At 46.1% G+C, this 275,998-nt stretch overlaps 19 protein-coding genes, 1 long non-coding RNA gene, 1 other non-coding gene and 1 pseudogene across 29 annotated transcripts in view; 12 read left to right on the top strand and 10 right to left on the bottom strand.

Moving 5' to 3' along the window:
• Nucleotides 1–12,547: 12,547 nt before the first annotated feature.
• GLS2 (glutaminase 2) lies at nt 12,548–26,249 on the top strand. The gene is made up of 18 exons (XM_047065772.1): nt 12,548–12,729; nt 17,900–17,999; nt 18,408–18,529; nt 19,146–19,275; nt 19,781–19,860; nt 19,947–20,110; nt 20,335–20,393; nt 21,697–21,729; nt 22,013–22,071; nt 22,795–22,861; nt 23,014–23,064; nt 23,286–23,462; nt 24,137–24,268; nt 24,382–24,474; nt 24,644–24,705; nt 25,408–25,484; nt 25,896–25,959; nt 26,093–26,249. Exons 1-18 carry the CDS (start codon nt 12,548–12,550, stop codon nt 26,247–26,249), a joined length of 1,809 nt encoding a protein of 602 aa, XP_046921728.1.
• SPRYD4 (SPRY domain containing 4) lies at nt 25,640–28,742 on the bottom strand. The gene is made up of 2 exons (XM_047065773.1): nt 28,658–28,742; nt 25,640–28,338 (listed from the first exon to the last, which is right to left on the bottom strand). Exons 1-2 carry the CDS (start codon nt 28,740–28,742, stop codon nt 27,800–27,802), a joined length of 624 nt encoding a protein of 207 aa, XP_046921729.1. The 3' UTR covers nt 25,640–27,799.
• An 11,799-nt stretch (nt 28,743–40,541) lies between these two features.
• Nucleotides 40,542–44,266, top strand: MIP (major intrinsic protein of lens fiber). Its single transcript, XM_047067253.1, has 4 exons — nt 40,542–40,901; nt 41,460–41,624; nt 42,055–42,135; nt 43,960–44,266. Exons 1-4 carry the CDS (start codon nt 40,542–40,544, stop codon nt 44,143–44,145), a joined length of 792 nt encoding a protein of 263 aa, XP_046923209.1. The 3' UTR covers nt 44,146–44,266.
• Nucleotides 44,267–45,930: 1,664 nt separating this feature from the next.
• Nucleotides 45,931–76,817, top strand: TIMELESS (timeless circadian regulator). Its single transcript, XM_047067176.1, has 30 exons — nt 45,931–46,007; nt 59,508–59,668; nt 59,812–59,965; nt 61,718–61,832; nt 61,928–61,990; nt 62,510–62,611; nt 63,298–63,453; nt 63,696–63,829; nt 64,028–64,115; nt 65,091–65,267; nt 65,644–65,861; nt 66,105–66,208; nt 66,354–66,523; nt 67,613–67,747; nt 67,846–67,997; nt 69,376–69,473; nt 69,794–69,917; nt 70,026–70,227; nt 70,504–70,649; nt 71,736–71,821; nt 71,911–72,025; nt 72,122–72,204; nt 72,433–72,575; nt 72,776–72,953; nt 73,036–73,104; nt 73,227–73,345; nt 74,730–74,955; nt 75,080–75,184; nt 75,326–75,423; nt 76,109–76,817. Exons 2-29 carry the CDS (start codon nt 59,584–59,586, stop codon nt 75,397–75,399), a joined length of 3,621 nt encoding a protein of 1,206 aa, XP_046923132.1. The 5' UTR covers nt 45,931–46,007; nt 59,508–59,583; the 3' UTR covers nt 75,400–75,423; nt 76,109–76,817.
• Nucleotides 76,818–84,092: 7,275 nt separating this feature from the next.
• On the top strand, nt 84,093–84,504 carry LOC124502126 (cytochrome c-like). Its single transcript, XM_047066615.1, has one exon. The coding sequence runs from the start codon at nt 84,104–84,106 to the stop codon at nt 84,419–84,421; it is 318 nt and encodes a 105-aa protein (XP_046922571.1). The 5' UTR covers nt 84,093–84,103; the 3' UTR covers nt 84,422–84,504.
• A 2,720-nt stretch (nt 84,505–87,224) lies between these two features.
• Nucleotides 87,225–90,676, top strand: APOF (apolipoprotein F). The gene is made up of 3 exons (XM_047066381.1): nt 87,225–87,252; nt 88,045–88,244; nt 89,810–90,676. The coding sequence occupies exons 1-3, from the start codon at nt 87,225–87,227 to the stop codon at nt 90,674–90,676; spliced, it is 1,095 nt and encodes a 364-aa protein (XP_046922337.1).
• A 2,312-nt stretch (nt 90,677–92,988) lies between these two features.
• On the top strand, nt 92,989–111,188 carry STAT2 (signal transducer and activator of transcription 2). Its single transcript, XM_047065468.1, has 24 exons — nt 92,989–93,137; nt 95,536–95,750; nt 96,142–96,295; nt 96,638–96,733; nt 96,934–97,023; nt 97,115–97,190; nt 97,631–97,716; nt 97,878–98,026; nt 103,962–104,120; nt 104,227–104,319; nt 104,533–104,592; nt 105,474–105,494; nt 105,704–105,797; nt 105,936–105,983; nt 106,067–106,150; nt 106,308–106,406; nt 106,510–106,645; nt 106,767–106,819; nt 106,950–107,044; nt 107,620–107,756; nt 107,934–108,116; nt 108,353–108,410; nt 109,223–109,575; nt 109,855–111,188. The coding sequence occupies exons 2-24, from the start codon at nt 95,620–95,622 to the stop codon at nt 109,995–109,997; spliced, it is 2,598 nt and encodes an 865-aa protein (XP_046921424.1). The 5' UTR covers nt 92,989–93,137; nt 95,536–95,619; the 3' UTR covers nt 109,998–111,188.
• An 849-nt stretch (nt 111,189–112,037) lies between these two features.
• IL23A (interleukin 23 subunit alpha) lies at nt 112,038–113,802 on the bottom strand. The gene is made up of 4 exons (XM_047065469.1): nt 113,582–113,802; nt 113,252–113,353; nt 112,599–112,745; nt 112,038–112,494 (listed from the first exon to the last, which is right to left on the bottom strand). The coding sequence occupies exons 1-4, from the start codon at nt 113,759–113,761 to the stop codon at nt 112,333–112,335; spliced, it is 591 nt and encodes a 196-aa protein (XP_046921425.1). The 5' UTR covers nt 113,762–113,802; the 3' UTR covers nt 112,038–112,332.
• Nucleotides 113,803–117,322: 3,520 nt separating this feature from the next.
• Nucleotides 117,323–130,953, top strand: PAN2 (poly(A) specific ribonuclease subunit PAN2). Of its 4 annotated transcripts, none has more exons than XM_047064906.1 (26): nt 117,323–117,453; nt 118,098–118,493; nt 121,201–121,370; nt 121,484–121,604; nt 121,767–121,844; nt 122,228–122,495; nt 122,852–123,194; nt 123,390–123,486; nt 124,330–124,449; nt 124,666–124,785; nt 125,058–125,186; nt 125,314–125,513; nt 125,625–125,758; nt 125,895–126,001; nt 126,433–126,531; nt 126,649–126,722; nt 126,827–126,974; nt 127,273–127,416; nt 127,548–127,607; nt 127,835–127,925; nt 128,520–128,677; nt 128,777–128,920; nt 129,062–129,241; nt 129,369–129,462; nt 129,738–129,935; nt 130,274–130,953. In XM_047064906.1, exons 2-26 carry the CDS (start codon nt 118,212–118,214, stop codon nt 130,306–130,308), a joined length of 3,594 nt encoding a protein of 1,197 aa, XP_046920862.1. In that variant the 5' UTR covers nt 117,323–117,453; nt 118,098–118,211; the 3' UTR covers nt 130,309–130,953. The 4 variants fall into 4 exon arrangements, with proteins under 4 accessions (XP_046920862.1, XP_046920861.1, XP_046920863.1 ...); XM_047064905.1 differs by having other exon boundaries at nt 125,622–125,758; XM_047064907.1 differs by lacking the exon at nt 117,323–117,453 and having other exon boundaries at nt 118,315–118,389; nt 125,622–125,758.
• A 448-nt stretch (nt 130,954–131,401) lies between these two features.
• Nucleotides 131,402–134,651, top strand: CNPY2 (canopy FGF signaling regulator 2). Its single transcript, XM_047064912.1, has 6 exons — nt 131,402–131,865; nt 132,449–132,561; nt 132,714–132,829; nt 133,667–133,870; nt 134,026–134,122; nt 134,489–134,651. The coding sequence occupies exons 2-6, from the start codon at nt 132,474–132,476 to the stop codon at nt 134,530–134,532; spliced, it is 549 nt and encodes a 182-aa protein (XP_046920868.1). The 5' UTR covers nt 131,402–131,865; nt 132,449–132,473; the 3' UTR covers nt 134,533–134,651.
• Nucleotides 134,652–139,990: 5,339 nt separating this feature from the next.
• CS (citrate synthase) lies at nt 139,991–168,044 on the top strand. The gene is made up of 11 exons (XM_047064910.1): nt 139,991–140,170; nt 153,120–153,170; nt 153,724–153,831; nt 155,376–155,441; nt 155,877–156,008; nt 156,262–156,450; nt 164,376–164,575; nt 165,127–165,256; nt 165,381–165,482; nt 165,694–165,903; nt 166,435–168,044. The coding sequence occupies exons 1-11, from the start codon at nt 140,129–140,131 to the stop codon at nt 166,603–166,605; spliced, it is 1,401 nt and encodes a 466-aa protein (XP_046920866.1). The 5' UTR covers nt 139,991–140,128; the 3' UTR covers nt 166,606–168,044.
• A 708-nt stretch (nt 168,045–168,752) lies between these two features.
• COQ10A (coenzyme Q10A) lies at nt 168,753–172,394 on the bottom strand. The gene is made up of 5 exons (XM_047064911.1): nt 172,042–172,394; nt 171,326–171,472; nt 170,197–170,389; nt 169,859–169,960; nt 168,753–169,569 (listed from the first exon to the last, which is right to left on the bottom strand). Exons 1-5 carry the CDS (start codon nt 172,173–172,175, stop codon nt 169,402–169,404), a joined length of 744 nt encoding a protein of 247 aa, XP_046920867.1. The 5' UTR covers nt 172,176–172,394; the 3' UTR covers nt 168,753–169,401.
• A 5,397-nt stretch (nt 172,395–177,791) lies between these two features.
• ANKRD52 (ankyrin repeat domain 52) lies at nt 177,792–193,168 on the top strand. The gene is made up of 28 exons (XM_047065294.1): nt 177,792–177,908; nt 178,233–178,316; nt 178,796–178,874; nt 179,089–179,159; nt 180,180–180,380; nt 181,183–181,270; nt 181,413–181,555; nt 181,857–182,069; nt 182,316–182,394; nt 182,709–182,823; nt 183,005–183,087; nt 183,194–183,311; nt 183,518–183,586; nt 183,763–183,903; nt 183,980–184,060; nt 185,272–185,383; nt 185,589–185,660; nt 185,938–186,139; nt 186,401–186,488; nt 186,565–186,682; nt 187,290–187,509; nt 187,725–187,812; nt 187,921–188,004; nt 188,113–188,258; nt 188,478–188,560; nt 188,756–188,838; nt 189,021–189,112; nt 189,550–193,168. Exons 1-28 carry the CDS (start codon nt 177,882–177,884, stop codon nt 189,798–189,800), a joined length of 3,231 nt encoding a protein of 1,076 aa, XP_046921250.1. The 5' UTR covers nt 177,792–177,881; the 3' UTR covers nt 189,801–193,168.
• A 1,936-nt stretch (nt 193,169–195,104) lies between these two features.
• Nucleotides 195,105–200,873, bottom strand: SLC39A5 (solute carrier family 39 member 5). The gene is made up of 12 exons (XM_047065295.1): nt 200,710–200,873; nt 199,930–200,038; nt 199,374–199,728; nt 198,682–198,865; nt 197,691–197,853; nt 197,344–197,513; nt 196,960–197,100; nt 196,480–196,576; nt 196,221–196,394; nt 196,025–196,105; nt 195,691–195,881; nt 195,105–195,434 (listed from the first exon to the last, which is right to left on the bottom strand). Exons 3-12 carry the CDS (start codon nt 199,655–199,657, stop codon nt 195,291–195,293), a joined length of 1,629 nt encoding a protein of 542 aa, XP_046921251.1. The 5' UTR covers nt 199,658–199,728; nt 199,930–200,038; nt 200,710–200,873; the 3' UTR covers nt 195,105–195,290.
• Nucleotides 200,874–200,975: 102 nt separating this feature from the next.
• NABP2 (nucleic acid binding protein 2) lies at nt 200,976–206,802 on the bottom strand. Of its 3 annotated transcripts, none has more exons than XM_047065297.1 (7): nt 206,239–206,802; nt 204,493–204,594; nt 204,004–204,142; nt 203,818–203,889; nt 203,604–203,685; nt 203,446–203,509; nt 200,976–201,507 (listed from the first exon to the last, which is right to left on the bottom strand). In XM_047065297.1, the coding sequence occupies exons 2-7, from the start codon at nt 204,569–204,571 to the stop codon at nt 201,308–201,310; spliced, it is 636 nt and encodes a 211-aa protein (XP_046921253.1). In that variant the 5' UTR covers nt 204,572–204,594; nt 206,239–206,802; the 3' UTR covers nt 200,976–201,307. The 3 variants fall into 3 exon arrangements, with proteins under 3 accessions (XP_046921253.1, XP_046921254.1, XP_046921252.1); XM_047065298.1 differs by lacking the exon at nt 206,239–206,802 and adding an exon at nt 205,008–205,025; XM_047065296.1 differs by lacking the exon at nt 206,239–206,802 and adding an exon at nt 204,673–204,913.
• Nucleotides 206,803–222,390: 15,588 nt separating this feature from the next.
• On the bottom strand, nt 222,391–222,701 carry LOC124501446 (HIG1 domain family member 2A-like; annotated as a pseudogene).
• Nucleotides 222,702–227,743: 5,042 nt separating this feature from the next.
• On the top strand, nt 227,744–238,053 carry RNF41 (ring finger protein 41). The gene is made up of 5 exons (XM_047065629.1): nt 227,744–227,833; nt 231,294–231,565; nt 232,262–232,397; nt 232,870–232,973; nt 234,051–238,053. Exons 1-5 carry the CDS (start codon nt 227,744–227,746, stop codon nt 234,400–234,402), a joined length of 954 nt encoding a protein of 317 aa, XP_046921585.1. The 3' UTR covers nt 234,403–238,053.
• LOC124501447 (uncharacterized) lies at nt 227,796–247,559 on the bottom strand. The gene is made up of 3 exons (XR_006959763.1): nt 247,135–247,559; nt 246,716–246,894; nt 227,796–227,882 (listed from the first exon to the last, which is right to left on the bottom strand). It is a non-coding gene; the product is annotated as an uncharacterized LOC124501447 (long non-coding RNA).
• TRNAS-CGA (transfer RNA serine (anticodon CGA)) lies at nt 246,919–247,000 on the bottom strand. Its single transcript has one exon. It is a non-coding gene; the product is annotated as a tRNA-Ser (tRNA).
• Nucleotides 247,560–247,812: 253 nt separating the features above from the next.
• Nucleotides 247,813–267,865, top strand: SMARCC2 (SWI/SNF related, matrix associated, actin dependent regulator of chromatin subfamily c member 2). Of its 4 annotated transcripts, none has more exons than XM_047065037.1 (29): nt 247,813–247,961; nt 250,055–250,174; nt 251,290–251,375; nt 251,844–251,925; nt 252,027–252,119; nt 252,721–252,790; nt 253,021–253,090; nt 253,775–253,850; nt 254,392–254,523; nt 254,623–254,738; nt 255,117–255,241; nt 256,277–256,336; nt 256,455–256,492; nt 256,778–256,908; nt 257,177–257,248; nt 259,385–259,498; nt 259,980–260,133; nt 260,819–260,911; nt 261,148–261,264; nt 261,357–261,419; nt 261,761–262,019; nt 262,254–262,415; nt 262,678–262,742; nt 262,945–263,080; nt 263,163–263,329; nt 263,746–263,880; nt 265,396–265,777; nt 266,072–266,500; nt 267,052–267,865. In XM_047065037.1, exons 1-29 carry the CDS (start codon nt 247,851–247,853, stop codon nt 267,126–267,128), a joined length of 3,735 nt encoding a protein of 1,244 aa, XP_046920993.1. In that variant the 5' UTR covers nt 247,813–247,850; the 3' UTR covers nt 267,129–267,865. The 4 variants fall into 4 exon arrangements, with proteins under 4 accessions (XP_046920993.1, XP_046920992.1, XP_046920995.1 ...); XM_047065036.1 differs by having other exon boundaries at nt 261,145–261,264; XM_047065039.1 differs by lacking the exon at nt 260,819–260,911.
• A 1,369-nt stretch (nt 267,866–269,234) lies between these two features.
• On the bottom strand, nt 269,235–272,410 carry MYL6 (myosin light chain 6). Its single transcript, XM_047065040.1, has 6 exons — nt 272,331–272,410; nt 272,051–272,078; nt 271,041–271,184; nt 270,639–270,812; nt 270,473–270,550; nt 269,235–269,431 (listed from the first exon to the last, which is right to left on the bottom strand). The coding sequence occupies exons 1-6, from the start codon at nt 272,331–272,333 to the stop codon at nt 269,403–269,405; spliced, it is 456 nt and encodes a 151-aa protein (XP_046920996.1). The 5' UTR covers nt 272,334–272,410; the 3' UTR covers nt 269,235–269,402.
• A 280-nt stretch (nt 272,411–272,690) lies between these two features.
• The window catches only part of MYL6B (myosin light chain 6B), a 5,256-nt gene continuing 1,948 nt past the window's right edge, over nt 272,691–275,998 (bottom strand). The window contains exons 2-8 of the mRNA XM_047065041.1: nt 275,228–275,462; nt 274,466–274,493; nt 274,086–274,229; nt 273,682–273,855; nt 273,107–273,184; nt 272,910–272,975; nt 272,691–272,800 (exon numbers count right to left, since the gene is read on the bottom strand). Of these exons, the coding sequence (XP_046920997.1) occupies nt 272,947–272,975; nt 273,107–273,184; nt 273,682–273,855; nt 274,086–274,229; nt 274,466–274,493; nt 275,228–275,416 (642 nt within the window). The 5' untranslated portion in view covers nt 275,417–275,462 and the 3' untranslated portion in view covers nt 272,691–272,800; nt 272,910–272,946. The remainder of the gene's footprint in view (nt 272,801–272,909; nt 272,976–273,106; nt 273,185–273,681; nt 273,856–274,085; nt 274,230–274,465; nt 274,494–275,227; nt 275,463–275,998) is intronic.

Here is a 275,998-nt window from a genome sequence, read left to right as displayed (position 1 = left end):
ACGAACCATATCATGACCTGAGCCAGACTGAGCCACCCAGGTGCCCCTGCCACACAGTTTTATAAAAACTGTTTTATCTTTCATAAAAATTTTAGATTTAAAAATAATTTTTAGATTTCTTATAAATTCTATGCAAAATCCTGTTGAGATTTTGATTGGAACTGTATTGAATTTATCAATTACTCTGGAGTTTTCCTCCACTGAACATGGTGTATTAATTATCTATTGCTGTATAATAGTATTACTGCCAATTTAGGGGTACAAAACAACATATATTTATTATCTCACAATTTCTATAGGTCAGATGTCTGGCCATGGCTTAGCTAGGCTGCAATCAAAGTGTTGTCCAAGGCTCAGCTCTAACATGAGGCACACATTTGGAAGGATCAACTTCTCTGACTTGATTTTTAGAAGCATTCAGTTCCTTGCAGGCTGTTGGACTGAAGGCCTAAGTTTCTTGCTGAGTGTTCGCTGGGAGCTACCTTCAGTTTCTTGCCATGTGGCCTTCCCCTGAGGACAGCTCATAACATGACTGCTTGCTTCTTGAAAGCCAATAAGGCAGTTTATCTCTGCCATATTCTATTTGTGAGCTGGAAGTCACAGGTCCCATTTATACTCAAGAGGAGGAACTTAAACAAAGGCAGGAATGTCAGAGGCAAGGATCATGGGAGCCAGACTAGAGTTTGCAATATGTGACATGCCTTTCCATTTAATAATTTCTTAGGGTGCCTGAGTGCCTCAGTCAGTTAAGTGACCACCTCTTGATTTCGGCTCAGGTCATGATCTCACGGTTCATGAATTTAACCCCTATGTAGGGCTCTACACTGACAGTGCAGAGCCTGCTTGGGATTCTCTCTCTCTCTGCCCCTCCCAAATGCTCACTCTCTCTACATAAATAAACTTAAAAAAAATTCTCTATAATATTCTTGTACATCCTACATTTATTCACATGTACTTTTCAGCTTGTAATGCTATCATAAATGTAGCTTCTGGGGCGCCTGGGTGGCGCAGTCGGTTAAGCGTCCGACTTCAGCCAGGTCACGATCTCGCGGTCCGTGAGTTCGAGCCCCGCGTCGGGCTCTGGGCTGATGGCTCAGAGCCTGGAGCCTGTTTCCGATTCTGTGTCTCCCTCTCTCTCTGCCCCTCCCCCGTTCATGCTCTGTCTCTCTCTGTCCCAAAAATAAATAAACGTTGAAAAAAAAAAAATTAAAAAAAAAAAAAATAAATGTAGCTTCTGAAGAATAGGCATAGGGGCGCCTGGGTGGTTCAGTCAGGCGACTGACTTTGGCTCAGGTCATGATCTCACAGTTCATGGGTTCAAGCCCCAGGTTGGGCTCCCTGTTGTCAGCACAGAGCCTGCTTCAGATCCTCTGTCCCCCTCTCCTTCTTCCCCTCCCACACGCACCCTTTCTGTCTCAAAAATAAACATTAAAAAAAAATAAGTAAATAAATAGCCATAATTATTACTTCAGTATAGGAACAGTACTAAATTTTGGATACTGATCTTTTATCTAACAATCTTATTGAACAACTTTTTTTTTTTTTTTTTTGAGAGACAGAATCCCAAGCAGGCTCCATACCCAGCATGGAGCCCCAAAACAGAGCTCAATCCCTGGTATCATGACCTGAGCTGAAATCAAGAGCTGGACACTTAACTGACTGAGCCACCTTGGTGCCCCCCCTTTTATAAATTTTTAAATAATCTGTATACCCAATGTGGGGCTTGAACTCAACCCTGAGATCAAGAGTCACGTGCTCCACCAAATGAGGCAGCCAGGTGTCCCCCAGTAAACTCTGTCTAGATTGGGTTCTTTTTAAGATTTTATTAAGTAATCTAGGGGCGACTGGGTGGCTCAGTCGGTTGAGTGTCAGACTCCTGATTTTGGCTCAGATCACGATCTCAGGGTCATGGGATCAAGCCGGGCATCAGGCTCCACACTGAGCATGAAGCCTGCTTGAGATTCTTTCTTCCTCTCTTTCTCTCTCTCTCTCTCTCTTTCTCTCTCTCGCATTTCCCCCACTCTGTCCCTCTCCCCTGCCCATACTCTGTCTCTCTCAAAAGAAAATACAAATTAAAAAATCTGACTATATAAAGATAAAAAATTCCTACCTGACAAAAACCACAAAAGGAAAACCAAAAGTCAAATGATAAACCAGGAAGGGGGGGAGGAAATGTATGTAACTCATTTCATAGAAAGCTAATTTCCAAAATATATGAAGAGCTCCTATAGGGGCACCTGGGTGGCTCAGTCAGTTGAGTGTCCAACTCTTGGTTTCAGTTCAGGTCATGATCCCAGGGTCATGGGATCAAGACTTGTACTGGGCTCTGTGCTGAGCGTAGAGCCTACTTAAGATTCTTTTCTCTCTACAAAATAACATAAAATAATCTAAAAAAAAAAAAAAAGATTCTCTCTCCCCCTCTTCCAGCTCTCTCTCTCAAAACTAAAAAAAAAAACCTTTTAAAAAAAAGGTAAAATAAAAGCAAACACTTAGAAATTATATTTACTTGGCAATCAAAAAGAATGAAATCTTGCCATTTGCAACTACGTAGATGGCACTGAAAGGGTATTATGTTAAGCACAGTTAGAGAAAGACAAATATCATACGACTTCACTCGAGGAATTTACGATACAAGACAAATGAACATAAGGGAAGGGAAGCAAAAATAATACAAAAACAGGGAGGGGGACAAAACATAAGAGACTCTTACATATAGAGAACAGAAAGTTGCTGGAGGGGTTGTTGAGGGGGGATAGCCTAAATGGGTAAGGGGCATTCAGGAAGCTACTCCTGAAATCATTGTTGCACTATATGCTAACTTGGAAATAAATTACAAAATAAAGAAATTAATTAATTTAAAAAAGAAATTATTTTATACTTATTGCAATGGCAAACATTTAAAAAAGTGATAATCACCTGAGATGATGGCAGAAAACAAGTGCTCTCCTACTGCTCTCCTATGCTACTGGAGACTAAAATGGTATGAATGATAAAGAAACAATTTGGCAACATCTATCAAAATTACAAATGTATATACCTTTTGACTCAGCAATTCTAATTCTAGGAATTTATCCTACAGTTATATTTGTAAACCTACAAAATGACAAGACTTTTAATATTATTCCCTGCAGCAATGTAATAGCTAGGGTAACCATAAAACATATTGTCCAAATTGGGACACTTTTATAAAAGAAAGAGGGCACTATTAATATTTAAGTTAGGACAACTGGCACAGGTGAGACTGCACCAAGCAAACCAGGAAATATGGTCACTCTAATAATGACAAAAAAATGTAAAATAATACAAATACTCACCAATAGGGGACATTTAAAATAACAATAAAACCAGACAATCGACTACTACATAGCCATAAAAGGAAGAACATTAAGTAGTGATTTGGAAGGTTCTCCAAGATGTATAGTAAAAAAATTTAAAAAAAAAATTTTTTTTTTTTTTTTAAGTAGGCTTCACACCCAGCGCAGAGCCCAACGCAGGGCTTGAACTTGCAACCCTGAGATCAAGACCTGAGCTGAGATCAAGAGTCAGACACTCAACCAACTGAGCCACCCAGGCGCCCCTAGAGTAAAAAAAATTCTTAGAGGAAAAATACAAAATAGTGCTTATAGTATGGTACCATTTGTGTAAAAGAGAAAAATATATAATTGCTTACATTTGGATAAAATATATACAGGAAAGATATACCGACAACTGATAACAATGTTTGCTTCTGGATAAAGTAGGTAGCTAGGAACAGACAAGAGGGTGACTACACTATATGCCCTTTTGTACCCTCTAAATTTTGTGGGTTAAAAAAAATTTTTTTAATCTTTTTTAATTAAAAAAAAATTTTTTTAACGTTTATTTATTTTTGAGACAGAGAGAGAGCATGAACGGGGGAGGGTCAGAGAGAGGGAGACACAGAATCCGAAACAGGCTCCAGGCTCTGAGCTGTCAGCACAGAGCCCGACGCGGGGCTCGAACTCATGGACGGTGAGATCATGACCTGAGCCAAAGTTGGCCGCTTAACCAACTGAGCCACCCAGGCACCCCCCAAAAAAATTTTTTTGACGTTTATTCATTCTTGAGAGACAGAAAGACAGAGCATGAGTGGGGGAGGGGCAAAGACACACACACACACACACACACACACACACACACACACACACACACACACACACACAGCAGGCTCCAGACTCTGAGCTGTCAGTACACAGCCCGATGCAGGGCTCAAACCATGAACTGTGAGATCATGACCTGAGCTGAAGTCAGACGCTTAACCGACTGAGCCACCCAAGTGCCCCATGTGGATTTTTTTTTTTTTAAGATTTTATTTTTAAGTAATCTCTACACCCAATGTGGAGCTCAAACCCATAACCCTGAGATCAAGAGTCACATGCTTCACTGACTGAGCCAGCCAGGCGCCCCTGTACCTTCTGAATTTTGAACCAAAATTCAGATGAATAAATAAATATGCAAAAGAAAATAGTCCTAGCAATGAATTTTAATTGGTCACTTTTATGACCTGTGTTTTTCCCCTGCTTGAGTTTCTATGCTCAATAAAAGAAATTCTGGGGTGCCTCGGTGGCTCAGTTCATTAAGCATCTGACTCTTGATTTCGGCTCAGGTCATGATCTCACAGTTGGTAAGTTCAAGCCCTACGTCAGGCGTCAGGCTCTGTGCTGACAGTGTGGAGCCTACTTAGGATTCTCTCTCTCTCTCTCTCTCTCTCTCTCTCTCTCTCTCTCTCTCTCTTTCTCTCTCTCTCTCTCTCTCTCTCTCCCCCCCCCTCCTCCTCTCTCCGCCCCAACCCCACTCACGCTTTCTCTCTCTCAAAATAAGTAAATAAACTTAAACGTCCAGCTCCATGCTGGCAGTGCAGAGCTTGACTAGGGGATGGAACTCACCAACTGTGAGATCATGACCTGAGCCAATTTTCTCTTAGCCCTTCTCTCTGCTCCTCCCCCCCACTCTCTCTCTCAAAATAAATAAACTTTTAAAATAAAATTATAAAAATAATTCTGTTAAACATTGTGATCCTACACACTTCCCTAGTTTTAAATCATTTTAATTCTACTATAAATATGTGAATGAGAATTGCACAAAACTAATACTTAATAAAAAATTTAGGGACACTGAGTGGCTCAGTTGGTTAAGTGTCTGACTCTTGATCACGACTGACTAAGCTCAGGAAAGGAGCTCACAGTGGGTATGTTCAAGCCCCACCCGGTGGGGCAGCATAGGGATTGTTTCCCTCTCCCTGCAAGTCCCCCACTTGAGTGCACATGTTCTCTCTTTCCCAAAAATAAACATGAAAAAAAAAAAAAGAAAAATTTCAAATCAAGTGCCAGTACTGTCAATAACTATCACAGAAATATGTACATATTACTTTTTTCCAATTTCTGTACTTAGCAATTCTCACAAAACAGCAATTATATTAACCATTTTCATAAATCATAAATTTATTTGGCACTTTCTGTACTTTTTACTGTGATTTTTTTCATCTAAGTTAAACTGGAATAGTAAATGCATATAAGTAAATATACTTAACCTTGAAAATTTCTTACTGTACATATTACCTGATAATCTAAAATTGTTTTATCTAGGGGATTTAGGCAGGGAGATGGGTTAAGTGGGTGATGGGTATTAAGAAGTGCACCTGTTGAGATGAGCAGTGGGTGTTGTATGTAAGTGGTCAATCACTAAATTCTATACTTGAAACTAATATTACACTCTATGCTAACTAACTGGAATTTAAATAAGAACTTGAAAAAAGTAAAAAATAAAATTGTTTTCTCTAAAAATTTCCCAAAGATCAGAAGGTTAGAACAGTAGCCTTTAGCAAATTGACAGGCAAAAGTGGGTGATGTATAAAAATGTTCAAATTATGTAAAATCTTGAGAAATTAAGGTTTATAGAGTGTTCAAGTAGAAGAATGTGGTTAAAATTAGTTTTTTACAGAATGGTTTTGTTTACTATATGATAACACAAGATTCTGAAAACACTTTTCATGTTTTTTAGCTTAAAAAAAAGTATTAAAATGCTATCAACAATAACCACACGCAAAAGGTTTTTTCTTTTTGCTGTTTCAAATTCTTTCAAATTAGCACTAAAATCTTTTTTAGGTACCCCGGCAAAATCTACATTCTCTTAACACATTATAATGATTCAGACTTGCTATAATCTATTCATGTGGCCACCAGAGAAACCAATTTACAGGAGAGATTTGGCAAAATAGAGAAAATGTATATTGGGCATTATAAATTTGACCAGTATGATGATATATTGTGATTTTTTTTACATGCTCATGTCTGTACTTTTTCAGTCCTACAAAATTTAGTTTTGTAACTGCAAAACTAAATAGGAATTAGAAAAGCACATTTGGATAGATCATAGATACATCTGAATTTATACAAAATTTCATTCACTCTGTGAAGGTCTAGTCGATAAAATCAAGTTAAAACATGTGCACCAGTACCATAGTGCTACTCTAGCCAGAATCTAAATCCTATTCAAATACATGTGCTTACTAATGAAGACTTAGCAATATTTAAATACATTAACTGATCTAGTGGCCTTGATTAATAATATTTAAACTTTCAAAGCCAATGAATCCCTTAAGCCCATGAACTCAAAGTAACACAACAGTGGCAGCAGCTTAGTTCACCACTATCACAGACAGAATGAGAAGTGATGATAAGTGGTTAAGTGTAATGGCTCTTCAAAAAACTTGGCGGAATGAAAACAGGTAAGAAAAAGAGCTCCAGTAGGGGAGGGGCAGAGAGAGTGGGAGATACAAAATCCGAAGCAGGCTCCAGGCTCTGCCCTGTCAGCACAAAGCCCAATTCAGGGGTTAAACTCACTGACCGTGAGATCATGACCTGAGCCAAAGTCAGTGCTTAATCAACTGAGCCACCCAGGTACCCCTCAATTTTTAAAAAAAGAATAAAAAAAAGAGTAATACTGATGGAAAATCTGAATTGCATAAAGCTGCTTAACTGAAATATATTTTAATTAAACACAGAGTCAAAACATACTCAGTGACTGTTTCTGCAGATGGAAAGACTTGAGCATATTCAAATGGTGAAAGATAGACTCATTACAGAGAAATAATTCGAAAAATACCGCAAAGTAAGTGGAGAGATTAACCAAGAATGATGGAAGGATTCCTCTTCAATAGTATCTGGAGGGATAAACACAGAATATAAGTGTAATGGCAGGAAATTGAGGATTTCTTTGTGAAGCAGTAGGGTGGCGAGTTCAAGTGAAGTAGAGAATCTTTGAAAGAAGGTTGACAATGGACTTCAAGCTGTATTACAAAGCTGTAATCATCGAGACAGTATGGTACTGGCACAAAAATAGACACTCAGATCAATGGAACCGAAGAGAGAAGCCAGAAATGGACCCACAAACGTATGGCCAACTAATCTTTGACAAAGCAGGAAAGAATATCCAATGGAATAAAGACAGTCTCTTCAGCAAGTGGTGCTAGGAAAACTGGACAGCGACATGCAGAAGATTGAAACTAGACCACTTTCTTACACCATACACAAAATAAACTCAAAATGGATGAAAGACCTAAATGTAAGACAGGAAGCCATCAAAATCCTAGAGGAGAAAGCAGGCAAAAATCTCTTTGACCTTGGCCACAGCAACTTCTTACTCAACACATCTCCAGAGGCAAAGGAAACAAAAGCAAAAATGAGTTATTGTGACCCCATCAAAATAAAAAGCTTCTGCATGGCGAAGGAAACAATCAGCAAAATTAAAAGGCAAGCAACGGAATGGGAGAAGATATTTGCGAACGACATATCAGATAAAGGGTTAGTATCCAAAATCTATAAACAACTTATCAAACTCAACACCCAAAAAACAAATAATCCAGTGAAGAAATGGGCAAAAGACATGAATAGGCACTTCTCCAAAGACGACATCCAGATGGCCAATCAACACATGAAAAAATGTTCAACTTCACTCATCATCAGGAAATACAAATCAAAACCACAATGAGATACCACCTTACACTTGTCAGAATGGCTAACATTCACAACTCAGGCAAAATCAGATGTTGGCGAAGACGCAGAGAAAGAGGATCTCTTTTACACTGCTGGTGGGAATGCAAACTGGTGCAGCCACTCTGGAAGACAGTATGGAGGTTCCTCAAAAAACTAAAAATAGAACTACCCTACGACCCAGCAATTGCACTACTAGGTATTTATCCAAGGGATACAGGTATGCTATTTCGAAGGGGCATATGCACCCCAATGTTTATAGCAGCACTATCAACAATAGCCAAAGTATGGAAAGAGCCCAAATGTCCATTGATGGGTGAATTGATAAAGAAGATGTGGTATATATACACAATGGAGTATTACTCGGCAATCAAAAAGAATGAAATCTTGCCATTTGCAACTACGTGGATGGAACTGAAGGGTATTGTGCAAGCGAAATTAGAGAAAGACAAATATCATATGATTTCACTCATATGAGGACTTTAAGACACAGAACAGATGAACACATAGGAAGGGAAGCAAAAATAATATAAAAACAGGGAGGGGGACAAAACGTAAGAGACTTAAATATGGAGAACAAACAGAGGGTTACTGGAGGGGTTGTGGGAGGGGGGATGGGGCATTATAGGATCTACTCCTGAAATCATTGTTGCACTATATGCTAACATGGATGTAAATTAAAAAATTAAATTAAATTAAAAAAGAAGAAGAAGGTTGATAAGGAATTGCCTTTGGGATGTAAATATTCTTATCATAGTGTTTAACTCTTTATAATGCAGGGGTGCCTGGCTGGCTCAGTCAATAGAGAAGGAGATCCTTCAAGCCCCACGCTGGCCATGGAGCCTACTCAGATACGTACATACATACATACTGTTTATGATGAGACCCCACCTATATATTCAGCTTCACTGATCCACACATTCTCACACCCAACCAAACTTTCACTCCAACCAACTGACCTAGAGTCCCTCAAATGTTCCTCTCATGCTATGTTATGGAAGAGCTCTGTCTAGAATACCTTTTTCCTCATCTCCATCCAGGGAAACACTTCTCATCCTTTAAGAATTGGCTCCCATCACCCAACATTTCTTGAGGTTCCTTCCCCTTTATCTCAGCTACCTTTTACCTGACCCTGGTTAGGTGCCTCACCCCTTTTTTTTAATGTTTATTTATTTTTGAGAGAGAGTGAGGGAGGGAGGGAGAGAGAGAGGGGGGCGGGCAGAGGATCCCAAGCAAGCTCCACACTTACAGCAGAAAATTCGATGCGGGGCTTGAACTCACAAACCATGAGATCATGACCTCAGCCAAAGTTGGACACTTAACCAACTGAGCCACCCAGGGGCCCCAGGGGCCTCTTGTTTATACTTCCTTCTACATCTCTCGTCTCGGCATTTTTCTTAATTTTAAACACTCCGTTCTCATTTCTTCCAATAGTCAGAAACTGGTGTTGTTTTTGCTTAATTTCTGGATTCCCTAGATCCAGGCCTGGCACACCACAGGCCAATGAATAAATACTCACTGAATGAATGGAAGATGACTATGTCAGAGCTCCTAGTACTTATATAATTATACAAGATTATCTTTTACAAATGGAGAAACTAAGGCAGGAAGGCATGTGCACTAATAGTAACATTAGCAGAACAAAAATTAATGAAAAAAAACTTAAGGTGAAATAATCTGTCACTTGCACTAATCAACATTCTAGCTACAATCTAAAGAGAACAAATGAGAATCTCTAAATCATAATAAACATTCCTTAAACATCAAGTTTCCAATTTTGTCCCAGAGGATTTGGCTTTTCTGATTTAGGTTTCAAAATCATTAAGACCAATCCTCCCTCATATACCACAAAACTCTGGCACATCCAGGGCTGACCTAAAAACCTACTATTAGACATGACAGAGATTTCTTTAACTTATTAAAAACTCATTTCTAGCTGGCCATGTCACAGTTGTCTAATACTTTTGCACAGATTTAACTAGATGGGTCCTTTTCAAATTTGAAACAAAAAAGGATTGGATACTGCCAAGCTTTAATTACCTGGGACGACAAGCTTGTTCTTCTTGAATATTTTATACTTTACACAAAACTGTGAGCCTCCCAAGTCACTCGTTCATGCTCCTTCCTCATACAAAGGCAGCAATATTGTAGTGGAAGAAGAGTCACTACAAAAGTCAAAGGGCAGCTAGGGGCTAGTTCTCCAAGCAAAGAACCTCCCCTTCTACAGGCAGATTTTCACTGACCAACCAGTTCCTATTATCAGAGACAACTGGAAAGAAAGAGTGGGGATCTCATCACTCACTGATTATAATTAAGGCTAATTCATAAAAGCAGGGGTAGGAAATAAAAGGAAGCAAATGACTTCTAGGTAATGTTTAGAAATCCCTAACATATGGTACCTGTCTCTCCACGGCTTAAAAAGCTTCAAAGAAATAACATTCCTGAGTCAAACAAGGATAAGATTAGCCTGTTACATTTGGAAAAACTAACGTTAGCTCTAGTTTATACTACTAGAACTTTCTTAAAGTCATGGGCGAAGCCATGCAGGAGGCAGCCCAGGGGAAGCCCGGGTTCCTCAATTAGAGAGAGAGTCTGAATAGGTGAGATAGGGCAGATAGGGAATGACTGCAGGAGGGAAAAACAAAAACAAAAGTCACTCTATCTGGTTTCAAACCAAATAAATCCTCCAGCCCTAACCAACGCAAAGGAGAACTGCCTTTCCACAAAACACACCAGAATATGGTTTTGATATTTTTTCTCCCACAGTTACCCCTGATGTTTACGCTAATCCAAAACTGTAAAGTGACGGTAGAGTGTGCAACTTTTGATCTCGGGGTTGTAAGATCGAACCCCCACATTGGGAGTAGAGATTACTTAAAAAACAAACAAAAAAATTAAAAATCTTAAAAAAAAAAAAAGGTGCTGGTTTGTGATACAGCCAACCTTAGACAACTCCCAGTACTGTATCATAATGCTTCCACATAAAATGCTTCCTTTAGATGGTGTCATTTCCTGGGATAATCTGAGTCAACAGTTAATTTTGGGAAGAGCTGCATTGATGGAGAAAGCCTTGTAGTCAGAGATTTGAGTCCGATTCTTAGCTCTGGTATTAGATAACAACTGGGTTACCTTATTCAAAGAAGCCCTATTTCCGAGTCTTAGTTTCCTCATCTTCAAAATGGGACTAATAATAACTACTTTGTAGGTGTCTGGTAAGAGGGAGAGATGGACTATATAAAATAGCTGGCACACCACAAGCATTAGATGATACCTAATATTTACATGAGTTTCTACTCAATATAGATACTATGTTAGGCACTGTGAAGATACAGACGAGTGTTTTCCTAATTGCAAATTATAAAATTCCTGAATGTGTTTAGCTTTCAAAATTCGTCTCCTAGGGGCGCCTGGTCGGCTCAGTCTGTGGAGCGTGTGAATCTTGATCTTGGGGCTTTAAGTTCGAGCTCCATGTTCAATGCAGGGATTACTCAAAAATAAAATCTTTAGAAAAAAAAAAACCACTACTTTTCTATATCACTTCTTTTACGTGAGGAATACAGGGTGTGGTAGTTCAAATAACTAAAATTTTGGGAGCACTTAACGGCTTATAAAATGTATAAAGGCTCTATCGAGAACAGGCAAGCCCTATACAGCCACCAAATAATTGGTAGAGATAGCACGTGAACGTAAGCAATCTAATAACCACCAGGGTGACCTTTTCACCACCTCAGGAAGTCCCTAAAGTGCGCAGGGGCTGTTTCTGGTCAGGGTATTTTCCGGCCATCTGACTCCTCACTCACCAATACCGCGTGCCGGAGACCACGCGTTCATTGGACCTCCGTGCCGGTCTACGCGGCGGGTTACCGTGGCCGGTTCCGGCCTTGGAATGTTGAAGGTCACTAGGTGGCCTCTTGAAAAGGGCTCACTCTTATCTGAGTGCAGAGAGGTACCGCTCTCCTCTCTCTCCGAGAATTCCATGGTTCGGAAGCCGCCGCGTCCTCCGGGAGCTTCGCAAATCGCCAAGCCTCGGCTTTCCCGCCCTCAACGTCTGTACGCAAGGCTGCCGCAGGGTGTCAAGGCACTAAAGAATCCGCAAGGCTTTTGCGGACGACCCACTGCCTTGCTCTCAATTGGGTAACTTCATCTTTTCTCCGCCCCCAAGGTCTTTGCTTCCCCAATGATTGGACCTGGGCATTGTCCATCCCAACTTCGGGCACGGCTCTCTGGTTCCACCCGCTAAATATCCTCCGCAGCTTTCTCTCCTTAGATACCTTGCACTCCTCGCCCATCCCCTCTCTAGGTGGGGATTGAGTGCACCTGGCAGGGGCCGGAGACATTTAGAGACCCGGAGACATTTAGGGCCCCTCCTCCTGCTCCAACCCCACCCACTGGGCCCCTCCTCCCCTCCACAGCCGGGGCGCCGCACTCCAACATAGAGCTCCTTCCACCTCGCGGCGTTCGCGATTCCTCCGCCCCTCCCTCCAGCCACGGCTCAGACTCCTAGGTCGCTCGGGCAGAGCTGGCGGCGCGCTGGGGGGATGCGCTCTATGAGGGCTCTGCAGAATGCGCTGAGCGGGGCCGGCAGTCACTGCTGGCTGGGAGGCTGGGGTCACCTGAGCCGGAGCCCTCTTCTTGGCGGGGGCGTCCGGCACCACCTCAGTGAGGCCGCGGCGCTGGGCAGAGAGACGCCGCACAGCCACCAGCCGCAGCACCGGGATCAGTAAGGCTTGCGGGACAGGGGCAGGGGAACAGGCTCGCTCCCACTCCCACTGTCGTTGTCGCCAGCTCGGAGTACCCTTACCCCGAGAGCGCACCTCATCTCCCCTTCTCTTCTCGCTCACTAGCCTGCGATGCCTTTTCTTTTAGATCTGGGGTTTTGGGTCCGCCGCGCTCGGGCGGTAACATGCCGTCCGCCCGGGAGGGCGTTTGGGCAGGTCGGTCCTCGGGATGGTGCCTGTCCAAGGTGCGTACTTAACTGGGAACGCAGACAAGCGCGGCGTGTTGGTTGGTGCACGTGTCTGAGTGCAGGGCCGTGTGCGCACCGCGCATCCTCACCTTCCCTCTCCTAGGTCCTCCTAGGATGTATTTTAGGGGATGAGTGGGTATGGAACAGCCTCCTCCTCGAGTCTTGGTGTACTTGTGTCTGTCCATCTGTATGGTGTGTCTGTGTTTTGGCATGTCCTCGGCGTGTAATGTGTGATGCGCGTGTATTAGTGCGCAGGTACGTGGTGTGTCGTTTGCATATGTGTGTTGGATGTGTGCGTTATCGGGGCTCCTAATCTGTAGAATGAGGGTGGTTTTCCAGTTGGTTGTTAAATGAGGAAAATCGTTATAATTGGGTAAAAAATTATAAGGCTCAGATTTCCCAAACCAGAACCAGTCAGCCGTTATTTGTGCTGCTCAGGCTCCCTGATTTGAAGGGTTCTCATCCCTTGGGCTATTTATTATTCTGCCCCAGAGGCTGCACCTCTCTCCTCCACCCAGGAAAACTTGGTGGCTGAGCCTCTTTTCTCCGAGACACAGACGGAGCTGAGCAGGGAATTTTGTCCTTTCCAGCAGGCAACATAGACACTGTCCAAGTAGTCCCTGCACTATCATAGCAGGAACAGAAAATGGACCATCTCTCCTGTCATTGACATGTACTGATGACATTCAGAAAGACATGCACATCATAATTAAAGTAGCCAGATAGACACAGCACTGCCTCACCACCACTGGAGCCCCTGTCCTGACAGGTAACAGACCAGTAAGGTATGATTTATTTATCATTAACTATTAGGCTGTCCTTTTCCATCAGCTGCTTCTCAAGGAAACATGGAACATTTAAATTTTAAAGAATAAGCCCTCTCTCTGTCTCATTCTACTCTCCATTCCAACTTTCCCCAAATAATCACCATGGGAGAAATGGTGGGATAGAGCAAAGCCTTAATCTCCCTCACCTTTAAACCTCCTGGGAAGCAAGTAGTATCCCTGGTTCCTTCTACACATACTTCCTTACCCAGTGGTGTCTGGTGATGGAAGTGTTTTGGGGAACCTTGATCCTCCTGCCTATGGCTGCCTTTGCTTCCAGGGAATTCTTAGTAGGAGCCTTGATCTGGTTCTCCCTTGAGCAAAAGGAATTGAGAGCACTGGAGGGGGATTGGCTCTGGAGTGTGACACCATGATGGGGAGGGTTTCTTGTGTTTGGGGGGTGGGGGAGAAGGAAGGCAGAAAAGAGAAAATGCCCTGGTATTCAGGTTCTTGTTTGTTTTTTTAATATTTAGCTTTGTTATTCCTGATTATAAAAGAAAAATAAGATAGAGTATCAAGAAGAAAATAAAGATCCCAAATTAGAGGTAACCATTAATATTGTGGTGTATATCCATACATACCCTATATATGTATATATAAAATTTTAACAAAAATAGGATTACAGTCTTCATATTCCTTGGTAACCTTTTTCATTTATAAACAGCTTTTAATACCATTGAATGTGTGTGTGTGATATTATTGTCATTTTAGTGGCTGCTATTTAGCCATTTTAAGATTCCATTGTGTGAGGTATCATAATTTATTTAACTAGTCTTCAATCTGGTTACTACATATTCTTGTGGACCGGTTCAATTATTTCTTAGAGTAAATTCCTAGGAAATTTTGCTCCCCAGGGACACCTGTCATCGATATTTTGTATAACCTTCTAAAGATATTGTATGCATATATCAGCAAATACATGTTGATATTTTTTTCCTTTCTTTTTTGTGAAAATGGTATCATGGTATACACATTGTTCTGCACCTTGCTTTTTTGCCCCTCAACATTATATCATAGATCAATCCTTATCTGGGCCAAAGGGTTTGCAATTTTCTTAAGGCTTGTTATACTTCAGTGGTATGGCATTATTTCCTGTCTTCCCTCAGCTTCCAGGCACAGAGACTTGCCCTCTAAATGTTCCTACATAATTTCCTTCTTGCGTTATTCCTCATATAGCTTTTTCCTCCTCCCTTCTTCTATCACCAGATGGACTCTGTCCTCCTTATAGGCACTAGCCTCATTGTGACAGTTGGATTTCCTCAGAAACAAGAAAACACCCCTCTCCGGGTATTCTTTCTGACCCCTGACCCTAAACACACACATGCCTGGACTATGCCAAGCTTCTTGAGAGACTTTTAATTTTTTAATGCCTTGTTTCAATAGATAATATGTCCATATTCAATAAATAATATATACATATTCATATGGCTCAAAATATGCAAAAAGATATATAGTGGGAAGTATCCCTCCCACTCTTTTTGCCCAGCACTTGCTTCATCACCCTAGAGGAAGGTAAATCAGGCTTACAGGTTTCTTTTTATTTTTTAACAGGTTTCATATATATCCTTCCAGAAATATTTTGTGCTTATAAAGGCAAACATATTTTTTCCTTTTAAACATAAATAGTACCATACTATGAACACTGTTTTACAGATGGCTTATTTTAGTTAATATGACATGTTAGGGATCATTCCATATCAGTACTTAAAGAATTCTCTCATCTCTTCTTTTTTATACTGCATAATATTCCATTACATGAATGTACCATAATTTAAGCAGTTCCCTGTTGATGCAAATTTACATTGTTTCTAGTACTACTATTGCTAACAATGCAATAAATGGGAATATGTTATTTTGTAGGTATGTAAGTACACTTACGAGATAAATACCTGGAAGTCAAATTGTTGGATCAAAGATATTAAAGGGCCTTAATCTCAAATAGCTGTCATATTTGGAATGATCTGATAAAATAATTTCTCTAAATCTGTTAACATATTAATAGAACTCTTGAAGACCAAGAAGTTTTTAATACCTGGAATGTTAAGCATTATAAGCCAGCAAGAGAGATATTTTGGGCAATAGGGACCTTCCTAGAAACGTAACTTGGTAATTCTTTATTGAAGACCCACTGTGTGCTAGGGACTTCGCTCAATGTTAGGAAGACATAGGTATCCAAAACACAAAGACCTGGAGGGAGGGGATGGTAGGATGCGCAAAATGGGTAAGGGGGGGTAGGAGATTTTTTTTTTAAAGGTGTTTTCTAATTTCAAATCAGAAAAATTGGAATTAGAAATTTTTACATCTTGGGGCACCTGGTTGGCTCAGTCAGTGGAGCATGCACCTCTTGATCTTGAGGTTGTGAGTTCGAGCCCCACATTGGGTGTAGAGATTACTTAAAATATTTTTTAAAAATTTTACGTCATTTTATTTTTATTTTATTTTATTTTATTTTTTTGAGAAAGAGAGTGCATGAGGGTGGGGCAAAGGCAGAGAGAAGGGGAGAGAGGATCTGAAGCAGGCTCCTCACTGACAGCAGAGAGACCCACGTGGGGCTCAAACTCATGAACTGTGAGATCATGACCCGAGCCAAAGTTGGACACTTAACCAGTGAGCCACCCAGGTACCCCTACATCTTTTTATTTTGAATTTAATCTGTAATCCAAAATATTATCGTACCTGTTTACGATTTTGCAATGTACTTCTTCTTTTTTTTTTTTTAATAGGCTCCATGCTGGGCGTAGAGCCCAACATGGGGCTTGAACTCGTAACCCTGAGATAAAGACCTGAGCTAAGATCAAGAGTCGGATGCTTAACCAACTGAGCCACCCAGGCACTCCTGTACTTCTAATTTAATAAAAATAAAGAATGTTGATGCTAAACACACACACACACACACACACACACACACCCCTAACAGTGGAGCAAGGGAGTCTTCTGTCAGTAAGATGGTGTGTTGTGTCATACCAGCAGCATAAACAATATTGGGAGGTTTGAGGAAGCCTTTATAGAATTAGTAACATTTGATCTGGACCTTGAAGGATGAGCAGGACTTTTCCAAGTGAAGGGAGAAAAAGGTAATTCCATGCAGAAGCTGCAGCATAAGCAAAGGCCAGGAAGCCTAACCATGTCTGGTCCACAAGGACCTACCTGTTATCTGACGTAACTGAAGTGTTGGGACATGGTGGAGAATAGAAAAAGAATGTTGGTAGGTTTTAAGAGCCTTGAATGCCATACCAAGAAATAACTTATGTGTAGGCACTGGAGAGCTATCAAAGGTTTTTGAGTAGAGAAATGATATTTGACTTTTAGAAAGTTAACTGGCACATTGTGGAAGATGGGTTGGAAGTCAAGGGAGGGTGGTAGCAGTTAGGGAACAGACAATATGGAGCTGATGATGAAGCATGGTTTACTGAGCATTTACTTTATAAAAGACCATTTTCCACTAAATGTTTTGTTAGTTAAGCCTACTTCATCCATGTAAAGCACACATTACTACCCTTATTTTACAGATGAGGAAGCATGTTCAGCATTATTAAATAACCTGATTTCCTATCTATATTAAGGTCACACAGCTATTAAGGGGCAAACTCTTGTTCTTTATACTGTGCCGTGCTGGCACAAAGGAAGAAAACAGGGTGGATTTGAGAAACATAGTGTGGGTTACCAACTGAACATGGATATAAGGTATGGGAATTATCCAAATGATTCCACATTTCTGGGTTGGCACCTGGGTGAGTGATACGGCTATTAACCCAAATGGGAAGCACAGAAGAGGAGCAGAGGGAGGGAGGGGAAATGACATTTGGACACTTGCACATTTTGAGTTTGGCAGTGCCCTATGGGACATCTAGAAATGGAAATGTCTAGAAAGCAGCTAGAAATAAAGGTCTGAAGGTTAGGAACAAAAGAAAGCTAGACAGTAAGATTTGACTTCTCAGGACAGATGTGAAAGTTGGAATTATAGGGCTAGATCAGCTGGTTCAGGGAGGAGGCATAGAGTGAGGACACCTATCTACTTTTATAAGGCCATGTTCTAGGAGGAGAAGCAGGGAGCAGTTCTCACGTTCCTATCCTCCTCCCCTATCTCTGCCCCCAAACAGTGATTCATCAGAGAGTGGCATGCTGTCGCGCCTGGGTGATCTGCTCTTCTACACTATTGCTGAGGGACAGGAACGAATCCCTATCCACAAGTTCACTACTGTAAGTTCCTCTCTACCTGCTCAGAACACTGAATCTTCAGGATCTCTGGGAAGTGGGGGGATGGCTAACGGGCCATGGTAGCAATATGGTAGTAGATGTCTAGATTCATAAGGCAATCCAGTCTCTGGACCAGGGTAGGAAGATGAAACCTTCTGATTCAGCCATTCTTCTTGGTTTGAGACTTTGACCCCAAGGGTTCAGGAACCAGCTTCCTTGATAAAAAAGGGCAGGAAACCTTTATCAGTCTCCATAGTTGCACAATTCTCTCCTTTCTTAGTCTGCAAACCCATTTGTTCCACCTATTACAGTAGTTGGGATTGAGCTAGTTGTTATCCATTGGGAAAGAATATTAGGATTGCATTGCTGTCCTTGTAGTTGACCTTACCAGGCTTCTTCTTTCCCCTAAAGGCACTGAAGGCCACTGGACTGCAGACATCAGATCCCCGGCTTCGGGACTGCATGAGCCAGATGCGCCGCATGGTTCGAGAGTCCAGCAGTGGTGGCCTCTTGGACCGAGATCTCTTCCAAAAGTGAGGGCCCCAGAAACAAGGGCACCCACTCTCAAAACTGATGTGGACATAGACTATAATAGCAGGGAGGGCTCTTGGGGATTGGATAGTTTGACCCTTCATTTTATTACTTATTACACAAGTAACATATGAACATGCATATACTCATTATATATAATAAGTTCAAACAATATAGAAATACATGTTCTCCTTTCCCTCTCTCCCCAATCCCAGTCCCCTTTCCCAGAAGTAAACATTGTTAACAGATTAGTGGGTATCTTCTAGATAATGTCCTATGCATTTACATACATACAGGAATATATATAAATATACTTATATGACTTAGGATTCTTAAAATATAAAGGTGGCCCACTATACATATTATATGGGTATTTTTTTCTTATATCCCAAGACACTGTCTTGGGGTATCTTTCCACATCATTACAACAACCCCTCATTTTAGGGGCAAAAGAAACTTAAGACCCAGAAAGATAAAGTGACATGCCAAAGGTTATAGAGCTGTTGGTCCCAAACCTCATGACCACTCACGCCTTCTTTATTCCCAACTTCCATGGCTCCAGAGTGAGTCACAGCTGCATCTCTCCAGCCCCCTAACCCAATCGTGTCTGGGATCCAGGTGTGTGAGCAGCAACATTGTGCTCCTGACCCAGGCATTCCGAAAGAAGTTTGTCATTCCTGATTTTGAGGAGTTCACGAGCCATGTGGATCGCATCTTTGAGGATGCCAAAGAGCTCACTGGAGGCAAAGTGAGGGCCAGGGGACTAAGGGAGGGGCAAGGGCTCTGGGCCAGATCTACCTTGCTTCTTGGAAATTTCTTGGGGCTGGGAATCCATGGATGAGAGATAAGCAGAACCTCTAAAAATGGGGACAAATGCTTTATGTATTTCTATACATGTGATTTCTAGAGCAGGTGAAGGAATCTGAAGTTTCTTAGGGGACAAGTGGCATAAAGGATTCAATTGAACTTTGAAAGAGACCTATAGGGTAATTGAGCCTGAGAACCAAAACCCAGAATTTTCCTCTTTTTACTTTCCGTAGGCTTTACTGCCATCTCTATAGGAATAGAGCTACAGAAAGCTAAGGCCTTCTTGGACTTAAGGCTTGGGTGTCCCTGAGAACAACAGGCAGGAGGGAACCCTATTGCCCTTCAGAAGACAGAATTTTCACCTTTATCCTGACTCTGATTATCTCTGTTCCCCCTCTACATCCATATCTCCATTCTGTCTGTTTTGTCTCCCCACTCATGCCCAGGTGGCGGCCTACATCCCTCAGCTGGCCAAATCCAATCCAGACCTGTGGGGTGTCTCCCTGTGCACTGTGGATGGTCAGCGGTAAGATGCTGGGTGAGAGGAAGGGGAGGCAGAGCACGGGTGCAGAACATAGGCTGATCCCTTTCGTGGCACCTATCTGCCCCCAGGCACTCCGTGGGCCACACAAAGATCCCCTTCTGCCTGCAGTCTTGTGTGAAGCCCCTCACCTATGCCATCTCCATAAGCACCCTAGGCACTGACTACGTGCACAAGTTTGTGGGCAAGGAGCCCAGTGGCCTACGTTACAACAAGCTCTCTCTCAATGAGGAAGGTGAGCACTACCAGGGCTCAGGCCAGACTCATAGATGTCCCTCTTCTTATTCCCACCTATCCCTCCAGCCTTGTTTGTTTATTTCTCTGACTTTGCTGATTAGCTCTGTCATTTCATCCTCCCCAGCAAAGAAATTTTTCTTGTCTAGCCTGCAGAGCGGGCCAGCTGTAAAGGAGGCTTTGCTCAGCAGCTAATAAAACTCTGGGTGGTTTGTATTTCTCCAGGAATCCCCCATAACCCCATGGTCAATGCTGGTGCCATTGTTGTGAGCTCCCTGATCAAGGTCAGTGCCATCCTAGCCATCTGGAAGGTACTGTTCTCTAAACCCCCTTGTTCCTATATCCCACATATCTGCCCAGTTCTCCAGGAGACTGCTGGGCCTTGGTTCCTATGAGGGTCCCCAGGAAGTAGTGAGGGCACAGCAAGGACCCACATATGTCGAAGATGTTAGTAAAAGGAGCTGTACCTCTGCCCCCAACCCTGAGTCTGGAGCCCAGAGCTTCCTGGCCCTTAGAGAAGTGAGCAGGTCTTCAGGTCTTGACCCCTGCCTAGGACCAAGGGCCAAATGCCAGACACAGGGGGAGGACAGCACCGTTGGGTACTGATTGGCCACTTCTGGGTGAGGGACACAGAAAGAAGGGTGAATGGCCAGGCCAGGGCAGCTATTCACGTCACCTGAAACTGTGAGTTGGCCTTGAGCAAGGGTATCAGGCTGGTCTGTCAGCTGTAGGTCTCCCAGGGCTTGAGCAAGAACCTGAGAACAGTGTGGGCCGCAACACTCCAGAGCCAATCACAGCCCCTCCTGGGGAAGGTGGTGTTAGGTACCCTCCCCCCTGGGACTCAGGTGTCAGAGTCCCTATGGTGTTGACACTATAGTTGACATGTACAGGAAGCAATGGAGTGTGGTGGGGGTGGAATGGGAGACCAGACCAGGCTCAGGCTCTCCCCTTGCCCTGGGATAGCTCTGTCTACAGCCCTGTAACTGGCACCTGCCTCATTCCATTCCCATCTAAGTGGGCCTATTGGACCTGACACTCGGCTAAAATCTTCAGCTTTATTTCAGTTATCAATATAATTGATGTAATTGAGTATTAAATGCAACACGCCTCCTGATCCCATTCCTGTCACTCCAGTTGGAGATAGCTATGGGAGTCAGGGATAGGGATAGAGTATGGTTCTAGCTTGGGCCATAAGGGATGAGGATGGGGATCAGGAATAGGAATGGGGCTTGGGGACAGGACTGGAATCAGGAGAAGGAAAGTGAGAGTCAGATGAGGGCTGGGATTGAGAATGGAAATGGAAGTGAGGCTCAGGGATGAGTAAAACTCACAGATGGGGTGAGGTTATTTGTACTCATTACTTGATACTAAAATCTAAATGGTTTGGTTTTTAAGATCATTGGATATGATATGCAGGTATACAAAAAGACTCAGTTGTAAAAAAAAAAAAAAAAAAAGTCACTAGCAAAACCAGTCTAAGACATTAACTCCACTAGGTCCTCCTGGCACTCCTGTCATCCTCCTAGGTTTGAAATGCTGATCTCTCTCTCTCTCTCTCTCTCTCTCTCTCTCTCTCTCTCTTTGCAGATGGACTGTAACAAAGCAGAGAAGTTTGATTTTGTAAGTTCCCTTGCTACTCAGCTCCTGGCTGCTTTTCTTGATGGCATGTTATCCTTTCCAGGTGTCCCAGTGCGTGGCTCTAATCCCACTTTGATAATGCACCAGCCCATACTAGAAGCTTTATTTCCAGAGGTGTGGGGATCTGTGGCCTCAGAGGGAAAAAGCCTCTTGAGTCCCTGCTATGATAAGGACTGAGGAGTTCAAAAAAGTTAGGCAGGCTAGTATGTGTTTAGTAGAGGTTCTCTCTCATGTGGTGCCTTCCATGCTCCTTTTTCTCTTTTAGGTATTACAGTATCTGAACAAAATGGCTGGGAACGAATACATGGGTTTCAGCAATGCTACGTAAGGCTCTGTTCATAGGATTGGATGAATACATTGTGGGGTGTGTTTGTGTGTGCATGTGTGTGATAGAGAAGGTGGGGGTGGTGATAAATCTTAAGAGCAAGAAATCCAGGGGAATTTTGGCCACATAGCTTCCTCAGAGTCCCTTCATTGACATGTTTACTTTGTAAAAAAACTTGTTCCATTTCTTAAGTTTTTATTTATTTTGAGAGGGTGCGTGTGTGTGCAAGCGTGAACAGGAGAGGGGCAGAGAAGAGAGAGAGAATCCAGGCAGGCTCTGCACTGTCAGCACAGAGCCAGACGTGGGGCTTGAATCCATGAATCATCAGATCATGACCTCAGCCAAAATCAAGAGTCTGACACTTAACCAACTGAGCCACCCAGGCATCCCTCCATTTCTACTTAGTACTTAAGAGAGGCAGTATGAGGGCTTATTCTTAAACCCTTTCTTGACAAGTCCCTCAAGGCCAAAATGCTCATCAGTTTTCCCAAACTAGATGACCCATTTTGGGTTTGGTTTGTTTTTTTATGCTTTACAATAAAGTTTTGCCCAGTGTTTCCTCAGGGTCAGAAGTTTCCTCCAGTATTACTGTGAGAATTTATACAGGGGCTGATTTAGTTTGACATATGTGATCTAGTTCTATCTCTCTCAAGGAAGGTATTTTTCCCTTCTCCTTACACCCACCCTCAAACATCAAGTACTAAATTCAGTGTTTGCTTCAGATTCCAGTCAGAGAAGGAAACAGGGGATCGGAATTATGCCATTGGCTACTATCTAAAGGAAAAGAAGGTAATTGGGAGAGGCCGGCATATCAAGTCCCCGGGAATTCTGCAGCTGGTGGAAGGGCAACTGGGGCTGGGGACTTTGCTTGAGATCCTGGCAGTGTGACAGGATCTGCTGATGGCCTGAAAAGAAATGCTCTCCCTTCTTCTTTCTTACAGTGCTTTCCTAAGGGGGTGGACATGATGGCTGCCCTTGATCTCTATTTCCAGGTGAGGAAACACTTCTGTTTAGCTCCGGGCCAAAGGAACAGGACAGACTGCCATCCTTGCTCTCACCCACAAGAGGGATGCTCCTTTTCAGTGGTTCTGGTGTCCTTCAGAAACACCAGGGGAACTTTTTGAAAGATCAGGATGCCAAGAACATTGCTCTAGACCCAAGAGCACAGTGTTCACATCCACACTGCACCCTCACCTCTGCCTTGTCTCCATAGCTGTGCTCCGTGGAGGTGACCTGTGAGTCAGGCAGTGTCATGGCAGCCACCCTGGCCAATGGCGGGATCTGCCCCATCACAGGAGAGAGCGTGCTGAGCGCTGAAGCAGTGCGCAACACCCTCAGCCTCATGCACTCCTGCGGCATGTACGACTTCTCAGGCCAGTTTGCCTTCCATGTGAGTGCTGCTGGCCCTGCCATCCATTTGCCACCAGTCCAGAGCCGAGACACGAGGACACGGAGTCTCTCAAAGTTGAGGATGGAAGCTTGTTCCTGCCTGTCATTCAGTAGCTTCCAGCCAGGCAGTTAGGCTGAGAATCCTTAGGGGAGTTTGTCAAACACACCAAATCCCTCAAACACATCAATACATGATGCTGCAGCTTCTAAGCCACTCTTCTGCTGCTCTTCACGTGCCTGGCACTTCTCTAGGTCTCAGTTTAGATGCCACTTCCTCAGAGAGGCTTTTCTGACCATCCTGTCTCCAGTAGGCCCCCTCCCACTTCATTCTCTATCCCTGCACCCTACTTCATTTCTCCTGTGTTTTCCCGCAAGCTGTGGTTATTTTTCTCTGTTGATGATGTATCTCCTACCACCAGAATGAAGTCAAATGATACTGTCCTAGTTCTAGGGCAGCATCAGGCACAGCATAGACACTCAACAAATATTTCCTTACTGAAGCCATTAATTTAAGGGAGAGAGGGCAGGAGATTAGTAAGAAAAGAAGCTAATTAACAAGCCAAAAGGTTGAGATGGATATGGCTTTGCCTATGCAGTCATTTGGGATAGACTAACTTATTAATCTGGACTTGGGGGCACCTCTAGCTTATCCTCAGTTTCAACTTTGTCCCCAAGGTGGGCCTGCCAGCCAAGTCAGCTGTGTCAGGAGCCATCCTCCTAGTAGTACCTAATGTCATGGGAATGATGTGTCTGTCACCTCCACTGGACAAGCTAGGGAACAGCCACAGGGGCATCAGCTTCTGCCAGGTGAGTTACTTTTCATGTAGGACTTAATGTTTTTGAATGAGTAAATGAAACAATTTTGAGCTTCTACGAAGTGCAGGGAGTAAGTAAACAATCTCTTTGGCTTATGATTCTAGAAGTTGGTGTCTCTCTTCAATTTCCACAACTACGACAACCTGAGGCACTGTGCTCGGAAGTTAGACCCACGGCGTGAAGGGGGAGAAGTTCGGGTAAGGAAAACCCAAGGTGGCTTATAAGAATATTTCAGAATATAACATTCCATAATGCTTTAGCAATACCCTTGGCTAAGCATCTTTGTAGAAGGGTCACAGGGTAGAGCTGGGCATGGGTGAGCTCAAAGTCACAGTTAATCTAAGGTGGGTATAATTTGTTTTCCAGAACAAGACTGTGGTGAACCTATTATTTGCTGCCTATAGTGGAGATGTCTCAGCTCTTCGAAGGTACTAAATAAACACACTAAAATACTTCTGGTCAGAGATCTCATTAGGAGTCAACACAGCAAAATAGTTAAGTGCTTCAGCTTTAGAGCCAGATAAAATAGCACAGATTGCATTTAAATGAGATTATTTTAGGGGCCCTTGGGTGGCTTAGTCGGTTAAGTATCCGACTTCCATTCAGGTCATGATCTTGCAGTTTGTGAATTCAAGCCCTGCGTCAGGCCCTGTGCTCACAGGTTGGAGCCTGGAGCCTGCTTCAGATTGTGTCTCCCTCTCTCTGCCCCTCCCCCGTTTATGCTCTGTCTCTCTCAAAAATAAAAACACTAAAGAAAAAAAATTTTTAAGGAGATTATTTTAAGTACAGTGACTGCCATGTGATAAGAATTTAATTAACAGTAGTCACTGTTAGGATTAACCTGGGTGTTAAGAGCAGAATCCTTGGAAGTAATTAAGGACCTTGCCTCGAGTAGATCACCAACATCAGCAAACATGCAGGTAGTGATGTTTGTGGAAGCATCACACCCATCTGATTCAGGAGTAACAGTCTCATCTGGGTATAGAACATGATTACTCAGAGTCTACAGATCTTACCATAAGCTCTGTTTTACTTTTTCTGGAATCCATCCAGTCTGACCCCACTTCAGAAAAGACACTAGTGATTCTAGGCTGATCTGGGTAATTCTAGCTATCTTCCACCACCCTCAGGTTTGCCTTGTCAGCCATGGACATGGAACAGAAAGATTATGACTCCCGCACAGCCCTGCATGTTGCTGCAGCTGAAGGTATCTAAAGGTTAAATAAAAGGAGAAGACCCTTTCTTTTTTTATATTTTATTCTTTTTTTTTTTTTTTAAAGTAAACTACTCCCAACATGGGGCTCAAACTCACAACCTTGAGATCAAGAGTTGCATACTCTTACTGACTGAGCCAGCTAGGCACCCCCTAAGAGCCTTTCTTTTCTAACAAGAGTAATCCCTATCGAATATGCCCTTAAGGTTACAAGGGAAGGAACTGGTTTTGTCCAGATGCCCTGCAGTTTGCACGCCAACTATTATTGGGTGCTTCAGGGAGCAAAATGGGAAGAGGCCTTTCCCATTTTGGTTCAGACTCCAGCTGCCAAAAGTCTATACTAATGTTAACACCAAAAGGTTCAGGATCTGTGCCATCTCATTTTCCTTCTGCCCATATTCCTAGGACACATCGAAGTTGTTAAATTCCTGATTGAGGCTTGCAAAGTGAATCCTTTTGTTAAGGACAGGTGAGTAGGATTAAGGTAAAAGGAGGGCTGAGCAGCAGCTTTTCTCCCACTGCCCTCCAGCCACCACAGTCACTATTTAACCATAGCGTTCTCAATGTCTTCTTTGCCTGATCATGGGCTTTGTTCCTTTCAGGTGGGGCAACATTCCCCTGGATGATGCTGTGCAGTTCAACCACCTGGAGGTGGTGAAACTGCTTCAGGATTACCAGGACTCCTATACACCATCTGAGACTCAGGCCGAAGCAGCGGCCGAGGCCCTGTCCAAGGAGAACTTAGAGAGCATGGTGTGAGCATGGGGTGCACATACAGTACCTGCTCAAGAAATAGCATGACTGGCCACACACTTAACCCATAACCACCAAACATGCTATGGAGAGCCGCACTGCTTCAGTGGGGACCAAGACTTAGGCTACTGCTTTCTGTGAGAGTGAAAATACCCCATTCCCTTGGCAGACAGAGTATAGAGAAGTGCCTTGGTGGACCCATGCAGTAGAGCAATCCATGGAGACTCTGACTTTCTTCGAGGTACAGCCTAATGGTTTAGCCCACTCAAAATCATCCCAGGTCTTCACCCAGGTCCCCTCTCCCTTTCTTTAAAAAACATCATGAGAGAGACAGAGATGCTCTGGTAAAGGGGCCCTAGCCACCATGTACAGGTATGTATCCACAAAGGAAGTGGGACAGCTATGCACCAGACTTCAATAGTCTGGAGAGGTCTGCCCTCCTTAGCCAGGAAGTACTGCTGCTACTGCTAATTTTTTAGACAGAGAAAGTATTTTGTGCTCAAATAAACTTTAATTACACAAATTATAATTGTTAAGCCCAGTCCTTCTCTCTCTCCCACAGGGGCATCCAGCTGCGTCACCATCATAAAGGTAGAATAAGAGGGAACCACAAGGTCAGACAGAGCCCAAACAATACATATCTCACGTACATACTCATCCCACCATGTTTTCGTCAACCCTAAATACTACTCTAGGTTAACTGTATCCTAGAGTTGCTAGGATACAGCAACTGCTGGAGGGGGTGGAGGGGAGAGTGGGTGGTAATAGTGAGGGCATGGGTCTGAGCAGGCTCAAAAAGGGATTGTGCAAGACCTCAGGCCTCCCACCTCCCTCTGGAAGTTCCAACTGTGGCACAAGTATCTTGTCTCTTTTGATCATGGTTGTAACTGGCCCAATGATTATAATGGATTGACCAGATGTCAGGGATGTGCAGATTAAGGCAGATGGACTCTGGGTGGTGATAGCTGCAGCAGTGTGGGGCTGAGAGTCTGGCACTGAGGTACTAGGAAAGAAGGGCTCTGTTTCATTCAGAGACAGTAAAGAACTTCCTGGGGAGCCAGAGTCGACTCTGTATGTGCTACAGGGAAAGGGCCAAGTCATTGTACCACTTCTCCAGCCAGAGGTAGAAAGGATTTACTCTGGAGAGATTCTGTAGAGCCCCAAGGTGGGGGGAGGGGGGAATCACATGGGGGCAAAGGGAGGCAGAGGTATCACAGTGATGAATCAATTCAAAGTTGAAAGCTAAGACCCCGGGACTGAATGCAGTCTGAGGTCTGGGCACAGGGAGGCAGAGGGACTGAAGGAAGCCAGTCACATTAAGTACACGCAGGGTAGCCTAGGAAACTGGCAGTAGATTGGGGGAGGGGAGAGGGTGGCTGTGTGCCTAGTTTTCACAGGGTAGGGGAAAGGAAAAAGACTAAGATATTGCACAGAGGGCCTAACACTGAATTGCGGGAGTTGGAGGTTGCTTAGCGGCAAAATTAAAAGGCTTCAGACAGTTTCACCAGGAGGCTACCCAAGGAAGAGCATGATTGGGCACTCCAATGAAACACATACTAGAGGCCTTTAGGCACTTCAAGCCCTGAGTGGGTCAGCAGCTCTCCATCCCATAGGGCAAAGGCAGGTACCACTGGACCTCGGAAATCTGTCTGTAGCGTGTGGACCACAGCGACCCTGCTCACATCCACCAGGCTCAGCTTTTGGGCCTCATACTCCAGCAACAGCCCCACCTTCTCTGGCTGCCCCATGCCCTCAATAGGGGCTTTTTCGTTGGCCAACATGGTGTGCCACTTGCGCTGGGCATACGTGAACACCCAGGAACGATCGTCAACACCGATGCAGCTATCCCGGGACATATCCACATCTGCCACTCCTATTCGGAATTGGTGGGAGCGCTTCACTGTCACTTCCCAGTAGTGCCTGCCACTGGTGACTGCTGTGTCTGCCAGCACTACGGCCCATTCCCGGAAGCGCTCCACATTCAGGGCCAACTTGGTGGGCTCCAATCCTACTATGCCATACTTGACACCTGTGTCACCTTTGAAGAGCGCCAGGCTGCTGTGGGCGGTTTTTTCTTCCAGTTTGAAACTGATGCCTGTGAGCAGAGCAAAGAGATTAGATGATGACGAGGGCTAAACCCCTAGATCTAGTGATATATACGTATTACGATCTGAAACAGTCATTCGCTCACGAGGAAACAGAAAATGTCACGCGGGCAAGAGTGAGGCGCTCCAATATGGGCTTTCAGACTGGAAAAGCCTCGGGATAAAAAAAAAAAAAAAAAAAAAAAAGCCAGATTGTGTCCCAGGTTTGGACTCTCAAGACCAAAGCAGATCAGGGAGAGACCCAAGGGGACTCTCGGGAATAACGGAAACCATTTTGGAGATAAAAGAGAGTAAAAGAGATAATCCTACCTCTGCGGGCTTCCGCGACGGCTACCGCCAATCGTTTAGCTCCCCAGCGGCACAAGAACAGCGAACGTGCAAAAGGCAGCGCCATCTTGCGCCAGGGATGAATAGGGCACGCCCTCTGGCCTGGGACCGGGCCATCTGCCCGCCTGCTACTTTCCGACGTGGTGGGCGAAAGGCGGCCGCGCAGTGTGATGACGTAAGGGAGCCTGCGTCCAGCAGGGGAGCCGCCATCTTAGTGAAATATGTTCTTGGTCCGCATGCGCTTGGTACGGTTTATTTCGGTTTTTTCCCGGCAGTAATGCTCACGTTTTTACCAAGTAGGACCTTTAGAAAGACGGTGTAGCAAGACGTCAAAAAGTATAGATTTTAGAATTAAACAGTAATCGGATTCAAACCTAGCTCCTCTGTGTGACCTTGGGCAAATCACTTAATCTGATCCTTAAGTGTTCTCATTTGTAAAAAATAACCCTTTAGACCTTGACAAAAATTAAACGAGAGCATAACCTAGAATACAACTTGACAACCACTAGGTTAAGTAGCAGGCTGTTTTATAATAATGTGTAAATACTGTAAACGTTGGTTTTTATATGTTCAGAGTTACTGGAGAAAGGACTTTAAATCCCTACCCCATATTTCTTTCCTGATTTGTATATCCCATTTGTATATCCAACAACCTATTAGAGATTTCTACCTGGATGTAGCCCACTCCCATCCCTCCCGTGACCTCAAACTTAACGTGTCTAAAACTTACTTCGTCTTCTTACACACCATTCCTCCTCCGCGTAGGTTCCCTGACCCTGTGAACTGCAACCCATAACCAACCAGTTGCCCAAGCCAGAAACCTGGAAGCCCTTGGATTTGTCTCCCTCACATATATCTGATGGTCGTTCAATCCCCATCACATTTCTCCCCTGGACTACTTACTGCATTAGCCGCCTAACGACTCCCACTCTCCCTAGGGCTGCTGAGAAGGGAACATTTAAAGGGGCAGCTACTTATCTCACCCATTAGATTCTTAAGAATGGGAATTAAGAATGGTTTCTTAAGAATTCTTAGGAATGACGATTAAGCCCTTTGTTCTCTGTGACCTAAGGCCTCGGTTTTACCCTAAACACAGGGTAAGTACTGTTGTTTTTGAATTAGTAAATCAACGAGGATAAAGGTAGAAAGTGTTGCGATCACAGTCTTGGAGTGCAATGACTGGTTCATTCTCTCCACCAGGGGTCAGCCTGGTCCAGCCTTCACACATCCTGCCTAATGTGTCTGAGAAGAGTGGTTTATGTTCCTCCTAAGCCTAGGAGCGAAGGCATGGAGGAGAGCATTCCCTCTCCTTCTGAAAAGTCCTGCTCTCTCAGTACTTTGTATTTTGGGGGTAATGAGAAGAAAGTTCCTGAGTTCTGTTTCTGTAGCTTTTCTCCTTTGTTTCCATCCTAGGTGTGAGAGCTGAAGCAATCATTGCAGATTTCTCACACTGTCACTTAGATACACCTCTGTTACTTTATTCCCTGCTGAGGAAATAGCTTCTTGCCTGTCATGTGTTGTATTATTTTCCTTTCACAGACTGACCATCTATCTGATAAAAACTCACCTTCGTCATTGAGATGATTTGCCTACCTCGTTGCTAATGTACAAGTAATTAATTCTTAACGTTTCCATGCATAATAATTAAGAAATGATAGGGTTTCACTTGACATATGAAAGGGGAAAAGACATTCAAGGTGTAGGGAACAGCTTCTGCTAAAGCACTGGGTAATGAAACAGAATGAAGTATTTGAGAAGCCACAAGAAGCACAAAATTGCCAGGGCCTCATGCTGCAGAGATATGGAGAACAGTTGGAAAAGTTGAGGGTAAATTATGAGGAGTCCTGTATTTATAGTAATGTATTTTAATTTGATGTTTATTTATTTATTTTGAGAGAAAGGGAGAGAAAGAATCCCAACTGCAATTCCAACTGCACTGGCAGTGCAGAGCCTGACTCAGGGCTTGATCCCAGGAACTGTAAGATCATGACCTGAGCCAGAATTAAGAGTCAGGCGCTTGGGGCGCCTGGGTGGCGCAGTCGGTTAGGCGTCTGACTTCAGCCAGGTCACGATCTCGCGGTCCGTGAGTTCGAGCCCCGCGTCAGGCTCTGGGCTGATGGCTCAGAGCCTGGAGCCTGTTTCCCATTCTGTGTCTCCCTCTCTCTCTGCCCCTCCCCCGTTCATGCTCTGTCTCTCTCTGTCCCAAAAATAAATAAACGTTGAAAATTAAAAAAAAAAAAAAAAAGAGGCGCTTAACCTCAAATACTTAACTGACTAAGCTACCCAGGCACCCCATAGTAATGTCTTTCAGATGTTCAGGAGCTGTTGAAGGGACCCAGGGAAATGACAAATTATAGGTGTTTTTATAAAGATAAAGCTGACAGCAACATAGAGAATGAATTGGAGAGGGAATGAGACCAGAAACAGGGTCAAACAGGATATAGAGTTCTCAAGTGGGACATGGTGTGGGTTAAGTCATCTAAAAGACAGAATTGGTAGAGTTCTGGTGGTGACTGGTTAGGTGAAAATGGGAGGATAGGGGAAGGAATCAAAGCTGATTCATAGGTTTCTGATTTAATGATTGGATACAGAAGAAAAGCATGTTTGAATGGGGGGAAGATAATCCATTCTGTTTCAGACAGGCTGTATTTGAGGTGTCCATAGGACACCCAGGTGAAAATTTTCTGTAAATATATAGATATAAATTTTGAGGGAGAGGGGTGCCTGGGTAGCACAGTTAGTTAAGCATCCAGCTCTTGATTTCGGCTAGGTCATGATCTCGCAGTTCATGAGTTCAAGCCCTGCATCAGGCTCTGCATGGATGATGCGGAGCCTGCTTGGGATTCTGTTCTCTCCTTCTCTCTGCCCCTCCCCAGCTTGTGGGCATACTGTATCTCTCTCTCTCTCTCTCTCTCTCTCTCAAAATAAATAAACTTTGAAAAAAATTTTTTTTAATTAAAAAAATAGTTTTTGAGGGAGAGCAGACATAGGTGAAGTCATCCAAGGATAGGATGTCAATAGAATAAGTAGGGAATAAACTGTGCAGTCCTAGGGAAAACCAGTACATGAGATAACACACATACTATTAAGTACTTAGAACAGAACCTAACCATAGTGAGCACTGGTCTCCCTGGCTTAGAGCTGTATCTGACTCCCTATGAAAAGAAGGGGAGAAGGAGCCAAGTACAGGATGTTTCAGTCTATTTTCATTCTGTTTCTTGAATTAGCCCATTTCTAATATGTGGGAGCTCTCACCTGATCCAAGTGCTAATTGGAGCCCTTAACTATGGATGGGAGAGGGATGATGCACAGAGCTTGGTGATTGTTCTGGACTTTGCCAGGAGTCAGCAGTCAGCAAAGCATAACCAGAGAAAGAGAGAGAAGGGGGGCCCTCAGGAGCTAGCCAAAGGGGCTGCTAGGCTGGCTTGTGCTATGCTGGGGCCTTTGTCCTATGAAACTGTCCACACAATGGAGCTGGGTTACATGCTGATCTGGCATTCTGAATATGGGGCTGGGATAGAGATTCCACATGGTAGATGGAGAGATGGAAGTTCACCCAACCCCTCAGGACCATATCTCGATTCACCCACATTGTAATTGCCAGAGAGGATGTTCAATACTTGATAATCATAAATTATGTATATATATGATTAATTCATGAATCAGTTCATTTACATTTTAAGGCAGCTAACTTAATGTGTATATTGCCAGGGTATATCTCATTTGATCCTGATACAATCCTGTTAGGTCAGCAGGTTAGATATATATTTTTTTAAGTTTATTTATTTATTTTTGAGAGAGAGACTGAGCAAGTGGGGGAGGGGCGGAGAGAGAGAATCCCAAGCAGGCTCTGCACTGTCAGCATGGAGCCCAGCGTGGGGCTTAAACTCACAAACAGATCATGACCTGAGCTGAAACCCAGAGTTAGATGCTTAACTGACTGAGCCACCCAGGTGCCCCAGCAGGTTAGATATTTTTATGAAACTCAGACCTAGGTTATTCTTTAGGTCATGATGATATGGACTGGCCAGGGAGCAACTTCAGAGAGGTAGTAAACTGGTCCTGGATAACCTCAGAGGTGGGTATGGTAATTACATGAAAACCCTGTGGAGAAATGAAACAAGACAAACAGCTCTGCCTGCAGATTCTCTGAGATTTATAGATGCACTCACTACCTAATATTATGGATTATACTTCTTATGGCACCTCTAGGAGACTGAGAAATAGAGCCTTCTTTATGGAAGAGGGTATAGTGAACTTAGGATCCCTAGCCCCAGGAATATAAAGAGGTTGGAAGGCTGATTGTTAGTAACCCAGAGATAATTCAGTCTACTGTAGAGATATTTGAGACTCTAGGATGATCACTACTACAAGTTACAAAATAACTTTGTAATTATTCCAAGTTTGTTATTTTACAAATCCTATTTCTCCACTTTCATAGTTCTTAGTAGGAAAAAAATTCAAAAATTTTGTATGCTTATTTAAGGCCAGAAGAGAGAAGTCAGAGAATCTAGAATTAAAAATTCTGGCAACCCCTGAAAAGAGCCCCAAATACAAGAATGAAGTAGAGTGATAACACAAAAAGCGAACAAGCTAACCAGAAAAGAAGACGAAAACAAATTAGGGTCTGTCCTGGGTGATCCCAAGAGTGTTAGACTCCAGGAATCCCCTCCACTCCCAGGCAGTTTTCCTCAAAGGAACTTTCTTTTGCAGATTCCAATGGCCTGATTGCCAATTCAGCCTTAATACTTTCTTGCTGGCTTGCTCTGTTTCTGGTGAGGAATGGAAATATTCTTACCTTGCCTTCCCTGGAATTCTTATTGTCTTCCAGATCCTCAGTTTAGCTTTCCTCTTTACCTCTCTGGCTCCCGAAACCCAGGTTTATAAAGATGATTAGGAAGTGGAAGGATGAGTCTCTACCTTCACTGTAAGCACCTCTGGTGGACAGAAGCCATTATAAGCTCTTGCTCCTCCCTTAGTGAGTTTGGGTCAGAGGGCTAAAAAGGAAGAAAGAGCTTAGTATAGGAGAGAGAAGGGCTAAGGCTGGGGATAGTGGATGCTTAGGTGTGAGTATAAAAGTCTAAGGCTCCCTTATGGAGACCACTGACTGGGTAGGGGTAGCAGGTTGAGGGATGAGGTTCCTCTCTATTGGCTGAAGGGAGGACATGAGATGTTCTTTAATCACAAGAGTAGAGCTCTCACCTCTCTGGCTGCCTCTTCCTCCAGAAAAAGCACCTGAAACACTTGCTCCTCATCCCAACTCCACTCACTTAGACCTAGAAAAGCAGTCTCCAAACTGGAGCAGGACACCAAACAGAGACTCTGAGCCTGACTGGCAAAATTATGGTCTAGGAGATAAGGTTCTTGCAGAGAGGAGAAACCACCATCTTTTTCCATAGACTCCTTCCTTCTGAGAACCTTCTGAGGAAACAGAACTTTCCTCTTCTCTGTTGTTAAATTCCAGTCCAAGCCAGTGGGGGTCTGTTTTCTGACCACTCCCTTATTCTGTCTTTTAGTCCTTCCTTCCTTGTACAACAGGTGCTGGGGGAGGGGCAGTGCAGGATGAAGTGGTGGAGGCCTGGTTGGGAGAGTTTTTTGAGGGGGTGGGGGACAGAGAGAGGTGGAGAAGGAGAGATATGAGAGACCAGGGGGTAGAAAAGTGGAGCAGACAGCCAGCCTGATCTTGCCTTCCCTCCCCTACGTACCCCCAAGACCTATAGAGCCAACGGTTTGGGAGAGATGTGCTGGCTGAAGGCCTGGGCATCCTGGTCTTTGTAGGGGCTATTCTTGGGGCCTCATGCCCCAGTGGTAGCTCTGTGCTAGGCACAGTCCCTCAACCTTGCCTGAAGAACTGGTGGTGGTGAGCATGGCGCAGATTTTTGATGTGGGCCCACACTCAAATCCTGCCCTCACTCTGGTACTGCTCTGTACCAATTGGCTTGCCCCCTCTGGGGGGGGTGTCCTATGTCCTGTCCCAGAGCACAGCAGCCATGTTGACATCTGTCCTTTTCTACCTAGCACTGCCCCAGGTGGCTATAGCCCAGCTAGCCATCCAGGTAAGCAGCAGCCTCCACCTTCCTGAATAGGGTGACACTAGGTAGGTAATAAGGGTGGATGGCTGATAAGACTTTAAGGAATGAACAAAAGAGGGGGCACCCGTGCTCTGTGCATCCTCTCATTTAGCCACCTTCAGTATGATGCAAATAGGTCAATGAGTTAGGCTCAAGCAACTCAAGAATTTCAGTGACTTGCTGCAGATCCTTTGCTTAAAGCTTCCTTGGTGGATAGATGGTAGGGCCTAGGGGGGAGCAGATGGGGAGATGTTTGTGTTCTCTCACCCTGGTCCTAGCATCTCTGGTCTCATCTATGAGCGGGAAGGGTCATAGGCCAGGGTCTGAGCTTGGAGTTTTTCTCCACTATCCAGCAGGTACTCACCATGTGTGCTGTGGCTCACCAGCAGTGATTGGAAGCAGGTGGGCCAGGCAGTCTGGCAGTGGGTTTCTCAGTGACTGCTGGAGCACAGGTATTGGTAAGAACCCAACCCATACCAAGCAGGAGCGTAGGGAAGGCTGGATTCCACTCCTCAAGGGAGACACAGCTGGGGTTTTTTGTTTTTGTTTTGTTTGTTTTGTTTTGTTTTTAAAGATAGGTTAATAGAAAACAATAGGTATTCTAGTTATATGTAAATCTATGCAAGAACTCCAATGAGTTTTTGAGAGCTCATATTGAATTTGAAAGCTTGGCATTCAGCTAAGTGGCCAATATGAAAGGAAATGGACCAGGGTTCAGTTCTCCATGAGATTCTTATCAATATCTGATGAGGAATAAAGAGTAGAAGTTGGGGCACCTATCTGACTCAGTCAGTGGAGCATGTGACTCTTGTTCTTGGGGTCATGAGTTTGAGCTCCACGTTGGGCAGAGATAGAGAGGGAAAGAAGGAGAAGGAAAGAAAGAAAGAAGTTGATAGCTTCAAAAAGGAAATCTAACCATTGTATTTGCTGTCTATAAGGGCACCAAATTAACTGCACTTTGCCCTTCTGTTCTTTATTATAAGAGGCTGTAGGGTTGGTGGTTAGGGATAAGTTCTTGCTGTTAATAAAACCCTCATCAAATGTCTCCATTTATTAAGTGCTTTATTCTGTACCAGGCAGCATATTAAGACTTTACCTATGTTATGTTATTTGATCCAGAGGAAACTGAGGCTCGGAGAGCTTACATTAATTTATTCAACAAAGATTTATTTACTGTCTCCTGTGTGTCAAGCATGGGGTTTGTAGTGGTGAACAAATCAGACGCATCCCTGCCCTCTTGGAATTTATATTTAATGGGGATAACTTTAGCCAGGATGTTTGTTGTTGCTGTTGTTTGTTATGGATTTCAAGTGCATGCAATATTCCTTTATTACATCCCCTCCTCATTGGCTTATATTTGCCTCCCCATAATTTTTTTTTTTTAAGCAACAGGACAAAGTTTATTAGAGTATAAGAAAGGAAGAGTATTAGGAAAGCTCCTTTTACCGAGAAGGGGCATTGGAAGGTGAATACCTCAGTTTGTTTGTTTTTTTTAAATAATAAACTAAGCACCATTATTTTTTTAAGTAATTTCTATGTCCAATGTGGGGCTTGAACTCATGACCTCAAGATCAGGAACCTCATGTTCCACTGACTAAGCCAGCCAGGCACTCCAATTAAGCACCATTACTAACCAACCATGTAACAGAAAAACTGGAACCTTTTTGAAATCACAGAAATCTACATGTATGTATGTAAATATTCCAGTTCATCCCCTCCTCCCACACACTTGAAGTAAACACCATCCTGAAGCCTGTGTTCATCATTCTTTGTGGGGTTTTTTTGTAGTAGTTTCATTTCATCTATATGTGTTCTGAAAGCATATTTTTATTTTAGATTTTTTTAACTTTACTTTTTCTTTCTTTCTTTCTTTCTTTCTTTCTTTCTTTCTTTCTTTCTCTCTTTCTGAGAGAGAAACAGAGTGTGAGCAGGTAAGGGGCAGAGAGAGAGGGGGACACAGAATCTGAAGCAGGCTCTAGGCTCTGAGCTGTCAGCACAGAGCCCAACGTGGGGCTCAAACCCATGAACCATGAGATTATGACCTGAGCTGAAGTCGGACACTTAACTGACTGAGCCACCCAGGCACCCCATTTTTTTAAATGTTATTCCTTTTTTTTAATTTAATTTTTAATTTAATTTTATTTTAGAGAGAGAGAGCGTGAATGGGGAAGCAGGGCAGAGGGAGGGAGGGGGAGAGAGAGAGAGAGGAGAATATCTCCACACTGAATGTGGAGCCCAATGCAGGGCTTGATCCAATGATCCTGGGATCATGACTTGAGCTGAAATCAAGAGTCAGACACTCAACCGACTGAGCCACCCAGGTACCCCTTAACACACACTCTCTCTCTCTCTCTCTCTCTCTCTCTCTCTATATATATATATATATATATATTTTTTTTTTTTTTTAAGTAAGCTTCATACCCAGTGTGGAGCCCAATGCAGGGCTTGAACTTACAACCCTGAGATCAAGACCTGAGCTGAGATCAAGAGTCACACACTTAACTGACTGAGCCACCCAGGCATCCCTAAGTTGTTTTTTTCTTTTAATTTTTTTTTAACGTTTATTTATTTTTGAGACAGAGAGAGACAGAGCATGAACAGGGGAGGGTCAGAGAGAGAGGGAGACACAGAATCTGAAACAGGCTCCAGGCTCTGAGCAGTCAGCACAGAGCCCGACGCGGGGCTCGAACTCACAGACTGCGAGATCGTGACCTGAGCTGAAGTCGGACGCTTAACCGACTGAGCCACCCAGGCGCCCCAGATCCTAAGTTTTTTTTTGTTTTTTTTTGTTTTGTTTTGTTTTTTGTTTTTTTTTCTTTATTTTTTTTAATGTGTATTTATTATTGAGAGACAGAGAGACACAGAGCATGAGCAGGGAAGGGGTAGAGAAAGAGAGGAAGACACAGAATCTGAAGCAGGTTCCAGGCCCTTAGCTGTTAGCACAGAGCCTGACATGGGGCTGGAACTCACGAACTGTGACATCATGACCTGAGCTGAAGTCGGTCACCCAACCAACTGAGCCACCCAGGTGCCCCAACTAAGTTTTTTGTTTTTTTTTAAATTTTTTTTAACGTTTATTAATTTTTGAGACAGAGAGAGACAGAGCATGAAGGGGGGAGGGGCAGAGAGAGAAGGAGACACAGAATCGGAAGCAGGCTCCAGGCTCTGAGCCATCAGCCCAGAGCCCGACGCGGGGCCCGAACTCATGGACCGCGAGATCGTGACCTGAGCTGAAGTCGGACGCTTAACCGACTGCGCCACCCAGGCGCCCCTTAAGTTTTTTTTAAGTAATCTCTGCAATCCAATGTGGGGCCCAAATGCACAACCCCAAGATCTAGGGTTGCATGCTCTACCAACTGAGCCAGACAGGTGCCCTGATTTTTTTTAACTTTACAAAAAGGTTATGCCATGTATAATCATCAGGGACTTTTTTTTTTACTTGATATTGTATTGCTAAAATACATCCCTATTATTGAGTATCACTGCAATAGTTCACTCATTTTGACTGCTGAATAATTTTCCATTGTGTGAAATATATGTGTGTATATATACATACCTAAAGGGGGAGAGAGAGAGAGAAAGAGAGAGAGAGAGAGAGGGAGATATCATTGTCTATACATCCATTCTCCCATCGATGGGTATTTGGGTTGCTTCAAGTTTTTTTTGCTATTGTGAATAGTGCTGCTCTCAGTATTCTTGTACATGTCTGCTGGTGCAGGTATAGAAAAGTTCATCTTGGGTATATACATGAGAAGTGAAATTCCTGGGTCAGAAAGTATGTTTATTCATCTTTTTTTAATGTTTATTTATTTTCGAGAGAGAGAGAGAGAGAGAGAGAGAGCGAGCATGTGCACAGGGGAAAGGCAGAGAGAGGGAGACAGAGGATCTGAAGCAGGCTCCACACTGACAGCAGAGAGCCCAATGTGGGACTCAAACTCACCAACTGTGAGATCATGACCTCAGCCAAAGTTGGATGCTTAATTGACTGAGCCACCCGGGCGCCCTTGTTTGTTCATCCTTGTAAGATGGTGTTATACTGTGTTCCCAAGTGATTATTCTAATTTATACCCCCACCAGGAGTCATAACTAGTTCTGTCACTTTGTATTCCCATCCACATCTGAACCAAAGTATCTGTTGCCAAAGTCTCTGCTCTTAACACCATGATGGTTAAAGGACTACCTTCTGTCCTGTCCAGGGGTCCTTTCCCACAAGCAGTGTGAACACTGCATATTCACTAACAGAGGTGACTGGGAACTGGGAGCATCTCTGAGTCAAGTGCAACAAGGGTTACAGGGCCTGAAGTGAGGAGATTGGTGGGGCTTCTAGAACCCAAGAGACTCCATAGATCTCTAATGGATTGTTCTTCTTCCATGAATTTGGGAGCTTCAGTCTCCTCTGGCCTGTTCTCAGCAACTCTTCCTACATATGGGTGGGTTAGGTGCACTCTCTGCCTTTGCTGTAACTGTTCCTATTTATCCCCAAGCTAGATATTGGAGGAAGAGATGAGCATAGGCCATTATCTGTGTTCCTCCTCTCTCCCCACAAGTGTACTGGATGGGACCAATGCTAGTGACCAATACTGCAGACCTCTCCTTCAAATTTTTGCTCTCTTCTGGGGCTTCATAGGAAAAGTTTGTGGCCTATATGACTTGCCACAGTATAGAGACGCTGGAGCCTACCAGTATGTCCTATTGTGCCTTCTCTACCATCTCCCAGCACTCATCTCTAGGTCCCAAGTTCATCACCAAACTTGAGCACAACTGAACCTTGTTCCCCATGCTCTCCTTTCCCATTTTATCCTTTTCTCTCTCCAGACACCCCCATCCTCAGATTTTTCCCTAGGGATTAAGATTTAAGACCCTAATGTCCTGATTACGACCATATTAGGAGACATTAGACCCTCCCACTTGTTCATAGTCATGACTCAGTTTCTTTCTTTTTAGTACTTCTTGCCAGGACCTTGTAAGTTAGGAAAGATGAAGTATAAGCTGATTCTGAAATTTAACTACTAACCCTTTTCCCCCTCCTCAGACCCACACCCCCAGCCTATCCATGGAAGATAGCTTCTTCCTCCTAACTGTCTTTGTGGCTTAAAAGGCCAGGCTGAGGGTTTGGAAAGGAAGGTGCTGGCATGGGTTGGGGGTAGGGAACCTGGGCTTCGAGAAAACCAGACACAGCAGAACTATTCTGTCCCAGAGCTGCAGGGTCCACAGATTCCAGACCAAACCAACCAATGGGCAAAGGCCCTCTAATCCCAGAGAACTAAAGAATTCTCTTCAGTTATCCAACTTCCCTGCTGGACCCCACTCCTGACCCCCACCCCCACCCTTACCCCTGCCCGACTCAGAGGAGACTGAAGGTCCTCAGGAGCACAGTCTCATACCCCATGAAGTGAACTCAGTCTGACTGACCTTCCAAGCAGAATTGAGGAATGTTCTAATACAGATGACAGGACCATGAACTCCAACTTTGACACAAAGGGAAGGACAGATTTTATAGTCCCCCTATTCTTGGTCCCTTCCTCTCAGAGCCTCTCCAGTCCTGACACTACCCCCACCCTAACATCTATGGCTCTGCTCATCTCCCAGTGGAAGAGGGAGGGAAAATCCAACAGCTTTAACAGATGCATAAGTGTGGGCCCAGCCCTCCACAGCTGTGAAGGGGTTAAGAGGCTGGACCAGCCACTTCAGCCTGCCCCTCCCAGGGATTAAGAGTCCTCTATAAAGGGGACTGTCCACCCAGATCAGGCCAGGGGGGCATCAGGGACCCAGGCATTGTGCCCATCCCCCCTGCCATGTGGGAACTGCGGTCAGCCTCCTTCTGGAGGTCCATATTTGCTGAGTTCTTTGCCACCCTCTTCTATGTCTTTTTTGGACTAGGGGCTTCACTGCGTTGGACCCCTGGACCCCTGCATGTTCTGCAGGTGGCTCTGGCCTTTGGCCTGGCCCTGGCTACGCTGGTGCAGGCTGTGGGCCACATCAGTGGAGCCCATGTCAATCCTGCAGTCACTTTTGCCTTTCTTGTGGGTTCCCAGATGTCGCTGCTCCGTGCCTTCTGCTATATGGCAGCCCAACTCCTGGGAGCCGTGGCTGGAGCTGCCGTGCTGTATAGTGTTACCCCGCCTGCCGTTCGAGGAAACCTAGCACTTAATACGGTAATGGTCAGCTAAGTGGGGCTGGAGGAACCTGGTACCCTGATTCCCTGCCTGGTGGTGGCCGATTGGTTCCTCAGGGGGCTGGGACATTTATGTGTGTGTGTGTGTGTGTGTGTGTGTGTGTGTGTGTGTGTGTGTGAGAGAGAGAGAGAGAGAGAGAGAGAGAGAGTGTGTGTGTCTTTCAAAGGTAGTTTGCAGGACTAAGGAAGGATTAAGGAAGGCAAAAAGCCCTGGACTGTCTCAAGAAACCTGAGTTCTGATCTCAACTTTTCTTCAACTCCTTGCAGGTTCTTAAGGAAACTTATTTTACCTTATAGGGCGCCAGTTTCCTTATCTGTATAAATGGGTATAGTTATTTCCACCATGAAGGAGTATTATTAGGAAAAAATAAGAAACAAATACTGTGAAGAATACAGAAACAATTACTGTGAAGGTGGTTGTATTATCCTTCTTCTCCAGTCAACTGATGCCATAAGGGGGTTCCTGTATGGGAAGCCTTGAGGAGGTGACATTGTGACAACCCTAATGAACTGCCTCCTTTCTTCTTCCTTTGCCCAGTTGCACCCTGGGGTAAGTGTGGGCCAGGCCACCACGGTGGAGATCTTCCTGACACTCCAGTTTGTGCTCTGCATCTTTGCCACATACGACGAGAGGCGGAATGGCCGCCTGGGATCTGTGGCCCTGGCTGTTGGCTTCTCCCTCACCCTGGGTCACCTCTTTGGGGTAAGCAGGAAAAAGAATCAACTTCTTGTTTAAGGATTCCAGGGCCCCTAAACCTTTCCTAACTTTTAAATTTCTTTCTGCCCACTTCACTGTCAAACATGAACATAATCCACCTGACTCTATCAGTCAGCACAGAGGAATCAACATTGTTCTATTCCTCTTTTGTGACCACTACATCTGGTCATTCTTGCCCCCAAAGTAGAAATGTATGCATCATGGGGAGATGTGGGTTTTGCCTATGGATCTATAGTCTGTCCCCGATGAGGCATCAGTGCCTTCGTTCCATTGTGGAACCCCCATGAAGCCTGTCCTTCCCTACTTGCTGCTGGCTGGAGGCAAGGTGCCAGCCCTCAAGGACATGTGGGTTGTGGGGAGAGAAGCTGGGGTGGAGTAGGGGAAAGTGTCTCAATTATGACTATGTCTTTTGCAGATGTATTATACTGGTGCAGGCATGAACCCTGCCCGCTCCTTTGCTCCTGCCATTCTCACCAGAAACTTCACCAACCACTGGGTAAGTGAGGGGAGAGGGACAAGATCCTGAAGCCCTCCTGGATGGGTGTGGGCTGCAGGTTCCATGTTCGGCTCCTACCTTTCATCTGGATGTGTTAACTGCTTTACCAGCACTCAGCTAAAGGGGCTGTCACAGTTTGGCATGCCTATGGGAGCAGGATTCATTATTTTGCTAGAAAGAGAGGTTCTTGTTCATATTGTTCCTTCACTGGTTGGTCAAGGGATTTTTACTAAGTATCCACGGGATTCTAAACCTAGCACTGTGAGGACAGACAACTAAACAGGAAGTCAGAAACTTCTACTCTCAGAGCTCAGGATATGTGTAAGTAGAGATAGGCCTGGGCCTCATTCCAGTTCTGGCACATTATTGGCCTTGTGTGTGACCATGGCAAATGGTTCAGTCATTCTGCACCCCGGTTTCCTTAACATAAAATGAGGTGTTATGAAAAATAAGTATGAAAGTTATATGTGTGAAACATTTAGCACAAAATCTGGCATGGAATAAGTCCTCAATAAAAACTGGTTATGTTTGTGTTGTTTGGCCAAATACCAGACAAACATACAGAAATAATTTTTAAAAAATTAAAAGCTGTATCCTTGTTTTCATGGCATCATTATTCACAATAGCCAAAAGGTGGAAGCAACCCAGTGACCCTCGTAAATGAATGGATAAACAAAATGCAATATGTACATACACTGGAATAATATACAGCCTTAAAAAAAGCAAAGTCTTACTCATGCTACAACCTGGATAAACCTTGAGGACGTTATGCTACATGAAATACACCAGTCACTGTATAATTCCGCTTATGTGAAGTATCTAGCGTAGTCAAATTCATTGAAACAAAGCAAAACAATAGTTGACAGGGGTTGGGAAGAGGGAGCAATGAGGAGCTATTATTTAATGTGTATAGAGTTTCAGGTTTGCTAGATGAACAAGTTCTGGAGATTTGTTGTACAACAATGTGAATATACATAACACTACTGAACTGTACACTTAAAAATGGTTAAGATGAGGGGCACCTGGGTGGCTCAGTTGGTTAAGCATCTGACTCTAGGTTTCGACTCAGGTCATGATCTCACGGTTCATGAGTGGAAGCCCTGCATCGGGCTCTGTGCTAACAGTGTGGAGCCTGCTTGGGATTCTCTCTCTCCCTCTGCCCCTCACACTGCTTGTGCTCTGTCAGTCTCTCTCTCTCAAAATAAATAAATAAACTTAAAAAAAAAAAAGAAATGATTAAGATGATACATTTTATGTGTTTTACCACGAGTAAAAAATTTTTCAAAGGAATATATAAACTAGTGAAAATTGATAAAAAAATAGAATATATATGTGCTGAGATGTGGGATAAAGGAGTAGTTTGGTGAGTCAGAAAAGAAATGGTAAGTTTTGAGGCACTGAAGCAGTTTAGAATTTAAAAACAAACAAACAAACACTGATTTCTGCTTAAATAGTTCCCAGTTGTATGTGCCAAGTGCAGATGTCTGTTTTCCACCCATAGAGTTGGAAAAAGAATAGCCTTGCTCTTTTTTGTTGTTGTTGTTTAATTTTTTTTCTTTTAATTTTTTTCCAATGTTTATTTTTGAGAGAAAGGGTAGACAGAGCATGAGCGGGGGAGAGGCAGAGAGAGAGGGAAACACAGACTCTGAAGCAGGCTCCAGGCTCCTAGCTATCAGCACAGAGCCTGACGTGGGGCTCGAACCCACGAACTGTGAGATCATGACCCGAGCCAAAGTCAGACATTTAACCGACTGAGCCACCCAGGCACCCCACTTGCTCTTGATCCCTTCCCCAAGTCTGATTATTCCTCTCCTTTTCCTACAGGTATACTGGGTGGGCCCAATCATTGGAGGAGGACTAGGCAGTCTCCTCTACGACTTTCTCCTCTTCCCCCGGCTTAAGAGTGTTTCTGAGAGACTGTCTATTCTCAAGGGTGCCAGGCCCAGTGACTCCAATGGACAACCAGAGGGCACAGGGGAACCTGTTGAACTGAAGACCCAGGCCCTGTGAAAGCTCCAGTTGGCCAGAGGGAGTAGGAAGCTTCTGGGTTTATTCAGAGGGGCTGAGCCAGCCCCTGGATGAAGAAAGAGACTGGGGGAGGGACATGTATTTCTTTATTTTTTAATTTATGTGTGTGTGTGTGTGTGTGTGTGTGTGTGTGTGTGTGTGTGTTTTGCCTTTTGCCGTGTGAAATCTTTCAAGTTGCATTCATGAGCTGGTTTGTGCAAACTTCCCTTCCTCTCCATCCCACCTCTCTTCGCCGCTGTGTGTGCATGATTGTGCGTATGAATGTGAGTGAATGTGGCTGTGTCTAAGTTTTGGGGCACAGCAGGAGAGGTAGGGAAGGGAAAAAAGGTGTCATCCTTTACCTTCCTCTCCCAACCCAGTGTGGTGAGCACAGGAACCAAGACCTTTACGCTTCGGCCTTTACCTTGCTGCCAAGTCAAGTTTATGACCCTAGGTTTCTGCAGGAGCAGGGAAGCAGGGAGTACTCTTCACAGGAGGCAGATGGAGACAAGGCATTCCAAGGGTTGGGAGGAAGGGGCTGGAGGCAGGGAGAGAGGAAATGGCGTTATTAGCCCCAGATCAGGTTGCAATTGTACCAGAAAGTTTTGGGGAAGTTAATCGAAGAGTGTAGTCTACTTATCTCAGGGATGCTTGCCCCAAGGACTTGGGTGGGGAAGTAGCTCTGAGAAAAGTGAACACTGGGGTTTGAACTGTTCTGTAAAGCCACATAAACTTGTCTACATCCACTGGCTGGGTTTTGTGTTCATTCTGGTATGATGGATCTCTTTGGAGGCCTTGGGCCAGTGAGCTCCCAACCTAAACAAGGGGTAGGGTGAGCCTAGAATCTAGAAAAATTAACTAGTTTAGCTGTTCTGCCAGACATTCCCAAAAGGGCCCTCAGGCAGAAGGTACTTAAGCCACAGAAGGATTCCCTAAAGTCAAAACAGGAAATCTGATGCCTGGAGCAAATCATGAGGCAGGGGAGCAAATCACGAGGGGGGGGGGGAGGGCGGCAGTAGGAGGGAAGAGTCTTTGACCCTCAGAGTTTTAATTTAGTTAGAGCAACTCAAAACACCCTTCAAATGGTATCTTTTACCCCTAGTTTTATAGTCTTCTTTATTTTCCTTTTTTTGTGTGTGCGTCTTTTCTCTCATGTGTCCTTTCATCTTCAGCAATTCTCTCTTCATATCCTAGAAATCGATTCGTTCTATTCAAATGATTAATATTTCATGAGATAATTATTCGTTTGAGCCCTATCTTCTTTTGTCATGGGCAAAATACACCCATCAGAGGAGGGCAAAATACACTCAGCAGAGTCCAGAGGAGATTCTCAACTTACCAATGTATATTTACTGTTGTTCTCTTCCTTTTAGGCGTCTGCATGCTTCGCAAGCTTTAAGCCTATCTCTCTAGCGTGAAAGGCACCCCGCCCACAAAAGACCACTCTAGCCCTTAGCTCAACTCCACTTCCTCCCAAATAAAGCCTAATTTTTCTAACTAACCAGTGGGACTTTGGAATAATCCACTTGACTAGGAGAAGGGGAAGAGAATGTTTGTAAATTTACCTCTAATCGGATTTTTATTTCTATTATTTTAAGTTGGCAGAAAATTCATAGCGCTGTAGTTCTTAGCTCAATATAGGGAATGGACTCAGATAAAACAGTACGTGTACTCGCTTCCCTTTTCCTTACTTCATCACCACCACCCCCTGCTCGCTTGGGGTCATATGCACCAGCCCAGTTCGCCCCGCCCCGCTCCCACGCAGGCGGGTATTGGTCTCGCTGAGCCGGGTGGCGGGAAAGGCTGTGGCCGGGGGCCTGCGGGCCGTTGGCTCCGCGGGGATCCTGAGGACCGGCGGGGAGCGGGTGAGTGTGTGGGAGAAAGGGCTCTAGCGGATGGCGTCCTTTCGGAGCCGCGGGTGCACTTTTGGCAAGGGCTGAGTCCCCTTTCCCGCCGCCAGGTTTAAAGACAGGGGGCGGGGCACGCGCTTTAGGTGCGCACGCGCAATTCTTCACCCCGAGTCCGAAGTAGGTGCCGCAGTGTTCCCCGTTTGCCCGAAATGCTCCTTTGTTCTCCCCGCGCCCCTCGGTACAGTTGGTCTTCGCGCAGGGGTGGGGTCGTGATGGGAAGGGGCTTGGAACCCTTGAGGTAGAACCGAAAGGTCCAGGGCATTTATTTTCACTTTGGAACTTCCTTCCCATCCAGTTCAGACCCCAAACAAGCGCAGCTTAGCGATCAGCAGGTCGCTTGACTTGAATCTTGGGATTTTACTGCATGGATTTCTCATTCCCTTCCCTCCTTTCTCTCTGGTATAAGACTTAAGGAGGATACAGTTTTTGCTTGGGTTTGTTAGCTGGACTGTCAGCCACTAATTAAGCTCCTTCCCTTGAGTCTCAATTCTTTGCCCTTCGAGCTGCTACCAGAGTTACTTTATAAAAAATCAATCCGGTAATTTCAGATTATATTTAAAACTCCTCATTGACCACCCACAGTTAGGCTTAAATCCTTAGTCGGCATCCATGGCCCTTCACAGTCAGATCCTCTCAGCTTCATTTTCTAAAGTTCCCTAACATTTTTTCTGTATCATGCACTTGACTCTCAGTCACATGGAAAGGGTGTATGCATTGTGCTGTTTCATGCCTTGGTACCTGTGTCCTGCTGTTCCCTCTACTTGAAGTTCTGGCCATGTCTTTGCCAAATGAACTTCTCTTTCAGGACTGAGCTCACTTGTCCCTCTGAAAAACATCTGTTCCCAGTCACCCCCCCCCCCGCCCCCCCACCCCGACCTTGGCCAAAGTAGTCACTTCTTTCTTTGTGTTCTTGAAGTTTTGTACCTCCCTCTATTATCAGTGTCGCTGATACAACCCAGTAAAAGGTTCCTGAGCTCCTAACAGGTACCATGCACTGTGCTCTGTGATAGGTGGACAGACAGAGATGAATAGGACAGAGTTCCTGACCTTAAGGAACTCAGTCTGTATGGAAAAACTCATGTAAATGAGCCCTCTGCAGTTACTGGGTGACAAGTCTGCCCTGGCTTTCTTACTCCTCTCACTTTATACTCTCTTGAGCAAGCTTACTTACTGCCACAGTTTCACACACCTTGTATCCTGATGCCTCCAAATCTCCAGCTCCAACTTTTCCTCCCTCTACTTCAGTTCCAGTTTAGAAACTGTTTATTGATCATTTACATTGTGCTGGTCACAATGATTCCTGATCTCAAGGAGTTTATAATTTAGTGCAGTTGTTAGCAGTGGATTGAGTTAGAATCAGCAGGTGAATATTTTCAATACACTCTGGTCCAAGCCCCACCCATTATAAATTTTGATTTTGGTAACTAGACTGACAATTCAAAGGTGAAAAAGAAATACTTTATGCCCTCAGGGAATATGCCCTCCTCCTAAGGGAGGAAATTTCAAACAATGTTTAAGTATTACAACATGGTCTGTAAATGCCATAATGGAAGTATATTTATGGCACAAAGTAGACACAAAGGAGAGAGAGGTCTCCTGCATGGAAAAGTCAGGAGGAGGTACCATTTGGGCAGAGCCTTGAAAGATAAAAGGATAGACTTTAGGGCATTCAGGAAGATTGTCTTGAGAGAGTAGCTTAAAAAGTAATCAGGGAGATTATGAAGGACTTTGTACGTAGACATTTGCAGCTGCTGAAACTTTAGTTTTGTATTACAGTACATGTTGTGGTAAAAATTCAAATAGTACTAAAGTGAAAGGTAAATATTTCTTTTATTGTAGCTCCCCCCATTCTCCCCAGAGACAGTCACCATGGAGTTTCTTATGTATTCATTGAAAGGTTTTGTTTTGTTTTAAGTTTATTTATTTTGAGAGAGACAGAGTGTGAGGAGGGGAGGGGCAGGGAGAGAGTGAGTCTCCCAAGCAGGCTTCACAGGATCAGCTCAGAGCCTGACACAGGGCTTGAACTCAAGAAACTGGGAAATCATGACCAGAGCTGAAATCAGAATTTGGGCACTTAACTGACTGAGCCACCCAGGTACTCCATCCATTGAAGAGTTTTAAGCAGGGTGGTTATATGGCCAAATCTAGTAACCATTTTGTGAATACTTAAGAGAACAAGATGAGGCAGGAAAAGAAGTTAGGAAGTGGTTGAGTAATCTAAGCTAGAGATACTCAGGGTCTGAACTAAGGCAGTACCAATGGGGATTTATAGGGGCTGGATAGGAGAGTTTAAGGAAGTAGAATTAGCCCGAGTTAATGACTTGAGGTATCTAGGATGACGCCTAGCTTTCCTATGTGAATGACTGAGTAGATAGTGTCAGTCCCTAAAGAGATCCAAGCTAGAAGTAGAGACACATTTGGGGGGAAGGTATTCCATTTTGGACATGTTGAATGTGAGGTATCTATGAGGCATAAAGATGGAGAATGCTATTCATTAGTGAAATAGGAGATCGGCACCATGAGAGCTCAGTATGGCAAGGGTATAGGTTTGCTGGCTAATGACAGAGATGGTGGTTGAAGCCATGGGAATGGAGGAGTTTGCCCACGGAAGCTGTGTAGTGTAAGACTGGAAGAGAAATGAAGGCAAAGGCCTATGAACATCTGTGCTTAAGGAGGAGAGAAGGAGAAGCCAATATGGGGTCAAGGAAAGGTATTGTTTTATGTTGGATTTTCTCCTCCCTGAGATGGAAGAGCTTTAAGCAACTTACATGGGGATGGGCCAATATAAAGAGAAGACTGGAAACATGAGAAATGAGGAACAACCAGGGTGCCTGGCTGACTCAGTCAATGGAGCATATGACTCTTGATCTTGGGGTTGTAAGTTTGAGTCCCACATTGGGTATAGAGATTATTTAAGAAAAATAAAATCTTAAAAAAAGAGGAACAGTCAATTAAGGGACAGGAAGTGATTGATTAATCACAAATGGAGGGCTTAAATTAGAAGCAAAGAAGTCTGGGTGAGACTTGAAATATGTACATTTTTAGGCTTGGGCAGAGAAAGTTGAGAGAGTTCTTCCTTGTCTGATGACCTCAGTTGTTCCCTAGAGGAAAGGGGCAGAGACACCAAATGAGAGGTCCAGGAAGCAGTGCAGTTGAGGGGCTTGAGGATAACAGTGAAAGCTAGTAACAGTTGTTCCTTGGGAATGAGAATAGGAAGTGAACTAGGAACACTAAAAAAGATTTGCTGGGCCACGCTGAGGTTGGAGCCTACACGGTGGTTATGTACCATTCTGCACGGTTGTTTGGTTTTCTTCAGCAAATCTGTATCATGATTTAAGTTCGAGTCTAGAAAGTAGATGGTTGGATTGATCTGAGGTTGGGATCTTTTGTATAGTGAAAGCAGGGAAAGGAAAAAGATTGACACACCTCACAGAGAGTGATCCAATAGTAGGTTACGGGATACTGCTTGTGCCACCCCAGTTTGATCATTTGCTTTTCAGCTCAAAAATCTTCAAGGACTGACTTCTGGCTTTTGTTCTAAATCCTTGAATTGGTAGACAAAGACAAGGTTGTCCCATAAAGTCAGTTCCAACCCCTCATTTCTACTGCTTTCTTGTTAGTCTCACCTGCCCAGAGTAGCTCCCTCCCTGCTTTTGCTCTGGCAGTTCTCTGTCTAAATACTCCTCTGCCTCTCAGCTGCCTGAATCCTATGCAACCTTTGAAGGCCTGGGTCTAATCACACTTCCTCTGACAAAAACCTTCTTGACCACTTTAACCTGAAAAGAGCCCTAGTTTTTCAGAAATGTTTTTCAATATCACTTAATTAGAGCTTGTACTGATTTGTCTTTTATGTTGTTTGTTCTATATCGGGTGGGCTTTATTTCTGCAACTAAATTTCTTAAATTGCTTTAGCACCCACACAACATTTGTCTTTTCACCTTGGGGGCTCTACGTAAGCATTTAGTGATTGACTATAGAATCCAGTAGATGGAGAGGAAGTTAATATTTTGAGAGTCCTTACTTTGTGCTTAGCATTCAGTAAAGTGCCTGGTATCAGTGCTTCTCAAATTATCTTGGTAAAGGACAAGGTAGGTTTCTCCCCCCAAGCTGTTCAACATCAGTACTTTTCTTTCTTTCTTTTTCCCCCCAGGTTTACTGTTACAATTGACCTATAACATACTTTTCTAAAAACACTTTTTTTGCAAAATACTGGGACTGTTTGATTACTAATGATAAACAATTCAAGTAGTACTAGAGTGAAAATGTTTCTCCTACCCTAGACTCCTCCTCCTCCGTTCTCCCCAGAGACAATCACTATGAAGTTTCTTACATAGCCATTGAAAGGTTTTAAGTAGGGTGGTTATATGGTCAAAATCTGGTAACCATGTTATGAATAGACTTAAGACTGGAAGCAGGGATAGAGGTTAGGAAGCAGTTGAGTACTCTAGAGATAGTCAGGACCTGAACTAAATTGAATTACTAGAAAAATAACATGAAAAAACTACAGAATGTAGACTTTTAAAAATTATTAGATTCAACAAACATTAACTCTCACCTGCCGTAAGACATTCTAAATGTGTACGCTTTGTGTCTGTACTGTATGCAGACTGCTAACAGTTTGTGGACCAACAGTGGTCTGCATGCCATGCTTTGAGTAGCACCGCTTTCCATGCATGATCTGATTCAAACTTCCCCGTTTATTTTCTTACTATACTGACAAGGAAACTGAGGTTTAGGTTAATTAAGCCACATACCCAAGATCACCAATTTGGTACTGGACAGAACTAGAATCCAAATGCCAAAAGTCATTCTGTTCATACTAATGATTCTCAAAGCTGGTTCTTAGAGTTGATTTGGGGCAGAGTTTTTGTTTGGTTTTATTTTGTTTTCAAGAAGTGAGTTAATTTTCTAATTTCAATACCAAGTGTATTTAATATTTTATCCTTTGTTTTTATTTGGTTCTTGCATTTTGAGGCCTACAAGTATTAATTTCAGAGGAATATTGCTTTGTCTGAACCACTTGGTACTTAGTTGAGTGACAAAAGTAACTAACATCCCTTTAAATGTCAAGGTCTGCTGGCTGTAAGATGTTTGACAAAGTTCCCAGCTGTCTATGATAAAATGTGAAAGTAAAATAGAGTTAGTTTTTTTCATAAATTCAAGTTTATAAAATTTAATGGACTGTACTTTGTCCTGAGATTTTATTTGTAGTTTTTTTTGAAATGTTTATTTATTTATTTTGAGAGCGATAGAGAGAGTGAGTGTACATGCATGCACACGTTGGGGAGGGGCACAGAAAGAGAGAGAACCCCAAGCAGGCTCATACTGTTGGCACAGAGGCCAATGCGGGGCTTGATCATGACCTGAGCCAAAATCAAGAGTGGGACACTTAACCTACCAAGCCACCCATGCACCCGCTTTGTTGTTTTGTTTGGGGTTCTTTTTTTTTTTTTTTTTTTTTTTTTTTGGTGTTTAAATAGTGAAAATAGAATATATAGTAATTGTGTGGGAAGTTTTTTTTGTAAACAGCTTTATTAAGATATAATTTACATACCATAAAATTCACCCTTTTAAAGTGTACAGTCCACGGAGCTGGACAACCATTACCACTATCTAACATTAGGATATTTTCATCACCCCCAAAAGAAACTCTGTAGGTACCTACTAACAGTACTCCACCTCTCCTCCCTCCCTCCCTCCCACCCCCGCCCCCCCATTCTGGCAACTGCTAATCTACTTTGTGTCTGTATGGATTTGCCTATTCTGTGGACATTTCATATAAATGGAAGCAAACAGTATGCAACCTTTTGTGTTTGGCTTCTTTCACTGAAAATAACGTTTTCAAGTTTCATCCATATTGGAGCATGTATCAGTACTTCATTCCTTTTTATTGTTAGATATTCCATTGTTTTTTTATTCCATTCCATTTTTGTTTATATCTGTTCATCGGTTGATGGACATTTGGGGTTTTTTTTCCACATTGTGACTATTATAAATAATGCTATGGACATTCGTGTACAAGTTTTTGTGAGCACATACTTTTTATTTCTCTCAGATAAATATCTAAGAGTGGAATTGCTGGGTCTTATGATAACTCTGTGTTCAACATTTTGAGGAATTGCCTATTTTCCACAGCAGCTGAAATATTTATAAACAGCAGTATATGAGGGGTGTGTGTGTGTTCCTAAGTATCCTTAAGTTATAAAATTTAAAGTTGGCAATGTTATGTTAGTCTCCCTAAATTAAAAAAGTAAAAAATTAAAGATCTATCTATGAAATCCAGAACTTTGGAGGCCATTGCTTTCACAAAGCAAACCAAAAAATCTGAAAAATCTATCCAGGAGTTTATTATTGAAAAAAAAAAAGAGAATTTCCCTCTTTTCCATTGATTCTTTGGCAAGCCAGGATGGTGCTGGTTTTTCTGTTTTGCCTCTGTTATGAGTGAAAGAGGCAGCATGGGGGAAGTTGTTTCCAAAACAGAAAATTCAGGAAGTGTAATAAAGTGCTCTGATTAGAACAGAGAAATTACAGACTTGTGTTTATCTGTTTTGTCCCATGACTGGCAATAGTGTGTACGGCTTCTCCTTTTCCCTCTTTGCAGGAGGAAAGGATTTAGTGGAGCTAAAAGTGAAACCCCACTCTCTTGTCTGTGCATCAGGATTAACCTTTCATGTTCACAGCAACACAAGAGTTTGGGCTGCTTCAAAACTCATTTACTGTTTAAAATAAAAAAATAATAATAATAAAATAAAACGCAAAGAGGGAGGGCTGCTGAAAGAGACCAGAGGAGGCTTTGGGAGAAGACACGAGGTTCCTGCATCCCTGTGGGTGGAAACAGTGAATGGACAATAACTCTCAGTCAGCCAGCCCAGCTGCCCCCATTCCTTCTGAAGAACTGTTAGAAGGAGACCTTTGGGCTAGGAGAGTAGGAATGGGAGGGGAAAACCTGTGAGCACAGCAATGGCTACCTTTGCTGTTTTTATTGAAAAGTACCATTTTGCTACAAGAATTGAAAACAGTGAATACCTTTATTTATTTATTTATATTAAAAAATTTTTTTAATGTTTAATTTTGAGAGAGAGAGAGAGCAAGAACATGAGTGGGGTAAGGGCAGAGAGAGAGAGGGGTACAAAGAATCTGAAGCAGGCTCTGTGCTGACAGCAGAGCCTGATGTGGGGCTCATACTGACAAACTGTGAGATCATGACCTGAGCCAAAGTCGGCCGCTTAACCGACTGAGCCACCCAGTCACCCCAGGATACCTTTATTTATTTATTTTTAAGTTTCTTTGATTGAGAGAGAGTGCACGTGCCAGTGGGGGAGGGGAAGAGAGAGAGGAGAGAGAGAATCCCAAGCAGGCTCTGCACTGTCCGCACAGAGCTTGGTGCAGGGCTCAATCTCATGAACCTCAAGATCACGACCTGAGTCAAAATCAAAAGTCCAACGCTTAACCCGACTGAGCCACCCAGGTGCCCTGAATATCTTTATTTTATTTATTTACTTTTTTAACGTTTGCTTATTTTTGAGAGAGACAAAGTGCAAGTAGGGGAGGGGCAGAGAGAGAGGGAGACACAGAATCTGAAGCAGGCTCCAGGCTCCAAGCTGTCAGCACAGAACCCTGACGCAGGGCAAGCTGTCAGCATAGAGCCCGATGTGGGGCTCAAGCCCACGAAATGTGAGATCATGGCCTGAGCTGAAGCCAGATGCTTAATTGACTGAGTCACCCAGATACCTCCGGAGCATTCACATTTTTATGTGGTTGTTATTGTGAACGTTCTACTTTATGTGCCTTTTTTAAAAATGTAAGCCTTGGGGCGCCTGGGTGGCGCAGTCGGTTAAGCGTCCGACTTCAGCCAGGTCACGATCTCGCGGTCCGTGAGTTCGAGCCCCGCGTCGGGCTCTGGGCTGATGGCTCAGAGCCTGGAGCCTGTTTCCGATTCTGTGTCTCCCTCTCTCTCTGCCCCTCCCCCGTTCATGCTCTGTCTCTCTCTGTCCCAAAAATAAATAAACGTTGAAAAAAAAAATTTTTTAAATGTAAGCCTTTGAATTTTTATTTATTTTAAACACCTGTTTTTAAAATGTTTGTTCATTTTTTAATCCTTTTTTTTTTTTAACGTTTATTTATTTTTGAGACAGAGACAGAGCATGAATGGGGGAGGGTCAGAGAGAGAGGGAGACACAGAATCTGAAACAGGCTCCAGGCTCTGAGCGGTCAGCACAGAGCCCGACATGGGGCTCGAACTCACGGACTGCGAGATCATGACCTGAGCCGAAGTCGGAGGCTTAACCGACTGAGCCACCCAGGTGCCCCTTTAATCCTTTTTTTAAATGTTTATTCATTTTTGAGAGTGAGAGAGCATGTGCATGCATGCACGTGCCTGAACAGGGGAAGGGCAGAGAGGGGGGGCCAGAGGATCTGAAGCAAGCTCTGGGTTGACAGCAGAGAGCCAGATGCAGGGCTCTAATTCACAAACCAAGAGGTCATGACCTGGGACACGTGTGTGGCTCGGTCAGTTGAATGTCTGACTTCGGCTCACATCATGATCTCACAGTTCATGGGTTCGAGCCCGCATCAGGCTCTATGCTGACAGCTCAGAGCCTGGAGTCTGCTTCAGATTCTGTGTCTCCATCTCTCTCTGCCCCTTTCCTGCTTTCACTCTGTCTCTCTCTCCCTCAAAAGTAAATAAACATTAAAAAAAATTTTTTTTTAAATAAAAGAGAGAGATCATGACCTGAGCTGAAGTCAGAAGCTTAAATGACTGAGCCATCCAGGTGCCCCTAAGCTTTTGAATTTTAGTGTGCAGTGTTTTTTTGTTTTTTGTTTTTGCTTTTGATATTTATCCATTTTAAGAGAGAGAGAGCAGGGGAGGGGCAGAGAGAGGAAGAGAGAGAAAGAATCCCAAGCAGGGCCCAAACCCAAGACCATGACTTGAGCCAAAACCAAGAGCCGGATATTCAACCAACTGAGGCACCCAGGCGCCCTGCAGTTAGTTTTTATATGATATATTGTTTATTAACATTCCAGAGTTTTCCTAACTGTTCCCAGACTTGGGATATCTGACTTGTTTCCAAGGCTTTGCCATTAAAGATAACTCATCTATAAACATCATACTGAAGTGTATATTCTCTATTCTCTCTGAGACTCTGAGACTGTTTCTTTACCTGTGAAATGGAAATGATTGTATTTATCACTTAGGTCTGTTGTGAGATTCAAAGTGAAGTTAAAGCTATGAAAACATTTTATAAACTAGAATGTATTAGGAAGAGGTATTGTTTTTGGTTTTGTATCAGTGATTACTTCTCTTTTTTGAATTGTTTTGTTGGGTTGTAATCTCCAAAATGAGCTCATTGGTTCAAAGGTTATAACCCAGGATAATCATTAATTCAAAATTAATTCTTTCAGAGGCACCTGGATGGCTCAGTCAGTAGAGCATGTGACTCTTGATAAAGACTTGTTTATGTACCTTAAGGGAAAGGACATAGCTGAGATTATATAATAGCTACTTTTTGTGTATGTGTGTTAAGCTTTTCCTTTTATGAAACATTAGTGTTAATAGATGTTCATGGGGTTTTTAAAAAGTTTATTTTTAATGTTCCTATTTTTAATATCCTTACCAGTCAAGATCGCTTCTCCAGCTTGGGGGATATATAATGGTACATGAAATCATAAAGCATGAAAACCACTGATTTTCATTTTAACTTTATATTATCCATCTGAGTTTGCAATGTGTTGTGATGTAACTTAACTGGATTTTCATAATACAATAACCGTATAATGGAAGTGGGGTAGGGATCTGTCAGTTCAGGACCTCTGGGGAGCAGACACTGAGATAGAGTTAGGAGTGCCTGTGATAGATCAAGGGGCTAGCAAAGTTGGGGGCGGTGAGAGTCTCAGCTGAGCCAGTGAGAAACTCAGAAGCAAAGATTGCCTAATAGAGGAATCCTTGTTGGACAGAAATGGCTAGGCCCCAGGACCCCTATGCTTATCATTAGCTGGGGACTGCTCAGGAAGGATGGGACTGAGGTGGATCCTGGAGGAGCTGTCAGCTAGCTGCATTCTTTGCAGCTGAATGACAAGTTCTGTTCTTTTCTTTTCTTTTCTTTTCTTTTCTTTTCTTTTCTTTTCCTTTCTTTCTTTCGAGAGGGAGAATCTTAAGCAGGCTTCATGGAGCCCCAAAGAGCCTGATGCAGGGTTTGATGTCATGAGTGTGAGATCATGACCTGAGCCAAAATCAAGAGCTGGACGCTTAACCAGCTGAGCCACCCAGGCGCCCCCATAAGCTCTTTCTTGAAGAAAAATCTCTGAACGGGCACCTCTGTGGCTGCCACAGCATCCTTTCTGTGACTGACTGACTTGGTGAAGAATAGGAAGGAGGCAGTGAAGCTAGGACTCTGATCCCACCTCTGACCATTGTACTGTTCTTTGTGTTTGTTTCTACTGAATGATTCTCCTATGAAAGAATTGAGTGCATTCAGAAATGCATAGGACAACATTTAGTAGAGGAGAATAAGACAATCAGATTGTAAGTGGTCTGGGAGAGGAAGATGAGACCAGACTGAGTAGCTTCTAGTTAAATGAATGAAAAGAGTGAACTGTAAGTTTTCTGTCTCTGGCTGATTTTTTTTTTTAACTTTTTTTTTTAACATTTATTTATTTTTGAGACAGAGAGAGAGCATGAACAGGGGAGGGTCAAAGAGAGAGGGAGACACAGAATCTGAAACAGGCTCCAGTTTCTGAGCTGTCAGCACAGAGCCGGACGCAGGGCTCGAACTCACGGACCTCGAGATCATGACCTGAGCCAAAGTCGGCCGCTTAACCGACTGAGCCACCCAGGCGCTCCCCTGGCTGTTTTTTTTAATAGTGTGTTCCACAGCTGAAACACCTGTGAGAGCTCTGTTATTCCAGTTCTTTTTTTTTTTTTTAACGTTTATTTATTTTTGACAGAGAGACAGAGCATGAGTGGGGGAGGGGCAGAGAGAGAGGGAGACAGAATCTGAAGCAGGTTCCAGGCTCTGAGCTGTCAGCACAGAGCCCGACGCGGGGCTCGAACCCACAGACCACGAGATCATGATCTGAGCCGAAGTGGGACGCTCAACTGACTGAGCCACCCAGGCGCCCCTGTTATTCCAGTTTTAATGAATAGGCCCAAGATTGCCAGCTTGCTTCATAACCTGAAAGCTTTATAATAGGTCTTCTGACCCATTTCTTCTTCTGCTTTGCCTGTGTCTTTCTGGTTTTGTCAAAACTGCAGGGGATTAGAACCTGAGGTCCTGCGTCTCTTACATAACATCTTCCCTTCTCATGTCTGCAAGGGCTGCTCCTTTGCTATCTCCTTTCCCCTCCCCTATCTTAGTTTGGTTGCCAGGTAATAGGTAGTCAGGTAACAGGTAGCTCTTACTACCTCTGTTAATTTTGCCTTTCAGGTAAAGTGGTGATGTGTTGAAAGCAGATGTTTGAGTACTCTGCTGGGCCAATTTTACATATACTGAATCTTTATATAGAATTGATCTACAGTGGAGGAGGCAAGATATAGGGGAAGGAGAGATGGGACTGTATGAGGTTATCTTTCTTATTAGAGCCTCGCAGACATGGCTTTGTCTCTCTTGTTAGAAGACTATCATTTCACACCTTTTAGTGCCAGAGTGGGATGCTGTGTCTTATTTTGAGGAGGATGTGCTAGTTCAGCATATTTATGGACCGTTCTGTTGTCAGCTTCCTAGGCTGCCACTTGGAGAGAGCAGACAGGGAAGCCCTTCAGTCTGGGTGTGTGTGCGTGTGTGCACATAGGTAAGCACACCAGTGATCTGTCTGGAAAAGCTGGAAGGGGCGCCTGGGTGGCTCAGTCAGTTAAGCATCCGACTCTTGATTTCAGCTCAGGTCTTGATCTAAGAGTTGCGAGTTAAAGCCCCACATTGGGCTCCACACTGTGGAGCCTACTTAAAAAAAAAGAAAAAGAAAAAGCTGGATGTAGCTAAGGAAATAATCAGAGATCTCACACACTATACCTACCACACTGAACCCCAGGTCTCAGGGTCTACAGGTCCTATGAGAAAGGGCATTGAAGAGAAGTCTCCCTTCAGACTTTATAGTTGGTCATTCAGTGAATGTTTTACAGGCTCACTCTTGCTGGGCTAAGCGTTCAGAAAGTAGATTAGCACTAGGAGGGGGTAGAGGATAGCAGGTAGCCTGGAGAAGTAGACCAGTTACATAAATGCAAGGAGATAACATCAAGCATTAAACCTCAGTGTCTTGGATACTATCCGTTTCCTCTGGGGGAACAGGGGTGGAGTCAGGCTGGAGGTAGGTATGGAACAGGGAAAGGTCTTTTTAGAGGAAGCTGCCAAGGGCTGAGAGCAGTGTAGCTGAATGTGCTGAGGGGACAGGATTGACAGATATTCCCGATTTTCCACAGGAATGGGTTAGTAAATGCAATGTGTTTGTGTGTGTCTGTGTTATCAATGTCAGGTTCTGAAACATCCAAGATTCTGAATCTCTGCCTACTTGATTATCCGATGAGGGTGTAAGGATTTTAATCAAAAAAGACGTGCTTTAGAAAAGGAAGATGATTCTTCTCTAGAGAAAGATGGGGAGTTTAATCAGTTTAATTCTTTTCCTCACCCATTCTGTTAGACACTAGCTTCTACTAAGATTCCCAAAATTTAAGAGTAACATTGGGGAGGAGAGTGAAGGAACATTCTCCATGCATCTCCAGTGCCTCAGATGTCTCAGGGCTCCTAGAAGTGTTAGAGCCTACGTAGCATCACTGTATGGTCAAAGTTGGGTTTTTGAGCCCTTGTACATAGAGCTGTAACAGGGTGTGTGGAAGGGCTATGGGAGGTGGAGGGAGCTGTAAAGGAGAGGGAAGCTCATTCCCCCCCTCCTCTAAAAGGCTACAGAGCTCTCTGAGGGTGAAAGTTTCAGAATTGATGCCTTTCTCTAACCAACCTTTCTATGCATTATCTTGACTCTGAAACAGACTGTTTTCATAGTTTCAGTTCTAAGTTATTAGAGTATGGGGCAGGTACTTAATTCTTAGGCTTGGAGCCTCCGTGTTTTTTTGTTTTCTTTTTGTTTTTTCAATGTTTATATATTTTTGAGAGAGAACATGCATGAGTGGGAGAAGGGGCAGAAAGAGGGGGTTTCTGAAGGGGTCTCTGCGCTAATAGCAGAGAGCTCGATATTGGGCCTCAAACTCAGGAACTGGAGATCATGACCTGAGCTGAAGTCAGAACTTAACTGACTGAGCCCCCCAGGTGCTCCACCTCCTTGGTTTTGGTTAGGTAGAAGCCTTAATTTAAGCTTTTCCTGGAACTAGGATTAGCACTTTTGGTTCTGAAAAAAGCAAAGCATTTGAGGACCTTGTTCAGAATACTCAGAGCATTAGGGTCCTGTTCTGTTCCCCTCTCCCTTTCATGGAGAGAACCCTACATTTGTTTTCTTTCCCTGTCTCTGCAGGCCTCATCATTTCTGTGTCCTGCTTCTACATATCTTATATCTCTCGTGGTCGGTCCACTGGTGTGTGGACTTGTACATGATGAATTGTGAACTTCTAGCCACATGTAGTGCCCTTGGGTACTTAGAGGGAGACACTTACCACAAAGAACCAGATTGCTTAGGTGAGTACCTTTTGGAGAAAACAGGTACAAAACTTGCTTGAATCGAGGAGATCTGTAGAATTTCTCAAGTCCTGGGTATGAATAGCACATGGGCCAAGGTGGAGCTTCTTCCAGGGTTTCTTGTGTTTATTCTGTCCCTAAAGAGAGTGTAAAGGATTTGATCCGCTACTTGAGGCATGAGGATGACACTCGCGATGTGCGGCAACAGTTGGGGGCAGCCCAGATCCTGCAGAGTGACCTTCTACCCATCCTTACCCAACACCGCCAGGACAAGCCTCTCTTCGATGCTGTTATCAGGTTGGTTCCCCAGCATTTTAACTTTTACCATGCACCAGCCTTTGGTGTTTGAGCTGATAGGTTTTGGTGGGGTTTGTTTTGTTTTGTTTTTGCTTTTTTTTTTTCTAGTAAGTTTTTTGGTTTTTTTCCCTTTAATTTTAATTTTTTTTTAAATTTACATCCAAATTAGTTAGCATATAGTGCAACAATGATTTCAGGAGTAGATTCCTTAGTGCCCCTTACCCATTTAGCCCATCCCCCCTCCCACAACCCCTCCAGTAACCCTCAGTTTGTTCTCCATATTTATGAGTCTCTTATGTTGTGTCCCCCTCCCTGTTTTTATATTATTTTTGTTTCCCTTCCCTTACGTTCATCTGTTTTGTCTCTTAAAGTCCTCATATGACCTCAGTCATATGATATTTGTCTTTCTCTGACTGACTAATTTCACTTAGCATAATATCCTCCAGTTCCATCCACATAGTTGCAAATGGCAAGATTTCATTCTTCTTGATTGCTAAGTAATACGCCATTGTGTGTATATATACGTATATGTATATATATATGTATATATACATATATATATGGAGTATATATATATATATATACTCCATTGTAGTAATACTCCATTGTATACATATATGTATATATGTATGTTTGTGTGTATATATATATATATATATATATATATATAATACTCCATCTTCTTTAAATATTCATCCATCGATGGACATTTGGCCTCTTTCCGTACTTTGGCTATTGTTGATAGTGCTGCTATAAACATGGGGGTGCATGTGTCCCTTCGAAACTGCACACCTGTATCCCTTGGATAAATACCTAATAGTGCAATTGCTGGGTCATAGGGTAGTTCTATTTTTAGTTTTTTGAGGAACCTCCATACTGTTTTCCAGAGTGGCTGCACCAGCTTGCATTCCCACCAACAATGCAAAAGAGATCCTCTTTCTCCGCATCCTCGCCAACATCTGTTGTTGCCTGAGTTGTTAATGTTAGCCATTCTGACAGGTGTAAGGTGGTATCTCATTGTGGTTTTGATTTGTATTTCCCTGATGATGAGTGATGTTGAGCATTTTTTCATGTGTCGGTTGGCCATCTGGATGTCTTCTTTGGAGAAGTGTCTATTCATGTCTTTTGCCCATTTCTTCACTGGATTATTTGTTTTTGGGTGTTGAGTTTGATAAGTTGTTTATAGATTTTGGATACTAACCCTTTATCTGATATGTCGTTTGCAAATATCTTTGCTTTTGTTTTTTAATTTTTTTAATATATATATATTTTTATGTTTATTTGTTTTCAAAAGAGAAGGAGAGAGCATGTGAGCAGTGGAGGGGCAGAGAGAGGGGAACAGAGGATCTGAAGTGGGCTCTGTGCTGACAGCAGACAACCCAATGCGGGGTTCAAACTCACGAATCACAAGATCATGACCTGAGCCCAAGTTGGACATTTAACTGACTGAGCCACCCAGGCACCCCATTTTTAAATTTTTTTTAACATTTATTCATTTTTGAGAGACAGAGACAGAATGTGAGTGGGGAAGGGGCAGAGACAGAGGGAGACACAGAATCTGAAGCAAGCTCTGCGCTGTCAGAACAGAGCCTGATGTGGGGCTCGAACTCATGGACCGCAAGATCATGACCTGAGCTGAAGTCATACACTTAACTGACTGAGCCACCCAGGCACTCCATGAACTGGTAGATTTTGGTGTTTGACTCTGGTGGGGAAATGTAAGAACATCTTTCTCTTTCATTGTTTCCCCAGGCTGATGGTGAACTTGACACAACCAGCTTTGCTCTGTTTTGGCAGTGTGCCCAAAGAACCTAGCTTTCGTCACCATTTTCTGCAGGTGCTAGCCTACTTGCAGGCCTACAAAGAGGTGAGGTTTTCCTTCAGAGTCCCTGGGGCAGAAGTTGGGGGCAGTAGGGAAGGAGAAGGTGGGTGCCACTTAAGGTCCATTCCCCTATCTTACAGGCCTTTGCCAGTGAGAAGGCTTTTGGAGTCCTCAGTGAAACTTTGTATGAGCTGCTACAGCTGGTGAGTGGGTCTCCACCTTCCAGGATCCCAGGGGGCCATCAGTGTCTTGCTCCTCCTCTGGGCAGGGCGCCAGGCTGGGCATTGTCAGGACAGCACAGTTTGGAGATATGGCCCCAGTCCTTGCAGATGTATAGTCCCATCCATTGTCTCTGGCTGCCTCCAGAGTGCTTGAACTCTTTCCTTCCTTCTTTTTTTTTTTTCTTTTTTTAAAATGTTTATTTTTGAGAGAGAGAGAGACAGAGTGCGAGCAGGGGAGGGGCAGAAAGAGAGGGACACATAGAATCTGAAGCAGGCTCCAGGCTCTGAGCTGTCAGCACAGAACCCCATGCTGGGCTCGAGGTCATGAACCGCAAGATCATGAATTGAGCCAAAGTCAGACACTTAACCCTGAGCCACCCAGGCGCCCCTCTTTTCTTCCTTCTTAATCCTGGTTCTCTTCTCAGCCTACGTCCCCCAGCCTGGGTAGATGCTGCCTGCCTTCCACAGGGAGTGTCTTCCTCTAACTGTCCTTCTGACTAGGGCTGGGAGGAACGACAAGAGGAAGACAACTTGCTGATTGAACGGATCCTGCTGCTGGTCAGAAATATTCTCCATGTTCCAGCCGACCTTGATCAGGAAAAGGTGAGAGGTTGTCTGCTTTCTTATGCTTGGTTAGGATGAGGTGCCCGTTTTTGCTTTTCTGCCCTCTGACAGGTCAGGGGGAACCTTGCTCAAGAGATGAGTTGGAGAGGGGCGCCTGGGTGGCTCAGTCGGTTGAGCGGCCGACTTCAGCTCAGGTCATGATCTCACGGTCCGTGAGTTCAAGCCCCGCGTCAGGCTCTGTGCTGACAGCTCAGAGCCTGGAGCCTGTTTCAAATTCTGTGTCTCCCTCTCTCTGACCCTCCCCCATTCATGCTCTGTCTCTCTCTGTCTCAAAAATAAATAAACGTTAGGGGCGCCTGGGTGGCGCAGTCGGTTAAGCGTCCGACATCAGCCAGGTCACGATCTCGCGGTCCATGAGTTCGAGCCCCGCGTTGGGCTCTGGGCTGATGGCTCGGAGCCTGGAGCCTGTTTCCGATTCTGTGTCTCCCTCTCTCTCTGCCCCTCCCCTGTTCATGCTCTGTCTCTCTCTGTTCCAAAAATAAATAAAAAACGTTGAAAAAAAATTTTTTTTAAATAAATAAATAAACGTTAAAAAAAAATTTTTTTTTTTTTTAATTAAAAAAATAAAAAAAAATTAAAAAAAAAGAGATGAGTTGGAGAACCTCAAGGCAGGGCAGTGAAACTGAATGACCGCTCTTCCTCCCCTTATCACACTCACTGCTCAGAGGATCGATGATGACGCCAGTGTCCATGACCAGCTTCTCTGGGCAATTCACCTCAGTGGCCTGGATGACCTGCTTCTCTTTCTGGCCAGCTCACCTGCTGAGCAACAGTGGAGCCTGCATGTGCTAGAGATTGTCTCCCTTATGTTTCGTGACCAGGTGAGTACCTGGCCTATTTCCCCAGTCCCTTCATCCATGTACTTTTCTGCTATATACCCAGAATTACTCTTGTAATAATGGCTGAATTATCTGGTGGCAGATGGGGAACAGAGTAGCTACCTCTTGAATATGGGGTACATTCAACAGTCCTATTTAATTCACCTTTTCTGTCCTCACTAGGACTGAACCTACAATAAGGAATGACAGTCCTTCTGACTCTTTCCTCCTTATTCCAAATCTAGAACCCTGAACAGCTGGCGGGAGTAGGACAGGGGCGCTTAGCTAAGGAGCGGAGCACAGATGTGGCAGAACTGGAGGTGTTGCGTCAGAGGGAGATGGCAGAAAAGAAGACTCGAGCCCTTCAGCGAAGCAACAGGTGAGTGGCAGGGATCTGCCCTACCCATGTTCCATCCCATCAGTATGGAATGCTAAGGCCAAAGGCTAAGATAGTGGTGATCAGATAACACTTTGCAATTACAGCAGGCTCTGATGTGCTGATGAAAGAGAATGGGGATAAAGCTTCCAGAGAATTTGAGGAATCACCCTGGACTTTTTTTTTTTTTTTTTACTGCAGACATTCTCGATTTGGGGGTTCCTACATCGTCCAGGGGTTGAAATCCATTGGGGAGAGGGACCTCATCTTTCATAAAGGTCTCCACAATGTGAGTATGCTCCCATCTTGGGTGAGAACATTGTGGAGTTAAAGGTACCTAAGAAAGGTAAGCAAGTGGGGCAGCTGGCTGGCTCAGTAAGTGGAGCATGTGACTCTTCATCTCAGAGTTGTGAGTTCAAGCCCCATGTTGGGTGTAGGGATTACTTAAAATCATAAAAGGAAAAAAAAAGAGAGAAAGGTAAATAAGCCTCTCTGGAAGTAAAGCATCTCTGTTCCTGGGCTTAGAAAGTTGGAGACCGTAGGAGGGGCCCCTGGGTGGCTCAGTGAGTTGAGCATCCAACTCTTGATTTTGGCTCAGGTCGTGATCTCACGGTTCGTTGGTTTGAGACCTATGTGAGGCTCAGTGCTCACAGTGCCAAGCCAGCTTGGGATCCTCTCCCTCTCTCTCCACCCCTCCCCTTCTCATGCTCTCTCTCTCTTCCTCAAAAATAAATAAATAAACTTAAAAGAAAAGAATACTCATTTGTTTTTTTTTTTAATGTTTATTTTTGAGAGAGTGTGAGCAAGGGAGGGGAAGAGAGAGAGGGAGACACAATCTGAAGCAGGCTCCGGGCTGTCAGCACAGACAGAGCCTGAGTGGGGCTCATACCCACCAACTGTGAGATCATGACCTGAGCCGAAGTCAGACGCTTAACCAACTGAGCCACCCAGGAGGCCCAAAAGAATACTCTTTAAAAAAGAAAGAAAGAAAGAGAGAGAGAGAGAGAGAGAGAGAGAAGAAAGAAAGAGAAAGAAAGAAAGAAAGAAAGAAAGAAAGAAAGAAAGAAAGAAAGTAAGTTGGAGACTGTAGGAGAAATAGAGCCTCTGGCATTATTGTCTTTACCTGTATCTTCATTTAGTACCAGAGGGAGAGAACCTTCTAAGAGTTTCTTCTGAGAAAATGGTTGCACTAGGGATGTGGAAAGAGCTGCAAGGGGAGGGTGGTAATGAGGAGTAATTCTGATCCCTCAACATACACCCCCAGCTCCAAAACTACAGTTCAGATTTGGGAAAGCAGCCCCGAAGGGTGCCTAAACGTCGGCAGGCTGCCCAGGAGCTGTCCATTCAGCGCCGCTCCGCCCTCAATGTGAGACTCTTCCTCAGAGACTTCTGCTCTGAGTTCCTGGAGAACTGTTATAACCGGCTCATGGGCTCAGTGAAGGTGAGAACCTAGGGAGGACGGGATAGGGAGGTGATGGGACCAGTGGTGGGTAAGAAGGGCGGCTGGGGAGGAGCCTGAAGGAGGCTGACCCCAGAGTGTGGACTAGAAGTTGGGCAAGGTATAGGGCACCCTTGAGAGATGGTGAGGATGTTAGGAAGGAGTGGGACAATTGGGACAGTTTTAAAAAAGCTTAGAGAAATTGCCCCAGAGGAAGGGGAAAGGAATGTGGAGAGGCCTGGGGAGAACAAGAGAGGGTGGAAATTCTGGTCCTAGAATGTGGTTATAATGGTGTCTAGGGTTTATCCCATCGTCATAGGACAAGGAGAAAGTTGGAAGCCCTGGGGTCACAGGGTGGTCTTTTTCTCCTCGACATTAGGATCACCTGCTGCGAGAGAAGGCTCAGCAGCATGATGAGACCTACTACATGTGGGCCTTGGCTTTCTTCATGGCCTTCAACCGAGCTGCCTCCTTCCGGCCAGGCCTGGTTTCTGAGACCCTCAGTGTCCGTACCTTCCACTTCATTGAGCAGAACCTCACCAACTACTATGAAATGATGCTGACGGACCGCAAGGAAGCTGCCTCCTGGGCACGTCGGTGAGTGGGATGAGAACTGGGGTCAGAGTGGGCATCTCAGCTAGGTTGGGAATCTGAGTTCCTGAATTCCAGGTGGTACTTTCTTCCTGTTTCAGGATTAAGGTGGTAAGGATGGGGAGTAGGGACTGGCTGGGTCATTCTTTTTGATGGCACCTTTCTTAGGGAAGGTTTAGAAGTGGTATGTTTTCCATGAGCCAATTTCCCAAGTTGTCCTCCATTTCTCCTCTTTTCCTCATCTCACAGGATGCACCTGGCCCTGAAGGCCTATCAGGAGCTGCTGGCCACAGTGAATGAGATGGACATGTCCCCAGATGAGGCTGTGAGGGAGAGCAGCCGCATCATCAAGAGTGAGACCCTGGCCTGGTCTCTGACCCTGGCCTTTCCTATCTCTTGACCACAATCTCACTCTTTGCAGTCCCAACTTCATCCATCTCTCCCTTTACCAAAGTTTCCAGACCAATCCATCCATTCCTTTCTCTTCTCCATTCCTAGACAACATTTTCTATGTGATGGAGTACCGAGAGCTGTTCCTGGCACTCTTTCGAAAGTTTGATGAGAGATGTCAGCCACGCTCTTTCCTTCGTGACCTGGTAGAAACCACTCACCTCTTCCTCAAGATGTTGGAGCGGTTCTGTCGGAGCCGTGGGAACCTGGTGGTGCAGGTACTGGGCAGCCCCGGCATGTGGACAGTTTGGAAAGAGCCATGAGGGAAGGGTCAGAGAACAGGGAACTCTCCTCATATTTCTGCAGCTTAAGCTCACCTGTTAGAACTACTCTGAACTAAGGAGGGCAAAGGGTTTGTTGGTGTTGCTGATGTGAGTCTACTATAGTTTCCTTTTTTCAATTAGATTTATTTCCAGTGTAACATAAATATTTTAATTCATTTAGGAAGCATTTATTAAATACCTACTGTGTGCTAAGCACATAAACTATGGGGATTCACAGTTTTAGAGTTTAGTAATTATGCTGTGATCCTTCTTGGTTATACTTCAGAAGCATTGTAGTGAGATGGAAAGAACCCTAAATTAAAAGCCAGAAGGTCTGGGATCTCATCCTATATTAGTTACTGTTAGAATAACTCAACCTGCTCATATGGGTCCCCAGATCCCTAAATGTGGGATTGTAATATGAGCTTGAAATGAAATAAAAGATTAAAGACGTGCAAGACCACGTTGGGGAGGGGCAGAGAGAGGAGGAGAGAAAGAGAGTCCCAAGCAGGCTCTCTATCAGCATAGAGCCTGGCTCAGGGCTTGAACTCATGAAAGGTGAGATCACGACCTGAGCCAAAATCAAGAGTTGGATGCTTAAACCAAGTTAGCCACCCAGGTGCCCCTTTTTTTGGGTAGAATTTCTTATCCTCATTGTAAATCTGTTCATTTTATAGGCTTGGTTAAGCTAGAACTGCTTTTGGGAAATCTCTGATCCCAAGAAATAAGTTAAATACTACTCTTAAGTTTTGCCATGGCATTTTATGCTCAGCCATATTCTAGGTCTTACCCATACTGTACTATAATTTACCTATCTACCCACCTGTCTCAAGATTCCACTAGATTGTATGCTCCTCAAGGGCAAGGAAATACACTGTTCACTGTTGCATCCCTATTGCTTATGAATAGCACACAGTTGTCATTCCGTGACTATTGATTATTAATTAATTCAGACCTCTGGTGAATGAATTAATAGAGAAGACATTGATGGGAGAAAGTCCTCTTAGCTTTTCTGTCATCCTAACAATGGTTCTTTCTCCATAGAACAAACGAAAGAAAAGAAAGAAGAAAAAGAAGGTCCAAGATCAGCCTGTTGCTTCTGGTAATGGCTCCTATAGCACAGGGGAACTAGAAGCTATGTGGCCATCCCTGGCCGAGCAGCTACAGTGCTATGCCCAGGTAGGTAGTTGCAGAAAGTCTATCTTTCTCAAGGGTAGTGCATCGATAGGCTGTCTGGGTTTCCCTCCTCTGTTCCCATAGCCTTAATCCCTCTCTAGGATCCTGAGCTCAGTTTGGACTCCATGGTTCCCTTTGATGCGGCCTCAGAGGTGCCAGTGGAAGAGCAGCGGGCAGAAGCCATGGTGCGGATCCAAGACTGTCTCCTGACTGGCCAGGCCCCACAGGCCCTAACCCTCCTTAGGTCTGCCCGGTAAGAACCCTGCTCATCCCTTCTCCTGGATTCAGCTCCTGGATTTCGGGGGTAGGGGGAGGCATTCACTGTGGTACAAGGTTCTTTGCCTTCAATTGAGAGAAGTCCCATCAGAAGCATGGGGGCTCTGTACTGAGCACTGAGTCCTGGGGAGCTTGGATTGGCTTTGTGGGGTTTTTGTTGTTTGTTTTTAAATGTTTATTTATTTATTTTTGGAGAGAGTGTGTGAACAGGGGAGGAGCAGAGAGAGGGAGACAGAGAATCCCAAGCAGGCTCCACTCTGTCAGCTCAGGGCCCGACATGAAGCTCAAACCCACAAACTGTGAGATTATGACTTGAGCCGAAATCAAGAGTCCGACACTTAACTGAGTGAGCCACCCACGCCCCCCTGCTGTTTGTTTTTATTTTATTTTTGAGAAATATCAGAAAGCACAATTAATTGGGGGGAAAATATAGATAATTCTATTGGCTGAAGATAATCATCATTAACATTTTGATGAGTAATCTTCCAGGCTTTTTAATCTTCTGTGTTGTATATAGATCTATACAGCTTCTTTTACAAAAATGAAACATTGTATATGCTGTTTTATAGTATTTTTTTACTTCTTAATATATTGTGAGGATTTCTTAAGAGATACGAGATATATTGCCATAATTGTTAATGGCATCATGAAATGTACATTTGTTCAACCAAATGTCAGACATTTAGATTGTTTGCATGATGATATTCATTGCAATGTGGCTTATTTTTATTAAAATTTTTTTTCTTAATATTTATTTATTATTATTGAGAGACAGAGAGAGATACAGCATGAGCATAGAAGGGGCAGAGAGAGGAGGAGACACAGAATCCAAAGCAGGCTCCAGGCTCTGAACTGTCAGCACAGAGCCCCATGCAGGGCCCAAACTCACAAACCGCAAGATCATGATCTCAGCTGAAGTTGGACACTTAACCGACTGAGCCACCCAGGCCCCCTAAAATTTTTTTTAATGTTTATTTTTGAGAGAGAGAGAGAGAGAGAGAGAGAGAGAGAGAGAGCATAAGTGGGGGAGGGGGAGAGAGAGAGGGAGACACAGAATCTAAAGCTGGCTCCAGGCTCCAAGCTGTTGGCACAGAGTCCGACGCGGGGCTCAAACCCACGAACCGTTAAGATCATGACCTGAGCCGAAGTCAGACGCTTAACCAACTGAGCCACCCAGGTGCCCCTCGTTGCAATGTGGCTTATGAGGGAAAATTTCCCCAGAGTCTTTGTTTTATCTTTGAGTGACAGTTTGCATTCTCTTTCTGGCTGCAAATGAAATTCCTTCTCTCACTTCTCACTTCAAATTATAACTCATATTCTCCCTGGTTAAAGTCTTTTTTCTCTCTGGGCTTCAGGGAGGTGTGGCCAGAGGGAGATGTGTTTGGCTGTCAAGACATTTCTGCAGAGGAAGAGATCCAATTGCTGAAACAGATTCTCTGTGCCCCGCTTCCCCGTGAGTCTCCATTTCCTTCACATCTCTGTCCTTCCAGAGATCCAATAATCCTCGGTCTTTCTTTTTTGTTTTCTGTTGGGTTTTTTTTTTTAGTTTTTTAAAGTTTATGTATTCATTTTGAGAGAGACAGAGAGCAAGCGGGGGAGGGGCAGAGTAAGAGGGAGAGAAAGCATCCCAAGCAGTCTCTGCACTGTCAGCGCAGAGCCCGATGTGGGGCTCGAACCCATGAAACAGGAGATCATGACTTCAGCCAAAACCAAGAGTCAAGTACTTAACCGACTGAGCCACCCAGGCGCCCCTAATTCTCACTCTTCCTATAGGGCAGCAGGGGCCAGAGGAACAAGGGGCAGAGGAAGAAGAGGAAGAGGAGGAGGAGGAGGAGGAAGAGTTGCAAGCGGTCCAGGTGTCAGAAAAAGAATTTAATTTTCTGGACTACCTGAAACGGTGCGGGCCGAGCAGACTGAGTTGGTCCCAGGTTGGCGACTACAGAGCTGGGAGGGCCATCACTGTCTTTCTCATGCTGACAGCCTCTTTCTCTGTGTCTTGGTGCAGTTTTGCAAGCTCAACTGTTGTGCGAGCCTACGTGCTGCTGCTGCGGAGCTACCGACAGAACAGTGCCCACACTAACCACTGCATTGTCAAGATGCTGCACCGGCTGGCCCATGACCTCAAAATGGAAGCCCTCCTTTTCCAACTCTCCCTCTTCTGCCTCTTCAACCGTCTGCTTAGTGACCCGGCTGCTGGGGCCTATAAAGTGAGGGCATACCAAGGAACAGGGATGGAGAGGCATAGGGGGGTCCGGGGGTAATGAAGGGTAGTCTGCAAGAGATAAAGGGTGCTGAGTGATGTCAAGGGCTAAGAGAGGAGAGATCAGTGAGGAAGTAGGCAGGCAGGTGGACGGAGCTGGAGGGGCAGGGTAGGGGAGTCTGAGTGAGGAGAGGCAGCTGGGAATAGGTAGAAAATGGCTGGAGGGCCTGGTTTATATGTCCATTTAGGCCAGAGGTTTCACAGCAGCTTCCTCATCCCACAGGAGCTAGTGACTTTTGCCAAGTACATCCTGGGCAAGTTCTTTGCATTGGCTGCAGTCAACCAAAAAGCCTTTGTGGAGCTGCTGTTCTGGAAGAACACAGCTGTGGTTCGAGAGATGGCCGAGGGCTATGGCTCTCTGGATGGCGGGTGAGCTTCAGGATGGGAAAGGATGGGCGGTAATGGTGGGTGACACAGTCACAGAGTGTCAAAGCTGGAAGAGCTTGCAGATCAGCTAGTCTGACTTTCTTCCTCTTTAATAGGTGAAAAAATAAGCTCCCAAGGTGAATTGCTTTCCCTGAGATCACCCAAGAGAGGAAGTGGGTCTGGAGCCTATCTCCTGTCTGCTCTAGTTTCCTTCCTTCACCAGCCTTCGTGGGGATGGTCAGTTGGCAGTGGGGTGGCCCTTGTCCCAAAGGTGCCCTGTCCCAAAATGTGCTGGGAAACCATAAAGATTCATGGAAATGTTTGCCCTCTTTCCCTGTAGCTCAGCTCCTCTCCTTTCCCCATAATCTGCTCAGCCCCTGCAGTGTCCGCTTCCGTAGGCCCAACCCAGAAAATCTCTTCATTTGGCCTTTGGGTTCATAAGTGGAAGGAGAATGAAGGAAAGGAAGCACACCTTAGGCCACTGCTAGTGGCTCCTTTCAGTCACCTCATTGCCCTTCTTGTTCCTTTTGGAGCTGACCAAAGAGGGCCTTTGGTCTCCTCTTTGGGGCCAACATCCTACATGTTCCCTTTCTCCTTTCCCCATTTGTCAATTTATTTTTATTTTTATTCATTTATTTTTTTAACATTTATTTATTTTTGAGACAGAGAGCATGAGCAGGGGAGGGGCGGAGAGAGAGAGGGGCACAGAATCCGAAGCAGGTTTCAGGCTCTAAGCTGTCAGCACAGAGCCTGACACGAGGCTGTAACTCACAGACCATGAGATCGTGACCTGAGCTGAAGTCAGATGCTTAACTGACTGAGCCACCCAAGCACCCCTATTTTTATTTTATTTTATTTAAGTTTGTTTGTTTGTTTGTTTGTTTATTTATTTTGAGAGAGAGTTTGTGCATAGGAGGAGCAGAGAGAGAGGGAGAGAGAGACTTCTAAGCAGGCTCTGCACTGTCAGTGCAAGCAGCCTGATGCGGGGCTCAAACTCGAAAACCCATGAGATCACGATCTGAGCCGAAATCAAAGTGTGTGATGCTTAACTAATGGAGCCACCCAGACACCCCTCCTTTCCCCATTTAGATCTTCCAGTCGCAGACCCCCGGTGTGGAGCCCAGAGGAGGAGGCCCAGCTTCAGGAACTGTACCTCGCCCATAAGGATGTGGAAGGTATGAGTCCTTGAGATCTGAAGATTTTTGAAGCAGGCAGCCTGAGCTCCAGGACCCCTCTTTACTGCCTCACTCCCCCTCCATGTTAGGTCAGGATGTGGTAGACACCATCTTGGTGCACCTGAAAACCCCTCGGACACGCAAGCAAGTTATCCACCATCTGGTACGGCTGGGACTGGCCGACAGTGTCAAGGGCTTCCAAAGGTAGAGGCACATGTTCTGGAGGGCATTGAAATTGGGAGTCCTCGGTCCTCAGTTTGCTCCCTGGGCCCCCTCTTCCACTGACGTCTCCTTAAGCAGGAAAGGAACCCATATTGTACTGTGGACAGAAGATCAGGAGCTGGAGCTGCAGCGGCTTTTTGAGGAGTTCCAGGACTCAGATGGTGAGTGGAAGCTCAGGGAACCTTGGAGATGAGAGAGCCAAGCTGGCCATTGCTTCCCCCTGCCTCCTGTTCCCAAGGAAGGCTTATTTCATTCCTTCTTTCCACTTACCATACCTGTGGTGTCATTTGTGAGTGAATTGAATTAGCCTCTTTCCAAAGACCTCTGCTGTCTTTCACTCCTCCGCTTCCCCTGTTGCTTTAGGGAACTTACACTTTCTCTCTTTGTAGATGTGCTAGGTCATATCATGAAGAATATCACAGCCAAACGCTCACGGGCCCGAATAGTGGATAAGCTGCTGGCTCTGGGGCTGGTGGCTGAGCGGCGGGAGCTATATAAGAAACGCCGGAAGAAGCTGGCACCCTCGAGCTCGGTAACAGTCTTTCCCTGGCTCTGCAGGCTGGGCCCACTCCCCCTGAAGTGCCCCTCAGAGGTAGCTCACCCAGATTCTTCCTGCCTTAAGCTCTCTGGCTAGGTGTCTTCCCCTCCACACACACACACACCCCACCAGTTTCCAGGAGTGGTCAAGAACCAACGGACTCCACTCAGTTCTTCATCTTGTTTCCTTTTTAGCCTAATGGAGAGGAGTCCCTGAAAGATTTTTGCCGGGAAGATCTGGAAGAAGAGGAAATCCTGCCAGAGGAAGAGAGTGAAGAAGATGAAGAGAAAGAGGAGGACTCAGAAGCAGAGCAAGCCCAGGGTAGCTCAGTGCTTTCAACTGAAAACCTTGGGCAAAGCCTGTATCAGGAAGGTGAGGACTTGGCCTACGAGAGATGTCTCAGGTGGAGGGGTTGGTAGTATGAGCCAATTCTAAGTTTCCCTCCTTCCCTTAGGCTTTTCTGCTCCCCTTCTGTGGCTCCAGAACTGCCTGATTCGAGTAGCAGATGATCGAGAAGAGGATGGTGAGTGGATAAATGATGGTTTTCGGGGCTGGGGTACTGGAGGCTGCTGGAGAGCTGGCCATGGGATGGATGACCAGTTCTTTCTTCAAAACTTCACCACATGACTACTGGCCCTATTCTAGGCTGCTCGCAGGCAGTGCCTTTGGTGCCGTTGACAGAAGAAAATGAGGAAGCAATGGAAAATGAACAGTTTCAACGGCTGTTGCGCAAGCTAGGAGTTCGGCCTCCTTCCTCTGGGCAGGTAAGTATGCTAGTTACGGTATCAGCTATGGCATATTACTGCTATTTTAAAATACGTACATCTCTTTCTCCTCGTTGCAGTTGCCATCTCTGACCTCATTTCCTCTCAACTTTGACCGAGACTCCTGCGGCAGCCATCCTGTTCATCTTCTCTAATCTCGCCTTCCCCTAGTCCATCTTCCATGTTGTCCTGAGTTTCCCTCATCCCTTCCTCCATTCCTTCCTTCCCTTTTTATTTTCTTTTTATTTTTCCCTTATTAAGTAGGCTCCATGCCCAGTGTAGAGCCCAGTGTGGGGCTCAAACTCGCAACCCTGAGATCAAGACCTAACCACCTGAGCCACCTAGGCACCCCACAAGTTACCTTTCTAAAGTGGAATTTTGATTGTATTACTCCCCTGTCCATTACTTCCCTTTCTCTCCAGAAGAGATTATATTACTCTCCTGAACCAACCAACTGGATGGTTCTGCACTGTTGGCAGGACAGAGTCCTTGACCTCTGAGTGGCATGCTTGGCCTTGACCAGCCTTTGCAGCCTCATGGCCATGCCACCCACACACCTGTGTTTCCCCATCCTCCTCCTGGACTACTTTCTATTCTCCAAACAGTAGGCTTCTCATATATCCACACAGTTGATCGTGCCAGTCCCTCCATTGGACGGCTCCAGCCACACATACAAGGTGACACACACATCACCCATCTTCCTGACGACCCTCTGCTCGACCTTCAAGAGTCTATTCAGTTCTTACCTCCTCAGAGAAGCAGTCCCTACCACTCCTTCAACCTCTAAAGTGAAAGTAATAACTTTGGTAGCTGGGATTTATTCATTCCCTTGATGTAGCCCCCATCCTGTGAGATTACAGTATGTTGGTTCTTTCTCCCATTAGATTGTGGGTTCCTTGAAAGCAGGGATCATATCTGATTTATCTTTGCATCCCCAATATCCATTCATTCATTTATTTTGTTATTTAAAAAAATTTTTTTAATGTTTATTTTTGAGAGAGAGAGACAGAGCAGGGGTGGGGCAGAGAGAGAAGGAGATAGAATCTGAAGCAGGCTCCATGTTCTGAGGTCTTAGCACAGAGCCTGACTCAGGGCTTGAACCCATGAACTGTGAGATCATGACCTGAGCTGAAGTCTGATGCTCAACCAACTGTGCCACCCAGGCACCCCCATTCATTCATTTATTTAATTAACAACTGAATTTACTGGGAGCTTTGTGCTGTATGAGGCACTGTACTAGACATTGTGCATATACTGGATAAATAAGCAATAAGTAGAGTTTATTCAATGAATCATATTTTTTCAATGAATATTATCAAGATCGGGTGAAGTAGAGTCTGCTCCTTTCCTACTGCTTTCATTTTCAACTTGTTTGCACCTGTAGGAAACCTTCTGGAGGATTCCAGCCAAGCTGAGTCCTTCCCAGCTCCGGAGGATAGCAGCTTCTTTGAGTCAGCCAGAGGAGGAGCAAAAACTTCGGCCAGGACTAGAACCGAAAGTCCCTGGAGAGCAAAACCCTGAGGAGGAGCACCAAAAGGAGCAGCGAGCACAAGCCCTGAGGGCCCTCCAGTTGGCCCGGAAAAAGAAAGCTGGCCCGGTGTCCCCCAGCGGTAAGACCACTTACCTGTTGGGTACTAACTATGGGCTAGCCATGTTGATCTAGAGGGCTGATAGGGTATTTTGAGAAGATGAGGGCCCAGTTCTCTAATTCCATGCCTCTCATGGTCATTTCAGGGGAAGGGACCGCTGGTGAGAAAGAACAGCTGCAAATGGTACCCAGGAAGCGACAACTGCTGGACAGCGATGAAGAACAGGAGGAGGATGAGGGCAGGAACAAAGGTAGGGAGTCTGACAGGGACCTGCTTTTTCTTCTGACCTCTAGCACTCTTCCCTTCAATCCCAAAGATCAGTGCTACTGTCCTTCTTTCCCCATAACATATTTAGATTCTCTCTCTCTTCTCACCCCTTTCATTCCCATAGCACCAGAGTCCAGAGCTCCAGGAATCCAAAAGAAGAAACGGTTTCAAATTGAGGATGAAGATGAGAATGACTGAAGAGCCAGAAGCTTTGGGGTAGAGGTAGATCATTTTTAGGTGGTGAATTTCAGTCAGACTTCAGAAACGGGACCCAGAAACTGCTCTTAGTAGACAGAAGCAGTAGAGACCTGGGCTTCCCCAGGGATTTGGGGTCCGGGAATTTCCAGCAACAGTGTTGGGACAACTCTGCAATCACTTCTTGCGTCTCCCAGTTTTAGCAGTATGCCTCAGTAGCTCTCCAGAGACTTACCTCTCTTTTTCTAGGATCTGTTTCTTTGGGTTAGTAGCACCCCTTAGAAAATCGGAGGAGTGAGTGAGATATAGAAGGCACCTGGGACCCTGTTTGGCTTTCTGCCAGAGGTGGGTCACAGCACCAGATGGGGAGCTTTGTGACATGATGGGTGGGGGTGTTGCACCATTTTAAAAAAGCACCAGATGCTCCCATCCTCATTTTCTTTCCTGTGATCACTCCCAGGCACCAGATCGAACCCAATTCCTGTGGTTTAGGTAGGGTTGGGATCCAGTACTCTCGAGATGATGAACGTGTTTGGTTTGTGTTTGGTATTACATTCAATGTGTAAAATTAAAAGTTGCCAATGTTGATGTGATGTGCCAATCTGTCTAAGTCTCCCAGCCTTCCACCTGCTATGTTCTTGGAAGAAGAGCCTTTAACTTTTAGGGTTAAAAGAGGCCATCACCCTTCCCTTTTCTCCTGCTTTCCCTACAGAAGACATGAAAACATTCTCACCTCAAGATCCTTTGTCTAGGATAAATCTTCAGGATGACAAGTGTATACAGCAGGAAGAAGCAGGAGCCACAAAGGGTGCAAGAGCCAGTTTTCCAGCATGGAGCAGAGTGGAGGATAAAGTCTGGGCAAGAAAGAGATGAATAAATACTGCAAATGCCGTGTCTTTTCCTGTTCTTGGAAACCATCAGCTTTCTGGCTCCCCGTGTTTCTAGCTAATGTGGGATGAAGGAGACATTCCAAAAATAGCTATTGAGATCAGGGATAGCCCTAGGTAAAGGATGCATTTGGATTGTCTTGTTCTTCTGACTTGGTTTTTTTTCCTCCCACAGCCTCTAAAGATAGGAGTGGAGCTACCTCTGGGTAATTGAAGTTTCCAAGGGCTAAGACATTTCCTAGCTTGGTCTGGTCTTGGTGTATCTTTATCCCAAGCCTTTCCCTACTTCCCAACCTGAGCACTTCAGCAGGGCCGTTCCGGCTCCTTTGTTGTGTCTTGCTGTCCGCATTGGCTGTCTTTCCAAGAAATGCCCCCAAAGGGGCTCTGACCTGCCAGGCTTCTTTGAAACTTCTAGCCCCAATTTCTTTTACTGGTTTCTCTTATCAAGTATAGACCATTTGCTGTGATTGGGCACAAAAGTATTGCTATCCTTTTCCATTTATTTACCCTGTAGTTTTGAAATTTTTAAATGAAAAGAGGAATAAAAAGCTACTTTTACATATTTGAGTCATAGCCATCTGATTCTCACTCTAGATCTCCCTGGATCTCTGTGTTGAACTAGAGTGGGAATGTGGGAGGGAGAGGCAGATACTGCTAACAGAAATTTCAGGTTACTGGGGAGTGTCTGAGACCTGGACAAACTCCAGTCAGTCAATACATGTGCAGTTCAGGTCTTCCAGGAAGAAGAGGCGTAGGTGGAATTAGAAATGCAAGAGATTTATTGGGGAAATGTTTTTGAAGGATAAAGGGGAGATAGAGCAGTGTAGATTGGGAGAACCTATAGCCCATGATGGTGGTCAGATGCCTGTGAGAGGAGAAAGGGGAAAATTGCAGTGTTACTCAGAAAATCTTGTCCGACTGTTGGGGAGCCCCAAGCAAAGATTACCTGGTTGAGGAGCCCCATATCTGGCAGACACGGGCTAGCCCTAGCACCCTCCACCAGTTATTGGCTCCGAGCAGCCTGGAGAGAATGATGTGGGTGTGACTGCAGAAAATCCTAAGGAGTCAAAACTTAAGATGTTAGCCGAATAGACTCTTTACTGCATGTTCTTTTGAAGGGAGCTCTGAACAGAACGTTGCAGTACAAACGTGCAAACACTTGGCACAGTCGTGTCTCCCACTGATCACTGAGGCAAGCAGCCATTCCCTTTGTTCCCCTCCTACAAGATAGTACTGGGAGTGGAGCAACCTACTGGAAAGGCACACATCTCACTAAAGGGTAATTTGGGGCTCTTGCATTTAAGTAGAAAATGAAACAAGTCCCTGGTGACCTAGGAATAAGAGAGGCCAAGTGAGATCAGTTGGGTTCCATTTCCCATTCCATGGACCCTAACCTAAAAGGTACAGCCTAGAGGTGATGCGTAAGTGAAACTTTATTTTCTAGCTCCCACTTCAGCAATAGTTTGATCGTTCATTGCTGCATGTTAACACTCTATAGCTGCCATTTCATATGGAACCCAGACAAAGGTCCTGATGTCCTTTCCTTCATCCCCAGGATCCCAGCCACCCTCTGCACACCCCTGATTCTGTTAGACTTGGCCCCTAATGTTCCTGCCTGGCCTTATCTACATGGCCTCTCTACCCAAGATCTAATAGGCCTGGCACCAGGGAAGCCCTGGAGCAAGCTGACTTTACCAAACAGATGCCTGGACCCACAGCTTTAGCTCTATAGTCTGGGATGTGTAAAAGTACATAGACCCACACCCACTAGCTCTAAGGACTCTGGAATAGCAGAGCACAGCGGGGAGAGTATTGTGTGGTACCTTGGCCCCTGTTCTGCAGGTGTTGGACTCAGGGAAGGCCACGTGTCTGCCCCACTGAGGACTGGGAGCCGGAGCAGCCTGAGCACAATGAGGTCCCATCGTTGACAGGAGTGGAACCCTACTATAAACTGCAGTTTTATACTATACTGCTTAGAACTGCTCAGAGGCCAGTAGATGACTGAGATGAGGCCATAGGCCTGGATTATGACCTTCTGATAATTGTGATGGTTAGGACCGATGCAGTTTTTGGTCAGCTCTGCATTTAAGCCTGTGGTAAGGGCTGAGGTTTAGCTCCAGTGTTACTATGAGAAACAGCCTCTTCCAGAGACAAGGGAGCAGAGCTTAGGGGAAGCTTGGATGTGAGTGACCTGGAAGAAACAACTACCATGACCTCAAAGGGGCAGGTGTCAGAGGTAGTAAGTTGAGCCCTTTGCTGGTGATGGGTCTTGTTTAAGCGCTATAACTTAGAGCCTGGGACTGGGAGTTTTGTGCTAGAAGAAAACTAGATAGGCATAGAAGGAATGAATTCTAATTTTTTGATATGCTGTGTGGCATTCAAAATCCAAAATAAACATTAGCTCTGATACCTATAGGATATACAGTGATGAAATATACAGTAGTTAAAAAGCATGCTAATTTAAATTTGTCTAACAGTTTTGTTTCATGGCCCAGATGTGGTGTGTGTGTGTGTGTGTGTGTGTGTGTGTGTGTGTGTGTGTGTTTATTTTTTTTAAGTATTTATTTTGAGAGAGCACACACAAGCAGGGGAGGGGCAGAGAGAGAGAGAGAGAGAGAGAGAATCCATCCCAAGCAGGCTCCACACTGTCATTGCAGAGCCCGACGCGGGGCTCAAACTCCTGAACCATGAGAGCATGACCTGAGCCGAAACCAAGAGTTAGATGCTTAACCAGCTGAGCCACCTACGTATATCTTGGTTTTGGTATATCTTGGTGAGTGTTCTGTAGGTGCTTGAAAAGAATGTGATTTTAAGGTAAAATTCACATAACACTTCATCATTTTAAACAATTTAGAGGCACCTGAGTGGCAGCTGTTGGTGAAGGAACTTAAGAGAATGAGCCATACACTACATTGGTTCCACCCCCAGAGTATACCCCTCCTTATTTCTGACCTTGACTCCTACAGTATCTGACCCTCTAAGGCTCCTCGTCTCAGTCTCCTTTTCCCTGTCATTCATTTCCCTTTCTGCCTGCAGAATTCCTTTTAAAACATGGTTGTCATCATGTCTTTACTTTGCTCAAGAGCATTTCATGGTTTCCCATTTCTTTCAGTACAGAGTCTGGACCCAGAATAGCATACTTGATCTGAGCAAGTCTCTGCATCCTCACCACCATGCCTGACTATGCCCATATTTTAAACTGTTGCCCCTTACTGCCAATTTTTTTTAAAGATTTTATTTATTTATTTATTTATTTATTTATTTATTTATTTATTTACTTACTTACTTACTTACTTATTTACTTACTTATTTTTAAGTAATCTCTACGCCCAGTGTGGGGCTTGAACTTACAACCCCAAGATTAAGAGTCACATACTTTACAGACTGAGCCAGTCAGGCATCCCAGCCCCTCAGGGTTGTTGTTGTTTTTTTTTTTAATGTTTGTTTATTTTTGAGAGAGACACACACATACACACACACACACACACACACACACACACACACACACGGTGTGAGTCGGGGAGGGGCAGAGAGAGAAGGAGACACAGAATCTAAAGCAGGCTCCAGACTCCAAACTGTCAGCACAGAATCCGATGTGGGGCTTGAACCCATGAACCCTAAGATCATGACCTGAGCCAGTCAGACGTTTAACCAACCGAGCCACCCAGGCACCCCAACCCTTCAGTATTTTTTTTTTAATTTTTTTTTTTCAACGTTTATTTATTTTTGGGACAGAGAGAGACAGAGCATGAACGGGGGAGGGGCAGAGAGAGGGAGACACAGACTCGGAAGCAGGCTCCAGGCTCCGAGCCATCAGCCCAGAGCCCGACGCGGGGCCCGAACTCACGGACCGTGAGATCGTGACCTGGCTGAAGTCGGACGCTCAACCGACTGCGCCACCCAGGCGCCCCAACCCTTCAGTATTTTTAATCAGCCTCCCAGAGCAGGCCTTTTCATATACCAAATTGTTGATTATCACTGTTCCTCTATTGGTGAGCTCTATCCAACTCCTATCTCATCCTTCTAGAATCAGCTCAAATGTGCTTTCTTCTGTCACACAGCTTTTGTCACTCTTTTGAACCCCCAACCACAAGCAGTCACCCTTCCCGCTGGGATTTGTTCATTCCCCTGATAAAGTGCCAGTCTTAAGTGTTTCATCTTGTTTGCTCTTTTTCCCATTAGACTGTGAACACCTTGAAGGATTGTGTTTTACTCATCTTTAGGTCCCAAAGATGCATTTATTAATATATCCAATTAATACATATATGTATTCAGTGCCTCCTATATAAGAGTCACCATTCTGGGCATTGGGTGTCAATTGGGGGTGATTACCAAAAACTAGGTATATGTAGGTGAATAAAGCAATGTTTTATTTATTTATTTTTTAATTTTTTTTTTAATTTTTTTTTTCCAACGTTTATTTATTTTTGGGACAGAGAGAGACAGAGCATGAACAGGGGAGGGGCAGAGAGAGAGGGAGACACAGAATCGGAAACAGGCTCCAGGCTCTGAGCCATCAGCCCAGAGCCCGACGCGGGGCTCGAACTCACGGACCGCGAGATTGTGACCTGGCTGAAGTCGGACGCTTAACCGACTGCGCCACCCAGGCGCCCCTTTTTTAATTTTTTTAATGTTTATTCATTTTTGAGAGAGACAGCATGAGTGGGGAGAGGCAGAGAGAGAGGGAGACACAGAGTCTGAAGCAGGCTCCAGGCTCTGAGCTGTCAGCACAGAGCCTGATGTGGCACTTGAACCCACAAACCATGAGATCATGACCTGAGCTGGAGTCAGATGCTTAACCAACTGAGCCACCCAGATGCCCCAAAGCAATATTTTTTAGGAAGTTTTTTTGTTGTTTATGTTTATTTATTTTGAGAGAAAGAGGGAGAGAGAGAGAGCATGAGCAGGGGATGGGCAGAAAAAGAGGGAGAGCAAGAAGCCCAAGGAGCTTCAGACTGCTAGCGCAGAGTCTGACAGGGGGCTTGAACCCACGAACCATGAAATCGTGACCTGCGCCGAATTTGGACGCTTAACAGACTAGACCACCCAAGGGTCCCTAAGATTTTAAGTACTCTCTACACCCAACAAGGGGCTTGAACTCACAACCCCAAGATCAAGAGTTGCATGCTTGGGGCGCCTGGGTGGCTCAGTCGGTTGAGCGGCCGACTTCGGCTCAGGTCATGATCTCACGGTCTGTGAGTTCGAGCCCCGCGTCAGGCTCTGTGCTGACAGCTCGGAGCCTGGAGCCTGTTTCAGATTCTGTGTCTCCCTCTCTCTGACCCTCCCCCATTCATGCTCTGTCTCTCTCTGTCTCAAAAATAAAGGTTAAAAAAAATAAAAAAAAAAAGAGTTGCATGCTTTACCGACTGAGCCAGCCAGGCACCCCAAGTTAGATGATTTTTTTTTAATGTTTATTTATTATTGAGGGACAGAGAGAGGCAGAGCTTGAGCATGGGAGGGGAAAAGAGAGAGGAGGGGACCCAGAATCTGAAGCAGGCTCCAGACTCTGAGCTGTCAGCACAGAGCCCGACATGGGGCTTGAACTCACAAACTGAGATCATGACCTCAGCCAAAGTCGGATGCTTAACCGACTGAGCCACCCAGGCACCCCAGCAAGTTAGATGATTCTTAAAGTCATTCAGAGGAAAGCTTCATCCAGAGCTGGAATCTGAACTCACTGGAGAGCAAGGCCCTGATGAGAAGTGCTAAGCACAAACCCTGAGGGCCCTCCTGTAAGCCAGCAAAAGGAGAGCAGTCCTGGTCTCCCTAGGGGATAATAGGACTGCTGTCTATTGAGTACTTGTGTACCAGCCACATTGGTCTAGGGGCTGATGGAGTTAATTTTGATGCCTCCTATTTCATTGGGAGACCAGGCAGCTAAAACAGCAACCAAGATTTTTAGGGTAGTGAAAAATGTTCTGTATGGTACTGTAAAGGTAGATAATATGTCATTATGCATTTGGTAAAACCCATAGAACTATATGATGCAGGTGCTTCTGGATGGCTCAGTTGGTTAAGCATCTGACTCTTGATTTCAGCTCAGGACATGATCTCATGGTTCATGAGTTTGAGCCCTGCATCGGGCTCTGATGGCAGTGTGGAGCCTGCTTGGGATTCTCTGTCTCCCTCCCTCTCTGCCCCTCCCCTGCTTGCTCTCTATCTCTTAAAAAAATAATAATAATAAACTTAAAAGAGCTATATGATGCAAAGAACTGAACCCTGATGTGAACTGTGGACTTAGGTAATAATATCATAACAAAATAAATAACTTTAAAAATAATAATCAACTGTAACAAATGTACCACACCAATATAAGATGTTAATACAGGAAACTGAGGGGTCAAGGAAGAGGGAATATTTGGGGACTCTGTACTTACTGCTTAATTTTTCTACAAACCTAAAACTACTCTAAGAAATAAACTCTAGAGGCGCCTGGGTGGCTCAGTCAGTTGAGCATTCGATTTTGGCTCGGGTCATGATCTCGTGTATGTGAGTTCGAGCCTGGCGTTGGGCTCTGTGCTGTGCTGACAGCTCAGAGCCTGGAGTCTGTTTCGGATTCTGGGTGTCCCTCTCTCTCTGCCTCTCCCCTGCTTGCGCTCTGTCTCTCTGTCTCTCAAAAATAAATAAACAATAAAAAGATTTTTTAAAAAAACTCGACTAATTAAAACCACCACCAAAAAAATCTCAGCTGACACCTGTTGGGATTTGATGAGGAACAGGTGGAAGACAAGGAGAGGAGCAAAGGTAGGAAGTCTGGGGGGACCTGCTTGTGTCTTCATCCTTCTGTCATTTTTCTCCTTGGTCCTGGAGACAAACTCCTCACCACTTTTCCTCCCCCTACCGTATTTACACATTCAGTCTGCCTCCCCTGTCACTCCCAAGGCATGGGAGTTAGAAATTTGGGTAATTTTGGGGCGCCTGGGTGGCTCAGTCGGTTAAGCCTCCGACTTCGGCTCAGGTCACGATCTCACGGTCCATGAGTTCGAGCCCTGCGTCGGGCTCTGGACTGATGGCTCAGAGCCTGGAGCCTGCTTCCGATTCTGTGTCTCCCTCTCTCTCTGCCCCTCCCCCGTTCATGCTCTGTCTCTCTCTGTCTCAAAAATAAAATAAACGTTAAAAAAAATAAAAAAAAAAGAAATTTGGGTAATTTCAACAAAAAGTCATTTTCACATTGAGGAGGATGGTAATGCTGACTAACTAAACGTGGAGATAGGGCCAGTTACAGAGAGTGAACTCAAGTCAGGAACGGGAGAATCTGACAGGATCCAAAAACCCCCTGGGCTGTACAGAAGCAGCAGACTCTTGAGGTGCTCCATGGATTTAGGGTCCAGGAATTTCAGGCGACAGTGTTGGATGCCTCTAAATCCAGTTCCTCCTCCCAATTTTAGGATTGTGTCCCGGTAGCTCCCTGAAGACTTACTCCTCTTCTTCTAGAAAACTTTTTTCTTTTTCCTTCTGATTTCTTTTTGCTCATTAGGGGCCCCTCCTGGGACTGAGGGGAGTAAAACTGGAGGAGGGACCAGGGATTTGTTCATTGGCCTAATGCCTTGGCTGTGTGCCAGAGGTAGGTTATAGCACCAGAGAGGAACCTGTATGGCAAAACGATGTGGTGACTTCTGTACCAGTTTTAGGAAGCACCACATGTCATCGTTCCCTATTTCCAGACTACAGTTTCTCATCTAGACCCCTAGAAATGAGAAATGAAGCTCAATGCCTACAGTTCTGACATAGGCTTAGAAGTACTATCGGGGTGGAGAGCTGGACATCCGGCTTGGGAGCAGGCACCTTCGTTTCGCGCGCAACCAAGGAGCGATTTAAAAATGGGTGATGTTGAGAAGGGCAAGAAGATTTTTGTTCAGAAGTGTGCCCAGTGCCATACTGTGGAAAAGGGAGGCAAGCACAAGACTGGACAAAATCTCCATGGTTTATTTGGGCGAAAAACAGGTCAAGCCCCTGGGTTGTCTTACACGGATGCCAACAAGAACAAAGGCATCACTTGGGGAGAGGAGACATTGATGCAGTATTTGGAGAATCCCAAGAAGTACGTCCCTGGAACAAAAATGATCTTCGCTGGCATTAAGAAGGCAGGGGAAAGAGTGAACTTGATAGCTTATCTCAAAAAAGCTACTAAGGAATAATAGTTGGCCGTTGCCTCATTTATTACAAAACAAAAATGTCTCATGACTTTTTTAATGTGTACCATGTTTAAATTGATCTCATACACCAGAATTCATGTCATGAATGGCTGATAGAATATTTCTTTTGGACAGTCCTTATTTAAATAAGATTGGCTTGTGGTTAAATGAATATGATTCGCTTTTTGACCTTTGATAGTAATTCTAGTTCAGCAAGTGCTGTCACTGTTTTCCCCTTTGAAAAATATGATTGGGGTTGATTAGATGTTGAGCTTTTCACAGAGATGGTAAATGACATCTCTAAACTTACAGGAGATTGGTTTTATATTTAGATTTATGTAACTGGTTATGTTAATATATTTAAATACTGAGGAAATCCCTTCACTGTATCAGAACAGCAAGACTCAGCTGTGTTTCAAGTTGTGTTTGTTAGCCTGTTAAAGGCAAGGGCTGAAGATAAGCTGGCAATGTCCACTTTATCTTTTTAGTCTTAAATATGCCAATTTAATTAAAATTCCCTGCATTTAAAATGTTGCCTTTTGCTTAATGAAAGGCATTTTAGTGTGGTCTATGTATAATATTAAATAAAGAACATTAACACTTCTCACATTTTATAGATGATCTGTAAGGTCAGATGCTTTTAAAAGTCAGCATGATTGGGGCGCCTGGGTGGCTCAGTTGGTTGGGCGTCCGACTTCAGCTCAGGTCATGATCTCGCGGTCCGTGAGTTCAAACACCGTGTCGGGCTCTGTGCTGACAGCTCAGAGCCTGCGGCCTGTTTCAGATTCTGTGTCTCCCTCTCTTTATGACCTTCCCCCATTCATGCTCTGTCTCCCTCTGTCTCAAAAATGAATAAACATTAAAAAAAATTTTTTTAATAAAATTCAGTGTGATAAGTTATAGCGGCAGATTTGGCTTGTGAATTCTTTACTAAGTTATAATTCAGGATTGCTTTCTACATAGCTATTCAAAAATACAACTGTGGAATTACCACAATGTATGATTGGTAACGGTGCTTTTGTTAACTCGTTAGAAGGGTTAAAGTAGAGGAGATATATCATCAGCACAAATTTGTAAATTATGTGATAATGCTTAAGATAATTAAAAACAAAATCACAGATAAAAAAAAAGAAGTACTATCAGGGTAAGGTAACAACAGATGTTGGTGAGGATGCAGAGAGAGGATCTCTTTTGCACTGCTAGTGGGAGTGCAAACTGGTGCAGCCACTATGGAAAACAGTATGGAGGTTCCTCAAAAAATTAAAAATAGAACTACCCTACAACCCAGCAATTGCACTACCAGGTATTTATCCAAGGGTTACAGGTATACTGTTTGACAGGGACACAGGCATCCCAATGTTAACAGCAGTGCTATCAACAATACCCAAAGTATGGAAAGAGCCCAAATGTCCATCGATGGATGAATGGATAAAGAAGATGTGGTATATATATGTATCTATCTATCTATCTACATACACAATGGAGTATTACTCGGCAATCAAAAAGAATGAAATCTTGCCATTTGCAACTACGTGGATGGACCTAGAGGGTATTAGGCTAAGTGAAATTAGACAGAGAAAGACAAATATCATATGATTTCACTTATATGAGGACTTTAAGATACAAAACAGATGAACACAAGGGAAGGGAAGCAAAAATAATATAAAAACGGGGGGGGGGGGAAACAGACTCTTAAATATACAGAACAAACAGAGGGTTACTGGAGGGGTTGTGGGAGGGGGGATGGGCTAAATGGGTAAGGGGCTTAAGGAATCTATTCCTGAAATCATTGTTGTACCATGTGCTAACTAACCTGGTTGTAAATTATTTAAAAAAATTATAAAAAGTAATAAAAAGATTTTTTCCCCTTGTTTTGTGTATTTTGGGGCTGATCACTTCCCTTTGTATTGCTAGTGTTCATAAAGAAATCAAAATAATGTGTATGTTGAGTATTATCTTATGAGCCAGAGCACACATTTAATCCTCCAGTTTGGGGGGTATTTAAAATACTTCATTTAGAAAAGTATTCATTTGTATGTTTTTCCCTTAACCCCATTCACTCTCACAGGAATGCACTGGTGAAAAGAGCAATATATTTTTTTCTTCATTACTCAGTGAGGAGACTGCTTTTCACACACATAGTGACCGAGAAATTGCTCAGTAAATGCACAAAGTTTGAGAGATAACTAAGTACTTACTCTTATCTGTACACAGATCAAAAGCAGGTAGTATACATAGATGATGAATTATGTAATTTCCTAAGAAGATAGAGAAATACATTTTTGAAAATTGAATTTCTGGGGGCACCTGGGTGGCTCAGTTCAGTTGAACATCTAACTTCACTTCGGCTCAGGTCATGATCCCACGGTCGTGGAATCAAGTCCCACGTCAGACTCTGTGAGGAGTGTGAAGCTTGCTTAAGATTCCCTCTCTCTTCCTCTGCCCCTCTCTCTGTTGCTCATGTGCTCTAAAATAAAATAAAAAAATGAAGTTGAAAAAAAAAGTACTACCAGGGTAATAAATGTGTTTAAGTAGGGTATTGTGCAAGAATGGCACGGTAAAAACAAAAGTTGCTCTAATTTGGTCTGGCTTGCCAATAGGTTCCATTTTCTCATTTTTCTACCTGGTAAGCCCATTGAGTAAGAACTATTTTGGTGTCTCCTGCCCAGAAATCATTGGTGTCCCTGCCTTTTGCCTCCCTGCTTCCCCAGAAGAGACAGGAATTTTTCCTGATCTAGGTTTAGGCCTAGAGAAATCTTAGGGTAACAGGGATACAGGGCAGGAAAAGCAGTAGCCACAAAGGGTGATGGCCTTTTTGTCAGCATGGGGCAAAGGTGAGGAGGAAAAGCCTGAACCAGGAGGAGGTGGATAAATATTTGTGAACATATGTCCTTCACTGTTTTCAGAAGGGCCAACTTTTTTTTGGCTGGAATGAAGAGAAGGTGAGTTCTAGAAAGCTGTCATTCAGATTAGAGAAGCACCGAGGAAAGGACGTGTTCGGACCATCTTATTCCTCTGGCTTGTTTCTGGAGCAGGTGAGGACTGCCCACAGTTTGTAAGGGTGGGGGCAAAGTTGTGTCCAGGGTAATTAAAGTTTCCAAGGGCAGGGCCACTTCCAAGCTCTGACTGGTCTTGGTGTCTCTTTGTCCCAAGCCTTCCCTACTTCCCAACCCGAGCACTTCTTTCAAGCAGGGCTGTTCCTGCTGACCCACCATGATCCAGACTGTGCTGCTCCTTTGCTGTATCTTTTTTTTTTTTTAAGATTTAATTTTTTAATTTATTTTTAAATTTTTTATACATTTATTCTTGAGAGACAGAAAGAGATAGTGAGGGGGGGAGAGGCAGAGAGAGAAGGAGACATAGAATCTGAAGCAGGCTCTGGGCTCTGAGCAAGCTGTCAGCACAGAGCCCGACGTGGGGCTCGAACCCACAAACCATGAGATCATGACCTGAGTTGAAGTTGGACGCTCAACCGATTGAGCCACCCAGGCGCCCTTTAAGATTTTATTTTTAAGTAATCTACCCAACATGGGGCTCAAACATAGCCCCGAGATCAAGAGTCACATGCTCTACCAACTGAGCCAGCCAGGCACCCCTTTGCTGTGTTTTGCTGTCCTCGTTGGCAGTCTTTCCAAGAAATGTCCAGAAAGGGGCCCTGAACTTCCAGCCATCTTTGACAAAAACTGGGCATTCTCTGAAAACACTCTCCATCCAGATCCCTCTCCCATATCTCAAGACCTTCCAGGATCTCTTGCATGCTACCCACTCCATAGCCACTCTGCCTGAGTACCTATCCTACTTAGCTGTGGGGATGTCCCTGGAGGAGGTTGGCTGCCCAACTAAGGCTCACATTCTGCAGCTTCAGCTTGTTAGGATGGGAGGAAAGGACATCAACTGAAACCCTCATCCATGAGAGTAAAAAAGCAGACAGAGGAAGGCATTGGCAATACAAAGTTTATCCTGAGGGATCTGGGGGATCTGGAGGGAAACTTGGATAAATCCAACACTCAGCTATTTAACCCTGAGGGATGTATTGATGGTGGCAAATACACCCACTGGTGAGGTGGGTCTACCAGCCATCTCCCATGTTGCTGACACAGTGCAAAGAATTTGCTGTCAGTATCCCCTAGAACTGCAGGAATAAGTCTTGGGAACATGGGGAAGGATTGGGCAAAAAGCTGAAGCAACCCCTAAGGTAAGAAAGGACCTCTCAATGTCTATGGATGATGACAATATAATTTATCAAATGTTCCACAGTTATTTGGAAGTGCTTTATGGAGAAATTGATTCAGGAATTTGTCTAGGTTTACTTCAGATATTCAATGCCAACTAAGAAACAAGTGTCTTTTCTCAGGACTATGTTCAAAGATGGGGCATGGTAAGTAGTTAGAAATGTAGCAGATCGCTCAGGACAGATGTATGCTCTTTATTTCATGCCAATGCTAAAACACATGTGACTGGTGTTAGCCTTGCCCCTCTCCACTTAGAAAGTCCCAGCCTCTAGTTGTTATTCCATTTTGCTTTCCTTTTCTTTTTCTTCAGTCATCGTATACTGTGCATGTAATATGTACTAAGCATGAGAAGTATTTTAACCTTTTTCTCATTCATCCACCCTGTACTAAATCCCCAGCTAGATAGATGCTGTAGCTCACTAATTTAATTCTTTTTTTTTTTTTTTTTTTTTTTTTCTTTTTCCAACGTTTATTTATTTTTTAAGACAGAGAGAGACAGAGCATGAACGGGGGAGGGGCAGAGAGAGAGGGAGACACAGAATCGGAAACAGGCTCCAGGCTCTGAGCCATCAGCCCAGAGCCCGACGCGGGGCTCGAACTCCCGGACCGCGAGATCGTGACCTGGCTGAAGTCGGACGCCCAACCGACTGCGCCACCCAGGCGCCCCTCACTAATTTAATTCTTAACTGAAAAGAGAGACAAAATAAAATGGGGTCTTAGGTATTGAGGTCGAGAGTGTGACAAGGGGACAGGGTTTGAGCAGCCAATACAAAGGACAACTATTTGCAGAGATTACATCTCTTACCGGTTACGGGGGAAAGCAAATCTTTCCTTTCTTCATGGGGCAGAGAAGTGGGCAGAACTGGATTGAGGAGCAACCAAACCTACCAAGACAAACTCACTTCTCGCCTGGACTGTATGGTAATTTGGGGTCCCCTATAAACGGATGGTAATAAAGCAGAGGAAGTCTCTGGTGACTTGAAAATGGGGAAGGCCAGATGGGAAAAATTGGGCTGCATTTCCTATTTCTGGGGCCTTTACCTAAAAATAACGGAAGCTTGGAGATGATGGCTGGAGGTGTGCCCCGAGTCCTGGGCTCCTTTCAGACCACAACCCTTAGGGAACTGGTTTGTATTTTTCTGGTTTGTCGCCTCTCCAGTGTACTGTTTCAGACATGTGTGGCCTCAGATTCATCACGATACAAGTTGAGCTGCTTTTTTGCTACCTCCTGCTGCACCCTGTGGATGCCATTTCATATGGAAACCAGACAAATATTCTGATGCACCTTCCCTCATCCTTGAGGTCCTGGCCACCTTCCTCAGACCCTTTGTTCTGCCAGACCCTGCTCCCAAAGTCCCTGCCTGGCTTCACCCACGTGGCCCCTCTACTCAAGTTCTTGGTAGGCTTGCCACTGCTGATCACCCTGGAGAAAGCTGGCTGCCAGGCTGATACCTGGGCCCTGCAACTTCAGTTGTATCATCAGGGGGGTGTGAAAGCTACACAGATCCTCATCCGGCATCTTCAAGGGCTCCAGAAAAGCAGAAGCACAGGGAGGGCAGTTTCAGTGGATGCCCTGGCCTCTGCTCTACAGCTGTTGACCAGAGAGCAGCGGGGCCCACAAAGAGCCCAACGATCCCTACCCATCAATGACTGTGAACAGGAGCAGGAGCAGGGTGTGCACGATATAGTCCAGCTGTTGCCAGGAGTGGGAACCTACTACAACCTGGGCACAGCTCTGTATTATGCTGCTCAGAACTGCTCAGACAAGGCCAAGGAACGAGGCCAAGATGGGGTCATAGATATGGGTTATGACTTTCTGATGACCATGGTTGGGTTATCTGGGGGACCCACAGGACTACTAATCAGCGCTGCACTTAAACCTGCAGTGAAGGCTGGGATTCAACAGTTGATCCAGTATTACTATGTGAATGAGGCAAACACCCCTCTGCCACAGATCAGCAAGGAGACCTGGGGGAGGGCTTTAAATGTGAGTGACCTGGAAGAAACAACTTCCAAGGCCCTTTGACCTTAGTGTCGCACCATTATTAATTCAGGGCTTATTTAATAGCTATGACTTATGCCATCTTGAGATGGCGGTCTTGGGATGTAAAAGGTGGTCCTAACAGAATGAACAAATCTAATATTTTGACAAGCTGTAATGTGTGTTTCTTCAAAATCCAAATCTCTGGTTTGTTATCAATGAGGAAGGCAGTGCTGTAAAATGCAGAGTTTTTTCTTTTTTAATGTCTATTTATTTTTAGAGAGAGACAGAGAGAGCGTGCAAGCATGTGCACGTCCAAGGGAGGGGCAGAGAGAAGGAGACAGGATCCGAAGCAGCTCTTTGCCCTGACAGCAGAGAGATGGATGCAGGGCTCAAACTCATGAACCGTGAGATCATGACCTGAGCCCAAACCAAGAGTCCGTTGCCTACTGAGCCACCCAGGCTCCCCCAAGTACAGGTATTTTATTTTTTATCAAAAAATTGTTTAATGTTTGGGGCACCTGGGTGGCTCAGTCTGTTGAGTGTCTGGCTTTGGCTCAGGTCATGATCTCACAGTTTGTGAGTTCAAGCCCGTCAGGCTCTGTGCTGACAGCTCGGAGCCTGGAACCTGCTTCAGATTCTGTGTCTCCCTCTTTCTCTGCCCCTGCCCTGCTTGTGCTTTGTCTATCTCTCAAAAACAATAAATAAACATTAAAAATAATTTCTTTAATTTTTTTAATGTTTGTTTATTTTTGAGCAAGAGAGAGAGAGAGAGAGAGAGAGAGAGAGAGAGAACAAGCAGGGGAGGGGCAGAGAGAGGGGGAGACACAATCTAAACCAGGGTCCAGAATCTGAACTGTCAGCACAGAGCCTGAGGCAGGACTCTAACTCATGACCTGAGAGATCATGGCCTGAACCTAAGTCGCTTGACGGACTGAGCCACCCAAGCGCCCCAAAATGCAAGAATTTTAAAGTTTGGGGTTTGGGGGGCGCCTGGGTGGCGCAGTCGGTTAAGCGTCCGACTTCAGCCAGGTCACGATCTCGCGGTCCGTGAGTTCGAGCCCCGCGTCGGGCTCTGGGCTTATGGCTCAGAGCCTGGAGCCTGTTTCCGATTCTGTGTCTCCCTCTCTCTCTGCCCCTCCCCCGTTCATGCTCTGTCTCTCTGTCCCAAAAAATAAATAAACGTTGAAAAAAAATTTTTTTAAGTTTGGGGTCAGAGGATTTGGATTTCAATCCAGCCTCTACTTGTAAGAGCCTCAATGATCCCTGACCAGTAACTTAACTTTTCTCAAAGTTCAGTTTTTATTTTATTTTTTTTTATTTTATTTTTTTTTTAATTTTTTTTAAATGTTTATTTATTTATTTTTTTTTTTAAATTTTTTTTTTTTCAACGTTTATTTATTTTTGGGACAGAGAGAGACAGAGCATGAACGGGGGAGGGGCAGAGAGAGAGGGAGACACAGAATCGGAAACAGGCTCCAGGCTCTGAGCCATCAGCCCAGAGCCTGACGCGGGGCTCGAACTCACGGACTGTGAGATCGTGACCTGGCTGAAGTCGGACGCTTAACCGACTGCGCCACCCAGGCGCCCCAAATGTTTATTTATTTTTGGGACAGAGAGAGACAGAGCATGAACGGGGGAGGGGCAGAGAGAGAGGGAGACACAGAATCGGAAACAGGCTCCAGGCTCTGAGCCATCAGCCCAGAGCCTGACGCGGGGCTCGAACTCACGGACCGCGAGATCGTGACCTGGGTGAAGTCGGACGCTTAACCGACTGCGCCACCCAGGCGCCCCTCAAAGTTCAGTTTTTAAAATGTCTAAAGTGGTGATAATCATTTTCACCTGGATGGCTTTTTGTGGAAATTGAAAATGATACAATGAACCTCAAGTGCTTAGCAAGGTACCAGTAATAAATATTATTTATTACTACAGCTCCTCCCTTCCTAGCCCAAAGTGTCGAGATTCCGGTCCCGCCTCTTATGGAACAGAGCCTGAAGTGCCCAGGGCTAGTCTCGGTTTCGCCGGCTTGGCGCAAGTTCTCGGAAATCAGCTGTTTCAGTCCTGGGCTATTCCGTTAATTGGACTCCTCCCTCCGCGGGGCAGGGCGTACTTGAGCTATCCCATCAATCCCTGGAGCTGGAAGTGTGATTTCGGGGCCGCTTGTCCCGCCCCACCGGGGGGAGGAGTTGTGGCACCGCCAATGAACTTGGAAAAGTTGGGCTGAATGGCAGTTAGCGTCGGGGTTGCCAGGCTGTGTTCAGCAGGCCACTCGCGCCAGCCTGCTACGAGGGGGCGGATCCGAGGGGCGGGCCGAAGAATGAGGGCGGGGCGCGATTGCTGGTGCCTGAACTCCTTGGGACCGGAAGCCTTGCCCTGAACCGCTGGAGAGAGCAGGGGCTGAGACCCTCGCCAGGTACAGGCCCAGAGTGGGCGCGCGGGGGTCGGAGTGCAGGCGCGAGTTCCTCTCTGGGAAGGGCGGCAGGCCCCGGCGGTACGTCCTGGAGTGGTAAGTCTTCATTCCGGGGTTGAAATAGCTGTTCTGTGCTGCATGCTGAATCTCCCCATCCTGTCCAGCCCAGCTTCCGAACTCTTTTTTTTTTTTAGCATTTATTTATTTTTGAGAGACACAGAGCACAAGCAGGGGAAGGGCAGAGAGAGGGGGAGACACAGAATCCGAGGCAGGCTCCAGGCTGTGAGCTGTCAGCACAGAGCCCGACGCGGGGCTCGAACCCACATACTGGGAGATCATGACCTGAGTCGAAGTCGGACGCTCAAGCAACTGAGACCCCCAGGCGCCCCACAGCTTCCCAACTCTTAACACCCACCTCCCCAGACTCCCCTGCAGCCTCCGATACCCGTGTTGCATTTGTTCAGTGCCTTAGCCAACGATTTTACCTTCCGGTCTGTGTTAGTTTTGATGCTCACTGTAAAAAAAAACAAACAAAAAAAACCACCATGTCCAAAGGTAGATATGATTTAACATCTTTCTTTGCTAAGTATAAGGGACAGGGGCGCCTGGGTGACCCATTCGGTTTAGCGACCCACCTTGATTCTCTTGATTTAGACTCAGATCATGATCTCAGGGTTTGTGGAATCGAACCCCAGGCTGTCAAGACCAGGGCCTACTTGGGATTCTCTCTCCCTCTCTTTCTGTCCCCTCCCGTCCTTGTGCTCTCTTTCTCTCAATATGAATAAACATTAAAAACAGATCAAAAACAAAAAAAGGGACGGAAAAACGAAACGATTTGCCTAAGGTTACATACAAAATGCAATTCTTTTCTGAAAAGCTGATTGAGCACAAAATATGTACCTAAGAGAATGAGGGATAATTGGAAAAAAAAACTAAGTGTTACAGATTTTAACCTTTGTATTTGTGATTTATTTGGGAAGACTATGGGTTTTGTTGTTGTTGTTTAATATTTAAACCTCAGGGTTTACTTGACACCTTGCTCTTTTAGTACCAGCTGAGATTAGTTCCTTGAGAACTGGGGTTTCTCCATTTTTTTTTTTTTTTCTTTTGTTAAGTTCAGTAGGCTTCATGGCCAGCCTAGTGCAGGGCTTCAACTCAGTCCTGAGATCAGGACCTGAGCCTGAGATCAAGAACTGGACACTTAACTGACTGAGCCACCCAGGTGCCCCTCCATTTGTTTTTTTAAAGCAGTACAGGTATGCAGTTTAAAAAGGCAAGCACTAGTAAAAGGATTAAAACAAAAAATAGGAGCCCCTGGTCAATCATTTCCTCTCCATGTTTTACTTCAAAGAGGTGGAAAAACATCTCATGATTATTCATACTGGGGGGGGGGGAGAGAATTTCTCCCACCCCAAACATTTTTCTTTCATTTGTAATAAAATCATGTGACCTTTTTTAGAACACAGATGTATGTAAACACTCTTTTCTGTTAGGCTCAGGCTGCAGCAAGAATAAGTTTTGGTTCCTAAGCAGACAGATGGCAGTGGGCAGGGAAAGATAGGAAGAAAGATTCTTACTTCAGCCTGCTTGGTGACAGACAAAAACTAGTTTTGAGGGAAATTTCTCGGTGAAAAAGCAAACAAACAAAAACCTTTGCTTTCTATGTCCAGCCCACCCTGGTGGGAAATAAAAAAAAAAAAAAATTTCTGGGTCTCTCACAGAGTTGATAATCTACACGAAAAATTGGAGGTTAATAAGAGTCATAAAAGTATCACAGTCTTAGGGATTGAGTGACCCCTTTCACAGTATTTAAACATTTGGAATGGAGTTCTTCCTTCCTACATGGAGAGCAGATTATAGGGTATACCTGTCTCTTAAGAGGTGGAGCCAGCAGGGATTATGCTGAAATAAATACTTCTTAAAGATTAAAAAAAAAATTAAGTTTATTTATTTTGAGAGAGAGCGCGCGCAAGTGAGAGTGGGAGAGAGGCAGAGAGAGGGAGAGAGAGAATCCCAACCAGGCTTCTCACTGAGTAGGCTCAAACCCATCAACTGTGAGATCATGACCTGAGCCAGAACCAAGATTCAGATGCTTAGCTGACTGAGCCACCCAGGCACCCCTAAAATAAATACTTCTGACTCAAATTGATGGTTAAATGCTCCAGCATAAGTGAACACAAACACAAACAAATAAATCTAAAATAAATTCATTGGGGATGATAGATGAAATAAATAAAGGTGGTAGAAATATCATTAATGTTGGTGAAGCTGATGATTCCTGTACTATTCACTCTGCTTTGGTGTGTGTTTGAAAATTATTAAAACCAAAAGGCCTACATATTGGAGCCCTTGAATGGTACTTTCTGGAAGAATATGCACCAAACTGATAATATTGGTTACCTATGGAGAGAAAGGGAAGGGACCAAGATTGGAAGTATGGTCAATGTAGCTTTAATTTTTATTTTTTCTTACCTGTATAATTTTAAATTTGTAGTAATAAGCAATCATGAGACTGTGGATGATTTAGTTCAGCAAAATTTCCAGTTGGGAACCTGCATCCTTCAGACTCAGATCCCAAATGGCGCAGTGGGAGATGCTACAGAATCTCGACAACCCTTTTCAGGATCAGCTACACCAGCTCTACTCAAATAGCCTCCTGCCAATGGACATTCGACAATGCTTAGCTGTCTGGATTGAAGACCAAAACTGGTAAGGACTTCAGGAAGTTGGGTACAGGTGGATGAGGAAAGTGGTTTCCTTCTTCTGAGTCCCCAGGACCTTGTAGACACCAAGGGCAGGAAGGGGTTCGAAGGCTTCAAAAGATAGTAGCAACCCTGCAGAGAGGCTTTTTTTTTTTTTTTAGTTTATTTATTTATTTTGAGAGAAAGAGAGTGCAAGGGAAGTGAGCAGGGGAGAGGCAGAGGAGGAGGGAAAGAGAGAATCCCAAGCAGGCTCCATGCTGTAAGTGCAGAGCCTGATGCTGGGCTTTATCTCACGAATCCTGCGATCATGACCTGAGCCAAAATTAAGAATTGGACGTTTAACCGACTGAAACCAGGCAGCCCCCAAGATTCCAATCCTTGTCATTCTCTGTCCCCAGGCAAGATGCTGCATTTGGCAGTGATGATTCCAAGGCTAACATGCTGTTCTTCCATTTCTTGGACCAACTGAATTATGAGTGTGGCCGCTGCAGCCAGAACACTGAGTGCTTGTTACTACGGCACAACTTGAGAAAATTCTATCGGGACATTCAGGTGCTTGGAGGAACCAGGAAGAGCCAAAAAGCCAAACTGAAAGGGAACTGAGTGTAGAGAAGTATGATTTAGGGTATGGAATAGGACCTAAAGATGTAAAGGGATGGGGGCAGATCTAGGGAAAGAGAGGACAAGTGTGGACTTGGGGGATCACTGGCAGAAAAAAGGGCAGAGTCTAGAAGACCCTGTTAGGAAGAGGCTGGGTTTTGGGAGACTAGTGGTGAAAAGGGGAAAGACTAGGGACCCTGAGGAGGGGGAAGTACTGGGGTCACTGGTGGGGAAGGTCTGGAGGGGTAGATCATTGAAGACAGTTGAGTTCAATTCTTTCTCTTCCTACTGCAGGCCTTTCCCCAGGGCCCTACCCAGTTGTCTGAGATGATCTTTAATCTCCTTCTGGAAGAAAAAAGAATTCTGATCCAGGCTCAGAGGGCTCAATCGGTAAGAACGATTTGTAGTGATTTTGAAAGCTCCCAGAGTAGAGAGTGACCATGGAAAGGACTCAGGAAATTTGTCTCAGAACAAGATCCACTCCCCCTCCCCCCGCCGCCCTCCCCCTTCCTCCCTGTGGTATAATTGAAGGCCTGGATTTAAGAGATGAAATGTCAGAATTGAAATGTGCTCAGAGTCTCTTATTTCAGGAACAGGAAGAGCCAGCCCTCGAAGCACCTGCAGAGAGCCAGCAGCATGAGATTGAATCCAGGATCCTGGAATTAACAGTTATGATGGAGGTTAGTAGATGCAGCAAGAGTCAGGGTGGGTAGGGCTCGGCCTGACTCCTCCCACAGAAGCAGCCTCATCTGGGTCTTATCCCCTCTACAGAAGCTGGTGAAATGCATCTGCCAGCTGAAAGACCAGCAGGATGTCTTCTGCTTCCGATATAAGATCCAGGCCCAAGGTAGGCAGCACACTGAGGGGTGGGCGAAAGACAGGTGCCTGCTTGGGGGCCAAGAGAGGAGAAGAGAAAAACCCCAGTAAGCAATAATCTCCCCCGGCTACTACACATCACTGGCTACAGTCCTGCTGCCATGCAAAGCTAAAAGTGCTAGGATATGTTATAGAGGTTGGGCTGAAGGTGCGGCTGAGGGACAGCTAGTGAATGTTGGGGGAGATGCATGGAAAACTGCCTTAGCAGGTTGAGTAAGCTTTTGGTTCAAGTGTGACCATTCAGAATTTGCCTGAGGGCTCAGAGGTGCCTGTGCTTTGCTTGGTTCCCCTTTTTCTCCCTTCAAAATTCCCCCCCTCCCCACCTGACTCTGACTGAGGTCCTAGTCTGGATGGAGAGGGGAAGGAGCCCTAGGTCTGAGCATCTGTCTCCCTCCTGCTCCTGCCATTCAGTGAAGACACCCTGTTTGGATCCCCATCAGACCAGGCAGCAGCAGCTTCTGCAGGAAACTCTTAATGAACTGGACAAAAGGAGAAAGGTGGGAGGCAGACAGAGGGAGTGGGTAGCAGGGCATTGGGGCAAATGAGGCATATGGGAGGCCTGGTGTCTTAGCTTTGGCTTCTTTGTCTCTTCATCCCCAGGTGGATGGTAGAGGGTGATGGTAAGAAGTGCTCACCACTCACTTTATGGCTTTCTTAGGAGGTACTGGATGCCATCAAAGCATTGCTAGGCCGATTAACTACCCTCGTTGAGCTACTGCTGCCCAGGTTGGAGGAATGGAAAATCCAGCAGCAGAAAGCCTGCATTGGAGCCCCTCTGAACGGAGGATTGGAACAACTAGAGAAATGGTGAGAGGCGTCTCCTACCCAGCCCCTGTCCCAGCCATACCGCTGTGCTTTGTAAACTGTAAATTGTGAATTGTAATGAATTTTCTCATTCATGTAATGAATTGCCTACCTAGGCAAGAACTATTGCTCTTCTTACTCTCTGCTTTTCCAAATGATCCTGGCTCCCTTGTCTGACTGCAGTGACCCTCTCTTCATTCTCACCACCCAGGGAGCCCAGAGCCCAGTCTTTGTTTTGGCGGAAGTAATGGATTAATCCACAAGCTGGTTTCTCCTTCCTTTTTAATCACCCAAAAAATATATTTTCTACCCTTTTTTTAATTTATCCACAATGACTATTAATGCTGAAAAAAAGGAAAGAAAATTACTTATTATCTTACTATCCAGATATAACTACTGTAATATTATTATACAAAAATTGAGGGGTGCCTAGGTGGCTCAGTTGGTTGAGCATCTGACTCTTGATTTCAGCTCAGGTCGTGATTTCAAGGTTTGTGAGATTGAGCCCCCACATTGGGCTCCGTGATCACATAGTGGATCCTGTTTGGGATTCTCTCCCTTTCTCTCTGCCCCTCCCCAGCTCGCATGCCTATGTGTGTGCGTTCTCTCTCTCTCTCTCTCTCTCTCGCTCTCTCAAAATAAATAAACTTTTAAAAAAATGTTAAAGATTGTCTCTCTCTCTCCCTCTGTCCCTCTTCCCCACTTGTGCTCTAAAATAAAATAAATAGGGGTGCCTGAGTGGCTCAGTCGGTTAAGCATCCGACTTCAGCTCAGGTCATGATCTCACAGTTTGTGGGTTCGAGCCCTGCATTGGGCTCTGTGCTGACAGCTTAGAGCCTGGAGCCTGCTTCAGATTCTGTCTCTGTCTCTGTCTCTGTCTCTCTCTCTCTCTCTCTCTCTGCCCCTCCCCTGCTTGCGCTCTGTCTCTTTCTGTCTCAAAAATAAATAAACATTTAAAAATTAAAAATAAATAAATAATAAAATAAATAAATATCTCTAAAATAAAAAAACAAACCCACAAAGATTGAATCATATTTTTCATACTATTTTGAGAGCTGTTTTTTCTTAATTAAAAAAAGTTTTTTAATGTTTATTTTTTTGAGAGAGAAAGAGACAGAGCACGAGCAGGGGAAGGGCAGAGAGAGAAGGAAACACAGAATCCGAAGCAGGCTCCATGCTCCGAGCTGTCAGCACAGTTCCTGATGCAGGGCTCGAACTCACCAACCATGAGATCATGACCTGAGCCGAAGTCGGACGCTTAACCGACTGAGCCACCCAGGTGCCCCAAGCACTGTTTTTTTAAACTTATCAGTATATTGGGGCGCCTGGGTGGCGCAGTCGGTTAAGCGTCCGACTTCAGCCGGGTCACGATCTCGCGGTCCGTGAGTTCGAGCCCCGCGTCACGCTCTGGGCTGATGGCTCAGAGCCTGGAGCTTGTTTCCGATTCTGTGTCTCCCTCTCTCTCTGCCCCTCCCCCGTTCATGCTCTGTCTCTCTCTGTCCCAAAAATAAATAAACGTTGAAAAAAAAAAATTTTAAACTTAGCAGTATATTACAATATTTATCCGTCATTTGTTTATTTTTTTAATGAGACAGGCTGATATATATTTTTTATAAGATTTTATTTACTTATTTATTTGTTTGTTTAAGTAAACTCCACCCAAAGTGGGGCTTGAACTTAACACCCTGAGATTAAGAGGTGCGTGCTCAGTAAACCAAGTGAACCAGCCAGGTGCCCCTACCCATGTTATTTATTTTCTTTTTAATTTTTTTTAATGTTTTTATTTATTTATGAGACAGAGACAGAGCATGAGCAGGGGAGGGGCAGAGAGAGAGGGAGACACAGAATCCGAAGCAGGCTCCAGGCTCTGAGCTGTCAGCACAGAGCCTGACATGGGGCTCGAACTCACAGACTGTGAGATCATGACCTGAGCCAAAGTTGGACACTTAACCGACCGACTGAGCCACCCAGGTGCCCCCCTACCCATGTTATTTTTAATGGTTGCCTCATAGTTCCCTATATAGAGGTAACATAATTTAATTAATGAGCTCCTATTTTTGGACATTTAGGTGGTTTTTTAATTTCTTGCTTTTTTTTTAGTAGGCCCTTTTTTATATTATTTTTTTTGTGATGTTGAAAAAATAATTGCTTTGTCCTTCAAGATACTTAGAGTGACTATTGTTTTAAATATTTTCTTTTTTTTTTTAATTTTTTTTTTAATGTTTATTTATTTTTGAAGGAGGGAGAGACAGAGTGTGAGTGGGGGAGGGGCAGAGAGAGAGGGAGACACAGAATCGGAAGCAGGCTCCCGGCTCTGAGCTGTCAGCACAGAGCCTGATGCGGGGCTCGAACCCCGTACGAACTGTGAGATCATGACCTGAGCCGAAGTCAGACGCTCAACCAACTGAGCCACCCAGGTGCCCCTAAATATTTTCTTTTTAAAAAATGTTTATTTGGCGGGGGGAGGGGACAGAATCAAGCAGGTTCCACACTGTCAGCACTGAGCCCAACTCAGGGCTCAATCTCATGAACAGTGAGATCATGACCTGAGCTGCGATCAAGAGTGGGACACTTAACCGACTGAGCCACCCAGATGTTCCTTAAATATTTTCTAATAAGAAAATTCATTATAATTTACTAAAAATAGGGGTACCTGGCTGGGTCAGTGGGTAGAGCATGTGACTCTTGATTTGGGGGTCATGAATTTGAGCCCCAGTTGGGGGATACAGTTTACTTCTAAAAAATTAATTAAATAATATTTTTAAAAAGTAAACTATTAAGAATGAATCACAATGATGTTCAGGTAAATTGAAAACAGGTATATGGGGCTTAGTGTACAGAATCACTATTTGAATTATAGTTGCAAACATATCCATCATTTGTATAGAGGTTGGCAAACTATGATCTAGTGATTTCTTGCTTTTTTCTTTTCAATTTTTTCCCCAAGTTTTTGTTTAAATTCCAGCTAGTGTAGTATTAGTTTCAGGTGTAAATTTAGTGATTCATCACTTCCATATAACACCTAATGCTCCTCTCATCACAAGTGTCCATCCTCCTTAATGCCCATCACCCATTTAACCCATCCCCCCAACCACTCCCTCAGCACCCCCCACCCGCCACAACCCTCACTTAAGAGTCTGTTTTCTGCTTTGCATCTCTCTTTTTTTTTTTTTACCCTATATTCATCTGTTTCATTTCTTAGATTCCACATATGAGTGAAATCATATGGTATTTGTCTTTGACTTACTTCAGTTAGCAAAACTCTCTAGCTCCATCCACATCACAAGATTTCATTCTTCTTTATGGATGAGTCATATTCCATTGCATATATTCAACAAAATTTTTTAAGTTTTTGATTTCTTGCTATTTTAAACAGTGCTACAATAAGTATCCTCATAGCTAGATCTTTATTTATATCCCTAATTATATCTGTAATATAAATTCCCAGAAGTGGTATTCTTGGGTTGAAGTATATATCTTTTCTTTTTGGTAGTGTTACTGTTATTGTGTTGATCCTTTGTTTCATTGTCTTTAATAGAGCTTTATTGATTTTTCTGATTATAAATATGTGTGCCAATTGAAAAAAATTCAGACAACTTAGAAAAGAAAGTAACAACTACCCATCTGCATAATCTGATGATGCAGAGTTACTCATTGTTAGGGCTTTTGAATATATTTTCATAGATTTTCTCTATGCATATACATAACGTAGTTCTGTTTTAAAGATTTTAAGTAATCTCTACACCCATCATGAGGCTCGAACTCACAACCCTGAGATTAAGAGTTTCATCTCCACTGACTGAGCCAGGCCGGTGCCCCAAATATATATCTATTTTAAGCAGAAGTCAGGTCATATCAGATATGCACTATCTTGTGATTTTTTAAAAATTTAGTATTTTGGGAGGCGCCTGGGTGGCTCAGTCGGCTAGGCATCTGAATCTTGATCTCCGCTCAGATCTTTTTTTTAATGTTTATTTATTTGAGAGAGAGAGAGAGAGCATGAGCAGGGGAGGGGCAGAGAGGAAAACAGAGGATCTAAAGTGGGCTCTGCACTGACAGCAGAGAACGTGACGTAGGGCCCTAACCCACAAACCTTGAGATTGTGACCTGAGCCAAAGTCAGACACTTAACCAACTGAGCCACCCAGGTGCACCTCAGCTCAGGTCTTAATCTCACGGTTGAGTTCAAGCCCTGCATTGGGCTTGGCACTAGGCATGAAGCCTTCTTAAAAAAAATAAAAAGTAAGAAAATAAAATTTAATGTTTTGGGGTATTTTTCCATATTAAAAATTTGAGCCTAGGGGTGCCTGACTAGCTCAGTTGGAAGAGCATGTGACGCTTCATCTCAGGTTGTTTGAGCCCCATGTTGGTATAGAGATGATTTGAATAATCTTTAAAAAAATTTTTTTGAGCCTATATGATTATATTTATTTATGTATTTATTTATTTATTTATTTGTTGTTGTTGTTGTTTTTAAGTAGTAGGCACTGCACCCAATGTGGAGCTCAGCCAGGTGCCCCTGCTATATGATTATTTTTAATAGTCATATGGTATTCTATGGTGTGAATATGCCATAATTTATATACCCAATAGCAATTTTTCTAATTTTTCAATAGAAAATATTTTACAGATAACAAAGCTATGAACTTCCTCACACATTTGTCTGATTATTTCCTTAGGATATATCTTAGAAATACTAATACTAATATCTTAGAATACTACAAATTGTGTGTACATTTTTTAAGGCTTTTGAAAAAATAGTTCCAGGGATGCCAGGGTGGCTCAGTTGGTTAAGCGTCCAACTTGGGCTCAGGTTATGATCTCACGGTTTGTGAGTTCGAGCCCTGCATTGGGCTGTGTGCTGACAGCTCAGAGCCTGGAGCCTGCTTCAGATTCTGTGCCTCCCTTTCTCTCTGCCCCTCCCCCTCTCACACGCTATGTCTCTCTTTCTCAAAAATAAATGCACATTAAAAAAAAATTCTACACCTTTTGGGATGAGCACTGGGTGTTGTATGGAAACCAATTTGACAATAAATTTCATATATTGAAAAAAAATTCTAAATTGCTATACCAGTCTGTTTGTTAATATGTAGTATATGATTGGTTTCCTGTCACCACATTCCCTATTATTATTTTTTGTTATATAGACAGTAAAGTATAGAAGTTAAAAGTATGGATTGTGGGGGCACCTGGCTGCCTAAGTCAGTGAGCATGTGACTCTTGATCTCAGAGTCGTGAGTTTGAGCCCCACTTTGGGTGTGGAGCCTATTTAAAAAAAAAAAGTAGTACTGATTGTGAAGGTTGATTGCCTGAGTTGTCACATACAATTCATTCCATATTAGTTCTATGACCTTGAGCAAGTCATTTAACCTTTCTGTACTTGAGTTTAATTATCTATAAAATGGGGATAATAATAGTAGCTACCTCATAGGGTTGTTATAAGGATTAAATACATTAAGCACTTAGAATATATAGTACATTTCAAGCGACATGTGAAAAGTAACTTTATTATATAAGTAAATCTTTCACTAGATTTATATGTGAAAGTGATTTTGATTTTCATTTCTTGGATTATGAATCATGTTGCATAATCTTTTATATGCTTTTGCATTCCTTTTTTGTCCCAGTTTGTTTGTTTGTTTAAAGTTTATTTATTTTGAGAAAGAGAGCATGAGCAGGGGAGGGGCAGAGAGAGGGAGAGAGAGAATCCCAAGCAGGCTTCACACTGTCAGCGCAAAGCCCCATGCGGGGCTTGAACTCACAAACCACGAGATCATGACCTGAGCCAAAGTCAGACGCTTAACCAACTGAGCCACCTAAGTGCCCCTGTCCCAATCAGTTTCTGATTCTCCACATAGTTCAAGGGGAGCTTCTGGAGCCTGTGTGGGGGGACCAGGAAACTCAGCAATTTTCACTCTCTCTTGAATTCTATCACCCAGGTTCACAGCTGGAGCAAAGCTGTTGTTTCACCTGTGGCAGCTGCTGAAGGAGCTGGAGGGATTGAGGCACCTGGTTAGCTATCAGGATGATCCTCTGACCAAAGGGGTGGACTTGCGAAAGGCCCAGGTCATGGAGTTGCTACAGCGCCTGCTGCACAGGTCTAGCTGCCAGGGAGGGACCTCTAGGGAGGGCAGAAGGAAAGAACAAGAGGAGCCATTCTTACAGATACTGAGTTATATATTCTCTTTGGATCTCTCTCCCTAGAGCCTTTGTGGTAGAAACCCAGCCCTGCATGCCCCAAACTCCCCATCGACCCCTTATCCTCAAGACAGGGAGCAAGTTCACTGTCCAAACAAGGTTGGTATTTCAGAACTCATTCCTGCTTCCTTTTTCCAGCCCTCGCACTGTTTCCTTTCTGGCTTTATAGATCTTCCCACTCTTATCATCTTCTCTCTTTTCTCTTCAATCTATCTATCTCTTCTAATCTCTTACCTTATTTTTTTCAAATATCTGATCTATCCAGAAGGTTGAGGTTGACTCCTTTCCCCCAACCTTCTCTCTTCCCTCTAGATTGCTGGTAAGACTCCAGGAAGGCAACGAGTTACTGACTGCAGAAGTCTCCATTGACAGGTAAGTTGGGGCACATGGGACCAAGGGGTGGCCAGGACATGGGCTGGTGGGCCAGAGGAGACACACACAGTAGGTCTTGGGCCTGTGTTCTTACCCAATCCATTCCTACCTCAGAGACAATAACTCCTAGCTTTTGTTGAGCACCATGTGACATGTAACTTGTCAAGTACTCATCTGTCATAGGAAGCCCATGAGTTAGGTATTATCAATGCACCATTTATTTTTTTTTATTTTATTTTATTTTTTTTTTAATTTTTTTTTTCAACGTTTATTTATTTTTGGGACAGAGAGAGACAGAGCATGAACGGGGGAGGGGCAGAGAGAGAGGGAGACACAGAACCAGAAACAGGCTCCAGGCTCTGAGCCATCAGCCCAGAGCCTGACGCGGGGCTCGAACCCACTGACCGCGAGATCGTGACCTGGCTGAAGTCGGACGCTTAACCGACTGCGCCACCCAGGCGCCCCTATTTTTTTTATTTTTAAAAAAAAAATTTTTTTTTTTTAATGTTTATGTATTTTTGAGACAGAGAGACAGAGCATGAACGGGGGAGGGTCAGAGAGAGAGGGAGACACAGAATTTGAAACAGGCTCCAGGCTCCGAGCGGTCAGCACAGAGCCCGATGCGGGGCTTGAACTCACAGACCATGAGATCATGACCTGAGCCGAAGTCGGACGCGCAACCGACTGAGCCACCCAGGCGCCCCTCAATGCACCATTTAAATGAAGAAACAAGGCCAGAGAGATTCTGTCACTTGTGCAAGGTCATATGGTTAGTGAGCACAGATCGGGGTTTGAACCCAGGTCTGTCTGATCCTAAAGTCTAAATTCCTAACTTCTACACTGTTTTGCTTCCTAGTGACTTTTTTTTTTTTCTTTTTTAGGAATCCTCCTCAATCACAAGGGTAGGTGCCTGACAAGGATGCTGTAAACATTTGTGCACTGCATGACCTACGCAACCACATGGGGGCAGAGACAAGAAGGAGATTGATTTGGGTGGGATATGGACAAAAGGAGAAGGGGAGGTCTGAAATGAAGTAGAATTTTTGTTGTATTCCTGCTGAGTTTTTAGAATAACTCCTCCTCTCCTCCATATATCTTCCTCCTGGAATAGCTTCCGGAAGTTCAACATTATGACCTCAAACCAGAAAACTTTGACCCCCGAGAAGGGGCAGAGTCAGGGCTTGATTTGGGACTTCGGCTACCTGGTAAGAAGGGCTAGTTGCTTGAGTTTCTAGTCCAGTGGAACAGGCTAAGGGAAGTTCCCGGCCTTTGGAAGTCTTGAGGCAAAACCAGGGACCCTGGGGTCCCCACTCGCATTTTCTCTCCTTCCTCTCAATTCACAGACTCTCTCGGAGCAACGTTCAGGTGGTTCAGGAAAGAGCTGCAATAAGGTGAGGCTTGGACAGAGGATTGGGGGACGGGAGGAGGAACTTCCCAAAGGGCCCTCTGATCATTATGTCCTTGGCTATCCTAGGGAATGCTGGGTGTGACAGAGGAACTACACATTATCAGCATTACAGTCAAATACGCCTACCAGGGTCTGAAGCAGGAGCTGACAGTGAGTGAAGATGGAGGGCAAGGAGAGATGAAGCCAATTTGGCAGAAGGCATTAAGCAGGGGTTAAATAGAAGCCTTTCAGGGTGGGAAATCCTCTCCTTGCCCCTGCCAAAGCTAGAAACATCATATCCTTCCTCTAATTCCTGTCTTCTCTTCAGACAGACACCCTCCCTGTGGTGATTATTTCTAACATGAACCAACTCTCAATTGCCTGGGCCTCTGTTCTTTGGTTCAATCTCCTTAGCTCAAACCCACAGGTAGGAGGTGGGGCCAAGAAGTAATGGGTGGCAAGGAGGGGTGTGGAAGCTTGGTGTGAGGGCTCTGCTTCTAAGTCATTCTGTCTTCCTCCTGCCCTTGCAGAATCAGCAGTTCTTCTCCAGCCCCCCCAAGGCCTCCTGGAGCTTGCTGGGCCCTGCTCTCAGTTGGCAGTTCTCTTCCTATGTTGGCCGAGGCCTTGACTCGGACCAGCTGAACATGCTGAGGAACAAGCTGTTTGGTACAGACCTCCTTTTTTCTCAGCCTTTCCCCAGCCTTAGTCTCCCCAGCCCTGTGTCCTTTCTGTTCCAGGGACCCTGGCCTTGTCTCCTTCCATTATCTGAACTGTCTGTTGCCCACAGGGCAGAACTCCAGGACTGAGGGTGCATGGTTATCCTGGGCTGACTTCACTAAGGTAACTCGCTGCATTCTGTGCTGCTAGATCTAGGCCCTAGTGCAAACACTAGCCCTTCCCCCCTAATTCCTTCCCCTCACTGCGGGGGGGCAACTCTTCATCTCTTCCTGCCTTTCTATTCCTCCTTCAGCGAGAGAGCCCTCCTGGCAAGCTACCATTCTGGACATGGTTAGACAAAATCTTGGAGCTGGTTCATGACCACCTGAAGGATCTCTGGAATGATGGGTAAGGCCTTGGTCCGCCTCCCTCTCCCCACCCCCACCTTTCTGCCTTTCTAGGCTTGAGAGTGGATTCTGTGCGCCCTCATGTGGCAAATAGGGAGAGAGAGCAAAAACTGGTGCAAGATCACACCCTCACACTTGGCAATAATAGTCCTAGCCAGTGTTTTTCCAGCATCCGTTGTGCTCCAGAGCCTGCTGGGTGCTCTTTATGAATTCTCGCATGTAATCCTTACAACAATGCTGAGTCTCAGAGAAGTTAAAGAATTTACCCAATGGGTATAGTTGGGATTCAAACTCAGGCCTGTCAGACCACAAGCTTATGGTCTTTCCACTATACTGCCTGCCCATCTTTACAGCACTTTGCCTTTTACAAGGTGCTTTTCATCTACGTGGCCTCACTGAATCCTCATACCTCTTACAACCCTAGAAGGTGGATATTGTCAGTAAGGTGAAGTGACTCAGCCAAGATGGAATAGTTTGTAATGGCAGAGCGAGGGCCAAAACCTGGCGCTCTCTCCCTCTACAAGGAGAGGAGAGCAAGGAGGCAGGAGGGCCTCACAGCAGCTTTCTGTGTTTCAGACACATCATGGGCTTTGTGAGCCGGAGCCAGGAACGCCGGCTGCTGAAGAAGACCATCTCAGGCACCTTTCTGCTGCGCTTCAGTGAAACATCAGAAGGGGGCATTACCTGCTCCTGGGTGGAACACCAGGATGATGGTCAGCTGCTTTGCCCTGATGGTCCCACAGCCTGTCCCTTCTCCCCTCAATCAGCCCTTGGTTTCTCTGGCTGTGTCCTGAATCTCTCAGCAGGTTTGGGGTTGGACAGCCAGGGTGGGGAGCTCCCAGGCCCAACCTTTTCCTTCAGGCCTGCCCATTCCTATATCCATTCTACAGATAAGGTGCTCATCTACTCTGTGCAGCCCTTCACCAAGGAAGTGCTACAGTCTCTCCCACTAACCAAAATCATTCGCGACTATCAGCTACTCACTGAGGAGAACATACCCGAGAACCCACTGCGCTTCCTCTACCCCCGAATACCCCGGGATGAAGCTTTTGGGTGTTACTACCAGGAGAAAGGTGAGAATCACTGACATATGTCACTGGAATATTGTAGGGATTCTCAGGCATCTACAAATTCTACTCGTTTCTTCCAGACATGGAAAAACTGATATCCAGAGAAGTCAAAGGGTTTGTCCCGGGGACACTGTTAGTTAGTAGGGAGATATGACTCTCAACACCGTTTGCAATAGGGGTCCTTAGGCTATGTGTCCAATCCACTGACCTCCCTGGCTTCCTGTGTATGTCCCCCACAGTTAATCTCCAAGAACGGAGGAAGTACCTGAAACATAGGCTCATTGTGGTCTCTAACAGGTGAGATATGAACTTTTGGCCCATCGTCCGTAACATTTTTCGGCTGATAGAGTGACCCAAACCTGCTCAGTTCGCCTTTCTGACCCCTCCTACTGACCCACACTCTCCATCCTCTAGATTTTTTCTTGTTCTGCTTGGCCTCTTTCCTCTCTGTTTTTCTGCTGCTATCCTTAGATTGTTTCCACAGGGCTTCCCTGATAATAATAGTCATAATCACTGATGTTAATGGGCTTCTACTACTTGAAGCATGGTACTAGATTTTTTTTTTATAAGAACAGTTTTCTCATTTTAATTTTTATGAGTACCCATCCAAGCAGGTAATGACAGCCACATTTAATGAAAGTGTATTAAATGCCAGGTACTAGGCTAAATGTTTTGTGTTTAAACGTTTCTTATTTATTGAGTCTTCATAATAGTCCTGTGAGGTAGACAGGGGTATTACTCTTTTCAGCCAAGAAACAGGTTTAGTGTGGTAGAGTGGCATGACTAAGGTACATGGCTAATAAATGATTAGGTCTGTCAGATTCCAAAGTCCTGCTTATTAACGATCCAACTTCCTCTCAAGTGTTAGAGGTGGTATTGTTCCCATTTTACAGATAATAAATCTGCAGCTCAGAGAGGTGAAGATCTACCCATCTAATAAATGATAGGATTCAAACTCTGGCAAGCCTGACTCCAAAGCCTGTGCTCTTAAGCCCTCTGCTCTGTTGGACTAGACTTCTTAGACTAGAGACAGTCTCTGCTTGCTCTGCCATTCCCCACTTCACCTAAGTAATCAAGCCCTACCCTTTTGTCTGTACTGTGGTATCCAGACAGGTGGATGAGCTGCAACAGCCACTGGAGCTGAAACTGGAGCCAGAAGTGGAGTCACTGGAGCTAGAGCCAGGATTGGCCCCAGTGCCACAGCTAGAGCCATGCCTGGAGTTAGAGCCGCTGCTGGCAGCAGGGCTGGATCTGGGTCCAACCCTGGAGCCCATGCCGGAGTCTACTCTGGAGCCCATGCTAGAGCCCACACTAGATGTGGTATCACAAAGAGTGTCAGAGCCAAACTTGGGACCAGAACTGAAGCTGGAGCCTATTCCAGACCCTGTATCACAGGCAGTGACAGAGCCAGAGCCGGATTTGCCCCATGATCTGAGACACTTGAACACCGAGGAAATGGAAAGTAAGTGATGAGATGGGGTTGGGGAAGAGGGGACACATTCCCTTTACCAACTGCCCTCCCTTACCCAGTATAGAAAAGGCTAACCTCTAAGCTTCTCACTGGAGGGACACTCATTTGTGATTCCTTTTATTAGGAAATGTACCTGCCTCTCCCTTACCCCACCTAAGTGCCCTCTCAGGCCCTACCAGGTCTGTGCAGCCATCCTCCCTCATATTCCCTGCTGGGTCAGGAACTCCTTACCTAAGAGCAGGGCCTGACTTCTTTCTCTGGACTACCTAGTTTTCAGGAACAGTATGAAGATCGAAGAAATCATGCCAAATGGTGACCCGCTGTTGGCTGGCCAGAACACTGTGGATGAGGCTTACGTCTTCCACCCCAGCCATTTCTACACGGATGGGCCCTTAATTCCTTCTGACTACTAGGAATTACATTTCCTCTGTTCTTCCTGTATCTTTTGTCCCTCCTACCCCTCACATCATGCTGTGCTCTCCAAGGATGGAAAATCAAGCATGTACCCATTCTTAGCTGGTTAACTTAACCCTGGGTTTTGGAGTGGGAAGTAAAAGCATACTGTGGGTAAGGAAGGGGCACTAATGAGTCAGAATAGATGTTGGCCATAGCTCTAACTAGGATCTTTGAGGCCATCTGCTGTTTTGGGAGGTATAGGGGTTCTGAGGGTAGGGCAGGACATTTAGGAGGTACTTGGAGGGCAAGACACTTGGAATGGCTGCTTTCCAGTATGGAAGGATGTCAACATTTGAATAGTTGGTAAGACTAATGTGGTGGTGCCCACTAGCATTGGCCATCAGTAGGGAACAGAGACGTGATAGGATTCCATTTCTCTCTTCTGGTTTCCTCATGTCTAAAATAACCTTTTCCTTCCTTCTTCCTTTCATTCCTGATTTAAGTCCTAAATTCCTTTGTTTCCTGCAGAGACTGAGACCTTTCTGCATTAGCCCACCATGTGAAGAAAGGAATAGGAGGTAGACCTCATTTTCTTACCGGTCTCCTCTCCTGTACCCCCAAGCTGGCCCCACCCATTCCTCCCCTTAAAATGATCCTGCCAATCTAATATGCCTGTGAAGCTTTGCACAATCATTTTACTCTGTCCAGTCTCCACTTCCTCACTGCTTAGGAGACAAATCACTTTTGGAGGCCAGGGATGGTAGAGTTGCTGGGAATTTAGGAATCACTTTTTATAGTATTACATAGAGTCTGGTATTTTTACAGAGGAAGAGATGCCCTGGATATTTAGATATTTAGAAATATCTTAGATATTTCTCTATTAAGATAACCATCCCTTCTTTTTGTACAATATATTGTTGATCTGAAAGGAGAGTTTCTATTCCTTGGGTGTAGACCTGGGCAAAAACTGGGTTCCTGGGACTTAGAACCTTGAATATTTATCACGGGGCTCCAGACAACCTCACACCATAGTTATTCCCAGGGAACCCCATTGCTCTAAAATGTGTTTCCAGAATAACTTGAGATGTAATGAAAGTGAGGCCCTGTACATGTGGCTGTTTTCTGGCTTATATTTTAGAGGAATAGTCTTGTTTAGAAAGAGGCCCTTCTGAGCAGAAGTGGCTAATAAACTTTGTGCTGACTTGGAAGTGTTTTGTCTCTGAGCTTCTTTTCTTTTCTGCTCACAAAGACTGATGTCCTTGGAGACACCAGCAGGCCATGTAGGACCAAGATCAGCAAATCATGGCCTGTCTTCCACCCACCCCAGTAGGCTCCTACTGTCATGTTTTACTTCTTACCTCCATGTTTAGAACAGCCTTTCCTGTCCCTTAGATTCTTCCAGGGGGGCTGTGAGCTATATATGAGTTGGGGGGTGTGGTGAGCAGTTCTAGAACTAGCCCATTGTCACTTAGCTGATTGGTGACAAAGCCAATATATAAACCTGGGTCTGTTTGACTCCAAAACCCATACCTTTTTAACGTTGTGACTATGGAGAAAAGGAAGAGAAGTGATCACATTAACCCCTTCCCCTTCTCTTTGTTTCAAAAGTAGTTTATCTCCCCTTGGGTAGTCAAACCCTCTGATGGGGTCCACAGATGTCCATAAAGGGAGAATCCCATTAATTTAGGGGATTTACTGCCATCTTCCCGGAATGCCTTTCCTGGTCAAAGCAGCTCTGACTTTTGATCCTGCAGTGATTGGGACTCCTGTCTTTGGCCAAATATATTCTTGGCCAAGAAAGTAAGGAGTAATAAGGTCAGGCAGTAAAAGGAGCCACATTTAGGGGCCCAACTTCCTAATTTCAATCCTTTGTAATCCCATTCAGCTTGTTTAGCGATACAGGGATCCAGACCAAAAAGATCCTAGTTTATCAATACACTAGGGGCGCATGAGGAAATATCCCTCTCCATTGGAGCCCTGCAGAGTAGAAGGATGCAAATTGTAGTCCTTTAGCCCTATATTGCTTTTTTTCCAACCAAGCCTAGAAATCATTCACATAAATAAGTCTTTATTGAAAAAAGTACATAATTCGGTATAAATATAATAAATAAGCCTCCCCAAACTGCTGCCATGAGGATAAATAATCTCAAGTTTTCCCTTTCTAGTTAATAAATACTCAACTTTGTCCTAGGTCAGTATCATAAATTAGTCAGTGTTGGTAATTTTTCAACATTTGCAAGTTCCATTAGAATTAATGGACTATCTCACTTGTTGGCTCACAGGTTCCTGGGCTGATTCATTTTTGCACTGCTGAGCCATGGAGATCTGGGTGCCATGCTTAAGCTTTTGGCTTTAGGGGCTCAGGGTTGCTGCTCCATGGGCAAAGACCCTGGCAGCTACAGCCACAAAGGCCTGAAGGCTGCGGAGGATCTTGAAGCGGAGAAGGAGGCGTTGCCATGGCTGATTAGGACTGGGGTTTGGAGTTTGCTCAGTCTCCCAGTGTTGACCGTCAGGCTGAAAGGACATAGGACACAATCAGAGAGACTCTAGAACCTTTACCCTCAAGTTCCTGTCTCTGATACCTGCAAGCCCCCATTCTTCAGGCCCCTTGTTCATACCTGTAAGAGTTGCCTAAGGCCCAGGAGGGAGGCGTGAAGCTGGCCCACTGGGCTATCAGGGAGTAGAGAGGGCTCCCCTGTGAAAATGTCTGAGCCCAGCAGCTTCTCATAAAAAACCAGGCCCTGGTGGATCCTTTGTAAGCAGAACTGGGGGAAAAGAAAGCAGTGAGAGCTAACCAATACCCTCCTATTCCATTACCAAAGACCCACCCAGTTCTCTGCCATTCTTAGACACTGCCATGGTCTGAATGTTTGTGTCCTCACAAAATCCATATGTTGAATCCTAACCCTCCAATGTGATTGTATCAGGAGGTAGGGCCTTCACAAGGTGATGATGTCATGAGGGTGGAGCCTTCAGGAACTTCTAAAAGAGACCCATGAACTCCCAAGGCCCTTCTGCCATATAAAGGTAACAATGAGAAGTCTGCAACCTGGAAGAGGACCCTCACCTGACCATACTGACACCCTGATATCCAACTTCCAGACTCCAGGACAGTGAGAACTAAATTTTTGATGTTTATAAGTCACCCAATCTATGGTATTTGTTATAACAAGCCGAATGGACAAGGACAGATACAACTTTTACTAATTCTCCATGGGTACCCAACAATGTCCCAGTCCCTCTTCCTTGTAGTCCAGCCTCATCTTACTACCTGACTGTTGTCTCTGAGTCCTTGGGGATCACAACCATCCCCACACTGGATGTGGGGGACATCATCTGTAGTCTCGTCATCTCCCTGTTCTCTTGGTAGGTCCTGGAATGGAGGAAGGGGTGGGAAGAGTGAAGAGATAAGAGAAGCACTTTCAAACTCCACCAGTACCCCAGGCCCATGACTCTCCTAGGAACCCCACTCCCTGTCCTCTTTAAGGTCCACTCTTTGAGGACCTTCAACCCTCCAGCTTCTATCCAAAGCCAGAGTCTTCCTCTGCAGCCTTGGAGACCTTGGACAGGCTCCCGTTCGGTGCCAGAGCCTGCTACTTACCACATGTCCCGTTGGAGGATGTGCACTCCAGGCCAGCGTGCAGAGCTTCTGTGAGAGCTGCTGGCCCAGAGCCCAGGCAGGGCTACTGCCCTCAGGCACAGCCCGGGTCTGAGCAGTCCAGGGCAGCGGTGGCAGCAGGAGCAGCAGCAGCAGCAGCATAGCCCTGCTGCTCCCCAGCATCTTGTCGCCTGCTTCTCAAATCTGGCTGGCTCTGTGCCTCACACCAGTCCCTGTGGAATCTCTGCCCACTTCCCTTTGCTCTGAGCCTGATGCTCTGCGTTCTTTGTTGCTTCCTTCTGTTGTTCACTGAGTTTCTGAGCTGCTTCCTGCTGTTTTTCTCCCCTTGTCTGAGTCTCTTTTTAAGGTCCTTGCATTGTAAGGCCCGCCCTTTATACTAGCAGGTGACTCACAGCAGGTGGGATTCCCCTCCCTGCATCATCCCCCTCTGTGGAGAGCCCAGGTATGCAGCCTCAGTTCCAAGGGAAATGAGACGTGTGGTTGCTGTGGCTGGAGGCCTGGGATGGGGCATATGTGTAATGCTCTCCATGAATCGAAATGGCTGTAGAGGGGGTGGGGGTGGGAGGAATGAATATTTAAATGAATCTAGTCTCAAGTTTCTTCCTGTTCAATCTTTCCCTCACTTTTTGGCCTCTCAAAGCTTAATTCCCTCCACACCCCCCACCTAACTTCCTTACCTTTTCCTGCCTGAGGAAAAGCCAAAATGCAACCATTCATTTTATTTCCCAATAGGATAGCGAGATTCCATTCAGTTTGGAATGAAGTTTGGTTCCCCTCTGGGGCCCTCTATCTAAGAACAAGGGGGCTTCTTTTTTCTCCCTTGGCAACAATTATTTTCACTGGGAAAGAATGGATGCGAAGGCACTTTGTGAACTAGGAAGCCATATAATGCCGTATAAAGTATTACTGCTCCCACTTCAGGCCTCACTGTGGAGGCTAGAAGGGTTCTTGGAGGGAGAGATTTGCTGCTAAGAATCATCTAATTCCTCAACCTTAGTGGCCCAACGTTTCATAGGATCTGTGGGGTTCAGGTGGTGGTTCTTTTGGGATACAAGTTTAAGCAAGGACTACAAGTCAAATTTAGATATTCCAGCACCCAGTCCCTACCCCACAGCTAGGAAGTCCAGGAATTCTGGGGAGTTGAAGGTGCACTGTGTCAATGACCCTGACCAGTCCTTCAGCCTGTTGCATCCATGGGTAAAATCCGCTGACACTGATTTCATCACTCTCCCTGATGCAACATTCAGTGAGACAGCTGAGACTGTGAGGTTGGGCGTGGGAGTGGGGGGTGGTCCAAATCTGGGACTGCCCCAACCCCAGTGGAGGGTCCCAGAACAATTTGGACGTCAGAATGAGGACATGGCTGACCACACAGATGGTCCTTAAAGCCTTCCCAAGAGGTTGACTCTTCTTCTCTGAGAAACTTACCCTTGATAGAGGCCTCCCTTCCCTTAGAACTATTCAAAACTTCCCAGTGAAACTTTTGATTCAAATATTATGACTCTGTGGTAAATCTACCTTTGGATAAAATGTTTCCAGCATCGGATAGGTTATCTCAGTCTGAGTGGGAAATGGTTTGCCTCTCTCTACATATGGTGTACACAAATGGAAGAAGGAAGGAGGGGAGCTCACCTCACTTGTGTTTAATGTCTGTTGTGCTTTTCCATCTCTGGCCTCATTCTGGGGACCTAAAGGATAGGAGATGAAAGGTAAAAGAAGAAGGAAGTGGAGTGTTGGGGGATGGGATGAGAGAGACAAGGGTGAGTTGGAGGCACGGGGCTCTGCTGCTTTGTTTCACTTCCTGGTGCTTCGAGAGTTGGGTAGGAAGCAAGGTTGGTGGGGTGATTGTGGGACTGTTCTGTGGCAGGAACTACTTCCAGGACTAGATCTGACCTGGAACTGCAGTGACCCCTTGACGTCAACAGGGCCTCAACCGTTATGCAAATCACATTCACAAGACACTCCTAAGCAGGCCTTTCCAGTTGGATGCCCAGACTCCAAATCCAGTTGAAATTCCCTTACATAGTTAATAATGATGGCTAACATATATCCAACTCTCACTTTATGCCAAATACTTGGTCTAAGCATTTTTTATGTATTAACCCATTTAATTCTCACAACAACCCAGTGAGTTGGTTGTGAGTTGTTATTATCCCTATACTACAGATGAGGAAACAGAGCTAAGTAATTTACCCAAGATCACAGAACTGAATGGCCAGAATTCCAGGACAGAAAATCTGGCGTCAGATCCTGCTTTCTCTCTCTCTTTCTCTCTTTTATTTTATTTTATTTTTTAAATGTTTATTTTTTAGAGGGGGGAGAGGGGCAGAGAGAGAGGGAGAGACAGAAGCTGAAGCAGACCCCAGGCTCAGAGCTGTCAGCACAGAGCCAAACACGGGGCTTGAACTTACCAACAGGGAGATCATGACCTGAGTGGAAGCCTGATGACACTTAACCAACTGAGCCACCCAGGCACCCCCAGATCCTGCTTTCTCAATCATTCCATTATATTGGACAGGACACAAACTATCTTTATAAAGTAGCTGATTTAGCCCAGGTATCTCAGGCCCAGTAATTCTCATAGGTCTGTGAAGTCTTTCTCAACCTCAATATGGAAATTTCTCAAAGTTTACAAACTGTCTAGTCTCTCAGCACCCATCTTTTCCCAGGATTTTAAATCTAGGGACCTGCGAAGTCAGATCAATTTGAGAGACCCACTGAGTTAGTGTTTTTCTCCGTCTATGACTTCTGGTGGACTCCAGGACCCCTGTGAGTCCTGTAAGTCTAAATTCTGGAGTCCTTTTATTACAGTGTTATTCAGCAGGCTTTATTGAGACAGAGAGAAATGCTTTAACACTGTATCCTCCGTGAGAAATTCCTTCCATCAAAAAGGCCCTTTGTGTGGCCGTTAGAAACTGAGCTAAATTGCCCTGGTGACATCTCGCAACCTGGCCCCATTCCAAAACAATTAGACCCCAAGAATCGCTAAAAATAACTGTTGACGCTAAATCTGTAAGAGTTTGGGGGTAAGCAAATGTCCCAATTTGCCGTGCTCATCCCCTTCTGAGGGATAACGTCGAGCTTCAAGAGCTAGGGGAATTTGATAGCTGAGGGGTCTCGCTCCACGGGACTATTACCGGAGCATCTGGGGAGTAGATAATCACAGATGGGAGTTTCAGATGGATGCCTACAGAATCGTAGAAGAGGCAGCTAGTTGGGCCGTGTTTGGAACGTGGCTCCCGCTTCCTTTTTTCTCTCCCATGCCTGGAAACGATAGGAAATGCCGGCGAGTTTCGGGGGCAACAGGGTGAGAGGTGGCGGAGTGGCTCACAAGAGCACCGCAGGTGGAGGGGGTGGACTGGAATAGGCTGGGAATACCCAGCAATCGATTCCCAGTGCTTTACCTTGGGCATCCCTTATCCTTATTCTAGAACTTCTAAAGTTACAGGGAGCATTAACGTTCGGTTTCCAAGCGACTTCTCCAGTTTTGTTCAAAGAAAGCTTAAAAGAGAAGGAGTTACGTTTCACGACACCAAATGCGGCCAGGATCTGACACCGTTTGTCCCCATTGGCGGCCCGTAACCTTATTTTTGCCCAATACCCGCGTCACGCGTCTTCTCGCGGAGCCGTCTGTACCTGGCTCCTTCTGATTGGCTTAGGTGAGCTCCAAACCCTTCCTGATTGGAAGCTCTGACTGGGAGCCCGCCGTCCTATCCGCCGTAGTGTTTGGTTGAGCTTCAGGCGCGGGGGAGAATTGGGGAAACTGGAATTTCCCGCGGAGCTGACGGCGCTTGCTCTCCCCCTACTCGTTTTAATTCCACGCGCTCCAAAATATCCGCCATGGAGAAATCTTGGTAATGACCCAATCCCCATAAGCATCCCAAGAACACATCTGACCCCTGCCCTAAGCCCTCCCCTCCCCTCCGCCGGGGGAGAATTCTGGGTAATTGATTTCTCTGGTTCCCCTAGAGAATTGTGGGTAACTGGCCATTTTCATCATGTCCCCCCATTCCCGCCCCAATTGTGGGTAGCTGGACATTATTATTTTTCCCTGGAGAATCCTGGGTAACATTGCAGGGGATTCTGGGAAACGACTTCTTATTCTCACCTCCCACTTCCCCTCCCCCCCCATCCTTAATTTTGGGAAACAAGCATCTTAGCCCCTTTCCTTAACTCCTGTCCCACAGTCGCTGCTCTTTTCACTGATGGTTCTGGGGTGAACCAGGCAAGTGGGCAGGCCTGAAGGGAGATGAAAAGGAAGTCATGTTTTAGGTTAGATAGTGGGGTGGTGGGGAGTACAGAGGGCCTAGAGGAGAAAAAGGGACAACACTTCCGCCTCTACCCTACTGCTTATCCCCTTCCTGCCTGCTTCATCTCCTGCCTGGCATTCTCACATCTCCCTGCCTCATTTCCCTTCTGCACATATAATCTAGAACACACTAAATACAAGTACCTGGGCCTACCTATCACTGACTCAGCTACCTCTTTCCCTTTGCAGGCCAGGATGTCCATTCTAGGCCCACTGGTGCTATCCTGCTGAAGGCTGGGTCAGACATCTTAAAGGGCCGTTGCAAGGGAGGGTGTGACACGGGTCTAATCTGCCATCGTCGTCATGAACTTCGAGGGTCTGGACCCTGGACTGGCAGAGTATGCCCCGGCCATGCATTCTGCCTTGGACCCTGTCCTGGATGCCCACCTGAACCCAAGTCTGCTACAGAATGTGGAGCTGGATCCGGAGGGGGTGGCCTTGGAGGCTCTTCCTGTCCAGGAGTCAGTGCACATAATGGAAGGTGTCTACTCTGAATTGCACAGTGTGGTGGCTGAAGTGGGTGTGCCTGTCTCCGTCTCCCACTTTGACTTGCACGAGGAGATGCTGTGGGTGGGAAGCCACGGGGTAAGAACTGTACCCCTTTGTAAGGGCTGAAAGGAGATGTTGGAGGTATTTTATCTGGTTTTAGCCCAAGGGCAGCTGCTTTACTGGGAGCCAGAACTGAGTTGAGGTGGTGAGAGTTAGTTAGGTCTCTGTCAAATCAGTAGGAAGGGAGTGGAAGGAGCCATATGATCCAGGAAGAAGTTACATACGTGTTCTTTTTCAGAAGTCATCCCATTTCTACCACAATTTGCCCATTCTAAGCTTTGATTAACCTTGATAACTGTACCCATCAGTTAGTCTGTAGTGTCTAAATCCAATCTCTAATGCCCTTCTTCTGTTTCCATTTTTATAATTATAGAATGTTTAACACATGTTTCTGCATATCTTACATGGAATCATTCTGTCTTCTTTGGCTGATTTTAATCTCTCTGAGAGCAGTTATCAGTGTTAACTCTTTTTTATTTTTATTTTAGAGTGCATAAGCAGGTGAGAGGGGCAGAGGGAGAGAGATCTTAAGCAGTCTCCATGCCCAGCACAGAGCCCGACATGGGCTTGATCCCACAACCCTGGGATCATGACCTGAGCCAAAATCAAGAGTCAGATGCTCAACTGATTGAGCCATTCAAGCACCCCAATATTAATGTTTTTTAATGTGTATCTATATCGCCAGTATGCTAGAGAGCTCAAAGATTTTGTAAGAAATAACATTCTTGGTTTACTAATTTTCCTTCCATAGGGCATGAATTGTGCTTTTTTCATTAGAAAGAATGTACTTTTTTGATAATACATTCATTTCAGTAGGTAGGGTCTACTGCTATGGTAGGCCCAGGGAATAAAACTGAATAAAACATAATTCTTGCCCTCAAGGAATTTACAGAACAACGAGAAAAAAAAAAAAAATATATATATATATATATATATGTGTGTGTGTATATATATATATATATAAACAGATAACTTCATGGTACTTTAGAAGAAACTAAAGTGTTTTACTTATTAATTATGAATTTAAGATGTAAACTAATTATGAGTTTAAGATATAAACTACTAAGTGCCAGTGTAAAAATATTTACTGGGTGCAGAAGGGTTAGAGGCCCTCCAGAAGGAAGTGACACCTGAAGTGAGTTCTTGAGAGGTGAGTAGGAGTCAGGTGAAGAAGAGGGGAAAATGCTGTCTTGGCAAAAGCAACAGGATGAAGATTTCCAAGATACCATACAGTGTGATTACAGATTACAGGAACTACAAGCAATTAGGGTTTACTGCTCTGGAAGATAAGTCTGAAAAGTTAGACATTACTTCATTCAACTAGTGTTTTTTGAGCACCTGTTAGGTGCCACACCTTGCTCTATGGTCTAGATTGGGAATAAGCATTTAAAAAGGCAACAAAAATACATTTATAATATATTAGGTGTTTAGTATCCTTAAGGAAAATAAAGTGGAATAAGGGGGTTAAGGTAATGAAGGGTGGGAAGTGTTGCTGTTTTAGATAATTGGTCAGGGAAAGTCTCTCTGATAATGTCACACTTGAGTAGAGACTTGGATACAGACCAGGATGTCCATTCTAAGTCGTCTAGAAGGGAGAGAGGAAGCCATGCAGATATCTGGGGGGAGAACATTCTAGAAAACCTCATATGCTATGTTAAAAGAGCTTGGACTTCATCTTTCACACCACTGACAGTTTTTATCCAGAATGATAAGGTTAGGTTTGCATCTTAGAATGCTGAAGTAGCAGTATAGAGTTTCATTTAAGGGGGAACATGGCAGGACTCAGTGGGATCGGCTTAGATTGTAGGTTATTGTAGCAGTTCACGTAGAATATGAAAGCCTGAATGAAGCACTGTAGACATGTAGAACAGATTTGGGAAATACTTAGGAAGTAAACAAGACAAGTTACTACCAGTGACTTAGTCCTTTGGATAGATCATGGTTCCATAAAGAATACAGTTAGAAGAAGAATTGAAATGAGGTAAAATGACAAATTTAATTTAGAATGTAATGAGTTTGGGTTTTCGTGGAATATCTAAAGAGAGATGTTTAGTAGATATTTGGATATGTAAGTGTGAAGCTTGAGGCAGTGGTCTGGGCTAGAAGAGGGAGTTAGGATCCATCAGTTAGAAGACTGATGGTTAAAACCTTGAGAGTGGATGAGATTACCTAAAATGACTAGTGAGAAAATAGTGGACTGGGAATAGCCATGGTTCAAGAGTGGTCTGAAGGGAAGCACATAAAGAGGAGGTATGAGGTAAGAGTCAGGAGCGAAACCAGTAGTGAATGATGTCATAGGAGCCAAGGGGGGAATGAGTTTCACATTCTCTCTATTCCAGCCTGTGACCCACAGTGCACATTTCCCAGATGGTGGCTGGTAGAGATTAAGACTTGACTATGGAACATAAGAAAACCAGCTGGCCAGTGGAGGATCGGACTCGCATCCCTGACCCGAAACTGTTCTAACCAACTGAACCATTATCTATTCAGCAAGGTCATTGTGAGGGCAAAATGAGGTAGAGTTTACAAAAGTACTTTGTGAAGCATTAAACATAAGATAGTATTTATTATCAATGTCTTTGTCACTTAGATTGGTCCCTAGCCGTATGCCTTAGTTGCTGTTAGCCAGAAAGGCCAAGCAAGAATGGAGAAAAGTTGAGCAATGTCTCCAGTCCCTGACCTGTATCTGGGGTGGCCCTGCCCCTCCACTCAGGGTGTGTCTCATCTTTTTTGTCCCCCACAGGGCCATGCCACTTCATTTTTTGGCCCCGCCTTGGAGCGTTACTCATCCTTTCAGGTCAATGGCAGTGATGACATTCGACAGATCCAGAGCCTGGAAAATGGTATCCTATTTCTCACCAAGAACAACCTCAAGTATATGGCCCGTGGGGGCCTCATTATATTTGATTACCTGTAAGTGGCTTCTCAACTCTGGACTGGGAAAGAGAGTCCCTCCTAAAATGGGAAGTCTAAAGGATTGGAAACTTTTGAGACCTTGGTCCCTTAGCCTTTCCTTTCCCCTACAGGCTGGATGAGAGTGAGGATATGCACAGTCTCCTACTGACTGACAACAGCACTCTGCTTGTTGGTGGGCTGCAGAACCACATATTGGAAATTGACCTTAATACTGTCCAGGAGACTCAGAAGGTATAAGACTGGGGAAAGAAAGACCCAGGCAGGACCTGAGGTTTTTTGGGGGTCAGGGATATGCCCAGACTGGGAACATGACTAAGATGTATGTGCAGTCTTTCTGTTCCTTTGGTCTGTGGGAAGAATTATTCTCACTGGTTTTTCTGCTTTGTCCCCCAGTATGCAGTCGAGACGCCTGGAGTCACCATTATGAGACAGACAAATCGCTTCTTCTTCTGTGGCCACACATCTGGCAAGGTGGCTCGGTTCCATGTTTCCTCCTACCACATGGCCCTGTTTCATCAGACATGTGCTTGAGCTCTTTCTTTCCCTCAATTCTGGGGCTATAGTTGGAGGCACAGGAGGAGTGATCCGAGTTCCTACTCAGCCACGTTATACTAGATTGTCTTTCAGGCTGATGCCTTCTATTGTAACTAGATACCTTTGAGGCAAGAGAGTAAACAAGAGTTCTCTTTGGAGTCCCTTCCAGCTCTTGGCCTCTCTTTTTGCCTGTTCTGTGCTTTAATTGCCCATATCCTAGAGCCTTAGTTCTTTTGGCAGGGGCCTCACAGGATTAGGTAGGTGGTGGGTACTTTTCCTGATAACAGTGTTGGCAGATAACTGAGTTATCTCTTCTTCAGGTTTCCCTGCGAGACCTCCGTTCTTTTAAGGTGGAGCATGAGTTTGATGCTTTCTCAGGAAGTCTGTCAGATTTTGATGTGCATGGCAACCTGCTGGCCGCCTGTGGCTTCTCCAGCCGCCTCACTGGCCTGGCCTGTGACCGTTTCCTCAAGGTGTATGATCTGCGCATGATGCGTGCCATCACACCACTTCAAGTACATGTGGATCCTGCCTTCTTGCGCTTCATCCCTACATATACTTCTCGACTTGCTATCATCTCCCAGTCAGGTAGGAAGGACTGTAGGAAGGGGTAGGAGGGGTTGATGACCAAAGGAGAAGTAGACACTAGGAGTATACTCCTAGGAACCTCTTTGTTGGAGGAAATACTAAACTTCCAGTGGGCTATCAGGGTCTCACTTAGGTTTGGTCAGAGATTAGTGCTTTTATTTTCTCCCTGAGTGTGAAGAACACAGAAAAAGATAAAGGTGGAGCAGGCAGAATAACTTTACTGGGTAACAAAACTGCCTGTGGCTTATGGGAAGGCATCAGATGGTATTATTTGTATCTCTAGGCATGAATTTAGGCCCAGTCTTTCCCTGATACGAGGGAAAAGGAGTGTCATAATGCTTCCTCCTCTCTTCTAGGGCAGTGCCAGTTTTGTGAGCCCACAGGCCTGGCCAACCCAGCAGACATCTTTCATGTGAATCCTGTGGGGCCTCTGCTAATGACATTTGACGTATCAGCCAGCAAGCAGGCCCTGGCCTTTGGGGATTCTGAGGGCTGTGTACACCTCTGGACTGATTCCCCTGAGCCTTCCTTCAACCCTTACTCCCGTGAGACGGAGTTTGCTTTGCCCTGTCTCGTGGACTCACTGCCTCCTCTGGACTGGAGCCAGGACCTGCTGCCTCTTTCCCTCATCCCTGTCCCGCTCACCACTGACACGCTTCTCTCTGACTGGCCTGCTGCCAACTCCGCTCCAGCTCCCAGGTTGTACCTTTCATCTGGGTCAAAAGGAGGGAGGGGGAAAGGGCCAAGATACTAGGATTCTCTGTAAGCCCTGTAGGAGTCTCCTTTCCTGATTTTTGTGTGCCTTCAGTACTTTCTTTTCTGGCTCCTTGGGGGTTGGGTATTAGATAGGCAGACACCACAAACTTCAAGCCCTAGAACTGTACTACATTATAGGCGAGCACCTCCTGTGGATGCAGAGATTCTACGCACCATGAAGAAGGTGGGCTTCATTGGCTATGCACCCAACCCCCGCACCAGGCTGCGCAATCAGGTATGTCAGAGGTGAGAGGGTCAGCCCCCAGCCCAGCCCTCTGGGATTTCTCCTGTCTTGTTTCTTTACTAGTTCTCAGCATTTTTTGCTTTTAGTTAGTCAGTAAAGGATTTTTGAGGTCTAATGAATGAAAGGTACCATGGTAGGTGTTAGGGAGAATTCAGAGTAGAAGATAGAGTCTTTGCTATTAAGAAGTTTAGTATTTGGTTAGTGAAGATAAGACCTGTCTGTAACAAATTATTTGTTCTATTGTTAAATGCTAAAGGAATGTTATAAGCATTCACTGCCAGGGCTGTTTGGAGGGGAAATGTTACTCTGGGCCAGAGTGGTCAGGGAAGACATACTGAAAAAGGTGGATATTGAGCTGGTTAAAAATAGGTAAATAGAAAGTAACATGGAAGCATATTCAAGATGAGAGATCAGTGTTAGCAAAGGTCTCAAGAAGCATAACTGCAAAAGGTGTGTCTGACCGGGACTGTGATTGGACCAGTCTGGCTGGAGTGGTGGTGAGTACTGGGAAATAGTAAGACATTGAGGTTGGAAAGGGCCCGGTTGTGAAGCCTTAATACCAGTGTTCAGGGAGAGAAGTGACACACTGAAATAGGCATTTTGGGAGAGTTTGTTTGGTAGCGGGATGCCGAACAGAGTGTGTGTGGAGCCACGTGTGGAAGCCATCACAGTTGTCGAGCTGTGGTGTGGTAGGGTGATGGCAGTGGGAATAAAAAGGACGTGGTAGATGCTGAAACTTCAAGAAAGTAGAAGGTTCAGTGTTGGGATAAAGGTGGGGGGAAACCAAAGATAATTAAGACATCCAACAAAATTACCTCTTTTTAAAAATTCTAGATTCCTTATCGACTCAAGGAGTCAGACAGTGAATTTGACAGCTTCAGCCAGGTCACTGAGTCACCGATAGGGCGGGAAGAGGAGCTACATCTCCACATGGTCTCTAAGAAATACCGCAAGGTGCTGGGGGTTACCAAGGAAGGAGTCCTGTGGGATGTGGGGAAAGGTTCCCTGGGAAAAGGGGGTCATACTAGAAAGGATTGAAGGACTCGGTTGAGAAGTCTTCATCTACCACCTGGACTCAGGAGGGAGGTTTTGGGGAAGGTTATGACCACTGCAAAGGATTTAGGGGACTCTGAGGATACGTTCATTTTGCTCAGACTATTTCTGCCTCAGGTAACCATCAAATACTCCAAGCTAGGGCTGGAGGACTTTGACTTCAAACACTACAATAAGACCCTGTTTGCTGGATTAGAGCCCCACATCCCCAATGCCTACTGTAACTGCATGATCCAGGTAAGGATATTCCTGCAACCTGAACATGGCTACTGCCTTTCTTCTCTGTGGCCCCATACTCCCTGCTCTTTTTCCAGGTCTCTCCAACCAAGCCCACTTTGCCATGGCCTCCGCTACCATTCTTTCTTGCTTCACAGCCTTCAAGTCTCTTCTGTGTGCTCCATTCTTCAGTAGACTCCTGATTTGTATTCTTTATCGGCTCTCTTAACCATCCCATCTCTCTTCTCCATACTAGTTGCCTGTATCAGTTCTCCTGCTCTTCCCCCCCCCAGGTGCTCTATTTTCTGGAGCCCGTTCGCTGTCTTATCCAGAACCATCTTTGCCAGAAGGAGTTCTGTCTGGCATGTGAGCTGGGTTTCCTCTTCCACATGTTGGATCTTTCTCGAGGTGACCCTTGTCAGGTCAGTGTCTGGAGACCTGGGACAATAAAAGGGGAAGGGAGGTAGACAGTAGGCAGGGACACTGCTGTGCAAATGGCCACAAAAGAGAAAATTGCCCCATTCTACCAACACACTTCCTGGATTCCAGGGCAGTAATTTTCTTCGGGCATTCCGCACCATTCCTGAGGCCTCGGCCCTTGGTCTGATCCTGGCTGACTCAGATGAGGCTTCAGGCAAAGGCAATCTGGCCAGGCTTATTCAGAGGTGGAATCGCTTCATTCTCACTCAACTGCATCAGGATATGCAGGAGCTAGAAGTACCCCAGGCTTATCGAGGTGCTGGAGGCAGGTATGAAATCGGAACATGAATATTTAAAGCCACCATGACAGTCCCCTCTGTGACTTAGAAGGTGTCCTAACTGTCTCCATGTGCATGTATTGCCTTCCCTGCCCTTAGCAGCTTTTGTTCATCGGGGGACTCTGTCATTGGGCAGCTGTTCAGCTGTGAGATGGAGAATTGCAGCCTCTGCCGCTGCGGCAGTGAGACCGTGCGAGCCTCTTCCACCCTGCTCTTCACGCTCTCCTACCCCGAGGGTAGCAACAGTGGTATACCCTGCCGCTGGGTTGGGAAGGCTCCCTCACGTGTCCCATAACATCAAGGAGAGGGTGTTGGGAGGCTAATAATGGGTAGAAGGGAGAACCTAGAGTGAAGCATCCAGTTTCCCCTCAGATAAAACCGGGAAGAACTGTGACTTTGCTCAGGTGCTGAAGCGAAGCATCTGCCTGGAGCAGAATACACAGGCCTGGTGCGACAACTGCGAGAAGTACCAGCCCACGGTAAGTCCTCCCATGTTGGGGACTTGGTGTGGTTTCATCTGGGACTAGCTATGTCAGCACCACCATCCACAGATCTATAGGGAGTGGGAGGAACCTCAGTTTGAAAATGCAGGTCCAAGGGCGCCTGGGTGGTGCAGTCGGTTAAGCGTCCAACTTCAGCCAGGTCACGATCTCGCGGTCCGTGAGTTCGAGCCCCGCGTCGGGCTCTGGGCTGATGGCTCAGAGCCTGGAGCCTGTTTCCGATTCTGTGTCTCCCTCTCTCTCTGCCCCTCCCCCGTTCATGCTCTGTCTCTCTGTCCCAAAAATAAATAAACGTTGGAAAAAAAAATTAAAAAAAAAAAAAAGAAAATGCAGGTCCAGGTTTTACTGTTCCCATCCAGGTTTCTTTCCCATAGGCTCATTGCCATTTCTTGTTTGTTTTTTCCTCTCAGATTCAGACCCGCAACATCCGCCATCTGCCAGATATTCTTGTTATCAACTGTGAGGTGAACAGCTTGAAAGAAGCTGATTTCTGGAGAATGCAGGCTGAGGTAAGGACCAGGTCTGGAAGCAGGGTTTTAGGTGTACTTCTTAATTTTCTCTCCCTTCTCTGCTCAATATATGATTAATGTTCCTGGGCAATCAGATATTTTTTCCTTTGTGTTCAGGTTTCCTTCAAGATGGCAATAAAAAAGCATGGTGGGGAAATCTCTAAGAATAAAGAGTTTGCTTTGGCTGATTGGTAGGTACTGTCTGGGGGGTTAGTCAAAGGATTGAGCTACCCAGTGGCTCCTCTGGTCACTGGCTAGATCTCAGAATGAATTTCTAATTCTCTTATCCTGATAGGAAGGAACTAGGGAGTCCAGAGGGCGTGCTGATGTGTTCCTCCATTGAGGAGTTGAAGAATGTCTGGCTTCCTTTCTCCATTCGCATGAAGATGACCAAGAATAAAGGACTGGATGTTTGCAATTGGACTGATGGGGATGAGATACAGGTTGTTGAACAACTGGGAAGAGAAGGGGGAATAAGGGAGAGAAGGTTGGGGCAGAAGCAGGGCAAGGGGAAGATGGAACTTAGTATAGGGAAAAGGAAGGGAATAAAGCCAAGTTATTTACCAGTTGTGGGCTTTTCCAGAGTGACTCAGTTCAGTATTGAGTCATAGATGGGCTAGGATGGAGATAACCCACCCTGGTCCCCCATCCCCGTCCCCCAAACTCCCTATCCTCTATCCCCATTCCCCTTCCTTCCCCATCCTTAAACTTAGCTTAGCAGCCTGGGTACCCCCCTCACAGTGGGGCCCAGCCAGGGCAGAGGAGGAGCATGGTGTCTTTGTGTATGACCTGATGGCCACTGTGGTACACATCCTGGACTCACGCACAGGGGGCAGCCTGGTGGCTCACATCAAAGTCGGAGAGACCTACCACCAGCGCAAGGAGGTGAGTGAGATACTACAAGGCAGGGACACCCCTGGTGGTAGCCACAATGGAGTCCCAGGTCTGTCCTTATCTTGACTCTGAGTCAGAGTGGTCCAGCTATCACTTCATCATCTTTTTCTGTATTTCCACAGGGTGTTACCCACCAGCAGTGGTATCTCTTCAATGACTTTCTTATTGAACCTATTGATAAGGTTAGTTGTAACACATTCCATTCCCCCTTTCATCTCCCCTTTTCCTAGAATTCTCATCCTCGGTGCTCCAGAATGCCAGGCAGATTCAGGAGGGAGGGATGGATCCTCAAGAATAAAAAGTGTTAGCAGAACTAAAAATAGCACCTGAGTTCTGTCTTTTGTCTGGCTTGGGAAAAAGGAAAAGGGGGCATCTATATATAGACCATGAAGTGCTTTTTCTTTTATAGCATGAAGCTGTGCAGTTTGACATGAATTGGAAAGTGCCTGCTATCCTTTATTACGTCAAAAGGAATCTTAATTCCAAATACAACCTGAACAGTAAGTGGTACAGAGTAGACAGAAGGGTGTGGCAGTTTAGATTGGGCTTTTGGAAGAGATCTTGTTAAGATTAGGATAGGTAGCCAGTGTTATTATTTCCAGGGGTGATACTAAAGAGATTCCTGTTTCATCAGGCTCTAAATTTAGAACCTGGAGATCCTGAGAGTGTAGAGGGGAAGAGGTGATGGGGGGAATCTGATCAAAAGGGCTAAGGTTTTGATTTTGAGTCTAATCATTCTTCCCAAGTGAAACTTTCTTCTTTTGCAGATGGACTTATTAGGTCCCTTTTTGGTGCCTTTAAAACCATAGTTTCCCTGTAACTTTGTTTTTCTGGATTTTCTAAGCTAAAGTCCAAAAAAGTCAAAGTCTTATTCTTTCCTCTCTGCTTTTTTGTTTCTCTTAGCATATTTCTTAGTAGTTTTCTGATTTGACCTATTCCATCTGTCTGTTCAGCAGACACAATCTTCTTATTCACATGCTTTGATTATTGAGAGATCACAGTGTAGACCCAGTCTCTGGTCAGCCATCCTGGGTTTCCCTCCCCTGGTTACTTCCTTATCACTAGCCATCTGTCTTCTGGATTTTCCCTTCCAGTCAAGAACCCTATTGAGGCAAGTGTCCTGCTGGCTGAAGCCTCGCTAGCACGGAAGCAGCGGAAAACACATACTACCTTTATTCCACTGATGCTGAATGAGATGCCACAGGTTGGGGACCTGGTGGGCCTGGATGCTGAGTTTGTCACTCTTAATGAGGTAACCAAGACCAAAAGGGTGTGGTGTTGGCACAGAACTCTGGAGATATTAGGCATCACAAGCTATTCTCTGATTTCCTTATCAACTCTTCTCCTGTAGGAGGAAGCGGAGTTACGCAGTGATGGCACCAAGTCTACCATCAAACCAAGCCAGATGTCAGTAGCAAGGATTACTTGTGTTCGAGGCCAGGGACCCAATGAGGGTATCCCCTTCATTGATGACTACATCTCTACCCAGGAGCAGGTACTAGGATATCTTGTACCAGGAGGTACAAGTGAGACAGACCTTGTGCTTATGTAGAGTGCTCTAGAACCCAGGGAAGAGTAGCAGGGAGAGACTCTGCACCTCACTTCGTGAGCAACTTCTCCTTTTCTCTATGCCTAGGTGGTGGATTACTTGACTCAGTACTCGGGGATTAAGCCAGGAGACCTAGATGCCAAGATTTCCTCTAAGCACCTCACAACTCTCAAGTCTACCTACTTAAAGCTTCGTTTTCTTATAGACATTGGAGTCAAGTTTGTGGGTCATGGTCTGCAGAAGGACTTCCGGGTCATCAACCTCATGGTTCGGGCAGGGCTGTTTTTAAGAGTTTCCTTTGAATATGGGCCCTTTAGGGTATACATTGTGCTTTTGGAGAATGAGAAGTTATGGATCACCTACCTTCAGTCTCCCACTCTTTTATCTCTGCCAGGTGCCCAAGGACCAAGTCCTTGACACTGTCTATCTCTTTCATATGCCCCGAAAACGAATGATTTCCCTGCGGTTCCTTGCTTGGTACTTCCTAGGTGAGTTGGTGTACCTTGTGGGCCCTTATGGTGCTCATTAAGAGCAGGAAAAAGTGTTGGAATGAAGGGAGTAGGGAGGACTCTTAGTGGTGAGAGTTATGAATGGATTTAAGTAACTTCAGTATCCCGCTGCACTAGGAATGGTGTTTGGCTTTTTCCCTTATGGGTAGTCAAGTTTTTTTTTATTGGTTATTGGGAGTAGGGGATGTGAGTATGGGACGTATTCTTACCTTCCTTTGCTAGGTTCCAAACTATTCCACCTCTAATTCCCTCAGACCTGAAGATTCAAGGGGAAACCCATGACAGTATTGAGGATGCCCGTACAGCCCTTCAGCTCTACCGAAAGTATCTGGAGCTAAGCAAAAATGGCACGGAGCCTGAATCCTTCCACAAAGTGCTCAAGGGTCTTTATGAGAAGGGCCGAAAGATGGACTGGAAGGTTCCTGAGCCTGAGGGTCAGACGAGTCCCAAGAGTAAGGCCTGGGATGGGACAAGGGAGAGTGGACAGGGTGGGTTTTGATTGCATATGTGAAGATTATACTCATGATAATAATGATGATGGTGATGTTAACAATTGTACCAACTCTACCTTACATTTGTAAAGCACTCAGTGGTTTACAAAGCATTTAATCCTCCCAACATTCAGTGAAATAGATTGTATTCTTGATTGTCTGCACTGATCCTAACCTCCTCCTGCCTAATTCTAAAATGTTTGGGGCAGGTTTGCCCTCTTTTCCTTCCTAAGAAGTATTCCAGGCATTTTTTCTCCACTCACCTTAAGAGTCAATGCTCTTGATTTTGTCTCTGACAGATGCAGCTGTCTTCTCCTCAGTGTTGGCGCTCTGACCTCATCCTCTCCCAGTGAACTACTCCTCTCCCCTCAGTGTTCTGTGCCCCAGAACTGGGAGATGGCTTCCCAAGTTGGCTAGTCCTCGCCCGCTTCCAGAATTGGACCTGCTCAGGGTCTACAGATGGTGCTATTAATAGAACTGGAATGCAGCAGAGTTGCTGTAAAGGGAAGAGGTGCCAGATTCCTTTTTCATTCTTTGCAAAATAGCGGGCCAGGAACAGAGTCTAGAATTGACCCAAATGGAAAGAAATTGATATTCTCAATAAATATCCTGGGTAATTAATATCCAGGCAAAAAAACGCTCCTGGAACCAGTACTCTCAGTTCCTAGTTGGCTAAGGACTGAAGTCCTGGTTAGTGATAGGATACAACAGTAGCTCAAGAGAGCTCAAATCTCTGACTGCTTGAGAGATGCCTGGATGGACCAGGACATCGAATATTGGTGGCCCTAGCAAACCACTGTTGCCAACACCATCATTGCCAAAAGGTCCTTTGGGTCCTAGACACAGCTTGACTGCTGTCTTCACTCCTGCTGACAGCTGAGAAGCATCTGTCTTCCATCCACTCTCCTGTCCCAAGTTTTGTTATTTTTTAAAGTTTTGTTTTAAAATGCATGTTTTATAAAATAAAAAAAAAAAAGTATTACTGGCTTGTCATCTATGTCACTAGAGACCTGCAAGTGTGGGATGCTCTGACTTAAGCTCTCCTTTCTTTGTGTTGGCTTTCTATAACAACTGGAAAAAAACAAGCGTTCAAATTTCCACCTAGAAATGAAGGTGAAGCTCTGGAGTCCAAAGTTAAGGTTATTGGAGGAATATAGTTATGTCTTTGCTGGACAGTTATTTTTAGCTCTTTGCTATGGCTGCCTACTACCTTAAGACCAGATTCTTTTAAGATGCACAGTATGGTTTCCTCGGAAAAGGAAAGTTGGGGAAACTGACAAACTGCAGGTCTTAGGTTATCTGAAGACTTGTAGCTACTAACAGGATCTGTGAAGTGCTGCGGTGCTTCCTGGGAGATGTAGTTTGCGGGGTATTGAAACCAGGGCTTCTCACAGGCTAGCAGGGTACCTTTATTTTGGAAGGTCCTAGCCCACCTAGACTGACACACCCACGTGCCTCTGACCGCGTCCTTATGCCAAACGGCTCTGTCCTTGCTTCAGGCCACTCCTATTCTTCGGCTGACCCCTGGTGGTCACGTGGAGCTGCTCGCCACGCAAGTCTGGGTCCTTCTGCGATCCACCGGGGTCCTCGCAGCCTGGAAGCCGCTCCGGAGCTGCCTGTTCGCGCGAGAGTTTGGAGGGGCGGGTTTGGGGTCGGTCTCCGGTGTAGGGCTCGCACGGCAGCGCTTCGGAACCGTGCGTAGACGGCCGCTTAGAGTGCGGGGAGCTGGGTCAGGCAGTCGCTGGGTCACCCTTGCCTGGAAAGTGGCGGAGCGCTCTGGAGAAGCCTGGACAGCCTCGCTCCCCCGCAGCCAGGTGCTACGGTCGGGAGTAAAGTGAGAGTCCGGCCGTCTTCGAGCGCCTGGGCCACGGCGGCGGCCCTGGGAGCAGAGGTGGGACGGATGCGAGTGGCACTGAGGGTCTGGAATGGACTGGAGCGAAGGCAATGGCGGCGTCCTCAGAAAGGGGGCTGGTCCGCACGGGAAAGCTATAGGCTGTAGGTGGGGATGCAGTAATCGAAGGTGGTGGGTCCAAATAGGCCCCAGGTATAGAGTGTTCTTCTGCCCACCACCTTTCTGCCTCCTGGCCTGAATCAGCTGCTTGCCTTGCCGGCAGCTTCTCTGTGCCTTCCGTCCTTACTTAATCGCCAACCTCCGTTCCGCAGCTGCCACATAGCCCTGTGAGCCCTAGGCAGCCAACGCTTAAGTACCAACATCTGGGGCCTCACCTGTAGACGTAGTGTCTGGGACTGAGCCCCAAGTCCCTCGCTCGCGCTCTCACTCACCGCGGGGGGGCGGGGGGGGGAAGGTTGGGGGCGGAATCCGGGTCCTCAAGCGCTGGAACAGAGGAGCTCCTTTGTGTCCTGGCCATTTCCTGAAAAGTAGAGCCAGAGTCACACTGAGGCCTTTGTAGGGTGGGGTGGGGGTAATGGAGCCGAATTCTCACACCTATGCTCTTATTCCACCCTTAACTCAGGTGGAGCAACCCCATTACTCTAAAGATGAAAGGCTGGGGTTGGCTGGCCCTGCTTCTGGGGGCCCTGCTGGGAACTGCCTGGGCTCGGAGGAGCCAGGATCTACATTGTGGAGGTAAGAGCACAAAGAGAAATGAGAGGAAGGAGGGTGGGGAAGACAGAGCCTTGGGAGAGCATGAGATACAGGGTCTGGGAGAAGAATGAATGGAAATCCCTGGGTTGATTTCCTTTCTCCCCTTCTTCCTCCTTCCTCTCCCCTCACACCAGCTTGCAGGGCTCTGGTGGATGAACTAGAGTGGGAAATCGCCCAGGTGGATCCCAAGAAGACCATTCAGATGGGCTCTTTCCGAATCAATCCAGATGGCAGCCAGTCAGTGGTGGAGGTAACTGTTACTGTTCCCCCAAATAAAGTAGCTCACTCTGAATTTGAATGAGAACTCAACTGATTAAGAAGGACCTTGGTTTAATAGATATTGACCCAGAAAGGTATCTAAAATATTGGGCTATCACATTTGTAAGAGGCTGGAGGCTTATACCCTATGCGCTTCCTGGCTCCAAACCTTAATATTATTTCTGCTGTAGTTATTAGTAGACAGGGAACCCTGATCAGCCCCCTCCTCCACATCCGTAATTCATGTCACTCATGTTTTCACTATGGCATAATTATATACGTACAAAAGAGAAAAAGAAGGCCATATCCCTGTATGTAGGAAATTTATACTTTAGTAGAAAACATAACATATACGCAAAGCTATATCTAGTGGAGAGTATACAAAGAAAAGTTAAGGTTATGATGTTTGTGAGATGCTTTATAATTATTATCCTCAAAGCCTACACTACCTCTCTTATGCTCCTATTGAGGACAGGTATTAATCTCATTTAATACAAATAAATAAAATCATTACCTTACACCCATAAGAATTAAGGGAGTTCAAAGGAAAGGAACACATAGTTAACTAGGATTTATCAAAGAGGTCTCTGTTTATCTATAATTTGGAGGTAATGACACCTGTTTTATTTCTTAGAAATGTGAAGTGAGGTAAAATAAGATCATATATTTGAAAGCACTTTGGAACCATACGAATAAACTGTACTGTTTTTAATTAGGGAGGGCTTTTTCGAATAAGTTAGTTGAACTAGATTTGGAAGGAAGAGTAAGTATATAAATTACTAATGTACAGAGGTAGAAGAATATGAACCAAGGCTGAGGACATTTCTAGGTGCCTTATGCTCGCTCAGAGGCCCACCTCACAGAGCTGCTAGAGGAAGTATGTGACCGAATGAAGGAGTATGGGGAACAAATTGACCCTTCCACCCACCGCAAGAACTACGTACGTGTAGTGGGCCGGAATGGAGAATCCAATGAACTGGACCTACAGGGCATCCGAATTGATTCAGACATCAGTGGCACTCTCAAGTTTGCGGTGAGCTTTGGGAATGGGTAGCTGGTTTTTGAAAATTAGGGGAGTTATGAGACAGCCCAAGTGGAAAGCTATGTTAATGTCCTTCTCCTCTCTGGAGGTGGAGGCAAAAGGCTTCTTGCTGCCCTCTCTCATTCATTTCTCCCTTGGGTTGACAGTGTGAGAGCATTGTGGAGGAATATGAGGATGAACTCATTGAATTCTTTTCCCGAGAGGCTGACAATGTTAAAGACAAACTTTGTAGTAAGCGAACAGGTAAACTACTCCCACTTTACTGCCTGTCCTCACAGCCCGTTAGAACCTGGCACATTCCTTAGCATGTTCCTCTACCTCCTATCCCCCATCCTCTGATAATAGCTCAAGAATTAACTTCCATTACCTATGACTTAGAGACTTGGGTTGTTCCTCTCTATTCTCTTCCTGTCAGCTTTCAGAATTTGTGGCTCCCTCACCTGAGATCCTAGTGAAAGGATAGTGGGAATGTTTTGTCATCTAAAAGGATATACTCTAAAAAATGGTGGTTGGTGTGTGTGCCATTTTGGTTTGGGGCATTTTCTTGATAGTGACATATATCAGTATGAGAGTGGCATTTTCCTTCAAACTTTTATGTGCTATTTGCAGATCTATGTGACCATGCCCTGCACATATCGCATGATGAGCTATGAACCACTGGAGCGGCCCAGACTGACAGGCTTGATGGATCACCCCCAGGAGGGGAAGAGGGTGGCAATGCCTTTTATATTATGTTTTTATTGAAATGAACTGAAAAATTGTGAAACCAAAAGTATGAACTGTGTTGTCTTTTCATATCCAGAATCAACCCTTACGTTAAGCTTGAAGATAGGGGATTCCAGACAGGAAAGAAAAGGGAAGGAAGTGCTTTGGAAATGGTATAGCATGAAGGTAGGAGGAGCCTGAGGCTTTCATTCTTTTGCCATCTGAGATTCCTGCTGGACTCAAAACTAGATAAGCATTTTTTCAGTGCCTACTCAATACCATGTGTTTAGAGTCTAATTGTGGAGAGAAGAGGAACCTCTGTGAATAAGCAAGGGAACATAGGTAAGTGTGTGGTAGTATGGGATTCTAAAAATGACTTGTATTTATACTGATGAAACATAAAGTTTAAGACAGCTTGGTCTTGAAGGAAATCATGGATATGCATTATTCTTCCCTCCCTGCCCTTCCAGATGGAGGGATCAGCAATAGCAGAGAGGAAGTGGAAATAGATGGGGTCAACTCATCTGAAAAGTAAGGGCTTTATAAGATAGGGAGAGATGAGGTAAGGGATGTTATTTAATGAAGGCCCTTGCTTGCTGGTCTAAGCTTTTAGATTTGAACCTGTAGCACTAAAGTATACCTTTTTCATCTCCATCTGTCAGTCTGGACTGTAAGTCTGTCCCCACTTTCTATGTGTAGAGATTCTGTACTGGGGCATGGGGACGGAAACCTAAAGGATACCTTCTTTGAGGAGCTTCTTAAACACCTTGATCCAGAGGTATGTCTATCTCAGGGTTTGGAATGGAACACTTCTATCCCAGGAATACCTCAGGGAAAGAATAACTGAATAAACATTTTGAAGACTTTTTAAATTAAGCATTTTAGAATCTAAAGGGAACTTGGAGGTCATATAGTTCATCTCTGCCCATTTTACAGATGAAGAAACTGAGGCCTAGAGATACCACAGGTCCTGAAGGTCTGTATTTAGTGGCAAAATTGGATCAAGAGGCTAATGTTCCGTACTGTTAATATGATCTAATATAACTGTAAAGTAGCTTCTGTTTTAAGTCTTTTTTTTCTCTTAATACCCTGTACACACAAAGCGAATGTGTTCAACAAGGCTTTCATGTCACAAATCCCTGAGAAATCTAACACATGAACTAGTTCAGAGCAAGTATCCTGATATTAGTTGACAACTCAGGTTCTAGTGTTAATTCCTTCTTCTCTCATCAGCCATAAGAAATGCGGTATCCTGTCAAGTCTGTTTTCCAGACCAGCTGTTACTATTTTTTCTTCTGTGATGCACATGAATAATGTTCACATTCTTCATACCCCTGTGAGTATACCCAGGATTCTGTCCATTGCCTGCTTCCTGTCTAAAAACTTAACTCTTCCATCAGAGAGCTTATCACAAGTGCGGAAGTACTCTATAGGGAACTCAAAATTGTTTTAATGTACAAAATAGCAAATAATTCACAAGCTTTAATAAAGTAATGTTGGTAATAAATTACTTGTGATACACCTCACTAGTCTGTCAAGGTACAGCTGTTAAGAACTCTCCAGCTCAACAGTCTTTGCCATTGCTACACAGGGGTGTGTCCTACATAGGGAAGAGTGGACATTATCCTCCTTGACTTGATCCTCAGAAGGTTAGGAGGATACTCTTTGCACATCTCTTTATTCATGTCATGAGTTACCACAAGGAATCCATGAATTTATCTGAATGTTTCTGGAGGCTCCCTACAACAAATGATTCTAGCCCAGTATTTTGGTAGATCAAATGCTAACCTTGCATATCTGGTTACACCTTAAGCTCTAGATGCCTTCTAAATGAGTTTATCAGTAAAATGTTAGAACTGAAAGAAACATTCTCGAATACAGTGTTCAATAATATCTGGATGTGAGTAGGAGATTTATCATGTGAAAACCCAGTCCTTTAAAAATAAATTTTAGAGGGGCTCTTGGGTGGCTCAGTCGGTTAAGCGTCCGACTTCGGCTCAGGTCACGATCTCACGGTCCGTGAGTTCGAGCCCCGCGTCGGGCTCTGTGCTGACAGCTCAGAGCCTGGAGCCTGCTTCGGATTCTATGTCTCCCTCTCTCTCTGACCCTCTCCCGTTCATGCTCTGTCTCTCTCTGTCTCAAAAATAAACATTAAAAAAAAATTAAAAAATAAATTTTAGAGAATTTTTATGCTGTTAAAAAGGATTCAGAGCAAGGACAAGAATCCTTTAAATACAGGACAGGGATGAATAGCAAGGGCAAAGGAACTAGTTTATGTTGAATACTCCTATAACAAGCACATACACCTTACTTAATCTCTACGATTCTAAGAAATAGATGTTGCTCCCATTTTTACAGATGAAGAAACTAAGTTCAAAGAGATTGTGTCTTAGGGAATCAAGACTTCAACCTTAGCAATTGTCTTATCCCTAGGCCAATGGGTCTTTCTATCTCATTCCTATAGTGGAGTCTCCATGTAGTTCCTAGTGGCTGTGTACACTAGTACTTTTGCTTGAAAACTACCATGCCCTCTGACTCTAATAATCAATAATGAAAAAGCACTGGGCGGGGGGGAGGGAGTGAAAAAGCATTATATCCTCCTTTCAGACTGATTATATTTTTCCAGACTGATTGTAATAAGAAACCCATTCTACCCCACCAGTCATTTTAGGTGTTAAGTGTTTGTCTCTCCTACTTTTATATATTCTGGGAGGGTCACCAATTTATCATGTATTTCAGGTATGGATGTACAAACATTTTATAGTTGAGTAAGATTATTCCTTATTTTAGAAAATACTTAAAATACAGAACACAGTGAGTTGATGTGCCCAGAAGACCATTAACAGTGATTCAGAAGTCCCCTTCCTGAGTTACAGCTGATAATTCATAGTCATCACCATATAAACAGTACAGCTTAGTAGTTAAGGTACAGCTTCTGGGCAATTACAAGCTATGGTCCTGAGCAGAATACTTTATCTAAACCTTGGTTTCCCCCTCTGTATACTAACTACTGTTAGAGATACTAACATTACCTACATCCTTTAGAGTTTTTGTGAGGATTAATTAAGATAGTGCATGTACCACATTTAGATAGTACCTGGAAATTATGAGTATTCAATAAATTTTAGTTACCCATTAAATACAGGAGTTTGATCTACTGATGCAGGCCTTTTCAGTTGAAGCCTAGGCTGCATTTTCCCACTTACCCTTAGCCACCAGGGGGCACCATCACCTCTGTCCATTTTAAAGAGGTCCTCCCAAGGTCAAGATGACCTCAATGCGCAGCCTTCTCTCCACTGCCCCACTAGTTCTCAGGCACTTAGTTGTATTTAGACCTAAAGCTCATTGGGCTGCTTTATTCATGCCAATCCTCCCTTAACTTTCTTCTCTCCTCCCCAGGTCCCATTCACATTTAGGAAGAGATTCTAAGCTAGCTTCTGGGAGATCACATTTAGTCCTGATCCCTGGGCTTTCTCACTGGCGTTATAGGACTGGATGTCAGGACTAAACAACTTCAAAACAAGTCCATAAAGTAGTCATAACACTAGGCTCCAGCACATGGTGTCAAGAGGCTTAGAGCTTTGCTGTTTCCCACCCTCCTGCCAGTGACTAGAGCTCCAAAATACGTTACCCTTATGGCCACTCAATAATTACTCTTTGGTAGCCTCACCCTGAAAATGCCTCTTGTATTTTGGGGTACTGGAGTTCAGACCTCTGGTTAGTCTCTGTGGATAATTAACCATAGAGCAGAAACCAGGCCAGACTATTCTAGGGTTAGGAGGAAATCCTCTGTGAGATGCTAAATTGGGAGCAAATATTGATCATTGGAGCTTTGAAGTCACCGAGAAGGTAGCTGAGGTCAGTGTTCCTTTGGGGCACTGCTTGGCTTCTCTTCATGTAGTTCTTTCCTAAGACCTACCAATCTGATTTCCGAATCAGAGGAGTGTTGGTTGGTAAGTTGTGAAGCTAGGTACAAGGAAAATTGGGAAGAGAAAATGGTGGTTTCTCCTTCTCTTTCCCCAAGTCCAAGCTATAAACTAGTTTCTTTATAAAGTAGGTCTATCTAAACCTGGTTTGATGGTACTGAGACTTCTGAACCTTGTTATTGCTATGTGAGGAGATAAAAGGACTATTCATTTGGAGCTTGGGGTTTGTAGATTAGGTGTCCTGGTCCTTGGGTCACTTTCCCTCTGCACCTAGGTCAATGACAGTGATGGGTTTAGGAGGTAGAAAGGTCCTGAGGTCTTGTCTACCTAGATGAGTTAGTGAAAAGCAATGTAGAAGATCAATTTAGTACTGAGGTTCATTTAATGGTCTCTGGGAAGCATGGAATAAGTGTATACAAGACAGCCATGTAGGAGAAGGGGTCCAGAGGCTCTATGGGAGTGATGGAGTGAAGGAAGCGATGTGACAAATAGGGAGGATGCTTAATGCCTAATTTTGGGTGAGGGGCTGGTCTGCAGCTTTTGATCTTATGGCTAGATGTGGGGTGGGCTGCCTGCCTGGGGTTATGTGACTGGAATGGCAGTGAGACTAATGCCCAGGGCCCAGAGGTTTTGGCCTGTGCTGGAAGCCTTCCTTTTTTTTTTTTTTTTTTTTTTTTAAAGATTTTATTTATGTTAGTAATGTCTATACCCAATGTGGGGCTCGAACCTATAACCCTGAGATCAAGAGTGGCATGCTTCACCAACTGAGCCTGGCACCCTTGGAAGCCTTCATATTATGGGAGCATCTGTAAGGTTTGGATTTCCTGGCACCAGACGCAGAACTGACAGCCCATAAATACACTGGATATATTCAGGCTCCTGCCTTTGCTTTCCCTCTCCATATATTGGGGTCTTTTACTATCTATAATACTATGGCCTCTGCTGACCTCAAATGGTCATCAAGCAGCTAACTCTGGCATCATAGCTTCTGTCCACATGACGGCACCTCTATGGCCATTAAGTCATTGACCAAAGACATTCTTTAAGAAAGTATGCCAGTGGGGTAGGAGGTGCCGGCAATGATCAGTAGCTGTGATAGTATATTAAAGGATTGGCTTCCGAGGACCTTCCAAGGTCGGAGTTCTTGGGACTTTTTCTCTCGTATTAACTTGAGAACTAACCCCAAATGTATTAAGGGCAAGAGGGAAGCCTAAGAAGGAAGTTAACTGAGTTATCAGGCACATACTTAGTCACCTACACGCCCCCCGCCCCCCCTCCCCCGCGCCCATCCTTAATTAGCCTAACCCAGGCGGTCCAATCCTGCCCGCAACAACCGCTGTCTATGGCTCAGGTCCCGCCCACACACACGCCGGACCAATGGCCGATCCGGAGGCGAGTCCCCTGAGAGGGGCGGGAGCGGGTTCGGGCAGTAGGCGGGGCCTCGCTGAGGACCCCGGGCTGGGCGCCGCCGCCGGTTTGTCTACCCTTTCCCTCAGCCACCTCCTTTCAACCTTGTCCACCCGTCGGCGCGGCCTTTGCTGCAGCGGCGGCGGCTCCCGTTCCTGCCGCAGCTCTGTCCCCTCCTTCCCTCCCCACCAGATCCCCGAGTTCGCCCGTCATGGCTTTACTCACTGCGGCCGCCCGGCTCTTCGGAGCCAAGGTGAGCAACTAAGGGAGGGAGCGCGCGGCCCAAGGGTGGGGCTCAGACGACTGCAGGCCCTTCAGCGCCAGGGTCTCCCTCCCCTACCCATACGCACCCCAGCGCTCCTTAAAGGGGCCCTGCGCCTGGCTGGCCGCCAGCCTTCTGTGGAGCACTCAGGGCCATGTGCTACGTTGGCCTTCTGCCCCTCCGGGTGAAGAGAGAGCTGCCCGCCCCCGGCATGCGGTCTTGGGCGGGTGGAGAGCCCGGCCTCTGCTGTCACCCTGCATGTCTAGCGTGGAAGAGCTCTGGGCAAAGGAGCTGCCAGTGGAGAACATAGGTGTTGTGTTCTATTGGAGTTAGGGAAAGGGCCTGTTTGGAGGAGGGGGTGAGGGGGCAGAAGTGGCAGAGATGAAGAGATGTGCCCACTGTCCCTGGACCAGAGCTGGAGCGGTGGCTGATTTCAGCTTCTGCTTTGTAGGGAAGGCCTTGTCAGTTCCCAAACTGCCTTTTTTTCTATTTCTCCAACCCAAATTTTGAAGCTTTTAATGACCAAGCTTTAGCAGTTCCTCTGGTGGAGTGGAACTCAGGTCCTTTTTGTCCTTGGGACTCTTGCACTTACTCTTCATATAGGAGGAGCTTGGATGGGGTGGAGCCCTTCTGTAAAACCTTCTGCATGATTATCATATATGATTGGAGAAAGAACCAGAAAGATTGTTCCTCCAAACTGCAGGCCAGTAAGTGAAGATAACTGGGCAGGAGATAGTACTGCTGAAGTCACATGACCAATCTTACTACTCTCTCACTCAGGTTTAGCCATTGCTCTTAAGTCTACTCTACCCAGGAGAGAGATTCCTCTCATTCTTTGAGGCCCTAATTTACTCGAATTTTGTTGCCTTTGTATTATATGAATATTATTGCTTGGTACTTTCAACTTCAAATTGCCAGTACTTTTGTCTCTGGGTAGCTTAGCCCTTTAAGTAGAGAAACTGCTGTGTTGAGGGGGGGTAGTCCCAGTCTTCTAATCCAAGTAGGGACAGTCCCACAAGTGACCTTGACTTCTGCAAAGAACTTATACTTTCTCTTCTGCAGATTAAACCTGCCAGCACCTGAAGGAAAGGAAAGTCTTAGAATGGTTTTGACTTGCTGTGTGTTATGTTGCATGGTTGACAGATAAGGTGAAGCCTGTAGAATTTACACTGGGGTTCTTCCAGGTACCCAGCAGCAAGGTGGAGGCTGATCATTTGGGAGATACTTGTCTTACTTGACTGTTGCTTCTTCTGCTGCCAGGGAACAGGGTAAGGAAGTCTCTTGGGAAATGAAGCAAGTTCTAGATAGTGTTTTGGCAGAATAGGGGACACGACACTATAATTAGCTCATTTCAGAGTTGCTAACCCAGACTGGTAAATCTAACCCTTAATCGAATTTGAAAAACCTTTAGAATTTACCTTTTGAATTTATTTTGTCCTTTAAGCCTCTAGGGAAGCTCAGAACGCTTTTGGGATGACAGTGCTATATAATTGTAGAATCATTATTGTTTTGTTTACTTTCCTGTTAGGGATGAACCTGAGGATCCCAGAAACCTGTAAATTGGAAGCCATTTGAAGGCTCTTGACTCTTAAAATTAGCAAAGCTCAAAAAACACAGGAGTGGAAATTTCCTGAGATCTAAGCAGAATGACCAGGATACCAAGAAGCCTTTCATTTTGTCAGCATTGCTAGCACCTGCCTGAGTTTTCCAGCTTAGCCTGCAAGTTAACTGGAACTCAGTTTTACTTTTGCTATTAAGGTAGGCTTTAAAGGGCAAAAATAAATACTTTCTGATTTGAGAAAACTGACCCCTACTACTTTGATTCTCAAGGTCAGATGTAGTTCCACTTTTCTGAGAAGAGGTGTTTTTTTTTGTTTTGTTTTGTTTTTTTGTTTTTTTTGTTTAGAGCACGTGCGCATTCAAGAGCATGCACAAGCTAGGGAAGGGCAGAGGGAGAGGGAGGGACAGAATCCCAAGCAGGGTCCAAGCCCAGCCTGGAGCCTAGTGCAGGGCCCAATCTCACAAATCTCGAGATTATGACCTGAGCTGAAATCAAGAGTCGAACTTTTATTTTATTATTTTTTTTAATGTTTATTTATTTTTGAGAGAGAGAGAGACAGAGTGTGAGCAGGACAGGGACAGAGAGAGGAGACACAGAATCCAAAGCAGGCTCAACTGCAGGGCTCGAACTCACAAACCACGAAATCATGACCTGAGCTGAAGTCGGCCGCTTAACCAACTGAGCCACCCAGGCGAGGCACCCCAAGAGTCGGACTTTTAACCTACTGAGCCACCCAGGTGCCCCTGAGAAGAGATTTTTTTAAATATGCTAGGTGACATAAATGCCAGTCATTGTATTGTTCTACCATACTCACTTTCAGGTAATTTAATGAACACCTGAGTTGGAGAGATAGACTAATTCAGAACCTTGAGATTCTTTGACTTATTTATCCAAATGAATTCATAGTAAGCAATGGCCTTAGTATTAGCTCTGGGTGCCTTCTCTTTGTGGTACTATCTTTTCAGAAGTGACCCAGGCCTGGATTTGGGCTGGAAATTAGAGTATGGCCACTAATTCATCTCTGGACTCTTTTAACACCAAGTAACCTAGGGTTACTTAACAAACCCTAGTTACTTTTTTTTTTTTTTAATGTTTATTCATTTTTGAGAATTAGCGAGTATGAGTGGAGGAGGGGCAGAAAGTGGGAGACAGGATCTGAAGCAGGCTTTCCACTGACAGCAGAGAGCTTGATGCAGGGCTCGAACTGACGAACCAAGAGATCATGACCTGAGCCGAAGTCAGACACTTAATCCACCGAGCAACCCAAGCACCCCAACAAACCCCAGTTACATCTTGTACCGTCGAGAATTGCTCCTCCAGGCTAGGGTGTTCGATAACTTTGAGAAAATCAAGCCAAAAGTGTTTTTATATGATTTCTAGACCTTTTCAAGACACTTAAATTGAAACCCATGATTCCTTTACAGTAGATCTATACTACTGAACATCTCCAGTATAAATCCTAGTCTGAAATTGGGTTCAACAAAACTAGATCAAGTTTTTTTCTGTGAAATGGTAGTTAGGCTTACAGCCCTGAACTTTAGTTTTTAAGAAACATTTTTTTAAGTTTATTTAAGTAATCTCTACACCCAACATGGGGCTTGAACCCACAACCCCAAGATCAAGAGTTGCATGCTCTTCCAACTGAGCCAACCAGATGCCCCTTACAGCCTAGAACTTTTTAAAAAAATTTATTTGTGTGTGTGTGTGTGTGTGTGTGTGTGTGTGTGTGTGAGAGAGAGAGAGAGAGAGAGAGAGAGAAAGAGCAGGGGAGTGTGTGTGTGTGTAAGAGAGAGAGAGAGAGAAAGAGAATGAGCAGAGGAGAGGGCCCCGAGGGAGAGAGGAAGAGACTCCCAAGCAGGCTCTGCACTGTCAGCATAGAGCCCAATGTGAGGCTCGATCTCATGAACCATGAGATCATGACCTGAGCCAAAACCAAGAGTTGGACGCTTAACTGATGGAGCCACCCAGGCACTCCTATAGCCTAGAACTTTTAAAGGCAAGTTCCCAAATCTCAGACTACCCAAAGTGTGATGGCAGTTCCTTGATGCTTACTAGATGGGCTAAAGATGAAAAATGGAGAGTAAAAAGCCTCATCGTGTGCTAATGGTGGGATGACTGCATTTGTTCTTCCTAGTGACCTTTAGATTGGTAATGGATGAGTGCATGGATATGGAGAAGCAGTGAGGTGAGCATTGCTGAAGTAAATCATTAGAAGAGAAGGCTGGCATTCCTAGTTCAGATGGGCAGAAGGTAGGAAGCCAGATGTGGTGGATCTCTAGAGCTACATAGTAATTATTTTTGACCTAGTTCAGTGCTTTATGTGATATAGTAGGATGTGAAATTTAAAACAGTAGTGAGGCAGCCTTAGCGATAGAGCTTTCTTAACATATGACTCTTTCAGTTTTTCCCTCAGTTGCCCAAATTCTTTAGGTCCCTGTGTGTTTTTTTTAAGGTTTATTTATTTAAGTGATTTCTGCACCCGATGTGGGGATGGATCAAAGTCATGACCCTGAGATCAGGAGTCACATGCTCCTCCAAATGAGTCAGCTAGGCACCCCTAGGTTCCTGTATTTCTTTTTACGTGTTACCATTTTAAAAGTTCTGTAAGTTCACAGTGGGCATTATCACCTGGGTTGCTTGTTCATATTGCACATTCATTAATCCTGTCTTCAGATTCTGATTCAGCAAAGGTAGGATGGGATCTGGAAACTTGTATTTTTTCAAGCACTTCTGTTGACTGACCTGGTGGGCCAGTAAAGCCACGTACAGGTCTCTTGTTTGCAACTTCATTGAATATATATATGAAACTTTGTGTATTTGGGCTTTTTTATTTTTTTTGGAATTAGTGATTATTTTGGAAATTAATTTCAAGGGCACCTGGGTGGCTCAGTCAGTTGAGTCTGACTTCAGCTCAGGTCATGATCTCAGGGTTCATGGGTTTGAGCCCCGCATCAGGCTCCCTGCTGTCAGCACTGAGCTCATTTCAGATCCTCTGTTCCCCTCTCTCTCTGCCCCTTCCCTGCTCATTCTCATTCCACCCCCCTCTTAAAAATAAATAAACATTTTGGGGTGCCTGGGTGGCTCAGTCGGTTAAGTGTCTGACTTGGGCTCAGGTCATGATCTCGCAGTCCGTGAGTTCGAGCCTTGTGTCAGGCTCTGTGCTGACAGCTCAGAGACTGGAGCCTGTTTCAGATTCTGTATTTCCCTCTCTCTCTGCCCCTCCCCGGTTCATGCTCTGTCTCTCTGTCTCAAAAATAAATAAACATTAAAAAAAAAATTAAATAAATAAACATTTTTTAAAAATATGACTTCAAAATTTTGACTTCAAAAATAACTATTCTAGGCAATAGTCCGTTTAGGCTACTTTCTCTAGATTTGTCTTTCTAGGCTTTTTTTTCAAATGCTTTCAGAAGTATCTTGTAAATTTCTGGACCAAAGTGTTAGGTGCTGAAACTACAAAAGAACTCCTAGTGGAAGTGAGAGCAGTTTCTAGTTCCCAAGAAAGTAGGAGGAGGGCAGATCCTATCTATATACTTTATTCACTGGCATATACTTAGTGTATTTAGAATAAGTAGGTGTTTAGAAAATATTTGTTAAAGAACAGTTAGGATTTCTACTGAAAGCAAAATTAGGGCTCTTGATTCTTTTCTGAGGTTGAATTCCTGTCCTTCGTGGTCTTCCTTGGAGTGAATCTTTAGGGAAGACTCTGTTAGAAAATGACAATTAGGTAGAATTATTAAGGAACTCCTGTGAGTATGGAGGTCAAAGTATGAAATCTGAATATTACTGTGCTCACACTATTAAGTGGCCTGACCAAGTAGTGCAGGCCGACTTCCAATATCACCATTGTGAAACACAGATGTTAAATGGCTTTAGTTCTCTGACCTGGTTCTGGGGAGAGAGGAGCCTTTGTCCTATGTGTGTTCTTTCTCCCTTAATGCAAGTTGTTCCTTCTGCATTGCAAGCCTTTGCAGCACAAGATTTTTCCTACCAGTTATTAGTGCATTATGTTTGCTTCATCAGCTAAGCCCGTTCTGCTGGCTTGGCAAGCTCTGATCTTTTTTTTTTTTTTTTTTTTTAATGTTTGTTTATTTCTGAGACAGAGAGAGACAGAGCATGAGTGGGGGAGGGGCAGAGAGAGAGGGAGACACAGAATCCCAAGCAGGCTCCAGGCTCCGAGCTGTCAGCACAGAGCCTGATGCAGGGCTCAAACTCACAAACTGTGAGATCATGACCTGAGCCGAAGTTGGTTGCTCAACTGACTGAGCCACCCAGGCACCCCAAGCTCTGATCTTTTTTCTGATGAAGGACAAGGGCTCCATTAAAATCAAGAGCATCTCTCTCAAGCTTGTAATGCTGGAGCTCTTGCATATGTTGTAAGACATGTTCTAAATGTGTCTAGGATGGAGGATCAAAGAAAATTTGGCTTTTCTCCTGTGGAATAAAGGTCCTAGGTGTGGACCAATGATGATAACAGGCTAAGAGGAGTGAGTAAGAGGGAAATAACCACTTTATTAAGTGCTTATTCAAATAGGATTCTGAGGGCACTGGCTGGCTTCAGTCAGTGGAGTGTGCAGCTCTATTTTTTAATAATACTTATTTATTTTTGTGAGAGAGAAGTGGGGGAGAGAGAGAATCCAAAGCAGACTTTGTGCTGTCAGCACAGAACCCCATGTGGGGTTCAATCTCATGAACCATGAGATCATGACCTGACCCAAAATCAAGAGTCAGTGACTTAACCAACTGAGCCACCCAGATGCCCCTGGAGCATGTGACTCTTGATCTTGAGGTTGTGAGTTCAAGCCCCACATTGGATGTAGAGATCGCTTGAAAATAAAATCTTACAAAAAACAAAAAATAGGATTCTGTTGTTCTGAGAATTTGAGGGAGGATACAGGAGTTTCTGATGATTTTTTGGCGATTTTGCGCATACCTTATTCCAGAAATACCCTAAGTATGGTGGGCAAGTCTTTGGCAGAATTTCCTGCATGTACTAGTAGTCCTTTTCCTCCCTTGGCCCTTTAAGCTAGAGGTTCTTTTAGTTATATTTTTCTGTTCTAGTACATTTGAGAGTCACAGCTCACTTCCATCAATAGTAGCAAACTCTCTAGAAGAGTTCTTGCAAGAGATGGCAGTGTTTTGAGGTTTGAAAAAAACCTCTTAGTGATTGTAATACCCCCACCCACCCCACCCTGTAGAGAAACATGGCTGTCAGACATCTAAGCCAGGCCCTTGTCTTTGGAAACAGCTCACTCTCTCTCTCCCCATGAAGGAGCTGACCTATTGAATGAGGTGACTCCCTGATTCACCTGACAGCTGTTCCAGTAGGGTGACTCTACACGTGGCATGCTACCAGAAGTCAAAAGCCTAGTTGCCACACCTCCGGAATTAGGGGAGGAGCTGGTAGGTGAAAGTTCAGGGATGACTCAGAGGTTTGTAACCTGTCCCATCAGTGAGTATAGCCTGCATGTACTATACAGAGCTATTGAGCTGGTCTCTTTGGCAGCTAGGTGGTAGATGAAATGAGGTGTGTAGCCTTGGGTGTGACAGTCCTCCAGCATCTCCTTTCTAGTCATTTTTTCAGCTGGGTAGTTAAATTTGTTTCAACTTCTTGAGACTCCTCCCCTCTTCATCAGTAGGTTTTTAAGGTTCTTAAAAAGGAAATTAGGGCTTTATTTCCTATTCTACAGGTAGAGGGAATTATCCATTCACCCCTTCCTCAGGCCTGACTGCCTCTTTCCTGGAATCCAACTCTGGGAGAGAGTAGTGACACTTGAGGTGTTAGGTAATAGGCCAACACATTTCTAAGAAACACATGTTTATTGAACTCACTTATGCAGAAAGCACTGTTCTGGATGCTTTCATGCGGATTATTTTGTACAGTCTACTCCTCTACCTTGAAATTGGCTCTATTATTGCCAATTTAGAGATATGAAAACTGTGACTTAGAAAAGTTAGGCCATATAGCCAAGGTAACACAGATGATAATAACAGAACCTGGATTTAAAACTTGATTGTAGGGGCGCCTGGGTGGCTCAGTCGGTTAAGCGTCCGACTTCAGCTCAGGTCACAATCTCGCAGTCCATGAGTTCGAGCCCCGCGTCGGGCTCTGGGCTGATGGCTCAGAGCCTGGAGCCTGCTTCGGATTCTGTGTCTCCCTCTCTCTCTGCCCCTCCCCCGTTCATGCTCTGTCTCTCTCTGTCTCAAAAATAAATAAATGTTAAAAAAAATTAAAAATAAAATAAAACTTGATTGTAATAACTGTACATCCCAGAGTCTACATTCTACCCTTTTGCTCCCTTGCTTAACACTTTAGGCCATGTTTATATCTCAGACTTTATTGTTCATATGAATCAGATTTGGATGCAGTAGGTCTGAAGTGAGGCCCAAGCGTCTGCGTTTCTCACAAGCTCTAAGTAATGCTAGTGCTGCTGGCTAGGCAGTCATGTTTTATTTAAAAAAAAATTTTAACGTTTATTTATTTATTTTTTTTTTTAAATTTTTTTTTTCAACGTTTATTTATTTTTGGGACAGAGAGAGACAGAGCATGAACGGGGGAGGGGCAGAGAGAGAGGGAGACACAGAATCGGAAACAGGCTCCAGGCTCCGAGCCATCAGCCCAGAGCCTGACGCGGGGCTCGAACTCACGGACCGCGAGATCGTGACCTGGCTGAAGTCGGATGCTTAACCGACTGCGCCACCCAGGCGCCCCTAACGTTTATTTATTTTGAGAGAGAGTGCACATGCGCGAGCAGGGGAAGGGCAGAGAGAGAGGGAGAGAGAGAGAATCCTGTGCTGACAGCTTGATGCCCAGTGCAGGGATTTGAACTCATGAACTGTGAGATCATGATTTGAGCTGAAACCAATTTTCGGATGCCTAACCTACTGAGCTATCCAGGTGCCCGTAGGCAGTCATATTTTAAATAGCAAGGCTTTTGAGTACCTTTATGTATGTCCTTCTTAGAGCCTTAACTCAGACTTTGAGCTAAGTAGCTTGAGTGTTATCCTAAATATGGAGAAGGAAAGGGAAACAATACGGCTGAGCCTTGAGCAACACAGTTTGAACTGTGCTCGTCCATTTATATGTGGATTTTTACAGTGCAGTACTGCAAATGTGTTATCTCTTCCTTATGATTTTGTAGTAACATTTTCTTTAGCTTTTTTGTAAGAATACAGTAGGTAAAATATATAACATACAAAATAGGTATTAATAGACTATGTTATCAGTAAGGGTTCCAATCAACAGTAGGCTGTTAGTAGTATAGTCTTACGGAAGCCGAAAGCTATACCCAGGTTTTCAACTGCATGGGGGATCTGTATCCCTAAGTCCTGTGTTGTTCAAGGATCAACTATAGTTAGTTGTTTTGCTTTGGATGTCTGTTAATTTAGAGATGTAGGTGGGTCTAGAACCCAGATTTTCTTTCCTAATTCCAAATCATGTGCTCTGTTTTCTGCATCATTAGGTAAAATTGTTCTAATTTGAATTTTTCCTATCTAGCTTTTTGAGTGGTTATAGCACTGAATTGCTGCCTTTAAAATCCTTCTGATTTCAGGGGCGCCTGGGTGGCGCAGTCGGTTGAGCGTCCGACTTCAGCCAGGACACGATCTCGCGGTCCGTGAGTTCGAGCCCCGCGTCAGGCTCTGGGCTGATGGCTCGGAGCCTGGAGCCTGTTTCCGATTCTGTGTCTCCCTCTCTCTCTGCCCCTCCCCCGTTCATGCTCTGTCTCTCTCTGTCCCAAAAATAAATAAACGTTGAAAAAAATTAAAAAAAAAAATAAAATCCTTCTGATTTCTTTAGTTTTCTTTAAGCTGTGGGGTTAGCTAAAAATATGACTAGTCCTGATGCTGAAGGGCATGAGAAAATGGCCAAAATGTTTAATTTTATGTATTTATTTATATAACAAATGCAAGGCACTTGCCATAGGCCAGAAGTGGTTTCAAGTGCTTTATAAATGTTGACTTAATTAATCCCCACAGCAATCCTTTGAGATAGGTACTATTATTGTTCCCATTTTACTGATAAGGAAACTGAGGCACAGAAAGGTTAAATGACTTGGCTAGGGTCACACAGCTAATAAGTGGCAGAGAAGGGCAGTAGAAACAGAGTATACTACCTTTATTCCATAACTACATAGCCAAGCTATCCATATACTAATGTTGCTTTGCAAATCAGAGATCTGGCCAAGTGTTGCTGATAGAGATTAGGGACAGTTAAAATCAGCCCTCTAAGTTACTCCTGAGACTCCTCACATTAAATGGCAAAGACACTCACCACAAAGGAAATTAAGACTTTGATGATGTTGAAAGTGGAGTGATAGTTATAAGTTTCTTTTCCTATGCATGCTCTTAAAGTAGCATTCATATAAATAGATCTGCAAAACGACTAGCAAAGCAGCAGTGATGACCCAGCTGAGTCTTTTTTTTTTTTTAACGTTTATTTATTTTTGAGACAGAGAGAGACAGAGCATGAACAGGGGAGGGGCAGAGAGAGAGGGAGACACAGAATCTGAAACAGGCTCCAGGCTCTGAACGGTCAACACAGAGCCCGACGCGGGGCTCGAACTCACGGACCGTGAGATCATGACCTGAGCCGAAGTTGGATGCCGAGCCACCCAGGCGCCCCCCAGCTGAATCTTTTAAATGATGTTGCATTCTCACAGCCTTTTTAGGTGATCTTCCATCCTTTTCTTTGTGATTTCCTCTTTTTTGTTGTTTTTTGTTTGTTTTATCTTGAAGTAAAAGAAGAGGGCAGCTCATTGATTGAAGCAGTTCCCACTCACAAGGGGGAAAAGGCTGTTTTGTTTTTGTTTCATGTTCATGTTCCTAGAAGAAAGGCCTCCAACCTGGGGGAATTCCATTTTCATCTTAAGATCTGGACACTCACTCTTTGTAGAGCTTGGATAGAAAGAAGCTTGTTTGTTTATTTTTAGTTTGAGAGAGAGAATGGGGGAGAGGGACAGAGAGGGAAGGAGAGAGAGAATCTTAAGCAAGTTCCACACCCAGCACAGAGCCCAATGTGGGACTCGATCCCACCAACCTGGGATCATGACTTCAGCTGAAATCAGGAGTTGGACACTCAACTGAAAGAGCCATTCAGGTGTCCCAAAGATTTTATTTTTAAGTAATCTCTACACCCAGCGTGGGGCTCAAACTCCCAACCCCGAGATAAGAGTCGCATGCTCTTCTGACTGAGCCTGCCATATAGAAACTTAAAGATGGTTTGAAAGTGGAAAAATTACCATTATGGAGACATTTCAACTTCTTTCTTCTCTCAGATGATACATTCCCCTGTAACCTTTTTAGAAACGAAACGAAACCACAACAACAACCAACCAACCGCAATTAAAAGGTCTGCTACAGGGCTGATGTAGTGTCTGGGAGGTAGCCCAGAACTTCTTTAACAGGGATTCTGTGGGACCATGGAGCATGGAATAGAACTTATTCACGTGTTTTCCTTTGTTCGCTTTTTGGTGACTACTAAGAAAAAGTAAAAGCATTTCTTAGGTGCTAGGTCAAGTTCCCATTTGTCCTATGTTGGATGAAGAGGCTAAAGGCCTGTTTGTGCTGCCCACTTCTTGCCCAAATGGTCCACAGTGAGCCCGAGGAGACTCTTTAGGAAGTTAATGAAAGGAGTTAAGGACAGTCCTGTTTAACAAGCTGAGCAGTCCCCCTCTGTTTTACTTATTTAATGTTTATTTTTGAGAGAGAGACAGAGTGAGTGGAGGAGGGGCAGAGAGAGAGGGAGATACAGAATTCGAAGCAAGCTCCAGGCTCCAAACTGTCGGCACAGAGCCCAATGCGGGGCTCGAACTCAGGAACCGTGAGATCATGACCTGAGCTGAAGTCAGACGCTTAACCGACTAAGCCACCCAGGTGCCCCAGTCCCTCTTTGTTTTAGGAACATAGCTTACCTTGTACTCTGAATTTAGCTTTGGATTGATTTTTTTCTTTTTTAATGAGTTGATTCTTTTGAAAATAACCTTTACTGAAGGATCTCTTCCCTTTTCAGTCCTCCCTTATGCCCCAACAGAAAGAGGGGTACTAAATTCTAAAAACAGAGCTCCAGTCCTAGTGAACTCTCACTTAGGCATGTAGTGTTTTGGAATTTGTACAGTACTGTTGCTTCAAATGATTTTTAGCACAATCAGCAATGCAATAGTTAAAGAAAAAGTGTATCTGGCCTTTTGGCAAAAGGAGGAAAGGTGTGATCTTGCTCCTGGATTAGTTTATGTGTACATGTAATCTTTTTAGTTTGGAAAGTGCTTTCTTTGTAATATCATTGTAATTATGTGAGATTGTATGGTGAGTATTTAACACCAGTTTTATAGATGAGGGAAATGAGGCTTACGTACCTTGTTTTATCTTCAAAATAATGTGCAGAAAAACTAATCTTGTCAAACTTCATAGGTACTTAGTAGTGTAATTGGTTTTCTTTTTTCGAAGGTAGCATTGAACTTTATGTTGCAACTCATCAATGTTATAGAAAGTAGTTTTTCTTTTGGGGAGAAAAAAAATATCTCTAAACAAAGAAAACAGGCCAGCTATACTATTTACCTTTGTAGTGAGGGATAGTCTTGAATCTCAGACCTGTCTATATGGTTCTAAAGTATATCTTTAAAAATTCCTTTAGTACAGGTATTTAGGTGATAAACTCAGCTTTTGTTTATCTGAAATGTCTTTATTTCACCCCCTTTTTTAAGATTTTTTTCTCACCTAGATATAAAACTCTAGCTTAATAATTATTTTCTCTCAACATTTAGAAGGGAATTTTCCAGTTTTCTAGTTTCCCAATGCTGTTGTTGAGTAGTCTGTTGTTACATTGTAGATATTCTGTCTTCTGTGTGCTTTTTCCAGGAACCTTTGAAGTAGTGTGGTGAAAGGCTCCTTCTGCCTGTGGGCTCTCCTAGACTGGAGAGGTTGAAGTGCTTCCAAAAGACTAGGTGCTGGACAGATCTTACCAGCAGGGTTAAGTAGTTGATCAGTTTCCTCATTTGCTTTTCTCAGGGCCACTCAGACAGCTAGATTGGGATGGCCTGGGTACTCAACAACTGCCTCTCTGACCTTTTCTGTGCCTAACCAAGCCAAGCCCTGAAACCCAGATAATGGGAAAGAGCCTCTCCCCAGGGAATGCTATTAAAGCTATGGATGCAAGAAGCAGAGTTAAATCTGCTACTGCCTCCAGACTAGGAACTCTTTCAAAGCTGTGCAGGGCCTTTTACAACTTTTTTTTTTTTTTTTAATTTTTTAAATTTATGTCAGACTGTCCTTAGAGGCTAAGATGGAGACACAGAGAGAGAGGATGAGTCACTATAACTCCTTCTTGTTAATACATAGGAAGGAGGAATAACTGTTGCATAAGGTTTTGTGTTTTCTTTACAGAATGCATCCTGTCTTGTTCTTGCTGCTCGGCATGCCAGTGCGTCCCCTACGGTAAGGTTTGGAAAAGAAGACTGAGAATCACTGAGGCAATCTGATCCTGGGATTGAGGGGCAGTAAGCAACCGTTGGTTGCCACCTAGCCTCTCATCATATCCTGAGTATCTCTGAGAGGTGTCTGTTGTTACTATTGTTGTAACTATTATTATTACTACTATTTTAAGAAATAATTTATTCAATAGTATAGCGAGGTGGGATATCAAATATGTTTGCCTAATTTCTTTTTTTAGTTGTGGTAAAATATATATAACAAAAATTTCCATTTTAATGATTTTTAAATGTATAGGTTAGTGGCATTAAATACAACTATTACTACTGTCCATCTCCAGAACTTTTGCACCTTCCCAAATTGAAACTATGACCCAATAGTAAACTCCTCATTCCCTCCCTTTCTGTTTAATTCTTTTTCATCTGTGCCGAGTAGTTGGCCAGATTTCCCTGGCCGATAGAGAAAGCCAAATTCTAAAAAGATGTCTTAACATACCTATTTTGTAGGAAATCTAATCAATATTTTGACGATCACTTAGCCTTTCTACTTCTCTTTTTAGAATTTGAAAGACATATTGGCAGATCTGATACCCAAGGAGCAAGCCAGAGTAAAGACCTTCAGGCAGCAACATGGCAAGACAGTAGTGGGTCAAATCACTGTGGACATGGTAAGGATTGTGGGGTTTGGGCTGGAAAAGTAGCTCTGTAATATGCTTCAACAAAAATACCATTCTCTTCACTGACTATTCAGAAACATTCTGTCCCACACGTGGAAATGTTGGAGCTTATGATGTTCATTAGAAATTAGACTGTTCTGGGGTGCTTCAGAACAGTGGCTCAGTCGGTTGAGTGTCTTGACTCTTGATTTTGGCTCAGATCATGATCCTAGGGTCATGGGATCAAACCCCATGTTGGGCTCTGCACTGAGCATGGAGCCTGATTAAGGTTCTGTCTTTTTCTTCCTCTCTGCCTCTCCTCTCCCTCTCCCCCGCTCATGCTCATTCTTTCTCTCTTAAAAAAAAGTTGGGGGGGAGCGCCTGGGTGGCTCAGTCGGTTGAGCGTCCAACTCCGGCTCAGGTCATGATCTCACGGTTCGTGAGTTTGAGCCCCGCATCAGGCTCTGTGCTGACAGCTCAGAGTCTGGAGCCTACTTTGGATTCTGTGTCTCTCTCTCTCTGCCCCTCTCCAGCTCGCACTCTATCTCTCTCTCTCTCAAAAATAAATTTAAAAAAAATCAGACTCTTCTTTTCTATAAACTTAATAGCTTAACCTAATTTACCTATGAGAGGGATGAATGAAGTTTCTGTTCCTTTTCCCAACCCCTCAGTTTTTGGAGCAAGAGCTCTCTGTTAGAGTTAATGCTGTCCATGGGGTGCCTGGGTGGTTCAGTTGGTTGAGTGTCCAGCTTTAGCTCAGGTCATGATCTCACAGCTCATGAGTTTGAGCCCCACATTGGGCTCTGTGCTGACAGCTCAGAGCCTGAAACCTGCTTCATATTCTGTCTCCATCTCTCTCTCTCTGCCCCTCCCCTGCTTGTGCTCCTGAGTGTGCTCTCTCTCTCTCAAATATAAATAAACATTAAAAAAAATTTAAGGAGGGTGGGGGAGAGGGAAAAGTGGGTGATGGGCATTGAAGAGGGCACTTGTTGGGATAAGCACTGGATGTTGTATGTAAGCCAATTTGACAAATTATATTAAATAAGTAAATAAACAAACAAAAATTTAAAAGTTACAGTTAATGCCATCCTGACCATCCAATTATACGACAGCTCTAGCAGGCTCTCTAGAGCAACTTTAGGATGGCTTCTCCAGCCCTAAGAGTCTGAGCAGCTCAAATGATAATTCCACAGCAGTGTTTAGCCTTTGGTCTCTATCTCCTTTCCCTGTTATAGAACTCATTCTGTTTACTTTGGTTGGTGAGAACGAGGGAGTAAGAGTAGGTAAAAGAAAAATACAAGAAGAAAAGGAAGGAAACAGAGGCAGACACATTAAATAAAGACAGCAATTTTTCGACTTAAGAATTTCATTTCTAATGTTAGCAGTCTTCCTTGCAAAGTCCCATTCTATAGTATGCTACCTCCTCAGGAATCTTCTTTCCACAGACCAAGTCTTGCAAATCAGAGAATAAATTTCCTCTTTCAGATTCCATGAAGCACTAACAAACTCTAGCTTGAATTATTCTGATTACTGGTTACATCTGTCTTTTTCTTTAGATGTATGGTGGCATGAGAGGCATGAAGGGATTGGTATATGAAACATCAGTTCTTGATCCTGATGAGGTAAGAGACCCTCATGTCAATCAGTAATAATCACTGAGTTTACTGACTACTGTGTACAATATGGATTAGACCAGTGAGGGTAAGGAAAACAAAATAAAGCATCTGTCTTCATGTTTTGGAAGATGGAAAATAGGTTCATATGGGATAACTGAAGAACAAGTATACCTATTTAATATATCAACGAGTAAAACTAAAAGTACCAAGCAGAATTAAGTTATGTGGAGATCTAAGCTTTAAAAATTCTATTCTAGGGCTGTCTGGGTAGCTCAGTCAGAAGAGTTTCCAACTCAATCTCACAGTCGTGAGTTCAAGCCCCACATTGGGCATGGAGCCTTTCTAACTTGTTGAAAGATCTGATAAGAGTGGGACTAGTCAATTATGTGACTTCTAGGGTAATAAACTTACGATTTGTACCTCTTACTCTTCTCCCTCCAGGGCATCCGTTTCCGAGGTTACAGTATCCCTGAATGCCAGAAACTGCTGCCCAAGGCTAAAGGGGGTGAAGAACCCCTGCCAGAGGGCTTATTTTGGTTGCTGGTAACTGGACAAATCCCAACAGAAGAACAGGTAAAACAGAAGGATGTTAGCCCTTCTCATTCTTCTCCTTCTTTGCCTTTCTCTAATCTCACTTAATCCTGATCTGACTCTGGGTGGTATTTTTTAGGGATGTGTAGTGAGGGGAAGGAATCAGATCAGACTTCTGCTGTATAAGTGGATTGGGTTGTATTCTCTTGGATTTTCTTTACTCAGATGTCACTGTCTTTTTATTTCTCTTCTTTTTCCTCACATAGTGTTCTGACCAGTGTCTCTCTTGTCACAGGTGTCTTGGCTTTCAAAAGAGTGGGCAAAGAGGGCAGCTTTACCTTCCCATGTGGTCACCATGCTAGACAACTTTCCCACCAATCTACATCCCATGTCTCAGCTCAGTGCAGCCATTACAGCCCTCAACAGTGAAAGCAACTTTGCCCGAGCATATGCAGAGGGTATCAACCGAACCAAGTACTGGGAGGTAGGAAATTCTGATGCAATGATTGATGTGTGATGGGGATTGAAAGGACTTAAATATGAAGGAAGAAAAAGGAATGTTTAGGAGAATTACTTCTGAGTTACGCCAGAAACTCCTTTAATAAATTTTTATTTAAGCTTGTTTTTTGTTTGTTTGTTTGTTTGTTTGTTTGTTTGCTTTTTCCAGTCCTTGGGATCGCAAAGGTAAATGGAACATGCTTTGTGTCACCAAGGTTGTTGGTTTGGTTAAGGTCATATACGTGTAAAAAAAACTACAATTCAGGAGGCACTTGGGTGGTGTCTGACTCTTAATCTCAGTTCAGTTCTTGATCTTGGGGTCGTGAGTTCAAATCCCACGTTGGGCTCTGTGCTGGGCATGAAGCCTGCTTAAAACAAAAATGAAAACTACAATTCAGTAATCTTGCTGTAATGGAGAGATTACACAGGGCTGTTGGAACACTGAAAAGGATGTGACTTAATTGCAGGATCCCTGAGCAAGATTTCAGAGTAGTCTTACCCTAGCCACAAAAAGTCCCTTCTTGTTTTTAACTTCAAATAAGGAGAACCTTGGGGCGCCTGGGTGGCGCAGTCGGTTGGGCGTCCGACTTCAGCCGGGTCACGATCTCGCGGTCCGTGAGTTCGAGCCCCGCGTTGGGCTCTGGGCTGATGGCTCGGAGCCTGGAGCCTGTTTCCGATTCTGTGTCTCCCTCTCTCTCTGCCCCTCCCCCGTTCATGCTCTGCCTCTCTCTGTCCCAAAAATAAATAAACGTTGAAAAAAAAAAAAAAAAACAAAAACAAAACAAATAAGGAGAACCTTGAGAAGTTAGGTGAATGGAAACTAAGGTAGTTCTAGAGTCTAGGAGGACAGTGCCAATCAGCCACTGTTCTGTACTGTCCCACTCAAGATACCTGTCAGGAGCAGAAGGGTCGTTAGTATCCTGGAAGTAGGATCCAGAAACAGATGCGCTTTATTTTCTGAAAATGAAATGTGACCCTGATAGTTTGAACTAGTTGGAGTATAAGAAGACTGTTGTGCCTTGTCCCAACACATAGTACCTAATTCCTTCCATCCTCTTTCCAATACCCCACAGAGTACTCAGAAAAACTGGGTAAAGTACAAGTTATCTGGCTAAGTTTACAGTGGGACATCTCATTTTCTTTTATTTGGAGACAGGTATTAGGAACAGTTCCTTTTTGCAGAATAGCATGGTCCACTGGTCTGATGCAATTCCCTTGGGGTTTTGGCAAATCCTGCTTCATTTGGTTGGTCAATATTTACTCAATGCCAATTGCGTATAAAGAATTATGTTTGTTATTAGGGGAAAGGGGGAAGGAGAATTTTAAATTAGTCTGGTTAGCATTGAGAAGGAAGGTATAGGAATGATGGAAAATATACACATTCACAAGCACTTAAAACATTTATAAATCCATATATCAGCAAGTTCAGAATGTTGTGTAATCTGAATATATTGCTTTCCATTTTCATGTATGTGTATATATGTATATTTTAATGTTTATTTATTTATTTGGAGAGAGATAGGAAGAGAGAATTCCAAGCAGAATGTCAGCGCAGAGCCCAATGCGGGTCTCAAACTCACGAACCATGAGATCATGATCTGAGCCAAAATCAAGAGTCGGATGCTTAACCAACTGAGCCACCCAGGCACCCCTCCATTTTCTGTTTTACATGCTTTTCAAGTAATTGTTATTTGTGTGGGTCATCATAACAGAAAAGGTTAAATCAAGACCAGCAGTTCTTCTACTTTAAAACTTATCTTTTAGGGGTGCCTGGGTGGCTCAGTTGGTTAAGCATCTGACTCTTGATTTTGACTCAGGTCATGATCTCGCAGTTTTGTGAGTTTGAGCCCCATGTTGGGCTCTGCACTGCCAGCAGGGAGCCTGCTATCAAAAAAATAGCTTGTCTTTTAGAAATTGACTGCTCAGATGTGCCCGTTACTGTTTACAGTGCTGTTGTCTTGACTGTAATGAGAAGGGGAGAAAATAGCTTCTTCATGCTTTGCAATAGATGCCTATAAGATATTTCTGGTACATCCAAACATGCTTCATTGTTTCATACTGTCCGCTATTGAATCATTAAAATGTATCTTGTATTCCTCTGCTTGCTGTTGCCTCCTTTTCAACATGTAGCCATTGATTGACTGTTCTGCCATAATTTCTTTGAGATTGTCATCTGAGGGTGGCTATCTTGAGGTAAACATGTTATATTTCAGGACTCTGCCAATCTTTGGGAGAATATTTATAAGCAATACTGATATATTTGTCACCCTTAGGATGTGTGTCTGGTAAGTTCACACTGCACAAAAATTAGCACCAGTAACGAGTTTAGTAGAGCTTCATGCTCTTTTGCTGTTGGATCTTGTATCTCTCTCAAAAGTCAGACACATTATTTCTATTCAGTTCTCTGTCTTGGTTAATTTAACCATAGTCTACTTAAGTAGAAATGCACAGCATCATTCAACTGGTTATTTCTGTTTAAAAATTTATGTTGAGGGGCACCTAGGTGGCTCAGTCGGTTAAGCATCCGACTTCAGCTCAGGTCATGATCTTGTGGTTCACAAGTTGAGCCCCGCATAGGCTCTGTGCTGATAGCTTGGAGCCTGGAGCCTACCTCAGATTCTGTGTCTCTCTCTCTCTCTCTCTCTCTCTCTCTCTCTCTCTGCCCCTACCCTGCTCACACTCTGTCTCTCTCTGTCTCTCTCTGTCTCTCTCTTTCTCTCAAAAATAAAGATTAAAAAAATTTTTTTTCTTTAATTTTTTTTTTAACATTTTATTTATTTTTGAGACAGGGAGAGACAGAGCATGAACAGGGGAGGGTCAGAGAGAGGGAGACACAGAATCTGAAACAGGCTCCAGGCTCTGAGCCGTCAGCACAGAGCCTGACGCGGGGCTCAAACTCATGGACCACGAGATCATGACCTGGGCCGAAGTCTGCCGCTTAACCGACTGAGCCACCCAGGCGCTCCAAAGATTAAAAAATTTATGTTGTTTTTGTATGATCTGAGTTTTTACTAGAACCATCAGTTCATACTATTTTTTTGTTTTTTAACATGTACCTCAAGTGGATGATCTACTGCCTGCAACATTTCTTCCATAATAGAGATAAATAGTATAATCTATTGAATTGAAAAAGTTAGGTCTTTTTCTGAGTGACTTCACTTCATTCATGACCAGGAAATTACTGTGATGCAACCAGCTATTTAATTGTTAAGTAGTCTTAAGATGTTGTATTAGGTAAAATTTGCAAAGTAGTTGACCCATCAAATTTTGCTAGTAATGCCACCTTCTGTAAAGCCTATAAATGGTATACATAGGTTTTGAAGCTTTTATGATAAAATCATCTGAACACCTAATAACTCTGGAAAACATACCAAATAGTGTGCTTAAATGCTTTACATTCATTATCTGATTTAATCCTCAGAACAGCCCTATGAGGTAGATATTATTTGTTACTCTCATTTTACTGAATGGAAAAACTGAGGATTAAAGCTATGAAGTAGCTTACCCCACGTCATGCAGTTAATAAGTGATAGAGACCAGATTCAAACTTGAGTTTGCTTCATTCTAGGGGCTCTTCACCATAAATACTGGCTCTCTTCTTTTTCTGTGTCATCTCAATAATGATTGATTGCTGGGGCACCTGAGTGGCTCAGTTAAGCGTCCGACTCTTGATTTTGGCTCAGGTCCTGACACCTCGTTCATGAGATTGAGTCCTGAATTGGGCTCTGCACTGAGTGCAGAGCCTGCTTAGGATTCTCTCTCTCTCTCTCTCTCTCTCTCTCTCTCTCCCTCTCCCTCTCCCTCTCCCTCTCCCTCTCCCTCTCTCTGCACACCTCTCCCCCACTCCTGCTATCTCTCTCTCTCTCTCCCTCTCTCTCTCTCTCTGTCACTCAAAATAAATAAACTTTAAAAAAAAAATAATGATGATGATGATGATTGTTTGCTAACTACCTGACCAGGATTTTACTAGCCATAGAGATGCTGGCTCATGATGATGATGATGGTCATTTTTATAACCTTTATTCCAGATAGTTGTGATGTTGGCATATTTTAACATCTTTTTTCCAAGGCTTTATCAATGAAGAATGTGTTGGTACAAATACCTAAATAGCACCTCAATCTTAGCTTATTAAAGGAAAAATAACAGGAGTTCTCTGTAAGTTTTTGTTTTGTTTTGTTTTGATCTCTTCTTGACTGTACAGCATTGACCACTATAAAAAGCAGGGTAAGGATCCCATATTGTCATGCCTGGTCTGTTACAGGTTGCTTTATAAACTCCATTCTCAGTAGTAGAAGAAGACACAGCTTCTTTTTGATGTGGCCATTCATACTTTCCAAATAGTTTTGCAAGTTAGTATACACACCACAGATAATAGTTTATCTAGCCTAGAATCCTGTTCTTCTTGGCATTCTGCTAATCAGTCCAAGTCTCTTAAAACTGCATATGCTTGATGCAGGCTTCTGGAAGCAACTTACTTCCTTGGGGGAATGTAAATCTGCATGGAAGTATGGTTAATCATATGATTATCATGTAAGTAACCTCTTGAGAATTTGCAATTGTTAGCTGAGTGTTTCTTGTTTCAAGTACCTTTTTAATTTTGGCAGTTTTCTTTTTGTAATACATTTTTTTAATGTTTATTTTTGAGAGAGAGAGAGAGAGAGAGAGCGAGCGAGCAGGGGAGGGGCAGCGAGGGGGAGACAGAGAATCCCAAGCAGGTTCCACACTGTCAGCACAGAGTCTGATGCGGGATTCGAACTCATGAACCATGAGATCATGACCTGAGCCAAAATCAAGAGTCAGATGCTTAACAAACTGAGCTACCAGGTGCCCCTAATTTTGGCAGTATTCTTACTAAATCTGGTAGCATTTACAAAATTCACTGAATGTGTGTGTGTGTGTGTGCACGTGCATATATTTTAGTTTACTTGATATTTGATACTTGAATAATACATGACACTATAGAGATTAATTCATTTAGGCTAGTTATTATAGATTTTGCTCTTTGAAGAAAACTACTGAAACCTTATGACTTCCTGCAGGAGCATTTAGCTAGTTAACTTGTATATTAGCACCATGTAACAATATCAACCAATAAGTATTTAGTCCATGCTTTCTATGTACCTGGAACTGTGGATGAAAGCAGCTTTTTTTTTTTTTTTTTAAGTTATTTATTTATTTATTTATTTATTTTTAATTTTTTTTTTTTAACATTTATTCATTTATGAGAGACAGCACAAGCAGCGTAGGGGCAGAGAGAGAGGGAAACACAGAATTGAAGCAGGCTCCAGGCTCTGAGCTGTCAGCACAAGCCCGATGCGGGGCTCGAACTCACAAGCTGTGAAATCATGACCTGAGCCAAAGTTGGACGTCCAACCGACTGAGCCACCCAGGTGCCCCTTTAAGTTATTTAAAAAAAGAAAACAAAATACCAAAACCCTGTCTTATCTCTAAGGAACTTAAAATTCCCTTTGAGAAGATAAAATTGACACACAAGAAAGGTGCCTGAATGGCTCAGTTGGTAAAGCATCCAGACTTTTGATTTTGGCTCAGGTCATGATCTCATGGTTTGTGACTTGGAGCTCCTCATCTGCGCTGACAGTGCAGAGCCTGCTTGGGGTTCTCTCTCTCTCTTTCAGTGTCTTTCCCCCATGTGCTCTCTCTTTTTCCTCTCTCTCAAAATAAATATTTTTTTGAAATAATACAGAAGAGTTGAGCAAGCTATTAACATCACAAAAAGAGGCAACCAGATTATGTTTCTCTTCTTTTTTAAGATTTTATTTTTAAGTAATTTCTGTATCCAACATGGGTCTTGAACTTATAACCCCAAGATCAAGAGTCTTATGCTCTATCCAGTGAGCCAGCCAGGCACCCCGTGTTTCTTTTTTTTTTTCTTCTTCTGTGTTTCTCTTAATAAATGAACACAACACTATTTATCAGGTAGTCTTTTTTTTTTTAGTTTAAATTTCAGTTAGTTAACATGCAGTGTAATATTAGTTTCAGATTACAATATAGTGATTCAGCACTTCCATACATCACCTGGTGCTCATTTGAGTAGTCTTGCTAAAAAAAAAAAAAAAATTGAACTGGAATCTACTCAAGCCTTTAGATCCATCAGTTTTATACAAAATACAATCGACAGAGGAACATGTTAAATGACATCACAGATATATAACCAGCGAAATCTAAACTGGGAAATTCTCCAAAAGAAGTGATCCGATTTTCCACAAATAAATTGCAAAGTGAAAAAGGCGGGGGGTACACTACACCTAGGTGGTATGTCCAACTCTTGATTTCGTCTCAGGTCATGATCCCAGCATTGTGGGATCAAGTCCTGTGGTAGGCTCTGCGCTGATCATGGAGCCTGCTTAAGATTTTCTTTCTTTCCCTCCTCCCCCTGTCCCCCACTTGCTCTCTCTCTAAAAAATAAAATATAAAAAAAGATTTTTTTAAAAAAGGAAAGCATGACAGGGAACTTAACATTGATTAAAAGAGACTTCAGGGGCGCCTGGGGGGCTCAGTCGGTTGAGCGTCCGACTTCAGCTCAGGTCACGATCTCGCGGTCCGCGAGTTCGAGCCCCACGTCCGGCTCTGGGCTGATGGCTCAGAGCCTGGAGCCTGCTTCCGATTCTGTGTTTCCCTCTCTCTCTGCCCCTCCCCCGTTCATGCTGTGTCTCTCTCCGTCTCAAAAATAAATAAACGTTTAAAAAAAAAAATTAAAAAAAAAAAAAGAGACTTCAGAGACAAACAATTGCAACGTGGGTTTTTCTGTCCTGAATCAAACACATGAGGTGAGGGGACTTTATTATCAGGGAAATTTGAATACTGAGTAGATATTTAATGATATTGAGGATTTATTAATTTTTTTCCCTTTGGGATAATGGTTTTGTGATTGTTTTTATCAACAGCCTTTATCTTTTAGAGATATATGCTTAAACGTTTACATGTTGGAATATATGTCTGGAATTCATTCAAAATAACTTGGGAGGTGAGAGGAGAAAGTAAGGGTGTAGATGAAACAAGAGTGTCCATGAATTAATAATTGTTTAAGCTGCATGATGCTTATTAGCTGAGTGGGTAACTTTGTGCATGTAACTTAACCTGGCCAAGCCCCAATTTCTTGATTTATAAAATGAGGGATATATTACCTTACGGGACTATTGTGAGGGTAAAAAAAAATGCAAATAATATATCACAGTGCCTGTTAGTAAGTGCTTAAAAATGGAAGCCTTTGTTATTAACTAACAATTGAATGTTACTCTTTGACCCTTAGCATATATGGTGAATTTTCTTTGAAAGATGGAACAGAATTAATTTCTAAAACCTAGTATCTTAGCACATTCATTGAGTGCAAAGTCAGGTAGTGGAAAAGATCATGGTTAAACATAAAAGCGTTCAAAATCTGACTTTGGCATTTAACTGAATGCTCTGAGCTTGTTTACTCACCTATAAAATGGAGGTCATTACGTACTTGGTAGAGTGGCAAAAATTAGAAATAACATTTTGTTTTGTTTTGTTTTAGAGTGTGTGTGAGTGAGGGAGAGGGGTAGAGAGAAAAAATCTCAAGCAGCCTCCATGCTTAGCGAGGAGCCTGATTTGGGACTTGATCCCATGACCCTGGGACCATGACCTGAGCTGAAATCAAGTCAGATGCTTAACTGATTTTGCCACCCACGTACCCCCAAAATAATGTTTTAATATACACAAGATACTATGTGTAAATCACTTAGTGCAGAGCCTGGGTCATAAAAGTTATTTAGTTAAATGGTTATTGTTGTTAACCTCCATATATAACCACTGAGCATCAACCAAATAGCCCAATCCATGGACGACAAACAGCATCCTTGCCTAATTCTTCTTTGTTGATAAATCTTTTTCTTTCTTTTTTTTTCTCTCCATTTTCCTCTTATCAGTTGATTTATGAAGATTGTATGGATCTTATCGCAAAGCTACCTTGTGTTGCAGCAAAGATCTACCGGAATCTCTATCGGGAGGGCAGCAGTATCGGGGCCATTGACTCTAAGCTGGACTGGTCCCATAATTTCACCAACATGTTAGGCTATACTGATGCTCAGTTCACTGAGCTCATGCGCTTGTACCTCACCATCCACAGGTAAGCTAGACCCAGCAACCATAGCTCCTTGCCTGGATTGGTAGAAAATTTTAAGAAAAGCTCCTGAACAATCTCTTCTGGGAACAGGCAGTAGGCAACAAGGAAATGGAAACATGGCACACAAGACAAGAGAGGAATCTAGTAAAGGAAATCCAGAGGTATAGGGAAATAATCATAACCTTTCTAAGAACAAAGTAATGTTTCTAAGAAGCTGGGGAAAAGTACTAATTGCTCACAGTAGGTGATCTTTCAGCTTTCCAGGAGCTCCCTCTTCTGGCCATTCCTATTAAAGCTGCAGTGAGCATCCAGGAGCTTGGCACATAGACAGGCATCATCAACCAGTAACCTCTCCAGCCCTGTGGATTAGTGAACAAAGGCTGGTAATGAGATTGGGACATCTCTTACAAGAGCTTATGTATAACTGGCCATAGGCTAGTGTGAGCCCATAACTAGGCTAGCATGTGATAAGAGAACAGCAAGGTCTATGTTTTCATAGTCTGCCCCTTTTTCTCCTCTCTTGGCCTTGATTCTCCTTTCTTACTTCCCCACAGTGACCATGAGGGAGGCAATGTAAGTGCCCATACCAGCCACTTGGTGGGCAGTGCCCTTTCAGACCCCTACCTGTCCTTTGCAGCAGCCATGAACGGACTAGCAGGGCCCCTACATGGTTTGGCAAATCAGGTAAGACTATTCCTTTTCTTTTCCTGCTTCATGTTTTTCTTATTCTCATGCTTTTCTTCTGATCTTGCCTTTCCCTCCTAGCATATGTGTTGACACTATCTTATTCCCCAAACCTTACCCATAGGAAGTACTTGTTTGGCTGACACAACTACAAAAAGAAGTTGGCAAAGATGTGTCAGATGAGAAGTTACGAGACTACATATGGAACACACTCAACTCAGGACGGGTAAGCAGAGATGCTTAGCAACTAGGAAAGAAGCCAAGACCCAAGTTGTGCAATTTAGAAGAATTAAAGAGAATAGAATGAGAGAGGTCCCTGTGTTAGAGAAGGAAATTCTCTCCCTGCCCCATTCTCTGTTTGTCTAGCCTGAAGAATTTAGAAAAGAAGAATTTCTACTTGAGAATACAGCTGGCTTTTTTACCCTCCCTCTTTACAGGTTGTCCCAGGCTATGGCCATGCAGTACTAAGGAAGACTGATCCACGATATACCTGTCAGCGAGAGTTTGCTCTTAAACACCTGCCTCATGACTCCATGTTTAAGCTTGTTGCTCAGCTGTACAAGATTGTGCCCAATGTCCTGTTAGAGCAGGGCAAGGCCAAAAATCCTTGGCCCAATGTAGATGCTCACAGTGGGGTGCTGCTCCAGGTGAGTCTTCCCTTCCCTGCTCTCCCTTTAATTTGTGCCAAACCCTAATGTTCTCTGCCATGCAAAAAATCAACTTCCTAGTCAGAGCAACTCATACCTCCTTCTTTACCCTTTTGATAAAGTTGCCTGTGGCAGAGGGCAGGTACAGGCAGAAGGAAAGGGGTGCTGTCTTTTCAAAACCCCAATTACTGTACTTTTCCTGGTGCATTTCTTTATTTTCTTAAAGTTTTTCTTAATGTTTGTTTATTTTTGAAAAAGAGAGCAAGCGAGCCAGGGAGGGGCAGAGAGAGAGGGAGACAGGATCCGAAGCGGGCTCTGCAGAGAAGCTGATGTGGGACTCGAACTTACAACTGTGAGATTGTGACCTGAGCTGAAACCAAGAGTTGGATGCTTAACTGACTGAGCCACCTGGACACCCCTCCTAGTGTCATTTCTATTTGAGGCTGACTCAGTTAAGGTCTCTGCCCCTGGACTTATGCATGCTATTACCTCAGCGCCTTTAACAAAACTTTTTTCTCTTTTATCTTACAGTACTACGGCATGACAGAGATGAATTACTACACAGTCCTGTTTGGGGTGTCACGGGCACTGGGGGTACTGGCACAGCTCATTTGGAGCCGAGCCCTAGGCTTCCCACTAGAGAGGCCCAAGTCAATGAGCACGGATGGTCTGATGAAGTTTGTGGACTCTAAGTCAGGATAAAACTGGAGACTGGGGGGAAACTACCAGAAAGTGAGGGAGCTTTAAAAAAAAGTATAATTTTGTTTTGTTTCAGGGGGCTTTTTAAGATTTAAGATTAAATTGTATCTGAGGCACTGATAATAAGTTTGAAGTTAAAATAGAAATTAAGACTTTAAAAGATAAAAAGTAACCCCTTCTTCCCTAATCAGTTCCTTTTTCCTGCCTGGTGAGTTGCCCATCAACTGTAGGGTGACCAGGACTAATGCATGTGGTATGGGTTAGGTTTGGGTCCCCCCTCCCACCACCACCACCACCACCTCTAGAGTGAGAATCTGACTCTTCTTTACCTGGGTCAAAGCTGGTTGCAGAGAATCTGCAGTGACTTTAGAGCTTTTGGTTCTACTCAGCCCAGCCCTCCATAGGCCAGCAAATCCAGACTCTGCCCCTTCTGTTCCCATAGGAATCATGTTGGATTATCAGTTCTGTGAAGCCTCATTGCTCTCTCCCATGCACACAGACACTTCCTAGCAAGACCTGTTGGGTTAGGCAGACCTCTTTGGCATTTTTTTTTTAATGCTACCAGGTGACCATAAAGGCCATGGCATTTGTTGTGACTGGCACCCAATGTTTGATTTTTCTCTTTTAAAATTATCCTATGAAAATTAAGATCTGGGAGTGTTCTATTACTCACTGCTTTAATATTCCCCTCCTTCCAGATTTTCTATACCTGCTGTACCTCAAGCTGAGGGTGCTGTGGACTCCCCCCACCCTTCCCCCCTGCCCCTTACTAGAGGTCTTTACTAGGCCTCTTCCAGCAGGTTGTATATGCCACTGTCTAAGCTGTGGTCCTTCCCAGTCATTTGGCTTTATCAGTGCTTAACATGTACTAAACTTTTTAGTCCTGTGGAACACAAGCCACTACCCTTTGATCTTTTTCTTCTACTTTATTTTAATATGCTATGGGCCATTGAATAAGGACTTGGGAATGACCAGCATGCTATCTTCTTAGTCTGGTTCCAGGGATATGGGTACTTCTTAGCAGGGAAATTATTTAAGATTGGATGTGGTTTCCTTTGAATATCAGGTCTTGGGGCTGAGAACAAAAGTAATAGGCCTCCCTCTTCCCCTGCTACAAGAAAATATCCCTTTATTTATCAAGATCTTTATCTGGCCCCTTCCTCACGAGCTCACAGTACAGTATTTTTTAGAAGCCCCATTTGCACAGGTTTCAGTGACTCAGAATGCTCTACTGCCTTTTCTTTAAGAAAGGATTGAAATACACTCCTACAGTGCCCCCTTCCTTCCTCGCAACTCCTGCCTGTGTTTGTGTGGAACCCTAATCCCCAGAACCACGCTGAGATGGACACATTGTCTGTAAACCCCTGGGTAACTGTCAAGTCATGATCCAGACTTCAGGTTGTTCTGTATAAAATGCAAAATAAATGTTTTTATTAACAATGCTTGAGCCTGCTATTAAATAAGACCTGGAAGAATCTCTGTTATAAAGTAAGGAATCTGGCTAGCAAGATCCTGGACTAAGTGTGTTCTAAGTTGTCCTGTGCATCCCTTTATCTTTAGGTGGTTTTGACATTTATTTACCCTAATAAGACAGGATACCTGAAATTTCCAAAGGAGATTTCTGTCTTTCCTCAAGATTAGAAGTCCTTCTTAATTTTGTTGTAAGAGAAAACACTCAAGGACCATAGCTGAGACCTCAAAACTGCTTATGCGACTAATCCAAGGAAACTAGTCCAGCCCATTGGGCGAAAGGAACATACCATACCAAGGGCAAATAGAGGAGGACTCCTGGCTCTGGACCTGAGCCTCTAGAGGGCTCTGGTATTGTGTGGAATGCCTATTCTTTGCAGGGACCTTAAGGAGGTCCTCAAAATAAGTGGTCCTGAGGACATCAGCTGTATGGTAGATCTGAGACCAGATTATTCTGTTCTGAGACTCCTGCAACTGACCTTCTGAAAAAGTCTATAAATAGGCAAGGGAGTGGGTACTAGGTCCTGGCTTGTAGAATGTGCTACTATAGTTAGCAGGGACACTATGTCCAAGAGGCCTTCTTGCACCTTTACTCCCCTGAGGAAGGAAGCCATGACTTTCTTCTACTATGCTATATCCACACTCTTCCCCCAAGAAACGATATAAAAAGGCCAAATTCACACTGTCACAATTAATTTATTGAAATTTTATAAAAACTCAGGCCAAGTAGAAGAATAAGGTACAACCCAAGAGTACAATTCTCTTCAGTGCTTTTTTTCTCCTTGCCCCTGTGGCACTGATGTTAAGACAGCCTCGTGCTCTCCACTAACCAGGCAGCATGGAAATATTTTTAAAAGTGAGATCATATGGATTTCAATCTGGGGCCAGATCTCAGGCATTTCCTGAAGCATCTTAGGTGGGCAACAATTATTGACCACCCAGTACCTCTGTCAGAGGAAAAAGCTTGGTTTATACAATCCTTAGAATAGTTGCTATCTTACTCTGGTCAGACACTAAGGTATGTTGACAGGGTCCAAAAAGAACCACACAGTCCTGAATATAATTCACTATGAGAAGACTGCAGACATCAGGCATATGGGGCTCTCAAGATGAGCCTGACCATCCCCTAGGCATGTCTTCTTTCTGTACCCCCCTACCTTTGTGCCCCAGCATTTGTAGCCAGCTTAGAGCCCAATTTCTGGGGAATTGAGAAGGAAAACATTATAAACACAGACTCTTCTCTTAGATTGGATCAGGAGCCAAATGAAATAAATAAGAGAATTGGATTGGGAGGGAGAGTAGAGGAGAGGCCAGGAACAATCCTTTGCCTCAAGTCTGGTGCACCTCATGGAACATCAGTTCACGGGGGATGGCTGTTTCTGGACCAAACTTGGTGGCTGCCCGACGCTCGAAGGCAGCAACATTCTGTTTGACAACCTCATCAAAAAACATGGTGGCCAGCTGGGAGTGCAGCAGAGAACGAAATTCAAAGGAAATCTGGGAATGGGTAAGAGACAGTCAGAAACTATTCAAGACCATGTTGGATAGTCCCTGGCCAAATGCAAGGATACTATTCAGTGCCTTTTCTTCCCCTCCCCCTCTAGTTCTTAGATCCCTTCAAAAGCCCTTACTTAACGACTGAGCACAGAGTATGTTTGATGTAAGCTCAGACCTATGGAAAAGTGCCACTGACTTAGGAAATGCTAAGTGCTAGCTATACTTAATAACTATCATTGTACCTCCACTCTGCTCCCACAACCCTATGCTACACAGCCTCCTGACTCACCGAAAAGTCCACAGTGCAAGTTCGTGGGTAGGCAGGAATACCCGGACTGAATCGCCAAATGGTCTCTAAGTGGTTGAAGAGCTTGCCATCAGTGCAAACAGCCTAAAAGGACAGTCGGGTAGTTAAACAATATTAAAATGGAATAAAACCTATACTAGGTATAGGAGCCTATAAGAAAGAAATGAAAGATATTTTCCTTTCCTTCGAATGTTTTATTAGGGAAGTATTTGACACATGGAGATAAAATCATTACAAAGAGGGCCAAAATAGCCCTTAAATGTAAAAATGCTAGAGAACACAAAAATTTTGCTGATTAATCCCTCCTCCCAGCACCTCACCTTGACCATGTGAGGTTTGACCATGGAAACAGCAGACGTGTAACGTTCCACAATAGGTGGAAACCCAACCTCTAACTGGGCCTTCAGGTGACCTTTGCGGCTAGATACCACCAAAGACTTCTTACACCAGGGCACAAACTCACGATACTCCTGGACATTGGACACCACTTCGTACATCTCCTGCATTGAGTACCTAGGAGAAGGAATCACAGAGAGAGGCCAAGGAACTGCCAGCTGGGTCAAGTTCCTCCCTGCCCTGGGTACCTTCCCCCCAGTACCTTTGCCCACTAACTATTCATCATCAGGAACTAGAGATCCCAAAACCTGGATTTATGACTTCCCAAAAGCAAACAAATTTCCATGATGTTAACGTTACCTTATATTTTGTAGTTCACAGAACGCTATTGCATTTACTATCTATTTTGATCTTAAGAGGGACTATCTAGAGGCACCAGGGTGGTGCAGTAAGCTAATCGTCCGACTCTTGATCTTGGTTCAGGTCATGATCTCACAGTTTGTGGGTTCGAGCCCCACATCAAACTCTGCACTGATGACGCAGAGCCTGCTTGGGATTCTGTCTCTCCCCTCTACCCCTCCCTAGCTTGTTCTGTTCTCAAAATAAATCTTAAAAATTAAAAAAAAAAAAAAAGACTATCTAGGGGGAACACCGGCTGTCCATTTTACTGGTGATCCCACAAGAACTCAGATCCTAGTTCTATAACTTTCTAACAAAGTAGCCCTAGGTACAGATCGAGCCCAGGGAAGAGAATCCTGCTTGGGATTCTCTCTGCCTCTCCTCCATTCGCGCGCTCGCTCGCTTTCTCTCAAAAAAACTTTTTAAGTTAAAAAAATAATAAAAGGTCAGCAGAGAAATAATACCCTGTTGTCTTATATTGCCCAGTTCTAGTCACATTTCACTTAATGGACATGCCCAGCAACCAAGAAGGGGGAAATGAAAGTTGGAAGGCTGGGAGGGAAGGATAAATGATTAGTAATAATAGCTGGGGAGAGGGACGGCCAGGGATGAATCTTGTCCACTACTGCTACCCTTACATTCTAGCCTAGGTTTGATCATTTGTTTGGAGGGGAAGGCAATGTGGAGGGATGCTGGACAGGGGAGGATGCTCACCCCATGATCCTACGCTCCGAGTAAGCTTTTCGCTTGTTAGTGAAGGGGGCAGCAAAGCCCATGAAGGAACGCCTGGGAGGTAAGCCAGCCTCAGCCACCAAGACCTGGGCAGCCCGGGGCAAGAAGAGGCTGCAGGACATCAGAAATCTAAGGATAAAAGGAAAGGGGAGACAACGTCATGATTCTTTGTGTTCCTCAACCATTCCCAGGTGAAGGGGAAGTGCGGTGCATCCCAGAGGAAGGTCGTCCAGACAAGTTTTTCCCCCAGCACCTGCTGCAGCCCGCCAGGCACCCTGGCCAGGCAGTCACGAGTGCGAAAGGTCGAGGGCGGTTGAGGACAGTGCCGAGAGAGGAGATGGGAAAAAGTGGGGTGCGTGCGAAGCGCAGTTGCCTTTAAGCGTGGGCTACGCTACTGCTAAAAGCTACGACTCTCACAAAGTATCATAGTATCATAGTCTCCGGGGCCTCACCAAGCCCGGTGTTGCCAGGGCGCGAGCGAGAGGCAAGTAGTGATTGGGAACCCGCCCCGGGGACTCCCCTTTGCGAATAACTTGCAAAAACCTTCCCCAAAGTTCTACATTAGACTCCTAGGTGGACCGCTGCCGCGCCACCCGACGCCAGGCCTGCATCCCAGAAGCGCAACCCTCCAAGGTGCAAATTCGGGGCCCTACAAGACCCTCTTTACACCCGCGCAGACGCCCTCACCTCCCTCTCACCTCATTGGTCGCGGCCGTCGCGGAGGGCCGGGGGGCGGAGCCGGGAGCGCGCCTGGGAGGAGCGCGAAGCCGCAGCAGCGCTGGGCCGCCGCGCGCGTCCCGGCTGGGAGCCGCCGCGCGCCCGCCGAGGCCATGCGCGCGACCCTCCCTTATTCTCTCAGCTCTGACAACCGCTGCGCCTTCCTCGCTCGGGAGGAAAAGCGGCAGGAAGGGGCCGCCGGGCGGGTTCAGGGTCCCCGAGCGCAGGAGCTGCCCGGGGCTGCGGCTCCTCTCGCCCCTGCTCCCGCCCGGGCGGCCGGGTAGGCTAGAACTGAAGCCGCGACCGCTGCTCCCGCAGCTCCCAGTACCCTCACGTCACGCCGTTGCCATGACTCGGAACCGGGAGAGGGAGGAAGGAAGGGGACAACGCGGCCTTTCGGGAGATGTAGTTTCACACCTCTAGCGAGAAAGGGCGCAGGGATAAGTGTTTGAGAAGCTGCAGAGATGTCCAGGAGGAACGAGGTCGTCAGACAAACTACTTGGCGAGTCTGTCTGTGGTCACGGAACTGATAATACATAAGCACAGAAGCGACTTCGTGGGCGTGTCGATGGCAGATATGTTGATCTTCTGAACATCTCTTTATTATAGTCTTCCTTGTTCGTAGTTAGAAGTCCTATTCATCTTTGTAGCCGCTAGTGCCTAGTACTATGCTGTACATCTTTGAGAAAGGAAATTAATCTTCCAAGCCCTGGGCTAAGACTTTGTATAGTTTTCTCTTTTAATATTTATAGGAAGAAGTCAGGGTTGAAAGAACCAGACTTAATTTTAGGGGAGAAAAACGCCTTTGTCTGGAAGTGTGCACGTGATGAAGGATGAGGCTTCATGGGTAGGCACGCAGGCAAAGAAATGTCACTATACTGCTATATATACTATACAGTAGGGGGAAATGCTCTTGATAAAAGTGGGAAGAACAAAAGGAAAATTAAAAAAAGAGAGTGGATCTAAGTAGGTACAAAAGCCATTGAAATTCTCCCACGGTGGAGTAGAGGAATGGTGTTTTAAGAATGGTGGTGCCTGGAGCACCTCGGTGGCTCAGTCCGTTAAGCATCCTACTCTTGATTTCGCTCAGGTCAGGATCTCACCGTTGGTGAGATGGTTCCTGAGATGGATCCTGGTGTCGAACTCCACGTCAGGCTCTGCTCTGACAATGCGGAGCCTGCTTGGGATTCCCTCTCTCTCTCAAAGTAAAAAAAAAAAAAAAAAAAAAAAAAAAAAAAAAGAATGGTGGTGCCTGCTGTTGCATTTAGAGATATTTTTGCTATTACACTGCAAGCCCTTCCTCTGCTTTTGTTCTAAATCTTTGGTCACATTTCCAAATTCAGGAAAACTTTGTGTGAAAGGGAGAAGAAGGATAAAGTAATTAAAGACTGTGTTGCCTTTGGGGTCTAATTGGTGTGGAAGAGAAACATCTTGCCTAGAAACAGGGGCCTGGAAACATATAATTCCTCCATCTCCCTCATCTTTCTTGAAAGGAGCATTAATTGCATTAATTGGCATTAATTTTAGGACTTCCACTGGATATTGATTGATTTAAAATTTTTTTAGATTTTATTTTTTTATTTTTTAACGTTTATTTTTGAGAGACAGAGCATGAACAGGGGAGAAGCAGAGAGAGAGGGAGACACAGAATCTGAAGCAGGCTCCAGGCTCCGAGCTGTCAGCACAGAGCCTGACGCGGGGCTTGAACCCACGAACCGTGAGAACATGACCCAAGCCGAAATCGGTCGCTTAACCGACTGAGCCACCCAGGCACCCCTAAGATCTTATTTTTTAAAGTAATCTCTGTACCCAATATCAGGCTCAAACTTACAACCTGAAATCAAGAGTCACATGCTCTACCAACTGAGCTAGTCAGGTGCTCTGGGTTGCTTTAAATTTTGAGCCCACTTTATTTGGATCTCAAGGAACGGGAGCCATCCCTTGAACCCTGGCTTTCATTTAACATTTTATAAGGAAGGTATTTTAATCTTCATTTTATATTATATATACATGAAGCCCAAAACTGGTGAATGATCTTGCCTCTTTTTCTCTTCTAACATTTCTTTTACCCTCAGCACCCCTGCCCCCACCACCAGGATACAGTGTCTCCTTGCAGTTCAAAGATGATAATCTGGAGCCACTTTCAGATGGCCATGTGACCTTCAGGGACAGATTTACTCTTTCCAGCCCTGCTTCCTTGTCCCGACCCACTCCCTCTGACTAAGGACTTACACATGTGAGACAGCTGCATAGAGTGAGGAGAAAGGATCTGGCTTGGTAAAAGACAGAAATTAACCCGGATACATGACTGAACTGTGACCTCATTAACACTATTCTTTTAGAGTTAACTGCCACAGAATCCCCAAGGTACAATAGGCCTGCCAAGTCAATTTGCTTATTGTCCCCCTACTAATTAGATTAGCTAATTACTGCCATTTAAACTTTTCCTAGTTCATTCTTTGTACTTGAACAACCAATTTCCTGCCATTTCCCTGTCATTCTACATTGATAACTTCCTTCAAGTACTAACTCAAAACACACCTCCTCTAAGAAGACCCTCTTTTGACTGAACCCATCCCTGAACATTACTCCAAACACATAATGCCATGTAAAATAGCGTGTATCCTATATTCTCTAGTTGTTGCATATGTATATGTATGTTCTTCTAAGTTCCACAAAAATAGACACCTCTATGTTTTACTTCCAAACCAGTTAGTATGGGGCTGTACTATGTATTCAACAATGGTTGAGTCCTCAATCAGCATTTGTTAAAAGAATGAAAACTGAGGCTTAAAAACAGGCAGGTATCTGCGTAGAGTTACCCAAATGTGAATTCAGTAGTTGGATCACAGGACTGTCTTCATAGAAGGGCTTTGCTACCACTTCCGGCCTCCTCTCAGATTTTTTGTATCTCCCTGAAATTTGGACGTATCTGTGTTACCTACATCATATCCCTTTTTTTCCCTACTGGGAAATCCTCTTTCTCTGCTCTGAATAATATTAAAAATAACTCTTGTAGCCCTTCCTCCTCCTTCCAGCTGCTCAGAGAACCCGGCTGGCAACCTCCCTTGTTCACCTCTACTCCCGCGCCAGAACCAGGCACGTGACCCCAGCTCAACCCCTGACTCCAATTCCTCAGGTTACCAAGAGCTATTTCAGGCAATAGAGGCCACATAGTCCCCTCCTCCTCATCCTCTGGGTCATATCCTAGCTTAGCCCTTCCTGGAAGGGTCTAATAGTCAAGTCAATATGTCCCAACACACATACCCATCCGATCTCCAGCTACTTTCAGTTTCTATTGCTTCAGCCTCATCTTTCTCCTCCTCATCAAAGGTCAAGTGCCTAGGAGTGCCTGGGAGGCTCAGTCAGTTAAGCATCTGACTCTTGATTTCAGCTCAGGTCATGATCTCACAGTCTGTGGGATCAAGCCTTGCATAGGGCTCTGTGCTGACAGTGCAGAGGGTCTGCTTGGGATTCTCTCTCCCTCGCTCTCTGCAACTTCCCTGCTCACTCTCTCTCTCAAAATAAATAAATAAACTTCTAAAAAAATGTTAAGTGCCTGTTCCTGCTCTGTTAGAGCTACAAAGAATAATGTATACCCTTGCCTTTAGAGAGCTTCAAATCTTTTTTCATAGAAAACCAAACAAACCCAAAGCAATATACAGTCCTGTGTTGGCTTTGGCTAAGAAGGAGTTTAAAATCTATTCTGAAATGTTGGACACTTGTATGTCAAAGGTAAAAGGTGAAATGAGCAATAAAGATGTGCAGTTTAAACCTGACTTCTACAGTGTAAATTAAATATGTAAATGTTAAGGAAGCCCAACAAAAGAGAAAGAACCTGTTAACTGGGGAATACTTCCTGGAAGAGGTGAGTTTTAAGTAATATTGTAAATTTTATTTTCAATATGGTAAAAGTTAAAAAAATTAGGGGCACCTGGATGGCCCAGTCAGTTAAGTGTCCAACTCTTGATTTTGGCTCAGGTTATGATCCCAGGGCTCATGAGTTTGAGCCCTGCGTCAGGCTCTATGCTGACAGCGCAGAAGCTGCTTGGGATTCTCTCTGTCCCTTTCTCTCTGCCCCTCCCTTGCTCGTGCTCTCTCTCTCTCAAAATAAATAATTAAAAAGTTAATTTATTTTATTAAAAAAATTTTTTTTAATGTTTATTTATTTTTGACAGAGACAGAGACAGAGACAGAATGCAAGTGGGTTAGGGGCAGAGAGAGAGGGAGACACAGAATCTGAAGCAGGCTCCAGGCTCTGAGCTGTCAGCACAGAGCCCGACATGGGGTTCAAACTCACGAGCTGTGAGATCATGACTTGAGCTGAAGTCGGACGCTCAACCAACTGAGCCACCCAGGCTCCCCTACTTTATTTTTATTAAAAAAATTTTTAAAAATCTTTATTGAGAGAGAGAGAGAATGTGAGCAGGGGAAGAGCAGAGAGAGAGGGAGACACAAAATCTGAAGCAGGCTCCAGGCTGGAGCTGTCAGCACAGAGCCCTATAGGGGGCTGGAACTCATGTGGGGCTCAAACTCACTAACCGTGAGATCATGACCTCGGCTAAAGTCTGAGGTTCAACTGACTGAGACACTCAGGCATCCCTAAAAAGTTAAATTATTAAAGGTGTATAGTAATAGGTAGTTTTCCCCCTCATTCCTCATTCCCTGTTCCCCAGTTTCTCTTTCCAGGAAAAAGCACTGGTATCAATGTCTTGTGTATCTTTCTGTTGGGAATCAAGACACCAAAGGCAATGAAGGGCATAGACTGTTAGAGAGCAAAGGAGGGTTTTTATATCTCTGTCTTGACAGGGGGCCAGCTTGCTACACTTCTTCCTAAATGTATTCCCTCTTAGAACATATTGAGTTGCTGAGCTCTGGACAAGACCCTGGATCACCTTTTCTAAATGGCACCAATTTTTCAACATCACTTTTCTTTCCTCTTTTCCTTTTCTGGGTTGGGAGGACCTCCATCCAGATCTTGCCTGATTGGCTGTTCTCTGGCCTCTCCAATACAGGAAGGGAAGCACCCCCACCCTTTTCTGGGGAGAAGCCTTAGAGCCTTTTAAAGTGTAGCCGGCCTACCACCTTAACCTGGCAATGGAGTAATTGGGAATTCGAAAAGTGCTTCTTCTGTTGGCTTTGGAGGCCTTCTTCAGCTGCCGGCTGTCCCAGCTTCTTTGTGGGGGATTTTCTGCAGCTGGAGAGTCCGTTTTGAGATTTCTCTCGGCAGTTTGAGCACTTTTGCTACTTCCTCTCTCCCCAACTCATGTCACTGCCAGTAGAGATACGAGTCTTTCTTCTCTCTGGGGCTATTGCCATATATAATCCCCAGATCTCCACGCCCCTGTTCCCCCAAGTCTATGGGGGGGGGGTGTTCGGGGGCATGTAATCGCTGACGGGAGGAGTTAGCTCCGGCGGAGGCATTGTGGTGGGAGGCACCGCAGGGCCAAGGCTCGGGTTGCCGGTAGGGTCTTGTGAGAAAAACTCCTGGGCCTCCAGACTGGAGCAGAGAGCACACCACGGCGGCTTGGGGAGCCAGGGAACCAGAGCGCGAAGTCGGGGGTGCCGGGGACTTTCCCGGCGCCAGGGCGGGGCGGAGGGCGCCAAGCCGAGAGCCGTCTGCGCGGCAAGAGCCCCGCGGCCCGGCCCAGGACGGCCGCCAGGGAGCGCTGCGGGCTCCCGCTCGCCCGCCCCCCGGTAGGCGGGGCCGCGCTCTCCCCGCAGCCGCCGCCGCAGCCGCCGCCTGGGCCGCCCCGTGTCCCCGGTGGAGCTGCCGCCGCCGCCGCCGGGAGCTCGATGCGGACGGAGCCCGGGCCGGGCCATGGGGATCCTCAGCATCACGGACCAGGTCAGCCCTCCTGTCCTTGCCCGCTTCCTCCTTCCTGAGCCCGGCGCAGCCGCCACGCGAGCCCGGGGATGTGCGGCCTAGGCTGGGCCCGAGCCCGGGGCTCCCGCGGCTCCCGCCCCGCCCCACGCCGTGCTCCCCTCAACCAAGCCGGTGTCCTTGGGGGCCTGGCGACTGGCCAACACACCGCGGGAGTCCCCTGCAGCCAGGACCCCCGAGCGGAGTCCCTCCAGCGACGCCCCTCATCAAACCAGGTGTCCCCCCACCCCAGCCCCCCACTCCTAGTTCCGCTCCGGCCCGCTCTTTGAACGCTGGTTCTCCCTGCAGCCGCCCCTGGTCCAGGCCATCTTTAGCCGAGATGTGGAGGAAGTGCGTTCCCTCCTCTCGCAGAAGGAGAACATCAATGTACTGGTGAGTTGGGATCAGGGAGAATGATGAGCCAGTAATCTGGGCCCTGGTGTTCTGGACCCCTCCCAAACAGTGGGGCGGCTCCGTGGCTCCTTGGCTAGGATGAGGCCGCAGCACTTTCTACCCTGGGATGGGCGCCTGCTCTACATTTGGAGATGGAGAACAGGTCAGGCTTGAAGCATAGACCAGTGAAGCTAAAGATGCCCAGAAACGGTGTTCTCTCCTGAACCATCAGTGTTTGCAGCGCCCCCACCCCTCCTGGAAGAAGGAGACTGCTCACAGCCCCCTGGCCCTGACCCCTTGACTCCTGACTCTCTGACTCTGACTCTGCCCTCCCTAGGTTCTTGTTTTAATTTAGGATTGGGATTTAGGAGGCTGTCGAACCTATGGGAAGAGGTGGGGAAAGGCCTGGAGCTCTAAGACCGGGGCTGGGGTCTGTGATAGTTCAGCGTCACAGCCACTGCTCTTTTCTGCCTTCCCAGGACCAAGAGAGGCGGACCCCATTGCATGCTGCTGCCTACGTAGGCGATGTCCCCATCCTCCAGTTGCTACTGATGTCAGGTGAAAGTGGGGAGCTGGAAGGTGTGGCACATAGGGAGGGGACCTAAGGAAAGAGCCTTTTTTTTTTTTTTTTTTTTTTTGTATCTAAGAATTGTTCTCTGGTGTTTGGTCTGGGAGAGGCTTCATCTCTATCCATATCCCCTGGCCTGATTACTGGCTTCCTTCCCCACTTGCTCTCTACCTCCCACCAAAAGAGGAAATTATATCCCCGTAGGTGCTAATGTCAATGCTAAGGACACACTGTGGCTGACCCCTCTTCATCGTGCTGCTGCTTCCCGAAATGAGGTATCGGCATCCTATGTCCTTTCACCCTTCCAAAAGAGGATGAGTTGGTTAAAGGTGGAAGTTAAGGATTGGAGAGCCTCAGCTCTCTGCCCTACAAGCTGATCTACCCCTAGGTCAGGATACTAGATCTTGGCCCCTCCCTCCTACCCCTAGAACTGGCTGGTAAGGGGGGGCTGAATGTTGCCAGCTGATGTGACGTCAGGGGAGAGCTTAACACTGGGCTGGCAGACTGCAGGGGGCCCTGCTGCCAGGCCTGAGTGACTCATCCTTCCCTGGGGGGCCACCTTGGAGTCTGATCCCCCTCTGGGCACTGAGATTTCTTACCTTGTGATGGAGGGATTGGGGGTAGTGATGTGTTGCCTTCCTGCCTCTCAAGCAGCATCAAAGTTGACAGCACAGGGGTCAAACTTGCCTCATCAATTGGGTCCATCTACCTTGAAGAGCAGGAGGAAAAGGAGACCTCCCTCTTGGTTTGATGGTCACTTCCCTGGCTCCATCCACCAGGGGGAGGGACTAAGGCCAACAGGAATAGGGTGTGTTGTGATTAGGAGGGACATTTTAGCCTGGGTTTTGGAGAGGAACCAGTATCTGTTCGCTTACTGAGGTAACGGAAATGATTTTGATGCCTATGGAAGGACTGAAGGAGGGTATTCGGGGCATTAAGGCAGGAGTGTGTATTTTTCCTAGAAATAGTGAAGGATTGGCATCCTCTACTTTTGTGGATTTGCTTGGTAGTAGCTATATGGTTGATCAGGGTCTGAGTTGGGGAGCGATACCAGGTGACTTGAGGAAAAGGAAGGGGTATTTTTTCCTCAGCAAGGTAGGGAAAATTTTAAGTTCTAGAAAGATCCAGAAGATGGGAAGTAGGTATTGAGAGGCTACGTATATTGGAAAAATGAGAAGACACTCTGTGCTGGGGGGATGGGGCCACATGTGCCAGGCTGACCTATTCTTCCCTCCACTATTGTTTTACCTCCTGCTCCCCCTGTATTTTCTTTCTTATCCCCTGCTCCTTAACAGAAGGTGCTGGGATTGCTGCTGGCACATTCAGCAGATGTGAATGCCCGGGACAAGCTGTGGCAGACACCATTGCATGTGGCTGCCGCCAACCGGGCCACGAAGTGTGCTGAGGCTCTGGCACCCCTGTTGAGCAGCCTCAATGTGGCTGACAGGAGCGGGCGCAGTGCCCTGCATCATGCAGTGCATAGTGGGCATCTAGAGGTGAGGACCGCTCTAATCTGTGCCTGGTCTAGTGCCTTCCCTTTGTCTTTGCTTCCCTTCCCACTCATCTTCCTCTGCTTCTGGGTCATCAGGTCTGAGGAAAAGCAGCCTGGATGACTATATAAACACTTGGGCTCAAGCACCAAACGAATGGTCGGGTTAGATTGAAATTCTTGACTTGGTCTTCAAGAGGGTGATAAACTCTGAAGTTGCATGGAAAATGTTTGCATACATGCCTTTTTCTGAAGCGAGTGTCCATGTCTTTCAAAATGTTTTTGAAGATTATTCAAAAGAATTTAAGAACCACCAGCTCATGGGGTGCCCAAGTGGCTCAGTCGGTTAAGCATTCAACCCTTGATTTCAGCTCAGGTCATGATCTTACGGCTTGTGACTATGGGCTCTGGCCACATTGGGCTCTGCGCTGACAGCATGGAGCCTGCTTGGGATTCTCTCTGTGTCCCTCCCCTGCTTGTGCATGTGCACTCTCTCTCTTTTTCTCACTCTCAAACTAAATAAATACACATTAAAAAAAAAGAAGAACCACCAAATCAAATGAAAACACTCCCTTGAGTTTCCCTCAAACTTCCAAATCTCTCTGGGATCTCCTTCTTAGTCTCTGCTTTCTCTGTTCCCTCTAGTTCTCCAGATTGTTCTGTTCAAGAACAAAGACATTTGGGTGCCTCAGCCTTTTCAGGAGCTGAGGCTTCTGCCCTTAGGTACAATGAAAGCATGAACCTGGCTTAGGTACCTGCCCTTAGGTACACTGAAAGCATGAACAGGTGTGTTTCATATTCTGATACAGACGGTGAACCTGCTCCTGAACAAGGGAGCCAGCCTGAATGTTTGTGATAAAAAGGAGCGGCAGCCTCTGCACTGGGCAGCTTTTCTAGGTGAGAAAGGGTTCATGGGAAGAGTAGGAATTTGACATTTAGGATTTCCCAAGGTAGGGATGGGGATTGCAGCCTTTGGAGAGAGACGCCCAGGGTCTTAGCTCACCCTCCACCCCCTTGAGAGCTTCTTCTCTCTTCCTAGGGCATCTGGAGGTCCTGAAACTGCTGGTGGCACGGGGAGCGGACCTCAGCTGCAAGGACCGCAAGGGCTATGGGCTTCTCCACACAGCTGCTGCCAGTGGCCAGATTGAAGTGGTGAAGTACCTGCTCCGGATGGGGGCTGAGGTCAGGGTGCTGAGCACTGGGGCTGGGCACTAAGGGCATGGAGTTGGAGGTCAGAGTCTGTGTATGGAGACATGAGGGTGCTGGGATTGTTGGAGTGGTTTTGGGAGGTGGGCAGGATATGGTGAGATATGGTGAATAATGCTTACCGTAAGTAATAGTGCCCTCAGTCTATCGAGTCAGGAACACGAGGTATCTCAGGCAGTTGTTGGGATTCTGGGATTTTCTAGGTTATCTATGTCAGCTTCCACTTTGTTTAAACTGATACCTCCCTATCCCTTTACTTGTACCCCTGAAAATCCAGATCGATGAGCCCAATGCTTTTGGAAACACAGCTTTGCACATCGCCTGCTACCTGGGCCAGGATGCTGTGGCTATTGAGCTGGTGAATGCAGGAGCCAATGTCAACCAGCCGAATGACAAGGGCTTCACGCCGCTGCATGTGGCTGCAGTCTCTACCAATGGCGCTCTCTGCTTGGAGCTGTTGGTCAATAACGGGGCTGATGTCAATTACCAGGTGCCTGAAGGGATGAGGCTGCAACCTAGCTCTGGAGGTCCTGACCATATCTTCCCCTCTGCATAAGTCTGGGGAATTGTCCACTTGCCTCCTGGGTTGATCAGACCTTGTCAGGGACCCAGGAGAGTGTGGGCTGAGCAGATGTCCATATGACCACTCCGTCCTCAGAGATGTGTCCTTTCAAAGGGGGGGAATAGGGTATTCCCTGTGCTTTGCACTGAAAAAAAAATTGCCATGTTTTCACAGAGCAAGGAAGGGAAAAGTCCTCTGCACATGGCTGCCATCCATGGTCGTTTCACCCGCTCCCAGATCCTCATCCAGAATGGTATGGACTTGGGAGACTTTGTGCTCCCTTCTCCTCCCTCCCCCGGAGAACTCATCCCTAGAAACCCTTTTCTTTCCTTAGTCTACCTCCCGTATCTTCCAGTCAGGATTGGCACTGAGAGCTCTGAGCAAGGCACCTGTAGAAATGGCCCAGGTCTGCATGCCCCATCCCCTGAGGCTTACAGACAAGATAACACATGTGGAATGCTTAGCTTGGGATGTGGCACATAACGAGCACTTGTGTGGCAGCTGACTGGTATGAGTGGTCTGGAGCCTCAGGTCTGCCTGAGTTTGTGTGTGTGCATCCCCTCACAGGCAGCGAGATTGATTGTGCTGACAAATTTGGGAACACGCCACTGCACGTGGCTGCTCGCTACGGACACGAGCTACTCATCAGCACCCTCATGACCAATGGCGCGGATACCGCCCGGTGAGTCAGGGCCCCTTAGATCTGTAGTGTCTGCTCACATCAAACGTGGAGGCACAAAGAAGCTTGCAAAAGGGAAGCTTGTGGAACCTCACTGTCTCCTAGGCTGGTGGGGGCCACAGAAAAGAAGTCTGTAACTGGTCCCTCCTTGACTTAAGGACTGAGTCCCTCAACTTCTCTCCAGGCGCGGCATTCACGACATGTTCCCTCTGCATTTAGCTGTTCTCTTTGGATTCTCTGACTGTTGTCGTAAGCTTCTTTCCTCAGGTATGTGCTGACTGGTTGGGGAGTTGGGTACGGGTGGGTGAGTAGAGGCCTTTTCCCACTCTTTTCAGTGCCCTCAGATGGGATCTGTGTTGTTCTGGCCCTGCAGGTCAGCTGTACAGCATTGTATCTTCACTCAGCAACGAGCATGTGCTTTCAGCTGGGTTTGACATCAATACGCCTGACAACCTTGGCCGCACCTGTCTTCATGCTGCTGCTTCTGGAGGGTACGTTCTCTCACTTCCAGGTGCTGAGAAGAGATCTGGGCAAGGGTCTGGACCCTTCTCTGCTGCCCAGGTCTCTCTGCCTGTCACAGTGAGAGCAATCACAGCAGAAAGGGCTGTCCAGTGCCATCCTTCCTTAGCCCCTCCCTGTGCCTGTGGCTCCTCTTTGAGGCTCTCGTTCTCTTAACCCTCATCCTCCTTCCTTTTAGGAATGTTGAATGTCTTAATTTGCTGTTGAGCAGTGGAGCTGACTTGAGGAGGAGAGACAAATTTGGAAGGTGTGTCGATATGCAGCAGTAGGCACGGGGAGTGTCCTAAAAGAGAGATAAATGGTGGAGGGAGTGGTAGCAACTTGGAGACTAAGTGAGAAGAGTATTGCAGAGCAGCTTTAGGCTGCTCGTGTGGTTGCATTTGGGTCTGCCCTTGATTCTTTTATTCATTCTTTTCTCCTCAGGACCCCACTGCACTATGCAGCCGCCAATGGCAGCTACCAGTGTGCAGTCACACTGGTGACTGCTGGGGCGGGTGTCAACGAGGCCGACTGTAAAGGCTGTTCTCCCCTCCACTACGCTGCCGCCTCTGACACCTACAGGAGGTGAGACTCTCACTTTGGCCTTCTCAGCCCTGTTCACCTCCGTGAGCCTCCCCTGACTTCACTCTCTGTCCTCCAGAGCGGAACCCCACTCATCGTCCAGCCACGATGCTGAAGAGGACGAGCCACTGAAGGAGTCCCGCAGGAAGGAGGCCTTCTTGTGAGTAGCCGAGAAGACCCCTGGGATGTACTTTCCCAGCAGTGCCAGCTCTGGTCCCGTGATTCTCCCATCCACTCCCTGTCCTGCCACCTCATTTCTGCTGCTTGCTGTTGGCCAGCCAGCAGTGTGTTGGGAGCGATCTGAGCTTAATCCTGGACTAAGCATTGTGGGTGAAAACAAAAGTATGAGACACAGTTCCTTCCCTCAGGGAACGGATGGTCTTCTTGAGACAATCAGAAAAACTTAACGCACAAAGCCTTTTATTTATTACACAAGATTTAAGTGAGGATTTACTTATTAGGTACCAAGTACTGTGCTAGATGCTAAGGATAAAAGACAAATTACCCCAAATTTCTGCCTTTGAAAGCTAATGATCTGTTGGGAAAGATAAATGAAAGGGCACTTACGCTTTCTAATGTAGAATGTTAATGATAGAGAAGATGATGCAGAGTAAATGGGGACTGGGTCCTATGTTCACAGTTTGTCTATAAATCTAAAAGTGTTGTGAAATAAAACTTTTTTTTTAAAAAAAGATACTTACAATCCAAGAAAATCCAAGCTTTGACAACTTAACCTCTCTGTGCCTCTGTTTCCTTAACCATCATAAGGAATAAGAGTAGTAGCTGCCTTGTGGGATCATTATGAGGATTAAATGATTTCATACACATGAAGTGCTTAGAATAGTGCTTGACACATAGTAAGTGCTAAATACTAGATTATTATTACTGCTAGTCGTACTACGCTATGAGAAGGGTACCAAGGGAGTACAGAGGAAGAGGCACCTCACTGGGAAGGTTAGGGAAGGCCTCACAGAGGAGAGGATGCTGGGATCGAGTTTGAATGAGTAGGACTTCTTCTTCAGATGGGCTGGAAGGAGAAGGCATTCAAGGCAAGGGGTCAGCATGTCTGGAGGTACGGGGAAGTGTCGATTGGCAGGTTGATAACATAATTATGCTCTAGGTTCTCTAGGAGAGCGTTCCAAGGATAAAGAAAGGCATTGGAGCCAGAGTAGTTCAGAGCTGATGTGAAGGAAGTGGTGGGTCTCAAGTGGAAGGGTCGAACAGGCAGGAGTTAGCCTTCCTAGAGCAGCGGATGGGTGTTGGCCAGCTAGGCCTGGAGGAGCTCCCTTGCACCTCTCCTCTGCTTTGCCCGCACCTGGGCCCTCACCAGCTGGGCCTGTCCCTGCCTCACAGTCTACCCCTGCCCCCCAGCTGTCTGGAGTTCTTACTGGATAACGGTGCAGACCCCTCCCTGCGGGACAGGCAGGGCTACACAGCTGTGCACTATGCAGCCGCCTACGGCAACAGACAGAACCTCGAACTGGTACGTGTGGGATCTGGCCTGGAGGAGAGGAAGCAGGGGCAGGGCTCATAGTCACCTTTGTGTCTGTGAATTCTGAAACCGAGGGGTGGTTGACTCAGATATGGTCTCTAGGTCCAGGGGTGTAGGGCATTACTGTGGGTAGGGGACAGGGGATAACATTTTGGGAGTTTGAGAACCTCAGCACCTACTCTTCTGTCCGTTGCAGCTCTTAGAAATGTCCTTTAACTGCCTGGAGGATGTGGAGAGCACCATTCCAGTTAGCCCTTTGCACTTAGCTGTGAGTCCCAGGTCTTTTCCTCTTGCCTTCCTTGTCCCTGCCTGCCCTTTGGTCCACACACAGGTGCAAGCCTTTGTGAATCTATCCTGGCTTCTGCTTTCTTGGGGGGACGTGGCAGGCAGGCAGTGCCCAGGGTTGGGTGTAGTGTAGGTGAAGAGTCTGAGGGACCCAGGGAGCTCATGGGGAGGACTGCTGCCTGGAGTTTCCCCAGGGGGCCCAAGAGCAGAGTGAGGGCAGTGTCCCAAGCTGTTTCCATTGGTTGCCTGCTCCCCTCCAGGCCTACAACGGTCACTGTGAAGCCCTGAAGACACTGGCTGAGACGCTGGTGAATCTGGATGTAAGGGACCACAAGGGCCGGACCGCGCTCTTCCTGGCCACTGAGCGAGGCTCTACTGAGTGTGTGGAGGTGCTTACGGCCCACGGCGCCTCTGCTCTCATCAAGGAGCGCAAACGCAAGTGGACACCCCTGCACGCTGCTGGTTAGTACCCCCTTAAGGCTGCTGGTACCTCCCCTTGCCACACCAGGCCTTGGAGACTGGTCCCAGATCCCTCCCGAATGGGATTGGGGTTGGGAGTGGAGCAGGGTGAGGAGAACTTCAAGTCCTGATTCGTGGCTTCCTATCCCCCAAGACTTCAGCCTGCCCTAGGTCCTTCTATGATCTCCACCCTGGAGTCCTTAATGCTTGACCTGGCTGCCTCCTTCCCCTTGACCATGCCCTGACACAGGCCTTTTCTCTTAGCTGCCTCTGGCCACACTGACTCCCTGCACTTGCTGATCGACAGTGGGGAACGCGCCGACATCACTGATGTCATGGATGCCTATGGACAGTGAGTGTGGGCCAGGGGTAGGATGCGGGTTTTCCTGTCTCTGCTGGCCCTCATCTGTCTCCCACCCCCTCTGTAGAACCCCACTGATGCTGGCCATCATGAATGGCCACGTGGATTGTGTCCATCTGCTGCTAGAGAAAGGATCCACAGCTGATGCTGCTGACCTCCGGGGCCGCACCGCCCTCCACCGTGGGGTGAGTGACCTCCTGGGTGGGGCTGCTCACAGACAGGCCTGGACATGGGAGCACAGGACCCATCAGAAGTAGGACAGCAGATTGCCTAGCAGGTGGGCCAGGATTTTGTGCCCAGGGTCTTATTGGGTCTTACTACATTTGCTCCAGGATGAGTACCTGACATATGTAGCTGATCTCTCTGATTCCCTTGCTTTGTAATCTCATACAGCCACATGCTCACTACTCACACTCTGCTCCAGGATACCCAGACTCTGGTCCTGGCCCACTAGATAATGATGCCACTGTCCCAGTCCTTCTCCGTGATCACCTGTCCCAAAGCCGTCTCCTCTTCATCCCAGGGGACTCTTTGATCCCTTAGTCAATTGCAGTTACCTTGCAATTTGTCCCCCTACTACTCCAGAGTGCCTGAATTCACTCTTGCCATTCTGGTCGTCTGTTGGCATAGAGAGAATGGAGGAAGGAAGGAGTCCTAACATTTAGAGTGGTTGCTGTGAAAATAACGATCGGAGCCTTGGAAGTGGTTCTTATGCCTGGGCCAGCTCCAGTGACTGGCTGTTTGAAAGGGAGTGGCCCTTCACCCTCCCTCACACCATCATGTCATCCACAGGCAGTGACTGGCTGTGAGGACTGCCTGGCTGCCCTGCTGGACCACGATGCATTTGTGCTGTGCCGAGACTTCAAGGGCCGCACCCCCATCCATCTGGCCTCAGCCTGCGGCCACACTGCAGTGCTGCGGACGCTGTTGCAGGCCGCCCTTTCCACAGACCCCCTGGATGCTGGCGTGGACTACAGTGGATACTCGCCCATGCACTGGGCCTCCTACACTGGTGCGGGCCTGGGGCCCTGGCAGCATAAGAACAGGGGTGCGATATGGGGGAGGACAGACCAGAACAGAGACCACAGACCCGTGGATTGAGGGAGGGACGTGGGTTAATCTTGATCTGGAAGTGGAATGGAGTGTCCAGAGATGGCACAGGACAGATGTTGGGAACCTTGTTGTCATCTCTCTCCACCCCCACGGCTCTTCCTTTCTCCTGCTCAGGACATGAAGATTGTCTGGAGTTGTTACTTGAACACAGCCCGTTTTCATACCTGGAGGGAAACCCCTTCACTCCTTTGCACTGTGCAGTGTAAGTCCCTTCCTGTGCCTTAGCCCCACTTGAGGTTCTGTGACCTGGGCTTAGGACAGGCATTCCATTTTTCTTGTCCTTCCTGTTGACCCTTCCTTTCCCCCCCAGAATTAATAACCAGGACAGCACCACAGAGATGCTGCTGGGAGCTCTGGGTGCCAAGATTGTGAACAGCCGAGATGCCAAAGGACGGTGAGTGGTACAAGGCTTAGGGAGAAGCCCCGGTCACCTCAGGCCTCCTTTTTCTGCTCAGGCGAATGAGCCCTCTGTTCTCATTCTGCCCTGACCCCCACACTGCAGGACCCCTCTTCACGCCGCTGCCTTCGCGGACAATGTATCTGGGCTCCGGATGCTACTGCAGCATCAAGCCGAGGTGAACGCCACTGACCACACTGGCCGCACTGCGCTCATGACGGCGGCCGAGAACGGCCAGACCGCTGCTGTGGGTGTGTAGGGGCCACGTGTGGAAGGGAGGAGCTCCCCCTTGGGTTTCTGCGAGATGGGGCAGCCCTGCCTGTGGGGCTCAGGAAACAGGAGTCATGTATTTGGTTATTTCCCTCCTCTGCAGATGGGATGCAAAGTATATGCAGATGGGAGGGCCGGGAGCCATGAGGGCTGCTGCTCTGGAGGGAAGGCATCACTCCTTTGCCCCCTTTCTCTTGCAGAATTTCTGCTGTATCGAGGGAAGGCAGACCTTACTGTGCTGGATGAGAACAAGAACACTGCCCTCCACTTGGCTTGTAGCAAGGTGTGGCCTGGATTGGTGGTGGTGAGGGCCACGTAAGGGGGTGGGCTTGATGAAGGGGGTGGGTCTGCCCAGTTGGAGAGAGGACTGGAGTGGCAATCAGGATTGTCCAGCCTGTATAGCTTTTTGTCCCCTGAACCCTTCCCAACTCCTGCTCTATAGCCTGTCTGCCTCCACTCCATCTCTGTTCTTCCTCAGGGCCATGAGAAATGTGCCCTCATGATCCTGGCAGAAACCCAAGACCTTGGCCTTATCAATGCTACCAACAGTGCGCTGCAAATGTGAGTTGCCGGGGAAGGGGGAGCCTGGCTAGGGGAGGCAGATGGGTAAGAAAGAGCCACATGCATTCTGGGGGCTCTCTAGAGCTGACAGTATCTGTTCAGCAGTCTTGCTACTCTGGCTGGGTGTGAAAAGGCAGCTTGGATCTCACTGATTTCTCGTTCTTTTTTTCCTTTCTTCCAAGGCCACTCCACATTGCTGCCCGGAATGGTCTAGCTTCTGTGGTGCAGGCCCTGCTAAGTCGTGGGGCCACAGTGCTGGCTGTGGATGAAGAAGGTGGGTGGGGTCCAGAGCCCCCCGCCTCTCCTGGGTTTGGGGTCAGGGACATTCTCCAGGAGGTGACTTCTTAACTTTGCTATAAACTGGGTTTTTTTCCCAGGGGAACTCTTCAGAGCAGGGACCCAATACCAATACGCTAGCATTTCTGAGGGGAATCTGACGGAACTAGGTGGAGCCAGCAGGGTCCTCAGGAAGACCTTCCACACACCTCAGCCTCCCAGACTTCTGTCCCCCGCACTCCACCCTTTACCCCACGCTTTGACAGTCTGCCTGTCGGTGCCCCTGGACCCTCGTAGCCCTTGAATTCTGATTGTGCTGGGCTCTTGCCCACCTTGGCTACCCTCCACAGATGAGAGCTCAGGGCCTGGCAGGGGGTGGATGGGGCCCCGGGGGTACAGGACCCTGTGCCTCAATTTTCCCCCTCCACCCTGCAGGTCACACCCCAGCGCTGGCCTGCGCCCCCAACAAAGATGTGGCAGACTGCCTGGCCTTGATCCTCTCCACCATGAAGCCTTTCCCACCCAAGGACGCCGTCAGTCCTTTCAGCTTCAGCCTGCTCAAGAACTGCGGCATCGCAGCAGCCAAGACGGTGGGTGGCTGCGGCGCCCTGCCCCATGGGGCCTCCTGCCCCTACAGTCAGGAGCGGCACGGCGCCATTGGGTTAGACGGCTGCTATTCGGAGTAGCCCCCCATCAGTGTCCCTCCCCCTGCCGGTGGCTTGATATCTTATTCTATTTATTTAGAAAAAGTCTATACATTTAGGGCACTTTAAAGGAGAACACGACTGGGTGGGGGGGGACAGAGGGGGGAAAAATGCACTGGGGAGCAGCTGCTCACCCCTTTGCCACACCATCCTGGCCTGGCAAGGGTCTGGGACCAACAGGGAGCACCCCAGGCCCTTGGCACCCCCAGGGCAACCCCTTCTGCCAAGTGTCCCCAAATGATTGCTAAATGCCTGGCTACCCTCTCTTTTACCCCATCTCTCAGTTCCCTCTTTCTGCTGCCAACTCCCCCCACCCTTTCCTCTGTTTCTCCTCTTTGTGTTCCCCCGCCCATGCCCCTACTGCCAGGCAGATCCCTCCTCTTCTTCCATACCCATCACTGCCTCCCTGCTCGGCTGGCCCCTCCATCCCCGCAGCAGTGAGAAGCCTTAATTTCTGGTACTGTGTGAGCACTCTGGGGGTGTCCCCCTCCCCCTTCAGGGGCAGCTAGTGGATGAGGGGGGAGGGTATTTAGCACTGGGGCCTGGAGCTTTTCCCCCACTTCTGTACCCCATCACCCCTAAAGTTCAAATGCAAAACACTTGAAGCAGCAACTACTGTACCTGGGCCCCAATCCTGCACTCTCCCCTGGCTCCTCATATGCAAATCAAGGGCTGGTTCTGCCCCCACAGCCTGCTCCTCCCTGATTCCCTTCCACTCCTGGCCTGGTCCCCTAACCACGCACTTTAACCTTGCTTCTTTCTTTTAACTTCTTTTGGGAGGGCAGAGCCTGTGGCCATTCCCTCCCTGGCTCCCCTCTCCCTTAACTTTGAGGCTTGTCATGAATTTTTAAGTAAGCATTTTATCCTTTAGGGGAAGAAACAAATTAATTTCCTGCCCATTTCAAGACCACAGCCCTAGAATGTCCTGTGTGTTTCAGGCATGTGTTTGCATGTGTGGGGAGGGAAGGACAATATTCTTCCTCCTGTGCCCTCCAAACCCATGGTTCCTCTGTACCCCCACCTTCCGTTATGTCCAAGAGTACCCACCGCCCCCAGTCACTCCTGATCTGAAGCCAAAGATGGTGGGAGGGGCAGGGCAGACTAGGGACCGTGGCTACTCGGGACCCAGGCTTCCCCTCTGGTGTGAGGATGAAGCTCTGATCTAGGGAGTGACGAATACACACTGAGGCTTGGTCCCTGCCCTCCCAGCAGCGGGGAGACATGGGATTGAGCTAGGGGCTGCACTGAGAAGATTCCTAAAAGTCGCACCCCAAAAGCCAAACTGGGCCAGAGTGAGGAGGGGGCAGTTTTCTCTCTAAATGTAGCATTGAATTTGGCCCTGGTCCCTTCAAACGCCCTGTCCATCCATCTCCCAGCTAAGCCTCCTGGACAGTTGGACCCGCTCCCATAGCCCAGTGTTCCCTTCCTCACACTCAATACCTCAGCCAGGGGCCAAGACACAGAACTTGAATAGAGGTCATGCCCCCTCCACCCCCACAGTGCATCCTTGCCCAGTTTGGCTGCCATCAGTATTGTCCCCTGAGAACTGGACAGGCTTTGTTTACACAGTACAGGGTCTCCTCCGGGGGATTCCTCAGTCTCCTCCCCTCCTACGCCCCCTCACGCTTGCTTTGTTCACAACCTCACCCACTTTTCAGTTGTTTTTCCTGCAAGTCTTGCCACCCTTGCCAAGGGTGGGCTGAGGGGGGAGGGGGTATCCCAGGGACCCCTGCCTCGCTAACAGATACCCTTAACCATACCTCATGCTGGTTCCCTGAAGCCTGGGGTGTTTGTCCAAGTCCTTTTTGGTTTTTTGTTGTTGTTGTTTTTTGGCTTTTTTTTGTCATGGTCTCTTTTTATCCCCTCTGTCTGTGTCTTGCTTCCCCTAACCCTCAGTTCCTAAACCATTTCAAAGCTTCCGAATGACCATTATTGGTAAGAAGGATTGTGCAGCTTTTAGTTTTTATTTTTGTTTTCAAAGCCAAAGGGCCTTGCGATGCCCCTCTTGCCCACCTCCCTTCATACCCTGCCCTCCCCTATACGACAATCAATGTGACCTCTCTTAAGGGCTGCAGCCCCCCCCCCCCCCCCGCTGGTTCTGCAAAGCTTGCCCCTAACTTTAACTGTCTCTCCTGAAATCTTCCCATTCCACCCCCTCCCTCTCATTTTGGTGCTGGGAATTAGGTGACGGGGGGTGGGGGGCAGGGGGAGCAGAGAGATGGATTCTCCAGAGAAGACTCTTGGGGTATCAGTCGTGTTCTCCTTTATCAATGTTTGGCGATGACAGGAAGATTCTGAGTATTTGTCAGGAGCCCCATTGTTTTGCTAGATGAGATTTCTGGTGGCTGCCTGTCCCCCTGCTGCCCCTTCAGCACACGGTCAGCAGTGCTGGGGCAGGTTGTGGGGAGTCCTCTGCCTCTCCTCATGTGGCTATGAGGAGGCGTGGAGGATGAGCAGCCTCCTCTCCTTATGCCAAAGGAAATCCCACACCCCACCCTGGGCTCCCCAGCCCCTAGTGTTTTTTGAAGCGTTTTGACCATTCTCATGGCGACTGCATATTTATTTTAATGTTAAGATTTTTTTTTTTAAACCTCTTTGACTTAAACGGGTGTGGAGAAGTAAAACAGGCAGAATGCCCCCCAATCTTAAGGGGGTAGGGTGGGGAGGAAACACCTCCTTCCCTTTGCCCTCCCTCTCCCCTCCCCCTCTCCCCACCGCAGCTCTAAAGCACTTGCTTCAAGTAATAAGCACTTTTGAGAAAAGGCCTATTTTAAGTGAGGACCCTGGGAGCAGCCCCAGGTCCCAGCAAAGGAGACAGAGCGAGGGCTACATAGGAGACAGGGAAACAGGTGTGTGAATCAGAGGGCGAGATAAGAGCCAGTTTTTAGTTTCTGATTTTGGGGAGATGTTTCTGATTGGGCGGTGGCTTTGGTAGGGTTGTGTACTATCCTTCAGAAAAACAAATGGCACAAACTGTGGGTCCCAGGATGGGCCAACAAACCCGGGTCACTGCCACTGTCCAACTGAGACTGATGGGCCACCTCCCCCACTGTGGCCCCCTGAGCCATAGGACTGCTGAAAACCACTGAATGTACAGCCCAGGTTGGGGTGGGGAGCAGCCCCTGGGGGAGGGGGCTTCTCCTTCTGTTTGGTGCTGTGGGGGGTGGGAGAGATGAGACTGAGGGACTGCCACCCCACTTAGACATGTGTTCCTTGGGGTGGAGGGGCTGAGGAGGGTCTACCTCCCTCTCCAACCCCGGCATGGCCCCTCTTCCTTCCTCATCCCTATCCGTTTTGACTGTAAGTCCAGCTCACCTTTGCCTTCAATATGTAACCAAAGGAAAACTCAATACTGTTTCCACCGCTGTCTGCCCACCCGAGCACCTTCTTACTCCCTGGACCTTAGAAGGGGAGAAGGGGCTGGGGGTGGGGTGGGGGGCGTGGGGCCAGAGTGAACGGTTCTACAGCTGTATCCCCCAAACCTCTCGGGTCTTGGAAGGGACCCTGAGAGGTGAGGCTGGGGCCTGGCTGGAGGGGCTGGGAACAGGCACACTCTGTATCTTGTGCACATGAGTGTTTCTTCGTCTGAATGACTCCAGTGACTACGCTCCAGCAGGGAGGCCCCTTCCTCCTTCCCTCTCCACCGTTTCTCCCCCTCTCCCCACACCCCGTGTTCATCCCCACCTCCCCTTCCCACCGCAAAGGAAAATAGCCTTACAGACCCTAGCCCAGAAGCCCTCCTCCTGGGGCAAACCAGTATGGGGCCCCATCCCGCCTAGTTTGAACCCTACCTTTTAAGAAGGAGGGATAAGGAGCAAAGCAGCCCCTTCCCCTCTAATCGTGGTGGCTCCAGCCCTCCGTGGCCTTGACCCAGGTTGGCCAAGGGCGGAGGCAAGGAATCTTTGAGGACCAAGCCCAGTGATCTGGGAAGAGGGAGGTGGAGAGGGAAGGGCCTGACTTGGGGACTCCCTCCTCCCGACCCAACCCTAGAGAAGCGACCAAATCCCAGAGATGGGAGGAAGCTGGGGTGGGGAGGGTCTGCTCTATGAATTACTTGAAGGTACTGACTCCGAGGCTGCTGTTGCCCACTTGGGTGTGAGGGGGACACTGTCACTGCATTTGGGAGGGCAGAGGGTGGCGGGTGACGAGAGCATCTGCCCTTGGCCCTCACTTACTCCTGCTAGGCCCTTTCCCTGGGGAGCCTGGCTTTGCCCCCAGGGAAATCGGGGAGAGCCTTCCCCTCCCATCTCCATCCCTCACTCTGGGCACCCTCTCCAATTGCACTAAAGTAGCTGTTGTGCCAGTCTTACCCCCACACCAGGGTGGGGTCTCTGCTTCCAGTCCTTTCTCCCCCGACTGCCTCCACTCCTGTCCCGGACAATCTCCTTGTTCCCCTGTATTCCTGGATAGCTCAGCTTTGTATGTGTGTGTTTTGGGGGTGGGGGTGGGTTCTGGCTGGAGTGGGTTCGCTAGGGGTTTGGGAAGGGCTAGGGGAAAGATGGAAGACAAAGTCTCCTACCCCCTTCCTCAACTCCAAGCCACAGAAACCTGGGAGGGAGGGTGCCTACTCTCGCTGCCGTGTGTCTTGCAGATGTGCCAAAATGGGGGTGGGGGGGGAGGGGAGGGGAGGGTGCCTGGCAGAGCGGCCCCCAGGGTGGCTCTCTCAAAGCAATACAGTTCCTCCTGCCTGGGGGACGGCAAGACAGGGGAGAGGGTTGGGTTGGGGACCTGGGGGTTCCCTGTGTACAGCTGTGTATATTCAGGGGTGTTCTCTGTCTGGTACCCGCTGTGGGCGTCTATGTGTGTGTGAACCTCCCCTTCCCTGTGCCCTGCATGACCTGTGATGCTGCAGACACCACCATCCTGTGTGCAGGGGTGTGTTGGGGGCACCGAGGGGCATGTTTCATGTCCTGTTGCACCCTCCACCCTGTGACCCATGTACTCGGTTGTAGGAAGTAAAGAGAACTGAGCACAATTCACTGGATTCTAGTTGAATCTTTCTCTAAGCAATTTTCCCGTTCTTGCCCTTTTCCCTGCCCCGGATCCACCTGTGGTGCTAGCGTTGGGGTCAGGGGTGTTTAATGCTGGTGGGCAGCAATAAAGGGCAGATCCGCCCAGATGCCTGTATCCCCAGGGTGCTGAGGGCAGCAGGAAAATGTGGGGACCTGGCGGTGCATTTGCCCCACCCTACCCCTCCTCCCTGGGCTAAAGCACAATGCGCTCCCTGCAGATTGATGCACCTTGCACCCTCCAGGCCCCTGCTCATGTCCTCCCCCGACCTGCTTTGAGCCCTTCTCCCACCACATCCTGGTTTTCTATGCTGTTTTGGTGCAAGTACAACTGTCGTAGTCATGGCTTTGGGATGGGTTCTGTTTATTAAAATCCTATTGCTCCTACTGGCCCTGTGTCCCGCCTCCATTCCTGTGGTTGGGGGGAAGGAAGGGCAACCTGGCGCCTTTCCACTGGCCCCCATCAGCCATCAGAGACCAGGGGCCATAGCTGCTCCTCCAGCATGGCTATGGTGAGCATGAGGCTGCCCCCCAGCAGCAGCCCCAACCCCTGCAGTAGCACATGGAGCGTAGGGAGGGGCTCGGGAGGCCGAAGCAGGGCTGGTAGCTGAAAGAAAAAAAGAGCATCAGGATCCTGGCATTGTCTCTGCACCACCCCACGTCAAGCATGAGAAGAAGGCGTCAGAAAGTACTGGCAACCCCTCTGAACTCTTCCAGGCCCTTGTTTCTCAGACTCCACCCAGCCTGGGTCCAGCACCTTTCCAGGTAGCCGGTGGTGGAGGCGGAAGGACCCATACGTCCCCCTCCGCTGAACCCACCTCCCTGCCTCCCTTGCTTTCCCTGCATTACCCCACACCTCTCACCATGTCCACAAGGGCCACATAGAGGAAGACCCCAGCAGTGACCCCAAACACCCAGGAAGTGAGAGGGACAGGGCCCAAACTGAGCCCCACCCCCAGGGCTGCACCCCCTAGTCCCAGGGCTCCAGACACCAAACTCAGCAGCAGCAGCCTCCGAAAGGGCAGCCCTGCTCGGAGCAGCATCGCAAAGTCACCTGTGAGGAAGAGACGACAGGGTGGGAGGGAATAATAAGCCAGGGCCGTCCCTCACCCCTGTCACCTGCCAGCCTCCTAAATTCCACCCCTTGGAGGTCTCTCCTTTCTAGAGTCCACCCCACCCCACTTCTGCCATTCCTACCCAGTTCATGGGGTAGCTCATGGCAGAAGACTGCTAGGGTGGTGCTGAGGCCACTGGAGAAGCCATCGGAGAAGGCAGCACCTGGGGTTGGCAGGATTGGAGGTCGTCAGCCTGGGAGAAGGCTCTCCCCAGGGGCACAGGGGCCTGCATTCCCTTCCCTCCCCCACTTCCTGGTAGCCCTCTCCTCCCATCACACCTATGGCCAGCCCATCAGTGAGGTTGTGCAGACCGTCTCCCAGGAGGACCATCCACGTTATATTGGCATCACCGCCACCCTGGTGCCCGTGACTGTGGCCTTGGTGCCCAGTAGGAGCTGGGGCTGGTGGGGGCTGGCTGTCCTGCTCCCCATGGCAGCCCTGAGCTTCTGGCTCTGCAGGAAGGACAAGAACAGTGCCAGTGGCTGCAAGTGAGAACCGGGAGCTGGGAGCCTACTCTTCATTTTCTCTTCTGGTTACCTGGAGCTGCCTGCAGGGGCTGAAGGGCCATCCCACTGCCATCCTCCAGGTCCAGGGCTGGTGCTCTGAAATCCTTTCTTTTTCGCCTGCAGCATCTCTGAAATGGGAGGGTATCCCTCCTGGTGGAGGAGGCAACAGAGCCAGGGGCTAAGGAGAGGCCTGGCTACCAGCTGGGAAAGTGAACACCTGGGTTCACCTCTGGCACTTGGAGATATTTTTTGGCTTTTCCGCTCTCTTCCCAGGTTGGCACTCCTTGTTTCTTGTTGACTTGAACTTGGGAGAGGAGGCCGCTTGGCCAGGAGTCCCAGGTCTATGCTAAGGAGCCTCCTACCCACTCTCTGTTAGTTGTCAGGACTGCACACTCAGGAAAACATCAGCGCACCAGGAACACACCCCACACCCTCACCTCCTGGCTTGCGTGGCCAGTTCTTGGCCAGGACTCTAGTTTTGGCAGGAGGAGGAGAAAAGGGTATCACTCACTGGCCTGAGCCCTCTGTGCCGCAAAAGCCCTAGCACGTTCTCCAGCACAAAGAGCAGGAAGAGACCTCCGAGTACCGACAGTCCTGGTCCCAGGTCCTCCTCTGGTTGTCCGTTAGGTCCAGCATGCTGCCCTCCTTGTGCCTGACAGAGAGGGGGTCAGGGCAGACCCCAGAAGCCCCCGCACCCGACAACATCCCCCTCCTGTGTGGGACGTGGCAAGCCTTCACTCGCTACTAGAAGGCAGCTGTGGGCTGAAGCTGAGGTTGGGGAGTGGCGCGTGGGATCTGACAGGAATGAGGAGGGGATGTCCTGTGACTGGGAACACCTTGGGTACGTGGAGGCTGCCCATCACGGGGCAGGGAGCAAGGAAGGGGCTTCACGTACATGTGGCAGCAGGTGTAGCAGTGCATCCCCACAAAGAGTGCCCACGGCCAGGGCCCCCAGGAAACCCAGCAGGGGCCGTAATAGACGAGGTCCCAGGAGCCGCAGCAGCAGCAGGGAGAGGGGAGCAGGGAGGCTGAGCAGCAGGACTGCCAGGGTGCTATGAACCAAGGCTGGGGAGAATCAGGGACTGAAGTTAGGCTAGGGTTGGAAGGAGGGCCTCAGAAGAAATGCAGGGCAGAGATATACTGCAAAGGGAGGCAGGACCCCGACAAACCCATCTTGCTTGGCCAGGGGCCCACTCTCTGCCAGGGTTCAAGGCACCCTACCACCCACTCTCACCCACTGACCAGACAGAAGATCCCCTGAGGGGGTTGGGGTTGGGGCCTGGATGCAGACACGGCTGTCGATCTGATAAAGCAGGGCTGGACACAGCAGAGCAAACTGACGAGGGGTCAGAGGAGCAGCAGGGCTCAGGCCAAAGTTGACCAGCAGCTGGGAGCCATTCAGACACTAAGGGAGTTGAGTTAGAGGTCATATATTGGGGCATTGCTGAGAACTGTGATCTTTAATGTCTGTCCTTCCATTGTATGGATTCTTGGATCTCTCCAGGATCCCCTTTGCTTATGCTGGCAGGTGCATCAGGGACTGGGGTGGCTCCACAGGATCAGTGTGTGTTAATTATTAGTGGATATTCAATCCAGTGCAAATATTCAATTCAGTGCAGGTTGGGTGCTAGTAAACATTGCCACCATCTCTCTCCCTCCCAAGCTCCTGATGATTTCAACGACTTGGTGATGGAGTTGGTTGGACAACTAGAGCACTCCATGGCAGAATCTTAGAAGGGAAAGAATCTGAAATGCCATCCAACTTCCTCGCAACAGCCCTGTTACATGTTCATCCAGGCTTGGCTTGAGTGCTTCCTGTGATGGGGTGCCCACCCTCACCAGGCCTGCTTCACAGTTAGCTTTGGCTGCCCTCTGGTGTACATGGAACACGTTCACTGCCTTTCTGGCTGAAGACAGCCATCTACTCCCTGCAGGTTTCCTCTCCAGATAGCCAGCCCCAGATCCTACCCTCAGCTATTTCTCTGGATTCTCTGCTTTGCCACCAAGTGTGGCCCCTAAACCTGTCCTTGGAGACTTGGGTGTGGGTTCATGTGCGCTGAGCCCAGAAGAAGCGTATTTCACTCTTGGAATAACATACCCTAAGATCACATCTGGATTGGTTTTTTTTTTTTTTTAATTAACTGTATTAAATTACTCTTTAAACAATTTCAGGCCATCTAAATCCCATAGTCCTTCTCCCCCCAACCCCCACCCTGGAGATCAACAGACTCACATCCTCATTCAGATGGTCAGCCAATGAATGGTCCAGCAGCAGAAGTCTGTGAAAGAGGTCCAGGCCAGACGGGGCTGGCCCACGGGGCGATGCTGGGGCCTTTGGCTCCTCTGGGTCACCCCACTCTGAGGGACCCAGAGGCAGCCCAGCCCAGACATCCACACTCAGCTCAGGGTCCTGTGATCTGGAGCAGAGGGGATAGCAAGCCAGACTTACTCATGTTCTTTAAGAAACTCCCCTTGAGGTTCCTAGGGTGCTTAGGGGGAAAGGGAAGACCAGCCACTAGCTTGAGTTCCTGGGACCCAGAAATCGTGGAATGTCAATTCTAGAAGGATCTGAGAATTGTCAATTTATAGGAGAGTCTAGGAATGAGGGGTGTGAGGGTAAGAGAAATGGGGCTGGGGGGAGAGCAGCCAAAATGCTATAAATTGGGAGCCGAGTCAGCCTGGAGACATTGAGCACTGGGACTAAGAGCAAAGAATTGGAGGGTCCGGGGATCTGGAAGAGTAGAGAATTAGAAAGCAGTAGAGGCAAAGGGGGCCTTGAAGGAATACTAGGAGTCAGATTTTGAAACATTTGTAATTCCAGAAATCTGACTTTAGGAAGCTAGAGGTTGGCAACTGGAGACTGATCCAAGCACTGAGAAGAGGTGGGCATGTGGCATTTTGGGGTAAGGGAAGGGTTAGTAGTACCTGTATGTGGAATTGTCTCCAACTGGGGGTATAGCCCGACCAACCGGAGGTCCATGGTGTCCTAGGCGAAGTCCCTGAACTCGGCCTAGCCCCAGGCTGTGGAGAAGCCGCGCTAGGCCCCCGGCTGTCAGTGTCCCGTTCTCCCCATACAGGCCAAACAGCTGGGCCAAGTAATGGTTCTGCTCCTGCTCAGCAGGGCCCAGGTTGGGGGCTGAGCCCCCTGCCAAACCCAAGGCCACCCACACACACAGGCCAGCCAGCAGATGACTCCTTGGGGGCCCCATTATTGGGGGCAATGGGTTAGAGGCTCTGGTTCTGGCTTCTATTCCCCTTGGAACATCCTGAGGACTGTGCCCTGGAAGAACAAGGAGAAAGGGCCTGGGCTTCTGCTCTGCTGTCCAGCTCAGGCCTTCTGTTTTCCAGTTTCTAGAACACCTTCCTTGACCCAGAATGCTTCCCTCACCTGATCCAGAGCTGACTTCTCATCCTGTCCTCCAAACTCCACCCCTCAACCCTGCCTCACCTCTCTGTCCCCCTTCAATCCGCAGGGCCTCACCCTCATTGGCAGTGTGAGAGTCGTCACCTCAGGTCCCGGTCAGGCCTTATTGTGGACACTAAGAGGTTCCTGAGTCAGGGAGGGGAGTGGGGCTCAGCCTCCAGGTGCCCTGGTGGAATGGAGGCCACGTCAGATAGAGGGCTGGGATGGACAAACGCCGCCCCCCTCCCAGCCCACCTGCCTTGGGGCGGGGTCAGGGAGGGGAGGGGCCAGTGTGGGAAGGTTCACATCAGAGAGGAGTTAATGGTTCACTGGTCTCTGGGGTGGGGGTCAAAGGTCAGTCTTGGCTGGGGCCCCTGAGTAGGGAGGGGCCACCCTCTGCCCCTGGAAAAGCCACATGGCTAAGGAAACCCTGAGCCTGGCCTTTTCTTCTAAATAACTCACCCCACTAAGCCAGTTGTACCATTTTAACCTTTCACTGCATATACTCTCACCCCCACCCTCCACACCTTATATCTGGTACTGGGCTTCCTCCATCTCCAACCTCCATCCCCACAATCCCCGGGAAAGTGGGATTCGGGTGTCCCTTAGCTGGAAAAGAGGTGAAGAGGCAGATAAGTGGCAACCCCAGGTGCAGGGAGGAAAGCGTTCTTAGCAACTCCTTGTCCCAGCAAAGTAAGAGCCAGAGCTCTGGAAATAGATGATCAAGAAAAGGGAAGCCCTGGTGGGAAGAGGAAAAAAATATCTGGGCTCCCTGCAGATGTCTGACCTGGCTTAAGATCAGGGGAGCACAGTCTGATTAGGGCAATTAGTCCAGGGGGCCCGAGATTTTGGCGTTACCTGACAGCAGGAGACTGGAAGGACGCCCAGAGGAAGGGGGACACAGCCTTCTTGGCTCCAGCTGTGGGGGGGTAGGCAGGCAAGCGGGCAAGGGTCACCTGCAGGGAGGGGGCAGGGGAGGGACACTACCTTAAAGGGGCAGGCCTGCTTTGCCTAGGCTTCCTTACCTGTAACTTGTCTTCCTTCTATCTCCTAGGGACACCCCACTTTCCCACATGTCTGACTGCTAACCTCTTCATTCTCCCACGAAAAGCAAAGGAGTCCAGTACAGAGTGGTAACATTTATTAGGAAGGAGAGATTCGATTTGATTTCCACATCACACACACAAGAAACAGACTGTGACTGTCGTTTCTAAAGGGAAAGAGGGCAGAGGGCCTTGAATCCCCAGGGATAGGCAGATCTAGCTGGGTAAGGCAGGGAGCATGGGCTTAGGGTGGATAAGGCCAACTGCTCACCACCCCTCCAGTGAAATTCAGTGGATAAAATACTGCTGCCTATCCACTCCCACCCCCCACAAGCCAGCAGCCTAGTAAAAGGCTGTGTTCTAGGAGACACTTGGGCTATAGTGGGTGGTGGGAAGGGAGGAAGAACGTCTTGCTATCTCTTGCTGCTCCTCCGGGTCTCTTTGCCGTTACTGACAGGGTTGCTGGAGGGGCCAGGAGGGCCGGCAGCTGTGTGGTTAGGCTGGCTTCGGGTAATTCGGGTGCTGGGAGGGTGCGAGGGTGCGTGAGGTGGGTGCGGGCCACCACCAGGACCTGGTGGGGCACTCAGTCCATTCCCGTTCTGGGTCTCAGAGGCTAGTAGTGGGAGAAGGGGAAGAAACACAGGAATTAGAAAACTAAGGTAGGAGAGAGGTCCATCCCCAAGGCCTCCCTCTGTGCCCTAGAGAGTAGCACAGTCTTCATCAAGCACAGCGGCACATTCAGGCCAGCTGGACCAGTTGCAAAGAGCAGGGGTTGTACAAATGGAGCCCTGAGAAGACTCAATCATTTGGGAAGTTGCTATGTGAATCCTAGTGTGATATTCTTCTCTTCCATTCACCTTTGTATCATGAGGTCAGACCTAGCATTCGCTGTTTAGCTCTAGGCTTAAGGACCTCTGACAAAATGCCCCTTTGTCGAAAGTCTTTGTAAAACTGGAGAAGCATGGGAAGGGGAAGGACCCAAAGCTTCTGTGTTATGTAAGAAGCAGCTTTAAAAAAGGAGAGTGTGGTGGGTATCACGATGATACATACATTTTCATTTTGGAAAATAAAGATAGGAATAGGGAAAAAAATATTACGCACACCCTCAAAATGATAAGTAACATTTTGGTGTATATTTCACATGTTTGATTGGAGCCAGGTGTGTGAGATGATTTCCTTGAGCTCCTACAACTGTGCACATCACTACCCTTGCCCCTACCAGTGTGTCATCTGTAGGACCATCTCCTTCATAGACTACAAGCTCCTAAAGGCAGGTGCTGTGTTTTTATTCCTTGGCATTCCTCATCTATGTTTGTCAAATGAAGACAGAGGCCTGCCTCTCTTATACAGAGGGCACTATGAGCCCTAAAAGGGGTAGAAGTCATAGGCTAGTGATTCTTAAACCACATATCTGCTTGGACCCAGGCTGTTCCACCAGACTAAGATATCTGTTGCCAGAATGGAAAAATCATGCCTTTTCCCCAATTCACAGAAAAAGTTAGGAGTACATAGGGAGTTAATGTTAAGTTCTTACGCCAGACATGCTTTTTATTAAGACTTTTGCACCTGTTAGCAGATAACAAAGTGAACAAACATCTGGCAAATGAGCATTAGGGCCAAACAGGCTTAAATGTACCTTATTTAAAATACTTTTTATAAGTTATAGTTATGGAGATCTGGACATATGTAACAGTCATATTTTCCAGTGAAAATATGGATGCTGATTTTTATGGTGGAATTAAATGTTATTTCATGGTGTTTCCAAAAAAACCATGATCCCAGTGGTTCTGACACGAACAATTCTGAAAACCATGGTAACTAGGGATGTAGACACAGACTGAGCAAGGGTAGAAGCAGCCTGAAGCCTAGTGTCACAGGGAGAAACCTAAGACACAGATCAGAGGCAAGAGGAGTCGAACACCCAGGCAGTAGTAGGCTCAGCCAAGATATTACCCAGAAGGAGAAAAAGACCAGTGAAACCCAGTTCCTAAAGAGAAGCCAGGGGACAAAGGAGGTGGTGTTGGTGGGTGATTCTAATCAAAAGCAAGAGACCAAAAAACAGGGTCTTGGAGTATATCAGATGGAAGAATCATAATCCTGAGGTCCACAGGCTAGAAGAAGGGTCTTTAGTTTCAAGAAGAGTGGTGACTCCCCAAAGGGAACTACTTGGTGCCCTAACTCTGTACAGTGTAGACTGCATGTTAAGTCATATACATCCATGTTAGAGCCATGTAATGAGTCAAAAGGACAAGGGGGAAAGGGCAAGGACCTGCCAGAGAAGAAGCAGAAACAAGCTTGAATAAAGGAGTGCAGTCTTGTTGGATAAACTGTTTTCATTTGTGTCCTTGAGTGGTAGTGGCAAAAGAGTACCAGAGCTCTATCAGTGACAGAAACAGGTCCCCAAATCTTTTCCCCACAAGGACTTGCAAAAGAACTGGGAGAATTAGGTGGAAGGGGATACATGGAAAGAAGACAAATTGGGAAAAAGGATGAGGGCAATGCATCTTTCCATGCTAGGGAGAGAACCAGCGGATGGAAGGGAAAGGTTTACCTGGAGAAACGGCAGGGGGTCCGGTGGTAGGCTGGGGAGCCGTAGGGCTGCTGTCGTTCTGGACCTGAAGGCACAAATTAAATACTCAGACCTTGTTCCCTACCATGCTTCTTGGCTGGACATACCCTCCTTCCCCATATCAAGGCCATGGGACTCACCGTCTTATTGGGTGCCTGTTGGGCACTGTACTCTGGGTTTGGCTCACTGAAGTTAGGAACCTCAGAATAAACCATACAGAATCTGCAAAGGGAGAAATTAGTTGAAGCCTCAGACCCAGCCTCTGGAGGCCTGAGAAAGGTCTAGATACAAGACATGGACTATATGCCCTTATGCTGGCTGGTGCTTCTGCATCCCAATCCCCAAAACACTTACTCTCCAATCTTTTGAAGATCACCCCCACGTCCAGTGTATAGTGTCAGACAACCTTTGAATACTGAAGCGTACCTGTGGGGGCACGAAAAGTAGGACTCAGAGTACTCAGAAGAATTATAGGGACTGTTAACTCTAACCCCCTTGACTGTTACTAGCCTTGGATAGCCAGGAATAACCAGGAGTTACCCTTTGGTGAGCCGAATAATGTCTCCAGGCTGGATCAGGTTGCCCACGTCGTCCCACACAGAGATATTGATGCTGCCCGTTTTGTCGGCCACCTTGCAGGTCCGAACCTCGTGCCCGTCCTTTGTCTTGGTCACTCGGCCTGGAGGGAACAGACAAATGTTGGGGTGGAGGTGAAGAGAGGGTCAGAGGGATGAGATCTAGATATGGGTGGGTGAGGGGGAGTGGAGGGACAGCACCATGGAGAGGGCACTGAGTGGAAAGAGGCCTGAGTGGCGCTGGAGGCTTGGATCTGGCGAGTTCCATCTACTCTGCACTCGACTACAACTCTCCAGGCCAGGGTGTAGGAGATTCCGCGTAAGCAGCGTTTTGGGGTGCACCCTGACATCCCGGTAGCTAGTTAACAGAGGAGGTGATGCTCTTCCCCTCCTGCCCCCTCCCCAACCCTGAGAACCCCCCCGCGCAGGGGTCCCACCATCCCAGAATAGCCACCTGTCTCCAGCACAATGAAGATGAGGTTCAGATTCTTGAGCCCAGGCTTGATATCTTTAACGAAGGTCTCCGTCGTCATGCTGCCCGAGCCTCCGCACTACACTAGAAGGGGGAAAGGGGAATGATGGCTCAAGGCTTGGAGTCTTTGCCCTTATGCTCCATTTCCCAAGGCCTACCTACCACACTAGGCTGGGGTCAGGCAGCCGCAAATCCTCTAATTCTTCCAAAAGGTTATAAACCAACTTCCCCAGGAGCCTCCAACTTCAAGATCAGAATTTCAGGGTCTCTGTATAGGCTGCTTCGGGACTGGAAGGCCCCGTCCCGGGATGCTCTTTCAGTCTCAAGCCCAGAAGTCGGGGAGCCGACGGAGACGGGGGGGGGGGGGGGGGGGAGGGAAACTGGTGCAGACCCAAGGAATGGAATCTTACTCGCCAAACCTTCCCGAACCCTCATCCGGACAACTCAGGACTCGGTCCATCCCCTCCCCCACCCACAGCCCACCACCCACCACCCACCCAGCCCGCAGGCCGGACAGTGCACGCAGCAGAGCCGCCCGCAGGGGGAGCCACAGGCCCCGCTGCCGCCGGATGCAGCGCGGTGGAACGCGGGAGTACGGACATTCTCGGAAGTTTCCGGCTGGCCGCCTCCGACCAATCAGCACTGTCCCGGCGCGCCCCGCGCCCGCCGCTGGACCCCGCCCAGCCAACCGGGATCCAAGATCCACGCGCCGCAAAAGGGGCGGATTTTAGGTATTAAAGGAGCCTGGTAGGTGGTTGGCTTGGCCAGGAGAAAGACTGACCACCAGGAGGCGCCTCGAGTCCCACTTTTCCTTTCCTTTACTGGGAGGATGTACCTAGGCTCTGAAATTTTCTCCTTAAGACATGACACTGGAGAAAGGACCAGAGGTTTTGGAACACGGTGGTCAAAAGTCTGAAACAGGCTCCGCACTTGTTTTCTCGACAATTCTTAAATATGTAATTGCATTTTGCATACAAGAAAACGTAAGTTATATAAAAGGCAGTGCTTAGCACACAGGTACTTTCTTTTCCCACTGCTATAATCCTTATCTCTATTCCTGATTTGGGGTCCTCATTTTTTTTTTAATTTTTTTTAAAGTTTATTTATTTTTGAGACAGAGAGAGACAGAGCATGAACGGGGGAGGGTCAGAGAGAGGGAGACACAGAATCTGAAACAGGCTCCAGGCTCTGAGCTGTCAGCACAGAGCCGGACGCGGGGCTCGAACTCACAGACTGTGAGATCATGACCTGAGCCGAAGTTGGCCGCTTAACCGACTGAGCCACCCAGGCGCCCCTGGGGTCCTCATTTTTAATGCACGACCCAGCGCGGTCAGGGTTTTGGAAAAAGTGGCCTTCACACCAGAGGCAGACACCCTTTTTGAAAGAATGGAACCCGGGGCACAGAGAACAGCATTTGCATTAGTCTCTCCCAGAGTCTGAAAGACACCTCTTCCTAATGTACTTATCTCACTAGATCCCAGGGTCTGGCCCGCCTCCTCTCCCAGACCCCAGAGGATTTAACAGAGGAGGCCCAAACCTTTAGTTCCCCTTGGGACTTGTTAGAAAATCAACAAAAGGTTCTAGTTCTGTAATGTTGTGTATAAACCAATTACATATGTACAAAGCACTACCATTTGTTTAGCGAATATCCATAACAAATACTGTTTAATATCAGATTAGCTTAAGAGGTCATGTAGTTGTAATGCTTTGGTTTAATTAATCCCTTACCTTCTAGAGAGCTTTAGGCTCCGCCTTGATTTTCCTCGGATCCCAGGTTCTCTCCTGCCCACACCCCTCAACTACGGTGTCGTATCCCAAGGAAATCAAGGCACAACCTAGGAAGAGGGACATTTTATCTCCCTTCCCTGCCCTTAGGTGCTTCAGGGAACTCTATGATTGTCCGGAGAGCCAACGTAGACACAACAGGAGTGCGGCGAGGAGAGGTAGGGAACCCGTTGGGCACCTTAGATTAAAGCTTTGCGGTTAGACACTCCAATTCTCCACCCGTGGTCGCCGTATCCACTCCCGTGACTATAAGTCATAGGTTCGGGAGGCTCCGGGATGCTGACCACCACTCTAGTAACGGGAGATGGCAGGTCACACTGCAGGCCAGCCTCCTCGCAACGATCTCGCATCTCGTGGCATCAACTTTAGGAGATGGGACACGTACACCTCTCCAAAGCGAAGCCTCTGCCTCCCGGGAGCCAGCCTCCGGCTCCGCCCCCAACCCTCATGCTGGGAAGAACATAGAGTTCTCCCTCCCAGATGGCTATATAGTCCTCGTTGGGATCATAAAGATTTCCGGTGTAGAGACGAGGCCCGGCTAACCTTCCTCCCTCCTCGTTGGTTGCTCTTGGCGTCTAGTCTAGGTCCGAGTTAAACAGAGAGGCGGAGTTTGGTGACGAGATTCCGCCGGGTTGCGTAGCAGTGGTAGGCGGGGCAAGGGATCCGTCTCACAAGGCGACGAGTGGTTGGAACCTTTCCTCTCCTTCCCCTTCCCCTTCCCCTCCCAGGAAAGGCTGGGACCCGGCACCCGAGCTATTCCGTGGCCGCTGCGGCCTCAGCTCCAGCCGGGCCGGGGTACGGAGAGTCCAGACCGCTTCCAGGGCGGTGCGTACTGCGCCTGCGCCGGCTCCCACCTAAAAGAGGGTGTGGGAGGGGAGGGGGCGATGTCCCACCGGGATTGGGGCACGGGTTCGAGATATTGGAGGTCAGGAGAAGGGTTAGGAGTAAAGATGAAAAATGGAGCAAGGGAACAGGGATAGGGAGGAGTCGGGAGGTGAGAAAGGGGCGCTGGAGGGTGGGTTGCGGGGGAGGTCCATTGGAGTAGGGTAGCCTTAAGTGCGGGAGGGGGTCTGGGCTGGCTGGAGGACAGGAAAGAAGGGACCTGGGGTTGCAACGTGGTATTTAAATGGGCAGTGTTGACGGGTTGAGAGGGGAGGAAGGGAATATTCTGGGGGCCAGCCTGGGCAGGGGTGGCGGAACCTGAACCCCCGCCCTCGAAGCGCCATAGCTTGGCTCCTCTCCCGTGCCTTGTCTTTGGCAGCCTTGTCTTCCTTCTCCATTCCTTCCCCCCCTCCCCCTCCCCCCCTCCGTGAAGGAATCTCACATTCCTTACATCCCTTCCTTGGGTTTGCAGCCAGGCCCTTTATGCAGACTTCACTCACCGGAAAGCCTTCCCCAACCCAGAACTCTGTGAAATTGGGGAGTGGGAAGGAGGGGGCTGGAGAAGGAGCAGAAAACTAAGAGAGGTGAGAGTGTTTTGCTTGAGGGACTGACAGACATCTTCCCCATTCACAAACTGACTTCATTCCACCTAACAACAAGTGTGGCTATTAAGGAGCCACTGTTCATGGGGGATGGGCTGTGATAGTGACAGTCTAATCACTTCCTATACAGGTGGTTTTAGAGTCTGACAATAGGACAAGAAACTGATAGTGTTGCTGGCTGATAGTTTCCCTCCAGATAGGAATGGGGTAGACTAGTGTTAGGGAATCTGAGTGATATGATAGTGGTACTACCCTGTGTGTCCAGCCGACTTTGTGGCTGGGCCTGGTTCCTAGTAATTAAAAAGGAACCAAGCTTCTTTCAAGCATTTCCTCACCTGCCTTCAGTACTCTTAAATTTATTTTGCATTCTATTACTACAAAACCTTACCTGAGACATAGCTGTATTCAGTATGTTTTCACATTTATTATGTCTCTGATTGTTCTAGTACAACATATTAGGTAGATAAGGCAGGTATCTTCCCTACTTGTCGGGTGAAGACATTAAAAACTATAGAAGGGATACTTGGCTTGTTTAAAGTCATACAGTTGGCAGAGCTGGGACCACAACCCGTCTCCTGACTCCTGGTCCTCCTCTCAGTTGAAAAATCCTGTTTTGTTCTGGCTAAGGAAGCATCAGAGTAAGATTGTTTTTTTTCCCCAGAGTGGGTAACAGTTTGCTTTCTGAGTCTGGAGCTTGTCAGTAGAAGACTGAGTATAGCCAACAGCAGTGGTTCATGGAAGCATTTCGTGGAGTACAGGTGCATATGTCAGGCTGTTGGGAGATAGGGTGTTGTCAAAATGGAAGCAGCATTATATTCTCCTTTGTGTTATGGATGAGGGAGAAACAACTCCCACCCCCAACCCCTCAAATAGAAAGTGGGTCTGGCATTGCACATTTATCTCTCTGTTAGTTTAAAAATGCCACGCTAAAACGTGTTGTGGCTGATGAGTATAGTAAACTAATCAGTGTGTGTGCCAGGCTCAGAAGATGAAATAATCTCAGTTTTATGTATAAAAATTATCATCATCCTATTCCTTTGTTATACAGCCCTTAATCTATTGATAGCCATGTGATGTTGACAAGAGGAGTTGGAATAGTTGCTATGCTCCTGTGTAGTATTGAGTAGATCTCTCAGTACCCTTCATCTGAAGCCTTGTCCCTCTTGGTTCCATTCTTTTAGTAATGAGAGTCTAGTCTGCCTAATCATACTGCTGCCTCTAGTATTCCCAGTTGCCCACTCTGGAATAATTTCCTGTTTCACTGTCTCTTCATTAAAAAAAGAAAAAAAAATTAGTGTTTATTTATTTTTGAGAGAGAGAGACAGACAGAGTGTGGGCAAGGGAGGGGCAGAGAGAGAGGGAGACACAGAATCCAAAGCAGGCTCCAGGCTCTGAGCTGTCAGCACAGAGCCTGATATGGGGCTCAAACCCATGAACCTCGAGATCATAACCTGAGCCGTTGGACACTTAACCCACTGAGCCACCCAAGTGTCCCCTGTGCACCCCCCCCCCACCTTTTTAATAAAGCCTGATACCCTCAGGAATATTTTCTGACTTGGGAAGTAGAATCACACCTGTATGAACATTCTTGAGTATCTTCTTATGAAATAGTGTTTTCCAGTTGGAGGGTGGGATTAGAATTCTTTTTACATGAATTCAGTAATTTATGTGAAAGCATTTGGGAAACATTGAAGCATCATACTGTGCATATAAGGTATCATTGATCTGTGCGTTGTATAGCCACAGATCTGGAATCATTGACATTATTTGTGGTTGTGTACACCGAGTAAGAGAATCTTTCTGTCTCAAACAGTGCTTCTTCTTTATATTTATTCTTGTCCCTTTCTCTGCCTCTGTCAGCTCTGTTTGAATCTCTTGGACTGTGTGTGTGTGTGATTTCTTAGCCAGTAACCTCCATCCTTAGAAGTTAGTGCTGTGTCCTCAGCTCTGAAACCTGTAGGCCTTAATGGAATTGTCTCCTCCTCCTCAACCAACTGCCAGATCCAATCTGTCTAGTCTCACTGCCAAGTGGAGGTAGTTCCCCTGACTCACCTTTTTCTTCCTTGTTCCTATTAATAGAGTGCTCCTGATTGTGACATCACATCCATCCCCTTGGCGATGGAGCTTGTCACTAGGAAGGAAGACTCAGTCGGAGAATAGCCAACAAGATGGGTTACTGGGAGCGTCTCCTGAGTGGCACTGAGTGGAGGCATCAGGGGGTTGGAGCCTTGTGAACAGGGAGCCTACCCCCCAACACTTGGAAGGTAAAGAGCCTTGATTCAGAATCCCATTCCAGAATTCAGGTCTCTTCTCATCCTATCTGAGTTCCTTCTGCTTTTGAAAACCTGATTCTTGAAATTCTTCTGCATAAAGCTTTCTGTGATTAATCCACATCAGTCTGTTCTTTGCCTATTTATATCTTACAGTAACCTTTACTTGGAAAACTGCTTAGTAAATTTTATGTTTTTTTAATGTGTTTTATATCTTGCATATACTCACTCATTGGACTCAAGCCTACACCTTAGTTTGAGGACAAGGATTGTGTTTTCTGTATCTTTTACATGCCTCTTTTGGCAAGGGGGCTGTGTATAGAGGATGAAGATGAGATTTGGGGCAACCACACAAAGAGTGCTTGGTGCTGGTGACTAAGTGGGAGGTCCTTGCTGCCCTTTGAGGCCTAGTAGGCTTCCCTTCAAGTGTTAAGTACATTCTTGAATTGTGTGCCCTCTGGATTCTTTTGTAAATTGAACCAATTAAAATATGCTAAAGGAATTTTAATTTTGAAATCCTTTGTGGTGGGGTGCATGGCTCACTCAGTCAGTAGACCATGTGACTCTTGATCTCAGGGGACTCTTGATTGTGGGATCATGAGTTCAAGCCCCCTGTTGGGCATAGAGCTTACTAAAAAACTAAATAAATAAATCAACCAACCAACCCACCTACCCCCACTGTGGTAAATCTAGTATGGATCACAGCATTCTAGAATTAAACAGAACCTTTGGGACAATGTAGCCCATCCCCTCATCTCACAAGTGAGGAAATTGAGTTCCTCAGAAGTAATTTCTCTAAGAGGAGGAGTGACTTCAGTCTAAGGACTCTGCTGCTTAAAGAAAAAAATACCACTTCCTTTCACTTAAAAAGTCGAGAAAGTTGAGGTGTCTGGGTGGGCTCAGTCGGTTAAATATATGACTTTGGCTTAGGTCATGATGTCACGGTTGGTGGGTTCAAGTCCTGTATTTGGCTCTTTGCTGTCAGCGTGGAGTCCACTTCATATCCTCTGTCTCCCCCTCTTTGTGCTCCTCCCATGTATGCGCTTTCTCTCTCTTTCTCAAAAATAAACAAACATTAAAAAAAAAAAGGCGGGGCACTTGGGTGACTCATTCGGTTAAGTATCCTTAACCGTCTTCGGCTCAGGTCATGATCTCTCGGTTCACGAGTTTGAGCGGTTCACAAGTTTGAGCCCTGTTTCCAGCTTTGTGCTAACCGCTCAGAGCCTGGAGCGGCTTCGGATTCTGTGTCTCTCTTTCTGCCCCTCCCCTACTTGTGCTCTGTCTCTTTCTCTTTCTCCCTCTGAGAAATAAATAAACATTAGAAATTTTTTAAAAAGGGGCTGGGTGCACCTGGGTGGCTCAGTTGCTTTAGCAGTCTGACTCCGATTTCGGCTCAGGTCATGATCTCATCATTCATGAGTTCGAGCCCCACATTGGGCTCTGCGCTGACAGTGTGGAGCCTGCTTGGGATTCTCTCTCTCTCTCTCTCTCTCTCTCTCTTTCTGCTCCTCCCCTGGTCACATACTCTCTCTCTCTCAAATAAACTTAAAAAAAAAAAAAAAGTCAAGAGAGTTGCCTAAAAAGAGGAAGGTCAGTTAGTCATAAGGCACCTTGTATAATGTAATTACCCCTAATTTGTTTTTTCAATATTTTTTTCTTTTGTTAAATGTATATTTTTGAGAGCAAGAGAGAGAGAGAGACAGAGCAGGAGTGGGGGAGGAGCAGAGAGAGAGAGACACAGAATCCTACATAGGAAACACAGGCTCCAGGCTCTCAGCTGTCAGCACAGAGCCTGACTCAGGGCTCAAACCCACGAAGCATGAGATCATGACCCGAGCCAAAGTTGGTTGCTCAACTGACTGAGCCACCCAGACGCCCCTACCTCCTAATTTAGATATTTTTGTTTTATATGCTGAATCTCAGAATCATGTAATTTGTAGAGCACCTTAGAATTTATGTAGTCCAAGATGCTTCATTTCTTGTGGAGTATGGAAACTGAGGCCCAGAGAGGTTAAATAATTTGCCCAAGGTCACACATTTGGTCCGTTGTGGAGCTAGAACTGGGTCTCAGGTTTCTGTATTCCCAACTCAGTTTCCTTTTTTTCCATTCACCAAGAGACAGGAAGATTTGTAATGAAATGTGAGACCCTTCACCAGTTAATTTTATTCACTAGATTGAAATTCCTAGACATTACCTGTTTCTTTACACTGGAGCAGGTTATGGGGCCCTCTAGCTATGTGTCTGGTGGTTTGTAGTAATTGGGGCTAGAGAATCCTCAGCCTCTGCACATCTGTTGTAGCCAGGGCAAGGAGAAGGGAGAATTGATAGAAGTGAGTCTACAATACGTATACCTGGCCTTTACCTTTATGCTTTTGCCAAGGATTGGTAACAGCATGTCCTTTTTACTCTAAAATATGAATTAGAGTGGCTTCTCTGATATTTATCTTTGTGTGTGTGGGCGCTCACGTGCGTCTGACAGAAAGAGACAGTGTGTGTGGTTTGCACATCTGTTCATGGGTTCAAGAAACCCTGAATAAAGGAGGCTAAATGTTCAGGTTCCTTTAGGAACAATCTGTTTTGAATTCCTAGCTCTTTCCAGAGGTAGACCAGAGGAAACAACTGCAACAGCAGGTTAAAAGGGTATAGAAAGGGATAAGAGAAAGCTCTTGCATTTTTATGGTAATACTGACCAGAACTATATAGAGAGACCCCAGTGTAACAGTAAGGAAATAAAGTAACATAACATTGAGTTCTGGCCTACAGAAAAGAGGCTGGGAATGCAGTCTTTAGGATGTTCAAATTAGGGAGGTTGGCCAAACTCCTATAAGCCTGAAGGGACAGACACCTCAGTGCTACTTTAGTTCAGCTCCCCAGTTGAGTGAAACCTTCCAAGGCCTTTTTTTGTTCTACAACTCAAGGAAAATATCCGGGAAACTGTGCTTCCGGTGGCTATGGTCACTGGCTGTGACTCTTCAGGTCCCTGTGGTTTCAGTTTTATTAAGGTTTCTGCCTCCAGGGCAGTGAGCAGTTGAGTTCTTGTGGGGCATTCCCCTTGGAATGAATGATAGCCTGCCCCTATGACAGCCTCATAGCCATGTTCAGAGTCCCAGAGAGTAGAAAGAATAATCAAGGAGCCTAGCCCATCAGCTTGATTATCTGCTTGAGGGCAGGGCAAGGAGCTGGCTTCCAAGGTTGTATATGACGTTTGTTTCCTACAGATGACAAATAGGGAATACCCTACTCAGATGAGAAATCTAAATTTCCCCTTAATTCTTGAGGCTGCACCCCTGAAAGAATGCAATTGTGTAAGAGTGGGTAAAACGGGAATCTCTGAGCACATAGAGGGACTTTTGATTTAGAAAGAACAGTGGCCAGCATCTCCCTAGAGCTTTGTAAACCCTGACTTTTTGGTGGTAACCTTGTAGCTCCTAACCCTGACTCATGGCTTCCCATGCGCTCTGGCCATCCTTTGCTAACAGAGGCAAGTTCTGTTCTGTTTATTTTGGGATGGGAGATGTCCTGAGACCCCATTAAGATAAGTTGCAGAATTTGTATTCCTCCTTGAGACAATGTTGTTAGCATTGATTTAAAATGAAAGTGCAGGGGTGCCTGGGTGGCTTAGTTGGTTTAAGTGACTTCAGCTCTGGTCATGATCTCATGGTTCATGGGTTCGAGCCCTATGTCAGGCTCTGTGCTGACAGTTCAGAGCCTGGAGCCCGCTTCAGATTCTTTGTCTCCCCTTCTCTTTGTCCATTTCCCGCTCACACTCTGTCTCTCTCTCAGAAATAAATAAACGTTAAGAGAGTTAAAAAAAAAAAAAAAAGATAAAACGAAAGCGCAACTAGGTATTTATTCAGAGGATACAAAATGCTGATTCGAATGGGTACATGCACCTCAATGTTTATAGCAGCACTATCAACAATAGCCAAATTATGGAAAAAGCCCAAATGTCCATCACCTGATGAATGGATAAAGAAGATGTGGTATATATATATACAATGGAATATTAATCGGCGATCAAAAAGAGATGAAATCTTGGGATGCTTGGGTGGCTCAGTCAGTTAAATGTCCAACTTTGGCTCAGGTCATGATCTCATAGTCATGGGATTCAACCCCACTTTGGGCACTTCTCTGATGGTGTGGAGCCCGCTTGGGATTCTCTCTCTCTCCCCTTCTCTCTCTGCCCCTCCCCTGCTTCTGTTTTCTTTCTCTCTCAAAATAAATAAATAAACTTAAAGGGGTGCCTAGGTGGCTCAGTTGGTTAAGCCTCCAACTTTGGCTCTGGTCATGATCTCCCAGTTTGTGGGTTTGAGCCCTGCATTGGACTCTGTGCTGACAGCTCAGAGCCTAGAGCCTGCTTTGGATTCTGTGTCTCCCTCTCTCTCTGTTCCTCCACTGCTTCCTCTCTCTCTCTCTCTCTAAAAAATAAGTAAACATTAAAAAAATTTAAAAAAAGGAAAAAAACAATGAAATCTTGCCATTGGCAACAGCGTGGATGGAGCTAGAATATATGATACTAAGCGAAATAAGTCAGTCAGAGAAAGATAAATATCGTATGATTTCACTCATGTGGACTTTAAGAAATAAAACAGATGAAAAAAGAGGAAAGGAAGGAAGAATAAGATAAAAACAGGGAGGCAAACCATAAGAGAGCCTTAAATTCAGAGAACAAACAGGGTTGCTGGAGGGGTGTTGGGTGGGGGGATGGGCTAAATGAGTGATGGGCATTAAGGAGGGCACTTGTTAGTGTGAGCACTGGGTGCTGTGTGTAAGTGATGAATCACTAAATTCTACTCCTGAAGCCATTACACTATATGTTAACTAACTTGGATTTAAATAAAATTAAGAAAGAAAGAAAGAAAGAAAGAGAGGGAGGGAAGGAGGAAGGAAGGAAGGAAGGAAGGAAGGAAGGAAGGAAGGAAGGAAGGAAGGAAGGAAGAGGAAGGAAAAAAAAGGGAGAAAGAGAAAGAAAGGAAAGAAAAGAGAAAGTGCAAGAGAGAAAGTGCAGGGGCGCCTAGGTGGCTCAGTCAGTTAAGCGTCTGACTCCTGATTTCGGCTCAGGTCATGATCTCACAGCTGTGAGATCGAGCCCCAAGAGCCCACACTGGGCTCCACACTGGGCCCAGAGCCTACTTGAGATTCTCTCTCTCTTCCCCCTGCCCCTCCCCCTTGTGCATATGCACTCTCTTACAAAATAACTAAAAAAATAAAATAAAAACAAAAGTAAAATCTTAGCATCTAGATTTTTTTTAAACTTTTTATTTATTTTGAGAAAGAGGAAGTGAGAGAGAGAGCATGAGTGGACGAGGGGCAGAGAGAGAAAATCCCAAGCAGGCTCCACACCATCAGTGCAGAGCCAGACATGGGGCTCGAACTCAGAAACTGTGAAATCATGACCTAAGCCAAAGTCAAGAGTCAGAGGCTCAACTGACCCGACCACCCAGGCACTCCTCTTAGTATTTAAATTTTTTAATGTATACAATAGGGGCGCTTAGGTAGCTTAGTCAGTTAAGTGTCTGACTTTGGCTCAGGTCATGATCTTGTGGTTCTTGAGTTCCAGCTTCCGAATCAGGTTCTCTACTGTCAGTTCAGAGCCTGCTTCTCTCAAACGTTAAAGGAGCCTGGGTGGCTCAGTTGGTTAAGCAGCCAACCTTTGATTTTAGCTCAGGTCATGATCTCATGGTTTGTGAATTCGAGCCCCACTTCGAGCTCTGCACTGATAATGAGGAACCTGCTTGGGATTCTCTCTCTCTCTCTGCCCCTCCCTTGCTCAAGCACTCACGTGCACGTACTGTCTCTCAAAATAAATAAATAAACTTAAAAAAATAAGTGTTTAAAAAATATGTACAGGGCACTTGGGTGGCTCAGTCAGTTAAGCCTCTGACTTCAGCTCAGGTCATGATCTTGCACTCTGTGACTTCGAGCCCCATGTCGGGCTCTGTGCTGACAGCTCAGAGCCTGGAGCCTGCTTCAGATTCTGTCTCCTCTCTCTGCCCTTCTGCCTCTCATGCTCTGTCTCTCTCTCTCTCTCAAAAAAAAAAAAAAATAAACACTAAAAAAATTTTAAAAAATGTGTACAATACACATAATTAAGTTTTATTTTTTAAAGATTTTTAAGTCCTTTCTGAGCCAGGTCTCCCTAATTTTATTTTTTACATTGTTTTTTATATAAATGGGACCAGGACACCTGGGTGGCTCAGTCATTGAGCATCTGACTGTTGATTTCAGCTCAGGTCATGATCCCAGGGTTATAGGATCTAGCCCCATGTTGGGCTTCTCACTAAGCGTGGAGCCTGCTTGAGATTCTGTCTCTCTCTCTCCTTCTGCCCCTCTCTCCCATGCTCGCTCTCGCGCTCTCTCTCTCTCTCTCTCTCTCTCTCAAATTAAAAAAAAAAGGGACCATACTATTCATAAAACATACATTTTGCAACTTGAATTTTTCAAATTGGGAGGCAGCTTAGCAGTGGTTAAAAGCTTGGCTCTGGAGCCAGTCTGCCGGGATTTGAATCTGGCTCCACCACTTGTTAGCTGTATGATTTTGGACAAGCTTTTTAACCTCTGTGCATCTGTTACTCATCTATAAAATGTGGATAATGATGGTCCCAACCTCATAGAGTAACTCATAGAGTTGTAGGAATTGGATGAGTTAATATTCAAGAAATGCTTAGAATAATGCCTAGTGGGGAGACTGGGTGGCTCAGTCAAGCTTCCAACTTCGGCTCAAATAATGATCTCACAGTTTGTGAGTTCAAGCCCCAGACTACTACTTTGGATCCTCTGGCCCCCGCCCACTGGCCTGCTCTCTCTCTCAAAAATAAACATTTATTTAACAGAATTTTTTTTTTAACAGAATTTTTGTTGATGTTTACTTATTTCTTAGAGAGCCCACATGAGTGGGGGGAGGAGCAGATAGAGAGGAAGACACAGAATCCGAAGTAAGCTCTACACGGTCAGCACAAAGCCTGACTTGGGGCTTGAACTCACGAACAGTGAGATCATGACCTGAGCCGAGGTTGGATGCTCAACCGATTGAGCCACCCAGGTGCCCCCTTAAAAATAAAATTCTTAAAAAAAAAAATACTGGGGCGCCTGGATAGCTCAGTTGAGTGTCCCACTCTTGGTTTTGGCTGGAGTTGTGATCTCTTGGTTTGTGGGTTTGAACCCTGCCTTAGGCTCTGTGCTGGCAGTGCAGAGCCTGCTTGGGATTTTGTCTCTCTCTGTCCCTCTGTCGCGTGGGTGCACTCTCTCTCTCTCTCTCTCTCAAAATAAATAAACTTTTCTGGGGTGCCTGGGTGGCTCAATCGGTTAAGCATTCGACTTCAGCTCAGGTCATGATCTCGCGGTTCACAAGTTCGAGCCCCGCGTCGGGCTCTGTGCTGACAGCTCAGAGCCTGGAGCCTGTTCAGATTCTGTGTCTCTGTCTCTCTCTGCCCCTCCCCTGCTCGTGTGTGCTCTCTCTCTCTCAAAAATAAATAAAACGTTACAAAAATAAATAAACTTTTAAAAAAAGTACTGAAAGTAGTACACTTAGAGACAGCTTCTCTGTATCCTCCTAGAAGCTCTCCAGTATAAATGCATACACACATAATATACTTTTTAACAAAAACGGTACTATATCATATATAACAAGCATAAATATGTCATTTTGTCATATAAATATATAATAAGATATAAGACGATATATACAAAGTATATTTAAGTAATTTAAATAAATTATTAATAAGAAACAAATATATCTAAGTCATATTAATGTCTCCTGGTATTGCATTTTTTAAAATCTCTTTCTTTTTAATGTTTGTTTATTTTCGAGAGAGAGACTGAGTGCAAGCAGGGGAGGGGCAGAGAGAGGGGGAGATACAGAATCGGAAGCAGGCTCCAGGCTCTGAGCTGTCAGCGTGGAGCCCGACATGGGGCTTGAACCCACAAACTGTGAGATCATGACCTGAGCCAAAGTCTGTCGCTTAACTGACTGAGCCACCCAGGCACCCCTCCTGGTATTGCATTTTATAGATGTAAGGAATTCTGGATATTTGTGGTGTTCTTGATTTTTTTGCTGTTATGAACAACACTGAAACAACCTAGTACATTGTTTTTGCACCCTTCTAATTATTTCCTTAGGCTAAGTTCCTAGAAGTAGGATTGCTAGATAAAGGGTATATACTTTTTGGGGATATTTACTGTGTTTTTGTTGTTGTTCTCTTTAAAACATTTTTATTAGTGAAGTATAGTTGACATATAATGTTATATTATTTTCAGATATATAACAGTGATTTGACAGTTCTGTACACTCATTGCTTACCACCATAAGTGTAGTCCCCGTGCAACATTATTACAATATTGTTGACTATATTCCCTGTGCTATCCTTCTATCCCCATGACTTGTTTTATAATTGGAAGTTTGTACCTCTTAATCTCCTTCACCTGTTTTACCCATCACCCCCACTTACTGCTTCTTTTGTTGTGATTCAATTTGATCAACTTTTTCTTGCGAGAGTACCTTTTTTCCAGACCTTATTATAGTGTAGACATGTTATGTGTGTATGTTATGTTATTAAGACATGTATAGTATATGACTCATTTAGTGAATGTTTTGGACATATTTGTTTTAACCTTAACACTTTTCTTTCACAATTTAGGATAATTATAGATTTGTTTCTTTATTTGAATATTGGATTCACATGGAGAGAAAATCTTTTATTTTTTTTTAATTTTTTTTTTTTTAACGTTTATTTTTGAGACAGAGAGAGACAGAGCATGAACGGGGGAGGGTCAGAGAGAGGGAGACACAGAATCTGAAACAGGCTCCAGGCTCTGAGCTGTCAGCACAGAGCCCGACGCAGGGCTCGAACTCACGGACTGTGAGATCATGACCTGAGACGAAGTCGGCTGCCTAACCAACTGAGCCACCCAGGCGCCCCGAAAATCTTTTATTTTTTAAGGTTTATGTATGTATGTATGTATGTAAGTAAGTAAGTAAGTAAGTAATTTCTACACCCAACACAGGGCTCAAACTCGTGACCCCAAGATCATGACACGCTCTTTCAACAGAGCCAGCCAGGTACCCCAAGAAAATCTTTTTCAAAGGTACAAAGGGATAATTAAGGAAATTAAAGTATATTCCTCCTATTCGTGTTCCTTAGTTATCCCTCCTCAGCAGCAAGCACTGTTTGCAATTTCTTGTTTATCCTCCTGGAGAGTTCCATGCATACATACATAGCATATGACACATACATGTTGTTTTTTTGTGCTCTTTTTAAAAAAAAAATTTTTTTTTAATGTTTATTTATTATTGAGAGATAGAGCATAAGCATGGGAGGGGCAGAGAGAGGAGGAGACACAGAATCTGAAGCAGGCTCCAGGCTCTGAGCTGTCAGCACAGAGCCCGACACGGGGCTCGAACTCACAAACCGCGAGATCATGACCTGAGCCGAGGTCGGACGCTTAACCGACGGAGCCACCCAGGCGCCCCTGTTTCTTGTGCTCTTGATGGCATACTTTGCATATACTATTCTGGTTTTTTTCTCTCTCTTTTTTTTTTATAATTTTTTTTTTAACGTTTATTTATTTTTGAGACAGAGAGAGAGCATGAACGGGGGAGGGTCAGAGAGAGGGAGACACAGAATCTGAAACAGGCTCCAGGCTCCGAGCTGTCAGCACAAAGCCAGACGCAGGGCTCGAACCCACAGACCGCGAGATCACGACCTGAGCCGAAGTCGGCCGCTTAACCGACTGAGCCACCCAGGCACCCGTTTTTTTTTTTCTCTTAACGGTATATCTTGGCAGTTGTTTCATACCTGGTGCTTTTTATTTTTTTATTTTTTATTATTTAAAAAAAAGTTTTTTTAATGTTTATTTTTGAGAGAGACAGACAGAGCGCAAGTGGGGGAGGGGCCTAGAGAGAGAGGGAGACACAGAATCTGAAGCAAGCTCCAGGCTCTGAGCTGTCTGCACAGAGTCCAATGCAGGGCTCGAACTCATGAGCTGTGAGATCATGACCTGAGTCGAAGTCAGACACTTAACCGACTGAGCCACCCAGGTGCCCCTTTTAAATTTTTTTTAGAGACAGTGATCAAGCAAGTGGGGTTGAGGGACAAGCAGAGAGAGACAGAGTGGGGGCGGAAGAGAGAATCTTAAGCAGATCCTGTGCTCAGCATGGAGCCCGATTCGGGGCTCATCCTGGGATCATGACCTGAGCCAAAATCAAGAGCTGGATGCTCAACGACTGAGCCACCCAGACACCCCCATACCTGGTGCATTTTAAAGGCAGCAATGCTTTTTCTCCCGCCTCTGATAAATGTTACAGCTATTGTAGAGAAACCAAATTATAATTTATTTAATTAAATATTAAATTAGATATTGTGAAGTCAGCAGTTGAACAGATGAATTACAGATATTTTATTTTTGCCTATCCTATAGAGGCTACCTTAGGTACCTCCTCCTCTTGACTTTTTCTCTTGCCCCTCCTCCTCCTCCCAACTCTGTGTGTGTGTGTCTGGACTTAGCAGAGTGGCAGTGGCTATTATTCAGGACAGACTAACCAGTCATAGGTTGTGTTAATTGAAGTAGAGAGGAAAGGTGGTAATAGCCCTTCTGTAGCCCATATTGGTCAATCCGCATGCAGAGCTGTGGGTACCCTGTTCTAGAGGGACAGGCATTCTAGAATGCTGTGACAAAAATGAGTCTGGGCTGGATATTTCTCATCTGTGCTCTTGCTGCACCCTATCTTGACCTTTCCCAGGAGCGTCTAAGCACAGGGTGATTGACTGTTTGGTGCTGTGGAGAGGATTCCAGCCCTGGATGTTAAACCAGATGGTCTCTTATAGTCCATTCTAATTCAGCAAACATAAGACTCTTAACCAGGTCCATGGGAGAAACTTCTGGGTATGCTCAAAATCTGTCTTTTATTTCTGTACTTCAAAAGTAAAAGCATTCCTGTATTTTTTAGTCTCGAGTAATTTCTAAATTTAAAAAGTATATATATTTTTTATAATATAGGAGACTATTTAAAATTGAATTGTGACTAAAAAAAAATGAATGCCTACTAAAGTATTTGGTGCTAAAAGTGGAATAAAAAAACATCCTTAGCCTCACACCCAAGTAAAACCACTGGTAACGTTTTAGTGATTCTTTCTGGTCTTTTAATGTATGGGTTATTTATAAGTACACGTAAAGTTTGCTGGCACGATTTTTGAGAACTGATCTGGACTGCTTTTTGTGCCATTCTTCCTTCCTGCTTCAGACGTGTCCCTCTTCCTGTTTAACATGTTTCTGGATCTCCTGCCTACCCCTGCCTCAGTGACCAGATTCTCTCCTGTCTTACTTCCCCTTCTTCGCTAGCATTTTCCTCTTGGTACATCAACATCCATGGGCCTTTCTCATTGGAAGGAAAAACACCTCCACACAACCCACTTCCTCCACCTCCTGTTATCCTCCAGGTAGTTCTTTTGAAATCGAGCTTTTGACAGTTCTCTGCAGCCCCTGCCCCTCTGCCTCCCTTCTTGTTCACTCAGAACCACTGCAGTCTGGCTCCCACTTCATGCTGCACTACATTGGCTCTTCACAGTGCCTCCCAGCTGCATGCAGCTGCTATCTGCCCTGGTGTCCGGTCTCACCTCACATCCTCACATTTCTTTCCTTCCTTCCTTCCTTCCTTCCTTCCTTCCTTCCTTCCTTCCTTCCCTTCCCTTCCCTTCCCTTCCCTTCCCTTCCCTTCCTTCCTTCCTTCCTTTCCTTCCTTCCTTTCCTTCCTTCCTTTCCTTCCTTCTTTCTCTTTCTCTCTCTCTTTTTCTTTCTTTCTTTCTTTCTTTCTTTCTTTCTTTCTTTCTTTCTTTCTTTCTTTCTTTCTTTACAAGTGGATCAGTTTATTAAGTAGGAAGTGGAGAAAGTTGGGCACAAATAGAAGTATGTAACACCCAAACTGAACCAAATCTGAGATTCCTGAAAAAACATCTTTAGGTTACACAGTTGGCCACTTCTCCCCTGTTGCCACAGGGGCTTATCAGGGGAGATGAGGGAATAAGTCAGGTGACAGGATCAGTGGTTGCTTCCTGGGGCTGGGATGGAGCTGGGAATGATCTCTGTGGAATTTTTTTTTTTTTAATTTTTTAAATTTATTTTTGAGAGAGAGACAGAGCATGAGTAGAGGACAGGCAGAGAGAGGGGGAGATACAGAATCTGCAGCAGGCTCCAGGCTCTGAGCTGTCCGCGCAGAGCCCAGCGTGGGGCTCACACCTTGGGAACCGCAAGATCATGACGTGAGTCGAAGTTGGACGCTTAACTGACTGAGCCACCCAGGTGCCCTGATCTCTGTGGAGATCAAGGCCAGGTCTTGAGCTCAGGATCAAGACTTCATAGCGGATGCAGCCAGACCAAGCAAAGATGGCTACAACCATGAAGCCCTGCACAGCAGTCTGGGTGCACATAATGAGCTGAGGACGGTGGCTCTAACCCTGATGGAAGCAATAGAGGCTGTAGGTTAGGGCGTCCGGACGTGCACAGCCAGCCTACAGTTATCACTGGGTTCTTGAGGGTCTTGCAAAGGAACTTTTCCCTGAAGCTTTCCAAAGTGCTGCAGACACTGGGGCTAAAGCCCTCGGTCACTAGGGGCTGTGATGGTTCAAAGGGTGCCTCCAGAGTAACAGGAGCCACCATGTCCTGGGGAACAGCTTTAGGAGAAAATACTGATTTTCTTATTATCAGTCTTGACTGCAGCTTTTGACACTTCCTTTCCTCCTCTAAGCACTCTACTTCCTTGACTTTTTTTTTTATTGTGGTAAAAAACACATAACGTAAAATTTGCCATCTTAACTGTTTTTGAGTATACATACGGTTCAGGAATGTTAAGTATGCTCACATTGTTATGAAACATCTCCAGAACTTTCTTTTATCTTGCAAAACTGAAACTCTGTACACATTAAACAAAATTCCCCTTCCTCCAACTCCCTTGACTTTTATGAGCCTCTTCTTGCCAGAATTTTCTCTTATCTCTGGTCAGTCTCAGACTTAAAAAAAAAATTTTTTTTTTTGTAGGCTTCTTTTTTTTCCCTTTCTTTTTAAATGTCATTATTAAAGTATTCTCATGCACTATTGGTGGTAGTATAAACTGAAAAGGCCTTTCCAGATGATAGGGAGTATATTATCTAGGAAAATAAATCATAGTCATGTCATTCAACCCAGCAGTTTTTCCTCTAGGAATCTGTTTTAGGAGAGAGATTTGATCTTGTGCTCAAAAAAAATCATGTTACCAAAGTGTTAATTGCAACATGATTTGTTTCAGGGGTAAAAAATGGCAACCAGACAAATGTAAGTCCTGAGGGGAATGGCAAAATACATTGTAACCAATGTTTGGACTAGTAGATTGGAATTAAAAAAAAAAATTTTTTTTAATGTTTATTTAGAGAGAGACAATGCAAGTAGGGGAAGAGCAGAGAGAGAGAGGGAGACACAGAACGGAAGCAGTCTCCAGGCTCTGAGCTGTCAGCTGACTTTGGCTCGGGATATGATCTGGTTCGTGAGTTCGAGACCCGCATCAGGCTCTGTCCTGACAGCTTGGAGCCTGGAGCCTATTTTGGATTCTGTGTCTTCCTCCCTCCCTCCCTCTCTCTCTGCCCCTCCCTTGCTCACACTCTCTCTCTCTCAAAAATAAAATAAACATTAAAAAATAAAAAAAAAAAATAGGGGCGCCTCAGTGGCTCAGTCGGTTGATCGTCCGACTTCAGCTCAGGTCATGAGTTTGCAGTTCATGAGTTCAAGTCCCACATCAGGCTCTGTGCTGACAGCTCAGAGCCTGGAGCCTGCTCCAGATTCTGTGTCTCCCCCTCTCTCTACCCCTCCCCCACTTGGCACTCTGTGTCTCTCTCAAAAATAAAAGTTTTTTTTAAAAATTAAAAAAACTGGGGCTCCTGGGTGGCTCAGTTAGTTGAGCGTCTGACTTTGGCTCAGGTCATGGTCTTACGGTTCGTGAATTCAAGCCCCGTGTCGGGCTTTGTGCTGAGCCTGTTTTGGATTCTGTGTCTCTTTCTTCCTGCCCCTCCCCTGCTCGTGCTCTGTTTCTCTCTATCTCAAAAAGTAAACATTAAAACAAAAAAAAATTTTTTTTAATAAATAAATAAATAAATAAATAGAGAATGTAGTCATGTATTACTTGTGAAAAAAGGAAGGTAAGAAATAAAGCAAAGAATCAGTGCCCCCCAGGGTTCTATATTCTTCAGACCCTTCCTCATGTTCTGTTTTTATTCTGTGTACTTTCCCTGTGTGGCCTCTCAAAACCCCTGGTGTCAGCTACCATCTTCAAGATTTCTACTTGGAATCTCAAACTCTACATGTCCAATACTAGGATCATTGTTTTTATTCCCTAATTCTGATCTTTTTGTTTAAATTCTTATTTTGGTAAGTAAGAATTCACCATTAACTATCCAAGGCAGAAACAAAGGAGTCATATACATTCTTCTTTTAAAAGAAGAAAGAATATAGATTCTTTCTCTTAATTGCCTTTATTTGAGCCTTTATACTATTTTTTTTAATGTTTACTTACCTATTTTTGAGAGAGAGGGAGAGCACAAGTGGGGAAGGGTCAGAGAGAGAGTGAGACAGAGAATCCGAAGTGGGCTCCAAGCTCCCAGCTGTCAGCTCTGAGCCCGACACGGAACTTGAACCCACAAGCTGGGGGATCATGACCTGAGCCTAAGTCAAATGCTTAACCAACTGAGCCACCCAGTTGAGCCTTTATATTTTTCTGAATTTTTACAGTAACCTCCTAAAAAGGTCTTTCTCTTTTTTTTTTTTTTTTATTAAAAAAAACTTTTTTTTCAACGTTTATTTATTTTGGGGACAGAGAGAGACAGAGCATGAACGGGGGAGGGGCAGAGAGAGAGGGAGACACAGAATCGGAAACAGGCTCCAGGCTCTGAGCCATCAGCCCAGAGCCTGACGCGGGGCTCGAACTCCCGGACCGCGAGATCGTGACCTGGCTGAAGTCGGACGCTTAACCGACTGCGCCACCCAGGCGCCCCAAAAAGGTCTTTCTCTTACTCTTATCTTCCCTACCGCCTACTTTTTCTACACTGCTGCCAGAATTATCTGACAAATAGAAAACCAATCGTCTCAATTTCTTTTTTTTTTTTTTAGGTTTATTTATTGATTTTGAGAGGGAGAGATACAGCACAAGTGGGGGAGGGACAGAGGGAGACAGACAGGAGAATCTGAAGCAGCCTCTGCACTGTCAGCACAGAGCCCAATAGAGGGCTCAAACCCAGGAACCATGAGATCATGATCTGAGCCAAAACGAAGAGTCAGACACTTAATTGACTGAGCCACCCAGGAATCCCTGATCATGTCAGTTTCTTAAAGGATTAGAGTTAGTGTCACCTAGAATGATACAAATCAACATATGCTTCTAATGTGATGTATTAAGAGCACAGTATTACTTCCATGGCATTTTTGTCCAAAATGAAACCTGAATTTAATCATGAGGAAACATCAGACAAACCCACACTGAGAGACCTTCTCATTTAACTGACCTGTATTCTTAAAATACCAAGGTAATGAAAGACCCAAAAGTGTTAGTAACTTTTTCAGATTAAGAGAGTTTAAAGAAGCTTCACAATTCAGTGAAACACAGTCCTGAATATTGTTTTGCTAAAGGAGATTATTGGGACAAGTGGCAAAATTGGAAAGGGGTTAGTAAATAATAGTATTATGTCAATGTTAATATCCTGATTTCTATAATTTTACTATCATTATGTAAGAGAATGTTCTTATTTTTAGGAAATACACAGTAAAGTTATTTAGGGGTAAAGGCAACAAGTTTATAATTTATTCTCCAGTAGCTCAGAAAATTTTTATCCACATTTATATAGAGAGATTATAAAAAATATGGTAGGTGTTAACATTCAGGGAATCTAGATGAAGGGTAAATGGGATCTTTTTACTATTTGTGCAACTTTTCTGAAAGTCTGAAGTTGTCAGAATAAAAATATATAAATGTATGTCAACAAAAGAAATCCTTCAGGTACTTCCATAGCTTTCAGGTTAATTTCAAGTATAGTGTAGTGTCCCAGGGCCTTCAGTGCTGGCCGCTGCCCACCTCTCTCTACTCATCTTCCAGCCCGTCTCTGCCTAAACTCTCAGCTGACTTCTTGCTTCTCCATGCTATTTTATCTACCTTAGAAGTCCCACAGGGTTGTGGGAGAGGGATGGGCTAAATGGGTAAGGGGCACTAAGGAATCTACTCCTGAAATCATTGTTGCACTGTATGCTAACTAATTTGTATATAAATTAAAAAAAAAAAAGTCCCATCCCCTGCTCTACAATGCTAACTCATCATTCTTTAAACCAGTGGTTCTGAACCAGGGGTGATTTTGTCCCCCAGAGGATATATGTCAAAGTGTAAAGACATGTTCGGTGTCACAACTGGAGGACTACTACTAACTTTTGGTGGGTAGAGGCCAGGGATGCTGCTAAACACTCTTCAGTGCAGGCCAGACCGCTACAACAAGGAACTTTCTAGCTCAGATGACTACAGTGCTGTGATTGAGAACACTTGTTCTAAACATACTTTGAGAGCCATTTCTCAGAAGTCTTTCTGACCATCCCAAGTCTGGTTTAGAATTCCCTCTTCTGTGTTCCTCTAGTACCTTGTGCTTTTCTCTTCCTCATCACTTATCTCAGGGGGACTAGGTTTCATTAGGCTTATTGGTATATAGATGGCACTCAGTAAGTGTTTGTTATTTGAATACTGTGTAGATTGTTTTACAGTAAAGTTTTTGGCTAAACTTTTTAAAGTTTTTTTTTTTTTTTTTTTTTGAGAGAGAGTGAGGGAGAGAATGAGCGGAGGAGGGGCAAAAAGAGAGGGGGACAGAGGATCTGAAGCAGGTTCCATGCTGACAGCAGCAAGCCTGATGTGGCGTTCGAAACTCATGAAGCCCAAACTCCTTACATAAGACTTCTCATGGCAAGGCCCTTGCTTGCCACTCTAGCCTTGTATCTAGTCACTCCCTCCTTTGGATCCTTCAGGTCAACCTTTTTCTGAACCATGTAGAGTTCCCTGAACCAATCATATGCCCTCTTCTGGGCTTTTGAATGTGCTGTTTCATGTGCCTAAAGCCCTAATGCTAATGCCCCACCCTGCCCCCATCCCCAATACCTAGCTACTCTTGTTTGTCCTGTTGGTGACACCTACTCCTGTAAAACTCAAAACTACCCTCTCCTTTTAGCCTGCGTTAGGTATCCACATCTCTTGCCCTCATAATGCCCTGTCAAACATTTATCACTTTTTTTTTTTTTAATTTTTAAAGTTTGTTTATTTTGAGAGAGGGAAAGAGAGAATCCTAAGCAGGCTCCACACTGTCAGCACAGAGCTCAGCATGGGGCTCAAACTCACAGACCGTGATATCATGACCTGAGCCGAAACCAAGAGTTGGACACTTAATTGACTAAGCCACCCAGGCACCCCTGTCACTTCATATTTTAAGTGTATGGTTATATAATATCTTCTACCATTAGAATTAAGTTTCTTGAGTCAGATTTCTTTCTCCCAAATGACTGGCACATAGTAGGCTTTCAATGAATAATTGTTGGACAAATGAATGGATCTTGGCCATGAGTTCCAGGTTGGTACATTATTTGTAGGCTTCTTCTGAACTGGCCTCTTTTTCCTCTTGCTCCTTCCAGGACCTGGGTTTCAGTGATGAGACATGGGGTATGATGTAACCCGTTTCCAGGGGGATGTTGACGAAGACCTTATCTGTCCTATTTGCAGTGGTGTCTTGGAGGAGCCAGTCCAGGTGAGTCGGTCTGGTGGCAGGTTTGGTGGGGCACTAGATGATAGTAGAGCTAATAAAAATGTTCATAAGTAATGGGACCAGTGGGAAGTCACTGTGTTCTGGCCTCCCTCCCCCAATTTCCCCTCCCCCACCCCCTTGGCAACACACACATACAGAATAGAGGTTTGGTGCAGAGGAGCAGTGGCAGCTACAAAAGGAATAGGGCCTTTCAGAGTCTGTCTAGAGGTGGATGCCACAGAAGTCCAGCACTTCAGATTTTCTTCTGAGGTCACTCTGAGATTTATTCTGCTATAAAATGGTCACCTGTTTTCTGTCTTCTGACAGTAGCTCAGGAACTTCCCTTTGTAGGGGCTCTGACTAGGTTCCGTGTTCCTACCATGTTTGAACTTCTGGACTCTCCTAAGTTTTCTCTGTATTTTGATGATGTAGTGTTTCAGTTAATCAGCGAGTCTGCCTGCAAGCCTTTTCATCCTGCCCTACTCTCTAACAAAGAGGGAGTAGGGAACTGTATGTACTGTCCTATTTCCTTCTTGGGACTTGCTGGAAAAACCAATTAAAAAACAACTTTAAAAAAATTTTTTTAATGTTTATTTATTTTTGAGAGAGAGAGAAAGTGCAAGTGGGGAAGGGGCAGAGATAAAGGGAGACTTCAGGCTCCCAGCTGTCAGCACAGAGTTCGACGCGGTGCTCAAACTCACAAACTGCGAGATCATGACCTGAGCCGCAGTCAGTCACTTAACGGACTGAGCCACCCAGGTGCCCCTTAATTTTTTTTTTTAATGTTTATTCGTTTTTGAGAGAGAGACACACACACACAAAGTGTGAGCAGCGAGAGAGTAGAGAGGAGACACAGAATCCCAAGCAGACTCCAGGCACCGAGCTATCAGCACAGATCCTGATGCAGGACTGGAACTCACGAACCCTGAGATCATGACCTGAGCTGAAGTCAGACGCTTAACTGACTGAGCCATGCAGGTGCCCCATGGAAAAGACAATTTTTTTATTTTTTAATTGTTAAAAATTAATGAGGAGAAACTCATGATTAACAGGCAAGTATAATAAGTGAGATGAAGTCTTAACAGTAGCATTCATGGGACATCATCCTGCATGGTCCTTATTGCCTGCCCTCTGTAAATACCAATGAATCCTCTGGCAGTCCTGGCTGGCTAGACATAATCCCATTTTCCAAACCAGGACACGAGTCAGTGAGGTCTCACGGCCCTTCCCCAACTCATTGCTTGTACAGCTCCTGGGGGCTCCTCTTGATCCTTTGAGTATATTCTTATTCCAGTGTTCAACCAGTCAAAGGAGCACTGAGCTGACTGAAAGGTGCCTGAGCTGACTGAAAATCCGACTGCATTCCAATGGCAGCTAGCCCTGTACCTATACCCTGTCTGGGCCTTTGCAGCCTACTGCCAGTAGAACTATTGGCTGGGTGTGGATCAAGCTATTGGTGGTGTCGAGAGGTCATGGGGTGTGTCAGTTCCTTCCCTTCCCCTGGCAGGGCCTTGTCTGTTTTCTGGCACTATCATTTGAGGTGAGTCACGTGTGGAGAAGTCAGTGTTGGTTCATAACTGTAAGTCAGGAGTTGCCCCCCCACCTCCACCTTTTGGGAGTAGGCCAGGAAGACCTCAGGATGCCAGGTTACCGACACATATCCAAGGGTAGAAGGCATCTGCTAGGAATGCTGATATCCCTACATCATATTTATTTAATTTTTGAATAGGTGATAAATTCATATGGTTCAGAAACCAAAAGAGTAGGAAGAGGCATACCGTGAGAACTCTTACTCCATCCTTGTCCCAGCCCATATAATGTCCCCATAGTTAACTCTTATTATTATTAGTTCATTTGCCCAACTTTCTTACGTGGAGCATAGCACATTCTGTATATTTCTGCAGGGGTGGCAGGATTGGATAAAATGGTCACGAAAGAGGTGACAGTTGGGCTGAAATCTGAATGATAAGGGGATGTTCATGATAGGATTTAGAGGAAGAGCATTTCGGGCAAAGAGAAGCTACAAAACCGGAGATGCTGAGGCAGGAGTGAGCTGGGTATAGACAAAAACAGAAAGGAGGTCAGACTGGCCTGAACACAGCACTGGGAGCATGGTGTGTGGTGAAGAGAGGTCAGAGGCACAGGGCCAGATCAAGCAGAATTGTATAGGTCCTGAGTAGGAGTTTGGACTTATTTTAAGTACAAAGGGAAGTCATTGTAAACTTTTAAGCAGGAGTGATATGATCTAGTTTGCATTTTTAAGTGATCACTGTGGCTGACGATGTAGAATGAATTATAAACGGGTGAGGTAGAAGTAGGGAAACCAGTTAGAAGACATATTTAATAATATAGGTGAGAGATGATAGTTTGAACTGGGTTAGTGGCAGGACAGATGGGGAAAAGTGGACAAATTTAGGATTGTTTTTTAGAGATAGGATCTGTAAAGATTTTAGAAAGAATCAAATATATCTTTGAGTGAAAAATAAAAATCTATTGACAGTTGCATTAGTGACATTGTGAATGACTCCTTCCGTTACGAAGCCTTTCTTTGTTTTGGTCTTTGGTGCCTGTGTGCACCTTGGAGGCAGAACCTGTCTTGTATTGTAAGCACCTAGCAGAGTGTTTGGGAAATAGCACACCATTCGTTCATCAACAACTACTAAATGCCTACTGTGTTTGTCCCATGCCTACTGTGTTTGGCCATGTCCCAGGCCAGGGAATCCTCTCACTTTGAGGGATTAAACTTTAGAGGTTATCTGATTTATCAAAGAAGTAAGCTGAAATACGATCTTTATGAAATTGAAAAGAATGTGACTCTATGAGAAAATGGCTCTGTTTGGGAGGATAGGCCTCACCATTGGGATTCAAGGCAATGCCTCAGGTCAGCCCTCATAAAATAGGAACCTGGGCCCACACAGAGAGGACTCTTAACTTCTCACCAGGAGTTCAAGGTGCTTGTTGTGTTTTGCTTTCTTATATTGCATTTTTGCCAGTAAATCTCTTCCCTGTGTCCTCTCTACTCATCCTTCAAGACCCATGTCAAATTATGTCCTCCCTAATAAATACATGCCCTGATTGACCTAGCCTAGAAAGATCTTACCCTCCTTTGGATTTCTTTGGCAGTTATTGTGTATGCAATCCAGTTGGCAATTAATAATTGACTGCCTTGTGTCATCTCTCCTATTGTCCTGGAATATTATTTATACCTCTTATTGTTACATAACTTTTTACTTGTTTGTCTTATGTCACAATTCGTTTGGAATCTTGAGCACAGGAAACCTATCTGAAGCCTGTCCCTACACAATGTCTTGCCCATAGTGCATCTGTCCTTCCCTGTGACCCCCAGGGACCTCTGGCCCTGGAAGCTGCTCAGAGGCTTGAGTAGCTTTGCGGAGTTATCATATTCAGGCTCTTAGCTCCTGCTAATTCTCTTGTGCCCCTTTTGCCCTGCTCTCCCTTCTAGGCACCTCATTGTGAGCATGCTTTCTGCAATGCCTGCATCACCCAGTGGTTTTCTCAGCAGCAGACATGTCCGGTGGACCGTAGCGTTGTGACGGTCGCCCACCTGCGCCCAGTACCTCGGATCATGCGGAACATGTTGTCAAAGCTGCAGATTGCCTGCGACAACGCTGTATTTGGCTGTAGTGCTGTTGTCCGGCTTGACAACCTCATGTCTCACCTCAGCGACTGTGAGCACAACCCCAAACGGCCTGTGACCTGTGAACAGGGCTGCGGGTGAGATTACTTCCCTTCCCCTGCCCCATACAGATAAGGACCTTCCCATTTATAACTCCCCCTCTCCCCCCACCCCTTTTTCCCAGATCCCTTGCTCACCAGCTAAGGCAGTTTCCTGTGCACGTACACAAGGAGTGTCCTTGGCCTCCCTGGCTCTCTACCCCAAGATCTCACTTCGTGCTGCTTTTTCAACTATGATCTTTTTGCTCTTGCTTTAATAAAATAAACGAGGCAGCAGTTCCCAATCTGTGTGCTAACACTAAGGATTGATTTCCTTTATTCTTCCTTTTCTGCCCAGTACTACTTTCTCTTTGTCAGATTGACTGCTCTAATTTCTAGCCTTCTCATATTTCCTCTTGCCCTGTTCCTTTCTTTCTTTGGGGTGTGAAATAGTTGATTACATGCTGATAGCCAGGACTGTGAATCTAGGGCTTCTCAGAAGGAATGAGTGAGAAGGAAAGGAGAGCCATGTGGTAGATAAAACACTGTCTTAGAAAGGGAAAGAGGCCCAGAGAAAGTAGATAGCAAAAGGATGTGGGGGGAGCTGTGGAGAAGGAAGTGAAGGGAATAAATAAGAGGGGAGGCCTGAATGTTAGAAATCTGGGGTAGAAGAAAGCCCACTCAGCAGTTTTGTGCCTTTGCCCACATGTCCCATTGAGCGTTTCTGTTCTGTTTGTTTCCCACCCTGGGTGGCAGCCTGGAGATGCCCAAAGATGAGCTGCCAAACCACAACTGCATTAAGCACCTGCGCTCAGTGGTACAGCAGCAACAGACACGCATCGCAGAGCTGGAGAAGACCTCAGCGGAGCACAAACACCAGCTGGCGGAGCAGGTAAGACCCAGAGAACATAGGGGAGAACCTGTCCTTAATATGCAGACATGTGTATATAACAGATGTGTGACTATGTATAACTGCATGCGTGTGTCTGTGTATATGTGCAGAGAGCCATGGGTGAGAAGCACCAGTGTGAGCATGCAGCTCGGTGCCTGTGGTTGTGTGCCTGGGTGAGTGGATACTCTGCCTCTGGCTTGGTAGGGAATCAGATTGGAGCTCGTCTCCCTTTCTTTCATCCCATCAATGTCATTCATTCACCTAACATTCATCAAATGCCTTCTCTAAGAAGGTACTCGGCTAAGCACTACGGATACAGCTGTGAATGAGATAGTCATATCCCTGTCTTCCTGAAGTGTATAGGTCTGGTTTTTCCTCAGATCTCTCAGTTGCCCTCATTCTCAGACTATCTTCTGTCTTTCATCTGTTGTCTGCCCTAACCATCATCCCTGGTTCTCCTTCCCTCCAACAGAAGCGAGATATCCAGCTGCTAAAGGCATACATGCGTGCAATTCGCAGTGTCAACCCCAACCTTCAGAATCTGGAGGAAACAATTGAATACAACGAGATCCTAGAGTGAGTGTCACTCAGGACATGGAGTCACTTGCTCCACATCCTGGCACCTAGCCCTGAAAGGAGGAAGTGCAAGGGATGGCAGAAGGGCGGGTAATAAAAGGGCTGGGCTGGGGCCACTGCTTTTCAGATGTTGGGATGAAGGATAGGGACCAAGGAGAAGAGGATAACTTCCAGCCCCACTATAGGATCTCCTATTCTATTGGGTGGATGGAAGGGAAAGCTTACCCAAGTATTCAGTTCATTGAGACTTAGGTGAGTACCCACATGTACAGAGCCCTGTATTAAAGGCTGTGGAGTGCTAGGAGGGCCAAAAAGAAATAGACATTGTCCCTGTTGTCAGGTAGCTTACAATCCAGAGAAGACAGTCAGTGCAAATCCAGGGGAAGGATCTAAAATGCAGCATAAACAAGCAAAGTCTAGAATCCCTTTCAGTGCTGGAGTCCCATGCAATTCATAGACTAAACTCTTAAGTGTGAATCAATATATAGAGAGTAAACAGTGCTGCATGGGACACAGTATAGAGGAATAATCACTTCATTCGGTAAACATCTGTTGAGCACTTAGTACGTGCTAGGCACTGTGTGTGTTTAGTATTGGGATTTTTAATTTTTTTTTTTTTTTTTTAACGTTTATTTTTTTTGGGACAGAGAGAGACAGAGCATGAACGGGGGAGGGGCAGAGAGAGAGGGAGACACAGAATCGGAAACAGGCTCCAGGCTCTGAGCCATCAGCCCAGAGCCTGACGCGGGGCTCGAACTCGCGGACCGCGAGATCGTGACCTGGCTGAAGTCGGACGCTTAACCGACTGCGCCACCCAGGTGCCCCCAGTATTGGGATTTTTAAGAAAAATGACAGAAACTCTGCACTTTTTGAGTTTATCTGGTGAGTGACATGTGGTGACTCACATGGGACCAACTAGGGAAGGATTTAGAGTTTCTGAACTAGTGATGGAAAAAGGAAGATGGGAGATTAGGGTTAAGCTGAGCACCGAGTGGGTGGTCATTCCTATTAGGAGAAAAAGCCAATGAAGAAAAGGGGAATGAGCTGGAATGACCACCTTCAACCCCCTCCACACAGGTGGGTGAACTCCCTGCAGCCAGCAAGAGTGACCCGCTGGGGAGGGATGATCTCGACCCCAGATGCTGTACTCCAGGCTGTAATCAAGCGCTCCCTGGTGGAGAGTGGCTGTCCTGCCTCTATCGTCAACGAGCTGATCGAAAATGCCCACGAGCGTAGCTGGCCCCAGGGTCTGGCCACACTAGAGACAAGACAGATGAACCGGCGCTACTATGAGAACTACGTGGCCAAGCGCATCCCTGGCAAGCAGGCTGTTGTCGTGATGGCCTGTGAGAACCAGCATATGGGTGACGACATGGTGCAGGAGCCGGGGCTTGTCATGATATTTGCGCATGGTGTGGAAGAGATATAGGAGATCTCGACGGGCTAGCAGGAAGAGATGGCAGTCAGAAAGCCCATCGCTCCAGCAGCTGGTCCCTGAGTCCTCCCTACTACCCATAGTACTGTGGCTTACACACGGGCCACATGTTTCCCTGCTCTTCTGGCACTGAAGGGCCCCGGGGCACTTTGCTCAGCCTTTCAGGTGGGAAACACAGATTCCTTCCTTTTACGTAATTTCTTCCCCTAAGATGTCTGTAAATTTTCAGTCAGTTTGGAAAAGTCCTCACCTCTATATCTGTTTTCCTGCCTAGGGTCCCTGGTTCTAGATATTTTTAGAAAGCACAAAGAATTTTCTCTAGAGGATCAGGGTGGAGTGAGGAATATCTAATCGTTCCCCCTCCTCCAAAACCAGGGAATCAGAGCAGGCAGGCCTGTTGACACTAAACAGCACTTAGAGGGCAGCTCTGGGGAGCAGACATCCTGAAGAAATGGTAAGGGTGGAATCAAAACCCTAGAAATAAATAATGAGGCCAGTAACTGGCCCTTAGGGAAAGACTGGACCTCTGTGCCAAGCAATACTCTGTCCAGCCCACCTTACAGGTGCAGGCTCCTGCTGGTTCTGCAGGTGTGCAGGTTAGGATGCCGAAAATTTCCAGATGAGCTCTTCTTTCCTACATTTTCTCATAATTAGGGAATGACAGGGTTGGGAGTAGGGGATTAGTCTGTTGAGGTGGATGTGTTCAGCAAGAAGCAGCTCTCTGGCTTTTGCTGAAATCAGGTAGGCACTGCCTCTGGCATGGGCCATAATAGTTCCATAGACCCCTCTCCAGCCCTGTGATTGTAACTAGTTATTTTGATAATTTCCTTTGGCCATTGTTTGTATTTCCTTCTCTCCCCCCCTCCTTTTTTTTTTTTTTTAGAATGGCCTGGTTATGGCTACCCTACTTTTCCAGTCCAGCCACATTGTTGGCAATCTAATTTATTTACTTTTTTTTTTTTTTTAAGAAAGGAAAAAGAAAAAAAAATTAACAAAGCTTAAAACTTTCTTTTGATATTCCTATTGTGGGGGTTCTGAATAGGGTGGGATGGGACAGGGATGGGATCTATTTTATATTTTTCCTTTTCAGCACAATCTTTGGCTTTAATATAAGAAGGGCCCAAGGGAGTCCTTGGCTGAACTTATGTCTGCCCCAGCCCTCCATAACCCCATCTGAGATGAGACGCTTCTTTTGTTATTCCAGTGATGGATGTGACAGTCCAACATCAATGCCTGTGCCCTCTGAACTTTGCTCCAGTCCTTCCAGGGGTCTCCTTGTAAAACTCTGTATTAATTTTGAAGACATTGCCATCCCCCCAACCCCCAGTTTCCTTGGAGATACATAGTTGGATTCTAAGCTTCACCAGGCAAGATGGGAGAGACATGATATCTCTGTGTCTCTGAGTACAGGCTGTGCTTTGTCTTACCCATGCCCTCTGAGAACTTCAGCTCCTTTTTAGGCTACCCGGGCATTCCTTGATCCCTAGCTAGGGTGGCTAGTAGAGCTAGAGAAGGGGAGGGATAGAGGGTGTGATTATTCTAATATACCAGTGGGAGTGGGGTTGAAGACATATGGCCATATAACAGTTTCTTCTCTCTTTGGAGTTTTATTCCAGGCCAGCTTGCCTGCTATAGGTCTGGGGAGTTGGGTCATGGCTCCACTGGGAATGGGGTGGAGGGATACAGCTTGAAGGGAGTAGGGAACAGTCCTGTGTTCCAGCTCCAGGACATTGTGCTCAGGAATTTGAAAACGCTGCTATACTTAGTCTGGTTACTACATTTCTTCCACTCCCCTCTGACCCTGCCTGCCTTACTGAGGCCCATACTCTCCTGTCATCACCTTCAGACAGAGCCAGGAAGCTCAGTTAAGGCTTCCCTCCCCTTTGCACTAGTGTCTCTGCGGGTTGCTGGTTGTGTTATATGTGCTGTTCCATGGTGTTGACTGCACTAATAATAAACCTTTTACTCAACTCTCAATTCTTAATTCAACATCACTCCCCTTCTTGTGATGCTTTCTCCTCTGCTTTGCCCTTTCTCTCACCTTGATTCCCCTTATTTCTTGCTTTATAACCTATGTTTGTCGTAGAACTAACCTCTGTTTTAGGAGGATGTCTGTCTGGGAGTGTGCACCTCACTTTGCTCTGTGTGCTCTCCTCCCACTTTCCCTCCTGTCTCCTGTTCTGTAGAAGCCAACATGTTCTCTCCAGTGACCTGAACTGTGTTTTTTTTTTTCCAGGGTTTGCCTTTGCCCAAATTCCATGTCTTCCCTAAGTGTTCCTGGGGTTTTAGGACAATTTCAACAGAAGAGATGCATGTACCTTTCTCCATTGTCCCACAAGCACCTTTGCTTTGGAATCTGGGATTCCATCGCAGTCAGGAATGCCTCCACTACCCAGTGTCTGCTAGCCAGGGAAGTAAATGTGAGGAAAGGAACCTGGAATGATGGAACCTGGTGTGGTTGTCAAATCTTGATAAACCCTTTCACAGGCATCTGCTGCCACCTTCTCCCTGCCATGAGAAAAAGAAAATCTTTTTCCCCCAGTAGTATATTTGCAATTTGTTAAGCATTTATGATGCACTTCCTGTAAATCCATTAATACCCTCGATACTCTAGTGTGGTTAAAAAACAAAAGGGCATAAGGACATTCCTGTGCTCTGAATCTGCTACACTTTCATGTGCACAAGGTCTGATTATAAAACACTGGTGAACACATACATACATAACTATATATATATATATATATATATATATATATATATATATATATATATATATATATAGTCTAGTGATACCAGGAGTGCTTTATTTTTCCCCTGAAGCTTATTCAAAATTACTTTCAGAACCTGTTGCTCATTCTTGTGAATGTCACAAATGGTGCCAAATCAATCTTTTAGGGTATTTCGGTTTTTGGAAACAATATTCATTGAATATTCTGCAAGGAACTCAGGTGGGGATGGGTGTCATGTAGCGCAGTGGCACCTACTTTCAAAGGATGTATTCCATAACGGAGATAAGTATATAGGAATAATAAATGTGGTAAGTAGAGCTACAAGCAATATGTGAGCAGAGGGAAGATAAAGGCACTGATTCTGATGGGTACCAGGAAATACTTGTTTAGGAGAAGTGGTATTTATTCTAGATCAGAGGTTGGCAAACTAAAGATTGCATCCCGCTGCCTGATTCTGTAAAAATGTTTTACTGGAACCCAGCCATGCCCATTTGTTTATGTATTGTCTGTGGCTGCTTTTAGATTATAACAGCAGAACTGAGTAGTTGCCACAACACTATGACCCACAAAACCTAAAATATTTGCTACTTGGCCCTATAGAAAGTTTGTCAGCCCATTGTAGACTTTTAAAGTCAGGAGAACGGGTGGGGAAATACAGAGGGTTGGTTTTGATTCTTTACTTCAGTGTGTTAATTTGAAGAATCGGAACATTTTCCTACATTGCCAACATAACATGCTTAAAATTAACAATCTATATTCACACTTCCCTAACTGGTTTAAGAAAGTACTTTTAGAGCTAATTTTTGTCCAGCCCTGGATCCAATCCAGGAACCATGTATTAACTATCTTTTGCACTCCTGCAACAATCTTTTTTGTAACACTGATTTGTTGAAGAGATTGGGCCAGTTGTCCTGGAGAGTGGTCTTTTTGGATTTGATTGGTTGCTTCTGCGCGGTGCCCTTTAACTTCCTCTACCCTATTTTTGCTAAACAGAATTTGATCCAGAGCCTGAGAGATTCAAGTTAAGCAGTTCTGAGGATAGAAGACATCACAGGAGAGCTGTTCTATGTTGTGTAACATCAGGTGATAGGCCCAATTGTCCCACGATTAGTCTGATCTCTTCATGGTATACTTATATGGTTGAGAGTTTTTTTTAAAAGCTGCTCAGGTGCCCTGAGAAGGGGGCAGCTGGCAGTGCAGTTCAGGTGGGTTGCTGCCATACAGCAACAGGGGCCCCATATTGTCAAATCTTATTGCTTCTCAAGAACCATTGGACATCCTAATGTTTATTCTAAATGCCACAAGTTTTCAACGTTGGCTTAATTTAAAAAAAAAAATTTTGTGGGCCAAAAAAAAACAGGGTCCACCAGTTTGCAACCTCTGCTTTTAGGTTGAGACCGTAGTGTGAATAAAAACAAGTTATGGTGAAGGATATATTAAAGAAGGAAGACACACCAGTGCAATCTGGAGCATAGAGTTTGTTGAAGGAAATGGTGGAAGATAAGACTAGAAATAATTTGGGGCCAATTCTTGGGGGGCTTTGAATACATGGCAGGGAATTTGGTCTTTAATTTTTCAGGTAAGTTTTTGACGAGGAGTAACCTCCAACTCATGATTCTGGTGGCAATGGAAAGACAGTGAAAAATTGGTGACAATACCAAATAAGCTTTGCAGTAAATCATGCAATAGGATGAGAGCTTGAAAGAGCAGGAAAGAGGACAAGAGACAGGGAATAAAGTTGACAGGCCTTAGTAACTGACTAGATTCACTCAGCCAACACTTAGGGCATACCTGTCATGTGCCACACGTGACATGTATTTGAGATGCACAAATAATTGAGAAAAAAGTCCTTAGAGGAATTTGCAGTTTAGTAGGTGACAGACACTTGAACAAAGGAAATGTAAAATAATATATTGCTAATAAGGACTAAGTACAATGGAATGATAGGAGGAAAGGGTTCAACTACCTACTACCAACGGTGAGATGCTTCTCAGAAGAATCACTTAGGGATGGGGATGCCTAGGTAGCTGAATCGGTTGAGTGTCTAACTCTTGACTTTTGGCCCAGGTCATGATCTCATGGTCATGAGATCAAGCGCTGTGTCCAGCTCTGTCCTGGGCATGGAGCCTGCTTAAGATTCTCTAGGGGTGCCTGGGTGGCTCAGTCAGTTAAGTGTCTGAATCTTGATTTCGGCTCAGGTCATGATCTCATGGTTCATGAGTTCAAGCCCAGCGTTGGACCCAGCATAGAGCCTGCTTGGGATTCTCTCTCTCTTCCCCTCCCTCCTCTCTCTCAAATATAAATAAACATTAAAAAAAAAAAAAGTTCTCTCTCTGCCTCTCCCCTGCTTACTCTTTCTCAAACATTTTAAAAAGTGGCCTTTAAAAAAAATCCTTTAAAAGAAGAATCACTGGAACGGAGTTCTGAACAAGATCAGATACTGGCAGTGAGGAAAGAAGGTTGTTCATTTATCGTGATTTGGGCACTACTGTAAGTATCAAACATCTCATCATCCCAACGGTTTTTATCAAAAGGTGCCTATTGCCATCTCCATTTTCTATGTGGGAAATAGCCAACAAAATTCGCATAGCTAATGATTAGAACTGGGATTTGAACCAAGAAAGTCATTTCAGAGCTTGAGTTCCTAACCAGTGCACATAACCAGGGTCACGTAACCAAAGATGAGTCACAGATAAAAGATTTCTCCTGTGAGAATGAAAGATAGGGTCATTATTAACCTGAATAGGCAGGAGGAGAGGATGAGCAGGTTTCAACGGTGAAGTAATGAGCTCAGGTGGGGAACATTGGGTTGAAAATACTATCACATAAAGGTATTTAGCCAGTAAATGGAAACGTGGATCTGGGGCTTAAAAGCATGTGGATTTGGGAGTTATCTGCCCAAAGGTGGTCAAGAAATTGTAGGAATGAATGCCAACACCAAAAAGACAGGACGAAGGCTAAGAATGGGACTGGGGGTGGGTGGATTCCAGAAGTAATCTGGAATAAATTCTGGAAAATAGATGCATGATAAAGTTGGCTACTGCTGCAGCTTAAAAAAAGATTTAGAATGATTTTTTTGTATGATAATAGGATTATAGTGTATGTGCGTCTTGAGTACAGTTGACAAGTAATGAATCATTTAAATGTGGCTCATAAACTAGCTGTGAAGGAGTTCCAGAACTGTTTTGTGCAACGATGGCACTGCATAGTCACATAAAAGCAATTTTGGATAAGGTCTCCTAATTTGTCACTGAAAAGTTTAGTAGGGGAAGGCATTAGCTACTCAGTTATAAGAGAAAGAACTTCATGAGAGAAGGTATTAAGTTGTCAGTGGAGATGCTCAGCCTGATTAAATTGGGGGTATCTCGCTGGGAAGAATTAAGGATTTTTAAAAAATGGTTGAATTTAGGCAGGGTGTGTTGATCACAGAAGCATGTTTCTCTTTTTGTTTTAAAATACCTTTTTTTTAATGTTTATTTTTGACAGAGACAGAGCACGAGTGGGGGAGGGGCAGAGAGAGAGGGAGACAATCCGAAACAGGCTCCAGGCTCTGAGCTGTCAGCACAGAGCCCGATGCGGGGCTGGAACTCAAGGACCGTGAGATCATGACCTGAGAAGTTGGATGCTTAGCCGACAGAGTCACCCAGGTTCCCCTAAAGTATTCTTTTTTAATGTTTATTTTATTTTTGAGGAAGAGCAAGGGAGGGGCAGAGAGGGGGACAGAGGATCTGAGGCGGGCTCCATGCTGACAGCAGAGAGCCCAACACAAGGGCTCCAACCCATGAACTATGAGATTATGTCCTGAGCCAAATTTGGAAGCTTAACCGACTAAACCATCCAGGTGCCCCTAAATAAACATTAAAAAAAAAAAAATGTATCTCACAATATTTAAATATGGTTACTGCAGAAAAAAGTATTTACTCTCTTGAGCAACACTGCTGATTTATAAAACCTAATATCTTAATTTTTCCAATAAAACTCTTCCCTACCATTTTCTTTGTAAAAACAGTAATTTTAAAATTCAATGTATAACACTTCCATTCTATACATGTGGGCCGATATTAATCCTTCCCCTTCTACAAATACTTTTTTTTCCCCCACAAATACTAAGTTTTTGTTTCAGGTTCCCCAATGAGCAGAATAAGAAGGGCAAGATGAGATGGAGCAAAAGAAAGCTTAAGAGTTGTCTGGTTAGCCTCCAGATCAAAATATAACCAAGAGTGACATTAAAACAACCCCTTCAGGAGCCCTCAGATTTCCAAATAGCTCTGAGGCTCAAAGTCTTTGATTTGCCTGGAACACTGTAGATCATCCAGATCAACTACCATCATGAAACCAAAGTCATGAACAAGATTCTATATACCCTCTGCTTGATTGTCTCTAAGAAAGTCGATCATCATCTGAGTCCCATGGTAGACACCTTCTATTACTAGATATTGAGTCGAAATCTACCTTCCTGATGCTTCAGCCTATTGAAACCCAATAGTATCTTCTGTTATTCTGTTTCTGTGTGACAACCTTCCAATTAGATGAAAAGTTGGCTGTCATGTCCTTCCTAAGGCTTCTTCATGCTAAACACCCACAGTTCTTTCAGTATCATTTCAAGTTCCTTCTCCATTGTGGCAATTGACCAATGGAAACACTGAGAACCCTCAGGGCAAAATCAATGTGACTCTTATAGTGGTGAAACTGGGGCACCTGGAAGGCCACTGTAACAAATTAGATGATGTGATGGAAGAAGAAATGATTGATGAATCATGGGCATGGGAGAAAAGAAAATGTCAGATTAATTCTTAAGATTGGAAACTAGATGGAATTGAGAGAATAGTATTAACAGAAATGGGAAACGTCGAGAATGTCATCTTGGGAAAGGAGCAGTTTGTGTTTTGGGTGACATTAGGTCAACTATGAAGTCATAGGTAGCTGAAGGTACAGGACCACAGTTTGGCTTGGGATTTTTGTCTTGGAGTAGGAAAAAGAATGGAGCTTTTGGCAGAATTCCACAGAAGGAGGGAGAAAACAAATGAGATGGAGAAACAATGTTCTAAGAGAAGAGAGTACAGTGTCTCTGAAGTCCAATAAGAAATCAATAGTTTCGGGGGCACCTGGGTTGGCTCAGTCAGTTAAGATATGATTTTGGCTCAGGTCATAATATGGTTCGTGAGTTTGAGCCCCGTGTCGAGCTCTGTGCTGACAGCTCAGAGCCTGAAGCCTGCTTCAGATTGTGTGTGTCTCTCTCTGCTCCTCCCCTGTTCGCACTCTGTCTCTCTCTCAAAAATAAACATTTTTAAAAGTTTAAAAAAAAGAAAGGAAGGAAAATAGAAAGAAAGAAAGAGGGAGGAAGAAAGAAGAAAAAGAGAAAGAAAGAAAGAAAGAAAGAAAGAAAGAAAGAAAGAAAGAAAGAAAGAAAGAAAGAAAGAAAGAAAAAGAAAGAAAAGAAAAAGAAAGAAATGATTTCAGGGCTCCTGGGTGGCTCAGTCGGTTGAGCATCCGAATTCAGCTCAGGTCATGATCTCTTGGTTCGTGAATTCAAGCCCCACATCTGGCTCGCTGCTGTCAGCACAGAGCCTGCTTCAGATTCTCTGTCCCCCTCTCTCCCCTGCCCCCACCTCACTCTCTCAAAAATAAATAAACATTAAGAAACTGAAGGTTTCAGGGGCACCTGGGTGGCTCAGTTGGTTGAGGATCCAACTTGAGCTCAGATCATGATCTCACAGTCTGTGGGTTCAGGCTCCACGTCAGGCTCTGTGCTGACAGCTCAGCGCCTGGAGACTGCCTGCTTCGGATTCTGTGTCTCCCTCTCTCTCTACCCCTCCCCTGCTCATGCTGTCTCTCTCAAAAATAAATATTTTTTAAAAATTAAAAAAAAAGAATCCAACTTTAGCTCAGGTCATGATCTCAGTTTATGAGTTCGAGCCCAGCGTTGGGCTCTGCACTGACAGCCCAGAGCCTGGAGCCTGCTTCAGACTCTGTGTCTCCCTCTCTCTCTGCCCCTCCCCCTTTCACACTCTCTCTGTCTTTCTCAAAAATAAACATTAAAAAAAAAAAAGAAATCGAAGTTTTCAAAGTTAGCAAAGGTTTTCACAACAGAGTATTAAGATAGTAAGAAGCTAGAGGCAGAGAGTATACATTTTATTCAAAAAACAGAAGTAGAGATGCCTGGCTGGCTCAGTTGGTGGAGCATGCAACTCTTGGTCTTGGGGTTGTGAGTTCAAGCCCCATGATAGGTGTAGAGATGGGTGGAGGTGTAGAGATGGGTGGCTTAGTTGGTTAAGCATCTGACTTCAGCTCAGGTCATGATCTCACCATTCATGGGTTCGGGCCCTGCATCAGGCTCTGTGCTGACAGCTCAGAGCCTGGAGACTGCTTAGGATTCTTTGTCTCCTTCTCTGTCTGCCCCTCCCCCCACACACACTCTGAGTCTCTCTCAAAGGATAAATAAGCATTATAAAATTTTTATTTTATTTAAAACGCTTTTGGGGTGCCTGGGTGGCTCAGTCGGTTGGGCAGCCGACTTCAGCTCAGGTCATGATCTCGCGGTCTGTGAGTTCGAGCCCCGCATTAGGCTCTGTGCTGACAGCTCAGAGCCTGGAGCCTGTTTCGGATTCTGTGTCTCCCTCTCTCTGACCCTCCCCCGTTCATGCTCTGTCTCTCTTGTCTCAAAAATAAGTAAACGTTAAAAAAAAAAATTAAAATAAATAAAACACTTTTTTGTGTTTATTTTTGAGAGAGAGGGAGAGACAGAGTGTGAGTGGGGGAGGGGCAGAGAGAGAGGGAGACACAGAATTTGAAGCAGGCTCCACACTCTGAGCTATCAGCGCAAAGCTAGACTCGGGTCTTGAACTCATGAATCGTGAGATCATGACCTAAGTCGAAGTCCAACGCTTAACCAATTGAGCCACCCAGGTGCCCCATTAAAAAATTTTAAATAAGGGGCACCTGGGTGGCTCAGTCGGTTAGGCGTTGGACTTCGGCTCAGGTCATGATCTGGTGGTCAGTGAGTTTGAGCTCCGCATTGGGCTCTGTGCTGCCAGCTCATAGCCTGGAACCTGCTTCAGATTCTGTGTCTCCCTCTCTCTCTGCTCCTCCCCCGCTCGCTCTCTGTCTCTCAAAAATGAATAAACGTTAAATTTTTTTTTTAATTTTTAAATAAAATAAAATAATCTAAAGAAAAAATAGAAGGAAGTAGAAAACAACATGATGATTTGGAACTGTCAAATAAAGGTGTAGTTTTGTTCTGATTTAATGGATTGATCCTGTGCAATTTGAATGTGTTATGGAAGGATGTTTATGTAAGTTTCCTTAGGACTTTGAAATGAGTGGGCTTTACAAGCCTATGTGGAGAAGGTAACTTTAGGGCAAATGAGCAAAGTCAAATACCGAGCCAGAAACTAAAGAATGCCTGGGGGGACCTGATCATATAAGTCAAGGAAAGGTATAAGGATAGAGGATTTGTTGGGATAAAAGGGGTAAAGTGAAGGAATTGAGGAGTTCAGGTGGGCTGTGGGGATGGTAGAAATTTATCTATTGTACATGAAGGTTTGAAACCTTGGCCTCTCACCTATGACAGTTACAGGGAAAATATTTGAGAGCGAAAGGTATGATCTCCAAACACCAAACAACCTCTGCTAGCTTTTCCGTCCAGATCCTCCATTTTGTAAGCCATGGTGCCTTCTTCCCTTCACAATATAGTTGTTGGTTGCCCTCTGCTGGTCAATTTTGGTCTTGCCTCTCCAGACATTTAAATCTGAGAGCATGCGCAAAATGGCATTTGGTAGGAAGCTTGAGTACTGAGCCTGTTTATTAATTCATTCACTACATATTTGCTCACATCTGTGTATAAAAACCTAGTAAAGGAAATACAAAAAAACCAAAATACACAGTCCAAACTCTCAAGAAGCTTACAGTCCAATCTGAATGAAGATTAAAACATGTATACGTAACTACTGTAAAAACACATAGAGGGGCACCTGGGTATCTCAGTCAGTTGAGTATCCAGCTCTTGATCTTGGCTCACTCAGCTCAGGTCATGATCTTATGGTTGGTAGGATCTAGCCCTGCATTGGGCTCTGTGCTGACAATGTGGAGCCTACTTGGGATTCTCCCTCTCTGCCCCTTCCCCACTCACGCTCTCTCTCTCTCTCTCTCTCTCTCTCTCAAAATAGACATTAAACACAGACACACAGACATAGACACAGACACAGACACACACACACACACACACACACACACACACATCCATTTACTCAACAAAGATTTTTTTTTTTAATTGCGTAGCTTATATGTGCCAGGAATTTACGTCCTACTGGGGAAGATTGGGGTATTGTAGGTGACAAGTAACTAGAGAAGACTTCTCAGGACAACTGACATTGAAGTAGAGGTTGAGTAGAAGGTGAGGATGAGAAAGATTATTTCAGGCGGAGAACAGCATGAACACAGACAAATACTATACCAGGGATGCCAGTGGATAGAATGTAGTGAATGTGAAAGAATGGTTAGTGAAAAGGGATCAGGTCAGGAAACCCAAAAAGCAGCCATGAAAGGGTTTAAGGTCTCTGGCTACGACTTGATGCTTTAGTGTAGCTTTCCATATATTAACTCATGTGGTCCTCATAACCCTACTTTCCTCATGAAGGCCCCAGCAAGTAGTGGGTCTAGCCTGCCCTCACCCTGAAAAAAATGGACAGACTTAAGACATATTTAGGAAGCAGAATAAATATAACTTTTAATTCTTACAGAAGTGTGTCAAAGGAGATTCCTTGCATGCAACCAGGTGGATGGTGGTGGTAGAATGATGGGTTCCAGCTGGAGGAATCAAGAGCTTCAAGGAGGAAAGATGAAAGGATGTGCAGGATGGGAAGGGATAAATGATGGGGTATGAAGGAGGGAAGGGTACAGTGGTGAGGGTGATCTCGGAGAGAAGAGCATGAAAAAGGGTATGAAGGCAGGAAACTGCAAAGTGTAAGTGTGGGGAAAGCTCTATGAATTACTACTGAACTCCCTGCACTTGGGGAAATTCATCTTGGAGAAGATGCTGCTGTGCAAGAAATGAAATACAAAAAACATCCTCAACAAGTATCCCAGATATTTCCTATGATCAGAAATTGGTGGGGGTGGGGGTGGGGGGGAGGAAGAACCCGGTAAGGTGAGTACAGGAGGGTTAGAAGTCAGAGAAGGAATTAATTCCCTAACCCGGTTAATACACAGAAAATTTAGAACAGTACTTAGCACATAATGAGCATTCAGTAAGAAGTGTTATCTCCCCACACTCCAGCTCCAACCATTATGTTTCATAACATAAGCTGTTATGTTTGACAGGCTACTCCCTCCTAGCCCAGTGATTTCTGAGATGCGCCTCCTCAAAAAAATCCAAATGAGAGTATGCTTTTTCCTGGGTCTCAGTTATAATCAGACTTCTGGTCATGAAATCCAGAGATGCCCTCTCTTCCTGGAAATTCTAATTTTAACTATTACAGCACAGGAGGCATTCAGATTTCCAAAAACCTAACCCTTCTTCAGCCAAATCCTTTGCTATGCCCTTCCCCAAGAATGAAACGTGTGTCAAAGCTCTAACAAACCTGAAGTTACAGAACTGCGAAGGTGTCCAGTATCCTAGCAGCCGATACAGTTGTGCAAATTAAGCTTCCCATGATCACCTCCATCCGTCCCAATCCAGGGGTGAGACCTCTCAGCTATTTCTGACACAGAAAGGTAAATGCTGGAAAGACACGTGCGAGGGGAGTTCCTTCTACGTATCCTGAAGGAGAGGGAAAAAAGCGGCCGTCACGAACAGGATTCGAACCTGTGCGGGGAAACCCCATTGGATTTCGAGTCCAACGCCTTAACCACTCGGCCACCGTGACTTCCAAAACTGTGTTTTGCCGCGCGCTTACAGAAGGGGTCCGCACTGCGACCAGGGAGGGAGTGTGGCAATGGGAAGCCGACTCCGACCACATACAGGATGTGTATCCTGGGACCCCCGCCCTTCGCCCCTTACCTCGCTTCTATGCCACTCAAAGGAACAGTCGGGTGGACCGGGTGACTCAGGGAGCGAAGAGGGGTCTTAAAGAGCGTATGCTATTTAGAAAGCGATGGCGAGGCCTGTGAAGGAAGCAGTTGGAGGGAAGGGACTGGGACCCAGGGTAGCGGCTAGAGGACTCCTCGGGTTAAGGAGTGAGAGGGGTGCTGAGGGAGACTCAGGAAGAGTTGAAAAGGGGAACTCCTGGGGATGGATGAAAGAGAGGAAGTTCTTGGGGAAAGGGGTCTGGGGTTCCTTGGAATTAAGGACTCCATGAGGGGTTGGGAATGTGCTGAGCTGGGGGCGTCCCCTTGGGGTAGGAATAGAAAGGTTCCCCATTCCCTGGGCTGAGAGGCAAAGGGGCAGGAAAGGCTTCGCGTCGGGTACAGAACGATCTCAGGGGAGTGGGCGCCCCCTCCAGGAAGCGGCTGCCTCCCCAACGCTCCCGTCGCCTCCGCCGCCACCGCCGCCGCCGCCGGGGAGACCGCCAGGGTGGGTCCCGCGCCCGGCGCTTGGCCGTCGCCGTGCCCGACCGGCCGGCAGGGGGCGCTGCGCCGGCCGGGGCCGGCCCAGGCGGCGGGAGGCGGCGGCCGCGGCGGCGGGAGGCGGCGGGAGGCGGGCGGAGGAGGAGGCGGAGGAGGCGGGAGCTGAGCTGAGCGGGGCGGGCGGCGGCGGCGGGGCCCGAGCCCGAGAAGATGGCGGTGCGGAAGAAGGACGGCGGGCCCAACGTGAAGTACTACGAGGCCGCGGACACCGTGACCCAGTTCGACAACGTGAGGCTCTGGCTCGGCAAGAACTACAAGAAGGTACGCGGGCAGGGCCGCGCGGGGGCCGGGGGCGGGACAAAGGGACCGAGGCCCCGCAGCTCCCCCCGGATCCTGCCCACCCTCGGGCGGCCCGCGGCCCCTCCCCCGCGGCCTCCGGAGCAGCCCCAGCGCGCCCGCCCGCGCCCCGCGCCCCGCGCCCCTCCCCCCAGCCTCTTTTGCCGCCCCCCCCCCCCCCCCCGCAGCCTGGGATTCCAGCCCCCGCCCTCCCTGCTGCGCCCTCTGCCCCTTGTTTTTCTCCACTGCCCCGGCGGGTCCCGGTGCCAGCCGCCCACCCTCTCCTGGGCCAGAGCCTTCCCGGCTTTTCCGGGAGAGGCAGCCGAGGGTGGACGGGGTGTCTGATGTCCCCCCCCCCTACACACACACACGCCCCAGCGTGCCCGCCACGGTGCCCGCCAGAGCTCCCCACGGAGCCAGGTACCAGTAGGCTGAGGCCTCCCTAGTGCTTTGTGTATGTTCGGAGAGATGATGAAAGCAGGACGGTAAACAGCCACAGAGTAGGCCCTTGGCTGCTCATCAGCCCTAAGAAGCACCCCCCGCCCACCTGTCTCTACCGCTTGTCCCCCACTTTCATCCAAGGGGCAAGGAAACCTCTTGGGAGGCAGGGGTATAGCAGTTCCTGGGCAGCGACCTCTTAAACCATTCCTCAGCTTCACAATGAAGTCACCGGGCCACCTGGCCTTGCACTGCCTTTGGTTTGGGGTTCAGAAGCTAGGACAGCTTTGTATCTCTGGCCCCCCGGCTCGGAACTGGAGATAATAAGGTAGTGAACAAAGGGTTCAAAAAGCCTTACCTGACTTTTCTGTCAAACCTCTTCCTGGTGGTGTCTTTGTCTTTAGGCCTCGTTTAAAGGAGCATCTATACGTAGGGTTTTTCTGTGGAGATAGTCTGCCTCTTCCTTTTCACTATTCCCAGTTAGAGGTTCTGTTTCTGGTTTTCCTTCAGCTCCTCAGTTCTTCCTGCCCAGCTTTGCAGCCTGTCAGAAGTGTGATGGGTTGTTTAGGAGAACGCCCCTCTGATCCTGCTTATGGCCCTATCTCAGAGGTCTCTCTGAGTGTCAGAATCCTGACAAACAGCTGCTGGGTCTGTGGCTTTTGCCTGTACCCCAGCATGAGGCTCTGGTTCCCCAGCCTCTTCCTTTGACCTTTTTGGAAGGGAGATCAGTCTAGGGGCTTAGTCTCTGGCCCTGGGGGGATTGACAGCCTGTGAGCTTTCAAATTCAGCTTTCAAGTTCTTAGCTCTTTGTCAGTTACCTTTTCCTTCAAGGCTCTCTTTACATCTCCCACTGAGAAGAGCACTTTTCTCTCTGATTAGGGTTGAGGAAACAGGGGTCAGAAGGTAAAGAGAAAGTTAGCCTGTTGGCTCAGATTTAAATTAGAACAGAAGGCTAGGATACTAGGTAGCATAATATGGAAATGTGTAAGAAGGCCCAGGGTTGCTTGTCTCGGATACAGTTTCCCCCGAAAGGATAGATGTTTTCTTGCTCTTTCTCACCAGGCTGGGTCTTAGTAGCTGGTCCTTGCCATCTAGGAGAGCCTACGAAGACTTTTGTGCCCAGTTCCTTGTAGAAGCAGAATGCACAAACTCAGCTCTCAGTCTGTTTGCCTTGCCTCACTTCTTTGCACCTTTCGTATTAAGCTGCGTTCTAGGGGGGAGTCTTGGCCTTCCACAGAGTTACCCCAAGAAATACACTGTTGTCTTGCTTAGAGCCTCAAAGGTGTTGCTTCCATTGCCTGATCTTAAGGAACCTTCAGAATTTTACCACCTTCAGTGTTGTTAACTAGAAATCAGGGTCCTTCAACTCCAATTTCAGGGTGTAGCTGAGAAAGAATAGGAAGTCTCCGTGGCCTCCAATGCTGGCAGGTTGGGCTGGGGGCAGCAGAATGTCAACTTCTGGTGAGGGGCTTAGAAGGCTTCCCTTCTGCCATTTTCTTTATAGAAACTAGACATGTGGAGGAAGAAGAGCCTATTTTTTCTACCCCAGATGTTTCTAGAGCTCCCTGGGAAGAAATAAGGGAGATAATGGACAATTCATCTGGAGTCTCCTTTTCTTACCTTTCCCTCTGTCTTCTTAGTATATACAAGCTGAACCACCCACCAACAAGTCCTTGTCTAGCCTGGTTGTACAGCTGCTACAGTTTCAGGAAGAAGTTTTTGGCAAACATGTCAGCAATGCACCACTCACTAAACTGCCGGTGAGTGTGAATGCATGGGGAATCCTCCAAACTGGAGAGGGAGTTGTGGGGGTTTTGTAAGTTTTATACTTTTTGAGATTTGAGTAATTTCCTATCATCCCTCTCCCTGGTCAGGGCATTACTGGCTTGCCCTAGTCCCCAGTTTACCGCTCTCTTTGTCTTAGTGATACTTTGTGCAACAAGGCACGCCTGGGTGGCTCAGTCGTTGGAGCGTGTGGGGGTTGTAACTTTAAGCCCCACGTTGGGTGTAGAGATTACTTAAAAATAAAGTCTTGATATTTATGTATGTATGTATGTAGGCTCCACGCCTAGCATGGAGCCCAACACAGGGGTTGAACTCATGACCCTGAGATCAAGACCTGAGCTGAGATCAGGAGTCGGACACTTCACCGACTGAGCCACACAGGCACCCCTAAAAATAAAATCTTAAAAAACAAATACTTTGTGCAGTAGGTTATCTCAGCGTGTCTGAGCTCATACGTGAAACTCTCGTGGCATGGTTAATGTTGACTTATTTTTGAGAGAGAGAGCGCAAGCTGAGGAGGGGCAGAGAGAGAGAGAGAGAGAGGGAGGGAGACACAGAATCCGAAGCAGGCTCCAGGCTCCGAGCTGTCAGCACAGAGCCCGACGTCGGGGCTGAAACTCACAAACTGTGAGATCCTGACCTGAGCTGATGTCGGACGCTTAACCGACTGAGCCACCCAGGTGCCCCCTCTTATGGCATGGTTAAAAGGGATTTGGATGAGATTTGGATTTGCACAGGCTTGTGTTCAAATCCTGGCTCTGCCACTTGGTGCTCTGTGATCTTGGGCAAGTCATTTAAACCTTTTGAGTATCTAGCCCTTCATCTCTAGATGGGATTAATATCTCTACCTTGTAGGGGTTCTGTAATGGGTGATGAGGTAACCAGTAAGTACGTGGCACAAGGTGGGGCTTTGTGAATACTGGTTTCTTTCTCCCCCTTCTTCCAGGCCACAAGATACGGTGGCATAAGGGTTAAAGAAGTCCAGCTTGGAGAGAGAGATTAGTTTTGCATGGGATTTTGTGAAAGGATTGTTAATAAGAGAATCTAGGATGTAACTCTCACATACTTTTTTCCTATTTCAATTTTGTAGATCAAATGTTTCCTAGATTTCAAAGCAGGAGGCTCCCTGTGCCACATACTTGCAGCTGCCTACAAATTCAAGAGTGACCAGGGATGGTGAGATGCCTTCTTCTCTGTGCTTCTTACATTTAGAGGGACTCCCCCTTTATGATTTCCTGGGGTCTTTCTGGGATGGGAGAACGTAGGTAGACCTTCTTGCGAGTCTCTTACTTTGCTAGGTCAGTAGGTGTGACTTGCTAGGTCAGAAAAATGGCTGAGAATCAGAGCCAAAATAGTGTCTAAGAGCAAGTGAGTATGTATGTGTATGTGTGTGTGTGCATCAATGTGTGTGTTGTAGAGGAAAGGGGATTCTTAGGTTGGCATCTCAAGCTTTTCTTTGTCCTTTTGGACTAAGTACAAATGATTCATGGAGTCGAGCTTAGTGAACCCCAGATCCCAGGCCATTTTGGCAACTGTTGTGAGCAAAACTGCTTTCTGATTTCCCATGCTGAAAAGTCATATACCCTAACCTCATCCTCAGACCTGATCTATAACACTCACTATAAGTTATTGCCTCTTTTCAAGGCGGCGTTACGATTTCCAGAATCCATCACGCATGGACCGCAACGTGGAAATGTTCATGACCATTGAGAAATCCTTGGTGCAGGTAATAGTCAAGAACCTCCCTTGTCCATCTCCTTTCCCTCAGTGAAAATCCAAATCACGCCTTTCCCATGATCCCATCCCATCTCTTTCTTCTCCCCACAGAATAACTGCCTGTCTCGACCTAACATTTTTCTGTGCCCAGAAATTGAACCCAAACTGCTAGGGAAATTAAAGGACATTATCAAGAGACACCAGGTGAGTGGGTGGGTCAGGTGAGCTTTGGAAACTCCATGACTGTCTTCCTGATCGTTTCAATACAATAAGCAGCCCTCAGGTGACATGTTTTCTACTGCAGAGGTGCCTCTGCCTACTTGGGAAAAGACTAGGCTTAAAGCCTTGAGCTGCTTTTTCTCTGTTTGCTTCTCCCACCTCCCAGTCTTGACAGGTTTAGATCACTGTTCCTAACGGCTGCATTGGCCTGGGGGTACGGAAAGCCAGAGATTGCCTGATTTCAGAGGAATGAAACCTTTACTCTGGAACTCTATAATAACAAGCAGATATCACTGCTGGGGACATATAGTCAACTTTACATTTCCCATGTGTAGATTATCTGTTCAGAGGATTATCTGCAGCAACTTTTAGTTCTTTGCTTTTCTTCGTTATTAGCACAATCCCAGCCATTTCCCTCTGCCTCTCAGCTGTTGTGTGCTTAAAAAAGGCAAGCCAACTTTAATACCATTTTGAGCAGAATATGATTAGGAAGGCAGGTCTGTGGTTAAATCTTATTTTGGTTTATTTATACCCATGAGTAATTCGGAGGGCACCATATTTACCTACTTTTCCTTGTGCCGTGCAGGGAACAGTCACTGAGGATAAGAGCAATGCCTCCCATGTTGTGTATCCCGTCCCAGGGAACCTGGAAGAAGGTGAGACCTGGGTTTTCTTGGCCACTGCAGTGAATGGCTTAGACTAGCAGTGGGGGCACTGCTCAGCCCCCGCACAGTGCCTTGGCACCTCCTCTTTCCTTTCAACTCTGAGCCCTCCTACTGCCTTATATCCCTGTTTCCAGGTCCCTGGCTGCAACACAAATTGTGTACTGTTATTTTCTGTATACCCCTTTAGCTTACATCTCTCCTTGTTCTATTTTTACCCCCAGAGGAATGGGTACGACCAGTCATGAAGAGGGATAAGCAGGTTCTTCTGCACTGGGGCTACTATCCTGACAGGTGAGGACAGGGTCTTAGGGCAGGTTTAAGTAGGAGAGCCAGACTGAGAAGCCCTAGAACATCTAGCAAAGCAAGCAGGCTCTCTTTTGGGGTTATTTTTAGGTCTGTTAATTTGTTCTTCTATCTATTATGAGAATTTTGTCTTGGGAGAGGTTTGGACTTATTAAATGAGGCTTAGGCTAAAAAGATTGGGGCTTTATGTGTGAAACGGCTCTTCCAGTATAATTTATGATAAGTAAATGTTAGAAACAATCTAAATGTCTAACAATGGGAAAATGTTTCAGCAATTTGTTTATCTACTCAGTGGACTATGATGCAGCCATTGAACTGATAGAAATAACATGGGTAATTTGTGGATAAATATTAAATGCTAAAAAGTAGGATTGTAAAATAACACTAGTGACATTGCAGTTATGTAAAAACAAAATGGTACAGAAAAAATTTACTGGGAAAAATATATACTGAACAGTTGTGTTAAAGGGACTCCTTTCTTTTTTTATTTCTGAAATTGTTTTTATTATTTTATAATGAAAATAATCCCAATATCAATTGGAAAAATAATCATACCAAAAAATAACCTAACAACCCAATACTTTTTTTGCAAATGAGAAAGGTGAAAGATTTGCACTTCACTTTTCCACAACTCCATCCCATTGATCTGACTTCACCAATTTCCTATGGCAGTTACGACACTTGGATCCCAGCCAGTGAAATTGAAGCATCTGTGGAAGATGCTCCAACTCCTGAGAAACCTAGGAAGGTGAGCATTTCTTGTCCCCTAAAGTACCCCAAAAAGTATCCCAGAGAGTGCTTGGCTGGCTCAGTTGGTAGACTGTGTGACTCTTGATCTCAGGATTCTAAGTTCAAGCCCCATGTTAGGTGTAGAGACTACTTAAAAATATATTCTTTTTTTTTTTTTTAATTTTTTTTAATGTTTATTTATTTTTGAGACAGAGAGAGACAGAGCATGAACAGCGGAGGGTCAGAGAGAGAGGGAGACACAGAATCAGAAGCAGGCTCCAGGCTCCGAGCTGTCAGCAAAGAGCCCGATGCGGGGCTCGAACTCACAGACCGTGAGATCATGACCTGAGCCGAAGTCGGATGCTTAACCGACTGAGCCACCCAGGCGCCCCTAAAAATAAATTCTTAAAAAAAAAAAAAAAGTGGTTCATACCAGGACCAGACCACCATTTGGAGATGAAGCACAGGCTCCTGTACCTTTCAGCTTTTCTGTTCGGGGTCCCCAGACAGAGCTGTGGCTTTCAGGCTTCTTTCCAGCACAGTCTGTCTTTGTACTTCAGGTTCATGCAAAGTGGATTCTGGACACAGACACTTTCAATGAATGGATGAATGAGGAAGACTACGAGGTGAATGATGACAAAAGCCCTGTCTCCCGCCGAAAGAAGATTTCAGCCAAGACACTGACAGATGAGGTTAAAATTCCTCTTCTTTTTACCCTGATCCCTTAATCTTGGAATAAGTCTTCAGTGGGGCTTGTTGGCTGACATTTGCTCCAATTCTGCAACCTGCAGGTGAACAGCCCAGATTCAGACCGACGGGACAAGAAAGGGGGGAACTATAAGAAGAGGAAGCGCTCTCCCTCTCCTTCACCAACCCCAGAAGCTAAGAAGAAAAATGCTAAGAAAGGGTATGCCATCCCCTACCCTGCCCGCATCTTCACCATTCTCTCCACACCATGTTGACGGAAGGGAGGACAGATTCCTTCCCATAACCACCTGGCCCTGACCTGGGTAGGCCATATATCCTGTCCATGTCCTGAGAGGGACAATGAGGTCTTCTTTAGCTGCCTGGTTGTTATTCTGGTTGCAGCCACTAGTAGACTCAAAGAGAGCTAAATCTTCAAGTGCAAAGCCTTTGTACTTCCCAGTACTCTATAGTGATGGGTTTCTGGGTATGCTCAGTTCCATCTTTGGGATTCTCTCTTGCTTTGCTCCCTTTGAACCTCAACTTCCAGGGACTCTGTCCAAAGATGACTGGATTCTCTTTCACTCCCTTCCCTTCCCAGTCCCTCAACACCTTACACCAAGTCAAAGCGTGGCCACAGAGAGGAGGAGCAAGAAGACCTAACAAAGGACATGGATGAGCCTTCACCAGTCCCCAATGTAGAGGAGGTGACATTGCCTAAAACAGGTATGGGCCACAACAAACCTCTGGGACCCACCTTTGGAGAGGGCTGATTTCCCAGGCCCAGCTCCAGGTCTTAAGGAACTCTCCCTTCAGTTTAGCTGGTTATTAAAATTATTTTCATCACCATGGACAGTCCTTTGACATCATATCCATATCTGAGTTGTGGACTGTGCTTTACGCCTGACAGTAGTTGTCTCCAAACTGTTTTCGATCATGTACCCCCACCAGTAAAGTATTCAAGTATAAATTGTACATGTCTACTGTTATTCCATTACTTTAGAAACACTATTAAATACATGGAAACATTACCTAAAAATGGGAAAATGTAAAAGATAAGATTAAAAAACAAATGTAAAGAGAAGTTCTACTATTCTTTGCCTGTATTCCAGTGGACCATGTTTTGTATCCTATGTGAGAACCCCACCTTGGAGATCATTGCTCTGTGGTGCTAAAGAGTTGTACAGTTGTAAATGTGGAATATGATCTGTATTCCATAGACAAGCTCAAATAATATCCAGGAGTGTATTTCAGGGGTGGGGGTGGGGGTACTGAGAGAGAGGAGTTCTGGCTTCTACCCCCTCGTCAATCACAGCAGCTCTCTTCTGTATTCATGTTTTTTCCTGAGCTATTGGGTATGGATTCAGTTAAGGCAAGTCCTCTGCTTTAAAAAATGTTGAAGATCCTACCATTCCTCTACAGAGTGATTTGGTCAGACTCTGTCCATTAAGAATTTACAGACACATAGATGGAGATAAGGAGACCTGTCAAAGACAGAAATGATTTATGCACGTCCATAGAGTAAAAGATGCTTCCTTATAGGTAAACAGTTAAGTGAATTTTGGGTGGGGGAAGGAGGGAAAATGGTGGGTGAGATTCAAGCCCTACAATGACTGTGCCTGGAGGCAGTTACTGTTTTTTGGGATTAGATGGACAGAAGTATTTGGAGAAAGCGAGATCTCTAAGACTTGTTAAAGGTGGAGAGGTAAGGGCTTGATTTGGGCAGAACCTGTCTGGTAAAATGACTCTCTTTCCTGGCAGTAAACACTAAGAAGGATTCTGAGTCAGCCCCAGTCAAAGGAGGCACCATGACTGACCTGGGTAAGGAGAGGGGGCGCAGCTGTCACCTTCCCCTAGCCTGCCGCGGCTTTTCAGAAAGTAGGATTCTCCTGCCCCACAGGAGACTCCAACCTTCTATTTTACTGCCTCTCTCTTTCAGATGAACAGGAGGATGAAAGCATGGAGACCACGGGCAAGGTGCAGCCAGTTTAGAGAAGCCTTCTTTACCTCTCTATGGGATTCTGATTTGTGCTTATAAAGTTCCTGATACTCAGAACTTTCCATCGCCCCAAGTTTTCCCACCTTAGACTAGTTCTAGCTATTGTTCAAAACTCAAAACTCTGACCCTTTCCAAGTTCTGGGCCTATATTCTTCATTCGCATACCCATCCTCAGTGCCCATGTTCCTGGGGTGTGGGAGAAGCAGAGGGTCGCCAGGGGCAAAATGGGAATGCTGTGTGGCTAGCAGCCTCTGTACTTGTAGGATGAGGATGAAAACAGTACGGGGAACAAGGGAGAGCAGACGAAGAACCCGGACCTGCATGAGGACAATGTGACTGAACAGACCCACCACATCATTATTCCCAGCTATGCTGCCTGGTTTGACTATAATAGGTATTTTTTCTCCATCTTCTCATGCCTCCCTATTTCCTTGCCTTCTCTTCCTGTCTCCAAATAAGTTATTTCTTCATTAGCCAGACAGACTGGGGTATATTTCAGTTTTAGGGGAGCTCCTGGTGTCTTTGAGTCTTACAGCCCTGTGGGAAGTTCTCCTCAAGGAACGAAGAACTGTGTTCTCCCTCCCTCCCTTCTAGTTTTTACCTCTCTTTGGGGCTCTCATCTCCACCAGTGTCTTCTTAATCGATTCCGTTTTCTCTTACAGTGTTCATGCCATTGAGCGGAGGGCTCTCCCTGAGTTCTTTAACGGCAAGAACAAGTCCAAGACTCCAGAAATGTAAGGGCATCTCAGCTCATGATTCTCTTTCTCCCTCCTGTCCCTGATCAGCTTTCCTGATCTAGCACCATCCAGTTTGGCAAATATTTCTTGAGCTTCTTCTATGAGCCAGGCACTATGGTACTCTTACAAAGACACGATCTCCGCCCACAGGAAGCCCTAGCCCAGCACTGTGGCCTCAGTAGCATGCTCTCTGGGATTTGCCTGGGGGCAGTATTAAGCATGGTTTTCTGTACAAAATGGGTACCTGCTCTGATGCCTCCATTTCTTTCAACAGAATACAGAGCCTTCCAATCCATAGTTACTAAGATGTCTAAAATGCAAATACTGGGGCGCCTGGGTGGCTCAGTCGGTTGGGCGTCTGACTTCGGCTCAGGTCATGATCTCGTGGTTCACGGGTTCAGGCCCCACATCGGGCTCTGTGCTGACGGCTCAGAGTCTGGAGTCTGCTTTGTGGATTCTGCCTCCCTCTCTCTCTGCCCCTGCCCAGCTCATACTCTGTCTCTCTCTCTCTCTCTCAAAAATAAATAAAACATTTCAATAAAATTAAATAAATAAATAAATAAATAATAAAATGCAAATAGCATAAATAATAGCTTTGACTAAAATGTAAGTGACTATTACCAGGCTGGTCTCGAAGAGTAGGTTTTATTAGAAAAACAAGAGGAAGAGCTCTGAAGTTCCAAGCCTTTGAATTAAGGGATGGAGAGGGCTCTCTGGAGAGTGTTATGTAAAGTGCAGGCTTGGGGCTTGGAAGTCTCTATCTTCTTCAAGGTGTTGCCTCAGGCTAAACCTGTTTGGCTTTGGATGAGTCTTGACAATCTTCTATGGTTAGAGGTGCTCCAGGAGAAATACCACAATGAGAAGGGTGAGAAAGCTTTGATCCCCCTAAGAACTGAACGAGCCTGCTTCTCAGATGTTCCTTAGCTTCCCCTCTTTGGGGCCATCTTGCCTTCCCACTGTGTTTCTTTCCCTGTAGCCTGTGGTTCTCTCCTCTTCCCGGGGAAAGCAGTATAGGACGAAGCCTTGCTTTCTCCAAAGGAAAAGGCAGTGGTGACCCAGTCACAGGAGTTCAACATAGTCTGTAGGCAGGGTTGGATTTAGAACTGTTCTACACTTTGCGGTCTTGATGTAAGATAGTAAATAGTGATAATTGCCTGTATCTATTGAAAGTTTATCTCCCAGACACTATCCTATGTGTCTTACATGCATTGACTAATCTTCACATTACCTTTAGAGGTAGGTCCTATTATCCTCTCCAGTTAACTGATTAGGAAACTGAGGTACAAAGAGGTTAAGTCACTTGATTAAGATCACACAGCCAGTAAGTAGAAAAACCAGGATCTGAATCCTTTATACTGGTTCATGTTCTCAAACTTTATGGCACACCACATAATAGCTACCATTTACTGAACTCCTGAAATGTGCCAGGCACTGTACTAGATGTTTGTAGACGTTTCTATTCTTCAGCAGATATTCCACTTTACAGATTAGGAGACTGAGGTTCAAAAAACTTAAGTAACTTGCCCAAGGCCAGGTAGAACTGGGATTTGAACTTAGATCTTTCCACCTTCAAAACATATATTATTTTTTATTCTTTTATTTTATTTTATTTTTTTAGTGAGCTCTACACCCAATGTGGGGCTTGAGCTCATGACCCCAAGATCAAGAGTCACAGGCTCTATCAACAGCCAGATAGAGCCTGTGACTCTTGATCCCTGGATTGTGAGTTCAGTTGAGTGTAGAGCTTAATTAAAAAACAAAAACATATATTCTTTATACCACATCATGTTGACTAGTTGGAGGCATGGATAGACCTCCCCTTAACACCTGTCTTTGGAAATAAAGGCACCTTTCTTCTGTTTTTATTACTTGTTCAAAGGCTGGATAAAACTCCCCTAACTACAGCCAAGGAGATAATTCATTTCGCTAAAAACCCCCCATCAAGGAAAACGTAGCAGTGTTTGAAGCCCTCGCATCTAGTAAACCCTCAGTGTTTGCTGAGGCAAATGATCTGCTCTTTCCTCTTTGTCGCACAGGAGGGATCGTCAGCCCTTTTATCACTTTTCCTACCCTTCAGTCCTCAATGGACTTATTTTTTCTTCCTCTTGTTCATCTTTCTGTCTCTCTCCGAAGCTACCTGGCTTATCGAAATTTCATGATTGACACTTACCGGCTGAACCCCCAAGAGTATCTTACCTCCACTGCCTGCCGCAGGAACCTGGCGGGTGACGTCTGTGCCATCATGAGGTGGGTCTGCAGCTGAGGGGAAGGGGGTACATAAGGATGTCTGCCCACAGATGTCTCTTGGCAGAAGGGGGGCTGCCAGCAAGGAGCGTAGGGGAATAAGAAGAAAAAAAAAAAACAAAAAACACCTCTAGAGAAAGGCAGAGTTCATATTCAGGGCACGTGTGACTTGAGGGAATGGCAGTGGCATTCTCTGGCATGTGGGAAAAAGGAGAAGGAGTACGTCTGTAGTTGAAGGATCCTGCTTCGATTTTACTGGCTATCCAGGAGAAGAGGTCTAGTAGGTGAGTGGTTATGGAGAGAGGTCCCCGCTGGATATGTAGGTAGACCTGGGGGTCACTGGCATTTAGGGTGTGGGAGGAGATAGGATCTCCCAGGGAGCAGAATGAGCAGAGAAGAGGGCTGAGGAGAGGGAGTGTTATGCCCCACTTCTGCCCCTTTCTGGCTGTCCCATGTGACCCTGTCTCCACCTCTCTCCTCCCAGGGTCCATGCCTTCCTAGAACAGTGGGGTCTTATTAACTACCAGGTGGATGCTGAGAGTCGACCAACCCCGATGGGGCCTCCGCCCACCTCTCACTTCCATGTCTTAGCAGACACGCCGTCAGGGCTGGTGCCTCTGCAGCCCAAGACACCGCAGGTAGGGTGAGGGGCTGTGGGGCAGGGTCGGGTTGGGAAAAACTGGGCTTCTTTGGACTTTTCTTTTTCTGGTTTTTTAGGGTAATGGTTCAGGAGTGTTTTGAGGCTTCTTCCTTTTCCATGGGATGCAAAGGGCCACAGGAATCAGCCCGTGTGTTTAGCACCCTCTCTCAGCCTCTGTACCTAAGACTGTGAGGACTTGCTGAGGGAGAAGAGATGCTCCTTGTTCTTGAGGAGCAGACAGGCCAGGGTAGGGCACGGAAGAGATAGAGAAAGATGGCTGAAAATGAAGTTGCATGAAATTTTTTAACTTTGTCATGTTTCCAACATTTTTTTTTCCGTTTTTGCCTCATAATTATGATCACTTCCATTTTTTTCCACTTCCATTTCATACATTACAAAAATTAAGAGAAGACAGAATATGTGGCTTGCCCAAGATCACAGAGTACCAAATCTAGGATTAGAACCTAAATTGTCCAGCTCCTAAGGGAACCTGTAAAGATATTTGTGAATATAAATGGGTATCATGCCAACTACAGATCTAATTAATCATTAAGGGAACATGGAACAGTGGCATGAGTGCCCCCAGAGCTTGCGGGCCGCCCAGCATTTGGTCTTGAGGCCTCCAGGGCCTTGGCCTGGTCATTTCCTGCCCAGCTTCCATGACGCCAAGCTCTGTCTCCCAGGGCCGCCAGGTTGATGCTGATACCAAGGCTGGGCGAAAGGGCAAAGAGCTGGATGACCTGGTGCCAGAGACGGCTAAGGGCAAGCCAGAGCTGGTAGGTGGGGTGTAGACCCCGCTGGGCTTCTTATTTGCCCCTTTATTGGGGGGCCCCTGCTCGGGGAAGAAGAGACATGAGAGCAGAGGAGCTACAGCAGTGAGGGAGGAAGTCCCACTCAGGGGTGTCCCTGGCTTTGGGAAGGAAACTCCTTCTGTCTGTTTTCTCTCTCTGTCTGCCCCTAGCTCCTGCGGTCACTTGTACTCACCTCTTTCTTTTCCCTCCACAAATAGCAGACCTCTGCTTCCCAGCAAATGCTCAACTTCCCTGACAAAGGCAAAGAGAAACCAACAGACATGCAGAACTTCGGGCTGCGCACAGACATGTACACAAAGAAGAACGTCCCCTCCAAGGTACGGGGGTGTGGGCCGACTTCAGGGGTGGAGCACCTTCACTCTCTGGAAGTCATGGCCTCCTCTCTCTGACCTGCGTGTTTCTCCTGCAGAGTAAAGCTGCAGCCAGTGCCACTCGAGAGTGGACGGAACAGGAGACCCTGCTACTCTTAGAGGTAATTTGGGCAAGGAAAGGAGAGTTCTATGAAAACAGAAGTGGCCAGGGTGCCAGCTGCACCTGTGAGTGCAGAGAGCGTGATCTTGTCCCCAGTGTGTCTCCTCCCCACTGCCTGCTGCACCTGCCCCAGGGAACAGCTCCAGGCCAGGCATTTGGGCCATTTCATTAACTCCATATCCTTTCTTAGTGCTACTTGGAGATTCCCCTGGGACCCAGCAGACTCCACAAACACCACAACACAGAGATCTTTGAAGCCCGCTACCCTTAGTAGGATGGGGGGAGTTGACCTTCAAGGAAAGTGGCTAAGTAAGGAAGTTGTGTCTCCACCACTACCACCAGGCACTGGAAATGTACAAAGATGACTGGAACAAAGTGTCAGAACACGTGGGAAGCCGCACGCAGGATGAGTGCATCTTGCATTTTCTTCGTCTTCCCATTGAAGACCCGTACCTGGAGGACTCAGAGGCCTCCCTGGGCCCCCTGGCCTACCAGCCTATCCCCTTCAGTCAGTCAGGCAACCCTGTTATGAGCACTGTTGCCTTCCTGGCCTCTGTCGTCGATCCTCGAGTCGCCTCTGCTGCTGCGAAGTCGGCCCTAGGTAATGTGGAGGGGTCCTGGCCTCTTTGGTTTGAAGGGCTGGTTACTCAGACCTTGAAAGCCCCTCCAGTTTGGCTGCCTTGCTGGCGTTGTCTGCTGCTGGCGTCAGCTCAGGCACCTGTCTAGCTCCGTGCTGGTCTAGATGAAGAGATGGGTTTGTGAGGCCGCTTTCATAGGGACAGTTAGAACTGCCTGCCTGCCCCCGCCCCAGCCTTGTCCTCTCTGGATCTTGCAGAAGAGTTCTCCAAAATGAAGGAAGAAGTACCCACAGCCTTGGTGGAGGCCCACGTTCGGAAAGTGGAGGAAGCCGCCAAAGTGACAGGCAAGGCGGACCCAGCCTTCGGTCTGGAAAGCAGTGGTATCGCCGGAACCACCTCTGATGAGCCTGAGCGGATCGGTAAGACCTGGAAAGTTCCCAGAGTTCTCCCCTGTCACGAAGACCCAGAGCCACCTCATATCCTTGTGCTGTCCCTGCTTCGAGTTGTCGAATGGGGACAATTGGCAGGGTTTTTATTTTCCCCAGGACTCCATCTTAGGGACTGTGGGTCCCTGCCAGTCCTGTCACTAAGATTTTGGGTAGGAGAGGGGGCTTTTGGAAAAGTATCCCAGAGACGGTCTCTGTATCAGACATTTCCCATTTCCTCTTCCCACGGGCCTAGAGGAGAGCGGGACTGATGAGGCACGGGCAGAGGGCCAGGCCACAGAGGAGAAGAAGGAGCCCAAGGTATAGTGTCAATGAGCTGGGCTGGGAGGGTGGAGGTGCTGGGGTGGCCCGGTGGGGAAGGGGTGCTGGGCTTAGGTGGGGCTGTTGTCTGGAGTCCAGGTACCTCCAAAGTGCGGGGTGAAAATTCATTTCCCAGTCTGGACCCTTTGTGTGAGTAGCAGCTACCCTGATATTGTCTACTTTTCTTTCACTGGGACTTCAGGAGCCCCGAGAAGGAGTTGGGGCTGTCGAGGAAGAAGCGAAAGAGAAAACCAGCGAGGTTCCCAAGAAGGATGAAGAGAAAGGGAAACAAGGTGACAGCGAGAAGGAGTCAGAGAAGAGCGATGGGGACCCAATAGGTGAGCTTCCCAGCATGGTGGTTGGGGGTCCAGGAAGGAAAAGTGGGGCTGTAGGGCTGACCCCACCTTTTTTCTGACGCAGTCGACCCCGACAAGGAGAAGGAACCAAAGGAGGGGCAGGAGGAGGTGCTGAAGGAAGTGGTGGAGTCAGAGGGGGAGAGGAAGACGAAAGTGGAGCGGGACATCGGCGAGGGCAATCTCTCCACTGCCGCTGCTGCTGCCCTGGCTGCCGCCGCTGTGAAGGCCAAGGTGAGGGCCAGAGACCCAGAAGACCCCCAGGGACGGAGCTGCCCCCTCTCTGATCTCCCTTCATCTGGAGGAAATCTTTCTGTGCTCCTCACTTCCATGATCCTGGTCTGTTTTCTTCTCATTTTGATCCTGAGAGGGAGAGTTGGTCATCTCTTTTCTAAGCTTCTTGAAGCCTTTTAGCATTAGGCCTGTTTTTACCCTCTAATTATTTGATTTTGTCTTATCCTTTGCTACTCACTCTCTTTTTTTTTTTTCTTTCATATTCTTTTAAGAATATGAATGCTTTGCTACTCTGTGGGTTGTGACCACAGCAAGTTCTTTCTTAAAACCTGCCAGCCTCCACCTTGCCACGCTCTCCCTGGCATGTCTCCTGCGGGGCCCTCCCACTCATGTGCTGCCCTCCCTGCCTTCCCTAGCACCTGGCCGCCGTGGAGGAGAGGAAGATCAAATCGCTGGTGGCCCTGCTGGTGGAGACCCAGATGAAAAAGTTGGAGATCAAACTCCGGCACTTTGAAGAGTTGGAGACGATCATGGACCGGGAGCGAGAGGCAGTGAGTAGCATCCCCTGCTGGCCAGTGGAACCTAGGGCCACACCTTGCCTCTGAGCTATACCTTGGTTTAGGATGGGGGTGAGCAACAGTGCGGAAAGCCTGAGAGTAACAGGGCTTCACAGCAGAGGAGCAGGAGGAGTTAACTCCAGGCAGTTAAGGACAAGTGACTCACAGGTGAAGCTTGGAGCCTGAGGTCCCATAGAATGTGAGAGTCTTAAGCAGGCTTAAGCGTGGAGCCTGACTCGGGGCTTGTTCCCTGGGCACTGGGATCATGACCTGAGCTGAAATCAAGAGTGGGACACCCAGCCAACTGAGTTGCCCAGCCCAGGCACCCCCTGGTTTTTTTTGTTTTTTAAACTTAGTTATTTATTTATTGGGAGCAAGAAAGAGAGAGCAAGACACAAGCAGGGAAGGGACAGAGGGAAAGGGAGAGAGAATTTTAAGCAGGCTCCATGCCCAGCTCTAACCCCATTGCAGAGCTCATGACCTGAGCCAAAATCAAGAGTTGGACGCTTAACCATCTAGTTATTTTTTTGATTGCCTCATTTCCAGGTCCTCGACCAGTGTTTTACCCATTGTAGAGTGTGAATATCGTTGAGTGAGTGAGCAGGTTTAAGGGATGATGACAGGGAGGGGGCTTCAGATCCAGGAGGTAAACTTGGAAGGGGGATGGGATGGACAATGTATTAAACCATTTTTTTAAAAAATTTTATTTATTTTGAGAGAGAGAGAGAGAGAGAGAGAGCGCATACAGACAGGGGAAGGGCAGAGAGAAGCAGAGACAGAATCCCAAGCAGGCTCTGCACCGTCAGCGCAGAACCTGATGTGGGGTTTGAACTCACAAATGTGAGATCATCACCTGAGCTGAGATCAAGAGTCGGACGCTTAACCAACTGTGCCAGTCAGGCACCCCAAACCATTTTGTTTTTGAGACCATATAAAAAGAAATAGAAAACAGGGATCCTAACCTCAGAGAACCTGCAGTTTAATTGGAGATATCCAATATTCAATACAGAGGCATCAAAAAGTGAATGCTTAAATTATCTGACAAATTCAAATTAAAAGATTCTAAATCACGTATATAAGTCCTGAGATATAACAAAATAAAGGCAAAGCTCAGAGGCTAATGAGTTGATCTGGGATGGCTTCCTAAAAATGGTGAGTGTTTTAGCCAATTTTGGGGGAAGAAAACGCAAGTTGACAAGAGGAATTGGAAGCGTTTTCCAAATGAACATAATGTCAGATTCAAAGCTTCGAAGCTGAAATGAGTAAGGGTCCCCACTAGATTAACTCCACTGCAGTGAGAAGCCATGTGGGCAGCCAGAAGACATGGTCATGGGAATTCTTAAGGGGAGGACAGGGGAGGGCAGGGCAAGCCCAAGCACAAGATTTACATGTGATGTGGGGAACTGCCAGAATGAGAGGCTGGATTTGTCAGAAGACAAAGCAGGGGGCAAGGTGTTTGCCTTTGTGATCTTGTGAACGTGGGTAACGGTACTCAATTGGCACTGGCAGCTGGAGTATCAGAGGCAGCAGCTCCTGGCCGACAGACAAGCCTTCCACATGGAGCAGCTGAAGTACGCAGAGATGAGGGCCCGGCAGCAGCACTTCCAGCAAATGCACCAACAGCAGCAGCAGCCACCACCAGCCCTGCCCCCAGGCTCCCAGCCTATCCCACCTGCAGGCACTGCTGGGCCACCCGCAGTTCACAGCTTGGCCATGGCTCCGGCCTCTGTGGCCCCTGCTCCTGCTGGCAGCGGGGCCCCTCCTGGAAGCATGGGCCCCTCTGAACAGATTGGGCCCGCAGGGTCAACGGCAGGGCCGCAGCAGCAGCAGCCAGCTGGAGCCCCCCAGCCTGGGGCGGTTCCGCCAGGGGTACCCCCCCCTGGACCCCATGGTAAGTTCTGGGTTCTGGAACCCTTGCTGACTAGAGGGCTCCCTCAAAAGAGATCTGTGACAGGACTGGAAATTTCTGCAGATGGGTTCTCTCTCACCTCTGTTATATCCTTGAGACAACAGCAATCCTGCCCCAGACCCAGAGCTTTGGAATTTTATTCCAGGGATTTATCACTTATTCTCGTATCAGGAAAAGTGGTGCTGAGGAGTGGCTAGGTTATCCTTGCTGGGACAGTGAGTTGGTAAGGGAGGTTTTATGCCTCTAACCTCCTTGGTCTCTCCTCTGTGTTTCCAGGCCCCTCACCGTTCCCCAACCAACAAACTCCTCCCTCAATGATGCCAGGGGCAGTGCCAGGCAGCGGGCACCCAGGCGTGGCGGGTAATGCTCCTTTGGGTTTGCCTTTTGGCATGCCGCCTCCTCCTCCTCCTCCCGCTCCATCCATCATCCCATTTGGTAGTCTAGCTGACTCCATCAGTATTAACCTGCCCCCTCCTCCTAACCTGCATGGGCATCACCACCATCTCCCGTTTGCCCCGGGCACTCTTCCCCCACCTAACCTGCCTGTGTCCATGGCGAACCCTCTACATCCTAACCTGCCGGCGACCACCACCATGCCATCTTCCTTGCCTCTCGGGCCGGGGCTCGGATCCGCCGCAGCCCAGAGCCCTGCCATTGTGGCAGCTGTTCAGGGCAACCTCCTGCCCAGTGCCAGCCCACTGCCAGGTGAGAAGGGTCCTGGAGGGGAGAAGGGTGAGGGAGAGGGGTTACATGGAGGGATGGGGGGCAGGTAGGGGGAAGGGCTTAGGCACGAGAACTCCACAATCCTTTTTGAACGCTCTGGTAAATTAGAATACAGGGGGAAGGGCCTCTCTGGCTGTCCTCCACCAGTCCCCACCCTGGCAGCTGCCACCTCTGGGATGACGTTGGGGCCTTTCACTGGTGGGTCACGGAGGAGTCCTAAGGCACAGCATCTCAGTTGTAAACTTGAAAAACAGCTACCTGTTTGCATGATGATTGGCATCCCCTTTGCTTGTTCCCATCACGTTCGAATGCCCCATTTAGAGAGTTTCCTTGGGGGCAGGAAGATTTGGGGTATTTCAGTTTTCCCAGTATGAGGTGGGAGAGGGTGTTGGGAAATGAAGTTGTACATTGTGGGTACCTCAGTCACCTACCCACCCATTGCATGCCATGCCCAGTTCTGTTTGTCTGTGGTGGCCTGGGTCTGGATCCCTCTCCTGCTCACCCTAGCTGATTCGTCTTCCTTTTCTCCACAGACCCAGGTACCCCCCTGCCTCCAGACCCCACGGCCCCAAGCCCAGGCACAGTCACCCCTGTGCCACCTCCACAGTGAGGAGCCAGCCAGACATCTCTCTCCCTCACCCCCTATGGAGATCAAGGTTCCAGGAACAGCCCTCTCCCCACCACTGGGACCCTTCCCCAGCCTGGAGAGTTCATCACTACGTAAGGAAAGCTCCTCCTGCCCCTCCAAAGCCCCCGCCATGCCTGTCAGGGGCATGCATTTTTATATTGGATTATTCAAGGACTTCTGTTTAAAAGATGTTTCTAATTTCTGGGAGAGAGGATAGGATGGGGATGCTGCCCTTGAAGAAAGGGCTGGGGAAAAGTGTTTCTACAAGGTTCTAATTAACCACTTCTACGGGTGCACCCCCCTCAAAGCTACTGCATTTTTTATGGATAAAACAAAATTAAGCCCTTTAAAGGAAGTAGAGATAAAAAAGCCACATTGCAGCTTCCTCCACCCACTCAAAACAAAACAAAACAAACAAAAAAAACCACCCCACCCAACTTTTACATTTTTTGGAGGAGGGAGGTGACAGGAAAGGGGGATTTAAGGTTCTGGGAGAGCTCTGGGGATAGAATAGGGTGCAGAATCTGTCTCTTCCAGCCCCCCCGTTAGTGACCGAATCAATTCCCCACCCCCCTCAGCCGCCCCATCCCCAGTTTATTCCTACTAATCTCTCCTGCTGCTTCCTCAGTGTTGCTGTTCTAGGCCACCCCAGCTCAGCCAATGACCCCTTTCCCTCTGAATGTCAGTTTTGTGTTTTTAAAAGTCACCTGCGTAGTTGATGTCAGCGTATGTGTATTTGGTGGGGAAACATATTTTGGGGATTCCTGTGGTAGGTAATAGAGGAAGAAAGGGCACTGTTCTTCCTCCTCCCTGGGCCCTGTCACTGGGCTCCTAGAAGACATGGAGAAGGGAGCTAGAGAGGATGGGGAGTTGTTAACCTGAATTTTTCAAAAAGCACTTAAGCACCTCCTTATGACTTGGTGGGTCACCCCTCTAACCTCTTCCCTCTTCCCCCAGTACCATCAGAACCTTGACTGGTAGCTAGGGGTTCCCTGGGATTTAGGGACAGTGGAGGGGTGCCCGACCTAGGGTAGTGCCTACTGCCAGCTTGCAGCTAGGCTCTGCTCCCTGGATTCCACTGCCTCCCCTACCGTCTCTCCCTTCCACATCCTTGATGTGAAGGCAGATGGGACTCCAGGCTCGCCACCAGTTCCTTCCCGGTCCCTCCCACCAAGCTTTGTTCCTCACGTCCCGTGTTTCTCTTCCTCTGCGTCTTCGCACCTTTCTTCTGTTCAAAAGTTTTCTGTAAATTTTTTTCTTTTCTTTTCTTTTGTTTTCTTTTTCTTTTTTCTTTCTTTCTTTTTTTTTTTTTTTTTTTTTATAAATTAATTTGCTTTCAGTTCCATCTTGTGAATGCCTTCTGTGTTCTTACCTGTGGCTGTCAGGCAGTGGGATTGGGCTGGGGGGAGTCTTCCAGGAGTCCTTCCCAGGGGCTCGCACCTGGGCTGGAGAGGCACTGAGCAAGCCAGGCACAGATACTGGGCCTCTCTCCACAACAGGCTAAAGGCAGCACAGCGGTCAGGTCTGTGCACTGGTATGGGAGCTGGGCAGAGGCTCTCACCTGCCCTAAAAATAGCTGTTTGAGACTTGGAAGGACATCCTCACAACCTGGAGATTTTGTATACTTATCCTTTCAGAAGTAATGGCTCCATTCCTTCCCTTATTAGGAGGGAAGAAGGCAGGCATCTCACAGACTTGTTATTATTGGCCCCTAGCCCTGCCAAGGTGACGGACAGGCTCAGGCTGTGCTAATATGGCCTGGCTTTAGCTCCATTCAGACACTCCCTGGGCTTTCTCCACAAAAGGACTTCAGTGCTTGGGAGGGTAAAGGCTGGGTTTAGCCAGCTGGAGGGCTAGGAGAGGACTCAGCTGGATAGGATAGAACGAGGGTGGCCAGTCTTGGTCCTACAGGGATTTATGGCTTCTTTAATCCCCCAAGGGGTAGCCTTTGTAGCATAAATGAATGGGGCCAGCATTTCTTCAATGACAAAGATGGATCCTTCAAGCCCTTTCCCAGCTTTCCCAACCCCTGGTCTATTGACCCTCTCTCCCCCTCCACCCTTCTTGGGAAGGAAAGCAGAACCGCACTTAGGGGCACAGAGCAAGTTTATTTGGTGAATGCTGAATGCAAATAACATCCAAGAGAGACGAGCTAGCAAAAGTGCTTGTGACAAGAGGACCTAGGAGGCCTTTAGAGCTACATGCACAGTATCAACACAGGGGAAGGTATGGGGCTTGGGTACACCAGGAACATCCTCAGCCATTCAGCACCATGCGGACGAGCTCTGTGGATAGAAGAGAGGGGTGAGCCAGGGAGTAGGGCAAGGGGAGGGGTCCACCAGGGGCCAGCAGACCACAAGACCACAAAGGTAGCATAAGAACGTGCCCACAGAACCCAACCTTGGGTTTGTAGAGGCCACCTTGGGTCTTCCCAGTTCTCTCAGCCCCCAGCTTCCCTCCCACCAGCTGTTAGCTTCCCCACCCTCTCCCCGAGCAGCAAGAACACAGCAGAGGCAGGAAAGTTCTCAACTACACCTACAGCTACTGTCAGCCATTGGCAGGAGAAGACAGAGGTATGGGTTAGGGTACCTCCAAGCTGCCCAGCAGAAGGAAAAAGAAAAGACTATTGAGCTATAGCAGCACAATGGGGCAGGCAACCAAACCCCCTATGCCAACCACCTGTGCGCCAGGGCCAAAGGATCACCCTGAAGCAAGACGGAGACAGGCTGGTGTGAGTTCCCAGACACCAGCACCCTGGGCCCTATGAGCAAAACCTCAGAGCCCATTTTAGGAGAAAAGGAGGTACCACACCCCCAGGCTGTCTTCCTCTTTGAGGAACCCCTCCCCTCCCCAGTCAGCTCCATGCAGAAACATGCTAGGAGGAAGTCAGATGGTAGTAGGGGAAGGGCAGGGGCTAGAGAGCAAAGGTTGGGAAGAAAAACACCAGGGAGGACAACTAGAGAAGGGGAGGCTGGGAGGAGCCGTACCCGCCCCATGGGCCCGTCACCCCGACAGGATATGCCTCACAAATGCTGCAGGAAGGAAGAGACATTAATGGTGAAGACAAGACACAGACATGGGGTGAAGGGGTCAGGTGGTGGGGGAACAGACATTCCCTTTATTTTACTTCCCATTCTTTCCCCACCCTTCACACATTACCCCTTCCTTTCTTGTCATACCCCTGTGGCCTCCCACTCCTGGGCTGGGCTGGGCCCTGCCCCTTGCCTCGTTCTTTTTGGAGCCCAGGGACAGAGAAAGCCTCAAATACTGGGCGTGACCTGCTGATACAACTGCTTTCTCCACAAGAGCCCCAATTCATCCCTCACCTTCATAGTTGATACAACCATTGCTGTCCTCATGTCCTGCCACCAGCATCTCTACTTCTTCCTCTGTCATCTTCTCACCTGCAGAGGGAAAGAAAAACATTTTGGAAACTGGGTAGCAGGTGTGTTATCAGGCAGCACTGCTCAAAGAGCAAGGGCAGAGCCTTACCCAGCGTGACAAGGACATGCCGGATTTCAGCACCCATGACAGTGCCATTCCCTTCCTTGTCAAACACCCGAAGGCCTTCGACATAGTCCTCGTAGGTGCCCTGGTCCTTGTTCTTGGCCACAGTCTGCAGCATGGGCAGGAAGTGTTCAAAGTCCAGCACCTTCACATTCATCTCTGCCATAAAGAAGGTGGAAGGAAAGTCACACAGGTTCTCAGAACTGAGGAGACTACAGGGATCACAAGTGAGCAGGCAGCTCCCACACAAGGCAGGAGAGATCAGTGGGATTTGCTAGTTGAGACAAACCTGCTTGAGTTCTGGGCCTACGAAGATAAAGGGAAGCTCTCAGCTGAAGAACTGTAGGCCCATTACCACACTGAGAAATTGTTCTTGAAGACCCTCACCATCACTCTTGGGATTCCCCAGGACCTTGAGCACCTCGGCGTTGGTGGGGTTCTGGCCCAGGGCCCTCATTACGTCCCCGCATTGGCTGTACAGGATCTTGCCATCCCCTGTTCGGTCAAACAACTGGAAGGCTTCCTTGAACTCTGAAGATTCAGATACACATCAGCACTGGGCATGTGGGGGTTAACCCAAAACCTCCCTGACATCCCCTTCTGCCCAGTGAACATTGATCATGCTGAGGAAACCAGATATTTATACCACTGTACACTGAAGTCCACTAACAGGGATCTAATGTCCCTGTCTCCCAACTCAGGTGTCCCACATAATGACACAGCCTTCTTCCCCTGCCTTGGCAGAGTGGTAACATCCATTTACACGCCCCCTCTGCCTACAGCAAGCCTGCCCAGCCTCCTCACAACTCTACTCAGGGCAGGAATTTGCCACCGCCCTGTCTGGGTCCTGTCCTTATAAGGAAGTGGGAGCAGCAGCCTGGGACAGGGGTCATCCCAGCCTGCCACTTCCCACCCCTACTGTACAGAAAGAGACATTCGGAGGATACAACTATGAAGTATCCTCGGCAAATTCCCCGTCCCCAGTTTCACAAAATTCCAGGTCACTGCTTTTTACAATCTTCACAAATCCAAGCTGGGGGAGGGGAGTTATCACAGGAGGAGAAAAGAGGCAGAAGCTGATTAAGGGACAGAGGAGTGCAGGCAACTTAATACACCCTCCCCAAACTCCACACACAGCAGGCATTAGGTGACCAAGTTGTTTCACACACCCACACCACCTAAAACTCACCCGGGGCTTGGGGCTCGAATCTAGAGTGCAAGGGGAGGGAGGAAGAAAGAGTGAGAAAAGAAAATGGAGGATCCAGAATGAGAAGGGAATCCAGGAAGTGCTTCCCTGCGGGTACTGAAGAGATGACAGGTGGGGTTATGGGATAGGTGCTAGAGGCGGGGGTCCCAATCCCTAAGCATGACCTCAGTAGGGGTCAGAGATTACCTACCTGCAGTTTGATCCTCGGTGAAGTCACACTGCTCAGAGAAGAGGGGAGCGGTCAGCATCTGAACTCCAAACCCCCAAGCTTCTATCCCAGTCCCACAAACTGAACCACTAACTCCTGTTCCATGCTGGGGACTCACTCACTTCCCGGCAGGACAGGCCCCCAAACTTTCCAACCCCACCTCCGACCTTCCAAGCCCTCAGGTTCCCTTTGCAAGCCCCTACCCCCGACTTCCCGCCTCTTGCCCCACATCCCGCTCATCCTTCCAGGCCCCGGGCCCCACCATCTTGACTGCTCTGCTCTGCGGGACCTTTTCCTGCAGTAATGGCTCCGGCTCCCGGCCCAACCCTAGTCTTCGTACGTTCCAATGACGTCACCCTCAGCTGATCCGGCCAATAAGAATCCTGGTCTGGCCTTATGCAGATAATATCGCTACATTAGTAATGAGGTGGGCGGGGCCCGCTGCTTCTCCTTCCTCTAGAATAGCCCTACCTGAGGGGAAGAAACTGCAGAAGTGGATCCGGTAGGGCACAAGGAATCTGCTCCTCCTTGCAGCAGGAAGATCAGAGGATATCGGATTGGGGAGAGGAGAACCCTCCCTTCCCTCCCCACCTCTGAAGAAAGCAAGAGTCGGACGCCAAGGGAGGGTTGAACTGTGTCTTTATTTTGAAACAATAGGTGGCCTCCCAGTGGCAGGAACGTGCTTCCGCCTGCCGGGGAAGGGGGGAGGGGCAGTGTCTGGCCCCACTGCATCTGTGGAAAAAGATGAAAGTTGCCAAGGCCTGTCGCGCTCGCGCCCCAGGACATGAAAACGCACTTCCCTACTTTTCTACCCAGACTGAGGGAAGGATAGGAAACTTGCCTCCCCAGTCGGAGTGGGAGGGCCGTACCAGTAGAGCTCAGACGCTTAGGATGTGCTTCAGGAAGGCTGCAGAGAGGAAGCAAGAGGGGTTCAGAAGCAGGCCCTTGGATAATCCATCTGATTTTAGATAATCCAGGCCCTTGGTCCCCCCATCCACATACCGCGAGCCTTCTGCCTCCTCTCCCCTGTCCCCTCACCTTCGTAGTTGATGCAGCCATTGCTGTCCTCATGTCCTGCCAGAACAGTCTCCACCTCCTCTTCGGTCATCCTCTCTCCTGAGCCACAGACACAGCATTTTAGTGCCTGCCCTCCCTCCCAAACCAGGCCACTCTCTTCTGGATGATAGCTTCTCTTCTCCCACCCTTGAGTACTTGGTTCATAGCAACAGAACCCCGAAGGAATCCTCTCCTTGTAATGCTAACACCTTCAATGTGTTCCTCCATCTTGCTTTCCATTTCACCTGCATGAGCCCTGACAGAGGGAAACTGAATTCCAGAGGGTTAAGGGGCTACCAAATCACAGAGTACAAGCATCTCTTTCACAACAGAAAATCAGCTCATCCCCTTTCCTCTGTCCTTTGGGAGGCATCCGCATCTACCCTCACTTTACCTTCTGCAGGAAGAAGCCCTTTAGATTCTGCCCCCTCTGACCTTCCCAGTCTTCTGCCCATGACCTACAGGACCATTATTCTTCCCTGGCTCTGCCTATTTGGCTAACCTTCTTGGTCCACCCCCTTCTCTCCAACCCACAGGAGTTCTGGTCCTTGCCTCACCCAGGGTAGTGAGGACATGTCTGAGCTCTGCTCCCATGACTTTGCCGTTCCCCTCTTTGTCAAACACCCGAAGGCCCTCCAGGTAGTCCTCATATGTGCCTTGGCCCCGGTTTTTGGCTACCGCCTGGAGCATGGGCAAGAAAGTTTCGAAGTCCACACGCCGGGACTTCAGCTCTGGAAGTTAGAAAGGGGAGGGAGAGGTCACTGTAGAGTCACCTTGGACCCAGCTCCCATTCTCACCACGAAGGCTTTCATTCTGTTCAACATCCAGGATGTTTTTCTATCTTGTGTTTGACAGTTTTTTAAGTCCAGAGACCCACCCCAGCATCCTTTGCGACCTTGCCAACATTCCTCAGTTCCACCACCACATTGAAAACTCGCACTGTTCCAGGCATCCCCCTCACCATCACTCTTGGGATTCCCCAGGACCTTGAGCACCTCGGCGTTGGTGGGGTTCTGGCCCAGGGCCCTCATCACGTCCCCACACTGGCCATACAGGATCTTGCCATCCCCCACTCGATCAAACAGCTCAAAGGCCTCCTTGAACTCTGAAGTATAAGGAGCGAGTCAGTGTTGACCAGAGGTTCCCATCCACCCCCCACCCCCACCCCCCGACAGAAAGTAGGTTCAGAAACTATGTGCTAAAGCTGGGCAGAATAGGAGACACAAAGACGACTAGCATGGAAAGTTTTAAGGTTGGGACCGGAGTTAGGGGAACAGAAAAAGGATCTGACCATGGGCTTGGGACTAGACAGTAGGGCTTAAGGGACCAGCTTCTCCTCACCCTCCAGCTGGTCCTTGTTAAACTCGATCTGTGGAAGAAAAGAGCAGGTGAGGAGGGATGACAGGGCTCATTCAATCTGTTTCCAGCACTCCTCCCAACCAACTGGCAGCCACTTCTGGGGAGGGGCCCAAAGAGACCAGGCTGGGAGCCCAGCCACCTCAGTCCCATTCCCAGCTCTGGACCTTGGGAGAATCCCAAGAGGAGGAATTATGGGGGGAGGGTTTCCTGGGAACAGGGTTAATCCCATGCCACCTGTTCCCCTCCCTCCAGTGCCCTGAGCCCTGCATCCCTCACATAACTGGGGGCTGAACAAAGGCTAAATTTACCCCTGGCCCCCAGCTGTGATTGTCTAACAAGTCTGTCCTTTTCAGCCTTCCCTCCTGGGGTTCAGAGCTGTGGCTTTTAGAATTGAACAGTCAGTCAGGCACAGGCAGCAGCTCCCTCCCTTCACCTTGAAATTGTCCTCAGAACCCAGATGTTCCCCATGTCACAATCCCTGCCTCCAGCAAGGGGGTCAGTGAGAGAGAGAGTGTGTGTATGCATGTGTGCATGTACCCACACACATTATAGTTTATAGGGAGAGAACAACAAAGACAACATCAGAGTCATAAGCCTGATGCTTCCAAATGGGAGACTGAGAGGAATCTCCAATATCATTCCAATGCTGCTGACTCCCTATCTTCCAGATACCCCAATCCCCTAGGCTGTTTCCCACCCTGTACCACCCCTTCCAAATTCCTTCCTCACTTTCCTGGGACTCACCACCACTTTGGAGAGATCGATGGGGGGCTCCTGGGTTTTCTGAGGGGCTGGAGGGACAGCTGGTGCTGGTGCTGGTGCTGGCTCAGCCTTGGTCTTGGCTGGAGGAGCCCCTGCTGCTGGTTTGGCAGCAGGCTTGGAAATAGAGGGTCCTGCTGGTTTCTTCATAGGAACATCCTTCTTGGGAGGCATGATGTCCGGTGGCCAAAGGACAGTGTGCCGATGGGGGCACCCATCTCTGTTTAAATAGCCAGGGAGTCTGGGATGTCAAGGGGCGGGGGCAGGGGCAGGGAGCCAGTTGGCGGTGGGGAGGGTGAGATAGAGGAGAGATATGCTGGCCTGTCCTGGACTCCTATGGTTCAGGACTCCTGCCCCAAGGTCTTCTCTTTTCTGTTCACTCAGCCCCAAATGCTGGCCAGAACAATGGCCCCTTTGGGGGCAGGGGACGGAAGCCAGAAACTGTCCAGAATGGGGGAGTTAACCTCTGGGATAAGGATAGGATGCTTGCCAGTGACAGATATTGATACAGGGGTGAAGCAAAAAAGGGAATCCAGGCATTCCAGGCCTCAACCCCCTGGCACAGAGTAGCCCTTTTTTCTAGTAGCTTTAGACTCTTCAAGGCTGAGGCAGGGAGGGAGGCCTTATGAACTGGAATTGTTAAAGTGGGGTCTGTGATGGACACCTGGTTGGCTCAGTCCATAGAGCATGTGACTCTTGATCTGGGGGTTGTGAGTTTGAGTCCCACATTAGGTGTAGAGACTACTTAAAAATAAA

Source organism: Lynx rufus, unplaced genomic scaffold (assembly GCF_022079265.1).
Source record: "Lynx rufus isolate CCGP_SWC_20201006 ecotype Redwood Valley unplaced genomic scaffold, mLynRuf1.p SCAF_7, whole genome shotgun sequence".
NCBI lineage: Eukaryota > Metazoa > Chordata > Mammalia > Carnivora > Felidae > Lynx > Lynx rufus.
The sequence above is the reverse complement of the archived record's forward strand: the minus strand, read 5'-3'. Positions and strand labels throughout refer to the sequence as shown.

Bases quoted from the DNA above. Each gene is read 5' to 3' on its own strand.
- GLS2 (XM_047065772.1), top strand. From the start codon at position 12,548: ATGCGCTCTATGAGGGCTCTGCAGAATGCGCTGAGCGGGGCCGGCAGT. The intron at 20,111-20,334 runs GTGAGCACTACC...GTATTTCTCCAG, and splicing joins GCTCTCTCTCAATGAGGAAG to GAATCCCCCATAACCCCATG. The intron at 23,065-23,285 runs GTGAGGAAACAC...TTGTCTCCATAG, and splicing joins CCCTTGATCTCTATTTCCAG to CTGTGCTCCGTGGAGGTGAC.
- SPRYD4 (XM_047065773.1), bottom strand. From the start codon at position 28,742: ATGGCGCTGCCTTTTGCACGTTCGCTGTTCTTGTGCCGCTGGGGAGCT. The intron at 28,339-28,657 runs GTAGGATTATCT...CTCTGCTCACAG, and splicing joins CGTCGCGGAAGCCCGCAGAG to GCATCAGTTTCAAACTGGAA.
- MIP (XM_047067253.1), top strand. From the start codon at position 40,542: ATGTGGGAACTGCGGTCAGCCTCCTTCTGGAGGTCCATATTTGCTGAG. The intron at 40,902-41,459 runs GTAATGGTCAGC...TCCTTTGCCCAG, and splicing joins GAAACCTAGCACTTAATACG to TTGCACCCTGGGGTAAGTGT. The intron at 42,136-43,959 runs GTAAGTGAGGGG...CTTTTCCTACAG, and splicing joins GAAACTTCACCAACCACTGG to GTATACTGGGTGGGCCCAAT.
- TIMELESS (XM_047067176.1), top strand. From the start codon at position 59,584: ATGATGAATTGTGAACTTCTAGCCACATGTAGTGCCCTTGGGTACTTA. The intron at 65,862-66,104 runs GTGAGTGGGATG...CTCATCTCACAG, and splicing joins GCTGCCTCCTGGGCACGTCG to GATGCACCTGGCCCTGAAGG. The intron at 73,105-73,226 runs GTGAGTGGATAA...GCCCTATTCTAG, and splicing joins AGATGATCGAGAAGAGGATG to GCTGCTCGCAGGCAGTGCCT.
- LOC124502126 (XM_047066615.1), top strand. From the start codon at position 84,104: ATGGGTGATGTTGAGAAGGGCAAGAAGATTTTTGTTCAGAAGTGTGCC.
- APOF (XM_047066381.1), top strand. From the start codon at position 87,225: ATGGCCTTTTTGTCAGCATGGGGCAAAG. The intron at 87,253-88,044 runs GTGAGGAGGAAA...CCTCGTTGGCAG, and splicing joins TTTGTCAGCATGGGGCAAAG to TCTTTCCAAGAAATGTCCAG. The intron at 88,245-89,809 runs GTTGGCTGCCCA...TCGCCTCTCCAG, and splicing joins TGGGGATGTCCCTGGAGGAG to TGTACTGTTTCAGACATGTG.
- STAT2 (XM_047065468.1), top strand. From the start codon at position 95,620: ATGGCGCAGTGGGAGATGCTACAGAATCTCGACAACCCTTTTCAGGAT. The intron at 97,191-97,630 runs GTAGGCAGCACA...CCTGCCATTCAG, and splicing joins ATATAAGATCCAGGCCCAAG to TGAAGACACCCTGTTTGGAT. The intron at 105,495-105,703 runs GTAGGTGCCTGA...CTCCTGGAATAG, and splicing joins AATCCTCCTCAATCACAAGG to CTTCCGGAAGTTCAACATTA.
- IL23A (XM_047065469.1), bottom strand. From the start codon at position 113,761: ATGCTGGGGAGCAGCAGGGCTATGCTGCTGCTGCTGCTGCTCCTGCTG. The intron at 113,354-113,581 runs GTAAGTAGCAGG...CCTCCATTCCAG, and splicing joins ATCCTCCAACGGGACATGTG to GACCTACCAAGAGAACAGGG. The intron at 112,746-113,251 runs GTAGTAAGATGA...CTTTTCCCCCAG, and splicing joins GACTCAGAGACAACAGTCAG to TTCTGCTTACAAAGGATCCA.
- PAN2 (XM_047064905.1), top strand. From the start codon at position 118,212: ATGAACTTCGAGGGTCTGGACCCTGGACTGGCAGAGTATGCCCCGGCC. The intron at 127,926-128,519 runs GTAAGTGGTACA...TTTCCCTTCCAG, and splicing joins TTCCAAATACAACCTGAACA to TCAAGAACCCTATTGAGGCA. The intron at 128,678-128,776 runs GTAACCAAGACC...CTTCTCCTGTAG, and splicing joins AGTTTGTCACTCTTAATGAG to GAGGAAGCGGAGTTACGCAG.
- CNPY2 (XM_047064912.1), top strand. From the start codon at position 132,474: ATGAAAGGCTGGGGTTGGCTGGCCCTGCTTCTGGGGGCCCTGCTGGGA. The intron at 132,562-132,713 runs GTAAGAGCACAA...CCCTCACACCAG, and splicing joins CCAGGATCTACATTGTGGAG to CTTGCAGGGCTCTGGTGGAT. The intron at 134,123-134,488 runs GTAAACTACTCC...TGCTATTTGCAG, and splicing joins ACTTTGTAGTAAGCGAACAG to ATCTATGTGACCATGCCCTG.
- CS (XM_047064910.1), top strand. From the start codon at position 140,129: ATGGCTTTACTCACTGCGGCCGCCCGGCTCTTCGGAGCCAAG. The intron at 140,171-153,119 runs GTGAGCAACTAA...TTTTCTTTACAG, and splicing joins CCCGGCTCTTCGGAGCCAAG to AATGCATCCTGTCTTGTTCT. The intron at 164,576-165,126 runs GTAAGCTAGACC...ACTTCCCCACAG, and splicing joins TTGTACCTCACCATCCACAG to TGACCATGAGGGAGGCAATG.
- COQ10A (XM_047064911.1), bottom strand. From the start codon at position 172,175: ATGGCCTCGGCGGGCGCGCGGCGGCTCCCAGCCGGGACGCGCGCGGCG. The intron at 171,473-172,041 runs GTGAGAGGGAGG...TTTTATCCTTAG, and splicing joins CGACGGCCGCGACCAATGAG to ATTTCTGATGTCCTGCAGCC. The intron at 170,390-171,325 runs GTGAGCATCCTC...TCCTTCTCCTAG, and splicing joins TCGGAGCGTAGGATCATGGG to GTACTCAATGCAGGAGATGT.
- ANKRD52 (XM_047065294.1), top strand. From the start codon at position 177,882: ATGGGGATCCTCAGCATCACGGACCAG. The intron at 183,904-183,979 runs GTGAGACTCTCA...TCTGTCCTCCAG, and splicing joins GCCTCTGACACCTACAGGAG to AGCGGAACCCCACTCATCGT. The intron at 188,839-189,020 runs GTGAGTTGCCGG...CTTTCTTCCAAG, and splicing joins ACCAACAGTGCGCTGCAAAT to GCCACTCCACATTGCTGCCC.
- SLC39A5 (XM_047065295.1), bottom strand. From the start codon at position 199,657: ATGGGGCCCCCAAGGAGTCATCTGCTGGCTGGCCTGTGTGTGTGGGTG. The intron at 198,866-199,373 runs GTACTACTAACC...CCTCTGCTCCAG, and splicing joins GGAGACAATTCCACATACAG to ATCACAGGACCCTGAGCTGA. The intron at 196,106-196,220 runs GTGTGATGGGAG...TGCCAACCCCAG, and splicing joins CACTGATGGGCTGGCCATAG to GTGCTGCCTTCTCCGATGGC.
- NABP2 (XM_047065297.1), bottom strand. From the start codon at position 204,571: ATGACGACGGAGACCTTCGTTAAAGATATCAAGCCTGGGCTCAAGAAT. The intron at 203,890-204,003 runs GTAACTCCTGGT...GTGCCCCCACAG, and splicing joins ATTATTCGGCTCACCAAAGG to GTACGCTTCAGTATTCAAAG. The intron at 201,508-203,445 runs GTAAACCTTTCC...TCCCACTACTAG, and splicing joins ACCCCCTGCCGTTTCTCCAG to CCTCTGAGACCCAGAACGGG.
- RNF41 (XM_047065629.1), top strand. From the start codon at position 227,744: ATGGGGTATGATGTAACCCGTTTCCAGGGGGATGTTGACGAAGACCTT. The intron at 227,834-231,293 runs GTGAGTCGGTCT...TCTCCCTTCTAG, and splicing joins TCTTGGAGGAGCCAGTCCAG to GCACCTCATTGTGAGCATGC. The intron at 231,566-232,261 runs GTGAGATTACTT...CCTGGGTGGCAG, and splicing joins ACCTGTGAACAGGGCTGCGG to CCTGGAGATGCCCAAAGATG.
- SMARCC2 (XM_047065036.1), top strand. From the start codon at position 247,851: ATGGCGGTGCGGAAGAAGGACGGCGGGCCCAACGTGAAGTACTACGAG. The intron at 253,851-254,391 runs GTGAGCATTTCT...TTTGTACTTCAG, and splicing joins CTCCTGAGAAACCTAGGAAG to GTTCATGCAAAGTGGATTCT. The intron at 262,743-262,944 runs GTATAGTGTCAA...CTGGGACTTCAG, and splicing joins AGGAGAAGAAGGAGCCCAAG to GAGCCCCGAGAAGGAGTTGG.
- MYL6 (XM_047065040.1), bottom strand. The intron at 270,813-271,040 runs GTGAGGGTCTTC...TCTTTATGGCAG, and splicing joins GGGGAATCCCAAGAGTGATG to AGATGAATGTGAAGGTGCTG. The intron at 269,432-270,472 runs GTGAGGGATGAA...TTCTATCCACAG, and splicing joins TGGTTGTATCAACTATGAAG to AGCTCGTCCGCATGGTGCTG.